General features: G+C 43.6%; 12 protein-coding genes and 1 long non-coding RNA gene across 20 annotated transcripts; 2 read left to right on the forward strand and 11 right to left on the reverse strand.

The window, feature by feature from the left end:
* Positions 1–4880: 4880 nt before the first annotated feature.
* Positions 4881–35663, reverse strand: LOC139368009 (anthrax toxin receptor 1-like). Its single transcript, XM_071106490.1, has 18 exons — positions 34825–35663; positions 24046–24117; positions 23031–23102; positions 22770–22851; positions 22628–22658; positions 22452–22525; positions 22273–22341; positions 21479–21559; positions 21177–21237; positions 20353–20451; positions 20127–20196; positions 16988–17066; positions 16675–16770; positions 15466–15504; positions 14556–14654; positions 14208–14375; positions 13922–14002; positions 4881–7672 (listed from the first exon to the last, which is right to left on the reverse strand). Exons 1-18 carry the CDS (start codon positions 34983–34985, stop codon positions 7412–7414), a joined length of 1695 nt encoding a protein of 564 aa, XP_070962591.1. The 5' UTR covers positions 34986–35663; the 3' UTR covers positions 4881–7411.
* Positions 35664–43238: 7575 nt separating this feature from the next.
* LOC139368011 (retinol-binding protein 3-like) lies at positions 43239–46693 on the reverse strand. The gene is made up of 4 exons (XM_071106493.1): positions 45396–46693; positions 45027–45217; positions 44399–44541; positions 43239–44279 (listed from the first exon to the last, which is right to left on the reverse strand). The coding sequence occupies exons 1-4, from the start codon at positions 46578–46580 to the stop codon at positions 43951–43953; spliced, it is 1848 nt and encodes a 615-aa protein (XP_070962594.1). The 5' UTR covers positions 46581–46693; the 3' UTR covers positions 43239–43950.
* A 723-nt stretch (positions 46694–47416) lies between these two features.
* LOC139368010 (retinol-binding protein 3-like) lies at positions 47417–51370 on the reverse strand. Its single transcript, XM_071106492.1, has one exon. It carries the CDS (start codon positions 51183–51185, stop codon positions 48414–48416), a length of 2772 nt encoding a protein of 923 aa, XP_070962593.1. The 5' UTR covers positions 51186–51370; the 3' UTR covers positions 47417–48413.
* A 2256-nt stretch (positions 51371–53626) lies between these two features.
* LOC139368012 (growth/differentiation factor 2-like) lies at positions 53627–57150 on the reverse strand. The gene is made up of 2 exons (XM_071106494.1): positions 56800–57150; positions 53627–55286 (listed from the first exon to the last, which is right to left on the reverse strand). The coding sequence occupies exons 1-2, from the start codon at positions 57146–57148 to the stop codon at positions 54385–54387; spliced, it is 1251 nt and encodes a 416-aa protein (XP_070962595.1). The 5' UTR covers positions 57149–57150; the 3' UTR covers positions 53627–54384.
* Positions 57151–57965: 815 nt separating this feature from the next.
* LOC139368013 (growth/differentiation factor 10-like) lies at positions 57966–63384 on the reverse strand. 2 transcript variants are annotated; one of them, XM_071106497.1, is made up of 3 exons: positions 62846–63330; positions 61167–62072; positions 57966–59021 (listed from the first exon to the last, which is right to left on the reverse strand). In XM_071106497.1, the coding sequence occupies exons 1-2, from the start codon at positions 63102–63104 to the stop codon at positions 61168–61170; spliced, it is 1164 nt and encodes a 387-aa protein (XP_070962598.1). In that variant the 5' UTR covers positions 63105–63330; the 3' UTR covers positions 57966–59021; position 61167. The 2 variants fall into 2 exon arrangements, with proteins under 2 accessions (XP_070962598.1, XP_070962597.1); XM_071106496.1 differs by lacking the exon at positions 57966–59021 and adding an exon at positions 59576–59785 and having other exon boundaries at positions 61177–62072; positions 62846–63384.
* A 37451-nt stretch (positions 63385–100835) lies between these two features.
* Positions 100836–122706, reverse strand: LOC139368017 (FERM and PDZ domain-containing protein 2-like). The gene is made up of 30 exons (XM_071106504.1): positions 122504–122706; positions 120056–120177; positions 119553–119716; positions 119008–119253; positions 118367–118530; positions 118048–118207; positions 117075–117146; positions 116783–116957; positions 116496–116631; positions 116224–116362; positions 115886–116038; positions 115240–115425; positions 114081–114240; positions 113520–113709; positions 112995–113092; positions 112669–112752; positions 112468–112575; positions 110313–110429; positions 109633–109811; positions 109287–109388; positions 106638–106731; positions 106407–106492; positions 105684–105873; positions 105122–105339; positions 104757–104823; positions 103991–104229; positions 103721–103872; positions 103505–103622; positions 101360–101429; positions 100836–101140 (listed from the first exon to the last, which is right to left on the reverse strand). The coding sequence occupies exons 2-26, from the start codon at positions 120174–120176 to the stop codon at positions 104192–104194; spliced, it is 3447 nt and encodes a 1148-aa protein (XP_070962605.1). The 5' UTR covers position 120177; positions 122504–122706; the 3' UTR covers positions 100836–101140; positions 101360–101429; positions 103505–103622; positions 103721–103872; positions 103991–104191.
* A 4041-nt stretch (positions 122707–126747) lies between these two features.
* Positions 126748–143022, forward strand: LOC139368019 (mitogen-activated protein kinase 8). Of its 5 annotated transcripts, none has more exons than XM_071106511.1 (12): positions 126748–127002; positions 129923–130103; positions 131463–131592; positions 131957–132015; positions 134513–134651; positions 134876–135041; positions 136491–136562; positions 137133–137315; positions 137703–137827; positions 138434–138497; positions 139113–139190; positions 139849–143022. In XM_071106511.1, the coding sequence occupies exons 2-12, from the start codon at positions 129982–129984 to the stop codon at positions 139863–139865; spliced, it is 1155 nt and encodes a 384-aa protein (XP_070962612.1). In that variant the 5' UTR covers positions 126748–127002; positions 129923–129981; the 3' UTR covers positions 139866–143022. The 5 variants fall into 5 exon arrangements, with proteins under 5 accessions (XP_070962612.1, XP_070962613.1, XP_070962611.1 ...); XM_071106512.1 differs by lacking the exon at positions 136491–136562 and adding an exon at positions 135565–135636 and having other exon boundaries at positions 126776–127002; XM_071106510.1 differs by lacking the exon at positions 136491–136562 and adding an exon at positions 135565–135636 and having other exon boundaries at positions 126776–127002; positions 139854–143022.
* A 111-nt stretch (positions 143023–143133) lies between these two features.
* On the reverse strand, positions 143134–180707 carry LOC139368018 (rho GTPase-activating protein 22-like). Of its 2 annotated transcripts, XM_071106505.1 has the most exons (10): positions 180323–180707; positions 175771–175970; positions 174475–174562; positions 151884–152015; positions 148622–148829; positions 146911–147043; positions 146664–146737; positions 146426–146547; positions 145190–146144; positions 143134–144907 (listed from the first exon to the last, which is right to left on the reverse strand). In XM_071106505.1, exons 1-10 carry the CDS (start codon positions 180363–180365, stop codon positions 144685–144687), a joined length of 2178 nt encoding a protein of 725 aa, XP_070962606.1. In that variant the 5' UTR covers positions 180366–180707; the 3' UTR covers positions 143134–144684. The 2 variants fall into 2 exon arrangements, with proteins under 2 accessions (XP_070962606.1, XP_070962607.1); XM_071106506.1 differs by lacking the exons at positions 174475–174562; positions 175771–175970; positions 180323–180707 and adding an exon at positions 169309–169684.
* Positions 157101–158295, reverse strand: LOC139368020 (uncharacterized). The gene is made up of 3 exons (XR_011626918.1): positions 158196–158295; positions 157723–157805; positions 157101–157336 (listed from the first exon to the last, which is right to left on the reverse strand). It is a non-coding gene; the product is annotated as an uncharacterized lncRNA (long non-coding RNA).
* A 4918-nt stretch (positions 180708–185625) lies between the features above and the next one.
* On the reverse strand, positions 185626–187113 carry LOC139367464 (leucine-rich repeat-containing protein 18-like). Its single transcript, XM_071105677.1, has 2 exons — positions 187001–187113; positions 185626–186397 (listed from the first exon to the last, which is right to left on the reverse strand). Exon 2 carries the CDS (start codon positions 186391–186393, stop codon positions 185626–185628), a length of 768 nt encoding a protein of 255 aa, XP_070961778.1. The 5' UTR covers positions 186394–186397; positions 187001–187113.
* Positions 187114–198145: 11032 nt separating this feature from the next.
* Positions 198146–212295, reverse strand: LOC139368021 (V-set and transmembrane domain-containing protein 4-like). 2 transcript variants are annotated; one of them, XM_071106513.1, is made up of 9 exons: positions 211916–212295; positions 210423–210827; positions 201550–201603; positions 201264–201371; positions 201048–201081; positions 200774–200895; positions 199991–200055; positions 199639–199754; positions 198146–199320 (listed from the first exon to the last, which is right to left on the reverse strand). In XM_071106513.1, the coding sequence occupies exons 1-9, from the start codon at positions 211965–211967 to the stop codon at positions 199236–199238; spliced, it is 1041 nt and encodes a 346-aa protein (XP_070962614.1). In that variant the 5' UTR covers positions 211968–212295; the 3' UTR covers positions 198146–199235. The 2 variants fall into 2 exon arrangements, with proteins under 2 accessions (XP_070962614.1, XP_070962615.1); XM_071106514.1 differs by having other exon boundaries at positions 198146–199388; positions 211916–212065.
* Positions 212296–241220: 28925 nt separating this feature from the next.
* Positions 241221–252375, forward strand: LOC139368022 (trichohyalin-like). The gene is made up of 3 exons (XM_071106515.1): positions 241221–241514; positions 241613–241706; positions 244884–252375. The coding sequence occupies exon 3, from the start codon at positions 244962–244964 to the stop codon at positions 251712–251714; it is 6753 nt and encodes a 2250-aa protein (XP_070962616.1). The 5' UTR covers positions 241221–241514; positions 241613–241706; positions 244884–244961; the 3' UTR covers positions 251715–252375.
* A 9576-nt stretch (positions 252376–261951) lies between these two features.
* LOC139367465 (bone morphogenetic protein 2-like) lies at positions 261952–264424 on the reverse strand. The gene is made up of 5 exons (XM_071105678.1): positions 264112–264424; positions 263835–263974; positions 263628–263744; positions 263343–263535; positions 261952–262376 (listed from the first exon to the last, which is right to left on the reverse strand). Exons 1-5 carry the CDS (start codon positions 264422–264424, stop codon positions 261952–261954), a joined length of 1188 nt encoding a protein of 395 aa, XP_070961779.1.
* Positions 264425–288358: the final 23934 nt, after the last annotated feature.

The raw sequence follows: 288358 nt of genomic DNA on the forward strand, positions 1-288358 counted from the left end.
TGTTTCAGACAGAGAGCGAGAGCAATAGTAAGAAGAGGGAGAGAGGAGAAAGAGAGGAGAGAGGAGAGAGGGAGAGAGGAGAAAGACAGAGAGTAGGAAGAAGGAGAAAGTAGAAAGAGGGAGAGCGTATAAAGAAGTAGAGAGTAGAAAGAGAGAGAGAGATAGAGGAGAAAGAGAGAGAGAGGAGAAAGAGAGAGAGAGAGAGAGTAGAAAGAGAGAGAGTAGGAACCACATGGTTGACTTGGCTGTGGCCATGAAGTATTTGGGTTTTTCCAACTGATGATGCCCAAAACCTCACGATTAAGTCATGCTATTTTGAAGAAAAAAAGGATGAAACAATATATTCTGAGAAGAGTTGCCAGACAGTAGTGAATTCAGGGAATTCAAAACCCAAAGATTCCATCATTACTCTATTCAATGACATTCAGCTTCAATCTACTTTCCAATCTACCGTCTTACCTGCGCTAAACAGCAAGACACAAACAAAAACAGTTAATTGCCAGCATATTGAAATCTTGGAAGTTTGAAATGCTTTGGTGTTAAATCAGAGTGAGGGCACATAACTTTAGCAAAAATAAGATGTTTTGACGAAAGATTTATTTGACAAGAGAATAACAACTTTAATGTAGTCTACTGCCCAAACATTTCCTTCTTCACATGTTAACATAGAGAATGAACATTAACTTTGGCCTTTTTAAACACTGATTTGAATGCAAAGCATACTGTGCTCTCTCACTGGTTGAATTAACCTTGTTTCCACATCATTTCAACCAAAAAATGAAACGTGATGATGTTGAATGAATGTGGGAAACTGAATAGATTTCCAAAAAGTCATCAATGTGAGGGAAATTCATTTTTTTTCCACTCAACTTTTAACCTAAATCCAATCACATGGTGATGATTCACGTTGTTTGACCGTTAAACCAAGACATTGAACTGACATTGAACTGACATCTGTGCTCAGTGGGCTGCTTTACTCCACAGCTTTCCTTCTTCTGTTTGCAGTGTGAAGTTGCCCTGGATACAAGGGCATCGAAATAGAGGGTTAATGACAATACTAGCGCAGGGAAGGAGGCAGGAATAAGGATTGGGTCAGGGAGGTTCAATCTTCAGTCTGGGCTGTAATGTGAGACGCTGAAGAAAAAACAGAATCATCAGCACATTCCTCTCAGCCTGGGGTTAGACTGAAAAAAAAAGACCACTAACTGTTCATGTACGTGGTTTCTCAGCTTGGTCTTGATGCATAAACAAAAAGCCAGGGGATTTACTGGTCCAACAAGAGAGGTTGGGTGGGGTTGGGGGGCTGTAATCTCCAACCCTCTGGGGTAAATTACCACAGTTTCATCACCTTGTCAGGTAATTATGGTAATCCGTTTAAAACACTCTGATATCAGGCATAACAGGGAATAAACAGGAAATGGGAATAGTTTTTCGAATGCAGTATTTTTTCCAGACAAAGGGCAGCCATATTCACAACGAGAAAGCTATCTCAGAAACCTTTTTGGGAATACTGGGCAGCTATTTGAGGATATTTTACCAAAAGATAGTCCATGATAGTTTCACAGGGTATTTTATTTTACACTGAACAAAAATATAAACGCAAAATGTAAAGTGCTGGTCCCGTGTTTCATGAGGTGAAATTAAAGATTCAAGAAATGTTCCACATGCACAAAAAGCTTATTGCTCTCAAATTTGTTTACACTCCTGTTAGTGAGCATTTCTCAATTGCCAAGATAATCCATCCACCTGACAGGTGTGGCATATCAATAAGATGATTAAATTAGACAGGTGCACCTTGTGCTGGGGACAATAAAATGGCACTCTAAAATGTGTCATTTTGTCACAACACAATGCCACAGATGTCTCAAGTTTTGAGGAAGCGTGCAATTGGCATGCTGACTGCAGGAATGTCCACCAGAGCTGTTTCCATGGAATTGAATGTTCATTTCTCTACCATAATCCGCCTCACAACCGCACACCACGTGTAACCACGCCAGCCCAGGACCTCCACATCCGGCTTCTTCACCTTCAGGATCATCTGAGATCAGCCACCATGAAAGCTGATGAAACTGTGGGTTTGCACAACCAAAGAATCTCTGCAAAAACTGTCAGAAACCGTCTCAGGGAAGCTCATCTGCACGCTCATTGTCCTCACCAGGGTCTTGACCTGACTGCAGTTTGGCATCGGAACCGACTTCAGTGTGCAAATGCTCACCTTTGATGGCTACTGGCACACTGAATAAGTGTGTTCTTCACGGATTAATCCTGGTTTCAACTGTACCGGCAGATGGCACACAGCATGTATGGAGTCATGTGGGTGAGCGATTTGCTGATTTCAACGTTGTGAACAGAGTGCCCAATGGTGGCAGTGGGGTTATGGTATGGTTAGGCATGAGCTATGGACAACGAACACTATTGCATTTTATCGATTGCAATTTGAATGCACAGAGATACTGTGACAAGATCCTGAGGCCAAAGTCAATGCCGTTCATCCGCCGCCATCACCTCATGTTTCCGCATGGTAATGCACAGCGCAATGTCGCAAGGATCTGTACACAATTCATGGCAGCTGAAAATGTCCCAGTTCTTCCATGACCTGCATACTCACCAGAGATGGTACCCATTGACCATGTTTGGGATGCTCTGTATCAATGTGTACGACAGCGTGTTCCAGTTCCCGCCAATATCCAGCAACTTCGGACACAGCCATTGAAGAGGAGTGAGACAACATTCCACAGGCCACAATCAACAGTCTGATCAATTCTATGTGAAGGAGATGTCTCGCTGCATGAGGCAAATGGTGGTCACACCAGATACTGACTGGTTTTCTGATCCATCTTTTTTTAAAGGTATCTGTGATCAACAAATGCATATCTGTATTCCCAATCATGTGAAATCCATAGATTAGGGCCTAATTAATTAATTTAAATTGACTAATTTCCTTATATGAACTTTAACTCAGTAACTCAATTGTTGCATTTATTTTTGTTCAGTGTAATACACATCCTAGTGGTCCTCATCAATCACGTTCCTCTCACAATGTACATCCTGGCCATAATGTGTTGGCTTTGGGTTGTGAGGACAGCTTCACCACAGTGAGTGGGGCTAGACTGTGATTTATGCTGATAAAGGCCTGGGAGTCATTTATGTTATCTGGAGAAGTGCTGCCAGCCTCCGGCCAAAACCTCATCCCTTATCAGCAATGCGTTCTCTCACCCCCAGGAGAGGAGGGGCATGGCCCTGGCCTGCACCCTCTTCCACATCTCCTGTAGTTTAAAAAAATATGTATATATTTAACCAGGCAAGTCAGTTAAGGACAAATTCTTATTTACATTGATGGCCAAACCCAGATAACACTGGGCCAATTGTGTGCCGCCCTATGGGACTCCCAATCACGGCCAGATGTGATGCAGCCTGGATTTGAACCAGGTACTGCAGTGACTGACACCTCTTGCAGTGTTTTAGACCACTGCGCCACTCGGGAGCACCAAGAGTTCTGCGAGACTATAATGCAATTATATAGCTGTAACTGCTTATTGCTAAATATTCCCAAGAAGGGATTTCATTTTGATGATGAATATTCCCATAGCCGTAGACCAGCATGAACAATACGTTTTCTGGTCCGAAATGTCTTCTGATCTTCATGAGAAAATAATAATTGTGTAATTAGCTGGAATTACAATTACACATGTAAACAAAGTTGGATAGCACATTGCTTGGTTAAAGTTGGGTGGAAATTATCATTCTTTTTGGTATACAATTGAAGCTCTGAATGAATATGCGGTCCTTAACAAATTAGATGTTCCAAGGTTACACAAACAACCTCTTTGGGCCCTGTGAATGTGACATGTGACATGTGACCACAACTCCATATCATAGTTATCTAAATGACATAGTGGATCATACAGAAGCTGCTGAATGTGTGTGTGTGTGTGGCAGAAGTAGAGGGTGGGCCAGTCCCTGGGGAGGCCTGCCTCTCTTTACAGATGTCTCCTATCCAAATGTTCTGGGTGGAGCACCAAAGAGTGTGTTCAAATGGGGTCAGTGACTGCTTCTTTTACAACACAGAGCCTCTCATAATTCCCATCATTTAAAGGCTTGCTGTATTTCATTGTACTTTACATAGTTTGTTGGCACAGTCTGAGAATGATCCTATATGCGTCATTTGTCTGGGGTGAGAGAACTGTCTACAGTATTGTGGTACGTTAAGCTTATTACCTGCTCTGTTTGACGGTGTAATAAAACTCACAATCACTGCAGTAGAAGACATTTCAACAAGTGTCTGTAGTATTACTGGTGTATCAGTAACAACGTTGTAAATATTTATTCCCTCCATAGTGGTGCTCTCCCTGCTGGCCTGTCTGTGAGGTGAGGAGGGCAGCCACAGCCACCCTACAGACCCTGGCCCAGGTGGACAGCTCTCCCTTTCACCCCACCATCGACAGGTGGGTGAGGACCACCGAGGAGCATCATCGACCTCATTCCAGCACCATCGCTGACCTCACTCACCTCAGCCAGGTCTCTCTCCCTCTCCCACACTCCAGAATTCATATACTGTCCACACACACACACACACACATACATGCACACACATACATGCACACACACATGTGCACACACACAGTCCATAATTAATATACTGTCATATACTGCCCATAATGTCCATATACATATATATTTATATTCTGGACTCTGACATTACTCGTTCTAATATTTCTTAATTCCTTTCTTTACATTTTTCAGATTGCGTGTATTGTTTTATGAACATTGGCATTTAGCCAAACCCACGAGAACTTCTGCAAAATATGTGTACGCAACCAATAAAATGTTTCATTGGATTTTGACACACACACACATAAAACCAACCCATTAGTCACATATAAAAGCCTGGAAGTCAACCTTTATTAATACTTGTTAAAAAAAAACATTGAACACATGAATGTCTTTCCATACTTGTTTCAGTACTCCCATTAATACATGAAAAACAATGGTTAACATGTAAAACAATGGTTAAGATGTAAAACAATGGCTAACATTTAGCATCTCAGAGTTTTTTTTTCTCTCAGAACACCACTCCACAAAGGTCCTAATGGTCATTCTGAAGCATAGAGATAAAAAAAAAAACCCGACATAATAATGAGGTGTATATAATGTTGTTGCTTGCTCCTCTAACTAGTGTATGTCATTGCTTGAGTGGGGTGATGTACTAATAAAAGCCATCAATCCAAGTCAATGAAATGGAGGGCTTTCATCATTGTCAAAAAGCAGAAGTTTTATATTACACTTGGGTGCCTTTTTCGTTTTGTTTGTGCTATTGTACCAATAAAAACAAAGTAAATGTATGCACCTCTCAATCATCATCATCATCATCCTCCCGCTTTCAGCAGTGCTACAAGATATCAAAGGAATATAGTAACACAATGGTATTATAGTACATAATCGAATGAAGTACATTATACAAAGAGAGTAGAAAAATCTAAGTAGAAAAATCCTGAAAGGTACCGAGTGTAAAACGTTTCTAATTAGTGTTCCTCAACCTTTGTCTGTACCAAGGACTGGCATGCTGTAGTTTTTCCTCCTTTGGGGACTTGATTGAATCGGTGTTGGTTCGTAGAAAAAATCCCTCAGATTTCACCATGTTTTTAATAGCCTTTTGATAAAGTACAGTTGCACTAAGGAAGCAATATTCCATGACCTAGTGCCGGACTATAGACCAATGGGGTTGAGAAACGCTGTCGTATGAAGTTGCGTGAATAGTTTGTTTACATGCACAGTGTGTCAGTGGACACCTTTGTCGTATTCAAGTACCCTCCTCTAGGTCTGGGGGTTAATAAATTAGAGACGTGGTGAACTGCCCTGCAGTTGCAATGTGATTGTGGTCAAAAACAAAAGGTAAACGATACAAGGTATCAAATTAGTGTAGTTTTGGGAATGTAAAAACATGATGACAGAACAATGACCTCACTTTGGTTGTTTCATTTGAGAGGTTCATGAGTCAAAAGGGATAAAAAACAAAAATAATGCCATATCTGAACTGCATTCAATGTGCACAATTACCAATATTAACTTAGGTAAACCTGGGTTCACTCTCAGATATTGACCAACAAAGTGTTTAAAAATGCCAGATTTTGTCGATACACATCTCCTACGCTATGTATGATTTTCCATTTACTAATCAAAGCAAATATACACATTTTACACGTTCAGTCCATATCAAAAGTATCTCAGTGTCAACTTATGCTTATACGCTTATGGCTTCCGGCAACACTACCAAATGGGAGTAATGAGAATCGGTTTCTCAATGGGAATATGGACTAACTCACATGGGCTAAAACCAGAGGTGTAAAGTCCTTATGTAAAAATACTTTAAAGTACTACTTAAGTCGTTTTTTTAGGGGTATCTGTACTTTACTTTACTGTTTATATTTTTGACAACTTTTACTTTTACTCCACTACATTCCTTATGAAAATAATGTACTTTTTACTCCATTCATTTTCCCTGTCACCCATAAGTACTAGTTACATTTCGAATGCTTAGCAGGACAGAAAAAATAGCCAATTCACACACTTATCAAGAGACCATCCCTGGTCATCCCTACTGTCTCTGATCTGGGGGACTGACTAAACTCGATTGCTTCTTTTGTAAATTATGTTGGAGTGTTGGAGTGTTGGAGTGTTGGAGTGTTGGAGTGTGCCCCTGGCTAGCCGTAAAATAATAAAACAAGAAAATCATCAAAAGTAAAACATTTACTTTTGATACTTAAGTACATTTAAAACCAAATACTTTTAGACTTTTACTCAAGTAGTATTTTACTGGGTGGCTTTCACTTGTACTTGAGTCATTTTCTATTAAGGTATCTTTACTTTTACTCAAGTATGACTTCGTTACTTTTTCCACCACTGGCTAAGACTGAGTTTAACTAATTTGGACATCAGAGAAAAAAACATAATCAAGCCCTGTTGTGTGACCCCCTAAACAATTTGCCCTTATGAAATCTTTCAATGTACAAAAGAGAGATCTAAAAAGCTATATGTAAATATTCACAAAAGAGAGATGCAAAAAGCTAATCTAGATTGGTTTGACAGCAGGTTCGTCATACTAGAAAAAATCCAATCCTTGTGGTTGAAAGTAAATCGACTCAGTGATAACTAAAGCCACACAAAGGCCTAGTCTACTCTACTGTCACCTTGACACTTACCATCATCGGATACTCAGTAGTTGATAAACAAATTTCATCCATTGTAGTATTTTTCCTCCTATGACTTAATCTTTTGCTGTCCAGCAACAAACCATTACATCTCCTGCTAAATTCACCCCAACTCAAATAAATACTATGTTTATTTTTGGTTGAGGGAGCATATTTGGCAGCGGGGACTATTGCTTTATTGGAGTGGGGTCCCTAAATCGCTTTCATGGTCTGTTGTTGGGGCACGGTGGGGGGCGCGAGGGAGGGGGGCAGGGGGGCCCTGGGGGGGTGCGGGAGGGGGGTGGCCCCGGGGGTAGCTGGCTGACGGGCGGTGCCCGCGGGGGCGAGCTGGTCTGTGCTGGCGGCGGTGTAGTGGGGCGGATCAGGGGACGATAGTCTGGAGCAGGGGGACTATGGGCCCGAGGAGGGGCCTTGGCTGCTGCCGCTGCCTCGTCCTTCACCCGGGTGAAGTTGATGCATCGACCCTGGGGGGAAAGAGACCGTAACATCCAATTACATGGTGATCAATGTCCTAAAAGTCAGGAGGCATACAGAACCCCATTAAGCTACAGTAAAGACATAACTCAGATTACATTGCACCCCTCTCCCCTCCCCCACATGGTCCAGCTCACCTCCCACGTACAGTACACAGGTGTCTTACCCATCAGCCCCTGCTGTGACCTCTGTACCCTCTCCTCCCAGCCCAATGTCCTGTTCCAATGTCCTGTTCCAATGAAACTGTTCCAATGTTCTGTTACCAATGAAACTGTGGCCGCTTTCCAATAACCCCAAGTTGTTTATAGCACCATATGGAGAATGAGAGAGAGAGAAATGTAGAGACAGAGGGGGGTGGGGGGGTTGCTGTGATTTGAGTCAATTCAAAGCAATACGTTCCTTTTGCAGCATAAACTTTTGCTCCTTATTCTCGTCCACCACAGCTACTTCCCTACATAGTGAGAACCCCTAACTTCGACCACAGTGGTGTCTTACAGTGCACTCTCGCGGTATATGGTCTAACTCAGATTTATGCCCTTAACAGACAGACATCCCAGTGGCCCTTTTTCCATTCCCCACGCAGCTAGGCAGACATGGACTTACTAGGTCATACTGGAGAGCCATTTAACATATGCAAACACGCACGCACGCACGCACGCACGCACGCACGCACGCACGCACGCACGCACGCACGCACGCACACACACACACACACACACACACACACACACACACACACACACACACACACACACACACACACACACACACACACACACACACACACACACACACACACACACACACACACACACACACCCTGAGTGGCTGCAATGAAAACAACAGAGGACACATTCCATTCATCTTGACTTGTAAATGATATATGAGGGTAGAAAAAATACAGAAATCCTCTGGTAAACAAACTCGGTCTCTGACATTCAATCAAGTCAATAACAGGATGAGAACATGAGAAGGGTCATGGATTCTAATCAAATATTCTTTCATTCTCAGTGCATACGTTCTCTGCAGACCCTTTGAGAGAGGCTCATTTTAGCAACCTTTCTGCAACCTTTCTGCGAGTTCATAACATTGAACCACTGTGGTCAAATCAAATCAAGCTTTATTTATACAGCACATTTCAGACATGGAACACAAGCATTTCGCTAAACCCGCAAAAACATCTGCTAAAGATGTGTATGTGACCAATAAAATTTGATTTGATTTGAATGTACTTCACAGGAAAAAATCTAATGAAAACAATAAATAAAAACTGAAATATTTACTACACAACAAACATAAGAGGATAAAAACAAAATAATTACAATAAAACTGAAGGAATAAAAGGCACCCTAAGGAAAAGCAAAAAATGTGTTTTAAGATCTCTTTTAAATATGTCCACAGTTTCGGCCCCCCTCAGGTTCTCTGGCAGGCTGTTCCTGAGGCTGGGGGCATAATAACTAATGGATGCCTCTCCGTGCATCTTGGTCCTAGGCTTTAGGATAATTAAAAGGCCAGTGCCAGTGCCAGAGGACCTGAGGGACCTACTGGGTACATAAGTTAAAAACATGTCTGACGTATTGGGGTGCACAAGCATGGATTGATTGAAAAACCAATAGAAGAATCTGGTGCGAGACTTTACAAAGGCAAAACAACGATGCCCCTTCAAACCTCCCTCTCCCATTAAAACCCAGAGCTCATAAAACAGACTAGCCTGTGTTACGTCAGAATGGTTGTCATGTGCCCCCCACTGGTTGAGACGACTCTCGCGGTCATCTCTGCTCGCTATTACATCATGTCGTTCGCATTGCGAACACTCTGTCAGACGTTAAATCAAAGCCTCTAATGTAACCTCAGGAGGCGATCTGCTCGAACACATGATGTTCTATGTAGGAGCTCGCTGAGAAGTTGAGAGTATTTGGAGACATAGCTGTGGTCCTATGTAGCGGTGTGGAGCCAGCGAATTAAGACTAGGGCTGCACAGAGAGAGAGGGATATGACTAAACCAGACTATGCACAGATAATCATACCCTGTAGGGCTGTGCTCACAGTACACAAGCGCACACACACTGCACTATACCACACTCAACCGAAACTAAGCAAACAAGGAGTGTGTCTGGGTGTCCTAAACCAGCACAGAGAATCCCACAGTAAAGCTGGGGAGGAAGTTAGAGAGAGGGAGGGAGGGAGGAAGAGAGGGAGGGAGGGGGGAAGAGAGGGAGGGGGAGAGAGGGGTAGAGAGAGAGGGAGAGAGAGGGAGGGAGAGAGAGAGGGGGGGGGGGTAGAGAAGGGGAGATCACACTCTACTTGAACATAGCTATGCTCAATCATGAGGCATCAAAGCCAAAGAAATTGCACAATATTAAGAAATAGTATAGATGGAAGGAAAGTAGTATAGAAATACACCAAAAAATAGTTAGGCAGCAACAAATTCAATCCCTTCTAGACAATTTCCTGGACAAAATGTTTCACTGTAATAGTGAAGGAGTAAACTTGTCAGTAGAAAACCTAACCACTCTCAGCTTCCCTATCAAATCCCAAAATTTCAAGCAGACAACCTAAGGAAATGAACAGCAATGACAAATGGTTTGATGAAGAATGCCTAAGAAATAAATTGAGAAACCTACCCAACCAAAAACATAGGGACCCAGAAAACCTGAGCCTACGCCTTCACTATTGTGAATCACTAAAACAATACAGAAATACACTACGGGAAAACAGCACGTCAGAAATCTAACTACTTCTGGGAAAATTGGAAAACTCTAAACAAACAACAACATGAAGGATTATCCATCCAAAATTGAGATGTATGGATAAACCACTTCTCCAATGTTTTTGGCTCTATAACAACGAACAAACTTATACATGATCAAATACGAATCTTAAAATCATCTATTAAAGACAACCAGAACCCACTGGATTCTCCAATTACATTGAATGAACTACAGGACAAAATACAAACCCCCCAACCTGTGGGGTCGATGGTATCCAAAATTAAATGATAAAATATACAGACCACAAATTCCAATTGGCTATACTTAAACTCTTTAACATCATCTTCAGCTATGGCATCTTTCCCAATATTTGGAACCAAGGACTGATCACCCGAATACACAAAAGTGGAGACAAATTTGATCCCAATAACTACTGGGGGATATGCGTCAACAGCAACCTTGGGAAAATCCTCTGCATTATCAATAACAGTAGATTCGTACATTTCCTCAGCGAAAACAATGTACTGAGCAAATGTCAAATTGGATTTTTACCAAATGACCGTACGACAGACCACGGATTCACCCTGCACACCCTAATTGACAAACAAACAAACCAAAACAAAGGCAAAGTCTTCTCATGCTTTGTTGATTTAAAAAAAGTTTTCACCTCAATTTGGTATCAGGGTCTGCTATACAAATTCATCGAAAGTGGTGTTGGGGTAAAAATATACAACAGTATAAAATACATGCACACAAACAACAAGTGTGCAGTGAAAATGTGCAAAACACACATGCATTTCTTTCCACAGGGCCGGGGGTGAGACAGGGATGCAGCTTAAGCACCACCCTCTTCAACATATATATCAACAAATTGGCGAGGGCACTAGAATCATCTGCAGCACCCGGCCTCACCTTACTATAATCTGAAGTCAAATGTCTATTGATGATCTGGTGCTTCTGTCCCCAACCAAGGAGTGCCTACAGCAGCCCCTAGATCTTCTGCACAGATTCTGTTAGACCTAGATATTCTGCACAGATTCTGTTAGACCTAGATCTTCTGCACAGATTCTGTTAGACCTAGATTTTCTGCACAGATTCTGTTAGACCTGGTTGGGAGGTCTGGGGTCCGCTCACCAACCAAGAATTCACAAAATGGGACAAACACCAAATTGAGACTCTGCATGTACAATTCTGCAAAAATATAATATGTGTACGACGTAAAACAGCAAATAATGCATGCAGAGCAGAATTAGGCCGATACCCGCTAATTATCAAAATCCAGAAAATAACCGTTATATTCTACAACCACCTAAAAGGAAGCGATTCCCAAACCTTCCATAACAAAGCCATCACCAACAAAGAAATTAACCTGGAGAGAAGCTGGTCCTGGGGCTCGATTCACAAACACAAACAGACCCCACAGAGCCCCAGGACCGCAACACAATTAGACCCAACCAAATCACGAGAAAACAAAAGATAATTAGTTGACACATTGGAAAGAATGTACAAAAAAACTGAGCAAACTAGAAAGCTGAAAACCTGACCACTGGGACTGACCCAAACTTAAGGAAAGCTTTGACTATGTACACTCAGTGAGCATAGCCTTGCTATTGAGAAAGGCCGCCGAATGCAGACCTGGCTCTCAAGAGAAGACAGGCTATGGCACACTTCCCACAAAATGAGGTGGAAACTGAGATGCACTTCCTAACCTCCTGCCAAATGTATGACCATATTAGAGAGACACATATTTCCCTCAGATTACACAGACCTTACAAAGAATTCGAAAACAAGTCCATTTTCGATCAACTCCCATATCTATTAGGTGAAATACCACTGTTGTCATCACAGCAACAAGATCTGTGACCTGTTGCCACGAGAAAAGGGCAACCAGTGAAAAACAAACACCATTGTAAATACAACCTATATTTATGTTTATTTATTTTCCCTTTAACTATTTTCACATCATTACAACACTGCATTTATACATAATATGACATTTGAAATGTCTTTATTCTTTTGGAACCTTTGTGATTGCAAGGTTTACTGTTCATTTTCTATTGTTTATTTCACTTTTGTTCATTATCTACTTCACTTGCTTTGGCAATGTAAACATATGTTTCCCATGCCAACAAAGCCTCATGAGTTGAAATTGAAAGAAAGAGAGAGCAACAGATGCTGCCTTTCTGTTTTTCAGTAGTCATGGAGTTAGATCAATAGCTACGTGAGTTGTATTCACAGGATGCATAGACTAGGGGACATAGCAGGTCCATTGTAAACTGATGAAATCAAAGGAAACTGGGCTTGATAGATCAGCCTTTCTACTGTGGATACGAGGAGCATTCAGTCGTGTTTTATGGAATTGTACTGGAAAGGCTTTTAGCCAAAGCTTCTCTCAATAGTGCCATTCAGGATACAGGCGTCGTCATAGCAATCTGCGTGGTGATAAAATGCAACATAGCAACAGACTGAAATATGTCTGTCGGGAAACCAGATCTGACCTTGGCCAAATGGATCCAATGGAACACACAAGGCCTGTACATGATCTGTGAACACCAATATGGCCTGTGTGTGTGTGAGAGTGAAAGAGCTGTGTTACCAACAAGCATGGCCCGGTCTCCTCAGGTAACACTTTACACAGGAAAGAAAAGAGCTCCTCTGCCTTGTATGTGTGTTCATTCCTCCCTGAAGGAAAAAATACATATTACACCAGTACAAGTAGGCCTACCTCTGAATTTTTGTGCTTCTTCGTAACCGACCGCAAATTACTAGAGTAGGCGACGCCATTACACGGAAAGATGGAAACGATTCCGCTGGAGTAAGCATTGCGTCACGTAACCCTTTGCAGGTGGCGATCGTTAAAAGCTTTCCTGGGTCAAACCCTTTGAACAAAGTATCGACATCTTTTTGTCCGAGAGAAATCTGAAGGACGCTAATCATCATTGTTCCTCTTTGCGGTCGAAAGCTGACTTCCCGTGTCGTTGTTGAGAGCTTGTCTGGCAGTACAGTCATGTCTTCTCAGTTCCTATTTTTGGCCGAGAGAATACTCTTTAAATGTGGAATTCCAGTTAAAAAGGGCTATTGAAGATTTTCTGCAAATAACGCATGATTTTAACTAGGACCTGGAGAGGTGCCATCTCAACAGGCTAGCTGCAGCTCTCAAAGGAAAGAGATCTATGGGATACAGTCCCTCAGATAGTCCAGCCCTCCAAAGTGCATATCTAGAGCAAAACCAACTTCAATCCAAACTCCAATCTCCATTTTGATACTAAGGGTCAGCATTGCAAAGTTAAAACATGTGAAAGTAGAGATTTTAAAACATTAAGAGGAACTTCCTGGAGTGTGTCCACAGTCCTGGTTTATTTCCCTTTTATGGCTGATTTGAAGCAGGTGTTGGGTTCTGCCTGGTCATGAATCTTGGCACTGGTGAGGTGTCGGCCACTGCAGGGGCGTTTTTGGGGGATTGGACTGTCTGATGAGGGATTGGACTAAGGCTGGGCTCCCAGGGTTTTTTAAGGCTTTAGTACTCACATGTTCTCCTGGCTGAGGCCTCATGAGAGAGACCTGGTCGTAACCGCGGCGAAACAGGGCCCAAATGGCGTCCAGTTTACCCTGCCGACAAGAGACAGAGAAACGACTACAGTGAATACTGTCAAAAATACATTCTAGCTAGCAAACTGGTAAGTGTGCATGGCCAATATGTTCTTTCATACTACACAGTACCCTATTATAAAAGTAGCGGTAGTGAGGAAGAGAGTGTACATACTAGTCTTAGAAAGAAACGAAGAAAGGAAAGAGAAGATAAGTGTGTTTCTACCTGTATGGGAGTGTACCACTTCCTATCCGCGGCTGGCTTCCTGTTGTGGGCCTTCTTGGGCTTGGGCTCGTAAGGCTCAAACTCCTGCTCGGGCATTTTCACCACAGCGTTCTTGGGCATCTCCAGTTTAGCCCCCTCCTCCGTTGAACCCTTCCCTCCCCAGCGCACCTGTAGGAGTGGAACACAGCTTATATGACCTACAGTACCCGCAGAAGGGGTTTTACATACTACACACGGGCAGTGATGTAGTCTATAATAAAATTCCAACTTTGGTGTGTTTGTGAGGAAATATGGAGGATAAAGACTCTTGACAATTTCAATGTCAAAAGTGGATTAGATCCAACTCGCCTCCATTCTTTTGATTCCTCCGACTCCTCTTCCTCCATAGTAGGATGCATCCACAGTGGGCCACTTCTTCTTGGGCATGCCATCTTCATCATCTGATTCCTGGCGGAGAGAAAAGATAGGAGACAGTAGATCTAGCTGGTCTGTCATAGTATAATAGATACAGTAGATCTAGCTGGTCTGTCATAGTATAATAGATACAGTAGATCTAGCTGGTCTGTCATATTATAATAGATACAGTAGATCTAGCTGGTCTGTCATAGTATAATAGATACAGTAGATCTAGCTGGTCTGTCATATTATAATAGAGATCTACTGTCTCTACTGTCTCTGTTCATGTGTTACGATATTATGCATCTTTCCCGTAGTCTTGGCCACGATAGTAAGCGTCTACAAAAAGCTATTTATCTCACTTGCCTTATTAGCTTATTTCATTCACCAACAAAATAGCTTCACAGAAAGTAAAACAAGAATTCCGCCAAAAAGGAAATAGAATTGAAAGACTCCCAGTGAGAGTAAAATAGAGAATTAGTAAGCGCTTTAGGCCATTCATGCATCAGAGATCAATAGAATATAATGCCTCTGCTTCACGAACAGCTGTGTCACATCCATGGAAAATGTGACAAAGACTTATTATTTGTAATCAACTTCTCTGGCGAAATGCCCTGAAAAGGCCTCATGACTGCATCACTTAACATTTTGTCACTTACTCTTCGATTTTTCATCTGAATACTGTTGCTTTTTCTTGGAACTTCATCCATATTGAGCATAGACCCCACTGAGCTTGATGATGCGTTCCCTGGCTCACTAATAGGCCTGTGCTATGATTGAGACCCTGTGTGTGACTGAGTGTGTATGTGTGTATAGTCTATAATGCATGCGTATACTTTCAGAGATTTAAGAGCTGACTTACTGGCTCTGGAGGGGGTGGCGGAGGAGGCTCCTTGATCACCTTGACAGGAAGTTCAGGGGAGAAAGTCACATTAATATCAATTGTTGGATACTAGCTATGTTTCCAGTGATTTTTCTTTTCAACATTTAGAACGTTTGCATAGAAAATAGATTAGACAATCGCCTGCTAGGGTGCGTATCCATTTAACAATCTTGTTTTGATAAAACAGCTGGATGTAATGACATGACACCAGAAAAACTACAGTGTCTAATAAAAATGTAGTGGCTGAAGTGTTTCATTATCCATTGAGGTAAATTGCGCATGAATCAATTGGCTACAGCCTGTATCCCCTCCCACCTATCTGTTTTATGTCTCAGGTAGCCCGAGAAAGCCAGAATGGATAGAATGCAATAACTGTCTAATATTTGCCATATTCTAATCATTCCCATGTGCCTGAATGTATCGCCGTGGCGAAAGTTGCACTCCTGTAGATCTGACATAATTGGATGGTGAAACTTGTATCAAGACAACCAGAAAAACAAGGAAAAACAATTCAGCTGTTCTTGAACGTCAGGAAAAGTATCCTGCAAAGAAACATGATTTTTTTTATAGTTGAAAAATAGATTTAGTAGGCAATCATCATTTATTGTCCAAATAAAGAATGTTCAACAAAAGGAAAACCACAGATGTATCATGTATCATCTGATTGAACTGCAAAACTGAAAGAAATGTGTCACAAACGTTTAAAGTAATGTTTCCTGGTAAGTAAAAGCCCTTACAAACAATAACAACATAATTGTCATTAGATTGAACCAGGTTACTTTGTTTATGGTAATTACATAAGTCATTCCAATGAAAATTACTCTGCTATAGGGTCTACTCTATACAGTATACAGATGTAGGACCTTAATTTGAGCCAGTTTGCTACAGCAGGAAAATAATCCTGCAGTAACAGGAAATTTGAATTATTATGTGGATTATAATGAATGGACATTTTTGTAGGGGTTGATACATTTGATATAAAAATCATGTCTGAAATTTCCAAGTGGAAATAACAAACTTCAGAAGCCTTTTCAAGTCACAAATACACCACATGTTTTAAATGTCATACATTGCAGGAAAGTTCTCCTGCAACCGGGTGATCAAATTAAAATCCTACACCTGTAAAATAACACATGGCCCATAATCGGCATCATATTGAACCAACTGTTAATGGAGGGTTACACTAACCACAGTGCAGCAGAGGGGCCAGAACCACCACATGAACAGCACGGCCATTAACAGGAACAGAACCAGGAGGGTGATGAGAAGGATGGTGCCATCAAACTGCCAGGGAAGATAAAAGACAGAGTTAAGACAGGGTTACGACTAACATTAGGAGGAGGAGGAAGCAGAAATAAAAAACAGAACACGATTCAGATAGAAGAAACAAACCAAAGATTCAATGCAAAATCATGGAAATTGGATAATTGTTTCCCAACATTTGACAATTTCTAGTAAGTTTTGAGTTGTAGTTGTAATGTGATTGGTAGAGCATACTTACACACTCTGTGGTGGTGATGTGTACAGAGCTAGTGATGAACGACAGGCCTTCATTCATGCTCACTTGTAGATAAACAACCCTGAAACACAAAAACAGACAAATTAGGCTAGTTAAGACCTGCTTGCCCAAGACCACTGAATGGCAAAAGAGCACAGTTGTCCAGTGCCAAGGTGCCACACAAAGAGAGCTTTGCAAACAAAACTATTAATGCGCATCCATGTTATTACATGTCTGAGACTAAGTAGGGCACTGGTATCAAAGTTGGTTTAACCCTTTTTCAGCCAAGAGAGGTTTTTACCTTGCCCGATCAAAAACAGTTGATGCCCACATTTCTTCATATCTCCAAAAACTACTGCAAGTACCTTTCTCTTCTGGGTGCAAAACAATTATTCACATGTGACCTCAGGGAGCCTGGAAAACTTCTCAAACTTTGGTGATAAAAAGCCTAATTTGGAATTCCCTGCATTTTCTAGGGTTGCAACGCACGCAGACTGATCAACAGGATATGCGAACTAGGGCATTTGGACTGATAAGCATTATTTGGTTTGGCTGTCTGGAGTCCGTGGGTTAAATTCAGTGCCAGCAAACGGCTAGACTCCACTCTTATCCCTGAAAGAAGTAACGATCAAGGGAAAAAAATATGGTCAGTTGGACTTGGGCCATGTTCACATTTTGTGGAGATGTAAGTATGCGTGTGCATGTGTGTGAGGGGAGAATGATCAATTTGACCATGGGGTGCTAACTGCTAGATGACTCTACAGAATAAAAGAAGATGAAAGACGAGGAGAAAAAGATGGTGAAAAACAATGGGAGAGAGGGTAGGAGGAGGGAAGGAGGAGGGAGTTAACTAGAGAAACTGGATGTTCAGGAATAAAATACCAGACAGAGGAAGACAGGAAGTGCCAGTCTTGGCTGTGTGGTGTTAGACATCTGTTAAACAAGCAGATGAAAGGGCAGGGTCTGCACAAGGCAGACGTTCTGCTGCTTTGATCAGAGCTGTTAGTGAGAGAGAGAGAGAGAGAGAGAGAGAGAGAGAGGTGGCAGGGTGAGGGTAGAGGAGAAAGCTGGAGGTAGAGGGGAGAGGCAGGCAGGGGAAGGGGGTGAGGGCTGGAGGGGTAGAGGAGAGAGTAAGGCAGGCAGGGGAAGGGAGTGAGGGCTGGAGGGGTAGAGAGAGTAAGGCAGACAGGGGAAGAGGGTGAGGGCTGGAGGGGTAGAGGAGAGAGTAAGGCATGCAAGGGAATGGGGTGTGGGCTGGAGGGAGACGAGAGAGGAATAGAGGAGTGGAGAGTAACAGGGTTTTGAGTCTGGGGGAACACAAATAGTGGGTGGGAGAGAGAGTTTGTGGGCTGGAAAGTACGTCATGTACTTTTGTTTAATGTCTCCCTTAAACTGTCTCGTCCAAGGTCAAAAGAGCCCTCAGAGTCTTAAGTCTTTTACCATTGCTGTCTAATTCCTCAATTTATGATCTGATCCAATAAGTTCTTAAAAATGGGGTTCTGAAGTGGTTTGTTGATGTTGGAGATTCTGAGGCCTACATTAGAAACGAGGCAGCCTGATGATGGATGTATCTGTTATTGGATTATGGAGCACACAGGAGGCTGCTGAGGGGAGGAGGGCTCATAGTAAGGGCTGGAATGGAGTAAATTGAATGGTATCAAACACATGGAAACCACATTCGATACCATTCCATTAATTCCGTTCCAGCCATGAGCCCTCCTCCCCAATTAAGGTTCCACCAGCCACCTGTGATGGGGCAACCATAACACTGTCCTCATTATGAAAACACAGGGCTCTAACCAATGAGGCTCTACCTGAATGAACTCATTGGCCTATAGAGAGAGAGAATAGAGGAGGAGTGGAATTTGGCCCTGACAGGGTCCGTTAAGACAACCTAATGAATAGCAGGCTTCTTCTGGTAGTGTGTTTATGTGGGAGGGCTTGGGGGGTGATCGGCTAGAAATGCGAGGGAACACACACTCATCCTACAGTGCTTAAAAACAGTGATAGCTCTGACCATCTTAAAACGGATTTAAAAAAATTTTTTTTTAACCTGTTGCGACGACCAAACCCGGATCCGGGATTCTATTTATAGACCTAAGCTCATTACCATAACGCAACGTTAACTATTCATGAAAATCGCAAATGAAATGAAATAAATATGCTAGCTCTCAAGCTTAGCCTTTTGTTAACAACACTGTCATCTCAGATTTTCAAAATATGCTTTTCAACCATAGGAAAACAATCATTTGTGTAACAGTAGCTAGCTAGCGTAGCATTTAGCGTTAGCATTAGCGTTAGCATTAGCGTTAGCATTTAGCAGGCAACTATCACAAAAACAAGTAAAGCCTTCAAATAAAATAACTTACCTTTGAAGAACTTCTGATGTTTTCAATGAGGAGACTCTCAGTTAGATAGCAGATGCTCCGTTTTTCCAAAAAGATTCTTTGTGTATTAGAAATAGCTCCGTTTTGTACATCACATTTGGCTACCAAAAAAAAAAAAAAAAAAAAAAAAAACGAAAATTCAGCCCTCAAAACGTGAACTTTTTTCCAAATTAACTCCATAATATCGACTGAAACATGGCAAACGTGGTTTAGAATCAATCCTCAAGGTGTTTTTCCACATATCTCTTCAATGATATATCCTTCGTGGAAGCCTGGTTTCTCCTTGCTCTCAAATGGAAAAATAATTGCACCTGGCTTTACGCTCCAATTTCGACGCAGGGACACCAGGCGGACACTTGGAAAATGTAGTCTCTTATGGTCAATCTTCCAATGATATGCCTACAAATACGTCACAATGCTGCTAACACTTTGGGGGAACGACAGAAAGTGTAGGCTCATTCCTTGCGCAATCACAGCCATATAAGGAGACAATGGAAAACAGAGCTTCAGAAATTCTGATCATTTCCTGGTTGATGCATCATCTTGGTTTTGCCTGTAGAATGAGTTCTGGGGCACTTACAGACTATATCTTTGCAGATTCTGAAACTTCAGAGTGTTTTCTTTCAAAAACTGTCAAGAATATGCATAGTCGAGCATCTTTTCGTGACAAAATATCGCGCTTAAAACGGGAACGTTTTTTATCCAAAAATGAAATAGCGCCCCTAGAGATCAAAGAGGTTAAAAAAGGTACTCACTGCCCAACTTCATCTATAACCGGAGCCGTACACAGCAGGAACGTGTCTTCGATTTCCACAGGCTTCTTATCTATGGAGAGAGCCAAACACTCGGTTTACTTAAATACGTTTTGTTTCTTCAATCGACTGTAGTTCTTCATGCATGTTACAGCTGGAATCACACATTGGTATGAAACACCTGGTTCAGCCTACAGTAGATGAAGTGTAAATGGAAGCAGGTACTCACTAATGGTGAGGGTGTCGTTGAGTCTAAAGCTGCACAACACCTGCTCTATGTTCCTGGCGTGAAGGAAACCGTTTCCTCTCACCACTACCTGGAAGCTCTCTGGAAATAAGACACACCCTGAGTTTAGAAAAATACTACATACATGTAATATGATCATAGGCTATCAGACTTTGCACAATTATGTTGGGTAGCATACAAGAGTAGCTAGACTGACTTGTCAACATCGGTTAAATAAAATACAGAAAACATCATGCTCGGGGTACACAGGTCTTATGGGACTTTTTAGTCATTTATCAAATTGACTTCCATTTGGCAGGCCAGCATAAATTAAACATGGACATTCCATTTAGAGACCCTTTCATTACAAGATTCCCAATACACTACCCTCCATTAACCCCAATGGGGATTCCTGTCTGTTGGGGTCATTCGAGTGATCAGGGTCCCATTCATTAGGTAACAAATGGCCAAAAAAACAACAGAATTTTCCAATAAGAAACACATTTTAGTTTTAGTAGATGCTCTTATCCAGAGCAACTAGGGTTAAGTGCCTTGCTCAAGAGCACATTTTTCACCTAGTCGGCTCAGGGATTCAAACCAGTGACCTTCAGTTATTGGCCCAACGCTCTTAACCGCGAGGCTACCTGCCGTTTTCCATTTCAAAATGTTTTTCTATGTTTTGCTACAGTGTGCCATAATGAATACGAGCTAGCTGAGCCCCAGTCAGAGGGAAGGGCACCAGCCTGGCCCCTTAATGAAATGAACACAGCACTTAGGCAATGACAGGGAACTAGCGCTGCTCTGCTTTGATCCTTTAGGGACCTCACCTCCTGCACAAACACTGGAGGGCTCTGCAGCTAGGATCTCAATACAGGACTTCTTGATGATCTGGAGAAGGAGAAAATGATTGAGTTGACAAGGTTAAAGACGCTAAAGGTGACTCATATCTTGTGAAGATTCTGTATCGAAATAAGAGACAGGTTCCTCAAATTTGAGACACTCAGTAGCTAAAGGCTACATTTACAACAGTCTATTTGGACCTTTCAACTTTATTTGATCTTTCTCTGAAGGTACTGTATGTTTTGTGAAACAGGTCTAAGTCTCTCCTTCCTGGCCAGTGTGTATTTACCGAGTCGATCACTCCTCGCAGGGCTACGAATCCGCCCATCACAGGAAACACATGCTCGATGGTGTCTGCTATGGTGGCCAGCTACAGGGGGATGGAGAGAACAGGTTTAATTTACACAGACCCAGTGCTCAGGAACCAGAGACACACACATCATGACCCATTCACCTTCGGTGAAGAGTTCAATGAACACTTGATTTGAGATGAAATAACCACATAATTATATTGTATGGTGATTGTACCTCTCATCTCTCTCTACATGCATGACCAGGTTAGGGGGGAAATAACAGTACAATGATAGGGACATTACATACAATCCTGATGAACAATGGACATTGGACAGAGGCCTAAACAACCTTGATGAAAGGAAAAGTACAGTATGTTATATCCAGACATTTAGTGAAAGTCAATCTGGGTGGTAGAACGATGCATACAAAATCAGGTTAAAACACTGCATGACTCTGAAGCTTGCTTCCTTAGCTAATATGGTAATCGTTTGCATGCAAGTCAAAACGCCCAATTTCATTACTGCTCAGCCTGGCGTATAAGTAGCCCTGTAAACCTCACAAGCAAACTCTGGTTCAAGATGTGTAGGTAGATGCAATTATGGGATACATAGTCTACAAATGGGTTACTAAATATAAATAGCACATATTGTAATCATTGTTGTGAAATAATATTGAGTGCGTAGTATTACTAGATGTAATTACAGTGTATAATTTTCTGTTAACAGGTTCCTAAATGTGTTTTGACAGGGGAGTAGGACATGCATGTTTTACTGCAAACTAAACCCTTGCCTGCGTCTCGTTAAAGTCCTTTACTCCAACACAGTACACCATAGCTCCTAGAGACCGGCTTCTCTCTGCCTGTTTGTTGGGGGGGAAACCAAGAATCAGCACCAGAGAACATTGTTTTAACATTGTCTTTCCTTTACATCAACAGGAAGGTGAATGTTATATCAATCCAATTTGCCTACCTCCTGTTGTGCAGTGACGAGTTGGTGTTCGTTCAGCTCCCCATCAGTCAAGGCAATGATAACACTTGCTGTCCCTGTAACGGAGAGGTCAATCAATTGTATGACCCCAACATTGCCAAGTATGGAGTGATCTTTGCTATGTCTAACCCTAGTGACAGATGCCATTGGAAGCTCACCAAAGTTTTCATGGTGTATCTGCTCATTTGCCTGAAAGGAGAAGACAATGTTATTCTTCTCATTATGTTAAATAAAAAATGTAAAAAGTTAAACAGGTGTATAACATGATAAAGTAAGACCATGTCAGGAGCAGATAAATACCCTTTCCAAGCCCAGGTGCATAAAGGTGTCTCCACCAGGTATCTCTTTTCTCAGCACATTCAATCCTTTTCTTATCTCCACCCTGACAAACAACACAAATTACACGTTATAATTTTTTTTTGTCTTGGTCTGATGTCTAAATGTCATTACCGAGTAAAATAGTCATCACCACTTCTATTCCCCAAAATGCATCCCAAAATGCACCCTATAAACTGAATAAGGTGGCATTTGGGATGCATTTAACCAATATTTTCAGTGTACCTGTTTTCTGTCAGCTTCATGAGAGTGGTTCCTCTGGATGAGAAGACAATGAAGGACATTCTCAACATTGGGCTGTAAAACAACACAGCACACAAACAACGGTTAGATACTATGGTGGTCCTGAACCGTTCAACAATTCCTTTTGTCAAGCCTCAAAGAGGCCATACTATGTTAGAACTCAACACATAAACAAACAAACTAAAAATCGGGACCACACAATGGACACACTCTCCAAATCATTTATTTCATGTGTATATTGTGACATGCAAACACATGGATCTCACATGGAAACATGTCCATGCATTCAAGCATAAATCACTGAATTCTCTGTGGTTAGTTCTATCCTATTGTTTGTTTATGGGCCATGTTCACAAGGACTCTGGACCCAATTTGGTGGATTCATATGTTGTTTTTGAGACTATTGTGATGGGGAAAAACAATACCACCCAATCGGAGGAAGCTTACTAGCTATTGACGTTAAGGGAATAGCTAGCTGACATCGCTGTGCACTCTGGTCATGTATGTCTTTGTCCTCCAGCTTGAAGCTCTCGAGCTGCCATTATGTTCATGACACATGCCATTACCACGGTTGGTTGGTAAGTGAATGAGCACATGGACAGTCTGTGCTCCATTGGGGAAATCATTTTTTTTTGCTGGGGGAGGGGGTTATGTGTTGTCGAGTGCTGTTTCTCTTAAAGCTCGTTGGATGGATCCTGCAACTACAGGCCAAGCAGCAATGAAGATACTTTTCCTATTAATAAATAAATGCTTTTACAGAATTCCCATGCTGATGGCGATGATGGGCTATTTTCCGGCATGCGTGTTGTTTATTTCTCTGGCTGACGCCGCAGAGTCTGGCTTTCACCCACCCTCACATGAGAGATCGCTATCACCTCCAGCTCGTGGCCTGAGCCAATCGGACAGTCCTGATTCAACTCACCTCTGTGCAGGAACTAGCCATGCTGCCTCTTCAGGCCCTGATTGACAACAAAATATATTTGTGATGTTCTCTTACCTGATAAACTTTTCAGCTAGATGCTCCACAAAGGAGTAGATTTCTATCCAGTGGTGTTTGACACTGCCAGATCTTATAAAGAAAGAAAACAGAGGAATAGTTATATCCTACAACCTAACCTTGTTTAAACCCACATGTGACACATTTCCTAAATGTTTATCCAACATCTCCTAGTACAGGAACTGTTTGTACTATTGCGACATACAAAGTCAACACAAAATCCTAACAGAGAGGTTATCAGTAAGCTGATTGGCCAAACAATATGTCATGGAAAACACAAGCCATTTGAACATTAGCAGAAGAATCTCTATTGACACAAACTAACCCCATTTATTAGGGAAAAGGAGGAAAGTGAGTTAGGACACATCTGAGGACCAAGTCTGTAACTTAGCAACCTAGTAGCAGTAATAGTCCCTATAAAATAGTCCCTATGAAAGCTGAATGCTCTCCACAGAGAAGAGCTTAATTTCCTCTTAGTTCGGAAGGGAAGGGACCTGGCTGGGGGTTGTGGCGGTGACTCGTTACTGAAGAATACTACACATGGGAAATGATCTAATTTATTGAACTGAACCAAACCGCTGTTAGCGGATGGATGAAGCAGTAGCCTGAAATGTGACAACGCTGCTGACGAAGCCTCACATGGATGTCTGATGTAATAGTTACAATCTGGGCACCAGACATAACATGAACTTGTTTTCCCAGTTTAGTCTCCGCACTGGTTTTCTTGGTGTATATTTGTGTCGTTAATGTGTTGGATAAACAGGCATGACATACTGTGCAGCTAGATTTGAGTATATCCTTTAGAAGCTTTACAAACATTGCATTCAACAGAGTCAAAGCACCTTGTGAGGACAATACTTGTCAAAGTAAACAAACCTCAACCAAATAGAACTTGTGGAGGAGGCCGGCGAGCGTCACACTTGGATGTGCAACAAATGTGCTGAATAAACAGTGTTCATCTGAAGAGGCTTGAACAGACACAGTCGGACTGCTCTGATCCGAGGGAAGAGCCAATCTGTCAGGCATGCAGTTCCTTTCATTACTACGGGGGAAATACTACACCTCAAAATGGCTTCTTTCATGTACAGTACAGCCATATAGGGATAGTTGTTTCAGTGATTTTCTAAGAGTGAAGCTAAGGACTCCCCCGCCTTTTTTTTTGCATCACAATGGATATTATTTGTGTTGGACAAGAATGTTTTCTGAGGTACCAGGCAGTCGTGGGATTGGAGTCTAGCTTGCAGTTTTCTCACCTGTATAAACAGCATTAGGAAAGGAAGTGGGCTATTGTCTTGTGAGATCCTTGAAGAAAAATGTTGTGGTACTTTTTCTTTGATACAATATTAATAGACTGAGTCAAACCATCACAGTTCAAAAGTTTTGGAAGTTGTTATTGCAAGCTTCAACAGCTTTGTTGAATGACTGAGCTCTTGATGACAGGAGTTTGAGATTATATCATATCAAAAAGAGTGCACTTTTCCTTTGTCTAGAGTTATATAATTGATAAATCCTCTGACTATACGTACATGATAAACGGCACATGTCGGGCCATATGAAACTCATTTTGAAACTGATGGAACCCCATAGCCAAGAGAGAGAGTGAGCGGGGTAACATTCGGATGACTGGGATAATTAAAACCACGCGTTGGCTCTTTAATGTCTCTGCTGCTGGGGGAAACAGAAAAGATCCACCATGGATCTCCAACAACAAGTCCATTTTTTTGTCTTTCAGCCCACACAGCCCAAATAGATCAGGATTGGTGAGGGCTGTGCTCTAACCAACCCACTGAAATCTGTCCTGGGGAATAACAGACCAACGAGCACAACAGACAAATGACATAAGACGAATGACAGGCTATGGCCTCAGGGCCATAAACAACAGCTATTTAGTTTACTACAGCGTTTGATCAGACGGCTGTAGCTGTACTGTTTCCAAACACCTTTGGACACTCAGGACTGTGCTAGATGTCTGAGAGGGAGAGAATTTCTTACTTTAAACAAGAAAGCCCAGGGTCATTTATATATATATATATATTTTTTTTTAATCAAGCCTTTATTTCCGCTGACTGTGTGAAAACTCACCACTACAATGAGCAAAATGAAGTGAGTGAGGGAGAGAAAGAGACAGACAGAGAGAGTGTTCATTCGGTCTAGGCCAGGGATGTCAGAAAACATGTGGGGGGGGAAAGGCTCTGTCAGACCCAGGTGTTCAGTAAACGGCTCTGCTCTCACGCTTCTGAGTGTTGAGAGGAAAATACAACACCATGAAGCTGTAGGGTCTCTTTCCAGTTGGGCCTGCTGCATGTTAAGAACCACCCCAGTCTGCGAAGCAATGATCTTACTCCAATTTAACTGACTATGCACATGGATTTGTACGGAGAGGCCATTAACCTACTTTTAGCTTGAGGCCTACTTGCTGTGTCTAGGCTTCCAACTGCAATCTTTCTTTACTCTCACTCCCTTTTGGATTTTTTTTCTTTTTTTCCCTCTCTTTCTTCTTCTCACCCTCTTTCTCTGTGTGAAATATTATTTTCTCTAAATAGACTCACGTAGAAATGTGAGTTATCCATCTGCCATTCTCGTTGAAAGCAAGTCTAAGAAGCGGTAGATCTGTTCTATGTGCATTAATTCTATGGCTCCCGGTCTTAAGTTTTTGCGTCTTTTACTTGCGGCTTTGTACAATACAAAAATACAATACTTTGGCTTATGGAAAATATATTTCACAGCGGTTTAGATGGTACAATGATTCTCTACACCAGGGATCATCATCTTGATTCAGCCGCGGGCCAATTATTTTCTAGATGATGGTCAGGGGTTCGGAACATAATTACTAATAATTTGTAAACGGCAAATTGACCAAACGGACACAAGACTGAACTAAAACGGAATAATTTCAAACCTTGCTGACATTTGTATACAATCACTTACTGTATATCTGTCTATTTTGCGTGGGAATACTTTGGAACAGATTTCCAAAATGAAAATCATTTGGAGCTGATTTGCTGGCATGTTTACAGTCTTTTATGTCCAACAATAAAATAATAATTAAAAAAAACTTGGGGGCCAAATAAAATCACCCGCTGGCAAATTTTGGCCCGCGGGCCGCCAGTTGGGTAACCCTGCTCTATACTATACTTGCTTGTTTTGTCACATAAACTGAAATTAGGTTATCTTTTAGAATTTTAGCAACCAGGAAATGGCGGTGCGATTTCTTCATAGTGCATCACCTTTAACAAGGCATTTATTCCTGCAAAACACACGTGCCAAAGGCTTCTTCTGATGCGTTATGGAGGCCAGAGCAGCACCATGGTCCAGGAGAGAGAAAAACAACACATTCCACAGTGAGAAAGTCTTGACATGTTTACATTATTTATAGACTCCAGATGTAGTTCGGGTTGGCTTGGATTTTAAAAATGATCACAACTTAACGCCCAACTTCAATGTTGGCCTGTGGAAAAAAACATTTAGCAATGATTAACATTCTTGTGATAAATGACGTAGACTTGAAAAGGAAGAACAAATGGCTGCTACATGCAGCTTCTATTGGGAAAACACAGGTGCCAAATATAATTGTTTCCTATTGTCCCATAGCTTGATCAGAAAACAATTATATCAAGGCCAAGTGGGTCAAGACACACAGTATGGCTGTAGGAATCTGCTAGGGCATCAGAGCTTCTAGCATTATTATCTTGTCTTCTAAACAGTGAATGTTCCGTTGGCCAGAGTTTTTACGTCCTACAAGAGGTAAATGCAGGTGGCAGTAGCTAGTTTTCCATCCGAATGGCGACAGATTTTCACGCAAATATTCCCCAAAATCTGCATTAAGAAAATATGCGAATTCCCCCACCAGTTTCCACCAAACAGACTTGTTGCGGGTAAAACTCTGTGCGTGATGACGAATTGCACACAAAATGTACCTTTTCACTTAAGTGTTCAAGGACTGAATAAAAATCAAATGTTCAATGTGTTTCCATAGCTTTTTCAACTCTACCTATAGTTATGTCACAAATACTGTTGCGTTAAATAGCAAATGTGCCTAGTCTGGTCTTGACACATGTGCTCTAGACAACAGCAGATACAGTGCGGGTAGGCTCTGCGGGTAGGCTCTGCGGGTAGGTTAGTCCACCTTGCACTTTCACCACCCTGTGAAGTTCATCAAAACGTATTTCATCTGTAGCCTAATAAACTGCATGCTTTCCCGAGTCGTATTGTGAGGACCACACAAAAAATCATCGCGTGACTCCAAGTTTACTTCGATATTATGGTTATTATATAAATAATTGTGCTTGAAGGTGTTTCCACTGCCATGTCTCGTATAATTAATGTTACCGACACAAAAAGATGCCACCATGTCGAACGAACAAATGATCTGTTGGCATTTATAAAATTGTACCCGAAACTTCCTGTTTCCATCACAGCTGATGTGATTATTTTTTATACAGTATGACTTTACTCACATAAAAACTGTGGATGGAAATGTGGTTTTTATTTGATTTATATTTAACCTTTATTCAACTATGCAAGTCAGTTAAGAACAAATTCTTATTTACAATGACGGCCTACCAAAAGGCAAAAGGTCTCATGCGGAGATGGGGACCTGGAATAAAAAAATAAAATACAAAAATATATAAATATAGGACAAAACACACATCACGTCAAGAGAGACAACACTACATAAAGAGAGACCTAAGACAACAACATAGCAAGGCAGCAAGAAGGTAGCGACAACAATACATCACGCAAAGCAGCCACAACTGTCAGTAACAGTGTCCATGATTGAGTCTTTGAATGAAGAGATTGAGATAAAACTGTCCAGTTCGAGTGTTTGTTGCAGGCTGCAGCGAACTGGTTACAGTTCGGGGATGTCCTCGGATGTTGCCACAGTGTCTCCTGACCCCTCCTGTCTCAGCCTCCAGTATTTATGCTGCAGTAGTTTATGTGTCGGGGGGCTAGGGTCAATTTGTTATATCTGGAGTACTTCTCCTGTCCTATTCGGTGTCCTGTGTGAATCTAAGTGTGCGTTCTCTAATTCTCTCCTTCTCTCTTTCTTTCTCTCTCTCGGAGGACCTGAGCCCTAGGACCATGCCCCAGGACTACCTGACATGATGACTCCTTGCTGTCCCCAGTCCACCTGGCCGTGCTGCTGCTCCAGTTTCAACTGTTCTGCCTTATTATTATTCGACCATGCTGGTCATTTATGAACATTTGAACATCTTGGCCATGTTCTGTTATAATCTCCACCCGGCACAGCCAGAAGAGGACTGGCCATCCCACATATGCTCTCTCTAATTCTCTCTTTCTTTCTCTCTCTCGGAGGACCTGAGCCCTAGGACCATGCCCCAGGAATACCTGACATGATGACTCCTTGCTGTCCCCAGTCCACCTGACCGTGCTGCTGCTCCAGTTTAAACTGTTCTGCCTTATTATTATTCGACCATGCTGGTCATTTATGAACATTTGAACATCTTGGCCATGTTCTGTTATAATCTCCACCCGGCACAGCCAGAAGAGGACTGGCCACCCCACATAGCCTGGTTCCTCTCTAGGTTTCTTCCTAGGTTTTGGCCTTTCTAGGGAGTTTTTCCTAGCCACCGTGCTTCTACACCTGCATTGCTTGCTGTTTGGGGTTTTAGGCTGGGTTTCTGTACAGCACTTTGAGATATCAGCTGATGTACGAAGGGCTATATAAATAAAATAAATAAAATAAATTTGATTTGATTTGATAAGGAAGTAAGGGCAAGGAAGTGATGTCAGCAGACCAAAAGTAAAACTAGGGTGTTTTCCCATAACATCTGATGAGCATTAGCTACAGTGGTAGGGAGTGAGTTTTGATGATTTTTATTATGCAGAACATTTGGCATCAGTACTGGTCTGCAGTGATAGAAACATGCCCTAAAACAATACATTTAGTTGTGTTCCTTATAAAACAGCGGGATAGGGCCTACCAGTCTGATTAAGCTCAAAGTCATACCCATAGAGATCTTATTAAATTACTAATTATATGGTCATACTTCAGTAGGCCTATAGTACACCACAACATAGGGATAACTTTAGCTTGGTTCTCTTTGATCCACTACCCATTTGGACCTTAACAGTAATGATTCATGATATCCACATGGTCTGTTTTCCTTTATTCGGTGACCACTTGGCTGAGGGAGATTTTTCCATAAACTAGTCGTGAAATTTACAGGATTTATATTCAAAGAAACTCGAGACCAAAGTGTTGACTCCAGCCACTCCAGTGTTCGGCGCATGTGACAAATAAAATTTGATTTGATTTGTATCCTAGTTGTAGCCCTATGCAGTGTGACAAGAGCCAGACCCGGAGGAAAAACTCCTGGTCCTATGGGATGCAACTAAGGCCCAGAGTTTTTCCTGTTCAGGTCTGGTCAGGAACCCAATGACCAAGCTAAAGTACAAAGGGCTATACCCTTAATCTACATCTCAACCAGAATATGGTCTGTGCTAGTGTTGTCACGATACCAGTATTGCAATACTATGACACCAGATTCTTCTTGGCAAAAAAGAAAACATGAAGCAGAGTCAACTTTATGGTCCATTAAAACATACTTTTGCAAAATAGGGTGTGCTATAGCTTGCAAAAAAAACAAATGTGACTCTGGGTGACAACACAAGACAGTTTTTTACACCAACATTAGGACTTGAGTCTGCTTCATGTTTTGTTTCCTTTGCTTCCTTACTTCCTAGTATTGCGATACTGGTGTTGTAAAAACACTTGCCTGTGCATCTCATAAACAGTTCAGGCCTGAGGGATGAGGGGATGTCACTAACGAGCATCCGGTTGTTTGAAGTCAGGAACTTCGCTTAGTAGCACCAACATCCTCATCATCAGGGCCACACAAGTTTGCACACATAGAAATCTATCAACATTGAATCATACATCTTCTACGAGTTGTGTTACCAGATGAGAACTTATCTAAAATATGTCCAAATTAGATCAGATATATTACATAAGGTCAGAGAACTGGCAATGTGGTGCCAGGACAACAACCTATCCCTCAATGTGAGCAAGACAAAGGAGCTGATCATGGACTACAGGAAATGGCGGGCCGAACAGGCTAGAGGTCGACCGATTAATCGGAATGGCCGATTAATTAGGGCTGATTTCAAGTTTTCATAACAATCGGAAATCTGTATTTTTGGACACCGATTTGGCCGATTTTACCTTTATTTATCCTTTATTTAACTAGGCAAGAACACATTCTTATTTTCAATGACGGCCTAGGGACAGTGGGTTGCCTTGTTCAGGGGCAGAATGACATATTTTTACCTTGTCAGCTCGGGGATTCAATCTTGCAACCTTACAGTTAACTAGTCTAACGCTCTAACCACCTGATTACATTGCACTCCACAAGGAGCCTGTTTGTTACGCGAATGCAGTAAGAAGCCAAGGTAAGTTGCTAGCTAGCATTAAACTTATCGTATAAAAAACAATCAATCAATCATAATCACTAGTTAACTACACATAATTGATGATATTACTAGTTTATCTAGAGTGTCCTGCGTTTCATATGATCGATGTGGTGTGTATTCGCGAAAAAGGACTGTCTTGCTCCAATGTGAACCTAACCATAAACATCAATGCCTTTCTTAAAATCAATGCACAAGTATATATTTTTTAACCTGCATATTTACTTAATATTGCCTGCTAACCTGGCTCGTTGCGAACTCTGTGAAGACTATTTCTTCCTAACAAAGACAGCCAACTTCGCCAAACGGGGGATGATTTAACAAAAGCGCATTTGCGAAAAAAGCACAATCGTTGCACGACTGTACCTAACCATAAAAATCAATGCCTTTCTTAAAATCAATACACATAATTATATATTTTTAAACCTGCATATTTTGCTAAAAGATATCCAGGTTAGCAGGCAATATTAACCAGGTGAAATTGTGTCAGTTCTCTTGCGTTCATTGCACGCAGTCAGTGTATATGCAACAGTTTGGGCCGCCTAATTTGCCAGAATTTTACGTAATTGTCACGTTCTGACCTTAGTTCCTTTGTTATGTCTTTGTTTTAGTTTGGTCAGGGCGTGAGTTGGGGTGGGTAGTCTATGTTATTTTTTCAATGTTGTGTTTATGTGTTTGGCCTGGTATGGTTCTCAATCAGAGGCAGGTGTTGTTCGTTGTCTCTGATTGAGAATCATACTTAGGTAGCCTTTTCCCACCTGTGTTTTTTGGGTGATTATTTTCTGTCTAGTTTTTTCTGCACCTTTCAGGACTGTTTCGGTGTTCGTTTATTTCACGTTGTTATTTTGTATTTTCAGTGTTCAGTCAATAAACATCATGAACACATAACACGCTGCGCATCGGTCCGACATTTCTTACTCCTCGTCAGAGGAGGACGAAGAATTCCGGTACAGTAATTATGACATAACATTGAAGGTTGTGCAATGTAACAGGAAAATTTAGACTTATGGATGCCACCCGTTAGATAAAATATGGAACGGTTCCGTATTTCACTGAAAGAATAAACGTCTTGTTTTCGAGATGATAGTTTCCGGATTCAACCATATTAATGACCTAATAATTAAGTCTATGATTTGATAGAGCAGTCTGACTGAGCGATGGTAGACACCAGCAGGCTCGTAAGCATTCATTCAAACAGCACTTTCGTGCGTTTTGCCAACAGCTCGTCGCTGTGCTTCAAGAATTTAGCTGTTTATGACTTCAAGCCTATCAACTCCCGAGATTAGGCTGGTGTAACCGATGTGAAATGGCTAGCTAGTTAGCGGGGTGCGCGCTAATAGCGTTTCAAACGTCACTCGCTCTGAGACTTGGAGTGGTTGTTCCCCTTGCTGCGGCTTTTGTGGAGCGATGGGTAAAGCTGCTTCGAGGGTGGCTGTTGTCAATGTGTTCCTGGTTCGGGCCCAGGTATGGGCGAGGAGAGAGACGGAAGCTTTACTGTTACACTGGCAATACTATAGTGCCTATAAAAACATCCAATAGTTAAAGGTATATGAAATACAAATCGTATAGAGAGGAATTGTCCTATAATTCCTATAATAACTACAACCTAAAATGTCTTACCTGTGAATATTGAAGACTCTGTTAAAAGGAACCACCAGCTTTCATATGTTCTCATGTTCTGAGCAAGGAACTTAAACGCTAGCTTTTTTACATGGCACATATTGCACTTTTACTTTCTTCTCCAACACTTTGTTTTTGCATTATTTAAACCAAATTGAACATGTTTAATTTTATTTGAGGCTAAATTGATTTTATTGATGTATTATATTAAGTTAAAATAAGTGTTCGTTCAGTATTGTTGTAATTTTCATTATTACAAATATATCTTTTTTTAAATCGGCCGATTAATCGTTATCTGCTTTTTTGGTCCTCCAATAATCGGTATCGGCGTTGAAAAATCATAATCGGTCGACCTCTAGAACAGGCCGCCATTAACATCGACTGGGCTGTAGTGGAGCGGGTCGAGAGTTTCAAGTTACTTGGTGTCCACATCACCAACAACCTATCATGGTCCAAACACACCAAGACAGTCGTGAAGAGGGCACGACAAAACCTTTTCCTCCTCAGGAGACTGAAAAGATTTGGCATGGGTCCCCAGATCCTCAAAAAGTTCTTCAGCTGCACCATCGAGAGCACTGGTTGATTCACTGCCTGGTATGGCAACTGCTCGGCATCTGACCGTAAGGCGCTACAGAGCGTAGTGCCTACGGCCCAGTACATCACTGGGGCCAAGCTTCCTGCCATCCAGGACCTATATAATAGGCTGTGTCAGAGGAAAGCCCATAAAAGTGTCAGAGACTCCAGTCATCCAAGTCATAGACTGTTTCTCTTCTACCGCACAGCAAGCGGTACTGGAGTGCCAAGTCTAGGACCAAAAGGCTCATTAACAGATTCTACCCCCAAGCCATAAGACTGCTGAACAATCAATCAAATGGCCAATGGACTATTTACATTGACCCCCCCCCCCCCCCATTTATTTCATACACTGCTGCTACTCACTGTTTATTATCTATGCATAACCACCCCTACCTACATGTACAAATTACTTAAACTAACCTGTACCAGTACTGGTACCCCCTGTATATACGGTACCCACTGTATATAGCCTCGTTATTTTATTGTGTTACTTTTTATTTTATTTTTAACTTTAGTTTATTTGGTAAATATTTTCTTACCTCTTCTTGAACTGCACTGTTGGTTACGGGCTTGTAAGTAAGCATTTCACGGTAAGGTCTACACTTGTATTCGGCGCATGTGAATTGATTTGACATTCTGACTCCAAATTGACACAATGCATTATATTATATACAATTAATTTCTATTGGGCACAAAATATTCTGAAACACAACCAAAACAAACAGCAAATGCATCCAACAAATGTGTAGAGTCACAAGCTTGATGTAGTCATTGCGTGCTATGGAACCAAATACTTAACTTTTTACTACTTTAATACACATATAACTGAATTTGTCCCAATACTATTGGTTACCTAAAATGGGAGGACTATGTACAAAAAGTGCTGTAATTTCAATTTTAATTGAAAGCTGATAGTCTGTACTTTAACCCCATAGTCATTGTATCATTTAAAATCCAAAGTGATGGAGTAGAGAGCCAAAACAACAAAAAACGTGTCACTGTCCTAAACATTTTGGAGCTCACTGTACACTATTGTCTGTTTAGTAATGACTTAATATGGTGTAACGAGCAAGGCTTGGCATCTCAACAAAACGGCTCCCTGGGTTTATTATGCAGTATAATAATAAATATGCCATTTAGACAGTTACTTACTTGTCAAGCACAAAATACAAGTCAAAAGCCCCCTGACATGTACTTTCCTCCCCTTCTTCTTCTACTTCTTGCTCTGGTTCAGCATTTACAGATGCTAAAGTAAACATAAAAAATCCAAGGAAAAGTAGGGCAAGAGACACTTTTCTCGAAAACCTCGCCATCTTTCCCCCGCAAAAAAACGCAAAATACTCCAAAACCTCAATGGAACTAAGTCAATGCTGTCTCACATCCACAAAGTCTTGAAATTACTTATCTAGACAGAGATGCATAATCGACAAAAAAAGACGGTCAAGGCTGCGCCATAGAAAACCGATGCTCTCAGTTTCCAAACAATACAGACCGTGTGCCTCTGACAAATATTGGATGGGCGGTGAAGGCGAATATACCATACCAAAACTTGCAGCACTTTATTATCCTTTGAAAACGTAGAAAATAATTTGTTCAGAGATTTTACTCTCCGATATCATCCTGTCATATTCGCATGATAAAACAATCGTGGAGTATTTGAGTAACAAATCTAAAATGTTTCAACGTGTTAGAATATATGTGGATAGTTCACAAAAAGACAAGTTTCTTGTGAAAAGTGTCAAAATAATTTTGGTAAAAAAAGCTAAATGGAGACGTGCAATGTTAAGACTGGGAGCTCGGGAACAAACATGGCAGAAATGAACCAGGTTTCATATTTCTGCCTAGAGAAAAAAAACGAAAAAAGGTCGAGATTTCATCTTGCACCTCCCTCTCAAGAAGCTAACTTTGGAGAAACATATGCGTGCCTATAAAACAACGAAGAAATGATGAGCTGCAGCATCCACTCACATCTTAACACCAAAATCCCATCTGTCCATAATGTTATTGTAGGCTAATAGAGTACCACAGTATGAGTCATTATACCCAGAAAACCTAGCAGTCAAACAAGGAATTTTTTTTTTTTTTTTTTACACCATCCTTTTTCCCATAGGGGATTTTAGAAACACTTAAAATAAGGGCTGAGTTTCTTGTAGGCTTACCCTGGCAAGACATTTTGATTTAAATCTCTATAGGACAACGTGACTTTTATCAATATATTTGCATGTATTTACCCCCTCACCCATTAAATGCTAATTAGCTGCTAATGTGGCTATCATAAAGAACTACAAATGCCATGATGATCTGGACGAAACTGCCAAATCGAGGCTAAGGTAAGAATCTCTGGATTAATTATCTAATGTTGGGTACATTTAATAATTAATAAATTGAACACATTTTTTTCAATTGATAATTCTGTGAACTGTTGTGTGCACGTTTTCAATTGACAATCCCTATTAGCAAAGGTCTCAGCTAGAGATGACGTGCAGGGGCTTGCAGGGATTTGTAGTCTTGCATGATGTCTACTTTGATGCTAATTAGCATTTTAGAATCTGAGAGTAAATACAGCTAAATGTGTTGATTAAAGTAAACTTGTCCGAGAGAGATTTACATGATTATCGAAATGTAACGCCAGGATATTCATACACAAAACACAGTTTTAGGTGTTTTGAAAATTCTCTATGGGAAAAATGAATGGTGGAAAAATTATTAGGAACCACCATGGGCTCCAGAGTGGCACAGCGGTCTAAGGCACTGCATCTCAGTGCAAGAGGCGTCACTACAGTCTCTGGTTCGATTCCAGACTGTATCACACCTGCCCGTGATTGGGAGTCCCATATGGTGGCGCACAATTTGCCCAGCGTCGTCTGGGTTTGGCTGGGGTAGGCCGTCATTGTAAATAAGAATTTGTTCTTAACTGACTTACCTAGTTAAATAAAAAAATCCCTGTTTGACTGCTAGGTGTTATGGTATTATGACACATCTGCTGTTGGGCTCTATTGAGTATGGTATGAGTCATAAGGATAAAATAATAGCCAATCAACATTGAGCTGAACTGAGTGAGCTCAACTGTGAATGGTCCTGGAGCACCAAAAAAAATGTAATGGGAAGCTAGTTTGGATTTGGCTTCACTCCAATCACATCACAACGAAACAACTCGAATTGTTGCATCTCGTTGTGTTGTCCCCCGGTGGCTAGCTAAAATTGGCCATTTCCTAAATTAGCCATGGATGAAGATTGACTCGTTGTTTTACTTAATTCTCCGTACTGGCCAATGATTATAACAGCGATTCTGTTCCAAACATAAATTCATACATTGTGCCCCTGGCCTGAGATGATGGACGTTCAATATATAGCTAGATGTAGCAGGCTAATGTTCACTTGCTAATGTTGCACATGAAAGGAATTTAAGCTGGCGAGCAAACATTTTAGCCAGGTAGCCTAGGACAACAAAAATGTAAGTGTGTACTGTATGACGGCATCACAGAACGTTTCATCAACATGAAAGAGAGGAGGATGGCATTGGTGTTTCTCTTCAAGTAGGGTGAGTCAACATCTACTTGCATGAGCGCACACAAGTGGAAAGAAATCACAGAAATCACCTGACAGAGGTTACTCTCCAGTTTTGTGATGAAACAAATACGTGTGAATTTATTCTGCCACTGTGTCTTCTTATTGTCTCGACCTTAGGACTATATATCATGTTTGCAAGGTATATAAACTAACAGGTTATAGAGCAAACAATGCAATTATCACAATACTCACTGCAGGTTGTAATATGGCTTTTCTCTCAGACTTGAGTTCCCCAGTGATTTTACCCACTCACCGTTACTGTGCATGTTACTAGCCTTTTCACAGCCCATCCCAGCATAAGACTTGTCTGATTAATCAGACTGTAATACACAATGAATTTGTACTGTATATACAGCCTGAAACTAATGGCTGAACAATCCTATAACTGTTCTTTACAAGAATGTTTAATAAAATTACATTTAAAGGTGCACTATGCAGAAAGCGCGTCGTCATTTCCTGTTTGCAAAAATGTGAATGGTACGCCTAATTTCAGTTTATGTGTCAAAACAAGCAAGTATAGTGTGGAGATGCTAAAACGAAACGTAAGAATGGGAAGCATAGAAATACTGCACATAGAAGAGATCTACCACTTCTTAGACATGCTTTCATTGAGAATGACAGATCTACAACTCACATTTCCATGTGAATTTGGTCATGTCGCCCAACAAGTTACATATTACAGCTTTAAACTCTACCGGTTGTCTGTGCGGTTTGTTGTTCAGCTGCTCAAAATGTTTTAAAAAACTGAAAGTATTGTTTACCCAACTTTTTAGAGAACCGGTAGGCATAGGCTATGGTTCGGTTCAGCACCATGGTAAAGTTAGTTTTATATTGTATATACGGTTTTCTCTCATCAATAGCTATTGAACTAATAAGCTTGTCATGAAAATATAAAATTATATAAATAAAATAAAATAAAATTGTATTTGTCACATACACATGGTTAGCAGATGTTAATGCGAGTGTTGCGAAATGCTTGTGCTCATAGTTCCGACCATGCAGTAATATCTAACAAGTAATCTAACCTAACAATTTCACAACTACTACCTTATACACACAAGTATAAAGGAATGAATAAGAATATGTACATAAAAATATATGAATGAGCGATGGCCGAATGGCAGAGGCAAGATGCAGTAGATGGTATAGAGTACCGTATATACACATGAGATGAGTAATGTAGGGTATGTAAACATTATATAAGTGGCATTGTTTAAAGTAGCTAGTGATACATTTATTGCATACATTTTTCCATTATTAAAGTGGCTAGAGATGAGTCAGTATGTTGGCAGCAGCCACTCAATGTTAGTGGTGGCTGTTTAACAGTCTGATGGCCTTGATAGAAGCTGTTTTTCAGTCTCTCGGTCCCCGCTTTGATGCACCTGTACTGACCTCGCCTTCTGGATGATAGCGGCGTGAACAGGCAGTGGCTCGGGTGGTTGTTGTCCTTGATGATCTTTTTAACCTTCCTGTGACATCGGGTGGTGTAGGTGTTCTGGAGGGCAGGTCGTTTGCCCCCGGTGATGCATTTTTGCAGACCTCACTACCCTCTGGAGAGCCTTACGGTTGTGGGCGGAGCAGTTGCCGTACCATGCGGTGATACAGCCCGACAGGATGCTCTTGGTTGTGCATCTGTAAACGTTTGTGAGTGTTTTTGGTGACAAGCCGAATTTCTTCAGTCTCCTGAGCCTGAAGAGGCGCTGCTGCGCCTTCTTCACCACGCTGTCTATGTGGGTGGACCATTTCAGTTTGTCTGTGATGTGTACGCCGAGGAACTTAAAACTTTCCACCTTCTCTTCTACTGTCCCGTCGATGTGGATAGGGGGCTGCTCCCTCTGCAATCATCTCCTTTGTTTTGTTGACATTGAGTGTGAGGTTATTTTCCTGACATCACACTCCGAGGGCCCTCACCTCCTCCACCCTGTAGGCCGTCTCGTCGTTGTTGGTAATCAAGCCTACCACTGTAGTGTCGTCTACAAACTTGATGATTGAGTTGGAGGCGTGCATGGCCACTCAGTCATGGGTGGACAGGGAGTACAGGAGATGGCTGAGAACGCACCCTTGTGGGGCCCCAGTGTTGACCACCTGGGGGCGGCCACCTCACCACCTGGGGGCGGCCCGACAGGAAGTCCAAGACCCTGTCAGGAGGTCCAGGACAGGGCGGGGTCGAGAACCAGGGTCTCGAGCTTAATGACCAGTTTGGAGGGTACTATGGTGTTAAATGCTGAGCTGTAGTCGAAGAACAGCATTCTTACATAGGTATTCCTCTTGTCCAGATAGGTTAGGACAGTGTGCAGTGTGATTGCGATTGTGTCGTCTGTGGACCTATTGGGGCGGTAAGCAAATTGGAGTGCGTCTAAGGTGTCATGTAGGGTGGAGGTGATATGGTCCTTGACTAGTCTCTCAAAGCACTTCATGATGACGGAAGTGAGTGCTACGGGGCGATAGTCATTTAGCTCAGTTACTTTCGCTTTTTTGGGAACAGGAACAATTGTGGCCCTCTTGAAGCATGTGGGAACAGCAGACTGGGATAGGGATTGATTGAATATGTCCGTAAACACACCAGCCAGCTGGTCTGTGCATGCTCTGAGGACGCTGCTGGGGATGCCGTCTGGGCCGGCAGCCTTTTGAGGGTTAACACATTTAAATGTTTTACTCACATTGGCTGCAGTGAAGGAGAGCCCACATGTTTTGGTAGCGGGCCGTGTCAGTGGCACTGTGTTGTCCTCAAAGCTAGCAAATAAGTTTTTTAGATTATCTGGAAGCAAGACATCATGGTCTGTGACGGGGCTGGTTTTCATTTTGTAGTCCGTGATTGACTGTAGACCCTGCCACATACCTCTCGTGTCTGAGCCGTTGAATTGCGACTCTACTTTGTCTCTATACTGACGCTTAGATTGTTTGATTGCCTTGCGAAGGGAATAGGTACACAGTTTGTAGTCGGTCATGTTTCCGGTCACCTTGCCCTCATTAAAAGCTGTGGTTCGCGCTTTCAGTTGTGCGCGAATTTTGCCATCAATCCACGGTTTCTGGTTGGGGAATGCTTTAATAGACGCTGTGGGTACAACATCACCGATGCACTTGCTAATAAACTCGCTCACTGAATCAGCGTATTCATCAATGTTACTGTCCGACGCCATGCGGAACATATCCCAGTCCACGTGATCAAAGCAATCTTGAAGCGTGGAATCTGATTGTTCGGACCAGCGTTGAACAGATCTGAGCACGGGCGCTTCCTGTTTTAGTTTCTGTCTATAGGCTGGGAGCAACAAAATGGAGTCGTGGTCAGATTTTACGAAAGGAGGGCGGGGGAGGGCTTTATATGCGTTGCGGAAGTTATAGTAACAATGATCCAGGGTTTTGCCAGCCCGGGTCGCGCATTCAATATGCTGATCAAATTTAGGGAGCCTTTGTTTTCAGATTAGCCTTCTTAAAATCCCCAGCTACAATAAATGCAGCCTCAGGATATGTGGTTTCCAGTTTACATAGAGTCCAATGAAGTTCTTTCAGGGCCGTCGAGATGTCTGCTTGGAGCGGGATATACTCGACTGTAATTATAATCGAAGAGAATTCTCTTGGTAGATAATGCGGTCTGCATTTGATTGTAAGGAATTCTAGGTCAGGTGAACAAAAGGACTTGAGTTCCTGTATGTTGTTATGATCACACCACGTCTCGTCAATCATAAGGCATATACCCCTGCCCTTCTTCTTACCAGAGAGATGTTTGTTTCTGTATTGGGCTGTTATGTTTCCCCACCTTGTTGGGCTTACACACGGATGACATGTAAGGCCTATTGTCTAATCAAGAAATCCCCAAATATCCCTTTAAGAGATAAACATGGTAATGCTTTCACTGATTGCACATAAAGGAAGATAGTTCCTAAATGATAGTGTGCTTGCTTTGTTATTGTCACGTCCTGACCTTAGTTCCTTTTTTATGTCTCTATTTTGGTTTGGTCAGGGCGCAAGTTGGGGTGGGCATTCTATGTTTTTCATTCTATGTTTTGTTCTGTGTGTTGTATTTCTATGTGTTTGGCCTGGTATGGTTCCCAATCAGAGGCAGCTGTCAATCGTTGTCTCTGATTGAGAACCATACTTAGGTAGCCTGTTCCCACCTGTGTTGGTGGGTAGTTGTTTTCTGTTTTTGTATTCTGTACCAGACAGAACTGTTTCAGTTTCGTTCATTCTCTTTTGTTGTTTTTCCATTCAGTGTTCAATTCATAATAAAAGATGAACACTTACCACGCTGCACCTTGGTCCTCACCTTCTTCAACCCACGACAGCCGTTACAGTTATCCAACTGATCTTGTTTCCTTTCTGTCATCCTGTGAACCCCGTTCATTGCTGCTTGCAGCTATATTTATTGTTTCTGTATACTTCTCTAGACAAACAAAGTTAATAGATTTATTCAAGATCTAGTAGTTCAAGATTCAAAATCTCACCTCTTGTAGGTTACCACTGACTTGTAACCTACCTTAACCCTTGTTTACTGGGCTGGCCCTTCCAGTTAATTAGCACTGTGGAATGATGTGACTATGTAATTGTCATGTAATTAGCCTACACATTTATAATGACATGCAATTACTGGGACTGTAATGAACACATGTTGATTGGCACATTCTCATCCTCTCTCAGAGGCTGAATGTTGAAGAGCCAAGTAGGCAGAAGCTGTAGTGATGTCCACAGTATTTAATCCATAGCCAGCAAGCTGCTGCAGGTACCACATGAGTCAGCTGTAAAGCAAAGTTACGCCTCCAGAGACAAGTGAAGTAAGAATGATCAAATGAATGTGATGACTACAGGAAAACCGGACGTCTGTCTTAACATGTATTTCTCGATTGATCATTTTTCCCAATACTCTATCTACTTTTTCACACAATGGAAACATATAGTACAATACAGTACAGTGCATACAGTACATGAAATACAGAACACACACACACACACATACTGTACACACACACACACACACACACACACAGCTAAACTTTAGCTACTGTATGTGGTCTGTGATTAGTTTCATTCATTAGCTTCATTCATCTCTTCATTCAAAGACTCAATCATGGACACTCTTGCTGACAGTTGTGGCTGCTTTGCATGATGAATTGTTGTCTCTACCTTCTTGCCCTTTGTGCCTTTGTCTGTGCCCGATAATGTTTGTACCATGTTTCGTGCTGCTACCATGTTGTGTCGCTACCATGTTTTTGTCATGTTGTGTTGCTACCATGCTGTGTTGTCATGTGTTGCTGCCTGGCTGTTTTGTTGTCTTAGGTCTCTCTTTATGTAGTGTTGTGTTGTCTCTCTTGTCCCTCGGCTCTGCACGTGTTTATGTACGGTGGTATTCCCTGCATAACGTATCCTGTTAAATCCTTGTGTTTTGAAAATGTGCTCGCCAAAAGCTGGTCTGTTCTCACTCTCTCACTGATCAGTATCTGTGTGTGCCTCTGAGATGTTACAGCTGCACTGCCATCTCCTGGGTGGAATGGATTTGCATCCCAGTGGTTGAATAGAATGGTGTAGATTGAAAAGAGACAAAGGGAGTACATTTAATTATATTGGCTGATTTAATATATCCTCTAACAGAGTACTAATAAACTGTGTTTGTGTATTACAGACCAAATTGAAACTGCAGAAAGCAACTATAATGGGTAAGTGTGACTTGAATTGACAGACTGATAATTGTTCTCAGGTTTTAAATTCTCACCTGAACGAGTAGTTTTTGTAAAATGCTTTTGCTACTTAGAGCTGAAACACAGTTTATCTCAGGCATAATCTCACTAATTTGTTGGTTTGGATTATTACAAGAGGCTGTAACGGAAAGTTGTGTAACAATGGCTGGGATTGATTCCATTTTGTTGGTGTGTTTAATTGCCATCGGGAGAAAATCTGGTAGGAATTGTAGTAATTATAATGTGTTTGGTGTTGTATGATATAAAAAGCTGCTTGGTTTTCTTGATCAACTCCTAACCTCTGTTATAAAACAATATACAAATGTATTATTGTGTTTCCAATGCCTTTATTGTGTCCCACCATTGGAATTGATACAACCCAAATGTCTTCACATGGCAAGTCACTATGTATGGACATAACACTACTTCCCATACACAGCAAAAAGACCCTGCATCAAATTTAAGAATGCTCCCCCAACAGACAGGACAATTTGTTTGTAAAGGTCCTAACAATGTTACTTGAAATTATATAAGAATATCATAGGAAAAGCAAATATGTCATTACAAATATTTCAGCGTTTGATCCAATGCTGGTTTTTAAACTAGTTTCAGCTTTCCTGCTCTCGCACAATTTACAATTCACATTATTTTTGACAGCCAAAGATCGAAGCTGCTTTGACAAATCATTGCCACAAAGGCTAGTGGATCAGTAACTCAAACACAAACATAGTTTCTGAACCACTTCTTTAAGAGTCACATTTCAGTATAACATTTAAAATCACTCACACTTTCTTAAATCATTCTGCAATCACAGTAGTTTTCAGAAGTAAAAACTATAAGTAAAAACAAACCACAAACTGGTTCAGAACCTCTCACATTTTCTTGCAAAACGAGAACAGGCTACAGAAAGAAGGCTTAGGTGCAGAGGCTGGTTGCCTAAATTTGGTCAATTACATATAACGGTACCCTACACACTTCTCTCCTCTGAGAACATAAGATCCTAAACGCCTTTGGCTGCCAACATCCACAGTTGGAGACTTCACTTCTTTGCACCGGCGAAGTGCTTGTTGAGGATGCCCTTGGCGGTGTCCAGGGCTGCGTCGGCGGGCACGGGGATGTGAGGGGTGACCCCGGCACCCTCCCAGGCGGGGCCCTGGGCTGTGTCTGAATGGGTGGTAGGGATGCTCAGGAACACATCACTGTCGCCCACGCGGAAGGTCTCAGGGGGGTGTGAGGCACCGTTGGTGGTCTCGCCCACGATCATGGCCCGACCATGCTTCTTCATGATGTAGACAAACTCCTCGGCGGCGCCGGCCGTGGCTCTGCTGGTCAAGATGATCAGGCTCTTCTTAGAGCCATACCTCGCACCTGAGAGAGAAGATGAGAGTCATTTTCATCTGCTGACAGCGCACAGTTGTGTTCTGCTTAATCCATATCGATAAACTCTTTATACGGTGCACATTATGAAACTTTTGAGTTTTTTTAACCTGTGAGCTCAGGTAGAGTCCACAGCTCCTTAGTGGTGCCAGACGGTCTGTCGTACAGTTTGTCCAGCAAGACCTGCTTGTCTGCATCAAAGAAGTAGGAACAGAAGCCCGCAATGGCAGTAGTGGCCCCGCCAACATTGTTTCTGCAAAATCAATTATACAAACTCATTCAATATAAAAGATGAACATGTTGTAAATAAAACTTTCCCTATGGTGCAACTGTCCCCATTTAACCCAACGAAATGGTAAGCCACTCTGTCACTCTGTTCATCTTGGTGAACATAAATATGTTCCTCTAGTTGCTATGCTCGTAATTTGAGCTTTGATTTTCACTATAAAGAGAAGTTCTACAGATGTAGGATCTTAATTTGAGCCAGTTTGCCACAGCAGGAAAATAATCATGCAGCAACAGTAAATGTGAATTATTATGGGGATTATAATTAATGAACATTTTTGTAAGATTTGATACATTTTTCATAAGGGAAAATCAAGTCTGAAATTTCAAAGTGGAAATTACAAACTTCAGAAGCCTTTTTAAACCTCATACACACAACTAGTTTTACATTTCCTGCATTGCAGGAAAGTTCTTCTGCAACGGTGTGATCAAATTATGATCCTACATCTGTACCTGAGATCAACAATCAGAGCGTCAGTGTTAACAACTTTGTTCCACACATGCTCCACGATGATCTGGGCAATGGCCTGAACCTCCTCGAAGTTACCAAACATGTCAAAGCGCAGGTAGCCAATGTTGTTCTCAAAAAGATCCGTGTGGAAGGAGACCTTGATCAGCTCAATGAACATCTCTGGAGATGGGTTCTGAAATCAACATAAATGTCTCAAAATTGTCCCCCTAATTAATACTGAAATTCAATATATATTTTTTTCAGGCAAATATTCATTAAAAAGTTGCTCTCTGGATTCACATAAAAGTATTCTCTATAGATAAATGTATTGCATAGGCTAGAAATACAATACAACATCAAATGTGTCTTACCATTGGTGGCAGTGGTGGGGTGTTGTGTGTGGTCTTCAGGCACTTGTCTCCAGACAGTGTCATGAGGTCAGCGGAGAGTTTAGTCTCCAGATCCACCTTTGAAGAGATCAAGTTGTAGTCACCGCTCGCTGCTGCCAGCTTCTCTGCAACGTCCGCTCCGACATTCTCAAAGGCGTAGTTGTCGGCCACCAGAGTGCCAGTTGCCTCGAGAATGGCAGGGATCTCGGCACGGAGGTTAATGATCTTAATGGCAACAGCCAGGGCATCTTCAGCATCGACCTCAACATCGGGCGTCACGCCGGTGACCTCCCAAGACTTCCCTGTGATGGGGTTGATGGACTTAGCCGAGGGCACTGTGACATAGAAGTCTGTGTCCCCAATCTTGATCTTGTCAATTTTCACGGACCCGCCAGCAGTTTTCTCCCCAACGATTGTGGCCCTCTTGAGGTTCTTCAGACAGTAGGCGACATCCTCTGCAATTCCCTTGGTGTTTGCACTAGTCAGGATGACGAGGGATTTCTTGGTTCCGTACCTCTCGCCCAGCAGTGTGGGCATGGACCACATCTCGGTGGTGGTGTCGGAGGGACGGTCGTACACGCTGTCGATGTGAATCAGAGGCTCGGCGTCGGTGAAATAAGACACAATGTATGGGATGCCAGACAGATCCCCGCTGCCTGTGTAGCGGAGGTCAAAGATCAGAGCGGACGTGGGCAGAATCTTTTTCCAGACCAGCTCTAGGAGGAGGGTGCCGATCTTGTCGGCCAACTCCTCCCCGATGATGTGGTCGATCCTCAGGTAGCCGATGTTGCCCTCTAAGACCTCCAGCTTAATGGAGCTCTGGAGCACGCCGATAAGCTGGTCCGGTGGCAGGGGTGGCAGGGCAGGGGCCACCGCAGGGACATAGTTGGGCTCATTGGAGATGACCAGTCGGGGGTCGTTGATGGTACTCTGGACCCCACCGGTCAGGACAGAGGCAAGAGTGTCGGGGTCAGGGATGCTGAGGATCTCTGTATTGCTGCTCGCAGCGTCGATGGCCTCCTGCATGCCAGTCAGCTTCTCCGGAGAGCAGTAGTTGTCCAGGAGAATTTTAGCCATGTCTACAATCAGGTTGGGAGCAAAAGCGCTGTGGATGGCAACATTGCCGAAGACCACCACCGATGCCAACAAGAGGAGAGACTTTGCCATCTTGTCGGGTTTCTAGATTGCAGTAAACCACAGTAGTAGCTGCTCTGCGGTGGAACGTACGTCTGCAAAGAGGTCCTTGGTCAAATGAGACTCTTTCTCCTGAAAGTTTCTGTTAACACACACAAGGCTTTTCCTCACAATAAACCTTTAATCGTATTATCCTGAGTACTTGGGTAAGACAATAACAAGCTAACAATGTAGGTGCAACATGTTGCCCAAGATGTAGATGTTAAAAATATGTTTGTTGCTGTGCATGTGAGGTAAGGTTTGACTAGACACAAATATCTGCTGTGATTATACTTGGTGGAAATATTCACATTACTGTATACATTTATGAATATTTTTCATTTGAAGAAAACATCTCACTGATTGAAGATCAATGTTAACTAGGTATAACTATATATATATATATATATATATATATATATATATATATATATATATATATATATATATATATATATATATATAAATTGTACCTTATAATTAGGCCTTCTTTTGGTCAGTAAGTTGACCTTAAGTGTAATATTACCTGTGACTGTCCTTATACCATATTTGGGAGTCTAATCTCACACTCAGCATTATCCTTAGAATATAGAATTTATACTTAGAACATAAAATAGTCAAGTCGTCCACCCCCTCCCCTTTCTTAATTTCCCATTGGCTGACCCAATATTATGGTCTGTAAATATGACATTGAGCTCTGAACAGTTCATCTCAGGTAATCAATAACTCACAAGTTTATTTAACACTTTAGTGTTGATTAAAAATCAAATGAAACTTACCAGGAACCAACAACATTTGCTCTACAGTTCTATTCAACCTCTATACTTCTATACCAGCGTAAAAGAGAACGTTTGTGTTTTCTCTTCTAAGCTACAGTATATGGCCTCCGTTTGGTCATGACACTATTCATCATTTCATGTGGACAGACTACGTAAACATAAATGGTACCGCAGATCTGTCATGATAAAAAGGGATGCTCTTCGTTACGGTTCCGATCCTTGTTCTATAGTCTTTTCTCCTAACATGTATGAGCCCAGAACTTAATCAAGCATTTGACCAATTACGTGAAACTAGGTTAACCGATATTACACTATTCATAATGAGTTCATGTGGTTATCGTTGATGCTAATACACAGTAGTAGAACTGAGTACAGTAGTTCACTACAGGTTTGTATAGGAAATGCTCCCTCTACTGACTGGCTAAAGACTCCTCTACATTGCATGACTTAACAAATGAAGAAAAGGACAAATAACAAATGCATTTAAAAGCAGATTAATATAGTAGTATAAAGTATTTGCGATAATCAAATGAAGTCCGTGATAGTACAATGAAATGAAATATCAACCCTGTTTCCTCGCCCATATTTAGGCCAACACAAATGTAGCCCAAAGAGTTACATCAAAGAGATTAAAAATACATTTAGATATTCATAACATATAAACAAGAGGATTTACTTCTAAATCTAATCCAATTTCTCAAACAAAATGACGCACAGAGGGGTTGGTCAAATTCATCGAAGGCAACTCATTTCATCCCCGTGCTGCGACAGTTATTGATCTGTATATTTTCAGGTGCAAAAAGAACGCTTTCATAAGGTGCCTAAATAATAATGTGCAATCTACTATTTTAAGATTTTGAATAAGAGAACCAAAATAGCTTTCCTTGGGGTGGATATATTATACCACAGATACATTATGTCAGGTTACAGAAAAATGACGATAATAAATAACATTTCTGTTAGAAATTACACAGGAAAAATAACATAATTCCAAATACAGGACAAACAAAGTAAGCATTTAAAGGAAAGAGAAATTAAAACATGACCACTATTTCCCTTTATCTTGCTTTAAAAGCCTGGCTGCAATGATTCTCTGTGCAACACTCAGAGCATCATTTGCCTGGGCAGCAACGTGTGGCTCGACCCCAGAGACACTCCACACCTTCCCAGTAACAGCACTCAGGACCACCTGGTTAGGTATGGAAGCATACAGGATACTATTCCCGATCTGGTAGGTGCCGCTGGACAGGGACCCTCCGATGGTCGGCTCCCCAATCACCTTCACTCTGTTCAGGTCCTTCATGGCCCGCGTGAACACTTCAGCAGCTGACCCTGTCATTTGACTAGTGAGGATGTAGATATCCTTGGTGGAGCCGTACCTCTGACCCTGGATCTGAGGCAGGGTCATGACCTCGGTCATGGTGGTTGTAGAGCGGTCAAAGACGGTGTAAAGATGCCTCAGGGGCTCAGCATCGAAGAAGTAGGTACAGAGGAGCGGTATGGCTGTGGAGTAACCACCTGTGTTGTATCTCATGTCAATGATCATTGTGTCCGTGTTCACCAGCTTGCTCCACACCAGTTTGATCAACTGAGGGCCGATGGCTCTCATCACTTCTATGTCTGCCATCATATCGAACCTCAGATAGCCCACGTTCCCAGGCATCACCTCGATCTTGAACAGCGTGTCAATGATGTAACCCACCTCCTGAGCTGTTGGGATTTTTGGCATGTCATGCAGAGACTCGGGTTCGATGTCGCAGTAGAATATGTGCAGCCGGTGGTCGCCTGACGTCTCCTGGAGGTCAGCTGTTAGCTGGGATGCCAGAGACTCATAGTCGACCACTGATCGATATGAGCCCTCGGCCCATTTGGTGAGCAGCACTCTACTGACCTTGGTGGCGACCTCAGGGATGGCATAGTGTACTTCCAAGAGCTCCCCTGTCCCCTCCACCAGTGACAGAACCTCCTTGTGAAACTCTATTATCTCATGGGCGTGGTTCACGGCCTCCTCAGCAAGCACTATGGCATCGGGGACCACGCCTCCACCTAGCCAGCACTCCCCGTTGTTGTCTATGAAGTTTATGAAGGGGACGGTGATGACAATGTCTGTGTCTTCCACCTGGAATGACTTGGAGTGCATCAGGGTCCCAGATGTGATTTCCCCTATGAGGGTGCCACGGTGCAGCGACTGCATCAGATAAGCAAATTCCTCCCCTGCACTGGCGGTATAGTGACTAGTCAGGATGTACACTCCACGTTTAGACCCGTAGGGTGGGCCTAGGAGGCCAGAAAGCGTGTTAAACTCAGTGGTGGTGTTCTGGATCCTGTCGTATATGGTGAAGAAGTGGAACTGTTGTGACGGGTCTTGGAGGAAGGAGAGCAGGATGCCCATGGAAGCTGAGGACCCGCCTGTGTTGTATCGCAGGTCGATGATGAGGTTCTCTGTGTCTTTGAGGGCTTCCCAGATTTTTTGGGCAATCTGCTCTCCTAATTTGGCCATCACTGACACGTCTCCAAACTTGTCGAAGCGGAGATAACCAGTGTTTCCAGTTAGGATGCGTACTTTGAAGACTGTGTCCACCAAGTTCCTGAGAAATGCTGGATCACCTGGTATGTTCTCAGGTTCAAAGTCTTCCTCAATGATAACCGGGTGATCTTGGGTCAGTTTGATCATCAGACGAGGGTCCTCTGACACAGACTGCAGTTCATTGTTGAGTTTATTTGCCAGGTCCTCCTCTGAAATGACAGAGAAGAAATCAGTGGATTCCAGATGTTGAAGGAAAGCCGGTACTCTGTCTGTGAATGAGTAGTACTGCCTGATGATGTCAGAGACGCTCTGGATGGCCCTTGGAATGGCACTCCTGACCGCCAGTAGATTTTGGGCGTTAGCAACAGCCTCCTTGGCATTGATATTTACAGAGGGAGATACTCCACTCACTTCCCAGCTTTGGCCTGTTATTGGGTTCACTGACCTGGCCACTGGAATTGTGATGTAGAAACCAGAATCTCCTATTCTTATCTTCTCCACTTTCACTGACCCCCCGGCTGACCTCTCTCCAACAATGTTCGCCCTCTTCAAATGCTTCAGAGTGTAGGCGACTGCCTCAGCGGCACCCATAGTACGCTTACTGGTTAATACGATGAGGTCTTTTCGCTTTCCGTACCGCTCTCCCATGATAGATGACATAGTCCACAGCTCCTTAGTGGTGTTGGAGGGTCGATCGAACACAGTGTCAATGTGAATGAGAGGTTCTGGGTCGGAGAAGTAGGAGATGATGAACGGGACTCCGGACAGCTCCCCAGCTGTGCTGTAGCGCAGGTCAAAGATTAACGAGGAGGTGTTGGCAACCTTGTTCCAGACGTTGTCCCGGAGCAGCGGGCCAAGCTTGGCGGCCGTCTCCTCCCCTATGATCTGGTCGATCCTCAGGTAACCCACGTTATTCTCCAGGACCTCCAGCTTCACAGAGTTCCTGACCAGACGGATGAGCTGCTCAGTGGGGAGAGAAGGGAGGGCGGGCGGCATCACTGGGACAAAGTTTGGCTCGAAGGACACAGTTAGTCGAGGGTCATTGAGTGCACCCTGCACGCCAACTGTCAGCACAGATGCCAAGGTCTTGCGGTCAGATATTTTGAGGATTTCTCCACTGTTGATGGCTTGCTGAATGGCCTCCTGCATGCCGACCAGATTCTCAGGGAAGCAGTAGTTGTCGAGTAGAATTTTTGCCATGTCCAGCACCAGAGCCGGCTGGAAGGAAGAGCTGCCAAAGAGAACATGGCAAAGAAGCACCAGCAGTGCTGGTGAGAACCGACCTCCTGCCATTACTGCGGAGAATGTTATATTTTATCTGTGTTGTCCTGCTTTTTTTCTCCATTCATTCAGAGGGGCGGTCTTTTGTTAAGAGAGAATGTTTTAACCACCAGGTTTCGGACAGCAACAATGACGTAAGAGGCTTTTGTTCCCAATAAACCTTTAATCGTATTATCTGAGGTGCATCCGCCAGACAGTAACAGATGAAAATGTTTAACTGGAGATGTTACATCAAAGGTATTATAATGTACATATTTGGCCACAGGATTATTGGAGTTTCCCTTTCTTCCACTTGCTTTATTTCATTTGTTTTATTACTGTGAATGTTTTTGTGTGGATGTACAGTATTTTGTTTTACGCATCAAATACGAAACCTTTGCATTCCATATTATTTTTGGGGAATTTCTATGATTTGCACTATCATGTCATACTCATTTTCTTGAAAAAAAAGGGATGAGATATGACAAGAGATTAGGTCAGATTTAAGAAGTGAAAGACAACCGGATTAGTATGAAAGCCCCATGTGAAAGTCACAATCACTTATGAAAGCATTGTGGTTTGGCCAGATGGAGAATAGGGCCATGCTTTGTGAGGCCATGTCTGGGGCGCGGAGTGGATGACACGATTACACCGTTTGTGTTCACGTGTGTATTCCTGATACGCTGCCTTAAACACAGAATGCAGGATGGAAACTGAAGATTCAACAGCAATGATTATAAAAATGAACATGAATTACCATTTGTTTGAAAATACTTATATATTCACTATTTACAATGCATGTTTGCATCCAGATTTTCACTCACTGCACTCACTGTTAATTTGTCAACGCTGAATAGAATTTAGGGTTGAGTGAGTTCAAAACTGAAATTTATCACTGGGAATTTGTACAACACAGAATTACGCAACTACATATTGTCTAATGCTGCAGCACGGTGTGTACCGTTAATCTTGCCTTAACTTCTAATACCCATTCTTACATAAGCCCGTCTGGCGATTCCTCATGACCAATCAGGACCTGGAATCTCATTTTAAGACTCTGGTACATTGTTCACTGTGTCATTTGGGAGGGTTAGTGTTATCCGTGATCCTTGGGATGTCCCTATCCTAAACCCTAACCTTAATCCCTACCCATAACCATTACCTAAGCCTAACCTTAACCCTAACCATTTTAATGGGGTAGGGACGTCCCAAGGATCCAGAAAGCAAGGACCCTTTTTGGAGGGTATGCTTGGCGCTAAAATGGATAGTGAGGAGGTCATCAGGGGGAGGAACTAAATTAGGCAATTGTGGACTCTGTTAACTAGGCTAAAATCAGATGTCACATCGTTTTTGAATGTAAAGGTGACCTCAACCCCAAAAGTGTTCGATGGAGTTGAGGTCAGGGCTCTGTGCAGGCCAGTCAACTTCTTTCACACTGATCTCAACAAACCATTTCTGTATGGACCTCACTTTGTGCACAGGGGCATTGCCATGCTGAAACAGGATAGGGCCTTCCCCAAACTGTTGCCACAAAGTTGGAAGCACAGAATTGTCTAGAATGTCATTGTATTCTGTAGCGTTAAGATTTCCCTACACTGGAACTAAGGGGCCTAGTCCGAACCATGAAAAACAGCCCCATCCGCCAAAACCAGATTCGTCCATCAGACTGCCAGATGGTGAAGCGTGATTCATCACTCCATAGAAGGCGTTTCCACTGCTCCAGAGTCCAATGGCGGCGATCTTTACACCACTCCAGCCAACGCTTGGCATTGTGCATGGTGATCTTGTGTGCGGCTGCTCGGCCATTGAAACCCGTTTCATGAAGCTCCCGACGAACAGTTCTTATGCTGCTTCCAGAGGCAGTTTGGAACTCGGTAGTGAATGTTGCAACCGAGGACAGATGATTTATGCACGCTACACACTTCAGCACTCAGCAGTCCGGTTCTGTGAGCTTGTGTGGCCTACCACCTCGCGGCTGAGCTGTTGTTGCTCCTAGATGTTTCGACTTCACTATAACAGCAGGGCAGACCGGGGCAGCTCTAGTATCCTATGACGATGCCACATTGAAAGTCACTGAGCTCTTCAGTAAGGCCATTCCACTGCCAATGTTTTCTATGGAGATTGCATGGCTGTGTGCTCGATTCTATACACCTGTCAGAAACAGGTGTGGCTGAAATAGCCGAATCCACTCATTTGAAGGGGTTTCCACATTTTGTATATATAGTGTATATTAAGACTGGGCTATATTTGTTTTTACTGTGAAGCGGTGATGTAAGTGTCTACATCTAGGCTTCCTCATCCCCTGACAAACATTTGCTTCATTGGGACGGGAACCATCACCTCTGATTAGAATACATTGATGTGTATTGACTATTGTGCATTGACTAACGTTCACAACGGAAGTATGTCGGGATCAACGCGTACTTAATATTTAGATATGTGTGCAATATTTTAGTTGAATAATTACAAAAACAGTCAAAAGAAAATGTAAGGCATGAATGAAGGAGTAAGATATATACATAAAAAATAGTTTATTGTCCACCATTAGAGGGCACTCTGTACACATTATTCAAAGAAGAAATTCATCCCCAAAAGTTGAACTTTAGAAATTCAAAATTAATATTAATTTATACAGTAGAACATATTTACCGGAGAAATACACTGCTATGCTATAGAGAAGTTTCTGCCTCTAATATGAAACTAATGAGAACACTACATGTTTAATTCAAATTAATAATTTATTTTTATTTAACCTTTATTTAACTAGGCAAGTCAGTTAAGAACAAATTCTTATTTACAATGACGGCCTATCCCGGCCAAACTCGGACGATGCTGGGACAATTGTGCATGCCCTGTGGGACTCCCCATCACGGCCGGATGTGATACAGCCTGGATTCGAACCAGGTACTGTAGTGACGCCTCTTGCGTACACTACAGAAATGCCCTGTTATAAAAAATACTTTCAAAATCGACTCTTTTCGATTATGATAATTTCGTTATAGATATCAAACAATTGATGAACACTGACTTCATAATAGATCCAATTTATCATCTCTTTTGTTTTCTAAAACCATTACAATAATGATACATAGTTAATAAATACTGAATTTCAGGTTTTATTGATATATTTTCTGAGCGTATACTAAATAAAATAAGTCAAAAGCATCTTACAACAGGAATGTACAGATTTACAGTAAAGGATAAAGGGAACCACCATGGATGTTACCTCTTACTACCTACATCCACACTCTGCCACCTTCATCTCCTCATACATCTGTCGCAAGGTGATGACACCATTCTCCTGGTACATGACCGGGATTGGGGCCAGTTTTGTGGGAACGCAACATGCCATGTTGGCTTTTTTGGGGTTCTTGAGATTGACCAGGGTTTGGATGAGGGCGTGTTTGGAAGGGGTCATGTCCTCAGTCAGGGGGTAGTAACACACCCCTCTACACTCAAAGGCGTCATACTCAGGGGGCGCCACGATCCACTGGTCCCAGCCGATATCTTTGAATTTGACGCGCATGGAGGTCCGTCGGCAGTAGCTGGTGTCCCCCTGCCTCTTCCGCCTGGGGTGTAGGTCCACAGGGATCTCATTGAAGTCGGGCCCTTGCCAGTCGCTCCCTGAGAAGACCGTCTCTTTCTCATGGACTATCTCCTCCTTCAGCTCCTTCTTGGCCTCTCTCTTCCTGATCCCCAGGTCATCAGAGAAGACAATCAAAGCAGCTGACTGGTTATCCCCCGCACCCACGCTCACGTCAAAATCTCCGCCTTTGAAAGGCCCACAGTCCCACCTGTCGACCACCACCTCAAATGCACTGGCCCCACGGCCTGATTTGACCCAACTCTGGATGGCGGTGGTCACATCGAAAGCTTCCCAAGAGTGATGGGCCCCAACGACCTCTTTCCCATTCACAAAGTGGGCTGTGACATTGTTTCCTTTATACTGCACTTCATAGACCTTTATGGAAGCCCCGATCTGATTGGAGGAGGTTGAGTGCGAGGTCGCCCTATTATCCAGCAGGGTGAATAGCCTGAGTTCCGCCATGGTGACCTCTTCGTGATTTGGGACAGTTACATTGAACAGCAGTCTGTGTTTTGACTTTGTTCCATTTTTTGCAGAGTGACTAACATCTGCGAAAGTAGGCAACAGGCATACGGAGTTTCATATTTGATGTCACATATTTGAATCAATAGCCATAGAGGCACAAAGGCTTGCTTAATAAGCATACAGTACTAACATAATGCCTTCAGAAGTATTCACACCTCTTGACTTTTTCCACATTCTGTTGTGTTACAGCCTGACTTGTGTATTGTTAAAATTGAGATGTTATGTCACTGATCTATACACAATAGCCCATAATGTCAAAGTGGATTTTTGTTTGAAGAAAAAAAATGATTAAAAAAATAAATAATGATAAGCTGAAATGTCTTCAGTCAATAAGCATTCAACCCCTTTGTTATGGCAAGCCTTTGTTATGGTAGTCACTACAAATATACAAGCATCCATCCTAATTCAGTTGCCAGAGAGGAAGGAAACTGCTCAGGACTTTCACCATGAGCCAATGGTGATTTTAAAACAGTTACACAGTTTAATGGTTGTGATACTGTATGACAAAACTGAGGATGGATCAACAACATTGTAGTTACTCCACAAAACTAATCTAAATGACAGAGTGAAAAGAAGGAAGCCTGTACAGAACAAAATATTACAAAACATGCATCATGTTTGCAACAAGGCATGTAAGTAATACTGTAAAGAATGTGGCAGAGAAATACATGTTTTGTCCTGAATACAAAGTGTTATGTTTAGGACATATCCAACACAACGCATTACTGAGTACCACTCTTCATATTTTCAAGCATGGTGGTGGCTGCATCATGTTATGGGTATGCTTGTCATCGGCAAGGACTAGGGGAGTTTTTGGGGATGAAAAGATACGGAACACAGCTAAGCACAGGCAAAGCCCTAGAGGAAAACCTGGTTCAGTCTTCTTTCCAACAGACACCGGGAGACAAATGTATCTTTCAGCTGGACAATAACCTAAAACACAAGGCCAAATCTACTCTGGAGTTGCTTACCAAGACGACATTGAATTTTCCTGAGGGGCTTAGTTACAGTTTTGACTTAAATCAGCTTGAAAATCTATGGCAAGACTTGAAAATGGCTTTCTGACAATGATCAACAACCAACTTGACAGAGATTGAAGAATTTAAAAAAGAATAATGGGCAAATACTGTACAATCCAGGTGTGCAAAGTTCTTAGAGACTTACTCAAAAAGACTCACAGCTGTAATCGCTGCCAAAGGTGTTTCTAAGATGTATTGTCTCAGGGGGGTGAATACTTACCTAATCAAGATATATTAGTGTTGTTTTCCTAAATATTTCATCAAGGTTAGAATTTTTCTTCCACGTTAACATAACAGAGTACTTTGTGTAGATCGTTGACCAAAAATGACAATTAAATCCATTTTAATCCCACTGTGTAACACAACAAATTGTCCAAAAAGTCAAGGGGTGTGAATATTTTTGAATACTTTCTGAAGCCACTGTATGTATGTAAATGTTGTGATAACTGATTAAAAAAAAACCCTGTGGCATAAGTCTTGCCCCCAATATTCCTGTTTGACTTGCCTACGTACATACCTTGAACGGCGAAGCTGCGAATGACATCAGAACGAGGCATCGCAGACTTGTCGGAGGCATACTTGTTGTACAGTTCAATCATGAACGGCGGTGGGTATATCTTGCTGTGCTCTTGTGGGACATCTGATAAGTTGAGTTCTCTCAGAAACCCTTCCTTCATGTTTTCCAGAAAGCTCTGTAACCTGCTGTCCATTTCCTCCTTTTCAACAAAGTCCTGCTTGGAAGTCTCAGTGAAGCCCTCGGGATCTTCACTTTGGAGGACATCGTTCAGTGACTTGCATCTACAGGACCCCGTGGACACCAGCAAACTCAGACACATCTGGAAGAAGAAACGCCTTGAGCATTGCATCTTCAGAGCAAATCCTTCCCAATCAACACACTTTACCTTCCCAGTTCCCACTATGTATTTAACATGGACTTTGGGTGACGATCTGTTGAAATTGAGCTTCTTCTATGCTAGAGCTAGGATCCGCTCCCATGTTCTAGAGTAAACAGTAGCCTCGTTTCAACCAAAATAGTAGCACAGCCATTCTTATCTCGACCATTGATACTGTATCTTCATTTGGGCCTTGTTATCATTAGGGCGCTTGCCGTTAATGAATATTCTGTAAACATGTGACAGACACACTGCGATAATGAGCGAGGCGCTGGAAATTGCGAGACTACTGACAAACACTTTGCTAAATTCTTCCCACTTGCTTCCCACTAACGGGTCATAGTTTGAGGCCGACGGAAATCACCATAAGTTAGGAGAGGCAAAAAAATACATAGTGAGAACTTCCCCATATTGATACAGGACATGTTTTCTTCAGAGTCTTTCAGATACATAAGCAATAAAGATGTCAAACTAACACATTTGCTTAGAAATGTTAGTTACAGGTTAAATTGGCAGCCCTCGATATTCCAATGGGAATTATTTGTGTAGAACACCTTCTTCATCACCAGTAAACATTGTGGCTAGGATCCAGTGACATCCGAGGCCAATGTGTCTGAGGACATTGGCCTGAGTCCTGGCACTTTCCAACAGTGTGTTTGTCTCTCTCACACATTCAGGCAGAACCCCCCCCCCCCCCCCACTCTGTGGGATATCTTTATGAGTAAAGGCCAGTTAAATATCCTCTGACATGCATTTTCCATAGAGAAGAATGCACCAGATAAACAAGTGATTTGGTGATTAAGGTACTTTCTTTATTTGAGTCTGAAATGAGTAACGCATTCCTATTCCCTAAACATTCCTGTAATTCTAATATTAGCTGCTTGGCTAATATTGTAAATATGTAGGATGCTCTTTTTTTCCACTGATTGTTTTTTTGACCAATCACATCAGAGTTTTTCACATCCGATCTTTTTCAGTGCTGATCTGATTGGTCAAAAGACCAACAAGTGAAAAAAAGATCAGAATTGGGCAGCCTGTGTAAACACAGCCTATGAGGACTCAGGACAAGGTCATCATAAAATAAAACAACCCCAACCAATCTCCCAGGGTTCTCATTATTCATGTACTCCACTTTATGGAGCATTCAGTTTATGAGTCAATCTAGGCCATATTTGGGCAATTACAGCACACATGATCAAAACCAGACAAAGCCTAAACAAAGGATAAATGCACAATTCACAATGTTGGAATAGAAATTACATAGCACAATATTCTCAAGACTTTTGTGGTAGTTTGACGTTAATCAACTACAGTATGATGCTGACAATTTTGAATGTAATGACTTTGCACTAGTGGTCTATAAGTAATTAAGCTCTCACGATCTTTCCGTCAATAAGATCAAAACAATCAATATCAGGTCTACCTCTTCAAATGGCCATTTTTTGAAAACTATTTTCTATTTCAAAACAGCAGGTGGCAGGAATGTGCTGTGTATCTCCATTTTCTTCGCTGAATATGATGACAATGGATTCCTGATTCAAATTTATGCAAACATGACATGTCAGAAAACAACATGGGATTATTTATTATAACAGTACATTCTCTCATGTATTAACCATTTATGTTGACAGATTAATTCAAACTGCACAACTAGTGAACACTACAGGCAAAACATAGTTTAAGATCCCAGCAATTATTTACAGAAATAAGTCTTATTTAGTTGTATTAGTTACATTATTATTTACAGAGGTTCCGCTTTTGAGTGTTGTACCGTATGAAGACATCACATCTAAAGCTCACCTGAGTCCAATAGTCTAAGTGCAGCAGTGGAGGCTGGTGGGAGGAGCTATAGGAGTAGGGGCTCATTGCAATGGCTGAAACTGAGTAAATGGAACTGAGTCGTACATGTCGTTTCCATGTGTTTGATAGCATTCCATCTATTCCATTCAAGCCATTGCAAGGAGCCCGCCCTCCTGTAGCTACTCCCACCAGCCTCCACCGAAGTCCAGTACATGGCAATAGGGTCCATCATTTGAGTTACTTTGGAATCCGTGTATACATCAGGAGCTCTGGATGGCTGAAGACTTGGAACTGACAGTGATACAGGCCCAAATTCAACTACAGTTGAGCTGCTGAATGACAAGGAAATGTCTGTGTGAATCACACTAATCTGATGGTCAGACACGGCGTTCTCTGCATCTCGCCACCCTTATCTATAATCCAGAAACCCTTATCTATAATCCAGAAACCCTTATCTATAATCCAGATCACCCTCCATGGTGGGTTTATCCATCACAGCCTCATCCAAAGATGTCTGTCTTTTTTACTGTACTGACTGAATGTCTCTTCTGCTCCACTCTGTCTGATTCATTGTACTCTGGCTCATGCATTATGCATTGAGGCTCCTTCCGGGTGGTTCTACTGGCAGGCGCAGGTCTCCACAGACATGTTGGGGTAAACCTTCAACACCATGTTCCGGCTGGGGTCCAGGAAGAGAACACTCAGAGAGCTCATCCTGTCCGGAACACAGCAGGGCTCCGGAATGCCGGGAACGATTCCCACCGCCCTCACAATGCTTTGGATGGTGGCGTGGTTCGAGGGCCGGGCAACCTGGGAGCCAGAGAGGGAAAGAAGCTGGAGTTAAGAGGGATTCTCTTTCACAAGGGAGTATGATGATGACATCACGTTTGTTAGGCATGTACACTATATATACAAAAGATGTAGACACTCCTTCAAATGAGTGGATTGGTTATTTCAGCCACAACCGTTGCTAACAGGTGTACAAAATCTAGCACACCGCCATGCAATCTCCATAGACAAACATTGGCAGTAGAATGGCCTTACTGAAGAGCTCAGTGACTTTCAACGTAGCACTGTCATAGCATGCCGCCTTTCCAACAAGTCAGTTCCTCACATTTCTGCCCTGCTAGAGCTGCCCCGGTCAACTGTAAGTGCTGTTATTGTGAAGTGGAAATGTCTAAGAGCAACAACAGCTCAGCCGCGAAGTGGTAGGCCACACAAGCTCACAGAACGGGACCGCCGAGTGCTGAAGCACGTAAATATCATCTGTTCTCAGTTGCAACACTCACTATCGAGTTCCAAACTGCCTCTGGAAGCAACGTCAGCATAAAAACTGTTTGTTGGGAGCTTCATGAAATGGGTTCCCATGGCCGAGCAGCCACAAACAAGCCTAAGATCACAATGCACAATGCCAATTGCCAGCTGGATTGATGTAAAGCTCGCCTCCATTGGACTCTGGAGCAGTGGAAACGCCATCTCTGGAGTGATGAATCACGCTTCACCATCTGGCAGTTTGACGGACGAATCTGGGTTTGGCGGATGCCAGGAGAACACTACTTGCCCCAATGCATAGTGCCAACTGTAAAGTTTGGTGGAGGAGGAATAATGGGCTTGGGCTAATTTCATGGTTCAGGCTAGGCCCCTGAGTTCCAGTGAAGCGAAAACTTTGTGGCACAGTTTAGGGAAGGCCCCTTCCTGTTTCAGCATGACAATGGTCTGGTGCACAAATCGAGGTCCATACAGAAATGGTTTGTCGAGATCGGTGTGGAAGAAGTTGACTGGCCTGCAACAGAGCCCTGATCTCAACCCCATTGAACATCTTTGGGATGAATTGGAACGCAGACTGCGAGCCAGGGCTAATCGCCCAACATCAGTGCCCGACCTCACTAACGCTCTTGTGAATGGAAGCAAGTCCCTGCAGCAATGTTCCAACATCTAGTGGAAAGCCTTCCCAGAAGAGTAGAGGCTGTTACAGCACCAAAGGGGGTACCAACTCCATATTATTGCCCATGATTTTGGAATGAGATGTTCGATGAGCAGGTGTCTACATACTTTTGGTCATGTAGTGTATTTTATCCAGCATGCCCTTCGTCATCTGATCAATTAAAGCAATTCCAAACATATTTTCAAAACAATGGAACATTTTATTTACTAAATAAATACTACATGACACACTGAAGTAAAACACTACGCTAAATTACCTTAGGAATAGGAAATCCGCAGGTGCCTGCACAGTAGTAGGCATCAAAGGCTTTCGGGGCTAGCACCCACTCGCTCCAGCCGATGTCTGCAAAATCCACTCTCAGGTAGCGTCGGGCGCAGACCCTAGGCTCACTCCACTGTCTCCTGCGAGCCTTCTTCATGGTCCTCTCATCAAAGCTCAGCACCTGGGGCTTATTCAACCCCTCACTGCTCTCCTGGCCATGCTTTTGCCCATCTTTCATTGAGGGCTTGATCTTGGGAACCAAATAAGTGCTCTCCCATAGCTCATGGCTCTTCAGGGTGTTGAACTGGACCTCAGGCAGGTCATTGTCCAGTATTTGGTCCAGGGGGGACAATGCTTCTCTTTTCAGCCTAGAGGCTGGAGGAGATTCGTTGGATGACCGGGTGGGCTCCTCGCCCGAAGGGAAAGGCCCGTACCTCTGCAGGGTCATGGCCACACTGTTGGGCTCAGATATGGCCATGTCGTTGGCATACGCCAGGACGTACGGTAGGATGGCTGGAGAAAGGCGTTCCTGGTTCCTCTGGGGCCTCATCCCGAAGTCAAACTCAGCGGTAATGAGGAAGACTCCCAGGATGCGGGCCTCTTTGACTACAGCGGAGACATCACTTGTCTGCCAGGACCCTCTCCTGGGAGGGGGCAGGGTGACGTTGCCCAGCAGGGAGGCAAAGGCAGAGTTTGGGGACGTTCCTCGGAAGAGGAGCTGGGATGGGGGATGCCACTGAAGGCGACAGGAAGCGCTTCGGGAGCGCCGGCAGATCCAGGGTCGGTGGCGGGGACGCTGGTCCAGGAAGTGGAATGTGGCGGACAGGATGTCCTCCGACTCCTGGATGGACGACAGGTTGAAATGGAACCACACACTGTTCTTGGAGACTCCTGCAAAAAAAAGACAAGACAATGGAAAGACATGTGGTGACAGCATTTTCAATTCTAAACGTTATTTTTCAATGTAGCTTACTTTCAACTGTTTTTTCTGCTAACTATAATGTCATAAAAACAATGAATGATTAGCTCTGGGTGAAATAGCATCACATACAGCAGGTTATAGTGCATGCTACCACATGGCATGATAACGATCTGATTGCAATACACAACATTTGGATTACAATAAACAATCATCTTAATTTCATCCCTTGACTCCCACTGCTGTTTGAAAGATAAACATTGCCCCTGAAAAGGTCTCAGACATGTGGAAATGCTTAGGAGCGCACGAGAAGAATTTTCCATGTGCCTCTATTGGCGTCATAATCGGCTTTGGTCTAATATGTCGTGGATACTAACAGTAGCCTATACTCTCACATTGAGCTTGTATCAAGTAGTGACAGGGCATGGGGGGTGCTTATATTAAACACATTCAATAGCTGAACTTTATTTAAGATTTATTATTTACGTTTTGCTCTTGCAAAATTATATGTATGTCACTGTACAGTTCCAACTGATATAGACTACTGTAGCTGCTGTATCCTACCTACAGCAGCCCGCCACTTCATATTAGGTTATGTGACATTACAGTGTCATGCAGTAACATATGCACATATAATAATAATTCATTTTATGTAGCAGACGGCTTTCGGGACACTCAATGACATCTTACATTAAAAAGGCCTACATAAAATTTACTGCCGTGCATAGGGCAGGAGAACACTCACCTGGAATAGCCTTAAAACTTCTGACGGTATTTTCGTCTCGATGGCGTTGTGGTTCCTTACTGTACTTTTCATAGACTTTAAACATATTGATGGAGACCATGTCCCGCCGTGCGCTTTCGCGCGAGGAGGTGCCATCGGTAGTTTCGTGGATATCGCTGTCCTGCTGCGTAATTTCGAATGGCTCCTCTGATAAAACTTCCCCGATTCCGGAATGAAAAAATAACATCAAATGCACCAGATGTAATAATATCTTCGTCATATTTTCGATGCAAAACGAATTATTCCATCAAGTACCGTCTTTCTTTAGTGTTTGAATGTGCCAAAATGTGAGAAAAATCATTCACAGCTTTCGGCAGTGCAATTCCAGGACGCGCTTGATTAGTTGTTTTTCTTTTTACTCATATGTAGATTGGAGGTCAACATTTAAATCGGTAAGTCGTATGGCAAACTTCACAGCGTATTGCTCCACACTGTTTTCTTACTGACAGAGAGACCAGGGGGTAGACTACTGCTTTAGCAGTGACAGATGGTGACGCTTTGCAGCGCCCAGCCAACGAGAGAGTCAAGTCCGCAGATCTCCCACATTGTAGAATAACTGTATGTGCTGGCTGCTGTTAAATTTACAGTACTTTAGATATTGCAACTATGAAAACAGGAATTATATTATATTATTATTAAAGGTTTTCATACATAATTTAAAAAAAGCATTTACACTCTAAACCTCACTAATTAAATTCATGTTGACTGTTTAAACTATAATGTCTATTCCGTTCCATTCTGGATAAACATAGGCATGATGATCACATAATGACTGGGGCACAGGGCACCCTTGTAGTGAAGAGTTGCATGAAGAATTGATGTTTCGGTGGCATGCCGATATGTAAAGACATATCTCCCTTCCTGGTCTCTCCAGCCAACCATGTGATGTTAAGACCTTTTGTGAGGTGCTCTTGTTTTTCTTCCATTTCATTCTTTTGTGGCCCCTCGGTCGGAGGGGCCTGCTGGAGCCTCCTGCGTTTCTGGGGTCTTGATGTCTAGTTAACAGCAGCACAATGCGGACCCTGTGAGAGAGGTGGTGACAGCCTGGCTACTGGGGTCAGTGAGCCATTAAAATACCTTCTACTGGCCCGACGGGAATCACTGAGGCCTTTCACACCACGCTTTACATGTCCTGCAACAGCACTAAAAGGCCCCTGCTCCTGAAGCACTCACTAAAGCAAGGATTGTCTTAAGGTTTTCACTACATAGCCCAAGCAAGATCATATCAGCCTCAGCTGTCATCATGTGTCGCGATCATGGTAGACCCTTCCCATTAGAGCTACCCATAATTTCCTTTGTAACAATGAGGTTGGAATAATACTGTGAACTTGTGAAAATTGTGTTAATGCCCTTTTAGTGTAAGAGCTGTTTGAAAAGACCACCTGGTGATGTCACCAGGCGGTAAATTAGTTAATAGACCAATAAGAAAGCGAGTTCCAAACCTCTCTGCCAATAACAGCTAGTTTTCAGTTTTCCCTTCCCCACCCAGACCAATCAAAAACAGTCCTAGAAAAAATATTGCTTGAGAAATATTTCTTAGCTAAGAAACTATTTTTGTTTCTTCTGGACAATTTTAATTGAAAACAATCACAGTAAGGTACTTAATTGTTACCCAGAAAGGAAATTAATATTGAGAAAGAAATTCATATTGAGATAAAAATGGCTGCATTGGACCTTTAACTGTTCATCATTTCATATTTTTTTAATCGGTACGGCAGACACTGGCCAAGACAATGGCCCCTCACACATAAGACCATTTAAAAAATGGCATTCCGTATGACATCATGCATGCATGAATCACCTCTGGTAGAGAGATGAAGTAGGGGGACAGAAGAAAATGCTTTGATTCACAGAATATCTGCCTGGGGCGTTCATCAAGGAGTGAAAGACAGTGAGTCCGCCATGTTGCTTTTGGCTGGACACCAATCTCCCCTCGACTTGTTTTCTTACTGCTGGCTAGGACTAAATGACCGCTCTGACTGATTTGGTCATGGATGTCCAAAGGCCATGAAAACCCCTCCATTACTCATCTGATCCCTGCCAAGATGTCCATGTGTGATCACACAGACCCTCACCAGACTGGGTCCTCTGCCATACCTCCCTCATGGACACTCAGAGAGAAGAGTTCACATCAATGTCCTCCTTCTGAGAAAAACAGACAGCAAGACAGACAGCCTTCCTCTCCCAGAGAAATATCCGGAACAGCTCCTGCATTTGCATAGCAGCACATTTAGCGATCAACGCCAACAGAAGATGGAATGCCTCCTGGAAAGGATTTGTTATGACAAATGTATGGCCCAAATCTCAGCAAATTGCAGGGTTTACTGTGTATAGATGACATCCGAGTGGGACTGGAGTAGTTTATCCCCCCCCCCACACACCACCTGGGCTGCTTGCTGACAGAATGATCACATCAGGGTGTATTTCTGCAGGCCTTGTCTCGTCCAACGGGCCGCTCAGACGTCCAATTTCTGAATAAAGGCCTGACCCAGTGCCATGGCCTGTCGGAGCTCCGCATAAAAAGTGAGTGATTTATCATTGGGGTTCAGACATTTGGGTTCAGTAACAAAGGTAAAGAGCTGCTCTCAGCAGTGCGAGCAGCGCTAGCTGAGCGGTGCAGCTCCTCTCCTGAGACCCACTACATCTGCAGAAACTCAACCCACGGACAGAGCCAGCAATCAACATGATGGATTTCACCTCCAACGTTCGCTTCATGTGACCCAATTACAAAAATACTTTTGTGTGTTATTATTACTGCAAGAAATCATTATAGATACAAAATTAGACTTGAGGTATATTCTCTGACCACTTATGAATACACCAAAGTTATCTTTGCCTCAGTAAGGAGCGCTGGAGTTTTTCCCTTCAACTCAGGAATAATTGGCTGTAGATAGGGGAAATCCCTTAGCACTTAGGCAGAGAAAGAAACCATATAGTCTTGAATCAAAGTTACATCCACTCATTAGATGGTTTTATTTCTTCAGCTCATTTTCTTCAAATCCCAGAGTAATCTTTAAGCCTCTGTATACCGTCTGCAGTATATCTGCCAAGACACTTACAACTAATACAGTAAAGCACAGTCACTTACACAATTGACCGTATTAACTCTTACCATTGCACTCACGCACACAATCTACTGAGATGGACCATTCTCTATCTCTTATGACGCTATGTCAAGTTATTATCAGTTGATGATCACTTTCCAGAACGTGAACTCATTGCTTTGATTACTTAAAGCAAGTTTTAATTGAATTGTTGGTCATTCTTAATGCGAGATGCCTATCTGAAAACAAGCAAGCCTGATGTGTTTGGGCACTTTTGAAAAATGGACAAAGCTATTGAGTTACAACCATTATTCACTGTTGGAGGCTTCTGTTTGGACGACACAGTGAGTTTGGCTGAGAAACAGCTGTATCTGCTTCAGGCAGGGGGAATGGGCCACGCCAATGGTCCAGTCGCTCTATGGCCCCTCTTTTGTTTATGCCTACGATGAGTTGCGGAAAGCGTGATTGGTCATAGAGCGTTGTATTCAATCCACATGGTAATCAATCACTTCAAGGGCTCCCAAACAGGGAGGCCATTTTCCCATCATCATTCAGTCAGTGAGACCATTACACTTCACTTTAATGCAGCAAATGGACTGACGACTGGCACTGCTCTCTCCCCTCCCATCCACACCGTTTCGTTTGACTGTCTATAAATCACTCCGTAATGCTGTGACTTTGGCCCTGCGCAACTGTAATGGATGAGATTTGCCCTTAAGCCATTTTTGAATCTAGTCTATGTGTGATATATCAGTGCTCGGACGCAAATTATTTGAATGAAGTGTGTAATTTACCAGCCAGTTTTGAAGTTGTGCCCCCCTCCTATTCCCTCCAGCCCATTTTTTCATGAGAGAGAATGGAACTAGCTTGGTGTATTTCAGACAGACTTTTCTGGCCAAGCACATTGTTTCTCTTGGCCTCACACAGTAAGTCTGGCATTATGGGATTTTTTTGTGCCTTTAAATATTTTTTTTTCATTGATCCATTTGGGAATGCTTGATTTTAAGCAGGATTTAAAACGATGATATACTCTGTTAGGGGCCTGGATTTGCATCCGTATTCTCATAGTGCTTTGATGAAATACACAGTAATATCGATAATCATGATAATAGTAGATGGCTGCCGTTTTAGGATCTCCTAACGAATTGTACTATTGAGTGCGTTTTTTCGCATTATTTGTAACTTATTTTGTACTTAATGTTTCTGCCACTGTGTCTTATGACCGAAAAGGGCTTCTAGATATCAGGACGGTGATTACTCACCCCGTACTGGAGGAATACTTTTTCTTTAACGAGTTGGACGGGAAGGATTTACTTCAGACGCCCGACAAGGCCCTCATCCCTGACATTCGCAGGAGGAAGAGACGGAGATATCGGGGACGAAGGTTTGGGTGCCTGGTAAGGATCTGACGACGAGTGGGTAATCTGCCTTTACCATCAGTCCTAATAGCCAATGTACAATCATTGGATTGTTTCTCATCCAGCACCTATACCAACCAGTCATCTAGCATCCACCTACACCAACCGGTCATCTAGCACCCATACCAACCAGTAATCTAGCAGCCACCTACACCAGCCAGTAATCTAGCACCTATACCAACCAGTCGTCTAGCACCCATACCAACCAGTCATCTAGCACCCACACCAACCAGTCATCTAGCAACTACCTACACCAACCAGTCATCTAGCATTTACCTACACCAACCAGTCATCTAGCAGCCACCTACACCAACCAGTCATCTAGCCCCATACCAATCAGTCATCTAGCACCCACACCAACCAACCAGTCATCTAACACCCACACCAACCAGTCATCTAGCATCTACCTACACCGGCCAGTCATCTAGAACCCACACCAACCAGTCATCTAGCAGCCACCCACACCAACCAGTCATCTAAAACACATACCAACCAGTCATCTAAAACCCATATCAACAAGTCATCTACTACCCACACCAACCAGCCAGTCATCTAGCACCTACACCAACCAGTCATCTAGCAGCAATGCCAACCAGTCATCTAGCAGCCATCTACCCAAACCAGTCATCCAGTACCCATACCAACCAATAATCTAGCAGCCACCTACACCAACCAGTCATCTAGAACCAATACCAACCAGTCATCCAGCAGCCACCTACACCAACCAGCCAGTCATCTAGCACCCACACCGACCAGTCATCTAGCAGCCACCTACACTAACAAGTCATTTAGCACACACACCAACCAGTCATCTAGCAGCCATACCAACCAGTCATCCAGCAGCCACCTACACCAACCAACCAGTCATCTAAAACCCAAACCAACCAGTCATCTAGCAGCCACCTACACTAACAAGTCATTTAGCACACACACCAACCAGTCATCTAGCAGCAACCTACACCAACCAGTCATCTAGCACCTACACCAACCAGTAATCTTGCAGCCATACCAACCAGTCATCTAGCAGCCACCTACAACAACCAGTCATCTAGCACCCACACCGACCATTTCATCTAGCAGCTACCTACACCAACCAGTCATCTAGCACCCACACCAACCAGTCATCCAGCAGCCACCTACACTAAGCAGCCAGACATCTAAAACCCAAACCAACCAGTCATCTAGCAGCCACCTACATGAACAAGTCATCTAGCACCCATACCAACCAGACATCTAGCAGCAACCTACACAAACCAGTCATCTAACACCCACACCAACCAGTCATCTAGCAACTACCTACACCGACCAGTCATCTAGAACCCACACCAACCAGTCATCTAGCAGCCACCTACACCAACCAGTCATCTAGCACCTATACCAATAAGTCATCTAAAACCCAGACCAACCAGTCATCTAAAACCCATATCAACAAGTCATCTAGCAATAAACACCAACCACCCATACCAACCAGCCAGTCATCTAGCACCCATACCAACCAGTCATCTAGCAGCCAACTCCACCAACCAGTCATCTAGCACCCATACCAACCAATCATATAGCAGCCACCTACAGCAACCAGTCATCTAGCACCCACACCAACCAGCCAGTCATCTTGCACCCATACCAACCAGTCATCTAGCACCCAAACCAACCAGTCATCTAGCACCCACACCAGCCAGTCATCCAGCAGCCACCTACACCAACCAGCCAGTCCTTTGAAAGCCAAACCAACCAGTCATCTAGTAGCCACCTACACCATCCAGTCATCTAGCACCTATACCAACCAGTCATCTAGCAGCAACCTACACCAACCAGTCATCTAGCACACATACCAGCCAGTCATCTAGCAACCACACCAACCACCCACACCATCCAGCCAGTCATCTAGCACCCACACCAACCACTCTTCTAGCTCCCACACCAACCAGTTATCTAGCAGCGACACCAACCACCCACACCAACCAGTCATCTAGCAGACACCTACACCAACCAGTCATCCAGCACCCATACCAACCAGTCATCTAGCAGCCACCTACACAAACCAGTCATCTAGCTCCCACACCAACCAGCCAGTCATCTAGCACCCACACCAACCGGTCATCTAGCAGCCACCTACACCAACTAGTCATCTAGCACCCACACTAACCAGTCATCTAGCAGCTACCTACGCCAACCAGTCACCTAGCACCCATACCAACCAGTAATCTAGCAGCCACCTACACAAACCAGTCATCTAGCACCTACACCAACCAGTCATCTAGCACCCACACCAACCACCCACACCAACCAGCCAGTCATCTTGCACCCACACCAACCAGTCATCTAGCAACCACCTACACCAACCAGTCATCTAGCACACATACCAACCAGTCATCTAGCACCCACACCAGCCAGTCATCTAGCAGCCACCTACACCAACCAGTCAGTCATCTAACACCCACACCAACCAGTCATCTAGCACCCACACCAACCAGTCATCTAGCACCCATACCAACCAGTCATCTAGTAGCCACCTACACTATCCAGTCATCTAGCACCCACACCAACCAGACATCTAGCAGCAACCTACACCAACCAGTCACCTAGCACCTATACCAACCAGTCAACTTGCAGCCACCTACACCAAACAGTCATCTTGCACCTACACCAACCAGTCATCTAGCACCCACACCAACAGGTCACCTGGCAGGCACATACACCAACAATTCAGTCATCTAGCACCCACACCAACCAGTCATCTAGCAGCCACCTACACCAACCAGTCATCTAGCACCCACACCAACCAATCATATAGCAGCCACACCAACCAGTCATCTAGCACCCACATCAACCATCCACACCAACCAGCCAGTCATCTAGCACCCACACCAACCAGTCATCTAGCATCCACACCAACCAGTCATCTAGCCGCCACCTACACCAACCAGTCATCTAGCACCCACACCAACCAGTCATCGAGCAACCACACCAACCAGTCATCTAGCAGCCACCTGCACCAACCAGTCATCTAGCACCCACACCAAACAGTCATCCAGCAGCCAACTACACCAACCAGCCAGTCCCCTGAAAGCCAAACCAACCAGTCATCTAGTAGCCACCTACACTATTCAGTCATCTAGCACACACACCAACCAGACATCTAGCAGCAACCTACACCAACCAGTCAACTTGCAGCCACCTACACCAAACAGTCATCTAGCACCCACACCAACCAGTCATCTAGCACACATACCAACCAGTCATCTAGCACCCACACCAACCAACCACACCAACCAGCCAGTCATCTAGCACCCACACCAACCAGTCTTCTAGCTCCCACACCAACCAGTTATCTAGCAGCCATCTACACCAACCAGTCATCTAGCACCCACACCAACCAGCCAGTCATCTAGCACCCACACCAACCGGTGATCTAGCAGCCACCTACACCAACCAGTCATCTAGCACCCACACCAACCAGCCAGTCATCTAGCAGCCACCTACACCAACCAGTCATCTAGCAGCTTACCTACACCAACCAGTCACCTAGCACCCACACCAAACGGTCATCTACCACACACACCCGCCAGCCATCTAGCACCCATACCAACCAGTCATCTACACCCACACCAATCACCCACTGCAACCAGCCAGTCATCTAGCACCCACACCAACAAGTCAGCTAGCAGCCACCTACACCAACCAGTCATCTAGCACCCACACCAACCAGTCATCTAGCAGCTACCTACACCGACCAGCCAGTCATCTTACACCCACACCAACCAGTCATCTAGCATTCACACCAACCAGTCATCTAGCCGCCACCTACACCAACCAGTCATCTAGCACCCACACCAACCACCCACACCAACCAGCGAGTCATCTAGCACCCACACCAACCAGTCTTCTAGCTCCCACACCAACCAGTTATCTAGCAGCCACCTACACCAACCAGTCATCTAGCACCCACACCAACCAGCCAGTCATCTAACACCCACACCAACCAGTCATCTAGCACCCACACCAACCACCCACACCAACCAGCCAGTCATCTAGCACCCACACCAACCAGTCTTCTAGCTCCCACACCAACCAGTTATCTAGCAGCCACCTACACCAACCAGTCATCTAGCACCCACACCAACCAGTCATCTAATACCCACACCAACCAGTCATCTAGCCGCCACCTACACCAACCAGTCATCTAGCACCCACACCAACAAGTCATCTAGCAACCACACCAACCAGTCATCTAGCAGCCACCTGCACCAACCAGTCATCTAGCACCCACACCAAACAGTCATCCAGCAGCCACCTACACCAACCAGCCAGTCCTCTGAAAGCCAAACCAACCAGTCATCTAGTAGCCACCTACACTATTCAGTCATCTACACCCACACCAACCAGACATCTAGCAGCAACCTACACCAACCAGTCTTCTAGCACCTATACCAACCAGTAAACTTGCAGCCACTTACACCAAACAGTCATCTAGCACCCACACCAACCAGTCATCGAGCACACATACCAACCAGTCATCTAGCACCCACACCAACCACCCACACCAACCAGCCAGTCATCTAGCACCCACACCAACCAGTCTTCTAGCTCCCACACCAACCAGTTATCTAGCAGCCACCTACACCAACCAGTCATCTAGCACCCACACCAACCAGCCAGTCATCTAGCACCCACACCAACCGGTCATCTAGCAGCCACCTACACCAACCAGTCATCTAGCACCCACACCAACCAGACAATCATCTAGCACCTACACCAACCGGTCATCTAGCAGCCACCTACACCAACCAGTCATCTAGCACCCACACCAACCAGTCACCTAGCACCCACACAAACCAGTCATCTACCAGACACACCAGCCAGCCATCTAGCACCCACACCAACCAGTCATCTACACCCACACCAACCACCCACAGCAACCAGCCAGTCATCGAGCACCCACACCAACAAGTCAGCTAGCAGCCACCTACACCAACCGGTCATTTAGCACCCATACAAACCAGTCATTTAGCATCCACCTACACCAACCAGTACTCTGGCAGCCACCTACACCAACCAGTCATCTAGCACCTACACCAACCATTCATCTAGCACCCACACCAACCACCCACACCAACCAGCCAGTCATCTTGCACCCACACCAACCAGTCATCTAGCAGCCACCTACACCAACCAGTCATCTAGCACCCACACCAACCAGCCATCTAGCACCCACACCAACCAGTCATCTAGCACCCACACCAACCAGTCACCTAGCACCCACACAAACCAGTCATCTACCAGACACACCAGCCAGCCATCTAGCACCCACACCAACCAGTCATCTACACCCACACCAACCACCCACAGCAACCAGCCAGTCATCTAGCACCCACACCAACAAGTCAGCTAGCAGCCACCTACACCAACCGGTCATTTAGCACCCATACAAACCAGTCATTTAGCATCCACCTACACCAACCAGTCATCTGGCATTCACCTACACCAACCAGTCATCTAGCACCTACACCAACCATTCATCTAGCACCCACACCAACCACCCACACCAACCAGCCAGTCATCTTGCACCCACACCAACCAGTCATCTAGCAGCCACCTACACCAACCAGTCATCTAGCACCCACACCAACCAGCCATCTAGCACCCACACCAACCAGTCATCTAGCAGCCACCTACACCAACCAGGCATCTAGCACCCACACCAACCAGTCATCTAGCAGCCACCTACACCAACCAGGCATCTAGCACCCACACCAACCAGTCATCTAGCAGCCACCTACACCAACCAGTCATCTAGCACCCACACCAGCCAGTCATCTAGCAGCCACCTACACCAACCAGTAATCTAGCACCCACACCAACCAGTCATCTAGCACCCACACCAACCAGTCATCTAGCAGCCACCTACACCAACCAGCCAGTCATCTAACACCCACACCAACCAGACATCTAGCACCCACACCAACCACCCACACCAACCAGCCAGTAATCTTGCACCCACACCAACCAGTAATTTTGCAGACACCTACACCAACCAGTCATCTAGCAGCCACCTACACCAACCAGTCATCTAGCACCCACACCAACCAGTCATCTAGCAGCCACCTACACCAACCAGTCATCTAACACCCACACCAACCATTCATCTGGCAGCCACATACACCAACAATTCAGTCATCTAACACCCACACAAACCTCCCACACCAACCAGCCAGTCATCTTGTACCCACACCAACCAGTCATTTTGCAGACACCTAGACCAACCAGTCATCTAGCACCCACCCCAACCTGACATCTTGCATCCACCTACACAAACCAGTCATCCTGCAACCACACCAACCAGTCATCTAGCACCCACACCAACCAGTCATCTAGCAGCCACCTACACCAACCAGTCATCCAGCACCCATACCAACCAGTCATCTAGCAGCCACCCACACCAACCAGTCATCTATCACCCACACCAACCACCCACACCAACCAGCCAGTCATCTAGCACCCACACCAGCCACCCACACCAACCCGCCACCCACACCAACCAGTCATCTTGCAGCCACCTACACCAACCAGTCATCTTTCACCCATACCAACCAGTCATCTAGCAGCCACCTACAGCAACCAGTCATCTAGCACCCACATCAACCACCCACACCAACCAGCCAGTCATCTTGCACCCACACCAACCAGTCATCTTGCAGCCACCTACACCAACCAGTCATCTAGCACCCACACCAACCAGTCATCTAGCAGCCACCTACACCAACCAGTCATCTAGCACCCATACCAACCAGTCATCTAGCACCCACACCAACCACCCACAACAACCAGCCAGTCATCTAGCACCCACATCAACCAGTCATCTAGCAGCTACCTACACCAACCAGCCAGTCATCTAACACCCATAACAACCAGTTATCTAGAATCTACCTAGACCAACCAGCCAGTCATCTAACACCCATACCAAGCAGTCATCTAGCATCCACCTACACCAACCAGCCATCCAGCACCCACACCAACCAGTCATCTAGCCGCCACCTACACCAACCAGTCATCTAGCACCCACACCAATCAGTCATCTAGCAACCACACCAACCACCCACACCAACCAGCCAGTCATCTAGCACCCACACCAACCAGTCATCTAGCAGCCACACCAACCAGCCAGTCATCTAGCACCCACACCAGCCAAACACACCAACCAGCCAGTCATCTAGCAGCCACATCAACCAGACAGTCATCTAGCACCCACACCAGCCAACCACACCAACCAGCCAGTCATCTAGCACCCACACCAACCAATCATCCTGAGCCACACCAACTACCCACACATCTCATCTAGCAGCCACCCACTCCAACCAGTCATCTAGCTGCCACCTACACCGACCAGTCATCTAGCACCCACACCAACCAGCCATTTAGCACCCACACCAACCAGTCATCTAGCAGCCATACCAACCAGTCATCTAGCAGCCACCTGCACCACCTAGTCATCTAGCACCCACACCAACCACCCACACCAACCAGCCAGTCATCTAGCACCCACACCAACCAGCCAAACAACCAGCAACCCACCCACCCACACCAACCAACCAACCAGCCACCCACAAAACCACTCATCTTGCAGCCACCCACACCAACCAGTCATCTAGCAGCCAGCCACACCAGTCAGCCAGTCATCTAGCAACCAGCCAGCGGCAGCCCTGCTCTGCTCTGTGTGCCTGTTAGCGATGTGATTTCCCCTCTTACAGCTGTGAATACTGGGCCCCCAACCACCCACACCAACCAGTCATCTAGCACACATACCAACCAGTCATCTAGCAACCAGCCAGCGGCAGCCCTGCTCTGCTCTGTGTGCCTGTTAGCGATGTGATTTCCCCTCTTACAGCTGTGAATACTGGGCCCCCTGCACCAGGGCAGCTTTGATCTCTGCCTCTCTGTCACTCAACATTAGTTACCCCTCAGAATGGAGAAACTCTCTCTCCCTCTCTCCATATGCCTTTAACTCTCTCTCTCTCTCTCTCTCTCTCTCTCTCTCTCTCTCTCTCTCTCTCTCTCTCTCTCTCTCTCTCTCTCTCTCGCTCTCTCTGTCTCCCTCTGTCTCCAATGCTCTCTTTCTCTCTCTATTTGGGTGCACATTTGTGAGTTGGTTGTCAAGAGTACAGTAGCATCATTTGGTGAAAGATGGATCAAAAAGCAGTATTTTGCATTGGCCATGGTAGGATAGTCAGCCATTGGAACTGATGTCTTCCATTCTAAGGGAACCAATTAACTCTCAGTCTCAGTGACTCTACCCAACCTCACATATCTACATCAAACCACACACACTCTTGTCAATGTGCCCAAATTGACTGTACTGGGGCTAATTTCAGGTTTTGTCTGACTTATTTCTCTAATTACAGCTTCCACAGAGCATGCTCTCGCTTACAGGCCTTTTCACATTGCCTGGAGCTATGATCTAACCCCAGTATGAACCTTTGACATCAAATATCTTGAACTTATAATGAGTGGAGTCTAAAGGTTGTCTGCTGCGTTCAACAGAAAAATCCCACACCTCACAAACCACTTTCTTTTAAGTTTCCTGTCTCTCTTTTGGTCTATGTTGAAGAGTGAAGTCAGTCAGAAAGATGGAGCCAAACATTGCTCACTCAGATATTCAATACCACTTCATGAAATTGCCTTGGGAGGTAGGGGACTCAATTTCAATGTGTAATCCCAATTCATTTCAATGTCTATCATGTCACAAGCAGGAAATAAAAAAGTGTGTTAAACGGTTGGCTTCCATTGAAAAACATTTAACAGGACGTCTACTGTACACTATATGATTTAACCATCAACATATGTTTACTTCTTCCAATACGGAGCCCCCGCCGTAACTGAAAAATGTGTTTTTCAGATCAACCGTCAAATGTAACCCTCTCGTGTGAAAAGCACCTCACAAAAAGGGCATAGTGCTTTGCCAGCATTGGGGCGGGTGGTTGGGTGTTAGGGAGGGCTATAGTTTGTATGGGCGGCAGTAATCCCATTGGCTCTGCAACTCAGCAGGGGAAGCATTGCCTGGACTCTAAATGCTGTGGAGAATGTAAGAAAAAGGCCGTCTAGAAAAAATATTGTTAGAGAAGGCCCTGCGTGAGACAATAAGCCTGCATTGTGTGGCCTCCTCCCACCCATGTCACACTGTACCTCTGGTGTGACATCATTCACTATGGGTTGTCCCTTTAGTCCAGGCTCAGACAAAAGAAGATAAGAGATTTAGCTAAGAATCAGTTGAATATACTTATGTACTGATGCTATCCAGGTTGATGATCTTGATTGTAGTAATTTCGTTTATTCATTCATAGCACGTTTTGTGTGGTCTTTATTGGGGCTGAAAAGACCCTCAGACTCAAGTGGTTGTGGATACTAAAGACAGCAGCAGACCTGAAAAGAGAGAAAAGTATTTACTTTGTATTTGAAAAGGTTTGAGGCAATACAAATGAATGAACATGTGGACTTTTAAAATACATAGTACTCCTTTTCACAATATGTGGTACTGTCTTTTACAGTACTTAGTGCTGCCTTCTACAATACAGTGGCTTGCGAAAGTATTCACCTCCCTTGGCATTTTTCCTATTTTGTTGCCTTACAACCTGGAAATAATATTTGTATTATTTGATTTACACAACATGCCTACCACTTTGATGATGCAAAATATGTTTTATTGGGAAACAAATAAGAAATAAGACAAAAAAAAACAGAAAACTTGAGAGTGCATAACTATTCATCCCCCCCAAAGTCAATACTTTGTAAAGCCACCTTTTGCAGCAATTACAGCTACAAGTCTCTTGGGGTATAGCTCTATAAGCTTGGCACATCGAGCCACTGGGATTTTTGCCCATTCTTCAAGGCAAAACTGCTCCAGCTCCTTCAACTTGGAAGGGTTCCACTGGTGTACAGCAATCTTTAAGTCATACCACAGATTCTCAATTGGATTGAGGTCTGGGCTTTGACTAGACCATTCCAAGACATTTAAAATGTTTCCCCTTAAACCACTCAAGTGTTGCTTTAGCAGTATGCTTAGGGTCATTGTCCTGCTGGAAGGTGAACCTCTGTCCCAGTCTCAAATCTCTGGGAGACTGAAACAGGTTTCCCTCAAGAATGTTCATGGCGCCATCCATCATTCCTTCAATTCTGACCAGTTACCCAGCCCCTGCCGATGAAAAACATATCCACAGCATGATGCTGCCACTACCATGCTTCACTGTGGGGATGATATTCTCAGGGTGATGAGAGGTGTTGGGTTTGCGCCAGACATAGCGTTTTCCTTGATGGCCAAAATGCTCAATTTTAGTCTCATCTGACCAGAGTACCTTCTTCCATATGTTTGGGGAGTCTCCCACATGCCTTTTTGCGAACACCAAACGTGTTTGCTTATTTTTATCTGGCCACTCTTCCGTAAAGCCCAGCTCTGTGGAGTGTACGGCTTAAAGTGGTCCTATGGACAGATACTCCAATCTCCGCTGTGGAGCTTTGCAGCTCCTTCAGGGTTATCTTTGGTCTCTTTGTTGCCTTTCTGATTAATGTTCTCCATGCCTGGTCTGTGAGTTTTGGTGGGCGACCCTCTCTTGGCAGGTTTGTTGTGGTGCCATATTCTTTAATGTTTTAAATAATGGATTTAATTGTGCTCCGTTGGATGCTCAAAGTTTTGGATATTTTTTTTATAATCCAACCCTGATCTGTACTTCTCCACAATGTTGTCCCTGATCTGTTTGGAGAGCTCCTTGGTCTTCATGGTGCCACTTGCTTGGTGGTACCCCTTGCTTAGTGGTGTTGCAGACCCTGGGGCCTTTCAGAACAGGTTTATATATACTGAGATCATGTGACAGATCAGGTGACACTTAGATTGCGCACAGGGAGACTTCACTTAACTAATTATGTGACTTTTGAAGGTAATTGTTTGCACCAGATCTTATTTCGGGGCTTCAGAGCAAAGGCTGTGAATACATATGCACGCACCACTTTTCCAGTTTTTTCTTATTTTGTTTGTTTTTTAAACAAGTCATTTTTTTCATTTCACTTCACCAATTTGGATTATTTTGTGTATGTCCATTACATGAATCCAAATAAAGAAATCAATTTAAATTACAGGTTGTAATGCAACAGAATAGGAAAAACGTAAAGGGGGATGAATACTTTTGCAAGGCACTGTACATAGTGCCTTTTACGATACATAGTACTCATATTCCATATTATTATGGAAGCATATTCCAATATTATTGGAGCGGCAGGGTAGCCTAGTGGTTAGAGCGTTGGACTACTAACCGGAAGGTTGCAAGTTCAAACCCCCGAGCTGACAAGGTACAAATCAGGCAGTTAACCCACTGTTCCTAGGCCGTCATTGAAAATAAGAATTTGTTCTTAACTGACTTGCCAAGTTAAATAAAGATAAAAAATATATATTTATTTGATAACGGGTGTTATTATTAACTGTACCATACATGCCCAAGCAGCCTGGTATCATGGAGACAATCTGTTCCTGCTTTGATTCAAAGCCCAGCCTCAGAGCTTGGTAATAGTGAATGACATTCATCAGTAGACTGGTCCATGATCACACGCTGTGTGACTCAACAGCACATCTCACAACAGCGGTCACCTCCAGTGTCTAGACACATTCCTTCAACCTTCCAGAACTTCAATGATGCCATTTTGAATCCAGGGCCAATAAAAGTCAGGTTGGGGAGAGGATAAACAGGAGGTTGGGGATCTGGAAGGGGGTTGTGGGGGTTGAACTCTGCAGCCTCCGGTTGTTTATATCCAGATTCATTAGGTCAGTAAAATACAGTCCTCAGCAGGATAAGTGGAATCTCAACCATCAACAGTTTGATTATCACTACCGGGGGGGATACACTCAGACAACGGGTTCAAGTTCTCAATGTCAGTGGTTGTAATTCGAACTGCTTGACTCCAGATGAAGTATGTCTGGACTGTTTCCACGTGGATGATTTGTCTGTTTATAAATGTATGTCGATTTAATGTTCATATGTGATATTTGTATTTTCTTGTTTTTGCCTTTTTTTTGTGTTATTTTCAGGAACAGCAGGGGACTGTCCTATACCAAACAATAAGACGGTTTTAGCAGCTTAGTTGTATAACTAAGATTAGTGTGAGTGGCCTGTTCGCACACTATGCAGCGGGTCAAGTTCATCGACGATACGAGCCAAGCCGAGCAAATCGTCCATCCCCAGAACGAACCATGCACTGCCTTATTTCATCATGAAAGTTTTATGCTTGGAAAAATAACAAGCTGGAAACCCAAGTGCTCAATGTGGAAAAAAACCTAAACCAAAGGCTTCTGTTGTTACTAAATCAACGTTCATTTGCGACTTGGCAGCCCCTGCTTTAAGGAAGCCTGTGGTAAAAGGGTATTTCTTTCACATTGCTATCTGATGTCCTGGATGGATTTTGTGTGATCATCTGGCATGACCTTGTAGATCTGAAATCAAGCCAGAACGACTTTCTTGAAAAGACGTCATCGCATATGTCTAACAGTAGATTTCTGTGTATCCAATTGCAAAGATAGTAGTGAAGCATAATTAAACCTTTGTCAAGGAGATACTACATCCGATATTCCCCCTCTGAATCTAAGTCTAAGCACAGCTGAACTGGTCAGAGAGAGAGAGAGGGAGGTAGAGAGAGAGAGAGAGAGAGAGAGAGAGAGAGAGAGAGAGAGAGAGAGAGAGAGAGAAAGAAAGAAAGAGAATGATAAAGAGAGAGAGGGAGATAAAGAGAGAGAGCGAGAGCGAGAGAGAGGGAGATAAAGAGCGAGAGAGAGGGAGATAAAGAGAGAGAGTGTGAGTGAGAGAGAGCGATAGAGAGAGAGCGAGAGAGAGAGAGAGAGAGAGAGAGAGAAGGAGATAAAGAGAGCGTGAGAGGGAGGGAGATAAAGAGAGAGAGCAAGAGAGAGGGAGAAAAGAGAGAGTGAGAGAGGGAGACAAAGAGAAAGAGAGAAAGAGAGGGAGATAGAGAGTGCGAGAGATAGAGATAAAGAGAGAGAGAGGGGGAGAGAGGGAGAAAATGGCACGCTTAAAAAGAAAGTCACATTCATAAAGGAGGGAACCATTCCTGCATATTCTAAAATGAAATAAAAAATGTTATTCTCTGTGGCAACAGGTCCATTTCAGGATGTAAGGCTAAGGTATAAGAAACAGGTGAAGACCAAGAAACCAGGCACGTTTTGGGTTTGGAGGGAATACATCATGCAGGTTAATTTGACATGGTGTTGATGACTCCGTGTGACTTGTCAAACGACTTGAACGTCACCTGAGTACTAGGTGAGTACTAGTACAGCTATTACTGTAACTATGCCTACATGAAACAAGGCCTCGACTTAATACAATGAGCAATCTGAGAGGCACCACATTTGTCATCATTTGGTTGGAGATTAATACTGTATGTGTTTTCGATGCATCACTGACATGTGTTCCCTGTCTGAACTCTGACCCTGTCTGAACCCCGGCCCTGTCTGAACCACGACCCTATCTGTGTAGTGTACAATTACTGTATCTTTATGTGTATGTGTGCGTGCCTTCGTGTGTGTGTGTGTGTGTGTGTTTGTGTGTGTGTGTGTGTGTGTGTGTGTGTGTGAGTGAGTGAGTGAGTGAGTGCCTGCCTGCCTGCCTGCGTGTGTGTGCGTGCGTGCGTGCGTGCGTGCGTGCATGTGTGCATGTGTGTATGGAGAGAGAGAGTATACTGAGATAAGAGAGAGGTGATGTTACAGTAGGTGCTAGTACAGGTCAGAGACTAGTCAAACACACTGGACAAATAGCCCAGGGTCATATTCGTTTACACTCCACTTCAGAGAGAGCAAACGGCTATGATTTTCTTACAACCAAATTGCCATTGCCAGAAGGAGAAAATAAGACATTTCTGGCACATCAGAGAATCAACTGAGTACTGAGGTATGTCTTGCAACTCAATATTCTCTTAAATACTAATAATCTATAATAATACTATAATAATAATAATCCTTTCAATTGTATCAGCATGACATCATTGCGAAGGCCCTAACTTAAAATCAAGAACATTGTTAATGAAAGTGTTTTCTTGGGAACTAGATCGTGTTGTTGTTCCATTAGGGTGACCTCTTATTTGGAAATCAGACCAGTCTTGTCCAGTTAGTGTAAATGTGAGTATTCTGAAAATGTGTTCAAATCGGCTCAACAACACACATCAGAGCTTTATTAATCAGCCTTCCTTCTTCAGATGGTTTCATAAGGTTTGGTAGAAGTCAGGATGAAGCTGAAACAAGACTCATGGGTTGGAAAACAAGACCTACATGTGTGTTTGAATACCCATGTAGTTCTTCAAAAAAATAGGAATTTGTCTGGCTATAGACCTGCATTTAATCAAACCCTCAACATGACTGATGAGTTAAAACCAAGAAAAAAGAAATTAGCTGGAATTCATAGGATCATTTTTTTTCTCTCTAAATAAATTAAACCTGCACTTGATTACATCAAGTAATGAGATGTTTTTTTGTCAACCATATTTTTACGAGCTGAATAAATAGCTCTCTCAGAGGGAAGGTTAGCTACATTGGCCAATCTCTGGCATAGTGAAATCTGAATCATTACAGTAGCTAAATGATTTTGGGCAATCAGCAATGGAAGATTATGGTTGGACTCTCTGAGACTTCACCTCGATCTGAGGGAAGGTGAGAGGCACACAAGGTTCATAATATGGAGTAAACAAAAAAATAATGTTTTTACAACTTGCTCGTAGAAAGACTACTTAAATTCAATATTTGTTTTTCTCTCTTAAGAGAACTAGAGTGTAAACAAGCCAGCCAATTCTAAAGCTCCTCAGTTAACTACTTATCGCACGTCTATTACTCTGTCCACACAACTTTCCACAACAGTATTTTCCACTTTGTGATAACCACAGAAAGAAACCACCAACATACATACGTAATTGACGGTAATAGAAAAACTGTTGATTAGCTTTGCAGCAGTGCAGTAGCGAGTGTTTTATTTATAGTTTTTGGCTGTATAGTTGGAACAGTGGGTCTTTGTCTGCAGACAGAATGGTGCTCCCCATGGGTTCACCACAGGATCCCAGCTCTCACAGGAACAGGGAAACTATACATTGGAATACTTGACCTCCTATGAATGTTTTATTAGCTAGGGGAGTGAGTAAAAAAAAAAAAAATCACCCGCCCTAACGCCCTAACACACACACACACACACACACACACACACACACACACACACACACACACACACACACACACACACACACACACACACACACACACACACACCGTCTTCAAACTTAATGAGTAGTGCCTGAATGCAGCATCTACAGTAATGCTCTAGTTGACTTGTGAGGGGAAGGGAAGGGGTGCGGGAATTGGATAGGAAGAGGTGTGAATCATGCTTACCTTCTTATAATATGATCACTCTTTTGCTGATAATTTTCCTACACAGCAGGAAATGTACACTTGTAGTGTATTCAAGGTTTAAAAATGATTCTAAAGTTAGCAATACCTACTTTAAAATGTCAGACTTGATTTGTCCTAAAGCAAAATAGATCAATCCCTATAAAAATGTATTTGAATTCTAATCCACACACTATTTTATATTTACTGTTGATGCAGGTTGATTTTTGTGCCGTGGCAAACTGGCTCAAATGAAGATCTTACATCTGTAGTGCTCTCACTGCTATGGAAATACAGTTTATCAAAATGAAATCTTCTCCAGACAGAGGTTTCAAATCCAAGTAATATCCCAGATGCAAGGTTACGAACTGGGATCTCTTCACTCATTGGCTTCTGTGCTATGAAGTATGGCTCTTGAGCTGTACAGCTCTACGTCTTGAGATATTAATAAAGTGTAAGAATGACTTTCCCAAGTGCTCATTCAAATAAAACACTTTCTGGTTTGAAATGGAGCTCATTCGTGCACAGGGGATATGTTTGAAGAGCTCTGCAGGTTTTACTTTGAAGGCCTTCACATCAAGGTGATGGGGGATTTTCCCTCCAATGGATCACTGTCTTAGTGGGATTTTGGTCTTCACTTTGAGGTGGTGTATTATTCGTTTGAGGGGTGAAAACTTAGATTCCTACTGAATCACCCGCTGAGGATTCCCTTACGGCTGCCCATTTAACCAGCGCCCCAGAGCCTGTCATAGCTTGGACCAGAGATACAGAAGTCCGAGCCAACTTCCTTCCCCCGTGATGAGATTACTTTAGGAACACTTCCAGAATCTTCTCCTCTCCCATGACACACCTACCTCCTTTGTGCACAAATAGACGTACAAGCTCTGCTCCGAGGTTATGGAAGTCCTCGTAAAGAGAACTGAACCGTCTTCTTGACAGACTTGTGCAAATGAAGTCTGCAAAAGCGTTTGCAAATATTCCGCCTCACATCTTCATTTTCAAATGTGCTCTGCAGACGTCGTTAACGATTCATCACCCCAGGCCTTGCTCCGGAGTTGCATGTCCCAGCACCTGTTTGAAGTGTTTGGTAGCCAGTCTGTGTTTCTGCGGGGGGGGGGGTTGCCTTGCTCTTTCATGTATTTTAGTCATGTCTATCACCTTTAACTTAATTAGCTGCACACACACACACACACACACACACACACACACACACACACACACACACAACACTTTGAGAGGTGCTGTTGAGACAGATAAGACCTGTGGGGGAAGCAAATGGACAAATAATGAAGCAAAAAATGATATGTGTTCTGAAGCTGCCGGGTTACATGGCAAGGTTTCTGGTGCCGTCTCCAAAACGATTGCAGTGTTGCATGTCCAGGAGCTCAACCAGCTGACCTGCTACCGTGTGTATAACTTATTTGATTTTATTAGGACTTCCATTAGCTGACGCCAATGGCTACAGCCAGTCTTCCTGGGGTCCGACACATAACAAAAAATACATTACAGACTAAAATACTTCACAATTGACATACATTTAAAACATTAACGAAGACATTGCAGACTTACATACACAGAGTGTACACAACATTAAGAACGCCATCAGTTTTTGACCTCAGAACAGCCTCAATTCACCAGGGCATGGACCATACAAGATATCAAAAGTGTTCCACAGGGATGGTGGCCCATGTTGACTCCAATTCTTCCCACAGTTGTGTCAAGTTGGCTGGATGTCCTTTGGGTGGTGGATCCTTCTTGATACACACAGGAAACTTTTGAGCTTGAAAAACCCTGCAGCGGTGCAGTTGTTGACACAAACCAATGCGCCTGGCACCTACTACCATATCCCATTCAAAGGTACTTAAATTGTCTTGCCCATTCACCCTCTGAATGGCACACATACCATGTCTCAACAATCCATGTCTCAACTGTCTCAAAGCTTAAAAATCCTTCTTTAACCCGTCTCCTACCCTTCATCTACTCCGTTTGAAGTGGATTTACTAAGTGACATCAACAAGGGATCATAGCTTTCACCTGGATTCTCCTGGTCAGTATATGTCATGGAAAGAGCAGGTGTTCTTAATGTTTTGTACTCAGTGTATATAAAAAAACAACACATTTGCGCAAAAAAAGAGAAAGTATACAATAAATAAATAATACTAATAATAATACAGCTAAAGAATTGTGCAAGAAGCGTGCAAGACAAGAGAGAGTTAAACTCAATTTTGCCATGGGGGAAGACCAGAGGAGGCTGGTGGGAGGAGCTATAGGAGGACAGGCTCATTGTAATGGCTGGGATAGAATAAATGGAACTGAGCCAAACATGTGGTTTCCATATGTTTGATATGTTTGATACCGTTCCATGAATTGCATTCCAGCCTTTAGAATGAGCCCTTCCTCCTGTAGCTCCTCCCACCAGCTTCCTCTGGGGCAGACATGTCGTCATAATCACCAATGGCATTCAAGTGAGCACCAACAATGACCTGCGGTCAACATACAGTATTTGCATATTCATGAGCTCTAAAAAAAAATCTCACTATGATCTTTTGGAAACTTAAAGTGTCACTGTGCATTGCCCTATGAACAGTAGGCGTATACTCTTTGTGTGTGTATTGCATGTATGTATGAGTGTGTTTATTTGTGTACTTGTGTTCGGTGAGTGTGGGTGTGCAAATGTGGAAAAATGTTTGTTGTCTTCTGTACCGTGCAGTTGGCTGGACAGCGAGATCTCTGTTGCTCAGACTAAGGTGTGTCTTGCCAACTGAGGAGTTGTCTAGGCAAGAGCAAGAACTCGTCCTGGATCGCGCTGTCTGGCCATCACACGTCAGACTCAAAACAACGGTACTGTGAACAATTGTTCAGAAAAGGATGTTATAGAAAGGGATGTACAGTATGTTTTACTGATCACATGGGGACTAAAGTAAACCCTTGAGCGGCGTGTGTATCCCATCTTAAGATAGCAGAGACACGTTTTGGAAGCTTAGAAGTCTTAAAGGACCTGGATGAAAGACCTCAGGCAGCTAATAAGCATGCACACACACACACACAAACACTCCAAGCTCTTATTTTACAACCTTTAACTAAACAATTGCAGAGTGGAGGTGACATTTTTACAAGTTGTTCCAACAGGGAAGCATGCTAATTTACTTGTATTCCGTTATTCTCACACTTTATAGAGCTGAATGTAGTGGAAAATGGTTCTTTTGACAGCTTTGGAACCGACGCAAAACAATCAATTGAACTTTATTCTCTACCGTTCTAGTTTGTTAGGAGGAATAACTAGCAGACATATAATGTTGTGAACCCAGGTTATGGTGACATCGTATAGAACAGGATTTCCCAAACTTGGTCTTGGGCCCCTCCCAGGTACACTTTTGCATTTTGCCCTAGCACTACACAGCTGACTCAAATTGTAACGAACCAATTTGCAGCGTGGTAAGTGTCCATAATGTTTATTTTACTACATAAACTGAACACTACAAAATACAAAACAATAAACGTGAAATGAACTAAACAGTCCCGTGTGGTACTAACATGGAAGACAAACCCCCACAACCCAAAAGTGAAACCCAGGCTACCTAAGTATGATTCTCAATCAGGGACAACAATTGACAGCTGCCTCTGATTGAGAACCATACTAGGCCGAACTCAAAAACCAACATAGAAAAACAAACATAGACTGCCCACCCAACTCACGCCCTGACCATACTAAAACAAAGATCAAATAACAGAACTATGGTCAGAACGTGACACAAATAATCAAAGGTTGATGGTGAGTTGGTTATTTGAATCAGCTGTGTAGTGGTAGGACAAAAAACAAAATGTGTACCCAGGGGGGCCCAGGACCGAGTTTGGGAAACACTGCTATAGCACATCTTTCACTCTTTTCAGGGTATAGTTACACAGCTGCCGTATAAAACCAACCTCTTCCTCACTTTGCATTTTGTCTGTTGGCTATAAAGATATCCTTTAACTAGACTCCTCATCTCCTGTTACCTCTCTGCTACAAGAACACTTCAAGCACGGCTGAGCATTTAACCTCTACGGATCGGTGTCCCTAAACCGGGACAGTTGTTGCTCAATGGAGCATTAACATAAAAGCTATGGAAGTGTAGCTGGGGTCATGAGTGTTTTCTAATCACATGACCTGGCAGTGAAAAACTCAGGGCCTTACGTATGTGTGGCCAATCTCTTTCCTGTCATGATCTTATCACTGTTATAGCCTACAGGAGTGTCTCAACCTGGCTCCAAGAGCAAATTATCCCAAAAAAGCAGGCCCTCCCGTCTTCCATAAGCTTGACATTCACCAGGCTGTTTTGACTAACACTAACCATGTCAAATGGAACCAATACGCAACTGTAGAAGTATTTATGTCCGTATTATCTACCAATGGAGGAAAGCATAATATGTCAGGATTTACTGATGTTGTCAATCCAAAGTGAACGAGGTTTGTAGCTACTGGCAACAGATGTCCCTCTGTGAGTGAAAAGAGTCACGTTGGAGCTCTCTTTACCCAAATAAGTGGTCATGACTACTGGGTGGGGGATTGGTCAACTCACCAAATATCATCCAAGAGGCCAAATCCTTCAGCATGGAGTTTCCACTTCAATATGTCTGTCAAACATTCAAGTGGTTCTCATAATTTGAGCCTTTCCTGTTTTGGGGCCAGCCATTAGGGTGGGTGAGTGCTTAACATTGGGACCTTTAAAGATGGCTGTATGGAACTTACTGTGCATAAAGCTGTCCTTCATAAGGGATACTGCAGTACACCCAAACAAATGCACCGATCAATATGACATTTGTTACCAAGCCACCAAAGCACAGCTTATGGAATGGGAGTATGTAATCGGAAGACAAAAACGATTTGGAGCAGTTTTTGTCGAGCAGCGGGAGTGTGTCTGTGTTGTGGGAGGCGTGCCAACGACCACGGTGTTAGTTGGGGCTGTAGTTGGCCCATGACCACCCATGCTCTGGGAGAGAGTAAGTGTGTGTGTGGTGTGTGTGTGTGTGTGTTGCCTGAATAACAACAGCACACAAAGCCCTGTCCCCTCCTGCTGTGCCGCCTGTGAAAGTCAGCTGCTAATGGCCCCATATTGAACATATAAATACCATTCCATAAATGATTAGCCACACCAGCTAACGAATGGCTGTGGTTTCCTCCATAGGAGGAAGGTGTAGCCAAACAATAAACAACATGGTGTTTTATGAACGTCCCCTCATTGAATCGTTTGTACACCAGAAAAATGCTGGCTCTAGCATTGTAAAGGTCAGGCTAAAGTGTGTGTTTTTCCTTTTGTTCGACTGAACGGATGAAAACATTTACTGTAAACTCTCTCTCTTTCTCACACAACCCCCTTAACCCCGCCATGCTGGACGTGTCCAAAAAGTTGCTTGGAGCCATGAAAGTCTTTACTCAAAACCAATGTTGAAAATAGTTCAGCCAAATAGACAACAATACTGACCATAAACGCTGGAAAACCCAGAATGACTTGGAAACCCCCTGGGATCATAATCGCGTGTGGTTAATATATTACTGTTGACCTTTGGGTTGGACTGAGTAATATCTATTCAATATTTATCCTCCTCCACCATTTTCATAGTGAGTGAGCCTCTGAGATTCATTTTTTTTTTTTAAAGAAAATAAAGTACGGAGATAGATTGGTGCCAGAATTCTTGTAAATACACAGCATACAAAGTCAATGTGTACCGTGGTCTGTAGAATACAAAGAAAAATCACAAATCTATCTCCATAATAAAGTCCGAACCTTTGCCCAACATTGATATGTCTTTTCTATAGCTCACATGTTCTATCTCTTCACTGGTTATTCATTTGGGAGCAAAGTCTCAGGCTGATGTCCAAATATTCCTTAAAAAGGTACTGTTTGTGTGGAAACAAAACATCAATTTGTTCGACGTCTGATGAACCAAATGATGATGAAACTCCACACACAGGCACCTGGAGAAGGCACGGCATTCATCATCGTGAGAACAGGACTTGACGCATTTCTCCTGACATGATAGCAGAATCAGCATATTCAGAGTAATTTCTCTCTTGGCAAGGAGACGTCACCGTAAAAGTGAAGCCGAGTTGCAACTGTCATCAAAGCCAGAGGGTGGAATCTAGTTAGTGAGAATAATGGTGTCCTTAGCATTGGCAGATGGAAGAGAGAGACTTGCCAATGGAAGGTATACTCATATCCTCGGCTCCGTGGTCATTGTCGCAGGAGCAGTCATGGAAATATAATATTTTATTAATCGCCCGCAATTTTGGGAACTTCACACAAGGTTCAGAAGACAGCAAGAGTGGGTAATTATTGTGAGTGTTCAAAGCCAAGCACTTTGCTCTTAAAAGTAGGACACATTTTACATGCTAGCAGGACGGAGGAAATAGGATTCTGAGTGTAAAACGGACAGACACTGCAGTCTCTCAGCACTCTGTCCTCTTGATACAATTATTTGTATTGTTCTTGGACTCCTGGAAACTGCCTGTGGCCCGGGAAAAATCTCCATCTTTGGATAGAAACACGACATTGACATAGATTTTTTTCGGCAACTCTTCCCAAATGAGTTTGTCATAGAAATTCTCCCGGAACCGTTCATGTGGAAGAAGAGCTGTGTTCACATCTTCACATTTAGGTCTGCGGTATATACAACAATTGCAAACAAGTGTAAAATAATCTCACTTTAATCAATGTGAAAGAGTTGCCCTCCTCACCGCCCTTCAACATGCAACAATTTCAAAGATTTGACTGAGTTACAGTTCATGTAAGGAAATCAGTCGATTGAAATAAGTGAATTAAGCCCTAATCAATGGATTTCACATGACTGGGAATACAGATATGCATATGTTGGTCACAGATACCTTAAAAAAAAAGGTAGGGGCGTGGATCAGAAAACCAGTCAGTGTCTGGTGTGACCACCATCTGCCTCATGCAGCGCGACACATCTCCTTCATATAGAGTTGATCAGACTGTTAATTGTGGCCTGTGTGATGTTGTCCCACTCTTCTTCAATGGCTGTGCGAAGTTGCTGGATCTTGGCAGGAACAGGAACACGTTGTCGTACACGTTGATCCAGAGCATCCCAAACAGGTCTGGTGAGTATATAGGCCATAGAAGAACTGGGACACTTTCAGCTTCCAGGTATTGTGTACAGATCCTTGCAACATGGGGCCGTGCATTATCATGCTGAAACATGAGGTGATAGCAACGGATGAATGGCACGACAATGGGCCTCAGGATCTCATCACGGTAACTCTGTGCATTCAAATTGCCATTGATAAAATGCAATTGTGTTCGTTGTTCATTGCTTATGTCTGCCCATACCATAACCCCACCACCACTATGGGGCACTCTGTTCACAATGTTGACATCAGCAAACCGCTCGCCCACACCACTCGATACACACTGTCTGCCATCTGCCCGGTACAGTTGAATTAATCTGTGAAGAGCACACTTCTCTAGCATACCAGTGGCCATCGAAGGTGAGCATTTGCCCACTGAAGTCGGTTACAATGCCGAATTGCAGCCAGGTCAAGACCCTGGTGAGGACAACGAGCACGCAGATGACCTTCCCTGAGACGTTTTCTAACAGTTTGTGCAGAAATTATTCGGTTGAGCAAACCCACAGTTTCATCAGCTGTCCGGTTGGCTCATCTCAGACCGTCCCGCGGGTGAAGAAGCCGGATGTGGAGGTCCTGAGCTGGCGTGGATACAGGAGACCGGTTGGATGTACAGCTAAATGTAAAAAAAAACGTTGGAGGCGGCTTATGGTAGAGAAAGAACATTCAAGTCTCATAGAACATAGCACCTTTTTTTCTAAGAGTGTTGATGTTCTATCTAGAACTTAAAATGGTTCTTCGGCTGTCCCCATAGGAGAACCCTTTGAAGAACCCTTTTTGGTTCTGGGTAGAACCCTTTTGGTTCCAGGTAGAATCATTTTGGGTTCCATGAAGAACCCTTTCCACAGAGGGTTCTACGTATAACACGTATAACCCAAAATGTTTCTACCTTTTTGGAACCGTTTTGGAACCCTTTTTACTAAGAATGTAAAGCATTGTGCTGTGTGACAAAACTGCACATTTTAGAGTGACCTTTTATTGTCCCCAGCACAAGGTACACCTGATCATGCTGTTTAATCAGCTTCTTGATATGCCACACCTGTCAGGTGGATGGATTATCTTGGCAAAGGAGAAATACTCACTACCAGGGATGTAAACAAATTTGTGCACAACATTTGAGAGAAAGACTTTTTGTGCATATGGAACATTTCTAGCTCATGAAACACTTAATGTGTTACGTTTATATTTTTCTTCAGTATATATGTTAGTGTTTACAAATGTTATCATCATAGTGTCATATCTCTCCTCTTTTCTATTTGCGACATTCGGGATGTCATGCACTTATTTACCTTATAGCCTGTGGGCACTGCACAATAATGCACATTCCTCACGCTTGCAGTTTATCAACCAATGGGCTCACAATTATCACCTTCCTCTCTTTCAACCAATGGGCGTAACTCTTGGGATGTATTTATATGTCAAGTTACCCTTGTTCTCTCACTTGCTGTTTCCAACAACCACCTCCCCACCACCACCACCACCAGCTTAAGGCCTGTCATCAAACTCCTTTTTCCTAGCAGGGGGGTCTCTGGCACCGAAGAGCATTCCTATTATAATGCATTTTCATATTGCACTCCGTCTCGGTTGTTCCTTCAGTTAGCCTTTCCTCGATAGAACTGAGAAACAGAATCTTATTTCGACAGTTCTCCCTGGACCTCCATGGTTAACCACTGCTGCTATCTGATGGGGAGTCTGCTGTGGTAATGGATAAGGGCCCCTGGTCCCAGGCAGACTGATGACTGTACGGTACTGTGCTGTATTGTACAGCCAGCAGACGAGGATCACTAGCACCATCTGTTGGTTTATACATAGTGACTCTGGATATGGATCCCACACACACACACACACACACACACACACACACACACACACACACACACACACACACACACACACACACACACACACACACACACACACACACACACACACACACACACACACACACACACACACACACTATTTGTAAGGTTAATCATGCTGCAGTAAATTACTATGACGCAATAAATAATTCCAATTATATGATGTATTCTATCTGGTTGAACATCACTAATGACATAACAAACAATGGAGCTACGGGTGTCCCAAATGACATTGTTTCACTCTTCTGTCATGATTCAATCTCCTGTCATGTGCTCCTACAAATTCAACAAATATTTCTGTAAGCAAAGAAAGTATCTAAAAGTCGGACATGAATCTCAGTGCATCACCCATCTCCTCCTTTTATGTTGGTGACCTTCACCAGCATGTCACCGAAGATATTTCAGTATGAAGATATGTAGAAACTGTTTCTCCAATAGAAATCCCTGATCACGCTTGTAGGTGATGTCGTGGCGACGTTGGCTAGCTAAGCTTATGCGCAGAAACATGTCATCGGGTCTAAAGGTCGTCTCGCGCTAAACTGCACATGTGCAGGCAGTCAAATTAAAGTCAGTCCTTCGATGTAAAGTTGATTTTGACAAAAATGTAAAAGGTGTCAGTTTGTCACTTTCACAAGGTTGGAGTAATAACATGTTCAACTACTTAAGACGTTGACTTGGATCTAGGTTGTGCCTTTAGATTTGGAGAACATGAACAACTAAGGAAGAATGTTTCACTTCTCTCATTGACTTCTCAAACCCCAATCTGGTCTGCCGAGACTGTTTCACAAGCGTTCCCGGAAGTCTTCTGATGTTGGGCTTTTGGGTTTAGAAACTCTGTGATGGCCCATTATACTCGGGACATCATCACCTGCCGATTGCTGGCATATGTTTATGTCAACAACTATCAGCCAGCCAATTCTGACCGAGCCCCGATCGAGTTGAAAATGAGACCTCTGCTTATCATGTCGTCTCAGCCTAACCCCCTGTGGAAGAGCGGGGTGTGTAATGAGAAAAAAGTGGTTATTGGGCACTATAAGTCTCGCAAAGAGCGTGAAGCGAAAATTGGAGCCAAGGCCAATAACCTGTTCATCAAAAATGTTGGTTCAGAAATGGATGAACATTTCCCAAGCCCCAGGTGCCATCTCAGCTGATGGCCACCCAGTTCTTGGTCAAGCGACCTAGTTCTTGGTCAAGCAACCAGGCAGAGGCAGTATCACCGTAAAACGCTGCGTGGCCAATGCAGATGTTGGGTTGTTCGTGCAGTGTCTTTCAGGTGGGTGAGGCAGTGGTGCCGCTGCAGCTCTGTTGGAACTTGAAGCCAAGCATGGGACTGAGAGCCTTGAAATTGGCTTAACATTGAAAAGCATCAAACACAACACTGAAATGCTCTGCAAGATAAAGTATTTCTGTATTTGCAAAGTTTTTTTGTTTGTTTGAATTTGGCCAAGTCTAGATAAAGATAAGCTCAATCTGATCGAAATTTGAAAGTTGATTAAACAAAAAAATAAAATTCCTTTGGTTTATTTTACTGTGTCTGTGCACAGAATATCAAATGGTATGTAAAGAGACAAGCTGGGCATTTAAAATAGATGGTTGTAATTAAATGGCAAAAATCACACTCACAAACGCTTCAATGGAGGCTGCTTAGGGGAGGATGGCTCATAATAATGTCTGGAACGGCGATAATTGGAATGGCATCAAACACATAGAAACCATGGAAACCATGTGTTTGATACCATTCCACTGATTCCGCTCCAGCTATTACCAAGAACCCATCGTCCCCAATTAAGGTGCCACCAACCTCCTGTGGCACGCAGACACACAGATCAAATCAAATCAAAGTTTATTTGTCACGTGCGCCGAATACAACAGGTGTAGTAGACCTTACAGTGAAATACTTACTTACAGGCTCTAACCAATAGTGCAAAAAAGGTGTTAGGTAAACAATAGGTAAGTAAAGAAATAAAACAACAGTAAAAAGACAGACTATATACAGTAGCGAGGCTATAAAAGTAGCGAGGCTACATACAGACACCGGTTAGTCAGGCTGATTGGGGTAGTATGTACATGTAGATATGGTTAAAGTGACTATGCATATATGATGAACAGAGAGTAGCAGTAGTGTAAAAGAGGGGTTGGCGGGTGGTGGGTGGGGGGTGGGGGGGCACACAATGCAAATAGTCCGGGTAGCTATTTGATTACCTGTTCAGGATTCTTATGGCTTGGGGGTAAAAACTGTTGAGAAGCCTTTTTGTCCTAGACTTACCACTTACCATGCGGTAGTAGAGAGAACAGTCTATGGGTGGGGTGGCTGAGGTCTTGACAATTTTTAGGGCCTTCCTCTGACACCGCCTGGTGTAGAGGTCCTGGATGGCAGGCAGCTTGGCCCCAGTGATGTACTGGGCCGTACGCATTACCCTCTGTAGTGCCTTGCGGTCAGAGGCCGAGCAATTGCCGTTCCAGGCAGTGATGCAACCGGTCAGGATGCTTTCGATGTTGCAGCTGTAGAACCTTTTGAGGATCTCAGGACCCATGACAAGTCTTTTTAGTTTTCTGAGGGGGAATAGGCTTTGTCGTGTCCTCTTCACAACTGTCTTGGTGTTTTTGGACCATTCTAGTTTGTTGTTGATGTGGACACCAAGGAACTTGAAGCTCTCAACCTGCTCCACTACAGCCCCGTCGATGAGAATGGGGGTGTGCTCAGTCCTCCTTTTCCTGTAGTCCACAATCATCTCCTTAGTCTTGGTTACGTTGAGGGATAGGTTGTTATTCTAGCACCACCCGGCCAGGTCTCTGACCTCCTCCCTATAGTCTCGTTGTTGTGTCGTCTGCAAACTTAATGATGGTGTTGGAGTTGTGCCTGGACATGCAGTCGTGGGTGAACAGGGAGTACAGGAGGGGACTGAGCATGCACCCCTGTGGAGCTCCAGTGTTGAGGATCAGCGTGGCAGATGTGTTGCTACCTACCCTCACAACCTGGGGGCGGCCCATCAGGAAGTCCTGTATCCAGTTGCAGAGGGAGGTGTTTAGTCCCAGGATCCTTAGCTTAGTGATGAGCTTTGAGGGTACTATGGTGTTGAACGCGGAGCTGTAGTCAATGAATAGCATTCTCACATAAGTGTTCCTTTTGTCCATGTGGGAAAGGGCAGTGTGGAGTGCAATAGAGATTGCATCATCTGTGGATCTGTTTGGGCGGTATGCAAATTGGAGTGGGTCTAGGGTTTCTGGGATAATGGTGTTGATGTGAGCCATTACCAACCTTTCAAAGCACTTCATGGCTACAGACGTGAGTGCTACGGGTCTGTAGTCATTTAGGCAGGTTGCCTTTGTGTTCTTGGGCACAGGGACTATGGTGGTCTGTTTGAAACATGTTGGACTCAATCAGGGAAATTATGAAAATGTCAGTGAAGACACCAGCCAATTGGTCAGCACATGCCCGGAGCACACGTCCTGGTAATCCATCTGGCCCCGCAGCCTTGAGTATATTGACCTGTTTAAAGGTCTTACTCACGTCAGCTACGGAGAGCGTGATCACACAGTCGTCCGAACATCTGATGCTCTCATGCATGCCTCAGTGTTGCTTGCCTTGAAGCGAGCATAGAAGTTATTTAGCTCGTCTGGTAGGCTCGTGTCACTGGGCAGCTCATGGCTGTGCTTCCCTTTGTAGTCTGTAACAGTTTGCAAGCCCTGCCACATAAGACGAGTGTCAGAGCTGGTGTAGGATGATTCAATCTTAGCCCTGTATTGACGCTTTGCCTGTTTGATGGTTCGTCGCAGGGCAAAGCAGGATTTCTTGTAAGCTTCCGGGTTAGAGTCCCGCACCTTGAAAGTGGAAGCTCTACCCGTTAGCTCAGTGCGAATGTTGCCTGTAATCCATGGCTTCTGGTTGGGGTATGTATGTACAGTCACTGTGGGGACGACGTCCTCGATGCACTTATTGATAAAGCCAGTGATTAATGTGGTGTATTCCTCAATGTCATCGGAAGAATCCCAGTGTGTGATAGCAAAGCAGTCCTGTAGTTTCGCATCTGCCTCATCTGACCATTTTTTTATAGACCGAGTCACTGGTGCTTCCTACTTAAATTTTTGCTTGTAAGCAGGAATCAGGAGGATAGGGTTGTGGTCGGATTTACCAAATGGAGGGCGAAGAAGAGTTTTGTACGCGTCCCTGTATGTGGAGTACAGGTGATCTAGAATTTTTTTTCCTCTGGTTGCACATTTAAAATTGAAATTTGGTAGAACTGATTTAAGTTTCCCTGCATTAAAGTCTCCAGCCACTAGGAGCGCTGCCTCTGGGTGAGTGGTTTCCTGTTTGCTTATTTCCTTATACTGCTGACTGAGTGCGGTCTTAGTGGCTTTACCACCACATCTGTCTGTGGTGGTAAACAAACAGCCACGAAAAGTATAGCTTGTCCCATGATTCCTGCCACTACATAATGAGACTCCTTCCTCTCTATTTACATAACCACAGCAGAGGAATAATAGCCGTCCATGCATGGACTCTAACAGTAGACAGTAACACTATGAAACTGAACTGTCTATCACACAGTGCCAGAGGACTTTACAGTAATGTGCTATGCTTGCCTACATTGATTGGCCGTGAGCAGTTGTTGAGTGGTTAGCTTAGTTTTAACATGTACTATGAGTGTGAATGCACTGCTGACATCTGGTGGAAACACTTGTGTTGACAGTGATCGATTCACGTCGTCTGCCTCCTCCACTCAGGATGTTGGGGCTTTCTGCATGGCTGGATCCAGGTGGAGACAATGTGACTCCAGAGGTCAACTCCGATTAGCAACATTTCCTCTTGTGTAGCTCTGACAGCACTCTGATACTCACCCACCCGATATCATTCATCAGTGTTTCATTACATGGACGGCCTGATGATTTATATTATATGACCATTGTAAAGACCAGGGTACTTGCCACCCAAAAACAGCCCCAAAACAGCCCCAGCATGAATCTTTATGGGTACAAATACACATTTGGTCGTACTATGCTGAGAGATGGACAGATACAGAGCTAGAATTTACAGTTCTGGCATGCCCTGCTTCTTGTCCTGGAGGAAGCATTAGAGGAGGAGAGAGGGAGCGCTAGAGGAAGGATATAAAGGATTCTTTGAGCTCAATTCCATTATCTTAAAGTCAAATAAAAAGGGGCCTGGACTGAAGCTCTGAGGCGTTGTTAAATTTCTTCTCTTCTCCTCTCTGAGCTTCCCTGAGGCTCTCGTGTTTCTGATCGGAGGAAAAACAATGTCTTTAATTTGACTTTGCTTGTTTGGGTTCCGGTTCTCAGGGTTTGACGTTCAGAGGAGGCAGAGAGAGAGAGAGGTCTTGTAAAAGCAGTGTTGGAGCGCTGTGGTCTCACTGCATTTCACGCAGGCTGATATTAACGGCTCAGTGTGGAGGCCCACGATTTGTCTGTTTACTTTGGCCACGACCCTGGGTGGTAATACCCTGCAGCGATGGTATAGAACCTAGAGGGTATGGTGGAAGAGAGCACAAGCAGTGGATGGCGGATGGAAATGACCAGCTGAGGCCTGCCTGGGGATAACATGTTTTTTGGTTGTGCTATGCTGCCTGCGAGGGTCCCCGTGAATGAAAGTGACATGGCATCCTCATTGCATAGTGTTATTTCACTGATCTGACTGAACGTGAATTGATCATTATGTGGAAATGATTTGTGTTCGCTCTCTCTCCCCACCTCTTTCTCTTCATACTGTAAAATGATAACAGCCACCTTGATTCATTTCCTTCGCACATTTTCTCATATAATCCAGGAGTGGTCTGTGAGGATACACACCATATGGCAGCAATGGAGCATGTTTTATATAACTGGAAGTTCGCCCCATTAACCCAGTATTTTAAAGTCCCCATGCAATGCTCTACTGTACTAGGCTTCCTGTGTCAAGGCGAGAATCAACACTCAACTCTAACATCAGAGTTTAACTCCATGATTGTGAACTTGTGACTGTGGAAAATAGGCTTTAGTGAGGCCCTAGAAAAGTAGAATGGGGAGAGGGATGGAAAGAGGCCCAACTAAACACTGAATGTGCACTTTTGTTGAGTTCGAGTTAACAGGAGGTACACATCACTGGAGTAGATAGAAGATGCCCTTTACCACTGACACAGGATCAGATATAACATTAAATTAACACTTAAAGTTAGACTAGTGTAATCTGATCCTAGATCTGTGGTAAAGGTAAACCTCTACTTCAAGCCCTTTCTCCATATCCCAATGGCTGTTTCAGGTAATGGCAGCAGTTTCACCCTGACTGAGGCCCATATTTCAGGTTTTTGGCTTCACCTGCAGCAACTGCAGTGTTTGGGGAATAACCTCCATTTCCCTAAGGTCCTTTGATCCATTCTGCAGATGTTTCTGAGTGAGTGAAAATGGGATCTGTGAAGTATTTTGGATACTGTGCACCTAGTTTTTTCTAAGACCTTTAGTATTATTTAGCCAAAGGCAAGACTGACGTGAGATCTGTAGGAGAAGGACAAAGTCAAAACGACTGTATGGAGTATGACTATAAGCTTGAAAACTCATCACCAAGTTGAAAAAAATGTAACCCCTCTTTGGGCAAAAGTTTTTCACCTTAAAGTAAGTACAACGCAAAACCCTGAATACATCATTCAAAGCTGTCGCCCTCCTCTCTCCCCAGAAGCCAACCCCATCCCCCAGCCAACCACGTCCTACACAATACCGAAACGGGGTCTGCTGTGCACATAACACCCTGACTTTGTTTTTGTTTCCTAAAGTGGAGAGACTTATGCTGTGGATTTCCGTTACAGGATGTATTGAAAGGCTCTCCTGTGTGTTAATGTGCGGTCATCACAGGGACCTCACACGGAGAACCATGTCAACATTGGACACCAGGCCCAGCCTGTATAGTTCCTTCTCTATTTTTCTCTTCCCCCCCTATTCAGTCTGCAACCCATTGGACTTATTGTACTTGACACACTTTCACGGGTCCTTTTTAAACATTCTCTAATTGACAGTGACCTCAATTATCTTTCTCCTTGTGTTTTTCCTCATCCCCCTCAAAGCTGGAATGAGCCAGAAACATTACAAGTTGGCCGGCTACCACTCATAATGTACAATTAGCACTGTTTCAATTGTCAATATGAAGTATGTGGTCAGGCTATAATCACAATTAGGATGTCTTTTTCCACTCAAATAATATCTCAACATTTGTGATTTTCTTACTCACCTTCTCGGAGGTGGTGGCTTTTTCCATGCCTTTTGGCCTCATCAGCAGGTGATGAATTTGAAGCCTTCTCAAAAATAACAGTGTCCCCCTTCAATCGTAGCTTGCCACTTAACACAGTCACTTTAATTGGGGAAATAGCTGAGAGAAGCACATCAAAGACACAAGCAGAACACACACAATCATGGACGGATGGCAGGATTGTGCGTCAGAGCTGTGGAAAAAGTGAATCTTTCAAAATCTCTCATAATAGAGGGAGAAGGTTTTAGAGCTGCCAGACTGCGACACCATGTCAATTCGTCTGGCTGGGTTATAAAGTCAGGTCTGCAACCCCGGAGCCACCCACAGTGAAACGGTCAGAGTCAGAGATTTTGATTTCCATGATCTCGGGGGGAGTCACGTTCAGAACCCTGTGTCCCAAATGACTTTCCTGCTGTAATTCACCAAACCTCCTTGGAATCCTACTTTTTTTTTTATGACCATGCAGCACTCACTATTAAAACGGCCTTTCGCTGGCAGTGGCTGTGGAGAATGTGACCACAATGGAAGACATTGTGGAGGATTCATCGAACCACAGAGAAGATCCCCAAACCCACTGATTGCCTTCTCCTCTGGCTCAGTGGGAAGAGTGAGGAGAACACCAATGTCCCAGGTTACCTCGACTTGAGACAGAGAGAGAAAGAAACAGCGAGTGAGAAACAATGAGAAAGAGAGAGAGAACGAGGGGAATGGGGGAAAAACGAGGGAACATGAGCCCAAATGGGAACCATATTGATCAACCAATGGTGGGTTTCCCCCAAAATAAATTAACCCTTATTTACGAGGGGAGTTGAAGGGTTCCTGGTCGGGGGGAGCGGGGTTCATCTCTATCCCCCCCTATCCAGAACCCCAAAAGAGCCATGTACACAGGCTTGCAGTGCGTGGCCTCCAGATTGTGTGTGTGTTTTGTATGTTAACACGCAGGGAGGTACATTAATGAGTTTAGCATCTACATGTTGTGTTTGGAAATCCAGTGGCTCCAAGGTGATGTATAATGTTCTTCACCAACCACCAGTCCCCCTTTCAGACTGGCTTTGACCTCCAGAGTAGACTGAACGGTGTGTAACCCCCAAGAGGGAATACGAGCAAGGGGGCCATCTTGCTGTGTACATGGCCGAGACTGCCAAATTTCAGCACCACCAGCTTGCACCTACACCCGAGGCTGTCCAAGCGTGCCACGTGGGGCTGGTATTTAAACAGTGTCTCTGCAAAGGCCTGCTCCATGTAGCCGTCACATGAGCAGCCCACTTCCAAAACGAGCACCTCCCCCAAAGAAAAACTATATCAGGCATATTTGGCACACATCAACATCAAACCAGCTTCCTCTTTCACCAACAGCACACGTGCTGGAATTATTGTGTGACTACTCGTCTCACCTCGCTGGATATCTGGTCAACAAATCAAATCAAATTTTATTTGTCACAAGCGCTGAATACAACAGGTGAAATACCTTACAGTGAAATGCTTACTTAACCCAACAATGCAGATTTAAGAAAATACCACAAAAAAAAGAGATAAGAGTAACAAATAATTAAAGAGCAGCAGTAAATAACAATAGCGGGGCTATGTACAGGGGGTACCGGTGTTGAGGTAACAAGGCGGTCATGTCTAGCAATGTACAAATCCTTGTGTGAACAGCAGCCCTTCACAACACGGGCAATGGACTCCATTACACTTGACTCATGTAGAATACAACATGGACCATGGTTTACAGGGTACCAGAGTGCTAGATTATATTTAGTTGGTAGAACTTGTAGCCTGACCTTAACAGTAAAGGTGAGAATGTCCTCGCCACACACGCACACACACACACACACACACAGGCAAGACGATGATGTCTAAAAGAGGTCTTTAATACAGTAGAATTCAGAAACAAGACCAGAATCTTATGTTTGTTGTGCCTTTGTCACAGCTAGACATCCACATGGTTGAACTGCTACTAATTTAGGCCATTGACACTTAGTACCCATCATGCAGTGTGGCTCTAAGGACCATGTCCGAATCAGTGGGATCCTGCAGACGTTTAGACTAAACAGAGGTAGGAGTTCATTCAAAGATGAACGTATGAGTGTATCAACAGTCAGACGTAATGTTCATTTCATGTGTTTCAGGGGCTGTCACCACGCTGCACCATATGGCGTTCTGTAGCTCCGTCTGTAAAGAGAGGAAAAGATGAGTTACAAACCAAAAATCTAGCAAAACGACTTCTTAGTGAGACATCTTTGGTAAGACTTTCCCCAACCAACCTAGGTTTGAGGCAAAGAAGAGATGAGATAGGGACAGCATCAGAGGGTAGTGAATCGTTTTTAGCCCTATGCTGCCTCCCAGTGGACAATAGCTTTATGGCTCAAATAAATAGTGTTATTTGCTTACCTTTTCTTTGATTAGGCACTGCATTAGTGGTGCAATCTGTCCGAGATCACCCTCCAGGCTATAATATACACTGTTGAATAAATAAATAATAATATATGAATAATACATGTAAATGTAAAAGGTAGAGGGCAGGCCATGTAGCCCTGGGCATTATGTAAATATTAGTTCAAATCTGGGATCCATTTAACTAGTATGTTTTAACTGCGTATGTGTGAATTGATAGCTGCACTAGCAAGCAGCGAAAGCCTGAGATCACTCTGTAAGAGCTCTGTTCTGTTCGACCTTAAATAGATGTGATCCCTGTATCAGTGGATATTGGCCAAAGTACTTCACCTAACTAACCCCAGGTCACACCTTAACTGGCTTACCAGTGTCAAGGTTTTACTCTGACGACCTGATCTCTATTCATGAACACCGCCAAGGGGATATATAGACTGGTTGGCTGGCAACGTCACGAAAACGATGTGTCCACTTCAAAGGGGGCAGAAGGCCGTGTGTTGTTATGGTTCTGGATGGCCAGATAGACAGTTTCAGATTCTTGTCAACAATGACAAGAAACTGCCAGGTGGTGAATCGTAAGTTCCTAGTTTCAGCTCGTTTTGAAATTGTTCTTGATACCATGTCTTGTTTTGAGGTGTTTTGACTGATGTCACGTCTATGCTTTTACGGCAAAAAAAAAATGACAGCTAGCTAACCAACAACTGTAAAAATGTATGAGACAACAAGTGCTCATTGTGCAATTTTATTTATGTTTTAAATAAAACATTGGAGACAAAATATAGTTTACATTTTATCAACGATCTAAGCCAACCCAGTCTGTTTTGCCCCTTAGTTGAGCACCCGTCGGTTTTGTTGCTGAACAACCAACCCTACATAACAGTGAGGTGTATTTAAAGCCTGTTCAACTCTGACTCCCTCTAGTGGCATTGTATAAACGATGCATAATATTGTATACTACCCTCATAAAGAATAATACAATTTCGGTTTCAAAACGATAAATCTTACAAACAAATTATTAATATTGTTAGAAAAAGGTAAGAACTGAGGGTATCTGATAAATGTGTCAGAAACATTACAGAACCCTGAAATATACAGGGTTTCTTGAACTTTTTTCGTCATACAGGAATAATGTTCCATATTACAGGAATAATGTTTCATATTACAAAAATGACATTCATATGAGGAGAAATCAGAAGCCTCTGCCTACCCAGTTATGTGAATATATCCCCTGCCTGATTCCCAGTTTGTCCACTAGACAGGAGTAAGAGAGTACATGACCTCTCTTGGCCATTTGAAACCAGTCACATCTGGTTTTGGTAGTGAGTCACAAAATGGCTAAACAGATTTTCAAGACTGACACCTTAAAACGACCCTAGAAATCAGAGCTTTCAAGTTATCAAGTTTGTTTTTTGAAGTAAGACACAGACAGGTGAAGAAACGTTAAACGTTATTTTCCCATTTCCCATTCCTATTGCAAACGAGTGAGAGATCGATGGCGCACGTGGAGGAAATGCATTGCTTTACAAAGACCGTCAGGGTGTACCCTTTTCCCGCATACTAAATGTTTGCACTTTCGGTGACTTGACCTACATTGTATACTATATGAACTTGACCATAGCGCATGCTTTATGCCCTTCATGGGAGGTGATCTGGGGTGAGATTCTGATGGTATTGCCTGCAGTAAGATTTGAGTTTCATTTCCAATTAAATAGAAAAAGTGATTTTCTTGTCTGGATCCTCTCATGTGTAAAAAAAATAATAAAGGCAGCTTTCACAAGCCCCATGTTATGAAATATGTGCAAACCTTATATCGGCGGAAAGAGGGGATTGAGCTGCAGCCACTACAAGAAACGGTAAGTCTCTAGTATAAACACACAGGGAGCTACTCAATATTCAAAATGATGTCACTTTGTGACGCACGGGTGACTATCAGGCTATTATCAGGTTATTATCAGGTTATTAAAGCAGGACGGTGGTTAAGTCCTGCTCCTATATCAGGCCTCCCTATGTGACCATAGTACCTCAATCATACACCTTTTCTATGTTTGTATACCGTCTGTCTTTCTGTGCCAGAGCTGAAGCCACATCCGCATTCAGGGAAAAGCACACAGTTCACAGAACCCCTCACCATACAGTCCCCCTCACCTTCAAACCAACTGAGCTTGTTTAATAGTTCTCTCCTTATCGTCAAGGGTTCACACTGTAGAACCCCCACGCCCCCAGTCCAACCAACTCTTTCGCCTCTTCTGGTGTTCAACAGAATCTTGGAAAAGAAAAAAGGTCATTGCCTTGATCCGAATATATATATTTCATATATTTCAAACATTAATGTCACTAGACTTTAAACTAACTATTATTTACCTAAGTAGCAAGAGATTTCCATCGTTTAGCATTTTCTTCACCTCACACGAGTTGACCTCAGCAGTGCCTCCTGGCTGTTGTAACATGACACAGTTGGTTCTTGTCTGCGGGGCGACTCATCCAACCCCTCTGACTCATAGAACGCAGAGATGCTGAAAATAATCATTTCATAAATATTCAGGTGACATTTTTGCAGTCTTTAAACTGAATCTGACATTATGAGGTATCTTGTGATATGTCTTGCAGTGCTGGTACTGCCCATCCACCCACCATCCAGGTGGGTTCTGTAATCCGTCATGTCAGGCCCAGGGCTCTGCTACAAGGTAGGGAGGGCCAGGTGTCTCCCCCGGTCCTACTCTTTCATCTGGACAGATCTTCCCCTGTCCTGCTCCTCGAAGATCTCCTCTCTGTCTTTCAGGAAGTATATTCCTGAACTCCCATTGGTGCTCACGTACTGAGGTGTGACATCACTCAGGTGCAAAACAACGTTTCAATGGGAGGCAGAATTCCTTGGAAGATATCAAAATGGGAAGGGAAGGAATGAGAAGTACATGCAGTTTGATGTTAGCCTCTGCATAAAAAGACAACTTCTTTAGGTGTGAAAGATGAAAATGTGTCTTCCAAAAAGGTAACATTTAAATGAATTAAAGCTATGCTGACATTACTTTGTGAAAGGAAAAACTGTAAATTGGATTATGTTGTCCGGATAGCAGGTTAGTGTTTTTCATCATGGATGTTGTTCTGGAGGCACAGCCACAAAGTCATAAAATCTGATTTTAAACCTAACCACACTGTTAACCCTAATGCCTAACCTAACCACACTGTTAACCCTAATGCCTAACCTTGACCACACTGTTAACTCTAATGCCTAACCCTAACCTTAAATTAAGACTAAAAAGCTAGTCTTAATTTTCATGAATAAAACCAATTTCTACTTTGCAGCTTGCCTATCTAAGAGAAAATTGCTCTGTTCTTCCTCCAGGACAAGACTCATGGCAATAAACATCAACCTGCATCCGAATGTATATGTGTTTACCTGGAGCAGGACGGCACAGAGACAACCGGACTTCAGGAGGAGAGCCTCTCAGCAGCGTGACCACCCTCTACATGCCAGAGAGACAACCGTCACTCACTGTCACATCCACAATTACGGACTGAGAAATGGCCATAATAATGTATAGTAAGCCTTATAAGCCTATAAGATAATGAGTGGTGATACAGAAATATTGAACAGATCAATCACACGGAGTGAAACAAAAACCCTCTCTCTCACACTACCATTTCCACAATATCTCTGTCTTCCAACACTCCCACCCACCCCCATATACAGCATGCCAACACACACCTGGAGCTACGGTTGAACAATCGTATTACGTCACACCAGTCTGCGTCTATATTTACCTGGTAGGACAATCCCTTCAGCGGTTCTCCATTGACTGCCAGGATGACGTCTCCCTCCTGGATCTGCCCACTCTCTGCCGCTGGCTGGCCAGGGAAAAGCTTCTTGATCCGGACAAGACCACTGCCCGAGTCTCCTTTCAAGGGCTCGAGCTCAGGGACCAGGAAGCTGAAGCCCAAGCCATTCAGCCTCTTATTCAAGGTCACCTCCAAGGTGTTCCCTGTAGGGTGGAGGGGTTAGGGGATTGAAGTGTGTCAGAGTTCACCTTGGGAGGCTTGGACCGTGGATCCAGACTGGGTAGCTGTCAAAGGTAACACTCTCTCTCACAAAAGCCTAATAGACCTACTGTATTCACTCACACTATACTGATAAGATGGTTTAGTTGCCTGTCAGTGGGTGTGCTTGCTTGATTTTACACCATCTGCTGGTCATATTTCTCCTGTTCGTCTGGCTGATTTCTAATCCCTTCTTCAGTCAGGGACAATGCTTCTGAGCTCAGTCCCTCGAAGCACCAGTGTTCCCCTTACACTAAAGTTCCCTTGTCGATGATTTACTATCCCTTACCGTCAGACACGAAGCTGTAGTCCTTGGGCTTGACCAAGTAGGGGGTGATGACAGCAGGGCAGCTGTTGTTCCTCTTCTGGGTGATGTCCCGGTGGGAACTCTGAGGGGAGAGGTGGCACCCTGTGTCTGGGCTCAGAGACACCCAGGGCAGGCTGTTCATGTTCTCCCTCTCCAGGACCAGGGTCACCACCTTGGACAGGAAACGGTTACATAAAGACAAACAACAGTTAATGCTTCTCATTAGTCTGTACCTTTCAGAAACTAGTTTTAATCTACTCTCTTAGAAAAAAGGCTTCCAAAACAGTTCTCCGGCTGTCCCCATAGGAGAACCATTTTTGATTCCTGTATAATATAGGTAGAACCATCTGTGGAAATAGTTCTAGATGGAACACAAAAGGGTTCTACCTGGAACCAAAAAGGGTTCTCTTATGAGATCAGCCAAAGAACCCTTTTAGGTTCTAGATAGCACCTTTTGTTCTAAGAGTGTACTGTATATACACAGGTATATTCACATTGCACAAGATAAACAGCACATAATCAGAACACATGTTAAAATGTCAGTGTTTGTTTGCACTCAGTTTTGTACACAGTTCGGTTAAAGGCCAACGCAGAGGCAAAACGATGATGGTGTTGCCTTGCCCTGGTGTTGCCTTGCCCTGGTGTTGCCTTGCCCTGGTGTTGCCTTGCCCTGGTGTTGCAGCTGAGATATTGATGTTCCTTTACCTTTCCTGTTTTTGCCAGACATTCCACAGCCTGCTGATATGTGAACCCTTGAAACATGATTCCATCAACTTTCAGCAGTCTGTCACCTGTTAGATGCAAGCACACACAAAATCTCACTCATCTAAATTCAATTTGTGTAAGCAATAATTCAGTACAATGTTCTTTAAATGTCATTATTATTCCAGTTGCTTTACTGTAACAGAGTAACGCTTGTTCAGCATTATACTGTACCTGACTGAATGCGGCCATCTTGCTCAGCAGCCCCTCCACAGACTAGGCTTTTGATGTAGATACCTCCATGACGCAGGCCTGTGTTCACACCACTCTGACAAATCAGAAACACAAGGTTATTATCCAACAACATGACAGTCTCGGTTGAAATTTAAGTTTATCAATATACTGTACACCATCAATAACCTTTGCATGTCTGACTAATTGCTGAAGTGGCTTAATATGACAATGTACCATAAAGGGTTAATTCCCCATATTTTTTTCATGCTAATATAATAAGTCCCTACTCTCTGGGCTCTACTTTAACAAACCGAACACCATGGTAAATCTTAGCTCTGGCAGTAGAGCTACAGTTTCAGGGGTGTGTAGGGAATATTTGTGCTATTTTCACTGCGGGAATTATGAGCGCAATAGCTGGCGGTGCCGCAAAAGGACAGGGTTTTGATGAATAAATAAATTATAGGTGTGACTTGGTCAATCACTGGCCAATCGACGAGGGCTTGGTCAATCACTGGCCAATCGACGTGTTTCATGGGTTAATACTGCATGCCGTTGTCTCATGTTCTGTAGGTTATTGAAGGTCTTTGAGTTGCCATCAACAGTAATTTGGGCTGGGGGCACGGAATATTCTCTTCCCGGTTCATTGTGGATCGATACAGTTTATTAAATAGCATAGGCTACAGTAATGAGTAATAGTAATAATAATAATAAATGCAATGTTTGCTCAATATGTTCGGAGCGTAGACAGTCAACATTGTTGCAATTGGATTTAACGAGTATAGGCCTTTACGCGATGCACTTTCCCCTGAAATAAAACATCCTAGGCTACCGTAAATTGTATTACACGTGTTGAGCACGTTCTCAATAAGCCAGACACCGTTGATAGGGCCTTAAATGACTTAAATAAGTTTGGAGCAGCCCGTCTTCGGTAACCAGACAAGAGGCGCTCTTTGAAAATGGAGTTTGAAATAAAGTTTGCACGGCAGGTTGGCTTATGTGAATGGTGAATACTGCAAAAGCCTCACAAGTAGACCACTTAGAAACCTTGTATGGATAGGGTACTTGACTAATGCATTGCCAGGATCAGGAAGACAGCAGATACATTGCTGTTGAACCAGTTTTTGTTCGAGTAGGGTAAGTGTAGCTTTTATAAAAAATGAAATGGGTAAACAAGCAATTGTTACAGGAAAATAACTGAAATGTTTCTAAATACGAGTGTGACCGGATCATCTCATGTCTAGTTCCATGATGGGCATATACAGTAGGATACAGGGAGGGTTATTTAAGCACAAAAAAAAGAGCTGGTTAAAATAACGTACAAACTAACCCTAACCTCACATAGTACAAATAAAAAACATTTTAATAACGCTTTGGTGATTTAAGAATGACTGTATGTGGTCTCACGAGTCAAACCCTTTATAATCGTCTTTCCTACTTGGCAAATGCATTAGGCAGGACAAAAGAAAATGGTCTTCATTGAGAGGAGGGGAGGTTATGATTGTTTTTTCAATCAGATGAAACTAAATGGGAGGTTTACGGGCACAAAAAGCACATCTCTCTTGTTCCATTTGCATTTTGGTAGTGGGCGTCACGGCTGGATAAGCTGCGTTTCCGCTGTCCAAATCCAAGCCAAAACCAACCGCGTTACCGGTAAGATCAGCTTTGGTTGGTCTTAAATATCCCCACCAGCGCTGCCTGAAATTGGCACTTTGGGTCACGTTTTAAGGACACACCCCGCCCACCTCTGCGCAAACGAGCTCATATAAGACATGTAAATGACCAATCCTTGCCATACGGTTTGAAAACAGAAGAGCGGCGGTTTTAATAGGGCATGCGTTTGACAATTGCGCTGGCTTCACGCCAGCCGAAAATAGAGCCCTCAGGCTGCTAGGTGAGAGGGATGTATCAAGATTAAAAGGAATATAGTATGTTTATACGATCTTACAATCTATCGCTCTGTCTCTCACACATAGGTCTCTCACACATAGGGGGTAAACAAATAGAATGTCTGCCAACAGACACACCAGGAGTGTGGTGTGGGATGCTTTCATCCCTGATCCACCTTCACATCATCCAAATCCCAGTCAGGCCTAATGAGAATTAACAGGCATTTTAATGACGTCTTGGAAGGCTGTTACTGCTCCCTTTCTCTCTGCCTCTCTCGATCTTTCGCTCCCTTGCTCCCTCTCCTTCCCTCCTTCCCTCCCTCTCACCCGCTTGCTCTCTCTCTCTCGTAGCCTACTGTACTGTCCAGTAAGCAGGCAGGCTCCAAGCTGCAGGCTCTAGTGGGTCCAGCTCCAGCTCCTCCCTCTCCAAGGTGATTAACCCCAGGGGTCTAAAGGATTACTACCCAGAGACACAGAAGCAGCTGACTTCCTGACTAGACTAATTTGTCCATCCCAGACTTAAGTACAGTAGGTCCATCTCCCTATAGTACCACTGACCAGTAAAATAAACCCCTTCCGTACAATGGTGTGAGATCACTGATCTCAGATCAGATGTTGAGGAAAAAATGGGAGCTTGTCTGGCCCTCTCTTGGGGTATTGGGTGGGAAATGTTCTCTCTGGCCGGAGTTTGAGGTTATATCATGTGTATAACAGTCATTTCTAGCGCTGTCCTAGGGAGTTAGACATTAAATAGTTCACTTACAGCGATACTGATCCCTAAACCTACTCCAGCTTTCTTCTTCAGCTCCACAGAGATCTCACCACCCCTGAAGCAGTTTGTGGAAGGAGATCTGGAGTGGCAGTCCTGGATAATGGATAGGGAATAAGAGTTCATGATGAGATTAAGATGGATGATACAATTCACAACAAAGGCACGATTGTATTGTATTTGTTTCTATTCGTTGATTTAATTGACATTATGTAGAGTTGATTGCTAATGTTTGTTGTCTTGTTTGTGTACAAAATGAATACAATTGTTCCCCAATCTTAGCACATGTAGAGTATTGTCCTTAACATGGAGGAGATGATGGTCAGTAGCCATTGGTTACCTGAGCGTTGAGGATGCGTACATCAGGGAGTTGCAATCTACTGCCAGTCTTTGGGGTCAACATGACAGACACGATCTCATCCAGGTCGTCCTCCCCAGAGCGCACGTTAGTCCTCAAAGTGGTCTGGGACTCGTAGGTCTTCAATAGCGGAGATCTCACGTTGTTGGGTGTCGAGGAAACTGTAAAGAAACATCAACAAAAACACACCAAAAAAATTCACATTGTAATAAAAGTTGAAATGTGGAATTATCAACTAATAACGAAAGCCTAGCCATGTATGTAGTGAAGATCCAGAGAGGACGAAAAAGTAAATTCCCATTTGGAGCTCTAACTAAAACATCTAGCTGAAAAGCCAGTCGACTTAAAATATAGTTTATCACGGAAAGTAAATGAGCCTGAACAGAGCAGAGATATATAGTACCTGTCAAAAGTTTGGACACTCCAACTCATTCCAGGGTTTTTCTTTATTTTTACTATTTTGTAGAATAATAGTGAAGATATCACAACTATGAAATAACACATATGGAATCATGTAGTAACCAAAAAAAAGTGTAAACAAATCAAAATATTTTATATATTTCAGAATCTTCAAAGTAGCCACCCTTTGCCTTTATGACAGCTTTGCACGCTCTTGGCATTCTCTGGTACTGACTGGTACTGTATATACGCACTTCCAGTACCTTTTGGCTGGGTCACGATGAGTGTGACCTCCTGTGGGCTGTTCTGCATGACCTCTGCAGCCTCACTGAAGGTCATGCCCTCCAGACTGGTGTGGTTCAGAGAGATCAGACGCCCACCTGAGGGAGAACATCACCACAACATTTCATATAAATAATCATTTTGTTGGTATCCACCTAGTCCTGGTCCAGAATCAACAGTTACCCATAGCCCCTATCCAATTCCTTCAGATCTGTAAAGACCATAGAAATAGGGGATACGAAAATAGACTGGGAGTTGCATCTAAACTCAGCAAAAAAAGAAGCGTCACCTTTTCAGGACCCTGTCTTTCAAAAATAATTTGTAAAAACCCAAATACCTTCACAGATCTTCATTGTAAAGGGTTTAAACATTGTTTCCCATGCTTGTTCAATGAACCGTAAACAATTAATGAACATGCACCTGTGGAACGGTAAGACACTAACAGCTTACAGACGGTAGGCAATTAAGGTCACAGTTATGAAAACGTAGGACACTAAAGAGGCCTTTCTACTGACTGAAAAACACCAAAAGAAAGATGCTCAGGGTCCCTGCTCATCTGCGTGAACGTGCCTTAGGCATGCTGCAAGGAGGCATGAGGACTGCAGATGTGGCCAGGGCAATAAATTGCAATGTCCGTACTGTGAGACGCCTAAGACAGCGCTACAGAGAGAAAGGACGGACAGCTGATCATCCTTGCAGTGGCAGACCACGTGTAACAACACCTGCACAGGATCGGTACATCTGAACATCACACCTGTGGGAGAGGTACAGGATGGCAACAACAACTGCCCGAGTTACACCAGGAACGTACAATCTCTCCATCAGTGCTCAGACTGTCCGCAATAGGCTGAGCGAGGCTGGACTGAGGGCTTATAGGCCTGTAGTAAGGCAGGTCCTCACCAGACATCACCGGCAACAACGTCACCTATGGGCAAACCCATCGTTGCTGAACCAGACAGGACTGGCAAAAAGTGCTCTTCACTGACGAGTCGCGGTCTTGTCTCGCCAGGGGTGATGGTCGGATTCGCGTTTATCGTCAAAGCGTTACAACGAGGCCTGTACACTGGAGCGGGATCAATTTGGAGGTGGAGGGTCTGTCATGGTCTGGGGCGGTGCGTCACAGCATCATTGGAATGAGCTTGCTGTCATTGCTGGCAATGTGCGTTACAGGGAAGACATCCTCCTCCCTCATGTGGTACCCTTCCTGCAGGCTCATCCTGACATGAGCCTCCAGCATGACAATGCCACGAGTCATACTGCTCGTTCTGGGTGTGATTTCCTGCAAGACCGGAATGTCAGTGTTCTGCCATGGCCAGCGAAGAGCCCAGAACTCAATCCCATTGAGCACGCCTGGAACCTGTTGGATCGGAGGGTGAGGGCTAGGGGCATTCCCCCCAGAAATGTCCAGGAACTTGCAGGTACCTTGGTGGAAGAGTGGGGTAACATCTCACAGCAAGAACTGGCAAACCTGGTGCAGTCCATGAGGAGGAGATGCACTGCAGTACTTAATGCAGCTGGTGGCCACACCAGACACTGACTGTTACTTTTGATTTTGACCCCCCCTTTGTTCAGGGACACATTATTCCATTTATTTTGTCTATGGAACTTGTTCAGATGTCTCAGTTGTTGAATCTTGTTATGATCATACAAATATTTACACTTGTTAAGTTTGTTTGCTGAAAATAAACGTACAGTGACAGTGAGGACGTTTCTTTTATTGCTGATTTTACATTCAGTAAAAACAGTTCCAAAGGGGTTATTTGGCTTTCCCCATAGGAGAACCCTTTTTGGTTCCAGGTGACCCCTTTTTGGTTTCAGGTAGAACCCTTTTGGGTTCCATGTAGAACCCCCTGTAGAAAGGGTTCTACCTGGAACCAAAAAGGGTTCTTCAAAGGGTTCTCCTATGGGGACAGCCGAAGAACACTTTAAGGTTCTAGATGGCACCATTTTTTTCCTAAGAGTGTAGATAGGGCCCTAGTCATGACTAATTAACCGGCAGTGTCAAGAGAAAAAGCTCACATGAGAACTTAAAAATAAACCTGGCATGCAAGGCTATTGTTCACCAATGTGCCCAGGCGTCATAATCCGGTGTGAGCTTTGTGGAGACGAGCCCAGAAATAAAACCTAGTCACCTACCTGGTCTGATGCGGCCATCTTTATCCGCTGGTCCTCCCCGCACGATGGATGCTATGAAGACACCCAGGTCATACTTCCCCACCGTGTCTTCTCCAACTATCACAACACCTGAATAGATAAAAGTACTTCTCCATTTTAGTTCTATTCTACAACAAGTCCATTAATGGATACATGACTAAATGTTGTAAGCGATGAACTTACCGACGCCGAGCTTCGGGTCTTTTTTTAGGCACACACAAATGACTTCTCTCTCTGATATGACTCTCTTCATTTGGGCAAAAACATCTGTTGACAGAAATACCGCAGCTACCTTTTAACACATTACTGTACATTGACCGCAGCACCTCATAAGAAACCCGTATGCCATCTCTGTGGATGATACTGACAGGCTACTACAATGGTTGCGAGGATGTCTACCGCACGGTGCTCGGATTTGGAACGCTTCCAGAATGTGAACACTTGATCCTGTACCTGATTACCCAGTGTTAAGAGGTTAATTTTCTTAGGAGCTGATCATCTATCCATACCTCTGCCTGCTGAGGACATGGGGTTGACCTCTGACCCACACTTCCCAGACCCACGAGACAGGGCTGGGGACAGGTTCCCAGGCAATGGCCTCCTTCTGCTGAAAATTATACAGGGAGAAATGACTTACAACATGCAGGGAAATAGAAATACTTACAACGTGCAAGAAATTAAATGCAAAGGAATGTACAGTAGTGTACACGGACAGAGACAATACAGGGAAGGATACTTTACCCACTGGGCACAAACTGGTTGAATCAACATTGTTTCCATGTCGTTTCAACAAAATAATTCAATGTGATGACGTTAAATCAACGTGGGAAACCAAGTGAATTTGCATAAAGTCATCAACATAAGGGGATTTTGTCATTTTTTTCACCCAAATTTGAACCTAAATCCAGTGACATGGTGACATTTGTTGATTTCACGTTGAAGTCACGTTAGTTGACAAGTCAACCAAATGTAATTCAAAAATAGATGTTGAACTGGCGCCTTTTCCCAGCGGGTATGCTCTCCATCACTCCTACCCCTGCTCGTGGAGGACACGCTGCTGTTTGATCCGCGCCTCGATCTTGGCAGCGATGTCATCACACAGTTTGGTCATGGAGCCGTCCTGCGGTGTGGTCAGACCGCTGTCTGTCAGTACGGTCTCAGAGTTCCTGTTCATCCGGCTGTTCTGTGCCTGACACACTGCCGCATATTGCACTATGTTGTCCTCTGGAAAGAAAAAAAGGGCTCTTTCGTTCAAATCAAGGTTGGTCAAAGGTGGCTATAATGAAATCAAGATAGATGTAGATCCAATAACTGTGCTATAATCCAATGATCCAGAAGTTTCTCTGTTTGGCCTATCAATAAGCCCACATGGTACATTAGCGAGATATATAGCTTATTAGCTATATACTGTATATGACTGAAGGGTCTGGCAAAAAAAGATTCACCAAGAACAGGACACAAACTGTATAGAATCAGAACAAGCTGTCACTGGGACACTATTTACAGGAATGTAGAAGTGGTTATGGTTTGGGCCAGGAGTTTTTTCTTGACCATGTGACTTTACCAGTTATGATGTCATCATAAAATGTTCTGACCTGAGGCCAGACTGTGTCCGAGCTGGCGAGAGTTCATCTCATTGTGAAACTTGTGCTGGGCAGAGCAGAGGTTGCACAGGTACGTGGCGGTCTTGGATCTCTCGGTGACAAAGGTGTGCTTTCTCGCGCTCCCTCTGCTCTCGATGACAAATTTCCGGCACTGTGGTGGGACAGAGAGCGAGGAGGGGTTAAGGTATTTACAGACATAACAATCCAACAAAACAACCGCTACAAAATTCACTGACTAAACAAACACTTTATAGTCAACTATATTCACTTTCAATATTCCTCAGTTTCCTTTATTAAAATCAATCTCCGGGAATAAAAAAAGAAAACACTTTTACTGCTGGAAACTAATATCCCAAGTATAAATACAGCAAATACACACACTAAAAGGGTAAAAAAAAATACATTGAGCATAATAGTGCATTTTAAACACAACTGCAAACTTTAAGGAGTTGGTCTGATGGAAATCCGTTATGTCATCGGCCTCCCTCCTTGCTTGAAGAACAACAGAGAACAAAAGGGTAAAGGTCAGGGGGGTTCGATCCCGGGCTGTGTCGCAGCCGGCCACGACCGGGAGACCCATGAAGCGGCCCACAACTGGCCCAGCTTCGTCCGGGTTAGGGGAGGGGTTTCCTTGTTTCTTTGCCGGGATGTCCTTGTCCCATCGCGCTCTAGCGACTCCTGTGGCAAGCCGGGCGCATGCACACTGACACGGTCGCCAGTTGTACGGTGTTTCCTCCGACGTATTGGTGCGGCTGGCTTCCGGGTTAAGAGAGCAGTGTGTCAAGAACCAGTGTGGCTTGGCAGGGTCGTGTTTCAGAGGACGCATGGCTCTCGACCTTCGCTTCTCCCAAGTCCGTACTGGAGTTGCAGCAACGGGACAAGACTGTAACTACCATTTGGATATCACGAAATTGGGGATAAAAAGGGGGTAAAAGAATATATTTTAATAAAAGAGGGGTAAAAAAGAAAGGAAAGGCTCCCCCACTTGTGCCATGTCATGAGGATACCTGGACCACCTATTGAGATGTGCCTTTTGTTAAGTAAATCAGGATTAACACCCGATTTTCTTTTTTGAGATGAAAAGGAGATTGGAGTGCCACTTTAAAATGTTAAAAACTGAGTTATGCATTATCTAAGGCATAATACTCACAGAGGAGGAGATACTGTTTGTTTCCCACCAGTGGAATGTCTGACTCGTGGAGCGAGAGCTATCTTTAACCTCATACACTATGACTCCTCTGGCACACACTCCGAGGATCAGCTCTCCGATGACTGGCTTCTTCTCGCGCCCCACGCGGTAGAACAGAACACCGTACTCAGGAAGCTGCTGGGTGGCCTGGGGAGGAAGTTAGATGTTAGAACTGGGTCGTCACTAGCTTCCACAGCCACAAAGTCATAAACATCATATAAACCACGCCTATCTCTACAATTTCTCTTTATTACATTTTATTTTAACCCTAACTACACTCCTAACCTTATGCCCAACCCTAACCTTATAATAAGACCAAGAAGCAAATTTTGTTTTCATGATTTTTTATGATATTTTGACTTTGTGGCTGTGAAATCTAGTGGAAACCGGGAACTGCCGATGTGCTTAAGTTTACCACACGGGCTAAGAATACAAGCCAAACATTTATGTAATATACTATATTACCATATGTTCACCATTAATCCACTGTGCCACAGCCTTTTGGTGTAATGATTCAAATATAGTCCACTGAGTATGAAACTAATAACATGAATATAACGATATAAAACGTAGAACTCTATGAAGCGTTTTCATTGGTTCATGTTACCTTGAGGAACTCAAGCTCGGACTCGTCGGTACTCATCGTGGAGTTGTTGGCATGTAACCGTAGCAACTCGTCCTTTAGGTAAGGCAGGGCTCTTTTCTCCATGACGCTCTTGGCAATGTACTGGTCTGGTCGATAGTAGTTCCTCCCATAAACCTTTAGAAAAGATCACTCAACTATAACATTTCCAGAGCTAATATTACAAAATACTAACAAGGCAATTGATACTTAAGTATGCAGATCAATCCGCCTAGACCTTGACCAATCATGTGACAATTGTGCGATACAGCATATCAAAGATACTTCATGACCATATAACTAAAATAAAAAGTAGCAAACACCTCAGGCATGCAGTCTCCATACTCTGCTTGGAGAGCCAAGGCACCCAGATATAGGCCTGTCTCTTCATAGCAGGACAACCTGTCCTCCAGTATATCTTTCCTCAGCTGTAGGTAGTACTGGTGACGAGTCAGTTTGTGCCTGCCAAAAAAACCCAGAATATGCTTACATAGAGAAATCGGTGGACCATGTTGCCTGACCTCTATGGATTCTATAGGTCGTCCTTCAATACGACACAGTGTGAGCATAGGAGGATGTGTCGTACTGTACTTACAAAAGTAGAGCGATGTCGTGGACGAAGAATTTGACCCTGAAGAAAAGGACAAACGTGGACGTAGGCACTTTCTTCCAATTATGGGGGGCAACCTTGGATATCTTTGTGTCATTGTCCAGGAAGAAAAACTCATTATCTAAAAACCGAGACAAGATGAAAAAGAGTGACATGTTTAACACATCAACCATGTAAAGACTTTTTCAGAACTGTAGTTAAACAACAACAAATCAGCAGGTAGCGGACAAGAGCCATTCAAAACAAAAACACTAGTGAACCTGGTCAATTACCATCAATGTAAGCAAGGCCGAAGTAGAAGTGTTCAATCAGGTTGGAGTGGGCAACAATCATATCAAAGACATCCCCTCCTCCTGACTTGACATCACACTTGACCAGGATGCTCTGTCCGTTTGGCATGACCACACTCAGCTCCCTCATAGTGGAGTGAGACTTCCCTTTCTTTGACTGGATTAGCAGACAGAAAGATAGTGATTAATAGATAGACAGGCTGGTGATAGTTGGGATGATGTAAAAAAAAAGCATTTGATGATGGAGTTCTTGATGATGAAAAGTCATAATTACAACAATGGATCCGGGCAGCTCCAAGACAACCAGTGGCTCATCTAACATTCGAAAAAACTCTGGACCCACATCCTGCACATAAAAAAAGAGGGAAACGTTAAGAACTACACTATGTGACAAAAAGTATGTGGACACCTGCTCGTCGAACATCTCATTCCAAAATCATGGGCATTAATATGGAGTTGGTCCCCCCATTGCTGCTATAACAGCCTCCACTCTTCTGGGTAGGCTTTCCACTAGATGTTGGAACATTGCTGTGGGGACTTGCTTCCATTCAGCCACAAAAGCATTAGTGAGGTCGGGCACTGATGTTGGGCGATTAGGCCTGGCTCGCATATGGTGTTCGATGGGGTTGAGGCCAGGGCTCTGTACAGAACAGTCAAGTTCTTCCACACCAATCTCAACAAACCATTTCTGTATGGACCTTGCTTTGTGCACAGGGGCATTGTCATGCTGAAACAGGAAATGACTTTCCCCAAACTGTTGCCACAAGACATTTCCCCAAACTGTTGCTCCTAGACGTTTCCACTTCACAATAACAGCACTTACAGATGACCAGGGCAGTTCTAGCAGGGCAGAAATTTGACAAACCGACTTGTTGGAAAGGTGGCATCCTATGATGGTGCCACATTGAAAGTCACTGAGCTCTTCAGTAAGGCCATTCTACTGCCAATGTTTGTCCATGGAAATTGCATGGCGGTGTGCTCGATTTTATACACCTGTCAGCAACAGGTGTGGCTGAAATAGCCGAATCCACAATTGTATACACACATATATATACACACACACACACACACACACACACACACACACACACACACACACACACACACACACACACACACACACACACACACACACACACACACACACACACACACACACACACACATATATACACACACTGTATATATGTACTATATCTTCTGGTATTTCAACCCAAAATGTCACATGACTCTCTATGATATCATACCTTGGCTTTCTTTTCATTAAGACTGACAGTGGACTCGTTCAGATACACATATGGTATAGGTCTGATGCTGCCTCGGCGAAAGCCATCCAGGTAAGAACTACAGGGGTTACGGAATTGATAGCTGCAGTAACTCTCTCTGTGACGTAGCCCCTGGGCAATTCTGTAAGAAAAAAAGAATACATGGATTCTTTAATTTATTGTCCACAGACTGTTGGGTGAACTATCCCTTAAAAAAAAAACACATTTGTAAAGCTGATACTTTGTGTATTACGGTCAAAATGAGCCTTTGTTGTTTGAAAGGCGCCGGCTAGGTTCTTACCCTCTGCTGAGCTCGACTTGGAATGTTGAGTTGCTTCTGTTTCTCAGCGCCCAGGTAGAGTTATGGTACGAGGCACTTCCTGAGAAACTGTGAATCCTCTCTCTGACCATCTGACTCCGGTCAGTAAGTTGAGGACCATTCTCAGCCATAGACACATGATTGACCTAGAAAACCAAATAAAATTGCAGCTACTGAATTAGAAAAGTTGCACTGACCTATCCTTAAAAATAACCATATGTCACAAACCCAGCTTCAGAGCTACAGACATACAGAGCTAAAAGCTCAAGTTAATGACTTCATGTCTCCCCCACCACTTCAACGGACACTTTATTTAATTAGGCAAGTCAGTTAAGAACAAATTATTATTTACAATGACGGCCTACACCGGCCAAACCTGGACGATGCTGGGCCAATTGTGCGCCGCCCTATGTGTAGGCCTATACCAAACTGGGCAAGACCGATCTCAATTTCAGCGTATCGATAACAAAGAGACAAAATTAAGAGATAATGACTCACGTATGACTGCCAAATGTATACCTGTAGACCAGGGTTTTGCATACACAACAGCCAGGTAGGTACAGTGATACCTATACTGACTAGAGGTGCATTTCATAAACCAAAGGGAATGTGGGTGAACTCACAGAGTCCCTAAACACATCTTCTACTAGCTGTTTGATGAGCTTCTCTGGTGGGGGCAGTTGAGCAGTCTTGATGTGCTGGTCACAGGTCTCCAGCACAGTCACGAGATCCGCTCGTCTCTGGACCGTGTCCTCACACATGCTCAGCAACAGGTTGTTCAGTTTGCCACTCAGCTGAATGGGCTGGTTTTGAGGTAGTTGATAATCAACGGACCAGTAGAGGGTCATTCCTAGGGAATATACAACCATCTGAAAAAAAAACAACACACAAAAATGAGTCAAATCCTTCCAGAGGAATTCATGTAAAACCAAAAGTCAAGAACCAAAACAGTGGTGAGATGTCATGCCAATAACCATAGGAGTTTTCCAGACAGCACAGACAGATCTGGAACTACGCTAGTAGCGATATACAATTACATAATTTAAAAAAAAAGTGTGTACAATTTTTTTTAACCGACTTCGAGATTCTACTTGTATTTTCTATAGCGCTTTTCATTACATCTATTATTATTATTATGATTACTCTAAGAGCAGGATTTATTGATGACCTTTTCTGAGGCTGTCCTGTTGGAGGCAGCGTGTCCAGCCTGTACCTCTGGAGCAGTGAAGGAGCCCAGGTCCCCAGACCGGGCACAGCTTTTAAAAGCAAGGTTCCCACTGGCTGACAGTAACATAGAGCCGGGGCTCAGTACACTGCACATGTTACCAGGACCTGACAACAAGACAAAAGACATACTATTAACTTGCATGTCTGCATGGCTATAGGAATAACTCACTCCAAAAAGGTATGTTTGTCAGATGTAGAGCACGATATGATATGGTGGTGCCTATCTTTCCCATTCATTTCGGGTTTGAGGCCTATTTCTTCTAATGCATAAAGAGGCATGTAACAACAGAAGTCATGGGATATTAGACCACTTTTTAGGTCTGCAAACATGGGACAAATGTTTAATGGGCCATGAGCAATCCCTTTAAGACCTAAAGATCCTTTTAGCAACTGCCAGTGGGTATTTTCATGGGTCAGTAATGGGATATAAATGTGCCCAGGTACCTTTGGGGGAGATGTCCGTTAAGGCCTCGGCGGTGCCCAAAAGCAGACGCCACACCTCATCCTCCTCCAGAGGTGACCCCCGGGCCTCCAGCACCTCTGCCAGGGTCACGAACGTGCCCATCCTGGGGGACACAGCCATGGGTAGATACAGTCATATATTATATAAGGGGGGGGGGGGGGGGGGGGGGGGGCACATGGACTCAGTACTGGTACCCCTTGCATATAGCCAAGTGCTCGTTATTCGTTGTGTATTTATTATTACGTGTTTTACTTCTCTATTATAGACTCTATTATATTTTTCTCTGCATCGTTGGGAAAAGGCCTGTAAGTAAACATTTCACTGTTAGTCCACACCTGCTGTTTACAAAGCATGTGACTAATTCAATCTGATGTTATTTGATGAGCAATATATGTTTCATCATAGTCTAAGTGAAAAAATAAGCGAAGCTGATATTTGGATTACAATGAAACTGTTGAATGTAAGAAACTTAATCATTTCCAGAATAATTTCGGAGTTTTAAAACGGGTCCACACAACCGTACTGTCTTATCGCATAAATCATTATCTCAAACTGATCCTTTTCGCTGAGAATATAGAGATATTAGGATAAATATCTAGAGTACAATGAGTAAGGCCAATGCTTGGTCTAATGGAAGGCAATAGAGACACACCCCCTCCCCCCTCTTCCTCACACACGCACACCAGGCTTTCACACATTCAAACTGAACTTTCAGTTGGCAAATACCGGTAATTGGCTTTCACAGAGCCTGAAGGATTTGCTCTAATGTCTCTGCTCTCTCTGTGCCTTTGAATTTTTCCCCCCCTCTCGTCACCAAGGTGACGGTGAAGCGTTGAGATGAGAAGTGACAGTGCTGAGGTTCTCTGACATATTAAATTAGTTTACCTCGTGTGATTTCACTAAACAGCGATGGCATTTTAGAATTAGGGTCGTTCCACAAGAAATTGGGACAAAAAAAAAAAACATTACTAAATGTAATACATGAAAAAGTATTTTGGAGCAAGGAGGTTGGAACAACCCATTAGGTATTATGTTTTTGTGTGCATATAAAACCTTATTTTAGAGGGATGCTGGTTTACTTTTCTTTAAATTAAACCTCAAAGTTGTGGAGTTATACACTGACTGAGTGATGAATGGAACAACAAGGTGGTATCCCATTTCACTCTAAAATCATACGTTGATTACTAAAAATATAAACTAAATCAAATGATGACACAGAACTATAATAAAATTAATGTCAGCGATGTAATTGATTGTGTAGCATCTCTGGTTCCTGCAGGTGGAAACGTCTCCAAAAATATATACTCTAGGGAGTTAATTATGCTGGGTTAGTCATTACAGTTAAACAATATATTGTGTAGCCTTGTTGGTGTTTTGAATCGAGGATAACTGTGGGTAGATGGGTATTCATACTATAGCTAAACTCTAATTAAATAAGTAATCTTCATACCAATACTCAGAGTTAGCTGACACCTAAAACGCTCTGTACCAACATTTGATCAAGGATTGATCTGGGCCAACAAAGACTGTCCGGAGACACCAGGTTTAGTGGGAGATCTAATTGCTACAAAGCCATTGTATCTGCTCTACAGGAACACAGTAGTTCCTATTGTTTTTCAACCTGGGTGCAGTTGAACAGGACAGCATTTACAAGCCGAGACTAAGCATTCGCCATTTTATTTCATGACGACATTACTTTCAAAGTAGTCCTATAAAATAGCGTTTCTCATAAACAACGGCAAAATGAAGATTAATTTTATCCCAAAATAAGTAGGTAGGCAATCACTCAACTGTAACTCACACAAGGTTGTGTTTTCTGACAGAAGGGAGTAAGCACTACTGCTGCAATAGCAGGTATCAGTAAAATGGCAATACTGTATCTTAGATTAGAAGGCTGGTATAAAGGACATCAACAAAGTGAGATTTATTGATGGGTACGCCCACTACCTAAATACCACGTTCTCAATTGGTTTACTCTGAAAAGAAACAAATATAAGTCTATTTTTGCAACAGGACAGTTTGTACAAAAATATATAAATAATTTAAATATAAAGCCATGATAACTGGCTATATTAATGCTGTCGTTACATTTAAAACATATTTACTAACTCTTATCCTGGCAAAATATCAAAATCACTTGCCCAATAATTAAATTGATGTGCTAAAACTATCGCTGACGATAAACTCTTGATCATGCCTACCAGGTTATTGTCTAGAAACTGTCGATGGAATATGTTGTAATTAAACTGTAAATACCTAATGACAAGATCAGGCCACAATTACCTCCCGATGACATACCGGCATTCATTCACTTACTCATTGGTCGTGTTCCCGGGACTTTTAGACATTCATAGAATATCACATTTGTGTTGAATAGATGTAGGTCTATATTTTTGTGCAATTCTATCCAATTAAACCCATAACTTTACCTAATTTCATTCAATATATGAAGACGTCCCTCTTCAGAAAACCTCCAGCTCGAATGTAATCTTCTCAAGCATCACACGGCATTCCACCTGTGGCTATACTCTCCATTCGCTACTTTTTCTAGCCTATCAAGCGATTTTTCATCTATCCATAATTCCATCACAAGATAGCGTGGAAAAAAGTAATTTTCTTCATTGAATATAATGTTCTGTACACAAACGTAGCGATGTATCGATACTGGGTTTTCGGTCAATTTGGACTATTTTTAGACTCCAGGTATAAGAACTCAATTGGATTACGCAGGAGCTGTTTGACAAGCAGCAAGTTAGTGGTCAACCAATCGGTGTGGGAAAGAACATTTAGCTAATCTTTCAATAGTCAAGTGATACACGTATTGTTCTGCTCAATTCTACTAATCCAACCCGTGTTAATAATATATATATATATCTTATTTTTTTTCGACTATAATGTGTGATTGTTGTTTGGCTAAAGTCACCAACACTCTCTTTCTCTTGCTATCTGTTTACTTTCTTACGTTCTCTCTCTCTCTCTCTCTCTCTCTCTCTCTCTCTCTCTCTCTCCCACACTCTCTCTCTCTCCCTCTCTCTCTCTCACTCTCTCTCTCTCTCTCTCTCTCTCTCTCTCTCTCTCTCTCTCTCTCTCTCACACACATACACACACACCATTTCCATTCAAAATCCTAACGCTAAACCAACACCTAACTCCTGATAACCCTAACCCTAATTGTAAACCTAAAAGAATGGCGCTGAAGGGAATAGTACTGCCATTAGTTGGGGCGAAGGACATACTACTCATCCATAGGAGGCGTTATAGAGGCCAGTGTGTGGGATACCAGATGAGACTAGGTTGGCGAGTGGATAAACCGCATTTCCCTTCTGTTCAATTGGCAAACGTTTGTTTACCAATTGTTCTTACTTTTTAACTGCATTGTTGGGAAAGGGCTCTTAAGTAAGCATTTCACAATGCAGTCTACAACTGTTGTGTCGGAGCATGTGAAAAATAAATTGTATTCAATTTGATTTGAACCCTGAACCTAACCCCTAAACCTAAAATAGCTTAGGCCCACGAGAACAAATGCACAGTTAAAAAGTGAGAATAATTAGCTGGGAGAATTTTCCTTGTTTTGCTATCCTTGTGGGGACTTTTGGGGATATCCGGTACCCAATCTCAATTCAATTCCTGGGGCTCTGTTTGTGTTTGTGAACATAGCCCCAAGACCAGGTTGCTTTTAGGTGGTTGTAGAATTTAACATCTCTTTTCTGGTAATTAGTGGGTATCGGCCTTATTCTGCTCTGCTTGCATTATTTTATGTTTTACGATGTACACAGAGGAGGTTTTTGCAGAATTCTGCATGCAGAGTCTCAATTTGGTGTTTGTCCCATTTTGTGAATTCTTGGTTGGTGAGCGGATCCCAGACCTCACAACCAAAAAGGGCAATGGGTTCTATTACTGATTCAAGTACTTTTAGTTACAAAGATGACTTTTGAGTAGTAAGACATGTACAGTTGAAGTCGGAAGTTTACATACACCTAGGTTGGAGTCATTAAAACTCGTTTTTCAACCATTCCACAAATTTCTTGCTAGCAAACTATAGTTTTGGCAAGTCGGTTAGGACATCTACTTTGTGCATGACACAAGTAATTTTTCCAACAATTGTTTACAGACAGATTATTTCACTTAAAATTCACTGTATCACAATTCCAATGGGTCAGAAGTTTACATACACTAAGTTGACTGTGCCTTTAAATAGCTTGGAAAAATCCAGAAAATTATGTCATGGCTTTAGAAGCTTCTGATTAACATCACTTGAGTCAATTGGAGGTGTACCTGTGGATGTATTTCAAGGCCTACCTTCAAACTCAGTGCCTCTTTGCTTAACATAATGGGAAAATGTAAAGAACTCAGCCAAGACCTCAGAAAAAAATTGTAGACCTCCATAAGTCTGGTTCATCCTTGGGAGCATTTTCCAAACGCCTGAAGGTACCACGTTCATCTGCAAGTATAAACACCATGGGACCAAGCAGACGTCATACCGCTCAGGAAGGAGAAGCGTTCTGTCTCCTAGAGATGACCGTACTTTGAATCGAAAAGTGCAAATCAATCCCAGAACAACAGCAAAGGACCTTGTGAAGATGCTGGAGGAAACAGGTACAAAAGTATCTATATCCACAGTAAAACGAGTCCTATATCGACATAACCTGAAAGGCTGCTCTGCAAGGAAGAAGCCACTGCTCCTAAACTGCCATAAAAAAATAGACTACGGTTTGCAACTGCACATGGGGACAAAGATCATAATTTCTGGAGAAATGAAACAAAATAGACCGGTTGGCCATAATAACCATCGTTATAGAGGAAAAAGGGGGAGGCTTGCAAGCCGAAGTACACCATCCCAATCGTGAAACACGGGGGTGGCAGCATCATGTTGTGGGGGTGCTTTGCTGCAGGAGGGACTGGTGCACTTCACAAAATAAGTGGCATCATGAGGAAGGAAAATCATTTGGATATATTGAAGCAGCATCTTAAGACATCAGTAAGGAAGTTGAAGCTTGGTCACAAATGGGTCTTCCAAATGGACAATGACTCCAAGCATACTTACAAAGTTGTGGCAAAATGGTTTAGGGACAACAAAGTCAAGGTATTGGAGTGGCCATCACAAAGCCCTGACCTCATCCTATAGAAAATGTGTGGGCAGAACAGAAAAAGCGTGTGTGAGCAAGAAGGCCTACAAACCTGACTCAGTTACAGCAGCTCTGTCAGGAGGAATGGGACAACATTCACCCAACTTATTGTGGGAAGCTTGTGGAAGTTAATCAATTTAAAGGCAATGCCAACCAAATACCAATTGAGTGTATGTAAACTTCTGACCCACTGGGAATGTGATGAATTCTCTCTACTATTATTCTGGCATTTCACATTCTTAAAATAAAATGGTGATCCTAACTGACCTAAAACAGGGATTTTTTACTAGGATTAAATGTCAGGAATTGTGAAAAACTGAGTTTAAATGTATTTGGCTAAGGTGTATGTAAACTTCTGACTGCAACTTTATAAAAGCAACAGATATCATTAATAAGAAAGGGCTAGAAGCATTTTATATGGTGAGCTACCAAGTGACTAGAACAGGCAAGCCACATACTATTGTGGAGGACTTGATTCTTCCGGCTACCGCAGATATGGCTGGGACAATGCTGGGGGAAAAGGCCAACAAAAACTATACAGACAATGCCTTCAAACAACACTGTTTTATGACTCATCAGTGAAATGGCAGGAGATGTTTTGAAACAATTACTGTTTCGCATACAAGCCAGTGAATTCTATGCGTTACAGCTGGATGAGTCAACAGACTTGGCGGGCCTGGCACAGCTCCTGATATATGTCCATTATATTTATGGGGGGTCAATTCAGGAAGACAAATTAATTCAAGCTTACGGACAATGTAAAATGTGATTATAGCGAAGCACTTGAGTGAGCTGGGTCCACAATTACGCCAGTACTTTCCTGAAATAGACGACACAAACAACTGGATTTGTTATCCCTTTCATGCCCTGCTTCCAGTCCACTTACCGATATCTGAACAAGAGAGCCTCATCGAAATTGCAACAAGTGGTTCTGTGAAAATTGAATTTAATCAGAAGCCACTGCCAGATTTCTGGGTAGGGCTGCGCTCAGAATATCCTGCCAGCTGTGTCACTAGAGATTCTGGGTTCAGAGTCCAGGCTCTGTTGCAGCCCGCTTCCCACTGGCTTCCCACTGGCTTCTCACTGGCCGGGTTGTGACAAAAACTCACACTCATTCTTATGTTTAATAAATGTATCATATAGTGTGTGTGTGGCAGGTTTACAATGATGGCAAAAAAACAACATTAGAGAGTGCACTGACCCTGGTGCTAGAGGGGGTACGCAGCTGGAGGTTGAATGTTTGAAGGGGTACTGGACTATAAAAAGTTTGGGAACCACTGCTCTACTGAGATTTACTGTCAAGGCCCAGGTCTGTCAGAATCTGTGCAGAAGATCTAGGTGCTGCTGTAGGTTCTCTCTCGCTCTATGCACGAGCGTAATTGCTTATTATGGCGAGATCACAGAGGTGAAATGCCTCTAATTTGTCCTGCATAGTGTACATAAACTAATACCGTGAGAGGTAGGCTACCGCAGGCTATACAACACCGCAGGACGATTTGCTCTTGAATGTCACCTAGTTCTCATCGGTAACTTCCGGCAAACATCGCAAGGTTTCGACGACATCGGTATGAAATGGCAGAAACTGCCTCTGTGTCACGGACTCAAAGATTAGGCTACGTAGTACACATGTATTTTGCAGACCCAGGCCTGCCAGTGGAAGGAAACGCAGTGGATTCAGAGGTTGTCCTACTAAGCAAAAAAATAATATAATATCTTCAAACATTCTGCTGTATATTTCAACGGAAGACCAGAAACCGCGGTTTGACAGTTTTGGAATTTCTAACGCGTTCTTTTGGAGTAGGGTGAGTTCGATATTAAACCATTATAATACATGTTATTGTTAGCAGTGGGGGGAGGGTATTAGCACTGATGGGTTGCAAAGAACACAGAAAATACATGAAATAACTGCAATTAGCTAGTTGGACCATATTGTCAAGTTTTGGCTTTTAAAGACATGCACCGCAGAAAAAAAGATGGCTATTAGGATATTCTCAAACGCGCACGACAGGCTACAAAATGCGCTAACGTTACATTTTAAGACTTTAACTACCTGCTAACAGCTAGTGCTACATTGTAACAACGAACTAACGTTAAGTATCTTCGCGGCATATAGGCTACTGACAACATCAACGGCGTGGTTACATTTGCCATGCTATATTTTGATTTGTAACATCACCATCATTTCTAAAATGAATAAGAAACACAAGCCCACCATTCGGTCATAAATGGGCTTTTGACAATTAGCCTACCACCAATGGACTAGTATAAACTTGTGAGTGCAAGTTAACTTATTGCCTGCTGCTAGTGCGTCAAGTCGATTTCTATTAAACAAGTGAGAGGTGTATAGCTGCAATTTGTCTACATTTCATCCAATATACCTAAGAATAGCAGAATAATGAATAGACGATATTATGGTCCCATCGACAACCATCTATTATAATAAGAACGCTATTTATCATGTAAATATGGTTAAATCATATCCTAATTTGACTATCTATTCAAGTAAAGATTAATACAATTTCGGTGATGTTTAGTGTCGCATGTTGTTTTTAAATGATTTTTGGACACCTTCATTAACCATTCCAGGTGTCATATAGAAGAATGACCTCCATAACAGATGAAGCCAGAGGCTTTTGGCACATTGCTTCTAATGCTGATGTCTGCTCTCAGTGGTGATAGGCTTCAGTGTCTTCATTAGCTGGAAAAGTAGGCTGGTGAATCCCAGAAAAACACATAGATAATGTGAGAAGTCATATTAATTTAGGTTAGATGTAGACCCCAGCTGGGCATTGCTGTATGAAAGAGAGTCATGGATGGCCCTGAATGGTTTGACAGCTGGTTTGAAAGCTGAACAACTCATTTTCATGTTCAGCTTTCTTCCAGTTATGCATTTAATTTATTCCTTGAAATGAAATTGCCCCCATTTTACTGAAATGCCCCACATTTTACTGAAATGCCCCACACCGTGAACGTGTGATTAGTGAGAGACCTTGAAACAGCATCAGATGATGTAGCGTGACGACATGCTTCATCGCTATGGTTCTCTGCCTCCCTCTGATCGCATATTCTCTCAGATTCTCTGTGATTTGAAGCAGCACTCATCTAAGTTTCACATCTAAAGACCAACTGACATGTCATAAAAATGCTCACATTCCAGTGATAATGTGGCGGGAAAAAAATGGTGTCATTCATGTTGTTTTAATAAAATTACACGCATATCATTCAATTTAATCCGACTGTATTGCTATGGTCATCCTGTTGTCCACACCGCCATTCATTCTGCTCCAGAGCACACAATTGGATGGAGCGACTGCATAGAAACCATTTCATTTTGAATTTGGGAAAGCATTCTGTTCAGGCTTCTCCAAACCCTGTTTTAGTCCCTCCATCTCATAGCAGGGCTTCAGGCCGTTGACATGCCTTTCAACCGGGATGAAAAAACCCTGCTGAACGCCCCTTCATGTGGAAAAGGGGAAGGGGGTGGCTGTATAGGAGTATGGAGGTCAAGTCATGGTCTGTTGACCGTGCAGCCATCAGCCAGTGAAAATGTCCTCAGCACAAATGTTCTAGATTTGGCTAATGATTTCTTCTTCTAGCTCCTTATCAAATCCAGCGCTCCCTCCCGCTCTTCTTGTCTCTCTCTGCCTCAATACTTCCTTCCATTTGCCTGAACAATGAGTCTTAAATATACATTTCTGCATGCTCAAATGGACTTCGGACAGTGGTACTAGTCCCTCTTGTTGGGATAGCTGTGGGATTTCTCTATAAGCTAGTGATGAACTTTTCTAGCGCTGGCCAATATCTCGCCCGAACAATCATCTAAAGACATTGTGTTTGTTTTGCATTTTCTATGTTAAAATCGAGCCCGGACGACTCGTTACTATTGTGGCAAGGAAACAAAACACGAAGTGGATTTAACTTCTTTAGCAAAACAGCCCTAATGTTAGAAATGAACATACTTTTAGTGTCATCCAGAGTCACATGTATTTATTTTCCCTGCCTTTCCACACAGTATTTTACATACAGAGGGTTTCTAAAGGACCAGAGTGTGGTCTGCTTTGTTTAAATTTTTGCCATGGAAACGTATTGCGACACTGGTATCTACACAGCCCTATTTCAAATGCTAGCAAAGCACTGCCACAAACCCCAGGAAATGCCTCTCTGCTTTCTGATATTGGAGATGTTTTTAAAGCTGTAGAAGCAGGATGTATGCAATGGATTTTTTTGAGCTGAAGGTTTAGCCAGCTTAGGCTAACACAATTGTGGATGAAACATTGGTCCCTGTTTAGACCACAATTGATTGGTGGTACCAGACAGTTTGCTGGGCTGATGTTTTGCTCTGCAGTGCTCTGGTTTTACATTTTTGAAAGCTGTGATCCAAATCCTGGAATGAATTTGTACAGTATATTGATTTATGATGGGATATAAAATACCAGCTAATCCTATAAACCCAGAACTATAATGTGTTGTAATGCATTTAAACCTTTTAATATTAACTGTATGTGTAACTAGCCTAGATGACCCAAATGTCATCGCTATTCAGGGAGGACTTGATTTCTCTCATATACTGAATCATTTCCCCTCATGCATTTTGACACACAATGCAGCCTCTGTCAATCGTACTCCCATAGATTGACAGCTATGGCTTGGAAGGTCCAGGTAATAAGCTGATAATATGCTAATTGCTTTTTTATCTTTCTGTTTCTTCTCCCTCTGTCTTAGGTCTTGAGACAGAAGTCCCACTTGGATGCCCAAAACACACACTTTGTCCAGATTTCATCATGAATCGGAATAAGCGTGAAAAGGAGTATTACAGTTTAGATGTCGGGGATTCCACTTTTACGGTTTTGAAGCGCTACCAGAATTTAAGACCCATAGGCTCCGGAGCACAAGGGATTGTCTGGTGAGTAGATGGAGCTGTGAATTGGAAAGGAAAATAGATGCCCTGTAGCCCAATGCTCATTTTCCAGTGGCTATGTTAGAACTGTGTGTGTTACTCTGGGAAATAACATCTCGTCTGAATCATACTATGAAATATCACAATTTGTCAGCTATTTGAAATGGTATTGGAAGTCAATATGATACATTATTAGCTGCTGTAGGTTGAAATGGTATTGGAGGTCAATATGATACGTTATTAGCTGCTGTAGGTTGAAATGGCATTGGAAGTCAATATGATACGTTATTAGCTGCTGTAGGTTGAAATGGCATTGGAAGTCAATATGATACATTTAGCTGCTGTAGGTTGAAATGGCATTGGAAGTCAATATGATACATTATTAGCTGCTGTAGGTTGAAATGGCATTGGAAGTCAATATGATACGTTATTAGCTGGTGTAGGTTGAAATGGCATTGGAAGTCAATATGATACATTATTAGCTGCTGTAGGTTGAAATGGCATTGGAAGTCAATATGATACATTATTAGCTGCTGTAGGTTGAAATGGCATTGGAAGTCAATATGATACGTTGTTAGCTGGTGTAGGTTGAAATGGCATTGGAAGTCAATATGATACGTTATTAGCTGCTGTAGGTTGAAATGGCATTGGAAGTCAATATGATACGTTATTAGCTGGTGTAGGTTGAAATGGCATTGGAAGTCAATATGATACGTTATTAGCTGCTGTAGGTTGAAATGGCATTGGAAGTCAATATGATACGTTATTAGCTGCTGTAGGTTGAAATGGCATTGGAAGTCAATATGATACGTTGTTAGCTGGTGTAGGTTGAAATGGCATTGGAAGTCAATATGATACGTTATTAACTGATTAACTGCTGTAGGTTGAAATGGCATTGGAAGTCAATATGATACGTTATTAACTGATTAACTGCTGTAGGTTGAAATGGCATTGGAAGTCAATATGATACGTTATTAGCTGTTGTAGGTTGAAATGGCATTGGAAGTCAATATGATACGTTATTAGCTGTTGTAGGTTGAAATGGCATTGGAAGTCAATATGATACGTTATTAACTGATTAACTGCTGTAGGTTGAAATGGCATTGGAAGTCAATATGATACTTTATTAGCTGTTTTAGGTTGAAATGGCATTGGAAGTCAATATGATATGTTATTAGCTGCTTTAAGTTTGTTTATATGCTATATGTTTGTCATTGGTCCAGTATTAGGACTCTGATATTGATCTAGGATGTGGGAAATAAGGAACAAAACTCATCTTTCATTAAAAAATATATATATTTAATGCTAGCCTTCTTCAGATGCATCATAAAGTATGGACGTACATTTGTATTTCTGTGTTTCCAGCTCAGCGTATGACCACAACCTTGAACGAAATGTGGCAATTAAAAAACTCAGCCGGCCTTTCCAGAACCAGACCCATGCCAAAAGAGCTTACAGAGAACTGGTGCTCATGAAATGTGTCAACCATAAGAACGTAAGCCATTTACCTCTCTGAATCTGTGTGTCTGATAGAAAAAGGGGAACAGCAAGTAGAAAAGGGAGTTGTCCCAAATTATTGAATAGAAAGTTGTTTCTCTTGTACAATTGAACCAAAATGTAAGATCATCACAGATCATTCTCGAATGTTGCGATCCTCTTGTAGCTCTTATATGAATTCTTGATGTTTCCATTTTTCTAAAATGTCATTGTCTATTTGATGTGGTGTTATTCATTTTCGGAAGAACCCTTCTGTAGTTTTAGCGCGCCCTTAGGCAGCATATTGTCAGCATGAAATGCAATGTTCCTACATACGCTGCTCACAGAACTATGATGCACTGATGCATCTTATATCTCCACAGATCATTGGCCTATTAAATGTATTCACGCCACAGAAGACGCTGGAAGAATTTCAAGATGTGTAAGTAACGTCATTGTCGCCTTTGCTTATAAAATCAATAAGGATAAATTGCAATACTGTATAATCTCTGTTCCCTGGTAGACTGTAGTGCTGAAATGGCCAAAAGTATATTTTGGATGTGTGTTTTTTTTTGTACAGTGTAGTGGGGACCAGGGTCTATTGTGGGATAACTGAAGGGTTAGTACATTGTAGTGCATGGGAGGAAATGTGATTCATTCTCAGAGCGGAGGGAGGTACTTTGAGAATCTCTGTCTTTCTGATTTGGATCTAAAAAGAAAAATGAACATCATGGCTGGGGGGTAAACAGCCTGTTTCACTATGACGGAGGAGCAGCCCACTCCTGTGTGTGTGTATGTATCCTGCAGCATCACACAATAGAATACATTTGAGTCATTTATGAAGTCATTTACGATGCTTTATTAAGTAGTGTAATAGACCAGGGTTTTTCAAACTATTCTTGCCAAGGCAAACCAGTGACCGAGGGACCACCATCATATCTTAGCAAAAAAAAAAAGGAATCACATCTTGTCTTATCATTGGGTGAATGATAATGGCAAGTACAAGTAATCAACATTTTAAAATGAATAGATTTGGTCGACAGTTATTATTTTGACCTCCCCACAGTTTATTGGAAGAGGAAGTGTAACTTGCAACTTGAAAGGTAACTTGAAAGGTAACTTGCAGTTTTTAATCTACACAGTTTGGCATCAAGCTGAGAAACACTAGCAGTTTTAAGATAATTTCCTGCAATTCTATGTATTTTGCCATGGCTAATGCTGTGTTCCTCTGCTCAAACATTATAACAAAATCAATGGACGTGTGGCCTGAATGACCGTGAACATTTTTTAAAATTTTAGATTCTCCCTGACTGTCTAGCTGTTATTTGATTGTTAGTTTTTTAAGAGCGCATTATTTATATATATACACACTACCGTTTAGAAGTTTAGGGTCAGAAATTAGACATTTCCTTGTTTTCCATGAAAACATACATGAAATGGGTTGCAAAATGAATAGGAAATATAGTCAAGACGTTGACAAGGTTATAAATATTGATTTTTAATTTAAATAATAATTGTATCCTTCAAACTTTGCTTTCGTCAAAGAATCCTCTGACAATTACAGCCTTGCAGACCTTTGGCAGTCTAGTTGCCAATTAGTTGTGGTAATCTGTAGAGATTTCACCCCGTGCTTCCTGAAGCACCTCCCACAAGTTGGATTGGCTTGATGGGCACTTCTTACGTACCCTACGGTCAGGCTGCTCCCACAACAGCTCAATAGGGTTGAGACCCAGTGACTGTGCTGGCCACTCCATTATAGACAGAATACCAGCTCACTGCTTCTTCCCTAAATAGTTATTGCATAGTTTGGAGCTGTACTTTGGGGCGGCAGGGTAGCCTAGTGGTTAGAGCGTTGGACTAGTAACCGAAAGGTTTCATGTTCAAATCCCCGAGCTGACAAGGTACAAATCTGTCGTTCTGCCCCTGAACAGGCCGTCATTGAAAATAAGAATTTGTTCTTAACTGACTTGCCTAGTTAAATAAAGGTAAAATTAAAATTAAAAAATGGTCCTGTTGTTGGAGGAAATTGGCTCCAATTAAGCGCCGTCCACAGGGTATGGCGTTGCAAAATGGAGTGATAGCCTTCCTTCTTCAAGATCTCTTTTACCCTGTACAAATCTCCCACTTTACCACAACCAAAGCACCCCCAGACCATCACATTGCCTCCACCATGCTTGACAGATGGCATCTCTTCCAGCATCTTTTCATTTTTATGCATCTTACGAATGTTCTTCTTTGAGATCTGAACACCTCAAACTTAGATTTGTCTGTCCAGTGTCTGTGTTCTTTTGCCCATCTTAATCTTTAATTTTATTGGCCAGTCTGAGATATGGCTTTTTCTTTGCAACCATGCAAAGAAAAAGGCCAGCATCCCCGAGTCACCTCTTCACTTTTGAGGTTGAGACCAGTGTTTTGCGGGTACTATTTAATGAAGCTGCCAGTTGAGGACTTGTGAGGCGTCTGTTTCTCAAACTAGACACTCTAATGTATTTGTCCTCTTGCTCAGTTATGCACCGGGGCCTCCCACTCCTCTTTCTATTCTGGTTAGCTGTTCTGTGAAGGGAGTAGTACACAGCGTTGTATGAGATCTACAGTTTCTTTGCAATTTCTCGCATGGAATAGCTTTCATTTCTCAGAACAAGAATAGACTGACGAGTTTCAGAATAAAGGTGATTGTTTCTGGCCATTTTGAGCCTGTAATCGAACCCACAAATGCTGATGCTCCAGATACTCAACTAGTCTAATGGTCACAGTCTGAAGCCCTGGTGTGTGAGTGAGAGCACGAAATGTGTGCACTCTGCTCATATTCTTTCATGTGTGTGGTTGTATCTGTGTGCGTCTGCCTGTGTATGCATACGTTTGTGAGTGTATACGTGTGCACTGCACACCTTTCTGTGTAATGTCATCCACCCTCCCTTCTCCTCTGTATCCGTCCCCAGGTATATTGTGATGGAGCTGATGGATGCCAACCTGTGCCAGGTGATTCAGATGGAGCTGGACCACGAGCGGCTGTCCTATCTGCTCTACCAGATGCTGTGTGGCATCAAGCACCTTCACGCCGCGGGCATCATACACAGGGTGGGCACACACCACCACACCTTGCCTGGCCAAGCAACCTTAATATGACCCAGTCCTCCTGTGTATTCCTAAAGTTGTCCCTTCTCTTACAATGCATTCACCTTTGGAGAATAAAATAAATAAGAATTAATTTCATTGGCCTGGTGTGGTGTGAATGGAACTTAAGCATCGGTAGAGAGTTATCCATCTCAAAAGCGTATCCCCCTCCTGTCCCCCAACCTCAGGATCTGAAACCCAGCAACATTGTGGTAAAGTCTGACTGCACGCTGAAGATCCTGGACTTTGGATTGGCCAGGACAGCAGCCACGGGACTCCTGATGACCCCGTACGTGGTGACCCGCTACTATCGCGCCCCTGAAGTCATATTGGGCATGGGTTACCAGGCCAACGGTGAGTGAGCGACCCAGGGATCGGCCAATTGGAGCTGTGTGTGCTGCAGAACGCTGTTTGTCGCATGACCCGCCCACAAGGTCCTGAGACAAACCCACCTTCACAGCCACACCCCCCCTCCCGTGTCAGTGTCGCAGTCAGAGGGGTAGGTGGCACGCCTGGCTATGCGTTGTGGGTTCCTTTCCTGCTGCATAGAGAGCCAGTGCACAGCAGGTGTAGTGCTTGTGTTTTCTAGGAGGCTGGCCAGAGAGGGCGCAGCTGGACTAGATGTCAGTGTGATCCAGTCCCTAGTTTGGCTTGCCTTTAGCAATGAACGTTTACTGCAAGAATGTGCAGATGTGATGGGGCTTGATATCTCTGAATCATTGGACTCGCTGCGATAAAATTCAAAGATTAAATACGAGGGAAAAAACTGCCTGAAAATATGGGCATCCCTGCAGTGTCTAAAAACGACCCAAACTTTCCTGCTGACTTGTTGCTTTGCCTTTCTTCTTCTCCTTCTTTCTATGCTACACATATTTAGTGGATATATGGGCTGTGGGCTGCATTATGGCAGAAATGGTTCGCCACAAAATCCTTTTTCCAGGAAGGGATTGTATCCTTGCTTGAAGCAGTTCAGTTCTGCATTTGAAAAAAATGTCAAGAGTTTATTTTTGAAGGCTTGTTACAATGGATTGTGGAGATCATGTCAAAGAACAACTGTCAAAATTCAATTTCTCTTCTGATATGCCTGACACCTCCACCCCCCCCCCCCCCCACCCCCCTACACCTTCCCTCTACCCCCCAAAGCACCCAGTGCTGTAGCTTGATGCACTTCCGACTTATGCAACAAGCTCCTGAAATAGAATTCGACAGTGTTTTGCGCTTTCATTTTTTACCAACACAATTGCAAAACATACCCTTTTTAAATCATATTGTTTGATGTTCTTCTTCAAAGATAAGCAGCCATTTTGGCAGAGAATAAGAAATGGACCCTGTCCTAACAGAATATCTAATATCAATGATTGACTGGTCGATCTTTTATCAATGATCAAAAATTGGCCTTTGTCTATTAAACTGATTAGTAAAAAATCTTGGGGGTTTTATGTATTTCTGCTGTCATAATACAGTTTCTTTCTGCAGGCCTCAAGTGTCAGTGTCTTGCTAGCCGAAAGCCAATGCTATGTGGCCAATGTAAAAAAAGAAAGCCAATGTAGGCAGTTCTTTGGCCCACTTCCACTTTGTTTAATAGTATGCCAGATAGTGAAGCAAAAAACCCTCACCTTATCATGATGCACTGCCTAGTCGGACACTGACAGAGGTTTGACATGAGAGTTGGCATGCCTTCATTTTCTTTGTTTGTATTCACACACATCACCTTGTCTGCATCGTAATTACTTCCTTGTTTTATGATTTTTTTGGATTGCTTTGAGTTCTGCATGCTAATTTGGTTGTCATTCCATTTTTCAGTTGATGTCTGGTCTATTGGCTGCATCATGGCAGAAATGGTCCGAGGTAGTGTGTTGTTCCCAGGCACAGATCGTATCCTTCCCTGGACCCTCGTCGTCCCTCCATTGTGTGTGTGAATATTTGTGTGTGTGTTTGGTGGTCAGCGTATCGTACTGCATTTACATGTTAGTCATTTAGCAGATGCTCTTAACCAGAGCGAGTTACAGGATCGATTAGGGTTAAGTCCCTTGCTCAAGAGCACATCGACAGATTTTTCACCTAGTCTGCTTAGGGATTTGAAACCAGCGACATTTCACTCCATCCAAATTACTTTCCACTGGGTATATGTGAAAGGGTTTGTACCTGTCGGCGGCCATTTCAACTCAAGGGAAAAGTGTTCTGATCACTTCACCTCCATTACACAGTCCCACGCCGAGACTGTTTTCAGTCTTCTTTGTGTCCGTCTCACTGGAGAAGAGGCGATCGAACAGCTTTCCCTTGGTTCCTCAATCACAGTTGTTCTACAAAGTCAACAGTGAAAGAAATTTGCCTCTGTGTCCAGTGTCTGTAATCCTCCTCCTTTATCCCAACTACAAGCACAAAACCAATATTCCGCCTCTGAAAAGCCCTTTGCAGCATTTTTCTTACATGTTGGAACGTCAGATATTGATCAGTGGAACAAGGTGATTGAGCAGCTGGGGACTCCAAGTCAGGAGTTCCTGATGAAGCTCAACCAGTCAGTGAGGACTTACGTGGAAAACAGACCCCGCTATGCCGGCTATACCTTCGAGAAGCTCTTCCCCGACGTCCTCTTCCCAGCCGACTCAGAGCACAACAAACTGAAAGGTAAGCGGGGAGAGCACACGCCCCTGGGGGACACCCCAAGCATGGAAACTGCAGTATGGTGTGTCATTGTGAGATGCAAAATGTCTCATACATGTCTGTATGACTAGAATATCCCATATATAGTAGTCAGTTTGCTGAATATAAGTATATTATGTGCCTAACACTGTCTCTGAAATTGGAAATTCCACAGAAAGTAGTCTGATCATGAATAGTATTTTATGTAGTGGTTTGAAGCCTTACTCTGCTTTGATTCGGATCATGTTTGACTAAGGGACTCTATTCTGGCCCACTACACTAATTTATAAGCACAGTGAATGTCAGCCGAGGGAATGAAAGGGGAATTTGCTCACGCCATTAATTTCTCTATTTGTCTCAATTGTCTTGCAGCAAGTCAAGCCAGAGACCTATTATCGAAGATGCTGGTAATAGATGCATCCAAACGGATCTCTGTGAGCGAGGCTCTCCAGCACCCCTACATCAACGTGTGGTATGATCCAACTGAAGTGGAGGCGGTAAGCACTTACTGGCCCATTATGTGGGCGTGGAGGGTTGGTTCTTGTGTTAATGACCTACTCTTACGTTAGATAATAACATGACTCTTCAGATCTACTGTGTGTGTGTGTTTTTATTTTTTATGCGTGCATATGCCTCGAAATACACATTGAGTGGTGATTCACAATAAGAGGGAACGTCAAAACAGCCACACGCAAAATGATGAAAGCCCTGTGAGTTTGCCTGCCTGGGAAAAGCTTAGGCCGGATCAGATCATAAAAGTCCCTGACTGTTTAAGCAGGGGCTCTGGATTTGACATCCATTGACAGCCAGGTCGTCATCACCGAGAGTGCACTTGCCGTTTTCCCTCTGTCAACCAATCAGACCCCGGCAACCGTAAAGTGCGGGGGTGGAGAATGAGATGTTGCACTCCACTCAGTCACTCGCATGCAAGCATTCCTCACAACTGACAAAATCGGCCTTGAGACGTGTAGATTTGGCTGCAGTGCAGCGCCTTGCGCAAATGTATCAAATTTGATTGTGACTCAGCCAAGTGAAAAGAAGGCCAACAGTCCCCATGTCACCCCACTTAAAGTACACTGTGCCCTGTCCTGTTCCTCTTGCAGCCCCCACCACTGATCACAGACAAGCAGCTGGATGAGAGGGAGCACACGGTGGAGGAGTGGAAAGGTACAGTAGAGAGCGAGAGAAGCCATTTTCCTTACCCAATCTTTGATTCATACACTTTGAGCATGTTTAAATTTTCCACTATGTTACATTACAATTGCACATTATTCTACTAAGAATCTACATCTCAAGATGTTCTTGTGGGACATTCAATCTTAATATTTGAGTTTTATGCAGGTTTTGCCCTTTGTCTGTCTGTCCTAAAAAAAAATGCCTGTCTAAAGTGAGATGTGTTTATGGTGCATCCTACCCCTCCCTATCTGTCTAATCTAAACCTGGTCTGGTGATCTAACCCTGCTTCCTCTGGGAGCGTGATAATGACGACAGGGCATTCACACCCGAGTCTAGCAGAGCCCTGTTTATTGGCTCTATTCTCAAGTGTGGACTCCCGTGTTATATCATGCTAGCAATGTTCCTGTCTGTCATGTTCTTCTTAGGTTTATGTCTCATGTTTAGGGTTGCAAAATTCTTGAGATTCACAGGTTTTCCAGAAATTCCAGTTGGAAGATACCTAAATAGCCTGCTTGTTCCCTCCTAATTCCAGGAATCTGTTTTGGTGTAGTTACCAGAAGTTCAACTGTAGTCACTCTTTTTACTAAATATTGTGATTCATTGCAGATTTGATATACATGGAGGTCCAGGACTGGGAGGAGAGAACGAAGAATGGAGTGATCCGGGGACAGCCAGCGTCTTTAGGTTAGTTTAGAGGGTCTTCTCCAAGGGCAACCTAGCACTCAAACTCTGATAGTTATACTCTATAACTAGGGCCCAGAGTTGTTCCTGGTCAGGTCTTATGGTCAGAGAAATCTCCTGGCTCTAGAGTACTGTGTGTGGGAGCAACAAATTGAGACTGGCACGGTCTCTCTGCCCGTAGTTGGCTTCTCAAATCAAATCAAATCAAATTTTATTTGTCACATACACATGGTTAGCAGATGTTAATGCGAGTGTAGCGAAATGCTTGTGCTTCTAGTTCCGACAATGCAGTAATAACAAGTAATCTAACTAACAATTCCAAAACTACTGTCTTGTACACAGTGTAAGGGGATAAAGAATATGTACATAAGGATATATGAATGAGTGATGGTACAGAGCAGCATAGGCAAGATACAGTAGATGGTATCGAGTACAGTATGTACAAATGAGATGAGTATGTAAACAAAGTGGCATAGTTTAAAGTGGCTAGTGATACATGTATTACATAAGGATACAGTCGATGATATAGAATACAGTCGATGATATATATATATATATATATCTGTTCCCGTTCTTAATGAAGAACCTTTCCTCTTTCTGCCTAACCAGAAGTGGTTTAAGTCTGACTTGATACCCCCTATCTGTTTCTCCATACATGTAGCACAGGTGCAGCAGTGAGCAGCAGCTTCCAGCAGCACACTTCTGCGTCGTCCTCGTCCGCCAACGATGTGTCCTCCATGTCCACCGACCCCACCCTGGCCTCGGACACAGACAGCAGCCTGGAGACGGCCTCTAACACGGACCAGCTGGGCTGCTGCAGATGACCATCACCCTGCCCTGGTCCCTGTCCCACCAGTCCCTCCGCTTGTCTTCAATGGTGTAGAGTTTAGGCCAGTTTCGATGTTTGTTTGTAAAAAAAAAAAACAGTTTAAAAAAAAAACAAGACATTTTTTCCTTAAAGTACTACTACAGAGTCATTTTTATTACATTTTATTAATATTTTTTAGTCCAGGCTGTAATATCAATTTATTTTTAACCTAGGAACTTCACGATTTCACTACGCTGCAGTTTTGGCCAATGGTGATAGTTTGAGAACGTCTGTAAAAGAGTTTTACATGCTTTAATTTTGTATCTTTGTTTTTAGTTTCATCTACTTCTATTTAAGCTACTGCTGTTTCAACTGGCCATATCAATGTAGTTTGTAGTTTGTACAGATTTTATGGTGAATATATTTTTTTCAAATTTAGTTTGCAGTGAGCCATTCTAACCATCATTTAAATGATACATTTATGATTTTAGTACTCCCCTTTTGAATAGTACTATTTCTTTGTCTATTCTAATCTCTTTCAAATAGAATATTGTTTAATGCATATCCATTGGGTTGGATTTTGAGATATACTTTAGATTTATTTGTAAAAAAACAAACAAAAAAAACAGTTTTCCTCGTGAGTCACTACCTCCTTGAAAAAACAAAACAGTTTATCAAACCGCTTTCTTTTTTTCTTTTCTCATTAGTTTAGTCTTAAAATATCTCAAAATGCTGTTAGATTCCTGAACCATTTCTCTTTTGGTAAGAGAAGACATTTAGTATTTATTTTTTGTTGTTGAATTTTTGTCTGAATGTTCTTTTCCAATGTTATGGGTGTTACAGTATATGACGGAAATGGCGCAGACAGGCCCAGAAAGGAAACTAAGGAGCGTTTGATCATTTTCTTTGTTTGTCAGTGCTGAAGGCACTGCTTCCTCTGCACTGGTCAGTTATTCTCCAGTGATTCTTTTCTACAGCCCCACTGTCAAAGAAAGAGTAAACCTATGTTGAACGCTAGGACTGAGAAACGTGGCAGTATGCCGAAGAGCTTTGTGAGAAATAGGATGTTACTAGTTAGAATACATGACTTGAGACGGTTGAAGGTACATGAAGAATGTGTTTCGATTGAGTCCGGAACAGGGACGTAAAGAGAGGGCTTGTGTATGTGGTGATTTTGGTTGTCTTTGGAGGGATGGACATTCTGCAGGCTTAAAGCGCAGAAACAAACTATTTAAAGAAACAAGGTTCCTAATCTGTGCTCATGTTATTCATGTAATATAAGTGTGCAGGCAGTTTGCAGTATATTGAACATTTGAAATTGGAAAATGAGTGTACAATACGTAAGTAATAAGCTGGATCTCAGAGAAGATAATTGGCTGAACCCTTTGCAGAACTTGTACGTATGCATGCACTAAATAAATGTCACCCTATGCTTAGTACATCACACAATAGCTACAGAACCACCTCCAAAACCCAAGTGAATCACTGATTCTGAACTGTATGCAATAATGGTGTCCTTAGTGTTTTTTTTAATGTTTAATTTAGCTTTTTAAAAGGAAAAAGTGCCTGTAGTTTGTCAAGCATTCATTCCTGAGTATCTCGGAAGAGGATGAGTAGTCCTGTTGTGTCGAGGTCAATAACGGTTCCTGATAATGACTACAGTAGTTTCCACAAATAAGTCAATCACATTTGAGGCGTTTATCGTTAATGTATTGTACATTTTCTTGGAATTGGTAAGTCTCCAACTTTACGGTCAATGTTCTGTCAAGAGGATGATGTATGCTTCTGATTATTTTAGCTCATACATTTGACATTTTTTCAAAAAGGGGGCAGTTTTATCAAAGTAGGTCTTTCATCAAAGTAAAATACGTTAAAAAAATTACAATGGTATGGTTTGCGGCTTTACTTTGCATAATGAGAATGTGCTTGATGATTTTAGGAGGGAAATTATCATACTGTTTTTCCTCATTTCCTCAATATTAAGCCAAATGTATTTGCGCTGAATGGTGGCTGTGGCAGTGTAGCTGTTATGCGGTGGCGTTGAAGAATGCCTGTGCTAAATTATGGAGTTTCAGAATGTAAAATACCATGTAGTGTGTTGTTGAATGGTCGAAGGGGAAGGTATGCAGAATAACAGCCAATCACATGTAACCATTATTATAGTAGCTGTGTTTATAATTCATAATTATGACTTTTTTTGTTATTTTAAGTGCTCTTCTGTTTCTTAACCCAGCATTATTAGGGACACATTCAGAATTGTTTGACTTTCTGTGGCTTATTGCTTTTCTATCTCTCAAAATTGTAATTGTGATTTTTAAGTAGGCTTTGATGAACTACCTCACACTCAATTTCTACCAGTTCTTGGATTCCTAGTTGCCCACATGATTAGCTATCGAAGACGTGAATACAGATTCCGCTATTTATTTATTTGAAAGTGTAATATTGTCAATGTTAGGAAACTTCTAGTTGTGTACGGTGTGTACTTCATCTAGATGTAAAGAGAATTGTTTATGTAAATGTCATTCCCCCCCCTCTTTTTCCCTCTTGTTTTTACAGTTCATGTGCAATACCTTCTGCAAATTATGCTAGTAGTAAACTAAGTGATGGATCTAGCCTGTTACTTTGTATTTTTCTGAAGGTAGAGAAATGTTTGGTACTGTCAATCCATGTTTTCCTTTTTTTATGAATTAGGATGATTCCTTGTGACTTTTAATCTATGATGTTACGTAATTAGTCCTAAACCAGTCCTTAATCTATGGCCAGAGGCGGTTATATCATACATGGGCAATAGATTTTGATTGGGATAAGGCCAAATAATGATAAAGGAAAAAATGCTAAAGATAAGTAATGCCTAAAAACAAACTCATATATATGGTGCTGGTTTGTTATGCAACTAGTTAAACATTTCTGGCTCTGCATCCTGACCGCAGCCAATGAAAAGTACACTACTGGAATAAAAACACTGGGATCTGATGATGCCAACTTAAAAAACAAACATGTACTGCAAATAAAAGAAACAAAATTTGACTCATGCATTTGTAGGTCTTTCTTTTGAGCTTGATCTTAATATGTGGTATAATGTGTTGGAATTGTGAGTAAGACACTCTGAACTAAGTAGAAGATGCACGGAACACAAGCTTGCTGACCCATACATAAGGTATCAGTCACGAAATGACACCTGTCATCTTTATTTACTTAGATTGCCATAATGCCATTCATTACAAGTGTGTAGATTCATAATAAATAAGCAACTAAAATCTTAATCAAAGACATAAGAAACATTCAGCCTAAGTTTGTTTTAAGAGATACACATTTCAACTGCAATCATCGACAGGGCGAACACTAGACACTTGTCTATAACGGTCGTCTTTCAAAACACAACCTTGTGAACAGCATATGAAAAGGGTCTGTATAAAATGTAAAAACAAAACAAAAAATAGTCACATTACCTTAATGAATGCACATTATTATACTGCGTATAGTGGTCTTCAAGAACCAAATCATGTTTCGTGTTCAAGCCTCAAGACATTTCTATGCAGTAGCAGTAATCATTTGCTGAAAAAGGGGATTCTATCAACAGTTTCACCACATGCAACGCTCACATGAGAATGTTCTGGGAAATGTATATAATTGTTATCCATTAAAATCTATATAAATGTTTTAAGAATTAGTTTAGGCTCAATTTACAGGGCTGGTTTGATCAACAACACAGTTACATTCACTAAAGTATACACCATTTTTCAAAATGTTCAATTAATGGCGGTGCATAAAGATGTCAGAATTCAGGTTTGACTTCATTGTTCTACCACTAAGTTATATACTGGATTTTTAAACTACAGCCTGCGACATGGTTCAACACGCCAATAAATCAGAACATTATACATTATGTTGTTAAATCGCCGTCTTGGAGCTAGAATTGGGATCATGTATACTGTGCTAACGACAACACTGGAGAACAGGAGAGCAATACAGCGAACTTATCAAACGAGGTATTCGCGGCAAGTACATGGGGGCCGCCATCTTTATGCACCTCCGCGATTGTCATCTTACTGCAAGTGACTCTGAGGATGTCATGTGGCTCTTCAACAAATTTGGAGTAGTGATTAAGTTAAGCAATACATGTACCATGTGAGTATTGACAGTAATTGACTAACTACACCTCTGGACAAGCACGCAACATTTTATTTTATCGAATTCAAAAAGTCTGCAAAGGCACAGCCAGCACACTTCTTCATTGTTCCTTTGAGGGCAGTAATCAGCTTCATGTGCCCCAAACCAACATGGTGGCTTCAACCCTGGTCCTTAGCAGAGTCCAGCTTTGGTAATGTTGTATTTGCATATTGTGTACTGTTGTAGGCAGCATATGATTAACACAGCAGGGATTATTGTATAGTCATAATGATAGCAGTCGAAACCCTTTGATTTACATTAAAAGTATACTGACAGAGTTGACCAGAGTAAACCAAGGACCGAGGCTTTGTCACCAAACGACACGGAATTCCATCCAGATAGATACTCGTGGTAGTCATAGGCACACTTTGAGGCCTGAGGAAACATTGAGAGACGCAGCTGCCTGCGTTGGACAACATGCAGTATTATTCACTGAGTCCATGCAGTTGTCAGTCTTGCTTGCCAGACTCATGGCACTCAGCTGTGGGAAGAGACTATAGAGGACTATAACCAGGGCTATTAAATGTCACTAGTCCTTGCTCCCAGAGCCAGGTCCCCCAGAGTGGAGAAGAAGTCCTCCATTTCCTTCTCCAGGAGCCGGTTCCTGTTCTCTGCGTCGTGACGGGCTCGCTCTGAGTTGCGGAGCTTGATCTCCAGCATCCGCTGCTTTTTTCTCTCCTGCTCCATCTCCTGCTCCAGACGCTCCATCTGAGCACACAGCGCCGCACTGGACTCCTCCAGCCTGCAGGGGGCACACACACACATATGTTGATTTCCACAAATGTAGAGCTGGTGCTCCTCAGTACATGTAACCCGAGAAAGATTGTTGACAGATTTATAGCAATATTGAGTATTTTAGAGGGGAAAATACTCTAGTCCTTTGATTTTTTGGGACACTAGGAATCAATCTACTCAGACAGTGCATATTTTGTTGTTATGTTCACATGAACTGTTCCTCAGAAGTTTCTTTCAAAATTCGGACTTATAAACCCCCATAGTACAATAAATAACCTTGCAGACTTACCTTTTGATCCTGGTCTCGTAGGCCACCTTCTGTTTCCTCAGCTCATCCTTCAGACCCTCCACCAGGCTGGTAAGTGCTTTGGAGCCTCCATCAAGGTCTTCTGGCGTCACGATGGACGGCACCACCATATTGGCTATGGTGTTCCCGTTGTCACTGCAGCCTGCACTGCTAACACACAGCTCCATGGCTTCACTACTGTCCTGCTCTTGCTCTGAGACCCTATCTCCAACTCTCTCCTCCACCCGGCCTCCCCTCTGACCCTGGCCCTGGGGTGAGGCTAGCTCCTGCCATTGGCACTCCTCTAGACCCTTCCCATTACCACAGTTAAGCCCTGAGGGCTCGCTGCCTGAGTCGGATGCGGAGATGTCACAGGAGGAGGTAGACCAAGGCGTGCTGGCTACACTAGGGCCACTGCCCATGCTGGAGGAAGATGTGACGTTGTCGTAGGTGGACAGTCTCTGGGAAAAGCCGGTGGAGTCCCTGACACGCTCCCCCGAGGAGGTGCGCCTGTGGCTCCTCAGAGAGGACAGCCCGTTCATCAACCAGTTGCCACTGGGGGACACGGTGGTGACGTCGGCCTGAGGAGGGGGCCGTGGCGTTGAGGTGCCCTTGAAGGAGTACTTCCAGGAGGGAAGGTTCTTGGTCTGCTTGCTGGGGCTGACCACTGGCTCCCCCTTCCCTGAAGGAGCAAGTCTAGGTGGAGGGGTGGTGGCAGCACAGAGCTTTGCGTCCAAAGAAGAGGCGCTGCTGCAGGCGAGGTCCTCGTTGGGGTTGGTGGGGCAGTTCTGGAGGTCCTCCTCAGAGATCCAGCCACCGATGCTGTGCTGCTGGAGCCTTTGGCCCTGGAGGGTTACCTCTGGCTGGGGAACAGGGACCTCCAGCTCCCCCCTCCCCGAGTACAGACGGTTATGTTCACTGATCAGTACGGTCATGAGGCTTTGGACTAGGGAGGTCCCTTAACAGGAAATAAAAAACAATAAGGAACTATACTGTACAACGCTGCTCTACTTTAGATTTGACATGTTTTATGAACTAGAGATAGACAAGATGAGTCATGAATAGATAACATGCAATAGTGACGTTTCTCTGTACTCTGCTTTCCATAGGCTAATGTACTGTATCTACTCTGCCTCATACCTCCCAGACAGTTGTATAAAAAAATATTAGGAATGTCTCATATGATTAATACAGTGCCTATTAATATCAGTATAATATAAAATGAATGAGAGTTCACACCTTCCATAATAGCCACTGGGTCCTCCATTTTGGGTCGGAGGATATTTGGGCCAAATACCGTGGCCAGGTTCTGTACACTCATCTTGTTTTTGTTTGCGTGAGACTGGACCTCGTCAAGAAACCTACAAAGGACGGCATGGCACGGTGGGATGGAATTAAAATGATCTGAAAATGGCACCGTGATAAAAAAACATATTTGAGATCTTCAAAAGAAGGAGTTGTAAGTTTGTGGACGTACATGCATATATACTTCAGGAGATTGTAGTTGGCGGGAGGAAGATTGCTCACTTGCTTGACCAGCTCCTGTACACCCTAAAAGATGAGAGGAGAACATACAGTATCACCATCACTTGTTTCTTCACATAGACAACATGTACTTGAACACTGGCTTCTATCGAATGACAGAGCAGTTCTGTTCTTTGGCTTCGGTGTCATAGTGTGAATACTAACATGAACTGGAACTAGTGCAGAGAAGTGTCTCTTACCTCCTCCACGTCTTTGGCCAGCAGCTGAGCACAGGAGAGGAAGTCCTCATACTTGGAGAAAGGGACCACAGGCTCAGGCAGTTCACGGAGGTAGAGCTTCAGCAGGGATGCCACCGTGTGGACGTCAGTGTTACTGCAAGAGGGTACAAAATAGTTATCTAGAGTGGTCTACTAACTGCATGAATCAGTCCAATAGCAAGTGCTATAGCCTTAGTGGCCAACAGTAGAGGGATTTATTGTGTGTTTCACAGGCGGCTGGGTGGCACCTTAATTGGGGAGGACGGGCTCATAGTAATGGCAGTAATGGAATGAAGTCAAAACATCGTACACATGGTTTACTTATGTTTGATACCATTCCATTCACTTCATTCCAGTCGTTGTTATGAGCTGTTCTCCCCTCACCAGCCTCGTGTGTATACACTATCACAGTACAGGATGCGTACTCAGAGCAGGCACTGACCAGCTGTCTTCATTGACATTTCCATCTCTCCCTGACTCAGTCTGTAATGCCTACATGTTTCAAATAGACCACCATAGTCCTTGTGCCCTAGAACTCCAAGGTAACCTGCCTAAATGACTACCGCCCCGTAGCACTCACATCTGTAGCCATGAAATACTTTGAAAGGCTGGTCATGGCTCACACCAACACCATCATACCAGAAATCCTGGACCCACTCCAATTCACATACTGCCCAAACGGATCCACAGATGATGCAATCTCTATTGCACTTCACACTGCCCTCTCCCAACTGGACAAAAGGAACACCTACATGAGAATGCTGTTCAGCGTTCTACACCATAGTGCCCTCCAAGCTCATTACTAAGCTAAAGACCCTGGGACTGAACACATCCCTTTGAACCTGGATCCTGGATTTCCTGATGGGCCGCCCCCAGGTGGTGAGGGTAGGCAGCAACACATCCGCCACACTGACCCCCAACACGGAGGCCCATCAAGGGTGTGTGCTTAGTCCCCTCCTGTACTGCCTGTTCACCTATGACTGCGTGGCCACACACGACTCCAACACGACGGTAATATGCCTGATCACCCACGACGATGGGTCGACTGTTCTCTCTGCAACCGCATTACAAGCAGTAACGGAGCGCCAAGTCTGGGACCAAAAGACTCCTGAACATTTTCTACCCCAAGCCACAAGACGGCTGAACAGCCATTAATCAAATGGCTACCCTTATTTTTGCACAGACTCTCTTGCACAGGCTCGATATACACTCACTGGAATCTAACCACAAACTCGCAAATACTACACACACACACACACACACACACACACACACACACACACACACACACACACACACACAAACTGCTACTATCTGTTTATTATCTATGTATAGTCACTTTACCCCTACTTACATGCACATACCTCAATTACCTCGACTGACCCGTACCCCTGCACATTACCAGTACCCACTGTATATAGCCTTGCTATTGTTATTTTATTGTGTTACTATTTTTCCTTTCATTTATTTACCAAATGTTGTAACTTTTTTTAAGGGCTTGTAAGTAAGTATTTCACGCTAAGGTCCACCCACACCTGTTGTATTCAGCACATGTGACTAATAACATTTCATTTTATTTGACTGTCAATAATTGACCACTGCCACCATTACTGTGGCCCCCACTTCTACATCCAGCTGAACAAATAGCAAGTCAGCACTTTTTGCCATTCAATATCAGCGAATGCAGATCTACCTGTCAAACAGAGGCTTATCCCCACAGTCAAAGGCTTCCTGTAGATCCTTTACCAGGTTAGCCTGCCCTGGCATCCGAAAGAGGCCCTCCTCATCCAGACCTCGTTCCTTTATGAAGTCCACACACTGCTCCACCAGAAGAGGTGCCAGGCGGTGCCCAAATTTCTTCTCATACTGGACTGTGTCTTCTAAATGCTGGCCAAATATCCCTGCAGGCAAAAAACATGGTTTACATACAGTATAGGGTTCTGTATTTCAGTATTTTATGATGGTTGTCATTCATTCAATTTAAACAGTTTTAACATATTAAAATGACAAATCAATGGAAAGTTATCTTCAGGAATACCAATATGCAGTTTGTCAACATTCAGTAGTTGGATGAACAGTAAAGACAAAGTGCAAATTAAATAAAGGAGAAACGGAAAGGGAGGAAAAACAGTTCAGACAGTCTTCACATCTACATCGATCAATCGCGCACCGCATCTCACCTGATTGTGCCCAACGCCGCCTCTCAACACAGTCGCAACCACTAGACACTGACAGATCAGAGTAGTCGTAGTACGTCATCGAGCAAGTGCTACACAGAATCAGAGCGTGCTTTTCATACATGCCAAAGCCACATTTACCAAGCAGCGACGGTCGAAGTAATTCAATCCAGTCTGGCTCGTGCACTCGAGATGACTGGTTTTCTAATAACACGTAATGACCGTAATGACACATCTATAGACGTTGTTGATAGCGTAGCGTCCGTGCAGAAGTGGGAAGAGGATGAGCAAGAGATAAAAGGTTTGGTGGCAGATAGTTAGCACAGAAACATTAAAATAACAGACATGGAAGCGTCACGGGTTCTGCCAGCAGTATTCCTGTTAACGACAGTTCTATAAATTGGCAACAATTCTATTCTTGATGGAGAGCGAGAACTTGGAAAGCATTCCGGCAGCCATGTACATTTGAGACGATGGAAACGAAATACACTCCAGTGCAACAGGACATTCAGGGGCCAATACAAAACGTGTCAATAAGCCTCAAATACTGTACAGATGAAATCCTGCTGTTATCAGCAATCTCGTGTATATCCTCCTGATGTAAAAATGGAAATGATAGCCAACCGTTTTCAGTTTAGGCCCTATTTACATGAATTAGACATGTCAGGCTAAAGAAGAGTGATCTTCGGCATTGCATGCTCCTTTTAAAATGTAATGTATGAAGCCACAAGTACTGGCTGCAATACAGTGCCTCCCTTCCAGTTCCAGAGAGTTGGTTGGTTTAAAGTTACAGCAATGATCACAGACATACTGTGATCCTCCTATTTATAACGTCCTTTTCGTAACATAATATCTGTACATCCAGCTGCCTCCACACAACCTAGCCTAGTTATATTTCTGGACACATGTCAAGGATAGTAGCATACAGTAGACTAGCCTCCAGTGCAACGTTAGCAACTGTACAGGGTGTAAAGACAGACTAGTGAGGAAATGAAGCTCTGGTAGGACCTTTTATTGTGTTCTGAACATACAGTGCATTCGCAATGTATTCAGACCCCTTGTCTTTTTCCACATTTGGTTAATTACAGCATTATTCTAAAATATATTACATAATGACAAAAACATTTTAGACATTTTTGCAAATGCATTTTAAAAATATATTTAAAAAATATCACATTTACATAAGTATCCAGACTCTTTACTCTGTACTTTGTTGTGGCTCCTTTGGCAGTGATTACAACCTCGAGTCTTCTTGGGTATGACATTCAAAGCTTGGCACACAGATCCTCTCAAGCTCTGTCAGGTTGGATGGGGAGCATCTTTGCACAGCTATTTTCAGGTCTCTCCAGAGATGTTTGATCGGGTTCAAGTTCCTGCTCTGGCTGGGCCACTCAAGGACATTCAGAGACTTGCCCAGAACCCACTCCTGCAATGTCTTGGCTGTTTGCTTAGGGTCGTTGTCCTGTTGGAAGGTGAACCTTCGCCCCAGTCTCATGTCCTGAGAACTGGGGCGAAGCAGGTTTTCATCAAGGAACTCTCTGTACTTTGCTCTGTTCATCTTTCCCTCGATCCTGACTAGTCTCCCAGTCCCTGCCGCTGAAAAACATCCCCACAGCATGATGCTGCCACCACCATGCTTCACCGTGATGCTTGGCATTCAGGACAAAGAGTTCAATCTTGGTTTCACCAGACCAGAGAATCTTGTTTCTCATGGTCTGACAGTCCTTTAGGTGCCTTTTGGCAATCTCCAAGTGGGCTGTCATGTGCCTTTTACTGAGGAGTGGCTTCCGTCTGACCACTCTACCATAAAGGCCTGATTGGTGAAGTGCTGCAGAGATGGTTGTCCTTCTGGAAGGTTCTCCCATCTCCACATAGGAACTCTAGAGCTCTGTCAGTGACCATCGGGTTCTTGGTCACCTCCCTGAACAAGGCCCTTCTCCCCATGATTGCTCAGTTTGGCCGGGCGGCCAACTCTAGGAAGAGTCTTGGTGGTTCCAAACTTCTTCCATTTAAGAATGATGGAAGCCCCTGTGTTCTTGGGGACCTTCAATGCTACATACATTTTGTGTTACCCTTCCCCAGATCTGATCCTCGACACAATCCTGTCTCAGAGCTCTACGGACTATTCCTTCAACTTCATGGCTTGGTTTTTGCTCTGACATGCACTGTCAACTTTGTGACCGTATATACAGGTGTGTGCCTTTCCAAATTATGTCCAATCAATTGAATTTACCAGGTGGACTCCAATAAATTTGTAGAAACATCTCAAGGATGATCAATGGAAACAGGATGCACCTGAGCTCAATTTCGAGTCTCACAGCAAAGTGTCTGAATACTTATGTAAATAAGGTCTTTCTGTTTTGTTTTTTTAATGTTTTTGCTTTGTCATTATGGGGGTATTGTGTGTGATTTACAAAGATGTTTTATTTATTTAATCAATTTTAGAATAAGGCTGTAACGTAACAAAATGTGGAAAAAGTCAAGGGGTCTGAATACTTTTCAAATGCACAGTACGTCATAAAATGATCTTCTGTCTGTCAAACCACTGACCCCATAAAGCACTAGACAAAGACGTTTGAGTGACATATACAAATAGCATAATGTGAGCCCGTACCAGAATATGCTTTTACTGAGATTTAGAGTGCATTTTGTAATCATTCTGTCTAGTAATATAATTCTGGGCAAAGCAGTTTACCTCTAGCCCGGCTAAACCAGCCTAAACAAAGCAAAACAACGGTGAAACCGAGCAAAATCATTTGGAATGCCAGGCTAGTTTACCTCCTCCAAAGGGTGCCCAGATGACCCGTCTTATGGCCTTGACCCAGTCGTCCATGTCACTCTGAGAGTTGGCCATGAGCAGAAAGGCCTCATGACTGAGCGCAGCACGGTCCTTTTCTCCTCCTGGACCACCTGAGCGAGAAAGAGAGAGAACGAAAAAGAGCAAGAGAGAGATGAAGAGAGAGAAATGGAGAGAAAGAAAGAAAGAAAGAGAGATGGATAGAGAGAGATGGAGAGAGAAAGAACGAGAGATGGAGAGAGCGAGAAAGAGGGAGATGGGGAGAGAGAGATGAGTGGAATTAGTCTTTGAAAAGTACATGTTTTTGCCAGACTCCAATCTTGGGGAAGACTGGACTGATGTTAAGGTTGATGAGTCCAGCAGCCACTTCAATATCCTCCCATGTTTTCCCCCATACCACAGCTCTACAGGGGGAGATGGTGTCCTTCAAGATCCCACCCCTGTATTAGGCTACAGTATGAGATATTGTGACTGGTCAACAACCTCTGACTCCTCAAAAATCTAATTGTCTAAATTAAAATTCTGATTTGATTTTCAGCAAATCAAGCTAATTATCATCTGCCCTCATCTCAGACCTATCAGTAAATTACGTTGTAACTGGCGTTAGTACCACTAGATGGTGGAGTTGATTTGTTTAGAATACAGTGACAGCTACAAACTTAACAGAATGACTGAAATACCGATATAGACTACATGTCTCAATTGATTGACCCTAATTGTCACATTTAAGTGATTAATCAGATATAATTATTGAGATGTAATTTTACTGTGGTCGTTATATGTTATGGTATCTCTTGCCATGTTACTCAATAGCATTTAGCTTCGGGACGGTAAACCAAATAGAAAACAGCAGTGCCTCAAAGTTGAAGGCCTTTGTCACCCAGCTCAGCAAACTCACACCTTTATCACTGAGCAGACCAGTTGCTGTGTACTCATGTGACCCCTACACTCTTAGAAAAAAGGGTTCCAAAAGGGTTCTTCGGCTTTCCCCATAGGAGAACCCTTTTTGGTTCCATGTTGAACCCTCGGTGGAAAGGGTTTTACCTGGAACCAAAAAGGGGTCCTCAAACGGTTATACTATGGGGACAGCCAAAGAACCATTTTAGGTTCTAGATAGCACTTTTTTAAGAGTGTAGATACAAGGTTGTATTCTAGTACCTAGCTGAAATTCTTTAGTCATCATTACTTTCATCATTATTACCACATGCAGTCATTTCATTCAGTCAGTACTTCATATACGGTACTTAATATTATGTTGATGGAGTACAGATGTCGGATCTTAATATGACCAATTTCGTCGCAGGAGAAAAATAATCCCGCACAGGAGGATTTGAATGAATATCGAAAATGTAGAATCGCTGTCAGGGGGCAGCTGGAAGTGGTGTTTGTAGGCTGCACAATGCAGTACAATACCTTGGGGGTAATTGCAAAACAACCGACCTCATATCATCAAGTATTCTCATGGCTTGCTAAAGTCTTGTGAAATGCCATAGAGCAGTTTTCTGAGCAGCACACTTCAAAGCCAATCATTACAGGCTCGCGGCCAGTGCTGTGCAATCATTTTTACACTTTGTATGACTGGAAACTAATGTTGGTGTAGCCTACTGTTATTGTTTAACCAATCCAACAGCAGATACCTTAGGTACCTACTGCCTCCCTGCCTCCGGAGGCACCTACCTTTAGTAGGTAGCACTTTTCCAGTAGGTAGCACTTTTCCAGTAGGTTGCACTTTTCCAGTAGGTCTTTTCCAGTAGGTTACTGCCACTTGCAACGAGAGTCAAAGGCAGCATCACGTGATAACGCATTCAAATTCCACCGAGCGCGAAACGTTTACAGTCACATTGTAGCCACTGTAGCAGTGTGAGCTAGTGATGGGCAATCCGGCTATTTTCAGTGAGCCGGCTCGTTCCGCTCAGGTCACCAAAAAGAGACGGCTCTTTTGGCTCCCAAACCGCTCTTTAAAAAAAATGTTTTGTAATTTTTCAAGTCAAACAGTTTGCGAAAGTTTGACTATGATCGGTGTTAAAACAATTCTAATTAAATGATTAAATCATACTTAACCACAAATGTATTTAAAAATGCATTGGTTTGTTATGAAAAAAGAATGCTATTAAACATTTGCATTTAAAATATAACTTTTTAATGTTTATGAACAAAGTGCATATAAATGTAACAATTCAAAATGAATACAATCTGAACAACAAATAATAGAATATTGCACCATATCAAAAAAAATAAAATAACAATGTGCAAAACTGCAGCATCCCACTTAAAACATCAAACTGTTCCCTATTTTCTCTCTCTTCTTTAGAGGGAACGGATGTGGCCACTATGCAAAGTCTCCCTGTCATGACTTTAGTAAGCCATGGGTAGACAGAGGCCTTGTTCTTCCACCAGTTCAAAGGATCTGCAGATCTTTGGAGGAGGGGCTACTCCAAATAGGATCGGTCCTCCATAATGGCATCTACTGAGAGATTCCTTTGTGCTGCATCCCCAGTTGCTCTCTCGTCAAACAGCATCCAAACAGAATACGTTTGTGGCACTACTGTTGGTGCTTCTACTCCATCTGATCTCTCTTCTTCCTGTTGCCCTGGTGCCTGAGCCAGCTGACTGCTTGGGCTGTCCCTCCCTGCTGCTGAGGTTATTCTTTGAAGAGCCTCATCAATCGCTGTGGCATCACTGAAGGCTAACTTCTTAAACCTGGGGTCAAGTGCAGCAGTTTCTGATAGCACATGATTATATTCCATTCCGTGGAATTTTCTGTCCATTGATGAACATAGGGTGTCCATGAACTCTGTCACATGTCCTGTGGTTACATTTGCTTCTCTCTGGCGGCTGGCTGTGATTCGCTGGAGACCCTTACACAGGAGTATCATTTTTGAGGCTGTCACATAGCTGAGAAGAGAAAACAGTAACTTATTAGTTCAGGTTCATGTTTTGTCTACTGATACTACATTCTCATCTACTGCTCATATACATATATAATACTAAATAATGATGTAGTAATAACTGTTTACTGTACCTCTCTCCACTGATCTCCACAGTGACCTGCTCAAAGGGTTCCAGGACTCTGCACACCTCCTCCACCACCTTCCATTCCTCTTGGGTCAGAGCATCAACAGGTGCATTGACAATGGCATCATTTGACTCAAGAAACTGCTTCAACAAATAAAATGTTGAATTCCACCTTGTAGTGCAGTCTTGTTTAGGCCTCAGCTCAGGCATCCCCATTTGGCATTGTGTAGACTTTAGTTTTTCAGCACCTACTGTGCTCCTGTGGAAGTATTCCACAGCTGCTTTCACTTTGTCCACAGTGGGCTTCATCACCTTCAGAGCATCTCTTACAAACAGGTTGATTGTGTGGGCAAGACATGGATGATGGACCATTAACATTTTTTCATGGCTTTGGTTATGTTAGCTGCATTGTCGCTAACACAACAGACTACTTTTCCATATACTTGCCATTCTCAACAGTTCCTCTGCCAAGTTCTCTGAGGTGTGTCTGTCGCTGAACTCAAAGCAGTCCAGAAGACAGCTAGACATCAAAAAATCTTCAATGAAGTGACATGTAACCGACATGTAAGAAGTGGTTACCCTTGATGTCCAGCAGTCAGTGGTAAGACAAACTGCAGTAGCTTTTTGGACTCTTTCCCGCACTGAAGCCTGTATGCTCTCGTACAGTTATGGAATAAGTGATTTTGAAAGGTTTTTCCTGCTTGGAATTGTGTACATTGGATTTAGACTATTGCTATAATAACTTCTAAAACCTGTCCTCCACGATCGAAAATGGCTGGAAATCATTTTAGCCAATATGCAATATCAATTTGCTCTTGTTTTGCTACAGACTTTGGCATAAACTGGTCCATAGAAGACTGCGTTGCTGTGGGTCGCAGAGTAGGCCTACTTGACTGAGTGGATACGTGGAGGTGCTGGCTCCACCACTATCACTAGCAGGCCCGCTAGTTTCTCGAAGCGCCGCTACAGCTAGCTTCACAGTTGGGTGCAGTTTGCATATGCTGGCGTAGGTTGTGCGTAGAACCGGCTTATATGAGATTTTGTTTTGGCAAATTCTACACTGTGCTCTAACATTCTCTACATTATTAAAATGCATCCAAATGCTACTGTGCTTCCGACTAATTTTCCAGCTATTATTTTCACAGCTGTCCTTCCTCTCTCTCCTCGGCTGCTAAGTGTGTGACTAGTGTGAGCAACTAGTGCTAGCAATCTCGTCATCATCTCAAAATGGAAATATCTGACACAAATAAACAAGTAACAGAATCCATCTCCTCAGTACCTGTTAATGAATGAAGTTGACACCGACCAGAATAATTATCCTTTGGAATAGCGTCCTCCTCTCGCATATTGCTTAGTCTGCTGCTCCATCATTGTAAGCTTGCCTGCATGATATTATACAGGCTACAATTATTTGAGATAGTAAAATATGTCATTTAGCTGACTGTTTAAGAATGATTAATAGCCAGAATAGTGGTTTCACTGTGAAGCTAATATTGCATTCGAGCTGATAATGTACTTCTCTAATGAGTAGGCTTGCATTGTGAGTAATTCATATAACTATCACACCTGTGCATATTATTATATGACATTGATTTCCAAGATTTATATTAGTTGATAACTAATATTGAAAAGGTGATATGATGCATTCTAACTAGATAAGAAGGCCTAGGCTATTCCATCCTAATGTAAGCGAAATGCATTGTATACAAAACAAATACTGGCATGTGATAAAGGACAACATGTCCAAAATAATTATGTAAATGTATATCAAATAGAAATATATATTCAATTAAATGAATACAGAATTGTAATATGATTGATGCCTTTCTCTCCTTGCAGTGGATTGGACAGATGCAGTCACCAGATACTTTAGATGCCCAAGCCTCAAAACCAGAAACATGAGGAGACATCAACAATTGTAATTTTAAATAAATGTTAACTTTTTTTATTGGTTTTCCTGTATCAGTGCATGAGTCCTTAAAACACAGTCCATTGTACAAAATAAATAATTACCAAGTGAGGGATTTCAAGGAGATTAACCTCCAACAGTCATAAGCTTGTTCAGTACATAAGCTTGTTCAGCCACAGTTTTTTTTATAGACAGGACCAGAGTTTACAGTTTTTTTTGTTCCAGCCCTTCACTAACACCTAATTCAACTAATTGTGGTCTAAATTGAAGACTTGTTCAGTGTATTCCCCTGGGTCAGACATCACATCTGTATCTTAGAATAAGCTTCATAAATTACAATGTCCTAACAAATCTGCATGGTACACAATAACATGGGTGAATCTATTTCTATCTAACATTGTGATGTAACACTCCTGAATATGATCCTGGGATATGGTGATTATCCTGGTGCCTGGGAAGTTCACAACAAGTTATTTACATCTGCAGGGTGTCATGGTGGGATCCTTCATCCTGGAACAAGCAGAGACAAGGGGGGAGTAATTAACCTCACTGCTCAAATTTCAGTAACGTTACTGGTTCAAGTTGATGAAGGCACAACTACCTTTATTAATGTGCAATCGTTGTTAACAGTTTTGCATATTTTTTAGGCTTGGTCAAGTTGTTTACAGTAAGAGTAGAATAACTTAGCTTCTAATTTTTAACTAGTAACACCAACCCCAATGGTGCAAAACGATAGGGGAAGGGAATGTGGCAAGAAAACGTTAGCTAGGTAAACAGACACTGCATACAGCTAGCTAGCAAAACAGACTCGTCAACAAAACGCACAAATAACTTGGCTGGCTAGCAAGCCTAGACTGAACAATACACAATGAACAGATGTTGTTAAAATGTTTTACCTCCAAACGAGTCGGGCAGGACTGTTTTCTTCTGCCAAGCCAATGCAATGGAGTGAAACGGGATCGGGTGCCCACTTTAGTTCCTGAAAATATTTAAAAAATATTTGCGACATGTCTTTAACTGGCTAGCAAGTTCACCAATTCATGACTTAAAAACGGTCAGATTCTTCACAATTGACCCATTGCTGAATCTACGATTAGTTAGTTTAGTTGTTCATATCTAAACATACGATAAGCAGGATGAGATCGCCTGCTAGCTGGTCACACACTGGTTGAATCAACGTTGTTTCCACGTCACTTCAATTAAATTACATTGAACATGGAGTAGATGTTGAATTGACGTGTTAGCTCGCTAACTTGGCAATAAGCGGATAAACACCAGTGACTCAGAATTTTAATAAAACATTCATATGAAAGTAATTTGTTGATTTAAAAAAAACATAATTTTATGAATAAACAAACGTTATACTTACATTTCGCAAAATGATTTATTTTTCTTCTGGAAAATGCGGGGACTTCTTGTCCGCCATTAACTCAGATGTTTTTTTCAATAACATTCGCTGCGTCGCAAGGTGTTAAGGGATCTATGTTTTATTTGATTAGGCTCCCTATCCCTAACGTGTCTTCCGCATTTAACCCAACCCCTCTGAATCAGAGAGGTGCAGGGGGCTGCCAAAATCGAAATCCACGCCTCCGGCGAACAGTGGGTTTACTGCCTAGCTCAGGGGTAAATTACAGATTTTTACCTTGTCAGCTCGGGGATTTGATCCGAGTTACTGTCCCAATGCTCTAACCACTAGGCTACCTAACGCCAAAGGCAAAAGCTAGTATTACTGGGGTCCAATATACAACGAAAAATACATTACAGACAAAATACTTTACAGTTTACATACATTTAAAAACACTTTCTGGGGGGAATGTGTGTGCATCTATCAGTTATACATAAACCCAGCAAAAAAAGAAACGTCCTCTCACGGTGTTTATTTTCAGCAAATGTGTAAATATTTGTATGAACACAACACCAATCAACAACTGAGACATACACTGAACAAGTTCCACAGACACCTGACTAACAGAAATTGAATAATGTGTCACTTATCATGTGTCACTGATCAAATCAAAAGTAACAGTCAATATCTGGTGTGGCCACCAGCTGCATTAAGTGCTGCAGTGCATCTCCTCCTTATGAACTGCACCAAATTTGCCAGTTCTTGCTGTGAGATGTTACCCCACTCTTCCACCAAGGTACCTGCAAGTTCCCGGACATTTCTGGGGGGAATGGCCCTAGCCCTCACCCTCTGATCCAACAGGTCCCAGACGTGCTCAATGGGATTGAGATCCGGGCTCTTCGCTGGCCATGCCAGAACACTGACATTCCGGTCTTGCAGGAAATCACCCACAGAACGAGCAGTATGATTGGTGGCATTGTCATGCTGGAGGGTCATGTCAGGATGAGCCTGCAAGATGGGTACCACATGAGGGAGGTTAATGTCTTCCCTGTAACGCACAGGGTTGAGATTGCCAGCAATGACAACAAGCTCAGTCCGATGATGCTGTGACACACCGCCCAGACCATGACGGACACTCCACCTCCAAATTGATCCCTCTCCAGAGTACAGGCCTCAGTGTAACGCTCATTCCTTCAACGATAAATGCGAATCCGACCATCACCCCTGATGAGACAAAACCTCAACTCGTCAGTGAAGAGCACTTTTTGGCAGTCCTGTCTGGTCCAGGGACAGTGGGTTTGTGCCCATAGGCGACGTTGTTGCCTGTGATGTCTGGTGAGGACCTGCCTTACAACAGGCCTACAAGCCCTCAGTCCAGCCGCTCTCAGCCTATTGTAGACAGTCAGCACTAATGTAGAGATTGTGCGTTCCTGGTATAACTCGGGCAGTTGTTGTTGCCATCCTGTACCTGTCCCGCAGGTGTGATGTTCGGATGTACCGATCCTGTGCAGGTGTTGTTACACGTGGTCTGCCCACTGCGAGGACGATCAGCTGTCCGTCCTGTCTCCCTGTAGCTCTGTCTTAAATGTCTCACAGTACAGACATGGCAATTTATTGCCCTGGCCACATCTGCAGTCCTCATGCCTCGGTAAAAAGGCCTCTTTAGTGACCTAATTTTTCATAACTGTGACCTTAATTGCCTACCGTCTGTAAGCTGTTAGTGTCTTAAAGACCGATCCACAGGTTCATTAATTGTTTATGGTTCATTGAACAAGCATGAGAAACAGTGTTTAAACCCTTTACAATAAAGATCTGTGAAGTTATTTGGATTTTTATGAATTATCTTTGAAAGACAGGGTCCTGGAAAAGGGACGTTTCTTTTTTTGCTGGGTTTGCATGTCAGTACAAACACACAACATGAAGGTCACATGTGGGAGAGGTGTTGTGCCGTGAGTTGTTGCTTTATTTGTTTTTTCGACCCAGGTTTGCTGTTCATTTGCACTATATGAGATGGAAGGGAGTTCCATGCAATCTTGGCTCTGAATAATACTGCACGTGTCCTTGAATTTGTTCTGGACCTGTGGACTGTGAAAATACCCCTGATGTCTGGTGGGGTAAGTGTTACTGGCTGGCAGTGCTGTGTGTAAGTTGACTATGCAAAATGTTGTTTTCAGTAATATGGTGTCATAGCTCAGTTGAGAACTGAACACGGTTGCTTTAAGAATGTATCTGGCACGTTGTGCGTGAACAGAGGTGTAAAGATTGGATGAGTGAGTTTTTTACAAGTTGTTAACAATAAATAGTACCTGCAAAATCTACTCCGGGATGCTGGCCTACTATGCAGAGTACCTCTGTCCAGTGTCGTTGTTCTTTTACCCATCTTAATGTTTTCTTTTTTTGGCCAGTCTGATATATGGCTTTTTCTTTGCAACTCTGACTAGAAGTCGCCTCTTCACTGTTGACGTTGAGACTGGTGTTTTGCGGGTACTGGCCTTCTTTAGACTAGTTGAGTATCTGGAGCATCAGCATTTGAGGGTTTTGCGCTCTTCGGTGATGTGAGTAGTACACAGTGTTGTATGAGATCTTCAGTTTCTTGACAATTTCTCGCATGGAATAGCCTTCCTTTCTCAGAACAAGAATAGACTGATGAGTTTCAGAAGAAAGTTATTTGTTTCTAGTCATTTCAAACTGTAATCGAACCCACAAATTCTGATGCTCCAGACACTCAACTAGTCTAAAGAAGGCCAGTTGTATTGCTTCTTTAATCAGAACAACAGTTTTCAGCTGTGCTAACATAATTGCAAAAGGGTTTTCTAATGATCAATTAGCCTTTAAAATGATGAACTTGGATTAGCTAACACAACGTGCCATTGGAACACAGGAGTGATGGTTGCTGATAATGGGCCTCTGTACGCCTATGTGTATATATTCCATAACAAATCTGCCGTTTCCAGCTACAATAGTCATTTACAACATTAACCATGTCTACATTGTATTTCTGATCAATTTAATGTTATTTTAATGGATTATTATTTTTTTTTTCAAAAACAAGTGACCTTAAACTTTTGAACGGTAGTGTATATAGGATTGAATCATCAGCATACATGGACACACAGACTTTGTTTAATGCCAGTGGCAGGACATTGGTAAAAAGAGAAAAGAGAAGAGGGCCTAGAGAGCTGCCCTGCGGTACACCACATTTTACATGTTTGACATTAGAGAAGCTTCCATTTTTTTTTTACAACAGTTTGCTATGAGCTGGCATTAAGCTGATAGGCCTGTTGTTAGATCCAATAAAGGCCACTTTACCACTCTTGCATAGTGGAATGACTTTGGCTTCCCTCCAGGCCTGAGGACAAACACTTTCCTCTAGGCTCAGATTAAAGATATGACAGATAGGAGTGGCTATAGCAGCTACCATCCTCAGTAGCTTTCCATCTAAGTTGTCAGTGCCAGGAGGTTTGTCATTATTGATTGATAACAATAATGCCTCCACCTCTCCCACACTAACGTTACAAAATTCAAACTTACAATGCTTTTCTTTCATAATATTTTTTTTAATGCACGAATACGATGGCTCACTGTTCATTGTTGGCATTTCCTGCTTAAGTTTACCCACTTTTACCCAAATAATTGACAAAACCAAATGGTTTCTGATTCAATGAAAGATTTGTCCCATGTTTCCATTTAAAGTACTCCAAAGTTTTTTTTCATCATTCTTCATGTCATAGATCTTGGCTTCATAATACAGTTTCCTCTTCTATTTGTTGAGTTTAGTCACATAACTTCACGATTTGCAGTGAGTCCCACTCCTTTTGCCCCATCTCTTTCAACCATGTTTATCAATAATTGGAAGAAGCAATTTCATAAATTCATCAAGCGCAGAATCTGACATCATGGGAAAATCAAAAGGAAGTTAAAGCTGGGTCGTAAATGTGTCTTCCAAATGGACAATGACCCCAAGCATACTTCCAAAGTTGTGGCAAAATGGCCTAAGGACAACAAAGTCAAGCTGTTGGAGTGGCCATCACAAAGCCATGACCTCTATCCTATAGAAAACTTGTGGGCAGAACTGAAAAAGCGTGTGCGATCAAGGATGCCTACAATCCTGACTCAGTTACACCAGCTCTGTCAGGAGGAATGGGCCAAAATTCACCCAACTTATTGTGGGAAGCTTGTGGAAGGCTACCTGAAAAGTTTGACCCAAGTTAAACAATTTAAAGGCAATGCTACCAAATACTAATTGAGTGTATGTAAACGTCTGACCCACTGGGAATGTGATGAAAGAAATAACGCTGAAATAAATAATTCTCTCTACTATTATTCTGACATTTCACATTCTTAAAATAAAGTGGTGATCCTAACTGACCTAAAACAGGGAATATTTTTACTAGGATTAAATGTCAGGAATTGTGAAAAACCGAGTTAAAATGTATTTTTCTAAGGTGTATGTAAACTTCTGACTTCAACTGTATATCCTTGTATTGCTACTGCTGCATCATCAAATGAATTATCTAAGTGAGTCTCTGACATGGCTAATATATGGATGTTATCTATTGTCAGCAAGTTATTGATTTCATGAATGTAACGGTTGTCGTCTGGAGATAGAGGAGAGGACCAAAGCGCAGCGTGGTTAGTGTTCATCTTAATTTAATAATAATCAAAAGACTGAACACTTAAAATTACAAAACAACAAAAGTGACAACTGAAACAGTTCTATCTGGTGCAGACACACAAAGACTGAAAACAACCACCCACAAACCCCAACAGAAAACAGGCTACCCAAATATGGTTCCCAATCAGAGACAATGACTAACACCTGCCTCTGATTGAGAACCATATCAGGCCAAACAAGAAACCCCACATAGAAACAGAAAACATAGACTGCCCACCCAACTCACGCCCTGACCACATTAAAATAAAACCTGAATCTATAGGGGAGGGTCTGGGTGGGCATCTGTCTGCGGTGGCGGCTCTGGCACTGGACGTGGATCCCACTCCACCATAGTCTTAGTCCGCTTCTGTGGCCTCCTAGGAACGGAGACCCTGGCCGCCGACCCTGGCCTGGGAACCCTAATAAATGAGCCCACAGGACTGAGGGACACCTCTGGACTGAAGGACGCCTCTGGGTTGAACAAACTCCTCCGGATTGAGGGGCAGCTCCGGACTGAGGGGCAGCTCAGGACTGAGGGGTAGCTCAGGACTGAGGGGTAGCTCAGGACTGAGGGGTAGCTCAGAACTGAGAGGTAGCTCAGGACTGAGAGGTAGCTCCGGACTGAGGGGCAGCTCCGGACTGAGGGGCAGCTCCGGACTGAGGGGCAGCTCCGGACTGAGGGGCAGCTCCGGACTGAGGGGCGGCTCTGGCGGCTGCTGGCTGACTGACGGCTCTGGCGGCTCCTGGCTGGCTGACGGCTCTGGCGGCTCCTGGCTGGCTGACGGCTCTGGCGGCTCCTGGCTGGCCGACGGCTCTGGCGGCTCCTGGCTGGCTGACGGCTCTGGCGGCTCCTGGCTGGCTGGCGGCTCTGGCGGCTCCTGGCTGGCTGGCGGCTCTGGCAGCTCCTGGCTGACTGGCGGCTCTGGCGGCTCCTGGCTGACTGGCGGCTCAGGACAGACGGGAGACTCTGGCGGCTCAGGACAGACGGGAGACTCTGGCGGCTCAGGACAGACGGGAGACTCTGGCGGCTCAGGACAGACGGGAGACTCTGGCGGCTCAGGACAGACGATGCGCACTGTAGGCCTGGTGCGTGGTGCCGGCACTGGTGGTACCGGGCTGGGGACACACACCTCAGGGCGAGTGCGAGGAGCAGGAACAGGGAGTACTGGACCCTGAAGGCGCACTGGTGACCTGGTGCATGATGCCGGCACTGGTGGTACTGGGCCGAGGACACGCACCTCAGGGTGAGTGCGAGTAGCAGGAACAGGGAGTACTGGGCTCTGGAGACGCACAGGAAGTCTGGTGCGAGGGGCTGCCACCGGAGGGCTGCTGCGTGGAGATGGCACCGGATAGACCGGACCGAGAAGGCGCACTGGAGATCTGGAGCAACGAGCCTGCCCAACCTTACCTGGTTGAATGCTCCCCGTAGCCAGGCCAGTGCGGCGAGGTGGAATAGCCCGCACTGGGCTGTGCTGGCGAACCGGGGACACCATGCGTAAGGCTGGTGCCATGTATGCCGGCCCGAGGAGACGCACTGGAGACCAGATGCGTAGAGCCGGCTTCATGGCACCTGGCTCGATGCCCACTCTAGCCCAGCCAATACGAGGAGCTGGAATGTACCGCACCGGGCTATGCACACGCACTGGGGACACAGTACGCTCCACCGCATAACACGGTGCCTGCCCGGTACAACGGCCACTCTCTCCACGATAAGCACGGGGAGTTGGCGCAGGTCTCCTACCTTCCTTAGCCACACTCCCCATGTGCCCCCCCCAATACATTTTGGGGCTGCCTCTCGGGCTTCCTTGCCAGCCGTGTTCCCTCAAAGTGCTGGCTCCCTTTAGCTGCTGCCTCCACTCTCCTGGCTGCCTCCACCTGTTCCCATGGGAGGCGATCCCTTCCAGCCAGGATCTCCTCCCATGTGTAGCAACCCTTGCCATCTAGAATGTTCTCCCATGTCCATTCCTCCTTATCGTGCTGCTCCTCCTGCTGCTGCCTGTTACCACGCTGCTTGGTCCTTTTTTGGTGGGTGGTTCTGTAACGGCAGATTTCCTCCTCTTCGTCTGAAGAGGAGTAAGGATCGGACCAAGATGTGGCGTGGTAAGTGTTCATGACGATTTTAATAAGAAAAGCACTGAACACTATGAAATACAAAAACAATAAATGAATACGTGAAATAACCAAACCGAAACAGTACCGTGTGGCGACAACCACACACACACGGAAACAAACACCCACAAGCCAACATTGAAACGCAGGCTACCTAAATATGGTTCTCAATGAGGGACAACGATAAACAGCTGCCTCTGATTGAGAACCATATCAGGCCAAACATAGAAATGGAAAAACATAGAAAAACACACATAGCCTGCCTACCACAACTCACGCCCTGACCATACTAAATAAAGACAAAACAAAGGAAATAAAGGTAAGAACGTGACAATGAACCTTATTTATAGGGCTACATATATTAATATGGGCTATTTTCAGCCCTTTCCTGGTCAGTTTATCAGAGATAGACATAATATGGAAAAGAACAAACAAACCAAAAAGGAAAGAAAAAACATTCAGCAGCCCAATAATCAGTTGGTCTGTGTAAGTGTGTGTGTGTGCTGCAGGGTTGAAGCTACAAACCCATAGGCTTGGCGATCTCATCCCTTCCAGGCTTTTCAGATAAATGATACCCTCGCGGCATGTAGTACGCGATCTGCAGATAGACTATACTCAGTATACATGGCATTGGGACATGCCAATATTGACGCCGTGCCTCAAAATTCTGCCTCAAAACCATCAATACACGCTGAATTCACCTGCACAGTTGATCTCAATTATTATTGGTTACCTCCTTACCGCTCCCTAAAATATGATATTTGTGTCCTGTTGCAACCCAAGTCTTTCAAGATACACTATATATACAAAAGTATGTGGACGCCCCTTCAATTTGTGCATTTGGCTATTTCAGCTAAGCGTCAGCTGGAGTGATGTAAAGCTCACCACCATTGGACTCTGGAGTAGTGGAAACGTGTTCTTCTTTAGTAATGAATCACTTTTCACCATCTGGCAGTCTGGGTTTGCCGGATGCCAAAAAAATGCTACCTGCCCCAATGCATAGTGTCAACTGTATAGTTTGGTCGAGGAAGAGTAATGGTTTGGGGCTGTTTTTCATGGTTCGGGCTAGGCCCCTTAGTCCCTGTGAAGGGAAATCTTAACGCTACAGCATACAATGACATTATAGACAATTCTGTGCTTCAACCTTTGTGGAAACAGTTTGAGGAAGACCCTTTCCTGTTTCAGGATGACAATGCCCTCGTGCACAAAGCGAGGCCCATACAGAAATGGTTTGTCGAGATCGGTGTGGAAGAACTTGATTGGCCCGCACAGAGCCTTGACCTCAACCCAATCGAACATCTTTGAGATTAATTGGAACGCCGACTGCGAGCCAGGCCTAATCGCCCAACATCACTGCCCGACCTCACTAATGCTCGTGGCTGAATGGAAGCAATCCCCACAGCAATGTTCCAACATCTAGTTGGAAAGCCTTCCCAGAAGAATGGAGGCTGTTATAGCCCATGATTTTGGAATGAGATGTTCGGTGAGCATGTGTCCACATACTTTTGGTCATGTAGTGTATGTTCGCCCTATGGTTGGTATTGCCATCGCAACAACTTAGTCCTTTTTTAACAGACTAAGGGCAATTGATCTATTTGACAAGTATTCTGTAAAGTATTTCCTTGGTTACCACACAAAATCTACTGTGGCAATTTACTTGACAATTCGTATGAATGGAAATTAACATTGGTGTAGCTTACTGACTGTTATTATTTTATTTGTTAATAGTTTCCTATTTACGTTATCCAAAAGTGTCATTTCTTATCAAGATCAGGGGGAAAACAACCATGGACTGTCCACATTTGAAATGTGTAACTACATCAAGTCAATCAGGGGATTGATTTATTTGTGCCAGAAGGGCGCGGGCCGGAATCGTATCTGCGTGACACTGTAGGCACATATATGCGCACTGAAGGCAGCGTCCCTAACCGCTAAACCATCCCAGGCCACAATTGAACTAAATTTTGACAGTTAATTTATAACCTTAGGATACACTAGACATTTGTACGTCATAGTCTGGTGGAGACCAATGTCTATCTTGTGTTATTACTCTATATAAAACAACGGTTGTTGATGTGTATGGCTGAATTTTAGATAAATGTTTGTACATTTGAATGTTGCAGTAACAGGGCCTAGGCCTAGAGTTTGTGCAATCGAGAGAGAATATGATTTTGATAGCAAGCCTGATCCCAGTGATTCGACTACCTCTGCATGGAGAGAAAGAGAACTGCTAATTTTCAGCCACTCACAAGGCTCATTTGAATTTCCTGATGCAGCACGAAAATTCTCTGCGACAGAAGTGTGATCAAGTTAAGAGCATCTGTAGATAGAATTCCTGTTAGTGCATTGCTACCATATTACTATAGTCTTAGAATAAGTTGAAACCCCTTATGCCAGAGTAAAAAGTAATGAGAATTCCCTTGCCTTCATAAAATATTGCATTACGATCCTATCATTTGACTGGTGGAATATTGGTTCTGCGAAGGTATACTGTCTTTCCCACTTGTCTTCTGCTTCAAAACAACTTCCTCATATACCAGACAGGAATAAAGCAATAATGCCCAGCTAGCTGCTGCCATCTGATATGAACTTCAATAAAGCAGAGAATAAATGGACTCCCACTGTAGGAGATGATCATATCATTCACCAAATATAATACCTTCTACTGTCTTGTACCAAATATACCTTCTGACCGTCTTGTCTTTATTGGCTACTTTCGGTTTCTAAAACATAGAACTTGATATCGCTACAGCTTGAAAAGCACTTCTTCAAAAAGCTGTTCCTTTATGTGGTCTGATAGGAAGGCCAAAGCTTTTCAGACCCAGTTCCTGTCATTAATAACAGTGTCGACCAGATGGATCCCTTCCCACCAGGTTGCCTAGCCAACGGGAAAGAGAGAAATCAAGCAAGTGATAAAGATGTCTTGCCGACGCAGACATAGAGGAGCCTGAACACAGCCAATAGTTTGTCTTCCAGCCCACCGCCAGGCGGATAAGACAGCTTCACTAAATCAGTCAAGGACAGGCAGACTGTCAACAAATCTAAGAAAATCCTCTGTTTGAAGAAAGAAAGTAAACAGATTTGATTTGGAGACAAGAGCTCTGGGATTTAATTATAGTAAGTCTCACTCCTACAGAGCACAGTGAAGGGCTGGTATTTTGGAAAGGACACTTCATGTTCCACAGAAAACTGCAGTGAAGGTCATTTTTGGATGCTAATGATTCCCTCAGGTTGGTAAATGTCAGACTGCCAACTGTGCTTGTGGATGAATGGATCCTTAGTGGAAGATGAAGGATGGGTTTTACTGCGAAAATACATTTCTTCTTATCGCTGATTTTACTGTGTGAGCTTAGTTAACTGACTGCAGTAAATGGTAAGCAGTGGTGTTGTGTGTGTACGGTATGTGTGTGTGGTCAGTGTTAATAATTATTCTGAGGATTGGGAGTGGATTAACTCCTGTTGACCATTGTGATTGTCCAACCTTTGTTGGATAATCAGAAAAGCTTACCCTTCAAGTGAAATGAAGGACTCTTCACAAAACCTGACTGCAGTATGTATGTTATACAACAACAGAGCCACCAACTAAAGATAACACTTCTTTGAACCCCTCTAGTGCCCCTACTAAGTACACCTTCTGTCGGGGTATGACAGACTGCACTATGGACAAAACAAGTGAAATCCACAACAGACAGATTCATCTCAACCGCCAACCTGGTCTCATAGCATTTCCTATGGATCTGTATGTAAATCCGAAACACTCCCTTTAGTGATATGTTACGTTTCGTTTTGTGTGGTATGTATTAATTTGTGGATGTCCATCATCCATTTCGTAGGATATGTTACGAATTACAATTCGCATGATATGTTACAAATTGCAATTCGTACAATATGTTACGATTTTGCAATACGTATGCTATGTCACGAATTGTAGCTATAGTTAGCTAGGCTAGGGATTAGGGTTAGGGGATGCGGTTAGGGTTAAGTTTAGAGTTAGTAGTTAGGTAAAATGGTTAAGGTTAGGGGAAGGGTTAGCTAACATGCTAAGTAGTTGCAAAGTAGCTAAAAAGTAGTACATAGTTGCTAAAATTGTCCTTGATGACCTTTGGGTTGCTAGACGTGCACGTCCAACCCAACCACCCTCCTTTCATTTATGCCTTAGGTAACCTTCTGTCTTATGTAACCATACCAAACCTAACATATCATGCTCATTTGGGTGTTTACATTTACTACAGTATGTTACATCTAATCTATGAGACTGGGCTTCAACCACCCATAGCTGTCCAATGTACATTGTAATTACAGCACATTACATGTACTCAAATAAAATGAAATGACATTTTCCAAATATAACTCTAAAAAGGTAGCTAGCATTACCTTGCAGGTGTTCCTGTTTGAGCCCGGTGGGCTTACAGCAGGCCAGCCCCATTCCCATGTTTCACTGAGGGGAGCTGACAGTGCTACAGCTGGGGCATGAACGTACACACTGCCCTCCTGGAGGTTGTATATCTTTATCCACAAACAGGTACTACTGGGCAGACGGTGCCAATAAGGCATGCTCGATGCCAGGAAAAACAAAACCCCAAAAACAAGTCCCTTCTTATTTTTCATCCGTTCACACGGTCCCTCATTCACTAACATGGGCAGCAGCAAATCCCTCTATCCCCTAGCTCCCCTATGGAGAGGCAGGTCCCAGAGGAAGAGCTAAGCTCTCCTTGTGTTGCCTTGCCTTGCTCTCCCTCCCTGGCTGTGTGCAGCTGTGCGTGGAGTGACAGGAAGATGGGCTGCTCTTCCTTTCCTTACCAAACAAACCTCCACCGTCCCCACACAGAAAACAAACAGACCCTGCTAATCAATTGGGAAGCCTCTGGCTGGCCAGCTTTGTGATGGTGATCTATAGTATGAGTCTAAACCGCAATGTACTGTATCAATGTAATCATGTTGTTGGATCACACAATGCTGTAGGCTAGTTTGTACTACTAGCCCATACACAAAAAAGTGTTAAACAAATGAAAATATATTTTATATTTGAGATTCTTCAAAGTAGCCACCCTTTGCCTTGATGACAGGTTTGCACACTCTTGGCATTCTCTCAACCAGCTTCATAAGGAATGCTTTTCCAACAGTCTTGAAGGAGTTCCCACATTTGCTGAGCACTTGTTGGCTGCTTTTCCTTCACTCTGCGGTCCAACTCATCCCAAACCATCTCAATTGGGTTGAGGTTTGGTGATTGTGGAGGCCAGGTCATCTGATGCTGCACTCCATCTCTCTCCTCGGTCGAATAGCCTTTACACAGCCTGGAGGTGTGTTTGGGTCATTGTCCTGTTGAAAAACAATGATAGTCCCACTAAGCACAAACCAGATGGGATGGCGTATCACTGCAGAATTCTGTGGTAGCCATGCTGGTTAAGTGTGCCTTGAATTCTATATAAATCACTGACAGTGTCACCAGTAAAGCACCCCCACACCTCCTCCTCCATGCTTCTCATTGAGAACCACACATGTGGAGATCATACGTTCACCTACTCTGCGTCTCACAAAAATCTCAAATTTGGACATCAGACAAAAGGACATATTTCCACTGGTCTAATGTCTATTGCTCGTGTTTCTTGGCCCAAACAAGTCTCTTCTTCTTATTGGTGTCCTTTAGTAGTGGTTTATTTGCAGTAATTCGACCATGACGGCCTGGATCACGCGGTCTCCTCTGAACAGTTGATGTTGAGATGTGTCTGTTACTTGAATTCTGTGAAGCGTTTATTTGGGCTGCAATTTCTAAAGCTGGTAACTCTAATGAACTCCTCTGCAACAGAAGTAACTCTGGGTCTTCCTTCCCTGTGGCGGTCCTCATGAGACTCAGTTTCATCACAGCGTTTGATGGTTTTTGCGACTGCACTTGAACAAACTTTCAAAGTTCTTGAAATTTACTGGATCGACTGACGTTCATGTCTTAAAGTAATGATGGACTGTCATTTCTCTTTGCTGATTTGAGCTGTTCGTGCCTTGGTCTTTTACAAAATAGGGTATCTTCTGCATACCACCCTTACCTTGTCACAAAACAACTGATTGGCTCAAACACATTAAGAAGGAAAGAAATTCCACAAATTAACTTTTAACAAGGCACACCTGTTAATTGAAATGCATTCCAGGTGACTACCTCATGAAGCTGGTTGAGAGAATGCCAAGAGTGTGCAAAGCTGTCATCAAGGCAACGTGTGGCTACTTTGAAGAATCTGAAATATAAAATATATTTTGATTTGTTTAACACTTTTTTGAGTACTACATGATTCCATATGTATTATTTCATAGTTTTGATGTCTTCATTATTATTTTACAATGTAGAAAATTGTAAAAAAAAATAAAGAAAACCCTTGAATGAGTAGGTATGTCCAAACTTTTGACTAGTACTGTATGCAAGCAAGTCGCTTTCGATAAAAACGTTTGATAAATGGCCTGTATTAATTCCAGCATGCTGCTCAGAGACATGGGACTCAAACCCAGCACTTAGCTTGTTTCCTTTCATAGACATGGGACTTAAACCCAGCACTTAGCTCGTTTCCATCCATAGACATGGGACTTAAACCCAGCACTTAGCTTGTTTCCATCCATAGACGTGGGACTTAAACCCAGCACTTAGCTCGTTTCCATCCATAGACGTGGGACTTAAACCCAGCACTTAGCTCGTTTCCATTTCTTACGCAACACTATCTGGGGTCATGAAGTGAACCATTGTTGTAGTTGCTGACAGTTTATGCATATCAAGTAAGAAGAGCTCACACTGAAGCTCAGATGAAATGTAGGTATGCATTAATATTGTCTACTTTTCCAACCTGGGTTACATTACTCAAGTAAACAAGGTCATAAACCAATCAGAATCACGTAATTTCACACAGCAATTAACTATAGAGACTTATAAGGATCTTGTTGTAGTCTATCCCTATTCCGAGTCAGCCTGGTCTGTAAGGAATGATCAGACAGACATTCAGCACTGACAGCAAGCTGAACTCAGAGCAGAAGTACTGTAAGTCTTTAGAGAGGAGGACTGTCCCTTTGTCTAGAACTGTTACCGGTGTGCTTAATAAAACCCATGGATGTTGCACGTGTGGGGGAAGGGGATAGACAAACAGATATTTGATAAGGCTGAACTTAGTTAAATACTCTGTGGGAGAGCTGGGGGCAGGGGACAGGCTCCAAGTGTGTGTGTGTGTGTGTGTGTGTGTGTGTGTGTGTGCGTGCGTGCGTGCGTGCGTGCGTGCGTGCGTGTGTGTGTGTGTGTGTTTGCACATGCACTGGCTAAACAAGTAGCCTGCAATAAGGAATTAGCTGAAGTAGTCACGTTTACACAGGCTTGTGCTTTAGTGTGTGTGTGTGTGTGTGTGTGTGTGTGTGTGTGTGTGTGTGTGTGTGTGTGTGTGTGTGTGTGTTAGTGCACCATCCTGTTGTTTCCCAGCTGGCTTTATGGCTAGAGAACCAACACAAAGGGAAGTTTAGCCTTGAGTAGCCCCCTTAAGCACAGACAGCATTTAAAAACCACAGATTATTACAACTGTTCCTTAAGCTGATTTTCAGTCATAATCTGACTGGCTTTCAGTCATAGCCGTATACTTTCAGTTGAACCAAAATGGATTGTTGGATTTGGCTGTGCTTTCATTCATTGCTTACTTTCTAGGTCCCAAGGATTTTACAGTTAAAATAAGCAGGATATTTTACTTTGAAAAGGTGTGAGGCCTCCCAAACTAGTTTAATAAAACCCTTGGATATGAGGACAGAAGAAATGCTATCAGAGAGGTTAATTTGGTCATACAGGATGTCTATCGATGTAGAAGTTCTTGTGGAAATGAGTGGAGATGTATCATGTATCAATGTATCATCATCACCTGCCAAATTTTGGACCCCAAAGAAAATCCAGCTACTTGTACCCTTGATGAGTTAGTCTCAGTTTGCAGGGGCTTTTTCCTCTCTTTCGTTTGGACAGCGCAAGGACCTTTAAGGTGTCCACAACAAACACGACCTGCAAGGGCGTTTATTGCCAGAGCTCATGCATAGAGTCAGTGAACTGAGACCCAGGAACACCCTATCGCCCAGCCTTGCTCTGAAAGGATTACGCGACGCAGTAACAGAAAACGAAAGGTGCTAAGAGAAATTCATCAAACGTGCTATGAACATCATACCGACAGTAGCCTCAGGAGTCATGGGCTCTCTATCCCCCTGCAGTCAAAAGCCAAATTGTTAAACGAATTGCAGGCACTGCTCTGTGCCAGAACCAGTGTTGAAATGGATAGTATGAATGAGGACATAGGACCATCGGTCCAAAGTGGATCTGACTCCATACTGTATGGAGACATTTTGGCTGGCATGGGTCAATGTATTATTCCCTGTGGACCCACTGTAAGAAGTGTACAGAAAGCTTCCCTGCGCCTCTGTTGAAGCCTTACACTAATACTTGTTTACCATGATCCCCTGTTTCCCAACCCCTCTTACTAAAGTGCTAGAGTGGATCTTTATCGTAGTGCGAAAGTCAACCTAAGCCCTCAGTGGCTGTTCATTTCAAAGCTGAGAAGCGAAAAAGGCTTTCGTTTAAGCTGATTAAGAATAAAACAAAGGGGGATAAAAAAACAAAACAAGGGCCTGAGGATTGAATATCTTGTAAACATTAGATGTAGGCGGTATGGAGGGGATAAGTTGGGTTTGGGAGTGAGAGGTATGTAAAGTGCACAGACCAGATTGAAATTCAATCCCCTTTCCATTCTCACTGTCGCACTGTTTTAATGGTCTTCAGAAATGGCTTTGTCTGGCTGTGTGCTGCCTGCCTGGCCCATCCACACTTGGCTGATTGGGGTCACACTCTCCTGCAATATTTACTCAGCATAAATAAAACACACAGGGACCCACTGGCCCGTCGACAACAATAAACAGTGGGAAAAACCACCTAGCAAATACCCTTTACTGCGTGATGTAGCTAACTCGCATACTCTGAGTGACTTTCATTGAAAATGACCATTTGGCTGTATTGAGAGCAACCAAAAGCTTGAAGAGCTGATTGAGTAGGGTCTTTCCAGCACACTCGCCCCCAGGCAACGCTGTGTATTGTCTGTGTATGGATGTCAACAGTAACAGACTCCTGATAGACATGAGACCCAGGTATTGGGGTCGATAAGCCTGGACAATTCTCTTTTCTCCCTGAGGTATTAATGTGTTCTTAGAGATTAGTTCTGATTCTGGAGTCTTAGTTTGGAAATTATGTTATGAGAGAGATTATCATCCACAGGATTTCGAAAGCAATTCTTAGCTGGTCATATAATTGCACAGTGCATTGAGTGCAAGCTCATCTACCAGTCAGTAGTGTGTACTGTATGTGTCCTACATCTACATTCTCTACACCAGACACCGTTGTTAAACATCAGCATTGCCCCCTGCTGGCCTACGGCGGTATTGAGGAAACTGCAATGTTAAATATCAGCTCTGTGCGGTGATGCCTGACTTTGACAGCACATGTATTTTTTTTGTGAGAATAGGAGAGGGTTTGGTGTTGATGGATCACCTCACCTGGAACGATTTCAAAAAGATGCCTCCCTGGTTCTTCTGAGTTGGCGGTGAGCTCATTCACCTGACAGCCCTGCAGGGGTATGCAGCCCTGGAACGAACAAACCGAGAAGGACATAACTGGAACACAGGAATCAGCAGCATTTGGGAATAGATCCATTTGAAACCAAAGATTAATGATACCTCAGTGAGACTCTAATCGATTAAATCACAAATATTGATTAAATCATGATGAGAATATTAGGGTAGGAAATAGACCGAAGATCTCGTTATTTATATTGATCTCTTTAATCTATCCAATGATGAAGATGTACACATTATCAAATGCAGATCAATAGTAATTTAACAAGGCCTGTTAATCAAGGCCTGTTAATTAGAGACTACGCAGAAGGAAAATTGGTCTCATCCTACCAGTCTGGAGCTGGCACTATCCCACATCAAACAGGCTGCGATCTTCCAAATGGCCAAACTAGAGGCCAAGCTGTCACCACATTAGTCGCCATGGCAACAAATTGGTAGAGCGTTGGCGCAGGGCTAGCAGCCCAGAAGCACATCTCCCAAGCGTACAATGTGGCTTGAATACTGCTGGTGGGAACGAATGAATGAGAAGAACCAAAATGTAACTCAAGATCTGAGATTATTCTTCCTTCAGAATGTGTCTTGGAGCAAATTCTCTGGCTCTAACACCAATCCATTCCTTAATGACCTGCTCTGCATGATGAGAAATGGCTATAGATCGCTTTTGTGCAAATGTCCTTCCTCCAATTATAATTTCCTTTCATCTCAGTGTGAGACCTTGATGTGTCATGTGCCTATGCAATGCCCTGCTCCGATTCCTATTGATTAGATGGGGGGAAAGCGTCCAGATCGACACTCGCACACATCCTGAATACTGCACAGGGAGGTGTGTGTGTAGAGAAATCAGTTCTGGCTGGATGACTATGGACAACCTGTGATTAAAAGGTGTCAACCAACAGATGTCATGACTCATGACCAACACTGAGTGACGGTATCAAAATGATGTTTTATCCTGATTTTCCTCCTAGGCAGGGCACGATGACAATGTAATCCATCCAGGCTAGGTCATGGTATAGAAAGATCTTTCTTTTCTATTGGCCATTTGACCTGCGTGTCTAAGGAATGGATGGAAAAACCACAGCAGACATGCAAAGTATTTGTGGAGAGGATCTGAACCTGCGACGTTGGCATTATAGTAAGGTCCCACATTCAACCAAATTAAGGATGTCAGCTAACCTCTGTAAGAACGTGAAGAAGAGCTTAGGTGTGAACGTTCAGTACCTGTGGCTTGGTCTCCTCCTCCTCTTTGTAGAAGAAAAGCTGGTCGGAGCGCAGGACAAACCATCTCAGCTGCCAGTTCTTCATGATGCTCCTCTGTTTCTTCAGCCAGCCAGCTTTCAGAGCCCCCTCCTGGAGACTGGGGGAGGACGGGCGGATTGGGCCTCGGGACACATCTCCCATCACCATGCTCTTGGACCGGGCTGGAGAGTGGAGATACACATACAAACATGAATACAAATACACATTTAAGCAGTAGGGAGACAGGCACATACACACAGTGTGTGTGCGCTCCAGGGTTGCCATGGTGAGGCACATACCACACACACCATGTCCTGCCCTGGAGCTGAGGCTGAGGCCCCCCTTCCTCCCCCGGGTAGAGGTGGCTGGAGACCCACCCGGCACAGGGAAGAAATGAGAGGCCTCAGGTGATATAAGTGATTAATGTAAAGCCCCTGGTAGAGAGTTATTGTCAGTTCTGGCAGACCAATAGAACCAGGAACCTGTTTGAACTGGGATAACAAGGCCTCCTGGGATTGTCTCTGGGTTTTAGTGTAATGTGAGCTCAGTCAAGGACCGTCTCAGATGCAGTTCATGTCAGGAGGCTCTGGAGTCACGCGCTGTCCCTCATCCTGTATCAGTTTCAATCTGTTCTCTATTCAACGCAATTGATGAAATGAGCTACATTAAAAATGACAGGAATCATTCAATATTACTCAATATTTTTCTCAGAGAGAAGATGGCGCTGAGAGGCACGGCAGTTCTGCTTCTAGCTCCTAAGCAGTTTTGCAGTATTTCTCTTTTTTTGGTGTTATTTCTATTAAACTCAAATACAAGCATTTCGCTACACCTGCAATAACATCTGCTAAATATGTGTATGTGACCAATAAAATGTGATTTGAATACAGTACAGCCTGTGCAGAAAGTAACATCTGGTGATTACTAGTGGGAAGCAGCATGCTTTGATCATGCCATTTCCCCAAATCAACTAAACCCTGAATGCAGCTTCTAGAGACAATCCTGAGAGAATAACCACTCAGCAACACATCTCACGGAGCCAAACAGCAGCAAGGCAAACAAGACAAAACTATTTGATTATCATGTATAATTTATAAGAATCAATCCAGCATCCTGTGTGACACACTCAGGATCAATGCCCAGATGGCTTGGAGGCGGAAGGGGGGATGAAAATCAATGTTTGTTCTGTTATTTCTCTCTTATTCTCCTTCTGCTTCTTCTTCTTCTTCTTGCGATATGGGATGGGGGGCCAGGAGTTTCTCACATGGTCAAAGAAAACTCCTGACCCTAAGGATGGGGAATGCTATGGTATAGATGCAGACACCCTGAAGAGACACTTCCCGACATATCCCCGGGCACCACCAACCATGTTTCACTGGAATGAACTGATAGTTCAAACGGTTCATTCATTTACAGTCATTGTGTACTATACTCTGTGGTTGTGGGCTTGGCTGTGGCACAACATAGCATGGCCACTATAGCCTGGTCATCACTCCACCCTCTACTCCTATCTCCATCGTTGCCTGGCTCCATTCCTAATCGGTTAAACTCACAAGAGGAACAGGGGCCGTATATCACATTAACCATCTCTCTCTTTCCGTCTACAACCATCCCTCTCTGCCTCCGTCACCGTGTCTGGCTGCACTGCTGGCCCCACTTAGCCCTGTGTTCTACCCTGGAAGCCTTATTAGAGTAAGTGCATACTGTACACTCAAGAGTCCTGCAGGGACTATAAGCATGGTTAGTAGAGTGTTGTTTGAGCTCTTTCGTTTGAATTGGTTTGTTGAGAGAATTAATTTGAATTGGTTTATTGTGAGAATTAATTTGAATTGGTTTATTGTGAGATACAATGGGCTCTAGTCAATCTGTTCAAAGCTGAAGCGAGAAATGTTAAGGTCATTTCCGATTGAGCTGGCATATGCAGAGTTTACTGTGAATACAGTCTCCGCCGAAGCGGGAACATTGCCTTTAAATTTCAATCATTCTGTAAAGCTGAACTTCTGCGATGCGGATTGAATAGAACCCAATATCGAAGAATTATCGAACAAGAACAATATTGTCTTAATTGGAACTATTAGGAGAAGGTCTTTCACTACTGTAGTCATTATTCTGTCATTCTGGACAGATGTATTTCATCAGTGGTGTTTCAGGACACAGTGGCGTTGTGGGTTTTCTAAACGGACATTTGGGGGAAACCTCATGAGTTTTGTTTTCCAGTTTCCACACTGTCTTTTCAAATTTGTCTCCACAGGAAGAAACCAACTGGGTCCAAGAGGAGTGAAGGAATGATTTGTAAATGTTGCCATAGTAATGTAATGTACTGTAGTTCGCACCAGCTGTTGCAATCCGTGGGCGCTTTGGAATACACTGCCCAATTATCTGAGTCAGTGTGTGTGTGTGTGTGTGTGTGTGTGTGTGTGTGTGTGTGTGTGTGTGTGTGTGTGTGTGTGTGTGTGTGTGTGTGTGTGTGTGTTTGTAGGCCAAACGCTACACTGAGTCAGTTTGGACCTTTCTCCTCACAGTGATTCATACCTTCCATAGGGTTGACATGGGTGTAGCTACAATGTGGTCTCACTCAATCTGTAACATTGGGACTGTGGTGCAAAGTGAACATTTTCACAAAATACTAGCAATTCATTGAGTGTGCGTTCATACTAGGTCTTTTTCCATGTTTAAAGTTAAGTAAATGGATGATTCACTCTCCCAGTAGCCCTGGGATTCAAACCCACACATGCTATCCCCTCCATATGATCTATAGTTATCTTCAATGAACAAGTAGTAGATTGGTGGTCCACCATCTTGATTCTATGTATCATGTACCCCCTGACCCCAGAGAATAGTCTGCCAAGGATGTGCATCATGAGTCATTTACATTGTGTATGAGCTTCATTAATATCATCAATCAATGAGCTGATGTCTAAAAGAGCCAGCGGAGATGTGCTCTGTAATATCTGTTTATTTAGCATGTTTCAATGTGCTGCTACTAGCGTATGCTATATATGTCTAACCCATAGTAATTACACATTGTATGATTTAATCCAGAGCAGAGCCATGTGTTTGGAGAGTTGAGACATTGAGGCTTCTGCAATATGATGCATTTTCATGACACTACAACATTCTATGGCAGCCATGTTGGCTTCCTATTAACATTACATGAGGAATATCATGTCTAGAATGAGCGTTATGATGCATTTACATGACAATACAACATTCTATGGCAGCCATGTTGGCTCCCCATTAACATTACATGAGGAATATCATGTCTGGAATGAGCATTATGATGCAGCCACGTTAGCTAAATACATGGCTCTGATCCATAGTAATGGCATAGACTAAGTGTGGCTGTTTTCCTGTTGATCTCAGACCTTACAGTATGATGTTTCAACGTGGGTGAAAACTCAACCCAGAGATAGTCACCATGACCCTAGAGAATTATGACTGCATGATTGCATTGCACACACACGTACTATAGCCTATATCCAGTCGCTATTTTTAATGCACTTTTGAGCTGTGTAGTCATCATCACACGGTATAGATGTATATGTCCCCTCTCCACATCGAAGAACAGCTATCCATTAACCCGTCACAATGGGCAGACTTATCAGCCACAAGACAAATTACCTGGCTCTTTTTCTCCAAGCATGGAATCCATTTTGAGAAATTCTATTTCATGAATCTGGTTGCTGTGTGATTTATGATGCCTGGGAAGGGGCTGGTAGAGTTACAGGTGCATCATTTCCACTGACTCCTCTGCGGTTGATGAATATATTAACCCATTGAGAATTAGTGGAGTGTTTGCGTTGCCGGAGAAACTGTTGCGTTGCCGGGGGGGTGGGGTGGGGGTGGGGGTACTTATCTATGCTGTGTGTGTGGGTGTACTACTGTGCCTGTAGCTTAGCTGTCAGTACTGTCCATGATGTGTAATATAGTACAGTAGTGGGATCTCTCATTCCAAAAAAACATGGTGAGGAGAAGAGGGAAACAGCTGCGATGTGGGCTATTTAATGAGGTTTCCATGGACCAGGAAATAGATTTTCTATGGACCAGGAATTGAAATCGAATTTCGTCATGTGTTTTGTTGAATGAATAAAAGGAAGCAATCACATTCCAATTACAACATCTATGCAGAGAATGTGTGTATCTTAGAACCACAAAGCTAATTGAATCTATTTAATTAATCCATTTCGTTTCTCGTACACTCTCAATTGTATCTTACTTTAGAGAGAATAACAGAACAAAGATAACAAAGTGACCTATCCCTATATCTAGTGATATTCACCTTTTCACATTCACTATTTAAACACACCTGCATCATTTTGACGTTCACCATTCAATGCATCAAAAGCAGCAATTGACAGACAAGCATCAGATCAGCATTATCAAGATGAAACAGGAGATGATGATGTCATTGACAGCATCGTAGTAGAACGACCCGTGTGTACCGCCCATATGCTCCATTCAGATATGTAGTGGTAGTAGTAGTAGTATGGTTAGGTAGTAGTGGTAGAGAAAAATACAACGCGCTCGGCTCTCTCACCTCTCCTGGTCTGTCTAATCTTGGGACTCAGCATGGCTGTCATCGCAGGAATACCACACTGGGCATGTTCATCCGTCCGTCCGTCCGGCACCCCACCCCTCTTGCTCTTGCTCTCTATCACTCTTTCTCAACACACCATCCTCTCCTCTGTCCTGCCTCTCCTCTCTTCTCTCCTCTCTACCACTGACGTTCTGCAGTAGGCAACAGCAGCAGCAGCAATAGCAGGCTAGGGGGCTGAGGCTGAGGGGGAGGGATTCCTCCTCCTCGCACACGCTCAGTGGCCTCCACCCGTCCCTACTGCATTATTCATCGCCAGGGTGACCACGGCGGTAGGGAGGGTGGAGGGAGGGGGGATCTCATCCCACTCTTACTACACCACACTGACAGGTAAATGCCTGTGTGTGATCAGAATGTCCTTCCAAGCGCAGGCTTCACTGAGGCTGAAACACACGAGGGGTAGAGCTGCTGTCTTCCCTCTCTCGTCCTCTCACTCTTCCTCTCTCTCTGGCTGGCAGCTACCATCTTAATCGGCTACAGCTGTGTGCTTCCCTGTTTTTCACAGATGTTCTGTCATTTTCTCACTTTCTCTCTTCTTCTCCCTCTGTGTTCTTCCTTTTCTTTCTCGAGTCTCTGCCTCTATCATCTCTAGAGCTCTGTATATTATCTCTCTCTGACTCTCTCATCTCTAGATCTCTGTATATGATCTCTCTATGCCTCTCACGTCTCTAGATCTCTGTATATTATCTCTCTCTGCCTCTCGTCTCTAGATCTCTGTATATTATCTCTGCCTTTGTCATCTCTAGATCTCTGTATATTATCTCTCTCATCTCTAGATCTCTGAATGTTGTCTTCTCCCTCCCTCCATCCCTCCCTCTCTCTCCCTTTCTCTTTCCCTTATTTCCACATCTCTCTAAGAATATGTCCCTCAGTCAGACAGCAGCAGCCCAGATATCCTCCTTCTTCTCTTCATCCTCCTCCTCCTCTTCTCCCCCTCTTCATGCTCCTCTTCCCGTATGGAGGATAATAGCTTTAAATCCTCCATTGCAATTGAATCAGCACTGCCCTGTAGACCACAGATGCTCTTATTACAGAGCCCAGAGGGGGGAGGGCAACACACACCCTAGCACAAGCCCAAAATGAGACAGCAATAAAAACCTCACCACCATGGATAGCGTATAGGACTATGGTTAGGGTTGGGCTGGGCACTGCTGTTTTTGTTCAGTCATAACCACTGGGCTGCTCATGAAATATGGGCTCCTATGTCTATTTCAGAGGTGCATCACATGTTGTATTGTTGTTTAGTGGTTTAAGATGGATTGTTTGAAATGGGAAATATCATGGCTTAGCACTAGCTGTGTGAAAACCTGCAAGCAATGCTGTACAGTAATTAAGCAATAAGACCTTAGGGAGTGTGGTGTGTGGCCAATATACCACGGCTAAGGGCTGTTCTTAGGCACGACGCAAAGTTGAGTGTCTGGATACAGCCCTTAGCCGTGGTATACTGGCCATATACCACAAACCCTGAGGTGCCTTAATGCTATTATAAACTGGCTACCAATGTAATTAGAGCAGTAAAAATATGTTTTTTCATACCTGTGGTATACTGTCTGATATACCACTGCTGTCAACCAATCAGAATTCAGGGCTAGAACCACCCAGTTTATAATACACATGTAGCCTTCTTGTGTCAATGCATGTCCTTGTACTGAATTGGAATATGCTGACTAGCGATACTGCTGACTGTCTACAAATGGGAATCCAGAGCTTTGCTCTCAAGTTAAATATTCATCAGAGGAGGCTGGTGGGAGGAGCTAAAGGAGGATTGGCTCACTGGAATGGCTGGGATGGAATAAATGGAAGGGTATCAAACACATCAAACATATGGAAACCACATGTTTGACCCGTTGCATTCATTCCATTCCAGCCATAACAATGAGCCTGTCCTCCTATAGCTCCTCCCACCAGCCTCCTCTGATATGAATAGTTTAACCTAAGTATATTTTCATAATGGATACGTGTGGTAGTTGTTGTGAGATTGTCTTGGCTGTCTGTTAAAGGTGTGATGACTTAGAATTACTTATTGATTTGCAGTGTGTTCAAGAATCAGCCATCCATTCTTATGGGGGTGTTTGGCAGTGACTGTATTGACAGAAGGCTTTGCAGATCTACACCATTAGTTTCTACAGTAAAGATTTTTTTGGATGGTTGACACTGTGCCAAACATACTATTCATTATATTCAATGTAGCGTCAGTCGGAATGCTGGGGACTTACACTTCATTAAATATATGGCATCTAAAGAAATGAATGGGTCGTTTACAAACAGGTATAGACTAAATTACTTCACAGATTGTTGTTATACTGACAATTATTTAGGATGCGATGAATGGAAATCTGGGGTGGACCCTTACTGTAATGAATGATGTAATTGAATTCGAAAATGAAAACCTATAACCACTGTTTGGGCTATTCCAGTGCCAGTCATTCTTTAATCTTCTTCTAAATATTTAATACTATATATTCAGTTATACCAGAATACAGACATCTGTGGTAATAATTTGATGTGGGAGGTGGACTCCAACCACGCTGAGTGCATTCTACAGTCATAATTGACCAGTGAAAAATCCAATTGGGGCTTATTAGTTCAAACCTGTAACGTCTGTAGAGACAAAGTTGATTCCCATGTGCCCCTGCAGCCCCCGTTCTCCCCGACACAATGCTCAAACCCCCATTACCCTGTCACTGGCAATTAGCAAGGGCCATCATTTCATCTGCTAATGGATGTGATGGGGAACATTCTGACAGCAGAGTATGCACTGGCTGCCACGTATGTCTGAATGATGAGTGTTAAAGTCCATCACACACACACACACACACACACACACACACACACACACACACACACACACACACACACACACACACACACACACACACACACACACATACACACACACACACACACACACGCACGCACGCACGCACGCACACACACACACACACACACACACATACGGCTTCTGCTCCACTGCATTCTGCCAGCCTGACTGACGGAGTGAGTGTGTGCATGTGTGTGTGTGTGTGTGTGTCTGTGTGTACTGGTGCATTGATTTCCTATAGCGCTGACACAGTGGTGAGCAGTGTGTAAAGCAAAGCATGTTAGACTGCTCACCTGTGACAAGGCTGCATGGAGAGAACACAGAAAGGAGGATCTTATAAGATACCGCCTCTTAACATTGATAGTGACCAGATCTTATAATGGTCAGATCAATACTGTGTAGTTTCTGTTGGCTAACTAGTTAATCTATCGATTTAGCGTCTTTATCTTCTTGTTGACTCAGCACTTCTCCGGTCAACGTCAGCCCCAGGCAGCCGCATGGTAAATACGGTGTAAGGTTGGAGATGGTGATGACCTTGTGTCTCAAGGGTTTATTAAAATGGAAGATAGGGTAATAGCAAGGCTGTTCCACTGAGGTGTGTGCACAGACCTTATCAAGCCGTCACTGTTGGTGCAGAAATGTGCTGGCAGTCTTTGCCAGCCTGTTCCCAGATCAGTTTGTGCTTTTGCCTACTTCACTGTCATTGTCAAGCCAAACATAAAGTACCAGTCCAAAGACTGGACATACCTACTCATTCAAGGGTTTTTCTTAATTTTTACTATTTTCTACGATGTAATAATAGTGAAGACATCAAAACTATGAAATAACACAAATGGAGTAAACAAAAAGTGTTTAACAAATCAAAATATACTCTAGATTTTAGATTATTCAAGGTAGCCTTTGCCTTGATGACAGCTTTACACACTCTTGGCATTCTCTCAACCAGCTTTACCTGGAATGCTTTTCCAACATGTAGTAAACAAAAAGTGTTTAACAAATCAAAATATACTCTAGATTTTAGATTATTCAAGGTAGCCTTTGCCTTGATGACAGCTTTACACACTCTTGGCATTCTCTCAACCAGCTTTACCTGGAATGCTTTTCCAACAATCTTGAAGGAGTTCCCACAGCTGTTGGAACCAAAAATCTCAAATTTGGACTCATCAGACCAAAGGACAGATTTCCACTGGTTTAATGTCTATTTCTTGTGTTTCTTGGCCCACGCAAGTCTCTTCTTCTAGTTGGTGTCCTTTAGTAGTTGTTTTTTGCAGCAATTTGACCATGAAGGCCTGATTCCTGCAGTCTCCTCTGAACAGTTGATGTTGAGATGTGTCTGTTACTTGAACTCTGTGAAGCATTTATTTGGGCTGCAATTTCTGAGGCTGGCAACTCTAATGAACGTATCCTCTGCAGCACAAGGTAACTCTGGGTCTTCCTTTCCTGTGGTGGTCCTCACGGGAGCCAGTTTCATCATAGCGCTTGATGGTTTTTGCAACTGCACTTGAAGAAGTTCTTGAAATGTTCCGTATTGACTGACCTCCATCTCTTAAAGTAATGATAGGCTGTCATTTCTCTTATTTGAGTTGTCCTTGCCATAAAATGGACTTAGCTATTTTCTGTATACCACCCAAACTTTTGACTGGTACTGTATATTTTTTTCCTAGGTTTCCAATTGTCTGATTCATCCCCCCTTCCTCTCCCCTGTAACTATTCTCCAGGTTGTTGATGAAAATGAGAATGTGTTCTCAGTCAACTTACCTGGTAAAATACAAAATAAAAACTATGTCTGGGATGTTGTTGTCTTGGGCCTAGTGTGATTCCTTACTGGAACAGAGGAGACAGATAATCAGATAAAGAATGAGAATGAAATCATATTTATTAACAGAAACATGTGAAATGATTTAGAATACACCAAATGAGAATACTGTATAGTGAAGCTAAGGCAGGTTTTCTTCTAGTAGTTTGTTGAAGAACATTACAGTAGTTCAAACTCTAGAGGGTGGTAGAGTAGAACACGTATAAAAAGCTGTGGTTACAGATGTATGACTGTAACCTCTGTAATGTTTTTGTCTACCAGAATTCCTGATATGCTTAATATACATTGTTTGTAATAAGCAGCTATTGCAATGGAGCACCTGGACTGTTCTCCTCCTAAATAATCTGTCCTTGGTGACCTTTTGATGATCATGGAGGACATGGTTCCTGGTTCTGTCTTGGTGGAGTAGAGCTTCCCGGAAGTGACTTTTTTTGTAGCAGGTTAGGAGAACGTACGCAGCTGATTAGGATAAATAATGTATCGGGTTAGGAGTATTAGGTTAAGGTTAGGAAAAGGGTTAGGGTTAGCTTAGAGGCTATCCTAACCTGCCATGAAAAGTCACTTCCGGTCATAGCTATACTCCATCTAGTCACAATCCTGGTTCCTCAATCACCTCCAGGTGGCCTGGTCCTCCTGCGCCACCGAGTTGGGTGTGATCAGGCCGGCGAAGATGGACCTCCCATGAGCAGGGGCTCTGCTTAGCCTGCTGTCCAACCTCTGCCTGGCGTCTTTGACCTTCTTGAGGCAGGAGGCACACAGGCAGCTCTCCCTCACCAGGTACAGACATTCCACCCTCTGGATGTGGTCTATGCCTTTGTCATCCCCCGAGGGGATTGGGTTACACTTCAGGTTGATGCTCTCAAGGTGGGGCAGGTTGCGGAGGCACTCGGGCACCCGGGTCAGGTGGTTGTTGAACAGACCCAGGTGGCGCAGCTCCTTGAGGGCTGCGATGGAGGAGGGGATGCTTTCGAGTAGGTTCATGCCCAGGTTGAGGCTCCTCAGCTTCTGCAGGAGGCCGATCTCGTTGGGGAGTCCTATACTGCTCAGTAGGTTGTTACACAGGTTGAGGTTGTATAGGTTCTGGAGGTGCCCGATAGCTTCCGGAACGTGGTCCAGCTGGTTGCTGTGGAGATCCAGCCAGCGGAGGTTGACAAACTTGTCGATGGAGTCAGGGATCTTCTTGAGCATGTTGCGGCTCAGGTCCAGCTCGTCCACATCACACAGCTTCAGGATGCACTTGGGAAAGCTGGCGATCTCCATGTTGCTGAGGTCCAGCCGACGTTTGCCGTCCACGGTCAGCTTCAGAGCCAGCTTTGCCATCTTCAGGGTGATCTTCCGGCCTTTGGGCTCTTTTGACTGCTTGTTGCCCTTGGCCATGGTGCTTGAATAAATAAAGGAGGTGCAACTTGTTATGAGTTTAGTGTTTAACAAGTTTGATTAAAGGTGGTTTCCTTGGTTAAGCTTTAACCTGTTCCATCAATATGTTATTCAGTTTTCTATGGTTCTAACTACTTCAAGGATCGTAACAAAGCTGTTAATTTCTCCTTTACACATGAAGTAGACAGTAGAACAATGGCATTACTAGTAGAACCAGAACTTGATGTAATAGATATTGTCATAATCCCTTGTATCCATGGCAATAGACTTGTCTCACTGTAACTAAGCTCATCACATTACAGCTAAGGACATGACACAGCCGGCTGTTTGTCACTGTAGCAGAGAATGAACATGCACCTTGACCACAACAACTCTCAATCCCACCTTTTAGTAGAATAAAAGAGTGAATAGTCATTGATTTGACTGTATAGCTTATCTTTAAATGAACAATTATAAATAAGTTTCAACGATTCTCACATTCCCCCTATTTAACCTAACCTCTTACAACACTGACATCAACACTAGAATCTACTGTATGACTTTTCATCAAGTTTCACTTGTTCTGAACTTATAGAATAGAAGAAAAATATGATGTTTTGTTTCTTACCAGCATTGGAGTTAGTCCACCACCCCCAGATCAGTGCAGAGCCAGAGAGGGTGCAATCTCCAGAGCGAAGACACAGGAATACTCTCCCAAGGTACGGCCGTGTTTATCGAGGATCATTCCATCTCCCTAGCTGTGAATTATACATAAGAGCCACCGAGAGCCATGTAAATAAAAACCAGGAAGTGCATCGCTCCGACGTTTTTAAGTGGACGCAGCTGAGGCCCTGTGTTTAACTGTCAGCCTGGCCTGGGTACACTGTGAGTGCTGCAAGCTTTGTCACGTTTTTCTTTGTAACCAAGCAACTGAATTTGGTTTATAACTAGGTCTGAGGCCTACAGGGAAAGAGCTAGTGTACTGTTGTTGCTGTTAATACCTTACTGTGTACATTCTGTACACAGTTAGCATACAGTTGAAACTCAGAAGAAATAAGCACAAATAAGCCTGTCATGTTGAGACATAAATGGTGGAAAATCTTAGACTATTTTCGTGTTACATTCTCATATTTCTCAAGTCATTTACTGCTACATTTACGTCCATGTACATGGAAGTACCTAAGTGGGCCCTCATCCTACAGGAATAGAAAAGCAAAAACAACATGTTTTCTTTTACTTGGAGATAAAGAGATTGATCTTTGGCTATTGGAAGCTCTAAGAGAGTAATGTAATTCAACTTAAAGACATCAAGACGGAGTCAAAAGTAGGGCATATAAATTGACTTGTCCCCTTCGATCTGGTCCCCTTCCCATGTTTGTAAATAGCATAGACTATGACCCACATCTCAGACTTCGCCCAATTAGTGTTATGAAATCTGTCACATGGTTCATAAGATACCTTAAAGCCACACACATACCTTATAGTGACATTACTCAGCCCTGTCAACAAGTGTATTTTTATCCAGATGGGTATTTCATAACACATTCAAGAATCACTAATCTCAGTCAGTATCATTTAGCACCAATAGATGGCACCATGATAAGGGGTGATGGAAAATAAATGAACGTTACCTTGATCCGAAACTTCAGCAGCACAGATTCGTGTAGAATTCTTACCATTCCATGATTTGGTATTCTACTGAGAATGGTTCTAAGAATGGAACAGGTATTTATGATGTCACTCACTGCTGTAAATCGATACATTCTAAATCTATGGTCAGTCTTATTTGCATGTATATGGAATATTTGGAGGTCATTGTTGATAGAAATGTAATCTGAAGGAGGACTAGCAGTATGAAAAATGTTATGAAAAGTAATAATGTCTCTGGTGCTTGAAAATACTTAAACGTACCTAATAAAGCACACATTTCCATCAAATCTGTGCTCTTGACATTTACCATGGCCGTTGTAAATTTAATTGGTTTGACAACTGAATCTGGTGTCAATAAAATGTAAGGGTATAGTTTACCTTAGCCAGTTAGACAGTACCAACTTCGCTTCAGTGCCTGAATTTAACATAGACCATATGCAAATGTATGCATGTAATGAAGACAGACAGACGTACTGACCTACTTAATTGAGCGAGGCCCACTGCACCTTGTGGACCTTTGAATAGGCTGGATAGATTACGCTTGATGATCTGCAGAGAGAGAGAGAGAGAGAGAGAGAGAGAGAGAGAGAGAGAGAGAGAGAGACAGAGAGAGAGAGAGAGAGAGAGAGAGAGAGAAATGGTGTTCCAAAAAAGGACCAGTTGCCAGGACCATGAATACAAATTGCATCTAGACACCGTTGCCCTAGAGCAGACAAAAACTATACATACCTCGGCCTAAACATCAGTGCCACAGGAAACTTCCACCAAGCTGTGAACGATCTGAGAGACATGGCAAGAAGGCCCGTCTATGCCATCAAAAGGAACATAACATTTGACATACCAATTAGGATCTGGCTAAAAATACTTGAATCAGTTATAGATCCCATTGCCCTCTATGGTTGTGAGGTCTGGGGTCCGCTCACCAACCAAGAATTCCCAAAATGGGGCAAACACCAAATTGAGACTCAGCATGCAGAATTCTGCAAAAATACCCTCTGTGTACAACGTAAAATACCAAATAATGCATACAGAGCAGAATTAGGGCAATCCCACTAATTTTCAAAATCCAGAAAAGAGACGTTAAATTCTACAACCACCAAAAAGGAAGTGATTCCCAAACCTTCTATAACAAAGCCATTACCTACAGAGAGATGAACCTGGAGAAGAGCCTCCTAAGCAAGCTGATCCTGGGGCTCTGTTCACAAACACAAACTCACCCCACAGAGCCCCAGGACAGCAACACAATTAGACCCAACCCAATCAGGAGAAAACAAAAAGATAATCACTTGACACATTGGAAAGAATTTACAAAAAAACAGAGCAAACTAGAATGCTATTTGGCCCTACACAGAGAGTATACAGCGGCAGAAAACCTGACCACTGTGACTGACCCAACATTAAGGAAATCTTTGACTATGTACTGTGTGCATAGCCTTGCTATTGAGAAAGGCTGCCGAAGGCAGACCTGGCTCTCAAGAGAAGACAGGCTATGTGCACATTGCCCACAAAATGAGGTGGAAACTAAGCTGCACTTCCTAACCTCCTGCCAAATGTGTGACCATATTAGAGACACATATTTCCCTCAGATTACACAGACCCACAAAGAATGTGAAAACAAACTCCCATATCTATTGGGTGAAATACCACAGTGTGTAATCACAGCAGCAAGATTTGTGACCTTTTGCCATTAGAAAAGAGCAACCAGTGAAGAACAAAACCTATATTTGTTTATTTATTTTCCCTTTTGTAATTTAACTATTTGCACATCATTACAACACTGTATATAGACTTAATCAGCTAGAAAGATCTGTCGGCATCGAGTAATTGTCTCTGGCCCCCTCCCAGTTAGGGGGAGTGATATGCTCTACAGAAGAGTCTCACAACTAAATCGCTGGTTGAAAACTGTTTTCTGCTCTCATCTTATCTACCAACATAGACAGGGCTCTAACTCCCCTAGCTCCACAATGAAATAGGGTGCAGGCCAGGCAGCAGGCTGTTAGCCAGCCTGCCAGCATAGTGGAGTCTGCCACTAGCACAGTCAGTGTAGTCAGCTCAGCTATCCCCATTGAGACCGTGTCTGTGCCTCGACCTAGGTTGGGCAAAACTAAACATGGCGGTGTTCGCCTTAGCAATCTCACTAGGATAAAGACCTCCTCCATTCCTGTCATTATTGAAACAGATCATGATACCTCACATCTCAAAATAGGGCTACTTAATGTTAGATCCCTTACTTCAAAGGCAATTATAGTCAATGAACTAATCACTGATCATAATCTTGATGTGATTGGCCTGACTGAAACATGGCTTAAGCCTGATGAATTTATTGTGTTAAATGAGGCCTCACTACCTGGCTACACTGGTGACCATATCCCCCGTGCATCCCGCAAAGGCGGAGGTGTTGCTAACATTTACGATAGCAAATTTCAATTTACAATAAATAAATAAATAAATAAATAAATAAATAAAATAAAATAAAATTACCTTTTCGTCTTTTGAGCTTCTAGTCATGAAATCTATGCAGCCTACTAAATCACTTTTTATAGCTACTGTTTACAGGCCTCCTGGGCCATATACAGTGTTCCTCATTGAGTTCCCTGAATTACTATCGGACCTTGTAGTCATAGCAGATAATATTCTAATCTTCTAATCATAAATCATTTTTGGTGACTTTAATATTTACATGGAAAAGTCCACAGACCCACTCCAAAAGGCTTTCGGAGGCATCATCGACTCAGTGGGTTTTGTACAACATGTCTCTGGACCTACTCACTGTCACAGTCATACTCTGGACCTAGTTTTGTCCCATGGAATAAATGTTGTGGATCTTAATGTTTTTCCTCATAATCCTGGACTATCGGACCACCATTTTATTACGTTTGCAATTGCAACAAATAATCTGCTCAAACTCCAACCAAGGAACATCAAAAGTCATGCTATAAATTCACAGACAACACAAAGATTCCTTGATGACCTTCCAGACTCCCTCTGTCTACCCAAGGACGTCAGAGGACAACAATCAGTTAACCACCTAACTGAGGAACTCAATTTGACCTTGCGCAATACCCTAGATGCAGCTGCACCCCTAAAAACTAAAAACATTTGTCATAAGAAACTAGCTCCCTGGTATACAGAAAATATCCGAGCTCTTCCAGAAAATTGGAACGGAAATGGCGCCACACCAAACTGGAAGTCTTCCGACTAGCTTGGAAAGACAGTACCGTACAGTAGTACTATATCTCTTGACACATTGATGAAAATAGTATTGGCCTCTAAACCTTCAAGCTGCATACTGGACCTTATTCCAACTAAACTACTGAAAGAGCTGCTTCCTGTGCTTGGCCCTCCTATGTTGAACATAATAAACGGCTCTCTATCCACCGGATGTGTACCAAACTCACTAAAAGTGGCAGTAATAAAGCCTCTCTTGAAAAAGCCATACCTTGACCCAGAAAATATAAAAAACTATCAGCCTATATCGAATCCTTCATTCTTCTCAAAAATTTTAGAAAAAGCTGTTGCACAGCAACTCACTGCCTTCCTGAAGACAAACAATGTATACAAAATGCTTCAGTCTGGTTTTAGACCCCATCATAGCACTGAGACTGCACTTGTGAAGGTGGTAAATTACCTTTTAATGGCATCAGACCAAGGCTCTGCATCTGTCCTTGTGCTCCTAGACCTTAGTTCTGCTTTTGATACCATCAATCACCACATTCTTTTGGAGAGATTGGAACCCCAAATTAGTCTACACGGACAAGTTCTGGCCTGGTTTAGATCTTATCTGTCGGAAAGATATCAGTTTGTCTCTGGGAATGGTTTGTCCTCTGACAAATCAACTGTAAATTTCGGTGTTCCCCAAGGTTCCGTTTTAGAACCACTATTGTTTTCACTATATATTTTACCTCTTGGGGATGTCATTCGAAAACATAATGTTAACTTTCACTGCTATGCGGATGACACAGCTGTACATTTCAATGAAACATGGTGAAGCCCCAAAATTGCCCTCGCTAGAAGCCTGTGTTTCAGACATAAGGAAGTGGATGGCTGCAAACTTTCTACTTTTAAACCCGGACAAAACAGAGATGCTTGTTCTAGGTCCCAAGAAACAAAGAGATCTTCTGATGAATCTGACAATTAATCTTAATGGTTGTGCAGTCGTCTCAAATAAAACTGTGAAGGACCTCGGCGTTACTCTGGACCCTGATCTCTCTTTTGACGAACATATCAAGACTGTTTCAAGGACAGCTTTTTTCCATCTACGTAACATTGCAAAAATCAGAAACTTTCTGTCCAAAAATGATGCAGAAAAATGAATCCATGCTTTTGTTACTTCTAGGTTAGACTACTGCAATGCTCTACTTTCCGTCTACCCGGATAAAGCACTAAATAAACTTCAGTTAGTGCTAAATACGGCTGCTAGAATCCTGACTAGAACCAAAAAATGTGATCATATTACTCCAGTGCTAGCCTCCCTACACTGGCTTCCTGTCAAGGCAAGGAACCGCCCTTGCTGTCTCTGCCTGGCCGGTTCCCCTCTTTCCACTGGGATTCTCTGCCTCTAACCCTATTACAGGGGCTGAGTCACTGGCTTACTGGTGCTCTTTCATGCCGTCCCTAGGAGGGGTAAGTCACTTGAGTGGGTTGAGTCACTGATGTGATCTTCCTGTCTGGGTTGGCACCCCCCCTTGGGTTGTGCCGTGGCGGAGATCTTTGTGGGCTATACTCAGCCTTGTCTCAGGATGGTAAGTTGGTGGTTGAAGATATCCCTCTAGTGGTGTGGGGGCTGTGCTTTGGCAAAGTGGGTGGGGTTATATCATTCCTGTTTGGCCCTGTCTGGGGGTATCATCGGATGGGGCCACAGTGTCTCCTGACCCCTCCTGTCTCAGCCTCCAGTCTTTATGCTGCAGTAGTTTATGTGTCGGGGGGCTAGGGTTAGTTTGTTATATCTGGAGTACTTCTCTGGTCCTATCCGGTGTCCTGTGTGAATTTAAGTATGCTCTCTCTAATTCTCTCTTTCTCTCTTTCTTTCTCTCAGAGGACCTGAGCCCTAGGACCATGCCTGGCATGATGACTCCTTGCTTTCCCCAGTCCACCTGGCCGTGCTGCTGCTCCAGTTTCAACTGTTCTGCCTGTGATTATTATTATTTGACCATGCTGGTCATTTATGAACATTTGAACCTCTTGGCCATGTTCTGTTATAATCTCCACCCGGCACAGCCAGAAGAGGACTGGCCACCCCACATAGCCTGGTTCCTCTCTAGGTTTCTTCCTAGGTTTTGGCCTTTCTAGGGAGTTTTTCCTAACCACCGTGCTTCTACTGCTGTTTGGGGTTTTAGGCTGGGTTTCTGTACAGCACTTTGAGATATCAGCTGATGTACCAAGGGCTATATAAATACATTTGATTTGATTTGATTAACATGACATTTATGTTTTTCTTTATTCTTTTGGAACTTTTGTGAGTGTTATGTTATTTGTACATTTTAATTGTTTATTTCACTTTTGTTTATTATCTATTTCACTTGCTTTGGCAATGTTAACATATGTTTCCCATGCAACAAAGCCCTTAAATTGAAATGAATTGAGAGAGGGAAAGAGAGAGAGAGGATGAGGGGGTGGGTGGGGGGGTTGTCCACAGGTTTTTTGGGTTGTCCACATCGTGTCTTTCAATGGGATCCTATTTCTGGTCCCCAGGATGACAGCACATCACAAGGGCCTCTTGTTTACCTGTGTTCAGTCTGTCATCCTGTAAAAAGAGCTCTGCTTTACTTGACGGGTGATGATTCCTCTGTAACAGCCAGACAACCCGTTGAGTATAAACACACATACCTGCATTTCCTTAACTGGTGTTTTAACTAACCTATTCATTTAGTTATTTTATTGGTTTATTCGACTCATACACACTGATTCTACTTATTGTTTCTTTCAAGAAAACCCTCCAGTAGCTGACAATGTCAAACACTGACACTCAGCAATCAATCATACTGGGTTATCTACTGCTGCGATACTAGCACATTGGCTAAGTGCTGAGGCTGGATTGCTGGACACAACGGCTGCATGTAGACAGGCAGCCCAAATATGATACTTCTTTCACGAATTGGTCTTTTGACATCAGCTCTGAAAAAATATCTGCTGTGAAAGAATCTGACATAATTGGTCAAAAGACCATAATTGGTCAAAAGTATCGGAATTGGGCTGCTTGTGTGAACACAGCCATTCGTGTTCACACCCTTGTTAGCAGGACGTCCGTTCTGTCCGGTCTAGCTTTCCTACTCCCAACCCTGTGCCAGCTGACAGTGTATGTTATAGACTCTCGGTTTTCTTCCTCTGTTATTGTGTACCTGCCCTATTGGGTATGTCTCTCCCTGATCTGTTTCACCTGACTTGTCACCACCCCCCCTCCAGCCCCCATTCGAGCTTCCCCGAGTTCTCCAAGAGCCTCTGGAGACTGCCCGATTCACATCTTCCCGAGCCGATGCAGCTCTGCAGGGCTAGGCTATCTCCAGCCGAACGCGTACGCAGACTTGAGACCCAGAGTTGTCTGTATTGCGGTACTGCCGGTCATTATGTACCTACCTGCCCCTTCAAGAGACCTAGCTCATTCGTTGGAGTGAGTACTCTGGTGGGCCTTAAAATAAAAATGTCTGTCTCCCCTTACTCGCCCCCCTCTCTGTGCCATCCTGCGGTGGGGTGACCAGTCCAAGTCCCTCCAGGTATTCATTGACCTGGGGGCCGATGTGAGTCTCATGGACGTTAACCTGGAGTCCGAGCTGGGCATCCCCACACAACCCCTCTCCATTCCCATGGGTGTTAGAGCGCTGTACAGGCACTCTATAGGCCGGGTCACCCACCAGACCCCCCCCCCCCCCGTCAACCTACGAGTGTCGGAACCACAGCCAGACGATCAAATTCCTGCTGGTTGCCTGGGCTACTGGTGCCATCTTGGGCTGGAGCCCGTCCTGCCACACTCATTGCCTGAAGTCAGCTCTGCCTGCTCCGGACCACTCCGCCAGCTCCACAGAGTACCAGGACCTCTGGGAGGGGTTCAGTAAGGGGCCACTTCGCTTCTGCTGCACCGACCGGTATCCAAGAAGGTCAAGCCTGAGGCGCTGGCACGCCACTGTAGTGCCGCGGCTACATCCCCGGAAGCTGAGACTTTTCCTCCCCCCTCCAAGATCATTAGCCCCTCTGCTGTTTGTCCTCTGTTGCCCCGTACCCTCCGTATTTTTCTTAACTTGGCTCTGTCTAGAGTCAAAACCTTGTCTGACTGCCCCTTGTCTTCTGTTTCTAGGCCCATCCCTCCCCCTGTGTCATCGGTAGCCAGCCAGCATACACTGTGAGACGCATCCTGAAGGTTCGTCCACGGAGCAGTACCTGGTTGACTGGGATAGTTATGGCCCAGGAGAGAGGAGCTGGGTTCCCGCTAAAAACATCTTGGACCCGGCACTCATCGCCGACTTTCCCCCCCGCCACCCCAGTCTACCAAGTATCCTCCTGCCGTCCTGTACCTTTGCCGCTACTCTGGATTATCCATCCCTGCCGGCCTTGACCTGTCGTTTGACTGCCCTTGTTGTTGCAAGAAACATTGTTACTTCAACACAGTCTGCACTTGGGTCTTACCTGAAACTTGGTAGGGTCACTACAGAGTGTACAGAGTTTTCATTATGTGTTAAATATTTAATGCCCCAAGTGACTAATTGTCTGATGATACTCACAGAGGATTTCTGTACAATTCTCATTTCTTTTCTTGGCATGTCTTTGACTGCAGAGCTGTTTTGTTTTGGTATTGTAATTCCTTTCAAAGATAGCAAAATTAGCCATGTAGCCTATTTAAGGGATGAGTTTGTTGGACATCATGTTTAGGAAAACTGTCCAGAATGGGCAGAAACATGTCGTTCTGTTTATTCAAGTCCTGAATGGATGTGGTTTTGTTCTCCTCGGACTCAATACAACCCTGCCATACAGTCTAAAGATTACATTTAAAGAGCCCTTCCTTGTATACATGTTTCTGGAGATACTTCAAAGGTACTTGACTGAGTATCAATAATAATTATACTTGGAAAAGTTGTATACTGTGTCTAATGGTGCTATGATGTACAGGAAAATGGAAGGGCTTGGTGGTGAGAGAAGTTGGATACTGTGTCTAATGGTGCTATGATCTACAGGAAAATGGAAGGGCTTGGTGGTGAGAGAAGTTGGATACTGTGTCTAATGGTGCTATGATGTACAGGAAAATGGAAGGGCCTGGTGGTGAGAGAAGTTGGATACTGTGTCTAATGGTGCTATGATCTACAGGAAAATGGAAGGGCTTGGTGGTGAGAGAAGTTGGATACTGTGTCTAATGGTGCTATGATGTACAGGAAAATGGAAGGGCCTGGTGGTGAGAGAAGTTGGATACTGTGTCTAATGGTGCTATGATCTACAGGAAAATGGAAGGGCTTGGTGGTGAGAGAAGTTGGATACTGTGTCTAATGGTGCTATGATGTACAGGAAAATGGAAGGGCCTGGTGGTGAGAGAAGTTGGATACTGTGTCTAATGGTGCTATGATGTACAGGAAAATGGAAGGGCCTGGTGGTGAGAGAAGTTGGATACTGTGTCTAATGGTGCTATGATGTACAGGAAAATGGAAGGGCCTGGTGGTGAGAGAAGTTGGATACTGTGTCTAATGGTGCTATGATGTACAGGAAAATGGAAGGGCTTGGTGGTGAGAGAAGTTGGATACTGTGTCTAATGGTGCTATGATGTACAGGAAAATGGAAGGGCCTGGTGGTGAGAGAAGTTGGATACTGTATCTAATGGTGCTATGATGTACAGGAAAATGGAAGGGCCTGGTGGTGAGAGAAGTTGGATACTGTGTCTAATGGTGCTATGATGTACAGGAAAATGGAAGGGCTTGGTGGTGAGATAAGTTGGATACTGTGTCTAATGGTGCTATGATGTACAGGAAAATGGAAGGGCCTGGTGGTGAGAGAAGTTGGATACTGTGTCTAATGGTGCTATGATCTACAGGAAAATGGAAGGGCTTGGTGGTGAGAGAAGTTGGATACTGTGTCTAATGGTGCTATGATGTACAGGAAAATGGAAGGGCCTGGTGGTGAGAGAAGTTGGATACTGTGTCATTGCTTACAGATGTGATTGTGGAAAAAGAAACAACTCTGTCGATACAGAAGAACATCTTCAATGAAAATAGTACTCTGTAAAATAGTATTCTGTAAAAATGTAATGGTTCGTTCATAGTGTGTCACTAAGGACTGATGTCATCAGCATGGGACCAGAGGGGATCAGTTACCAAACTGTTTTCATTAGTTACGGCCCAACACTTTTAGTGTAAGCCAATGACCTAAACACTCTTTGAACACAATGAGTGTTTAACAGAGCCAGTGGGTAATTTGCAGTGAGACATGACATGGTTAAATAGCCTAAACCATTTATTTCCTATAGCTTATTGAGTCTGAGTCAGTGATGTCAGACTGGTACTTTGACAGTCACGGTACCTATTTCTCTTACCACACAGGATATACGTAGGCAACAGCTACACTATGTTTACTGTACACTGCAATTCAGAAACGTTGTGATGTCTGGAGACTTGAGATCTGACCCCCTCCGTGACACACAGAAAAATATGCTTTGATTTTTCACGTATTATTCACTGGCCTCTGTAGTTGAATCTGTGTGCAGGGCGGGGAGGCAGACTGTTTGTGTCTATTTAAAGTCACTCTGTTTGCTCCCTCTGTCAACCTGTCTGGGCCTGTCACACTTTACTCTCTTTCTTTCTCTCTCTCTCTCTCTCTCTCTCTCTCTGTCTCTGTCTCTCTCTGTCTCTCTGTCTCTCTCTCTGTCTCTCTGTCTGTCTCTCTGTCTCTCTCTCTCTCTCTGCCTCTCTCTCTCTCTCTCTCTCTGTCTCTCTCTCTCATTACAGTTCCTCCTTCACAAGAGGAGACACTCCTTACCCCACCCTCCATTTCCCTCAATTAAGCACACATGGAGGTATGATCAAACCACAACATCTCTTTTACCTGCTACTTGTTCAATTTCTCGTTTCCTTATAACATGTCATGAATAATCATTGACTCTTCACTGAAGTGATATCCTGAGGTTTGAAAGAAAGCACAAGGAAACATGCCATTAACCACTGACCATATACATCCACTTTATGTTTATACAGCACATATGATACATTATACACACACACATATATCGTCGCTGTCTGATGACCTCAAATCCAAAACAGAAACTTTTCAGTAAATGAAAAAACGACCATATTTTCCCATTAATGAACATTCAATTATGAAACTTCAGAAGCTATTTTGAATACATTTTCTTGGTCCTAGAGTCATGAAATGTTGAGAGTACATTGAGGGGACATATTGCTTTTAAACATTTAAATTGGCAAAAATGTAGTTATGAGGTTTTCATCAGACAGCGACGACGTCCTTTTCAAATGACAAAAACAAATAACAGAGGTGCTCCAACTGGAATGGAGAGTAATGTTGATGAGTGCGGGCGACGGCACTCTCCGGGTGAAACGAATGGCAAAGGAAAAGTGCAGAGGAAAGTGCAGAGTTCAGCGTTCACACATGGTTCTAGTTAGAGGTCCACGCAGTGGCCTCCCATTAAGTCAAACGTGGTTTGGAGGAGACTTCAATTTTCACAGTTTAAAAAGGTTTTAAGACGTTTTTCTCACCCCAGGAAGGTTACTTTGAACCATTGTGTAGATGTGTGTAGATAGATATAGATAGATTTCGTTGTTATCAATGTATGTGGGAAGGATTTGTTTTTCCTACATGGAATTGTCTCAATGCACTCTGGTGATTATTAGTCTATGTATAGATCTTCATATATGAGAGAGAGAACTGGTGGATGGGGAATGGTTATGGTGCCTGGATGTCTGGCATTTCAAGTTCACTGGGGGAAAAAAAAATACTGTTGTTTTGCTCGGTTTTCCATGGTTAAATCCAAGGGGTCATTAAACATACTAAGCATTTTTACACACACTTACATTCACAGAAAAGTTAAAAAAAACAGAAGACAAAATCTCCGCTGTTGTGCAGATCTTGAGAGATAAAGAAACGCCATTTGGTCATTGGTGTTGTTCTTACCAGGAGTAAAAAATAAAATAAAAAACTTAAGTAATCATGTGCTTAGTAATCATAAGGTGAGAGGAAAACCCTGGTGATACAAGTCAAGCCAAACAAGGCCTTTTGTTTGCAGCCAGTTAAACTGCTCTGTCACAGCTGATCACAGCTCTGGGTACAAGTGTGTCGCCAAGAGCCCGTTGACTTTGGCACCAGTTGAAAGAGCTGCGTGATAACACAAATAACACAAATGGGCGGGCGTCTAATTGTTGCCTTAATGTCAACCTTTGCAGCTGCAGTATTGCAGTAATAACATAGCAGAAGATGACAGACATCATGCAGATGTTTTGGGAGGTAAACAAAAAAAGAAGTCAATTGTAAAATAAAAATTCAACACAGTATAAAAAACCTGTTTGTAACTCATCTCATTTTGGCTTTGTAAGAAAAATAAAACTCAATATAATATAAAACAATAATGCTGATCATAAATATAACATTTTGTACATGAGCTTCGGCTAAAAGTGGTGTGTTTCTCATACTTGCCTCTCCTCAAAGAGGATTTGGGCGTACACAGTGCTTGTGCACGAGGCTTTGTTGTCTGGCAGAGGCTTGACCAGCTCCAACTCTGCATATGTCAGGCTCTCTTCTGCAATCTTTGGCTGCAGGGGACAAGGAGAAAGATTAAACGGGTGAAGAAGCATACTCGTTATTCACGTTGTGTCTTTTATAATTTGAATCTGAACAAAATTACCTCGGGTTAACAGTCACATATACACAAAAATCGAATGAAGTAAAACTTAGATTATATTTTAGATTTCTGGACAGCCCTCTACTGAAATACCTTGTTGCCTTTGAAATTGTATGTATGAACCAGGAGTTACCCCAGAGCACTTACCAAGATCACTTTCATCGGCTGTACCTTTAAAAGTTTGGGTTTGGGGATTTTGTTTGCTATGGGTGCTGTGGAAGAATACAATGATTACATACTTTATGCAGATAGGGAACACATTGTCTGTGTCACAAGAAACATTACCCCCCTAAAACCCAAACCCAGAACCAAAATGCAATGTTTACGTGCCCGTCCTGTCATTTATTAGTGATGATTTGGACGCAGGCGTCAAAGCAGAGTTGAACAGACATACAACGTTTGACGTGTTGGCATTCAGACTACTACGACATGACATGAACTCCTTGTGAGACAGATGCAACACTTTAAAACTAAACCAACATCAGCCTATTCATCTCCAGGGGAAACAAAAATATGATCATCAAGAACAGACGTTACTTTTTTCAAATCCGCTGTCATACTTGATTAGTTGACCATAAACTTTGCACTATTTCTGGTGGCACCCTGATATCACAGACTGATATAGAAGTTGCTTTGCTCTATTTCCAGTTTATCTATGCCCACACGTACGGTACAGTTGATCCATATATGGGCTCAAAAGGTAGTGGCAAGTAAAGCAATATTTCATAGATAATTCACAACATCTCCAGCATCAGGAAACAGAATGTTCAGAACTCCTTTATGCTCTGATGATTACTTTAGCCACATTCCCTCCCCCAGACCACATACCCAACTGTGCGTATGAAGATAGGCTTCTAAGTAAACATACATGCTTGGGTAAGGGAAAATGTGATACAGATGTATGATGTTGTTGAGAGACTGTCTGTTTACCTTTAACTGGTATCTCTGGTGGTATCTCTGACTGGGCTTTGCTTCGTTTCCTCCTGTACCTCCTCTGCTTTTTGGGCAGAGCAGGAGACACACTGACTAGGCTGGTCACCGTCTCCCCTGAACTGCAGACAGCAGACAGGCATGTTTACAGCAGAATTAGAGCAGGGAAATGTAAGTAGCCATCGCGGTCATGGATGAAAAGAGTCTGTGTGTACCATAGTGGCTAAAGTACAGTATAAGTCATAGTTACTTGAGTTTGAATGATGAAACTTACCTGTTCTGTAGGCTCTTGACCAAATGGTAGTTGTCTATGAGGCAATGAGACCAACATAAGCGCATGAGGGGCAAAAAAACATTCTGCCGTGTCATCAAAAAGCATGCCTTGGCTTTACATATCAGAGTCCATTATCTTTAAATGATCTGGTAATATGGCCCAGATTAGGGCTTTCAGTGTTGGATGGGAAGGAGCAGGGATAGAGTGTTTACTCACCTTTTAACTTCTTCTTCCTCTGAACATATTGGCAGGTCACCGCCACGGTGAACATGCACATGCACACCAGTCCCACAGAGCAGATCAGCACAGCGCACAGGTACACGTCTGAAACACACAAAACCGACCAGATTAGTCACAGTCATAATATCCTACAACCCTGAAGACTCATGTCTCAGTTGTTAGTCACTTATGCAGAAATATCTTTGCCATTTATGACCTATTTATTGTTGTTGCGCTATTTTAGTCAAGTACAATGCAGAGAACCAGAGAGTCACGTTCTTACCTTCAAACAGGCTCCACAGACTCTCCTTGGCCGTGGTCGCTGGTAGGACATGCACTGAAAGGAAACCAGGGAAAGTCCACGATCATCAGTGTGTCAACCGTCCTGCCTGATTATACATTTGCAATACATCTAATTGTACGTGGCTCGGCGTAGGACGACAGCATTGAGGTTATCCTCTCCTCTGGATCCTCTTCCTGAATCACTGGCTAGTGGTAGCTAACACCCACCGAGTCGTCCTGAAATACCCTAAACCGCGAGCAGCTGACAACAGCCTCTGTCACACATCGCAGCCATCCTTAGCTTAGCTAGCCACCAGATCTCCAGGGTTACTGGGCTGAAGCCTGGCTGGGTGTCTGGGTGTGCTGCACGTTTAGGGTTTAAACTGGGTCTGTGCCATCCAAGATCATTGGGAACCCACATTGAAGTTGAAATGCAAAATGGTCAAGGTAAGGGTTAAGGTTAGGTTTAGGTAAGGGTTATGGTTAAGGTTATGGTTAAGGTTAGCGTCAGGTTTGGAGTAGGGATGTTCCAAGGAACCCGGATAGCACTGACCCTTACGCTGGGGTTACCTCTAGAGTATTTCCCTTGATGCTAAACCAGCAGCACATGCTTTGTCTGTGCCGACCATAATTATGGCCTACATTCAACTATTTTGAAACATTAGTCTGAGGTAGATGACAGCGAGCTATGAGTCTTGGCTCAGTATTTGCTGTAGTTGTGTTTGCCATGTACTTTTTTAGCCACACATATTTTTTTTACTGTAAATTCTATAGCTTGTTCCTATCTAGGTGAAGTTACACTCAATCATGTGTTCTTGGTTCCCAAGTCTGATTGATGAGTACCGGATATACTTGATAGTGGCCATCAGAAATCAGTATCGTGGTGCAGAAGACTCTTCTTTGCCATGAATCATATAGTATGACTTCAATAGGACATTATGAATATGCACTGAGCCAAAAGGCCAGCTGCACATTCTGGAATACTATGAATCATCTGAATCTGCAGCACTGCTTGGAGCCAAAGAAATGTCTCTCACTGTTCAATTGATTCCATTCATATGTGCTCCCCCTTTATTTTTGATAGGAAGTCTCTCATTATATCCTCACACAGTGACGGTACACAGATCGAATGAATAGCATCCCTAAGACAGATTTGCATTCTGGGATAAATACTGTCTTCAGCAATCAATAGACCAATTCAATGGGTCACTTTGGGCTACGTCAGAGTATTCATCAAATGTAAAGAAAAAAAGAAAATAAATTAATACCAGTATGCAGTGATGATCCATACAAAAGTCCTCATCACAAAAACCTTCAAAACATCCTTCCCTTTAACATCCTCTTTCTTCACTTTTCTCCATCTTCTTTGCATCATCCTCTTTCACCGTGTGAGGCCCCGAGCGTGCGCTGACCAACTGGTAAGTGTCGTCACCGACATTTTCAAACTCTCCCTGTCTGAGTCTGTAATACCAACATGTTTCAAGCAGACCACCATGGTGCCTGTCCCCAAGAACACTAAGGTAACCTGCCAAAATGACTATCGACCCGTAGCACTCACGTCTGTAGTCATGAAATGCTTTGAAACCCTGGTCATGGCTCACATCAACACCATTATCCCAGACACCCTAGACCCACTCCAATTTGCATACCGCACCAACAGATAGACAGATGATGCAATCTCTATTGCACTCCACACTGCCCTTACACACCTGCACAAAAGGAACACCTGTGTGAGAATGCGATTCATTGACTACAGCTCAGCGTTCAGCATAATAGTGCCCTCAAAGCTCATCAGTAAGCTAAGAACCCTGGGCTAAACACCTCCCTCTGCAACTTGATCCTGGACTTCCTGACGGGCCACCCCCAGGTGGTAAGGGTAGGTAACAACACATCTGCCACGCTGATCCTCAACACGGGGGCCCCTCAAGGGTGCGTGCTCAGTCCCCTCCTGTCCTCCCTGTTCACTCATGACTGCACGGCCAGGCACGACTCCAACACCATCATTAAGTTAGCTGATGACACAACAGTGGTAGGCCTGATCACCGACAACAACGAGACAGCCTAAAGGGAGGAGGTCAGAGACCTGACTGTGTGGTGCAAGGACAACAACCTCTCCCTCAAAGTGATCAAGACAAAGGAGATGATCGTGGAATACAGGAAAAGGAGGACAGAGCTCACCCCCATTTTCATCAACGGGGCTGTATTGGAGCAGGTTGAGAGCTTCAAGTTCCTTGGTGTCCACATCACCAACAAACTATTATGGTCCAAGCACACCAAGATTTTGTCGTGAAGAGGGCATGACAAAAGCTATTCCCACTCTGGAGACTGAAAATATTTGGCATGGGTCCTCAGATCCTCAAAAGGTTTTACAGCTGCACCATCGAGAGCATCCTGACGGGTTGCATCACTGCCTGGTATGGTAACTGCTCTGCCTCCGACCTCTGACATCGCAATAAAATCACATTATCAAATTTCAATACATGTAGAATAGGGAGAATCGGGAGATTCACAATACATATTGTATCGGCACCTTCGTTTTGTGGTCCCTGGAAATTCCCAGCTCTAACATGAGCCAAATGAGCTATAGGAAAGGATCTAATTCGATAGCACCGTTGACGACATTTCAAACTAGCTGTGGAGTGAAACAATCTGTTGACGTGCCCTTGAGCAAGGCACATAACCCTAATTGCTCCTGTAAGTCTTTCTCAATAAGAGCGTCTGTAAATGCAAAATGAGTGTGTTTCCACATTACTATGCAGTTGTCTAGGCAACCAACGTTGGGCAGTCTCATACTACAACTATCTCTTGTTCTCTCACTGTCGAGTTCACTCACTTCTAGCCACAATTGTATGTGTGTATAATACGCAGGGAAAATCCTGGCTATAGCCAAAGTCAAAATGTGTTTGGTGGTGATGGTGCCAGTGTTCCCTTACCTCGGCTGTTCTGCCAGTCTGTCTGACTGGGCTCAGACAGGACAGTCAAATGTCACAGCCGGCACAAATGATTTCATGGAAAAAACGGGTTAAGTTTCAATTTACTCAAAACAATAGCTTAGGAAGAAAGGATGCATCTGCTTAGCTGCATCTGCTTTGCTACATCTACTTTCATCTACTACATCTGATTTGCTACATCTACTTTGCTACATCTGCTTTGTTATATCTACTTAACTACATCTGCTGTGCTACATCTGCTTCGCTACATCTGCTTTGTTATATCTACTTTACTGCATCTGCTTTGTTATATCTACTTTACTGCATCTGCTTTGTTATATCTACTTTACTACATCTGCTTTGTTATATCTACTTTACTACATCTGCTTTGCTACATCTGCTTTGCTACATTTGCTTTGTTATGTCTACTTTACTACATCTGCTTTGTTATATCTACTTTACTACATCTGCTGTGCTACATCTGCTTTGCTACATATGCTTTGCTACATCTGCTTTGTTATATATGCTTTGCTACATCTGCTTTGTTATATCTACTTTACTACATCTGCTTTGTTATATCTACTTTACTACATCTGCTTTGTTATATCTACTTTACAACATCTGCTTTGTTATATATACTTTACTACATCTGCTTTGTTATATCTACTTTACAACATCTGCTTTGTTATATCTACTTTACTACATCTGCTTTGTTATATCTACTTTACTACATCTGCTTTGTTATATCTACTTTACTACATCTGCTTTGTTATATCTACTTTACTACATCTGCTTTGTTATATCTACTTTACTACATCTGCTTTGTTATATCTACTTTACTACATCTGCTTTGCTACATCTACTTTACTACATCTGCTTTGTTATATCTACTTTACTACATCTGCTGTGCTACATCTGCTTCGCTACATCTGCTTTGTTATATCTACTTTACTACATCTACTTTGTTATATCTACTTTACTACATCTACTTTCATCTACTACATCTGCTGTGCTACATCTGCTTCGCTACATCTGCTTTGTTATATCTACTTTACTACATCTGCTTTGTTATATCTACTTTACTACATCTGCTTTGCTACATCTACTTTACTACATCTGCTTTGTTATATCTACTTTACTACATCTGCTGTGCTACATATGCTTTGCTACATCTGCTTTGTTATATCTACTTTACTACATCTGCTGTAATACATCTGCTTTCCTATATCTGCTGTGCTACATCTGCTGTGCTATATCTGCTGTAATACATCTGCTTTCATATATCTGCTGTGCTACATCTGCTGTAATACATCTGCTTTCCTATATCTGCTGTGCTACATCTGCTGTGCTACATCTGCTGTGCTACATCTGCTGTGCTACATCTGCTGTGCTACAGTGTATATTGCTTAGATTATTTCACAGAATGTTGTGCATCGAACTGGCAGATCAGAAGGGCTGACATCAGCTTTAGAGAAGACAAGATACTCTCTCATGAAGCATCGCTATGAAGTATCACTTCTTTTCAAGCTTGTTCAAAACCATGGAACTCCTTACCACAATGAAAACATGACCTTTACACATGACACAATCTCTTCCTTCTCATGATCGATGAAACACGAAACTAGGTCAGCCAGTTCTGGTTCCAGCTATCATTAGCACTGTACTAATGTTTCCACTGTACTACACTACTACTGCTACTGCTACTGCTACTGCTACTACTACCCCACTACTGCTGCTACTACCAATACTACTACCACCACTGCTACTATTACTACCTATACTACTACTACACTACTACTGCTGCTGCTACTACTACTACTACTACTACACTACTAATGCTACTACTACTACTACACTACTACTGCTGCTACAACTAATACTACTACTCCTGCTACTGCTGCTACTACTACTACTATTATTATTACTAATACTACTACTATTATTACCAATACTACTAATACTACAACAACAACTACTACACTGCTACTGCTACTGCTACTACTACTGCTACACTACTACTGATACTGCTACTACTACTACTACTACTACTACTACTAGCACTGATAATAACACTACTGCTACTGCAACTACTAATACTAATAATTTTGCTACTACAACTACTAATATTACTACACTACTGCTGCTCCTACTACCAATACTACTACTCCTGCTACTATTACTACTACTACTACACTACTACTGCTACTGCTACTGCTACTACTACCCCACTACTGCTGATACTACCAATACTACTACCACCACTGCTACTATTGCTACCTATACTACTACTACTACACTACTACTGCTACTGCTACTACTATTACTACTACTACTACACTACTAATGCTACTACTACTACTACTATACTACTGCTGCTACAACTAATACTACTACTCCTGCTACTGCTGCTACTACTACTACTATTATTATTACTAATACTACTACTATTATTACCAGTACTACTAATACTACAACAACAACTACTACACTACTACTGCTACTGCTACTGCTACTACAACTGCTACACTACTACTGATACTGCTACTACTACTACTACTACTACTACTAGCACTGATAATAACACTACTGCTGCTGCTACTGCTACTGCTACTGCTACTACTACTATTAATACTACTACTGATACTACTGCTACTACTAATACTGCTACTACTACTACTGCTGCTGCTACTGCTACTACTACTTCTGCTGCTACTGCTACTACTACTACTACCTCTGCTACTGATACTGCTACTACATTACTACTGCTGCTACTGATATTGCTACTACTACTACACTACTACTGCTACTGATACTGCTACTACATTACTACTGCTGCTACTGATATTACTACTACTACTACACTACTACTGCTACTGATACTGATACTACCACTACACTTCTACTGCTGCTACTACTACTACACTACTACTGCTACTACCACTACAGTACTACTGCTATTGCTACTACTACTACTGCTACTACTACTTCTGCTACTGCTACTACTACTGCTACTGCTACTGCTACTGCTACTGCTACTGCTATTGCTACTACTGATAATACTACTACTACTACTACTAAGAATAAGAAATAAAAGTAACAAGTAATTAAAGAGCAGCAGTAAAATAACAATAGAAAGACTATATACAGGGGGGTACCGGTACAGAGTCAATATGTGGGGTACCGGTTAGTTGAGGTAATATGTACATGTAGGTAGAGTTATTAAAGTGGCTATGCATAGATAATAACAACAGAGAGTAGCAGCGGTGTAAAAGATGGGTGGGGGGAGGGGGGGGGGGGGCAATGCAAATAGTCTGGGTAGCCATTTGATGAATTGTTCAGGAGTCTTATGGCTTGGGGGTAGAAGCTGTTTAGAAGCCTCTTGGACCTAGACGTGGCACTCCGGTACCGCTTGCCGTGTGGTAGCAGAGAGAACAGTCTATGACTAGGGTGGCTGGAGTCTTTGACAATTTTTAGGGCCTTCCTCTGACACTGCCTGGTATAGAGGTCCTGGATGGCAGGAAGCTTGGCCCCAGTGATGCACTGGGCTGTACGCACTACCCTCTGTAGTGCCTTGCAGTCAAACTGCTCTCAACCTGCTCCACTACAGCCCTGTCCATGAGAATGGGGGCATGCTCGGTCCTCTTTTTCCTGTAGTCCATCACGTTGAGGGAGAGGTTGTTGTCCTGGCACCACATGGCCAGGTCTCTGACCTCCTCCCTATAGGCTGTCTCGTCATTGTCGGTGATCAGGCCTATCACTGATCCAGCTGCAGAGGGAGGTGTTTAGTCCCAGGGTCCTTAGCTTAATGATGAGCTTTGAGGGCATTATGGTGTTGAACGCTGAGCTGTAGTCAATGAATAGCATTCTCACATATGTTTTCCTTTTGTCCAGGTGAGAAAGGGCAGTGTGGAGTGCAATAGAGATTACATCAGATGTGGACCTGTTAGGGTGGTATGCAAATTGGAGTGGGTCTAGGGTTTCTGGGATAATGATGTTGATGTGAGCCATGACCAGCCTTTCAAAGCATTTCATGGCTACAGATGTGAGTGCTACAGGTGTGTAGTCATTTAGGCAGGTCACCTTAGTGTTCTTGGGCACATGGACTATGGTGGTCTGCTTGAAACATGTTGGTATTACAGACTCGGACAAGGCGAGGTTGAAAATGTCAGTGAAACGCTCCTTGAAAGAGGAAGCTCTAGCCTTTAGCTCAGTGCGGATGTTGCCTGTAATCCATGGCTTCTGGTTGGAGTATGTACGTACAGTCACTGTGGGGATGATGTCATTGATGCACTTATTGATGAAGCCAATGACTGATGTGGTGTACACCTGTGCTACCAAAACAGTCCTGTAGCTTAGCATCTGCTTCATCTGACCACTTTTTTTATTGATCGAGTCACTGGTGCTTAATGCTTTAATTTTTGCTTGGTAGCAGGAATCAGGAGGATAGAATTATGGTCAGTTTTGCCAAATGGAGGGTGAGGGAGAGTTTTGTATGCGTCTCTGTGTGTGGAGTAAAGGTGGTCCAGAGTTTTTTCCCTCTGGTTGCACATTTAACATGCTGATAGAAACTTGGTAAGATGGATTTAAGTTTCCCTGCATTAAAGTCCCCGGCTACTAGGAACGTCGCCTCTGGGTGAGTGTTTTCCTGTTTGCTTATGAGTGCAGTCTTAGTGCCAGCATCAGTCTGTGCTGGTATGTAGACAGCTACGAAAAACACAGATGAAAATTCTCTTGGTAGATATTGTGGTCTACAGCTTATCATGAGATACTCTCGAGCAAAACCTTGAGACTTCCTTAGATATCGTGCACCAGCTGTTATTTACAAAAATACATAGTCCGTTGCCCCTTGCCTTACCAGGCACGGCTGTTCTATCCTGCCGATAAAGCCACGAGTCCGTGAAGCATAAGACATTGCAGTTTTGAATGTCCCGTTGGTAGTTTAATCTTCCGCGCAGGTCTTCAATTTTATTTTCCAAAGATTGCACGTTTGCTAGCAGAATGGAAGGAAGTGGGGGTTTATTCGATCGCCTACAAATTCTCAGAAGGCCCGCCCTCTGGCCCCTTTTTCTCCGACCTTCTCTTCACGCAAATGAAGGGGAAAAAAGGGATTCTGCTAGTCCATGGTGAGTAATCGCAGTTCTGATGTGCAGAAGTTATTTTCGGTCATAAGAGACTGTAGCAGCAACATTATGTGCAAAATAAGTTGAAAACTAAGTTACAAACATCGCAAAGAAACAAAAAAAACAAACAATTGGTTAGGAATACGTAAAACGTCAGCCTTGTTCTCCGGCGCCGTCTTAAAACTGCTATTGCTATTACTCCTGCTACTGCTACTACTAATATTACTACCGCTACTACTACTACTACTACTACTGCTACTACTAATATTTCCACTGTACTACACTACTACTTCTACTACTACTAATACTACTGCTACTACTTGCACTGACTTTGCTGATAGCTACTTTATTGAGGAAAAATGTACTTACTATGCCTGAGATATGTGGTTGTCCCACCTAGCTATCTTAAGATGAATGCACTAACTGTAAGTCGCTCTGGATAAGAGCATCTGCTAAATAATTAAATATCAATGTAAATGTACTTCTACTACTGCTACCACCACTGCTACTACTGCTACTACTAATACCACTGTACTACTACTACTACTACTATTACTGCTACTATTACTACTTATACCACTGTACTACTACTACTACTATTACTACTACTATTACTACTAATACCACTGTACTACTACTACTACTACTATTACTGCTACTATTACTACTTATACCACTGTACTACTACTACTACTACTGCTACTGCTACTGCTACTGCTACTGCTACTGCTACTGCTACTGCTGCTACTACTACTACTACCACCAACTGCATAATTTCTATTCTACTGCACCACAGACAGTGCTACACCTAAAGCCATAGTTACCTCTAAGCTCTGTGGCGGCCGTACAGTTTGTTGATGCCTTCCATCGGTTCTGGTGCTTCTTGAACTCCTGCACCCGGCATATGTAGAGTCCGCGGTCCTCCACTGAGATGTTCATAATGAGCAGGTCGAAAATCTTCCCCTGCTTGACCACTGTCAGCTTCAACTTAGGCCAGGGGAAGCTCTTGGTATAGTCTCCATAGAACCTGGCCTTTCTCATGTTGACCCTGGCGATGAGGAACTCTTTGTCGCTTGAAGAACGTTCCGGCAGGAATGTCCATTTGACTACGGGCAGGCTGCTGGAGCGACGTCTCTGGGACACCTGGCAGGTCAGGGTGACGTTCTCGCCCTCCTGGGCCACCGTAAACGGGGAGGGGGTGACAGTGATGTTGATGGCCTGGCACACTTCTGAAATATATAGTACACAAAGGGTATGTACAGTAAATAAACACTGAGTAGCCAAAAATTAAAGAACACTGGCTCTTTCCATGACATAGACTGACCAGGTGAATCCAAGTGAAAGCTATGATCCCTTATTGATGTCACCTTCAATTCCACTTCAATTAGTGTAGATCAAGGGGATGGGATAGGTTAAAGAAGGATGTTTAAGCCTTGAGACAACTGAGACATGGATTGCGTATGTGTGCCATTCAGAGCCTTTGAATGGGATATAGTAGTTGGATCCAGGCACACCAGTTTGAGCTCGGTTTGTCACACTCAACAGTTTCTCGTGTGTATCAAGAACGGTCCACCACCCAAGGGACATCCAGCCAACTTGACACAACTGTGGGAAGAATTGGAGTCAACATGGTCCAGCATCCCTGTGGAACGCTTTCGACACCTTGTAGAGTTCATGCCCCGACGAATTGAAGCTCTTCTGAAGGCAAAAGGTGGTGCAACTCAATATTATGAAGGTGTTCCCATTATCTCTTTCCTACTGTGTTAATGTTTGTGGATGAGACATCTGAAAGTGGTGTTTGGCTCAAGTGCAAGCATATGTCCATTTTAAGTGGAAGAAATATTAAGGACCTGTCTTTATGGCCTGTTTCATGACAAAAGCAACATCTGGTTTTTCAAGTAATTTCATAACTTTCCATTTGCAGTAAGCATATTTCTATGACACACAAAGCCATCAAGCCACTAAGAAGGGAACTATTCATCTCTAGATAAAATCTATAATTTGCTAGATATATTTATTTAGCTAAAGTATTAAGCTGCATCTTATGAAAATGTCACACAAACCAGAGTAAATTTTGTTTTTAACAAAGATGAGGGAAAACCCATTATTTACTGATTCAAATGCATGTCATGTGGAATGTGTTTTCTAACACTTACTCATTTCACAAAAGTTTTCCCAATCTTTTATTATGACATTCTCTCTCTCTCTCTCTCTCCATCAACACATAACTCTTCAAGGTATTGCCAAATTTCATAGCATGACCTAAAAACACTATTTTCCATTTTAACCAAGTTAACTAAATAGAAAAGTTGCTTACCTCCAATGAACGCTTTAGTCAGGAGAACTATGACCACAGAAGAGATCTTCATTTTCCAGACCAGCAGTCTCCATAAAAAACAGTTAAATGTCTCCCGAAGTAAAGAGCCTCAGCTCAGGATTCCCTTTTCTTTTTTCTGTATTCGTGTGTAATACGAAATGGGGCTCGCTCTGTTTCTGCTTAGAACCACCCTCCTCCCCCCAGGCTCACAACCCCACCCACCTCACTCCTCTGCTTGGCAGAAAGTGGGAAATGCAATTTCCTGTGTAGGAGGAAGGAAGGTTGTGCTATAGCTTTGACGCAGACTCGATCAGACTTCCAGCTGTGGACTACAGCAGAGAAGACAGACACTTTTGGCTAGATTTTTATTACACACACACACACACACACACACACACACACACACACACACACACACACACACACACAGTCTCCGACTGTGTAACTGGAGCCCACAGACAATGTTTGTACAGGAGTTTGTGAGAGCAACTCGGTTTCCTCTCTTTATAGACACACTAGAGTTTAGAACAAACGTTGAGACATTCACTCTTCTTGAAATAAAACGTGACTGCATTCATGGATCCATTTGTCTTAGAGCTAGCGAGACTGACAGTTGAAGTCGAAAGTTTACATACACCTTTGCCAAATGCATTTAAAGTCAGTTTTTCACAATTCCTGACTTTTAATCCTAGTAAATATTCCCTGTCTTAGGTCAGTTAGGAGCACCACTATATTTTAAGAATGTGAAATGTCAGAATAATAGTAGAGAGAATTATTTCTTTCAGCTTTTATTTCTTTCATCACATTCTCAGTGGGACAGAAGTTTACATACACTCATAGTATTTGGTAGCATTGCCTTTAAATTGTTTAAGTTGGGTCAAATGTTTCAGGCAGCCTTCCACAAGCTTCCCACAATAAGTTGGGTGAATTTTGGCCCATTCCTCCTGACAGAGCTGGTGTAACTGAGTCAGGTTTGTAGGCCTCCTTGCTCGCACACGCTTTTCAGTTCTGCCCACAAATTTTCTATAGGCTTGAGGTCAGGGCTTTGTGATGGCCACTCCAATACCTTGACTTTGTTGTCCTTAAGCCATTTTGCCACAACTTTGGAAGTATGCTTGGGGCCATTGTCCATTTGGAAGACCCATTTGCGACCAAGCTGTAAATTCCTGACTGATGTCTTGAGATGTTGCTTCAATATATCCACATAATTGTCCTTCCTCATGAAGCCATCTATTTTGTGAAGTGCACCAGTCCCTCCTGCAGTAAAGCACCCCCACAACATGATGCTGCCACCCCTGTGCTTCACGGTTGGAATGGTGTTCTTCGGCTTGCAAGCCTCCCCCTTTTTCCTCCAAACGTAACAATGGTCATTATGGCCAAACAGTTCTATTTTTGTTTCATCAGACCAGAGGACATTTCTCCAAAAAGTATGATCTTTGTCCCCATGTGCAGTTGCAAACCGTAGTCTGGCTTTTTTATGGCAGTTTTGGAGCAGTGGCTTCTTCCTTGCTGAGCGGACTTTCAGTTTATGTCAATATAGGACTCGTTTTACTGTGGATATAGATATTTTTGTACCTGTTTCCTCCAGCATCTTCACAAGGTCCTTTGCTGTTGTTCTGGGATTGATTTGCACTTTTCGAACTAAAGTACGTTTATCTGTAGGAGACAGAACGTGTCTCCTTCCTGAGCGGTATGACTGCTGCGTGGTCCCATGGTGTTTATACTTGGGTACTATTGTTTGTACAGATGAACGTGGTACCTTTGGAAATTGCTCTCAAGGATGACCCAGACTTGTGGAGATCTACAAATTATTTTCTGAGGATATGGCTGATTTCTTTTGATTTTCCCATGATGTCAAGCAAAGAGGCACTGAGTTTGTAGGTAGGCCTTGAAATACATCCACAGGTACACCTCCAATTGACTCAAATGATGTCAATTAGCCTATCAGAAGCTTCTACAGCCATGACATCATTTTCTGGATTTTTCCAAGCTGTTTAAAGGCACAGTCAATTTAGTGTATGTCAACTTCTGACCCACTGGAATTGTGATACAGTGAATTATGAGTGAAATAGTCTGTCTGTAAACAATTGTTGGAAAAATTACTTGTGTCATGCACAAAGTAGATGTCCTAACTGACTTGCCAAAACTATAGTTTGTTAACAAGAAATTTGTGGAGTGGTTGATTTTTTTTAATGACTCCAACCTAAGTGTATGTAAACTTCCGACTTCAACTGTAAATGGATGTCCGGTAACTTTCTCAAAAGTCTTTAAATTAAAATCTGTATATTCTATCCATGCTCAAGGCTGGAGATGAAATCATCTCAATTGTGAGTTGTATAGAAAATCCTGAGCTGTTCCGCATCCCCAGAATGACTTGACAAGCCTCCAAGAAGAAACTTATATAGAGCAATTTTTAATTTAATTTTACTAGGTAAGTCAATGACGGCCTAGGAACAGTGGGTTAACTGCCTTGTTCAGGGGCAGAATGACAGATTTTTTACCTTGTCAGCTCGGGGATTTGATCTGGCAACCTTTCGGTTACTAGTCCAACGCTCTAACCACTAGGCTACTAGGGGGCGTGGCATGGGGGAGTTACTGTATTTTCACTGCTCAAGAACGTCTGTTGAGGATAATCCTAAGTGCATCTGACGTTTGCGTAGAATTACACTCTCTCTCTCTCTCTCTCTCTTCACTGAGAGACTGAAACCATTGCGGGGAGGGGGGGGGGGGTATAAATGCTACAGTGACTTCAGACTCTCATCAGTCAAGAGTTCCTTTCAGTCAAAGTCTATGTCTTTTCAACAGAAGGCAGTTAAGACTGACGTGGTTGCAGGGAAAGTAAAGTAAACAGGAATGTTAACAAGATCCTTCTTGCACTCAGATGTGAGATATGTGTGGGAGGAATTGGAGCTCAGGGAAGTGAGTTGTGGAGTTGCAGTTTAGGCAAGCTGCCTTGTTATGGTGCTATTAATGGTAAGAAATACTGCCACCTTGTGGGATGTATATTGATAGTGTTTCCCAATAAGAACATTTGTCTCTATTTGTGTCATCAGAACAGAAGTAGGTTCAGCTGAAATAGCAAGCATTTTTGGAGTTTGTATGATTTAATGAAGTCAGGATATTTCTGAAATAATGTTTGATGTATTCTTCCATCAATCTTACAGATAGATAAAGTACATTTAAACTGCCTGCAGCTAAAAACATGTTTAATGTGCATAGAGGGACATTAAGTGCTTCCACCAATATATTTCCAAACATGGCAAATATTGAATTACAAGGTGGATGGAGACAGTGCGACAACATGAAGATTCAGAAGTCGCGTGCAGCAACACGTGAAGACAACCCCATTGACCCTTCACCCTGAGCTGCTTCTGGGTCATCCCTAGCTTCTATAGACACAAAGTCATAAACCTCACCCAGTTCTACAATTTCTCCTCTTACATTTGTATTTGAAGCCTAACCCTAACCTAAACTCTAAAATGAACCACACTGCTAACCTTATGCCTAACCCTAACCTTAAATTAAGACCAAAAAGCGAATTTTTGTACAGAACAGCTTCAATTCGTCGGGGCATGGACTCTGCAAGGTGTTGAAAGCGTTCCACAGGGATGCTGGCCCATGTTGACTCCAATGCTTCCCAAAGTTGTGTTAAGTTGGTTGCATGCCCTTTGGGTGGTGGACCATTCTTGATACACACGGGAAACTGTTGAGCTTGAAAATCCGAGCAGGGTTGCAGTTCTTGACACAAACCGGTGCACCTGGCACCTACTACCATACCCCGTTCAACAGCACTTAAATCTTTTGTCTTGCCCGTTCACCCTCTGAATGACACACATGCACAAAATATGTCCCAATCTCCTCAATGCTTAAAAATCCTTCTTCAACATGTCTCCTCCCCTTCATTGACACTGATTAAAGTTGATTTAACAGGTGATATTAATAAGGGATCCTAGCTTTCACCTGGATTCACCTGGTCAGTCTATGTCATTGAAAGAGCAGGTGTTCTTAATATTTTGTATGCTCAACCTTTAATTTTTTTTTATTCATACATCTCTACACGCACAGTTATAATTTAGCTTACAGTGTTCATAGTGTAGCCTGTAGTCTTTAGCATCAGTGTTTATAGTGTAGTCTTTAGCTTCAATGTTCATAATGTAGCCTGTAGTCTTTAGCTTCAGTGTTCGTATTGTAGCCTGTAGTCTTTAGCTTCAGTGTTCATAGTGTAGCCTGTAGTCTTTAGCTTCAGAGTTCATAGTGTAGCCTGTAGTCTTTAGCTTCAGTGTTCATCGTGTAGCCTGTAGTTTTTAGCTTCAGTGTTCATAGTGTAGCCTGTAGTGTTTAGCTTCATGTACATACTGTATGTGGATTGTGATGTGTCTAAATATTTTGTCTGTGTAACGGTTTTCTTCTATCTCCTCCTCTGACGAGGAGGTGTAGCAAGGATCGGACCAAAAAGCGGCGTAGTTGGTGTTCATGTTCTTTAATAAAGGAAAAACTCAAACATGAACATAATACAAAACAACAAATGTGAGAAAACCTAAACAGCCTATCTGGTGAACAAACAAACACAGAGACAGGAACAATCACCCACGAAACACTCAAAGAACATGGCTGCCTAAATATGGTTCCCAATCAGAGACAATGATAAACACCTGCCTCTGATTGAGAACCACTCCAGGCAGCCATAGACTATGCTAGATACCCCTACTATAATACAAACCCAATACCTAACAAAAACCCCAAGACAAAACACACCACATACAAAACCCATGTCACACCCTGGCCTGACCAAATTAATAAAGAAAACACAAAATACTAAGACCAGGGCGTGACAGAACCCCCCCCCCCCCCCCCCCCCAAGGTGCGGACTCCCGACCGCACAACTAAACCCATAGGGGAGGGTCCGGGTGGGCGTCTGTCCATGGTGGCGGCTCCGGCGCGGGACGTGGACCCCACTCCAACAAAGTCTTAGTCCCTTTGCCTTTCGTCCTTAGATAGGCGATCCTCGCCGCTGACCTTGGCCTAGTAGTCCTCACCAAGGGCCCCACTGGACTGAGGGGCAGCTCAGGACTGAGGTAGCTCGGGACTGAGGGGTAGCTCGGGACTGAGGTAGCTCGGGACTGAGGGGTAGCTCGGGACTGAGGGGTAGCTCGGGACTGAGAGGAAGCTCAGCACTGAGAGGAAGCTCAGCACAGCAGGTAGTTGGCTCTGGCAGATCCTGGCTGGCTGGCAGTTCTGGCAGATCCTGCCTGACTGGCAGTTCTGGCAGATCCTGGCTGACTGGCGGATCCTGGCTGAATGGTGGATCCTGGCTGAATGGCGGATCTGGAAGATCCTGGCTGACTGGCAGCTCTGGCTGCTCAATGCTGACTGGCAGCTCTGGCTGCTCCATGTTGACTGGCAGCTCTGGCTGCTCCATGCTGACTGGCAGCTCTGCTGCTCCATGCTGACTGGCAGCCTTGGCTGCTCCATGCTGGCTGGCTGCTCTGGCTGCTCCATGCTGACTGGCTGCTCTGGCTGCTCCATGCTGACTGGCTGCTCTGGCTGCTCCATGCTGACTGGCGGCTCTGGCTGCTCCATGCTGACTGGCGGCTCGGCTGCTCCATGCTGACTGGCGGTTCTGGCTGCTCCATGCTGACTGGCGGCTCTGGCTGCTCCATGCTGACTGGCGGCTCTGGCTGCACCATGCTGACTGGCAGCTCTGGCGGCTTCTTTCAGACTGGCAGCTCTGGCGGCTCCTTGCAGACTGGCAGCTCTGGCGGCATCCTGCACACTGGCAGCTCTGGCAGCTCCTTGCAGACTGGCAGCTCCTTGCAGACTGGCAGCTCCTTGCAGACTGGCAGCTCCTTGCAGACTGGCAGCTCTGGACAGGCGGGAGACTCCGGCAGCGCTGTAGAGGCGGAAGGCTCTGGCGGCGCTAAACAGGCGGGAGACTCCGGCAGCGCTGGAGAGGAGGAAGGCTCCGACTGTGCTAAACAGGCGGGAGACTTCGGCAGCGCTGTAGAGGAGGAAGGCTCTGGCAGCGCTAGATAGGCGGGAGACTCCAGCAGCGCTGGAGAGGAGGAAGGCTCTGGCAGCGCTGGACAGGCGAGGCGCACTGTAGGCCTGATGCGTGGTGCTGGCACTGGTGGTACTGGGCCGAGAACACGCACAGGAAGCCTGGTGCGGGGAGCTGCCACCGGAGGGCTGATGCGTGGAGGTGGTACTGGATAGACCGGACCGTGCAGGCGCACTGGAGCTCTTGAGCACCGAGCCTTCCCAACCTTACCTGGTTGAATACTCCCGGTCGCCCTGCCAGTGCGGCGAGGTGGAATAGGCCGCACTGGGCTATGCAGGCGAACCGGAGACAACGAGTGCAAGGCTGGTGCCATGTAAGCCGGCCCAAGGAGACGCACTGGGGACCAGATGCGTAGAGCCGGCTTCATGGCACTTGGCTCGCTGCTCACTCTAGCCCGGCTGATACGCGGAGCTGGAATGTACCGCACCGGGCTATGCACCCGCACTGGAGACACCGTGCCGGTGCCTGCCCGGTCTCTCTAGCCCCCCGGTAAGCACAGGAAGTTTGCGCAGGTCTCCTACCTGGCGTCGCCATACTCCCTGTGAGCCCCCCCCCCCCGAAGGAATGTTTCGGGCTGACTCTCGGGCTTCCGTCCGCGTCACCGTGCTCGTCTCTCCAACTCCATTCTCCTATAACCTTCTTCGCACTGCTCCAGCGAATCCCAGGCGGGCTCCGGCACTCTCCCTGGGTCGACCGCCCACCTGTCTATTTCCTCCCAAGTAGTATAGTCCATATTCTTGCCGTCCAAAACGTCCTCCCACGTCCATTCCTCTTTACGCTGCTCCAGCCTTTCACCACGCCGCTTGGTCCTTTTGTGGTGGGTGATTCTGTAACGGTTTTCTTCTATCTCCTCCTCTGACGAGGAGGTGTAGCAAGGATCGGACCAAAAAGCGGCGTAGTTGGTGTTCATGTTCTTTAATAAAGGAAAAACTCAAACATGAACATAATACAAAACAATAATACATATAATACATAAAACACAAAACATATAATACAAACCCAATACCTAACAAAAACCCCAAAACAAAACACACCACATACAAAACCCATGTCACACCCTGGCCTGACCAAATTAATAAAGAAAACACAAAATACTAAGACCAGGGCGTGACAGTCTGTATATTCTGTTTATTGTAGCAGCACTATTTCAGAGTCAAATTCCTGTACATGCAAATTAATTCGGCGAATAAAGGTGATTCTGTGGGTACTGAGGGAACATAGGGCTGAGAGAACATAGGGCTGAGGGAACATAGGGCTGATGGAACATAGGGCTGATGGAACATAGGGCTGAAGGAACATAACCGTAAAAGCCTTGGTTTCATGCATTCTAACATCAGAAGCCTCCTCCCTAAGTTTGTTTTACTGACTGCTTTAGCACACTCCACCAACCCTGATGTCCTTGCCGTTTCTGAATCCTGGCTTAGGAAGGCCAGCAAAAATTCTGAGATTTCCATCCCCAACTACAACATTTTCCGTCAAGATAGAACTGCCAAAGGGGGAGGAGTTGCAATCTAATGCAGAGTTAGATCTTCGCAGGCTGTCATACTTTCCAGGTCTATGGTCAAACAGTTTGAGCTTCAAATGTTAAAAATGAATCTCTCCAGAAATAAGTTTCTCACTGTTGCCACCTGTTATAGACCCCCCTCAGCTCCCAGCTGTGCCCTGGACACCATATGTGAATTGATTGCCCCCATCTATCTTCAGAGTTTGTTCTGTTAGGTGACCTAAACTGGGATCGTCCTACAATCTAAGCTAGATGCCCTCAATCTCACACAAATGATCAGGTACAACCCTAAATCCGTAAACATGGGCACCCTCATTGATATTATCCTGACCAACTTGCCCTCCAAATACACCTCTGCTGTTTTCAGGATCTCAGCGATCACTGCCTCATTGCCTGCATCTGTTATGGGTCTGCGGTCCAACAAACACCCCTCATCACTGTCAAATGCTCCCTAAAACACTTCTGCGAGCAGACCTGTCTAATCAACCTAGCCCGGGTATCCTGGAAGGATATTGACCTCATCCCGTCAGTAGAAGATGCCTGGTTGTTCTTTAAAAGTAATTTCCTCACCATCTTAAATAAGCATGCCCCTTTCAAGAAATGTAGAAATAAGAACAGATATAGCCCTTGGTTCACTCCAGACCTGACTGCCCTCGACCAGCACAAAAACATCCTGTGGATCCTAGTGCATCCTAGTGCATCCTGACTGCACTAGCATCGAATAGTCCCTGCGATATGCAACTGTTCAGGGAAGTCAGGAACCAATACACACAGTCAGTTAGGAAAACAAAGGCTAGCTTTTTCAAACAGAAATTTGCATCCTGTAACTCTAACTAAAATGTTTTGGGACACTGTAAAGTCCATGGAGAATAAGAGCACCTCCTCCCAGCTGCCCACTTCACTGAGGCTAGGAAACAAGGTCACCACCGATGGACCCTCTCTTTCTCAAATTATTTGCCAGCATTGTTGCAACCCCTATTACCAGTCTGTTCAACCTCTCTTTCGTATCTTCTGAGATTCCTAAAGATTGGAAAGCTGCCGCAGTCATCCACCTCTTCAAAGCGGGTGACACTCTAGACCCAAAAAGTTACAGACCTATATCCATCCTGCCCTGCCTTTCTAAAGTCTTCGAAAGCTAAGTTAACAAACAGATCACTGACCATTTCGAATCCCACTGTACATTCTCCGCTGTGCAATCTGGTTTCTGAGCTGAACGATATCATAACCGCCATCAATAAAAGACAGTACTGTGCAGCCGTCTTCATCGACCTGGCCAAGGCTTTCAACTCCGTCAATCACTGTATTCTTATCGGAAGACTCAACAGCCTTGGTTTCTCAAATGACTGCCTCGCCTGGTTCACCAACTACTTCTCAGATAGAGTTCAGTGTGTCAAATCAGAGGGCCTGTTGTCCGGATCTCTGGCAGTCTCTATGGGGGTACCTACAGGGTTCAACTCTCGGGGCAACTATTTTCTCTGTATATATCAACGATGTCGCTCTTGCTGTGGGTGATTCCTTGATCCACCTCTACCCAGACGACACCATTCTGTATACATCTGCCTCTTCTTTGGACACTGTGTTAGCGAACCTCCAAACGAGCTTCAATGCCATACAACTCTCCTTCCGTGGCCTCCAACTTCTCTTAAACGCTAGTAAAACTAAATGCATGCTCTTCAACCAATCGCTGCCCGCACCCGCTCGCCCACCTAGCATTACTATTCTGGACGATTCTGACTTATGTGGACAAATATGTGAACAACTACAAATATCTAGGTGTCTGGCTAGGCTGTAAACTCTCCTTCCAGACTCATATTAAGCATCTCCAATCCAAAATTAAATCTAGAATCGCCTTCCTATTTCGCAACAAAGCATCCTTCACTCACACTGCCAAACATACCCTCGTAAAACTGACTATCCTACCGATCCTCGACTTCGGCGATGTCATTTACAAAATAGCCTCCAACACTCTACTCAGCAAACTGGATGCAGTCTATCACAGTGTCATCCTTTTTGTCACCAAAGCCCCATACACCACCCAACCACTGAGACCTGTATGCACTCGTCGGCTGGCCCTTGCTACATATTCGTTGCCAGACCCATAAGTCTTTGCTAGGTAAAGCTTATCTCAGCTCACTGGTCACCATAACAACACCCACCCGTAGCAGGCGCTCCAGCAGGTATATCTCACTGGTCATCCCCAAAGCCAACATCTCCATTGGCCGCCTTTCCTTCCAGTTCTCTGCTGCCAACGACTGGAACGAATCGCTGAAGTTGGAGACTTATATCTCCCTCACTAACTTTAAGCATCAGCTATCTGAGCTGCTTACCGATTGCTGCAGCTGTACACAGCCCACCAAGATATTGTCTGTGAGTATAACAGAACTGATGTTGCAGGCGAAAGCCTGAGAAAAATCCAATCCGGAAGTGCCCCATATTTTGAAAGCGCTGCGTTCCAATGAGTCCCTATTGAGCTGTGAATGTGCTATCAACCAGCTTACGCTTTCTACGTATTCCCCAAGGTGTCTACAGCATTGTGACGTAGTTTTACGCATTTATGTTGAAGAATAGACGTAGGCGGCTACATTGCGTAAGTCGTCCCCTGATGGTCGTCAATACAGAGGTAGCCATTACTCCAATCGGTCCTACTGAAAAACGAATTGTTATCAAAGGTAAACAATTTAATTTGATTGCTTTACTGATTTGTGACAAGGTTGCCTGCTGCTAGCAAGGCATAATGCTGAGCTAGGCTATCGATAAACTTACACAAATGCTTGTCTAGCTTTGGCTGTAAAGCATATTGTCACGAATCTCGCCGAAGATGGTGCCTCTTCCTGTTCGGGCGGCGCTCGGCGGTCGTCGTAGCCGGCCTATTAGCTGCCATCGATTCCCTTTCCGTTTGTTTTCTGTTATCTGGTGTATGAGTGTAATCAGTATTTTTTCCGGACAGTTTAGTCCGTTGTATTTTGGGACGGGTTGTTTCATGCGCCCTGGTGTTTTGCATGTCGTGGCTCCACGGTCTATGGAATAAAATATCCACGAACTGAATTACCTGCTCTCTGCGCTTGACTCCTCCACTCACCATTGTTAGAAGTGTAACACATATTTTGAAAATCTGAAATAACAGGGTGATTAACAAAAGGCTAAGCTGTGTCTCAATATATTTCATTTGTGATTTTCATGAACAGGAATATTTTCTAGGGATATTTATGTCCTTTGCATTATGTTAATTAGTGTCAGGCGATGATTACGCTCCCGCATGCGGGATGGGGAGTCAGTAGAGGGGGGAACCTATGTCCCTGACAAAATTAGCCCCTTGGGTGCTGCCATAGAGTTACATTAGAAGTGCCCATCAAGAAGGCTCACGGTCATTGGCCACAGATAAAATGACGTCAAATCATGTTATATCTACAGTAGCTACAGTAGACTGATCATCTCAACATCTTCTTAGCTAGCAGTCATCATCATGAATCAAGTTGACAATCTACTGGCAATTATTTTTAATCCTTGTCATATGAAGAGAAATAATGAAGAGAAATTATAGATAAAATGTATTGGTGCTCATCGGCCATTGGACATAAACATTACACAACAAGAAGGAAATTGCAAATTCAACAATGAGTGATTTGGAATGAATCAGTGGCTAACTTCAAGCATTGCAAAGCAATCACTAGTCTGCTATTCAGTAGAGTGGGTGTGTGGTCCCAATTCCGGGTTTAAGGGTCTCTTTTCCAAGCTTAAAATGATTAACATTCAACATTGGCCATGCTGTCAATCCAGCATGATTTATGCCACTCTCAAAACAACTGTTAACTCGGAACTGGGATATCTGACTTCAGTCAGTTTAAAACCTCTTTGGGCTAGGGGGCAGTATTTTGCTGTCTGGATGAAAAGCTTGTCCAAAGTAAACTGCCTGTTACTCAGGCCCAGAAGCTAGGATATGCATATGGTTGGTAGATGTGGATAGAAAACACTCTAAAGTTTCTAAAACCGTTAAAATAATGTCTGTGAGTATAACAGAACTGATATGGCAGGCGAAAACCCAGGGACAAACCATCCAGATTTTTTTTTTCAGCCTACCACTGTTTCCAATGGCTGTCATGTTTAATATAAAGGGAAAACCTCCCAGATTACAGTTCCTAGGGCTTCCAGTAGATGTCAACAGCCTTTAGAAAGAGTTTCAGGCTTGTTTTTGGAAAAATTATCTATAATTTGTAGTTTTTCTAAGTGCTTCCCATTTTGGCTGAAGTGTTTTCATGTGCGTGGATGATAACATGTTCTTCGTTGTTTATCTCCGGTAAAGACAATATCGATTCTCCGTCTTAAATTGTATCGTTTATTTATGTATTAGGGTACCTGAGGTTTGATTATAAACGTTGTTTGACTTGTTTATAGAAGTTTATTGGTAACGTTTGGGATTCATTTTGTATGCATTTTGAAGTTGGGAAACCGGTGGATTATTGAATGAAGCGCGCCAGCTAAACTGAGTTTTTGGGGAAATAAAGACTTTATCGAACAAAATGACCATTTGTGATGTAGCTGGGCCCTTTTGGAGTGCCAACAGAAGAAGATCTTCAGCCAAATCAGCTATATTTTTTTTAAAGGCAGTAAATTAGTTTGAATTAACTGTTTCGCTGCCAGACAAAACTCCGCTGAGAGTCAGTGGTAAGGTGTTGGGACTGCTGTTTGGACTCATCGGGACAGCTTTATGTAGGCCCAAACAGTTTGTGGGCACCGTTTGTCACCGTTATAGTGTAATTAATGTATTGTTTATTAATGTTAATTAATGTTTAAAATTGCCATGCATAGGTGTTAGGGAACATAGAGCTGAGGGACCATAGGGCTGAGGGACCATAGGGCTGAGGGAACATAGGGCTGAGGGAACATAGGGCTGAGAGAGCATAGGGCTGAGGAAACATAGGGCTCAGGGAACATAGAGTGGACCTTCTTCCAACACACATTACTAAATTGTTATTCACATTGTGTATGCCCAAACAATGAACTACATTAGTAGATTAGTATATGCCATTTATCTTCAGTATTCCCCTGGTGTCCTGCTCTCTTCATCTATCAGTTACTCTTCTTCAGTCCTTCATGTCCACCAAAGTAGTTCTATTAGCAAAGGAATAAAACCACACATGGGAAGTTAAGTCAAATTTGTTATATATCGATACTACCGTCATGTTAGATACTGTCCACTTACCGAAGAGATGGTCTTTTTACGGAATCCTCTAAAACAAGTAAAGAATGCTTTTCAGTTTCACATATATCAGGGTATATCAGGGTATGCTATTATGCAGTAGTGCTTATGCATTTACCTGAAACTTCATTATCAAGCATATGCTTTTTAATCATGTAGAGCTTGCTGCCAATAAAACAGATAGCAAAGAAGAGCCCGATCCCTGCCCCAATCCAAGCATATGTGGCATCTGAGAAAAACCAACACACAATGTTGAGAATGTAATATGCAGACTAAGTCATCAACAGCATGTTGTAACAGCATGTTGTGAAAGCAGCTGCACACAGTTGCTTGGATTGCTCAAGAGGACAGTTTACACGTGAGAGCTGCCGAATGCAATGTGTCGACTTTTTCTTCAGTCTGATTAAAGAAAGGTAAAGTTAGGTCCTCAGTCCCTGTATAAACCTGTGTTGATCTGAAATGCTTCGAGTGCATCAGTGGTTCTCAATTGGAATCGGAAGGCCTTGGATTGTAATAGGGGATTGGCTTGTTTGGCATGTCAGTGTTTGAGCTGCATAGGTCACCTACTAAATAGGCCACTCAACTAAAAGTCTACTGACAGAAAAAGGACTCATTATAGTATAGATATGAATTTTGAGGAAACTTTCTTTCTTACCTGGTTCTTCATTGCTTTCCAGTTCATTTCCTCTCACATTTGTCAACATAGACTCTGAAACACAGGGATAAACTTTGTTATAGAACAAGCTAATGCACTTCTCTAATATCTGTCTCAGACAGTCACGCGTCCACAACTTGTTGTAAGGATGAAACTGATAGCTGAAAACAGGATGTTCATGTAGATAAGACAGATGAGGACAGTGATATTTAATCCAATGTGAAACAGAGCAGAACAACACTTTCACAGATTGAACTTGATGATGTCTTTAGTCCATAATAGTAGTAGTAGTGTAGTAGTAGCAGTAGTAGAAGTAGTAGTAGCACCAGCAGCAGCAGCAGCAGCAGCAGCAGCAGCAGCAGCAGCAGTGCAGTAGTAATAGTAGTAGTAGCAGTAGTGGTAATAATAGTAGTAGTGTAGTAGCAGCTGAGTAGTAGTAGTAGTAGTAGCCCAATAGTAGCAGTTGCCTAGTAGTAGTAGTAGTAGTAGCAGTAGTAGCCTAGTAGCAGTAGTAGTAGCAGCAGCAGTAGTTGTAGAATGTAGTAGTAGTAGTAGTACTACTACTAGTATTAGTATTATTATTAGTAGTAGCTTGTATCATGTTTGTACCATGTTTTGTGCTGCTACCATGTTGTGTTGCTACCATGTTGTTGTTATGTTGTGTTGCTACCATGCTGGGTTGTCATGTGTTGCTGCCTTGCTGTGTTGTTGTCCTAGGTCTCTCTTTATGTAGTGTTGTCTCTCTTGTTGTGATGTGTGTTTTGTCCTATATTTATATTGTATTTAAAAAATATATATGTTTTATCCCAGGCCCCCATCCCCGCAGCAGGCCTTTTGCCTTTTGGTAGGCCGTCATTGTAAATAAGAATTTGTTCTTATCTGACTTGCCTAGTTAAATAAAGATTAAATAAAAAATGTTTAAAAAAAATATATTTAAAAAAAGTAGTAGTAGCCAAGTAGTAGTAGTAGCCCATTTGTAGTAGTAGCCTAGTAGCAGCAGTTGTAGTTGTAGTAGTAGTAGTAGCCAAGTAGCGGTAATATTAGTAGTAGCAGTAGTATTTTAGTAGTAGCGTAGTAGTAGTAGTAGTAGAAGTAGTAGTAGTTCTTATTAAAAGTTAAACAGTTACAGTTGAAGTCATACGTTTACATACACCTTAGCCAAATACCTTCAAACTCAGTTTTTCACAATTCTTGACATTTAATCCTAGTAAAAATTCCCTGTTTAAGGTCAGTTAGGATCACCACTTTATTTTAAGAATGTGAAATGTCAGAATAATAGAAGAAAGAAGGATGTATTTCAGATTTGATTTCTTTCATCACATTCCCAGTGGGACAGAAGTTTACATACTGTACACTCAATTAGTATTTGGTAGCATTGCCTTTAAATTGTTTAACTTGGGTCAAACATTTCAGGTACCCTTCCACAAGCTTCCGACAATAAGTTGGGTGAATTTTGGCCCATTCCTCCTGACAGAGCTGGTGTAACTGAGTCAGGATTGTAGGCCTCCTTGCTCGCACACACTTTTTCAGTTCTGCCCACACATTTTCAATGGGATTGAGGTCAGGGCTTTGTGATGGCCACTCCAATACCTTGACTTTGTTGTCCTTAAGACATTTTGCCTCAACTTTGGAAGTATGCTTGGGGTCATTGTCCATTTGGAAGACCCACAAGCTTTAACTTCCCGACTGATGTCTTGAGATGTTGCTTCACTATATCCACATAATTGTCCTACCTCATGATGCCATCTATTTTGTGAAGTGCACCAGTCCCTCCTGCAGTAAAGCACCCCTACAACATGATGCTGCCACCCCCGTGCTTCACGGTGGGGATGGTGTTCTTCGGCTTGCAAGCTTCCCCCTTTTTCCTCCATACACAATGATGGTCATTATGGCCAAAGAGTTCTATTTTTGTTTCATCAGACCAGAGGACATTTCTCCAAAAAGTATCATTTTTGTCCTCCATGTGCAGTTGCAAAACATAGTCTAGCTTTATTATGGCGGTTTTGGAGCAGTGGCTTCTTCCTTGCTGAGTGGCCTTTCAGGTTATGTCGATATAGGATTCATTTTACTATGTGTATAGAAACTTTTGTACCTGTTTCCTCCAGCATCTTCACAAGGTCCTTGCTGTTGTTCTGAGATTGATTTGCACTTTTCGCACCAAAGTATGTTTATCTGTAGGAGACAGAACGTGTCTCCTTCCTGAGCGGTATGACGGCTGTGTGGTCCCATGGTGTTTATACTTGGGTACTATTGTTTGAACAGATGAACGTGGTACCTTCAGGCGTTTGGAAATTGCTCCCAAGGATGAACCAGACTTGTGGAGGTCTACAATTTCTGAGGTCTTGGCTGATTTCTTTTGATTTTCCCATGATGTCAAGCAGAGGCACTGAGTTTGAAGGTAGGCCTTGAAATACATCCAAAGGTACACCTCCAATTGACTCAAATTATGTAAATTATCCTATCAGAAGCATCTAAAGCCATGACATCATTTTCTGGAATTTTCCAAGAAGTTTAAAGGGACAGTCAACTTAGTGTACGTAAACTTCTGACCCACTGGAATTGTGATACAGTGAATTATAAGTGAAACAACCTGTCTGTAAACAATTGTTGGAAAAATGAATTGTGTCATGCACAAAGTAGATGCCCTAACCGACTTGCCAAAACTATAGTTTGTTAACAAGACATTTGTGGAGTGGTTGAAAAACGAGTTTTAATGACTCCAACCTAAGTGTATGTTAACTTCCTACTTCAACTGTATATTTCAATGGACAGTGCATTTGCTATTCAAGGTCATAGCCTTTCCATACAAGAGCATTATGGTAACAAAACTAAATATATCTAATGAACTTCTTCAAGGTGTTACTAAGACACACATAAACAGAGCTCACATATCTATTTTGGAGCCAGTCTTGTTGAGGCCCGACTCTGTTGACAGTGTGTGATTGCCAGAAAGATTGAACAATAATGTTGCAACATGGGTCACATGACGCTAGCACACCACCCAACCAGACCCCCAATAATTTCACTGTCAAACCACCAGCACTGGAGACTGGGTAGTTGACACTGTACACAGCCGACCCTCCCTAGTCACATTCCATTGGCAGCCATGAGGAGACCATGGTTTGATCCTTTGTAGCTCAAGTTTGTAAAGCATGCGCTTGTAATGCCAGGGTTTTAGGTTTGAATTCCGGGACCACCCATACATAAAATGGATGCACACAAGTCGCTTTGGATAAAATCGTCTGCTAAATGGCATATGCATATATTATATTACTTCTGATGTTCGAGAAGAGTGGTGATTCTTAACTCGCTCTCTGCTCAACAGACATGTAAACGCAAACAGAGCATCTGCAGCAAATCGATGAGTATAACAACTAGCCCTCTCCAAGCTTGATCATTTAGACAAATTTACTTGTGAAATATGCAAGACGATCATATTACGAAGTTATTCACAATCAATAAATTCTGCAAATCCAGTTATTGAATCGGAATTAAATTTTAGAAGACATGTTTTTCCGTGACTGGAGATATAAACATACAGTATTTAAATATACAGGAGTCACTCACCAATTGTAAAGATAATTGTTTTGATGGACAAACATAGACCATTGTGAAGCGTCTTCATCTCTTTAGACTTTCTGTACCATTTATTTTGTTCATTCGCTCTGATAGCTGCTTGGAAGGCGCTGTCTCATTGAAAAATAAACATTTCCTGTATGAGTATAGAACGTGGTTGATGATGAAATGAGATAATATTCCCGGAGCTCACATTTACAGAAGTATTCAGACCCTTTTTGACCTGCTGTATACATTTTGGAGAGGAGCAGACATGTACAATGACAAGGGTAGCTTTGTGCACCCAGCTGCCCAGGATGCCTTGGCACGGGCCCAGAGCACCCCTCACCGCACCTGCCAGACCCTTTACTCAGTACTCTGTTGAAGCACCTTTGGCAGCAATTACAGCATAGAGTCTTCTTCGTATGAAACTACAAGCTTGGCACACCTGTATTTGGGGAGTTTCTGCTATTCTTCTCTGCAGATCCTTTCAAGTTCTGTCAGTTCTGTCAGGTTGCACAGCTATTTTCAGGTCTCTCCAGAAATGTTAAATCGGGTTCAAGTCCGGGCTCTGGTTGGGCCACTCAAGGACATTTAGAGACTTGTCCCAAAGCCACTTGTCTTGGCTGTGTGCTTAGGGTCGTTGTCCTGTTGGAAGGTGAACCTTCACCCCAGTCTGAGGTCCTGAGCGCTCTGGAGCAGGTTTTCATCAAGGAACTCTCTGTATTTTGCTCCGTTCATCTTTACCTCGATCCTGACTTGTCTCCCTGTCCCTGCCGCTGAAAATGATACCCACAGCATGATGCTGCCACCACCATACTTCACCGTAGGGATGGTCCCAGGTTTCCTCCAGATGTGACGCTTGGCATTCAGGCCAAAGAGTTCAATCCAAGTTTCATCAGACCAGAGAATCTTGTTTCTCATGGTCTGAGAGTCCTTAAGTTGCCCTTTGGCAAACTCCAAGCGGGCTGTCTTGTGCCCTTTACAGAGGAGTGGCTTCCATCTGGCCAATCTACCATAAAGGCCTGATTGGTGGAGTGCTGCAGAACTCTACAGCTCAGAGTGACCATTGGGATCTTGGTCACCTCCCTGACCAAGGCCCTTCTCCCTCGATTGCTCAGTTTGGCCAGGCGGCCAGCTCTAGGAAGAATCTAGGTGGTTCCAAACTTCTTCCATTTAAGAATAATGGAGGCCATTGTGTTCTTGGGAATCTTTATTGCTGCACACATTTTCTACCTCGACACAATCCTGTCTAGGAACTCTATGGACAATTCCTTCGACCTCATAGCTTGGTTTTTTCTCTGACATGCACTGTCAACTGTGGGACCTTATATAAACAGGTGTGTGCCTTTCCAAATCATGTCCAATCAATGGAATTTACCACAGCTAGACTCCAATCAAGACAATCAAGACAAACATACTGTGCTTAAACTAATAACACACAAATTATTGTATTTTTCTTGTCTATATTGAATACATAATTTAAACATTCACAGTGTAGGTTGGAAAAAGTATGTGAACCACTAGGCTAATGACTTTTCCAAAATATAATTGTCAGGAGTCAGCTAACCAGGAGTCAGCTAACCTGATAATTGTCAGGAGTCAGGAGTCAGCTAACCTGGAGTCCAATCAATGAGATAAGATTGGAGAATTTGCTATTCACAAGAAGCATTGCCTGATGTGAACCATGCCTCGAACAAAAGAGATCTCAGAAGACCTAAGATGAAGAATTGTTGACTTGCATGAAGCTGGAAAGGGTTACAAAAGTATCTCTAAAAGTCTTGATGTTCATCAGTGTATGGGAAGAGAAACGGTCTATAAATGCAGAAAGTTCAGCACTGTTGCTACTCTCCGTAGGAGTGGCAGTCCTGCAAAGATGACTGCAAAAGCACAGCGCAGAATGCTCAATGAGGTTAAGAAGAATCCTAGAGTGTCAGCTAAAGACTTACAGAAATCTCTGGAACATGCTAAAATCTCTGTTGACGAGTCTACGATACATATAACACTTAACAAGAATGGTGTTCATGGTAGGACACCAAGGAAGAAGCCACTGCTGTCCAAAAAAAACATTGCTGCATTTCTGAAGTTTGCAAAAGTGCACCTGGCTGTTCTACAGCGCTACTGGCAAAATATTTTGTGGACAGATGAAACTACAGTTGAGTTGTTTGGAAGGAACACACAACGCCGTGTGGAGAAAAACGGCACAGCACACCAACATCAAAACCTCATCCCAACTGTACAGTATGGTGGAGGGAGCATCATGGTTTGGGGCTGCTTTGCTGCCTCAGGGTCTGGACAGCTTACCACCATTGATGGAAAAATGTATTACGTTTATCAAGACATTTTGCAGGAGAATGTTATGCTGTCCGCCAATGACCCAAAACAGAGAAGTAAATCAACAACAGAATGGCTTCAGCAGAAGAAAATACGCCTCCTGGAGTGGCCCAGTCATTGTCCTGACCTCAACCCGATTGACATGACCTCAATAGAGCGGTTCACACCAGACATCCCGAGAATATTGCTGAACTGAAACAGTTTTGTGAAGAGGAATGGTCCAAAATTCCTCTTGACCGTTGTGGAGGTCTGATCCGCAACTACAGAAAATGTTTGGTTGAAGTTACTGCTGCCAAAGGAGGGTCAACCAGTTATTAAATCCAAGGGTTCACATACTTTTCCCACCCTGCACTGTGAATGTTTACACGGTGTGTTCAATAAAGACATGGAAACGTATAATTGTTTGTGTGTTATTAGTTTAAGCAGACTGTGTTTGCCTATTATTGTGACCTAGATGCAGATCAGATCAAATGTTATGACAAATGTATGCAGAAATCCAGTTATTTCCAAAGGGTTCACATACTTTTTCTTGCCACTGTATGCTTGATAATGGCAAGTTTGTTTTTAGATATAATTCTGTATATGATTATGAAAACGGTTGATACATTCATATTTGTAATTTCTTGGCTAGCCTATGATTTGTAAAGATTTGTAAACTACACAGGGCCATGCAACACAGTAGTCAATGCACAGGGACTATGTTCACTTTGCAAAATGGATCGTTAAGTTATAGATGGTAAAGAAAACATTGGGTCCTACTGGTGCGGTGTATATTACAATAATATGTGTTATTGTTGATCTGGATCGAAATCTATATGTATGAACTTGTATGTGGTGGAGTGCTGTTGCTTTATGATTACACAGCAGTCATTGACACTTGGATGTTGGGTATGTTGGGTACACAGTACTTGGTATTTTGGAATGGGTCAGACGGGCACAGACATGTTCCACCATAATATACAGCACATAAATCCCAAGGGCAACTGTGGAGCATGCCACCCACAGGCAGACAATTCTCTTTGGCAGTTAACAATTTTCTGAGCTGTTTGTGTTTTGCTCAACAACAACCGGACAGTGACCTTAAGGGGAGTTTACCCCGGCCCCCTCTCAACCCTCCCATTCCCTTCTCCGTGACCCTGAGAAGTCTGGACCCGGAGAAGCCCGGGGTGTCAGGTTCGTAACATGGGCTCTTCAGGGCACACCGAGGAGAGCTTGCCCCTTCTCAGTGCTCGGGTCATGGTTGGGTTTAATAGCAGGCAGCAATGCTCAAACTCTCCCAGCTTTCCCTTGTAAAGACACAGTCTACTGCTTCATTAATAGCAACAGCCTGGTCCATATCACCAGGTATCTCTTGATTATTTCTGACCTGCTGTGTAAATTTTGGAGAGGCGCAGACATGTACAATGGCAAGGGTAGCTTTGTGCGCCTAGCTGCCTAGGATGCCTTGGCACGGGCCCAGAGCACCCCCCATGGCCCCTGCCAGCCAGCCAGCAACGACCAACCAACCCACTAACCTCAACCCCCCCCCCCACCACTCCACTGCAGCTCCCTACACTGGAGAGGTGTGGGAGATAAGGAGAGAAGACAATATTAACATGAGCTGGGTCTTTGCAGGTTGTTAGTAGGGACAAGGGGGGATTTTGGAAGCATTGATTGGATGAAGGTAATGAACAAACAAACAGACGGGTGGGTGTGCCATGTATTGGATAAACTACAGTGATTAGGTGACAAAAGTATTTTGGTAATGTTTGCAATCATGTTTCCTAGCCTTTCATACCACACAATTCAGTATACAAAATGTGTGCATTATTTTGCTCAAATAAATCCTTGAATTAAACGGAGATGGCAGACACTGCACTGGGACACTTGAATACCTACAGTATTACATGTTATTCTACCCATGTGAATCCTGGCTCCCATGATCACATGCCACTTTATAGGCCAAGCCACATGGTCCTCCAAAACCGTGGAGGTCAATGAGGCCTCCTCAGACTGTGACCTTGTGTCGTTGGCATACAGTCGGTTGCTTCTCCAGTTTCTTCTGGCTTCCTGGAATTATGATGGCCTCCGGTGTGATTCCAGACCTAGACACATGCCACAGACAGTATCACACTGGAGCCTTGTCTCCACACTCTTGAGACCACGGATTGAATGTGGTTGAGTTAAGTATGCATTTTAGTATCTTGATCCATGAAACCAAACAAATGAACAAGGTATCATGGTTTCTCTCCCAGGAGGTTGGTGGCACCTTAATTGGGGAGAACGGGCTCATGGTAATGGCTGGAGCGGAATTAGTGGAATGGAATCATATACATCAAACACATAGTTTCCATGGTTTCCATGTATTTGATGCCATTCCATTTGTGCCGTTCCAGCCATTATTATGTGCCGTCCTCCTCTTAGCAGCCTCCACTGGTTTCTGTGGATTGTACATTAAGCTTGATAATCAGAGGTTAGTTTTGTTTGTTCTGTTCGAACAGACGCTAATCTATTTTGATATAATGTTTCTCTATAAAGGTTATAAATGTGTTTCTCTGACCAGTTCCAACTTGCTTCATACAGTAATGGTGGCCTCATTCCTAGCTTGTCAAACTATCGATGTCACCTCAGAGGTGTCAGAATGTCTGGGCTGTCCTTGGCTGACCAATTGGTCTGGCTGTTTCAGTAACAGACTGCTTTTCTATCTATCTGATCCAGGGAACCATGGGCCTACTGAATGTATCCAATAGGAGTTGGACAGACTATCAACTAGCTGATCCCAGCTGTGCTAACTGCATCAGCGGACAGGAATGAGGGGCATTCCACCAGCTGTGCACATCGTCCTCATACCAAACAGAAATGTCTGTTTTTACTGGGCTGTCATGACAGCCAGTCAGTTAGTCATGCGCTTGCCTGCATGGTCCCCAGTGGCTGTGACTGATAACTACCCCCCCACTGCTGCCCAGCACAGACCCATGTGTGTGTGTCCATCAGATAGGGTCTGGGCTCTGCATCCCTGCCGGCCTGCATGACTATGTCCCTGATTGCCTGACTAACACTCCAGCGGAAAGCGGCCCGCGCCGCTCCAATCTCCTATTTTAGCATTAGCTGGCTGCAGGGAGAAGGGCAGCAAGAGGAACTGACACGAAAGTCCGTTTGGAACTTGGTTGGAGGCTGGGTTGCTAGGGGAGACCCTCCTGCTGACACCATGTGACCTGATTCCGGGAAAGGTTGAGTGGCTGGCTACAGATAGCAATAGGGAAATGCACTCGGATTGCACTCTACTTTTAAATCATCTTATCAATCTCTCCAAAACAATGAAGGGAATTTCCCCCTCTGAGATCGATAAATTGTCTAGTATATTCCATACACATTTAAAACAGTAGTTAGTGATAGCGCTGACATCATCCACATATTCCTATGGAAAGCTCCCATGAACCCGGAAGTATTTTAATTTGAAGTGCACCATTTTGCATAATGGGACTAAATGGCACTTATAAATAATTGCTAAGGATCATGGTGAAAGTGGCCATAACTAGCAAAGGATCATGGTTGATGTAGTCATTTTCATCCTGACTGGGAGAGTCAACCTTAATGTCTATGGCATGAGGGCGCAAGCCTCCCCATAGCCTGTTGGCCATTGTGGCGATCATAATGGGCTTTCTAGGGCAGACTAGGGCTTATGGCGCCGCTAGGTTGCTACGTAGTAGCTGGCCAGCAGAGCTCGTGACTTCATGCTTTTTTTTCTGTCTAACCATCTAGGTAATGTTCAAATAAAAGTATGTGTCACCTTTGCTTGCAAACAGAAAAGTTGTGTAAAATCACACATTTCTCAAATTTCCCTTGAAATCTTGCTTTTTCAAAGATACAGTCCTTCCAATCCCGTGTCTATACTTTCTGCAACAACTCTTCACACTGTATCTCTCAAGTCAGCAAAGGCATTGCAGACACTGTAACCATCCCCTGAAATCACATTGGACCTTGCTTGCTGCCAGTAACAGGTGTTGTTGGCCTGACATTTGACTGATTAGCTGAGATATGGAAGGTGTGACAGAACGAGAGACAGGTTGTTACTGTATGAAATACAACATGACAGAAATAGACCTGCTTAAATAGAGCACCTTGGTACAGTAAGTCAGGAGAAGTTCATGGAAAAGCAAACCAAGGAACAAAAACAATGAAATCAGGGTTGAACAAGTTACTTTCTAAATGTAATCCATTACAGTTACTAAATACATGTCCAGTAATGTAACTTTTGGATTACCCAAACTCAGTAACGTAATCTGATTACTTTGTTACTTTGGGATTACTTTCCTCTAAAAGCAGCATTCAGCAGTTGAAACAATAACAAATCATTTCCCCCTCCCCTGTTTCGGTGAAAAGCTGAAGGATGGAGCTGGAGAAATGTAACCACTCTCTAATTCATAGATGGGGGTATGGATGCAAGGACTTACCATCCATAATAATTTTAACCATGTTTGTTTAAATTGACCTTGTTTTGGGGAAAAACAAGTTCATATGTTGGGTACTGATTTGGTATAACAGTTGAACTAAGTTCATGGGAAATGTATAAAATATATTCTTAAAGAGTCAATGTGTACATATCATTAATTTAAAAGGAAAAAAAATGGCCTCACGAGTGGTACAGCAGTCTAAGGCACTGCATTGAAGTGTAGGGGCATCACAACAGCCTGGGGTTCGATCCGGCCATGACTGGGAACCCCATAGGGCGGCACATAATTGGCTCAGCGTCGTCTGGATTACGGGAGGGTTTGGCCGGTGGGGCTTTACTTGGCTCATCCCCAAGTAGCTACTCCTTGTTGCGGGCCGGATCCCTGCAAATCAAATGTTATTTGTCACATGCCCTGAATACAACCTTACAGTGAAATGCTTACTTACAAGCACTTAACCAACAATGCAGTTTTAAGACAATGCAGCTATATACAGGGTGTACCAGTACAGAGTCAATGTGCGGAGGCACCAGTTAGTCGAGGTAATTGAGGTAATATGTACATGTAGGTAGAGTTATTAAAGTGACTATGCATAGATAATAAGAGAGTAGCAGCAGCGTAGAAGGGGGGGGGGGTGGTAATGCAAATAGTCTGGGTAGACATTTGATTAGATGTTCAGGAGTCTTATGGCTTGGGGGTAGAAGCTGTTTAGAAGCCTCTTGGACCTAGACTTGGCGCTCTGGTACTGCTTGCCGTGCGGTATCAGAGAGAACAGTTTATGATTAGGGTGGCTGGAGTCTTTGATAATTTTTAGGACCTTCCTCTGACACCGCCTGGTATAGAGGTTGGCAGGAGGGCAGGAAGCTTGGCCCCGGTGATGTACTGGGCCGTACGGATTACCTACTGTAGTGCCTTGCGGTTGGAGGCCGAGCAGTTGCCATACCAGGCAGTGATGCAACCTGTCAGGATGCTCTCGATGGTGCAGCTGTAAAACCTTTTTGAGGATCTGAGGACCCATGCCAAATATTTCCAGTCTCCAGAGGGGGAATAGCTTTTGATGTACCCTCTTCGAGACTATCTTGGTGTGCTTGGACCATGATAGTTTGTTGGTGATGTGGACGCCAAGGAACTTGAAGCTCTCAACCTGCTCTACTACAGCCCCATCGTTGAGAATGGGGGCGTGCTCGGTCCTCCTTTTCCTATAGTCCACAATCATCTCCTTTACCTTGATCATGTTGAGGGAGAGGTGTTAAGAAGCGTGGCTTAACAGGTCATGTTTCAGAGGATGCATGACTGGGTCAGTAGCTATATACAGGGTCAGTTCCAGGGTCAGTAGCTACATACAGGGTCAGTTCCAAGGTCAGTAACTATATACAGGGTCAGTTCCAGGGTCAGTAGCAATGTACAGGGTCAGTTCCAGGGTCAGTAGCTATATACAGGGTCAGTTCCAGGGTCAGTAGCTACAGTTGAAGTCGGAAGTTTACATACACTTAGATTGGAGTCACTAAAACTCATTTTCCAACCACTCCACACACTTCTTGTTAAGTACTTTTTCCAGCAATTGTTTACAGACAGATTATTTAACTTATAATTCACTGTATCACAATTCCAATGGGTCAGAAGTTTAAATACACCAAGTTGACTGTGCCTTTAAAGAGCTTGGAAAATTACAGAAAATGATGTCAATCAGAAGCTTCTAAAGACATGACATCATTTTCATCAATTGCAGATGTATTTCAAGGCCTACCTTCAAACTCAGTGCCTCTTTGATTGACATCATGGGAAAATCAAAAGAAATGAGCCAAGACCTCCACAAAATTGTAGACCTCCACAAGTCTGGTTCATCCTTTGGAGCAATTTCCAAACGCCTGAAGGTACCACGTTCATCTGTACAAACAATAGTACGGAAGTATAAACACCATGGGACCACACAGCCGTCATGACAGCAAATGACCTTGTGAAGATGGTGGAGGAAACAGGTACAAAAGTATCTATATCCACAGTAAAACGAGTCCTATATCGACATAACCTGAAAGGCCGCTCAGCAAGGAAGAATCCACTGGTACAAAACCACCATAAAAAAGCCAGACTATGGTTTGCAACTGCACATGGGGACAAAGATCATACTTTTTGGAGAAAAGTTGGAAAAATAGGATGATCGAGCATCAGTGAGGGCTCTTCGATACTGCACGGTACCGTCTTTCCAAGCCAGTCGGAAGACTTCCAGTTTGGTGTGGCGCCATTTCCGTTCCAATTTTCTGGAAGCTTGCTTCAGAGCTCGGGTATTTTCTGTATACCAGGGAGCTCGTTTCTTATGACAAATGTTTTTTGCTTTTAGGGATGTGACTGCATCGAGGATATTGTGCAAGGTTAAATTGAGTTCCTCAATTAGGTGGTTAACTGATTTCTGTACTCTGACGTCCTTGGTTAGGCGGAGGGAGTCTGGAAGGGCATTTAGGAATCTTTGGGTTGTCCAAGAATTTATAGCACGACTTTTGATGATCCTTGGTTGGGGTCTGAGCATATTATTTGTTGTGTTTGCAAACGTAATAAAATGGTGGTCTGATATTCCAGGATTATGAGGAAAAACAAACAAAACAAAACTAGGTCCAGAGTATGACTGTGGCAGTGAGTAGGTCCGGAGACAAAACCCACTGAGTCGATGATGACTCCGAAAGCCTTTTGGAGTGGGTCTGTGGACTTTTCCATGTGAATATTAAAGTCACCAAAAATGTGAATATTATCTGCCATGACTACAAGGTCCGATAGGAATTCAGGGAACTCAGTGAGGAACGCTGTATACGGCCCAGGAGGTCTGTAAACAGTAGCTATAAAAAAGTGATTAAGTAGGATGCATAGATTTTATGACTAGATGACGAAAACATTGTTTTTTTTTGTAAATTGAAATTTGCTATCGTAAATGTTAGCAACACCTCCGCCTTTGCGAGATGCACGGGGGATATGGTCACTAGTGTAACCAGGAGGTGAGGCCTCATTTAACACAGTAAATTCATCAAGCTTAAGCCATGTTTCAGTAAGGGCAATCACATCAAGATTATGATCAGTGATTAGTTAATTGACTATAACTGCCTTGGAAGTGAGGAATCTAACATTAAGTAGCCCTATTTTGAGATGTAGTTTTGCCCAACCTAGGTCGAGGCACAGACACGGTCTCAATGGGGATAGCTGAGCTGACTACACTGACTGTGCTAGTGGCAGACTCCACTAAGCTGGCAGGCTGGCTAACAGCCTGCTGCCTGGCCTGCACCCTATCTCATTGTGGAGCTAGGGGAGTTAGAGCCCTGTCTATGTTCGTAGATAAGATGATAAGAATATAACATCTCAATACATCATTCAGGTAGTTAATGCTTGGTCGCAAATGGGTCTTCCAAATGGACAATGACCCCAATCATACTTCCAAAGTTGTGGTAAAGTCAAGGTATTGGAGTGGCCATCACAAAGTCCTGACCTCAATCCTATAGACAATTTGTGGGCAGTACTGAAAAAGTGTGTGCGAGCAAGGAGGCCTACAAACCTGACTCAGTTACACCAGCTCTGTCATGAGGAATAGGCCAGAATTCACCCAACTTATTGTGGGAAGCTTGTGGAAGGTTACCCAAAACATTTGACCCAAGTTAAACAATTTAAAGGCAATGCTACCAAATACTAATTGAGTGTTGGTAAACTTCTGACCCACTGGGAATGTGATTAAAGAAATAAAAGCTGAAATAAATCCTTCTTTCTTCTATTATTCTGACATTTCACATTCTTAAAAAAAGTGGTGATCCTAACTGATCTAAGACAGGGAATTTTTACAAGGATTAAATGTCGGGAATTGTGAAAAACTGAGTTTAAATGCATTTGGCTAAGGATTATGTAAACTTCCTACTTCAACTGTACCTGCTGGAGCTGAGATAAGGCGGAGCTTTACTTAGCAAAGACTTATAGATGACCTGGAGCCAGTGGGTTTGGCAACGAATATGAAGTGAGGGCCAGCCAACGAGAGCATACAGTGGTGGGTAATATATGGGCCTTTGTTGACAAAACGGATGGCACTGTGATAGACTGCATCCAATTTGCTGAGTAGAGTGTTGGAGGCTATTTTGTAAATGACATCGCCGAAGTCAAGGATCGGTAGGATAGTCAGTTTTATGAGGGTATGTTTGGCAGCATGAGTGAAGGATGCTTTGTTGCGAAATAGGAAGCCGATTCTAGATTTAATTTTGGATTGGCGATGCTTGATGTGAGTCTGAAAGGAGGGTTTACAGTTTAGCCAGACACCTAGTTATTTGTTGTTGTCCACATATTCTAAGTCAGAACCGTCCAGAGTAGTGATGCTAGACAGGCGGGCGGGTGCGGGCAGCGATTGGTTGAAGAGCATGCATTTATTTTTATTTGGATTTAAGAGCAGTTGGAGGCCACGGAAGGAGAGTTGTATGGCATGGAAGCTCGTCTGGAGGTTAGTTAACACAGTATCCAAAGAAGGGCCAGAAGTATACAGAATGGTGTTGTCTGCGTAGAGGTGGATCAGAGAATCACCAGCAGCAAGAGCGACATCATTGACGTATACAGAGAAAAGCGTTGGCCCGAGAATTGAACCCTGTGGCACCACATAGAGACTGCCAGAGGTCCAGCCACAGGCCTTCCTATTTGACACACTGAACTCTGTCTGAGAAGTAGTTGGTGAACCAGGCAAGGCAGTCATTTGAGAATGCATTGAGTTCATCTGGTAGAAAGGTATCGTTGGGCAGATCACGGCTGGGTCTTCCTCTGTAATCCATAGTGAACTGTAGCCCCTGCCACATGCGGTGGGCGTCAGAGAGTAGAATGATTCCTCCTTATTCCTATCTTGTGCTTTTGCTCGATTGATGAGTCATTTTTTCAATGCTGACTTGAATGTCATTGAGAAAACAGAAATGTGTCATAATGGTAATTTTTGTGTCATAATAATAATGTTTTCTTCTCGCAAACATGTATCTAAATGTAAAAGTAATCCAATAAGTAATCTAGTTTTACAAAAGTATCTATAATCTGATTATAATATTTGTGCTGCTAACGTCAATTATTACAGTTTTTAAAAAATGTAATCAGATTACATGGAATTGATTACATGCAATCAGCTACTGCTCAACCCTGAATGAAAGTGTGGTATTGACAATAAAAGGGGGAAATTGATTAATTGTAGGAACGATTCAAATCTTAATTTGTCTGCAGGATTACAAGAGCTATTTTATGTGTGTACTAATCAAGTCCTTATTTTCCTTACCAAAGTAATTATGAAAGTTCCACCAATGTGGTTGAACAATGATTGACTAAATTGAGTAAAAGTTACCAGAAACTAGACGCCTCTCACTTCAATCTCACTGAAACAACAGAAGCTTCAAACACACAGACCACACAGCTTATCCCAGTAAACAAAGCATGGACAATGTGTGTGTGTGTGTGTGTGGGGGGGAAACCAAACCCGTCATGGTAATCAGATGCCATTTGTCTCTCATTCTCCGCTTTAAGGAGTGTGACACTTGTGTGGATGACGCAATGAGCTATGTTTGATACCTTGTTTGTATGGCGAGACCATGGGAAAGACAAGTGAGTCACAGACTTAAAACCATCACCCCATGAGTCCAACAGGAGCTAGAGACGACTCCACTCAACCCCTCACGTGAATAGCCACTGTAGTCTTTGAAGGCGCTTAAAGATAAGGCTAGCGTGCTGCTATGGACACATGCTCTTAGATACTAAAATTAGTGTTACTGCTCAGTTTGGCCACACCGTCTTCTGTGTCTATTTCTGTAGCCACTCTTCCATGCTTAGCTTTTAGGGTCCTTTACCCCGCTGCATTTACCGCATGGAACTCAGAGCTTGAGTAGGTTCAAGGATTTATCTTTGGTTATTTATTTATTCAAAGTCAACTTTTTTCCTGCTTGTAAACTTGTTACTCACTCCTACGATTTTTTTTTGCAGGTGCAGTCGATTCATCAGGACTTCCTCATGACCCCCCCCCTCCGTCTTGATTTGACCCTTACCCCCAACCAAACATGGAATGCACGATCAAAAGGTAAAGCTGAATTGTATCTTCATTAATGGTAATAACTGTCCAAAGCATGGAAATGTAAGGGGATGATTGGATCACACAGTCTGGATCGTTTCTTTGTGTGTGGGGTGAAGGGCTCACAATCTGACCCTTCTACCCTAATACCCAAACAAACATATGGCACATGTACACGACAAACATGTCAATATTTACTTTTAATTTTTATGATAGCCATTTGCAAATATATATATATTTACCAACTGAAGCTTTTGTCCAAATTGTGCACTTTTATGTCCAAACAATTTAAGTCCAAACATTTTTAAGTCCATGAGTTATGAGGCGGAACTTTGAAGACGGTGTTTGTTATGTTGCTGACACTAAATTTACTGTATATTACTGTACCTTAACTGTATAATACTGAATAGTTACCTTGGGGTTTGATAGGAGGGATAGATAGCCTCTCTACTCTTGTTTCTCCTCTGGTATTAATACACCAACTAGAGGCTGGGAAATCACCCTGCCTCTGTAGCTGGCATCACATTATAAGCACTGGAAAATAGCTTAGTGCTGGCCAAATTCTCCTGGAAAGTGAATGCATTCTCTCATCTCAGTTCCAGTTACATAATAAAGTGTGTTGTTAAATATTGAGGGCAAAAGATTGAAAATGCATGTGTGTGACTGGCAAAGGCACGACGGCTGTACGCAGAGCTCGGCCTACACATGTCTGGGTAACTGCTGTTGATCTTGACATGATCATGAATCAGAATCATGTTTCTTCTTCTGTGCTTTTGAATCCCATTTTATTCAGAGGGTTAAATTGAATACAACACTATGGCATATTCTATACATTCGGTACTCTCACTGTGTTTGTGTGTCTATTTATCTTGATCAGCTGCAGCTTCTTTTAAGCAGTTTTGTAGGAACAATAACATTGACCAATATGCCAACGGTTAAGCTCCCAGGTCAGAATATTGAAATGGGTTAATGAGCTATTCTAGACCCTCACCCAGATAGCTAAACTGAGCTAAGCAGCTGCTGCAAAGTGCACTGTGAACAACGCCGTGATTTAAAAGCATTCTCAGCGCCCCATGTCAACTTATTCTGCACATATAATGTTTAAAGAGCATTGTGGTGTGTGATTTGCTTATATAAGCTTGACCATCAATCATATTATGAAAATATACACTGCGTGTACAAAACATTAGGAACACATTTACTAATGTTGAGTTGCACCCCCTTTTGCACTCAGAACAGCCTCAATTCATCAGGGCATGGACTCTACAAGGTGTTGAAAGTGTTCCACAGGGATGCTGGCCCATGTTGACTCCAATGCTTCCCACAGTTGTGTCGAGTTAGTTGGATGTTCTTTGGGTGGAGGACCCATTCTTGAAACACACAGGAAACTGTTGAGCGTGAAAAACCCAGCAGCGTTGCAGTTCTTGACACAAACCAGTGCGCCTGGTACCTACTATCATACCCTGTTCAAAGGCACATACATATATTGTCTTGCCCGTTCACCCTCTGAATGGCACACATACACAATCCATGTCTCAATTGTCTCAAGGCTCAAAAACAATCCTTCTTTAACCTGTCTCCTCCCTTTCATCTACACTAATTTAAAGTTCATTTAACAGGTGACATCAATAAGGGATCATAGCTTTCACCTGGATTCCCCTGGTCAGTATATGCCATGGAAAGAGTTCCTATTGTTCCTAATGTTTTGTCCACTCGGGGAATATAAGTGCTGTATATCCATAGTGAAGGTGACCTCAGGAGGAAATGAATCCTGCAGCAACAGGAAAGGTGAATTATTGTGTGGATTATAATAATGGACATTTTTGTAGAGTGGAAATGACTAACATTTTAAGCATTTTTAAACCTCAAATACACCACAAGTTTGCATCTCCTGCAATGACAGGGTGATGAAATGAAGATCCTGCACCTGTAGCATGTTCTAACATGCTGTTAACATGCTACCCACATGGTTGTACACAAACCTATGCTGATTTATAGGAATGTTGCAAACAATAACAGTGATTACAATGTGATGGCCTTGTCTGATGATAATGCCTATATTAGTCTATTAGTCTGTTCGTCCATAGCCTGTTAGTCTAAAGCCATTATTATCGGACTATACCAGGGTTCTCCAACCCTGTTCCTGGAGAGCTACCCCCCTGTAAATTTTTACTCCAACCCCAGTTGTATCTAACCTGATTGAGCTTATCAACTAGCTAATTATTAGAATTGTGTGTGCTCGGTTAGGGTTGGAGCAAAAACCTACAGGACATTAGCTCTCCAGGAACAGGGTTGGAGAGCCCTGATATAGTCAGATAATAATGCCTATAGACTAACATACTCATACAGGTGTAGGATCTTAATTTGATCACCCAGTTGCAGGATAACTTTTTTTCCAATGCAAGAAATATCACACCTGTGGTGTATTTGAGGTTTAAAAATACTTCTGAAGCTTTTAATTTCACCTTTGAAATTTCAGAATTGATTTGCCCTAACAATTTTTTTTTAAACTTACAGCAAATGTATCAACCCCTACAAAAATGTCCATTAATTAGTCCACATTTTCTGTTGCTGCAGGACAATTTTCCTGCTGTAGCAAACTGGCTGAAATTAAGATCCTACATCTGTAGGCAGTACAACAGATACACTGTGGTACAGGGCATCAAGAACACCAGCTCCTATAAAATCTCAGTATTTATGAGACACGAGGTCAAAAGTTCTTTATTGTCATGCTGCTCATATCCATGGTCATCCTTGATGTTTAGGAGACAGTGTAGAAGCATCCTCCTTCCCTTGAAATAGCCTGTGGTGTGGTATGTGTTTGTCTGTGGTGTACATAGCAATGAGATAGTTCAGCTCACACATATCATGGACACAAAGGACAGAGTGAGATACAGTACATGGTCTACCAAACAATGTATTGTTCTATCAAAATGGACACAGCCCTTTCTGTAGTGTTAGGAGGAATCACATTTAAAAAAAAAATACATCTAGCTTGTAATTTGTAAAAATTATTAGGCTGATGAAAAAACGCTTGCATCTCAGGAATGCATCGACAAACACCTGGAACTTTCATTGAGCAGATACTCTACATGCTTCAAAGTCAGTCACCATACAATCTGAATAAAGCAATTAAGTGCTACTGTTTCCTGATTGTGACACTCTACGTATTTCCTTCTTTTCCAGGAAGATGGTAAGCTGACCCAACCAGGGACGCTATAGACTCAACCATCTAAAACCCATTGTCAACCATCAGCCATCACCATGACCTGTGTGGAGAAGCGCCAACACGTGAGCCACCGGAACACCATGCTCCACCACCGCTTCCCCAACGGCTTCACTGAAATCTTCCTGGACGAGACGGACCGAGAGGTCAGCACGCTCACTGACCGAGCCTTCCGGAGCCTGTGCATCGGAGACGAGGCCGTGTACAACGATGAGTTCTCATATGGATTCCCTTTCAGCTGTCACAAGCCCCTAGTGGAGAAGCCCCTGGAAAAGACTAAAGACGCTGGTACAAAGCACCAACTCAATGGTGCCAAAGACACTCAACCCTGGAGGCAGAAGAAGAGCATGTCCAACGTGTTGATTAAAAATAGTGATTTTAAGGAACCTAACGGGAACTCGTGGGATAAGTCGGCCCTCTTCAGCATCGAAAGGGAACTATCAGAATTCTCCTCGGATTACAAGAACCTCACAGCCAAGAAATCAGAAAAAAATGCAAAGTCCTCCAAGACTAAAAATGGCCAATCTATTTTCAAGCTGCGGAAGCTGAATATCAAAAACTTTTTTCTCCACAGCGAGTTCAGCCCGTTCCAATCGTGGAGGGATTTTAACCGCTTTCCGTTAGGTCAAGACGGCATCACCTCCATTCTCCCGGTGGTGGACAACCTCCCTAAATGGTATGACTCCCCGCTATACAAACAACTGACTGAGGCGCATCGAATAGATACACTGCTTGCGGAGGAGACAGAGCAGCAGTGCCAGAAACCAGTCGAACCCCCTCCTCCTCCTCGTCCTCCACCCAAGGTTCTGCCAAAACCCTCTGCCCCCGAGAAGAGGTCTGCGTCGGACACCTCTTCTAAGGGTGAAACCAACGCCCCCTGGAGGAGAAACAGAGCGAGAGCCAAGAGTGCTGTACCTGTCAACCAACCGGGAGTACTTTGCCCTCCCACTGAAACCCCAAAACTGATGGAGGAGATTCCTCTGCTGTATAAAAAGGAAGTCAAGTCGGCAAAGGTGAAAGAAGTGGAAAAGTCGTGCTCTTTGACCAATACTCCATTCAGCATTTCTCAGCTGATGACACCCGTAATACTGTTCAGACAGGCTACAGACACCTCAGAGATCCTGTCAGCAGTGCTCTCTCCCTCTCTTCTCGATCTCCCCCTCCTAGACATAGAGCATGTGTCGCCAGTCATATCAAGGTCGACCTCCGAGGTCGTCAAACGAGACAGCTACAAATCTATTGCGTCCAGTTTGTTGTTCAACCTCAAGGATAACAGGAAGAGGGTCAAGAGCAGGTACAGCCCGCCAAAGTTCAAAACCGAACAGGCGGATCGTAGCACTCTGTCTCCAAAGCTGCTGGAACAGAGACTACTCAAATATGCAAAAGCTCCTTCTGATGGTATAGCCTCTGGCTTCAGTACACCTGCCATTCTAGCCTCCGGTTTAAGCACACCTCCCATTCTATTAGATGGACAGCCTATCTGTAGCCCAGCTGTTTCAGAATCTAGCAATGCTGGTCTTAGGAAATATATAGATTCGGATATATCAGACGATTACTTGATATCCAACTTATTGCAAACCAAAAGAGAGGCTGCGGGTAGCAGGAGCCCTGGGTCGCCCTTCACACACTCAAAGGTGAACAAGCGCTCCCTGACTACAAAACAAACATACCCAACTCTGAACTTGTACAAGAGTCCTGCGGGGCCAGAGATGAAACACTTCTCACCGTCATTGAGTAAGGATACTTTGTCCATTGCCACACCCAACAAAGGACTTTCTCTGAATATTTCAGACAAGACAACGTACCATCCTAGTGCACAAAAGAAAGGGATTTCTCTGAATATACCAGAAAAGCCAGAAAAAGAGATGTTGCAGCGAAAGGAGAAAGACATCAGTGACCAGCCTGTACATACAATAAGGAATACAGCACAGAACAAAGTGGCATCTCCCAATTTACCTGCAGCGCAAAACAAAGTGTCGTCGCCAAATTTAACAGCCAACGCTAAACAACCAACAAAAGACACTGTGGAATTGAAGGAAGAACACATCGGTGAACGGACTGTAAATACAAGAGAAGCCATCACAGCTATTAGGGAGACATTAACTACAGCCCAAAATAAAGTGCTGTTCTCGAAAAGAAAAGACCATACCAAAAGGTCAACAAAGGACATGAGCGAGTTAAAGGTCAAATATGCAGTTGAAGAGGTTACGAAAGCCGGTTTGGAAGCAATATCCACCGCTCAAACCAAAATATTATCTCCCAATAGAACAGAAGCTGTAGAAGAATTAACCATGAACAAGAACAACATCGTCAAAACAGAGGCGTCCCAAGAGAAAGATGACAATGCAATTGTAGTCGAGGATAGACATTCACTTCATTCCCTTTCAGTGCCAAGCCACAGACGGATAGAGCGACAGACAACAGGTGAGACATATCCAACTGACAACACACTCACCAACGGATTTATAGAATGTGCGGAAAAAGAGAAAGAAATGATTTTGTCAGAAAAGGAGAAGGAGCCGGTTAAAAAGCAAGGCAGGTTTAAACACGTGTTTTCAGCGAGACAAAACAACTATATTAAAAGCCAAAGATATGCAATGAAGGAGAGTGGCGAGAAAGTGGAAGATGAGGAGGATTTTGAACCTAAAATGGAGGTAAATAATAAGAAAGATGTGGATGAAGAAGTACATTATACAGAGAAGATGGTGCACAAAGAAATGAACGATAGCGAAAAGAAAGTAAGTGACTTACATGCACTGAAAGAGCTGGAAAAGGCTAGATTGGGTGAACACCTTATCATGGACAGTGAGAATTTGAACCTCGAACCAGGGATAGATAGGGAGACAAAGGCAAAAAACAATTTAATTTCCAGGGAGCTTAGGAACATCAAAAGGGGTATGCTTTCTATGCGAGGAAACACATTCGCTAAAAAAGAGGCATTTGTGAACAAAGAGAAGGAACAAACTAAGCATAATGTATTCTCAAAGATAGACAACAACGTTGTTATAAACAAGTCATTGATCAACGACAATTATGACAAGGCTAAAATGGCCCTTGAGGAAATCATATCGGATAGAGAAGAGAAACGTAAAAAGAAAGTCTTAAAGAATAAAGAAGAGGATGTCAATACAGTCCCAGGTGAGAACACTGATGATAGTTGTAATGTTAGAGTCCAAGAGCGTAGACAAGCAAGACAGGAATCTATCAGGACAGCAGCAGAGGAGGAACAAAAGGAGGCGAGAGAGAGGCTCGGAGATCTGAGGGATCATCATCATCATCAGACACAAGAAATCATTACCAAGACTGAGACACAACTTGGTGGAAATCACAGGTTGGGTGCCACAATCTATGCTGAAGAAAAGAAGCTCGCAACAAGACCTATCAGGGAGGATCAAGAGACTAGAAACATCATCAATAATGTCAGTGACAAACAAAAATACAATATTAGATCCAGCAAATACTCAGCAGAGAAGAGTGATAGAACTGTTGCTAGACAGTTATCTATTGAAACAAGCGATGACACCTCTACAAATGATGAGGTCGTCAGAGAGGAGAGTCAATCAGACGCACCCGTTCTCAAACCAGAGGCACCACCGAGGAGCAAGAAAGGGAACACTGAAAAAGAGGACAGCACAGAGGAGGAGAAAGAATGTGGGAATGTTATGAATATAATTGAGGAGGATATAAAGAATAGAGAACTTTCAAGAAGGGATAGTACTAATGACACAATTCAACAACAAAGGAACACACGGGCAAGAGGCAAGGTCTCAAACAGGGAGGCCCTTGATGCAAAGATAAAAGCAGAAAGACAAACAGATGCACTTGAAACAGAGACGACGACTGAGCAAGATACGCCAATTATACAAAATAATCCCCAGAAGAAGACTATTCTAGAAGACTATTCTAAACATTCAAAGCATCCCCATGAAACAAATGCCTCTTTTTTACTCAGTGAAGAGAAGGAAAATGAAATGAAGGCTTTATTAAATGAAAGCCAAACTAATAAACTTCCTGTAAGGGAGCCCAAAGCAGAACAAACACCAAACAATATGGAACAACAGGAACAACCCTGTGTAAGAAGGAAGGCCCCATTAAAACCAAGCAAAGATAATTCAAAACCTTCAAACCAAGTAAGCATCACTACTGAGGATGAATCAATAATGGAAAAAGAGACCATGAAAAAGAGGCAAGCAACTGAAGAGTCAAACAAATCAGTTAAGATTAGTGAAGATATTGCAAATGTTGATGAAGATATTAGAGAATTAGTGTCTCCGTTGTCAAATAGCAGTAGTATAAATCAAAGTCAACAGGATCAAACCAGTATGTCCTCAAAGTCATCATATTTCTCTGTCGCGAGTTCATTGCAAAGAAACAACGAAACTGACTCAAACATCTATCACTCTTTGGAGAATTTGATTGCTGAATTAGAGGAGGTTGAGGAAGGAGTAGAGGATGTGGCAGAACGTGTGAGATGGGATTTGGAGTCTAAGATAGAAGTGGAGTATTACTCGGTAAGTGATCATGAAAATGAGGAAGTTAAAGACAAGCCAGTAATCCCTTCCAGGCGAGATAGGGAAACATCCCGGAAGGAGGACAACGAGTCAAGAGCCAGAGAGATGGACAAAATTGGATGGCTCCAGAGCTCCATGGACAACACAAACAGTCAAACGCCAACATCTCAGTCCAACGCCTCTTCACCAGTTCTGGGGAAACCGGCTCTATTCAAAGTGAAAGACAACACATTCAAGCATCATGTCTCACCTGTAACCAAGACAGTGAAACAGGTTCTGCACAAGACAAACCATGACCCAGCGGAACGTGCACCGTGGTCACCTAGGGAAAGCTTGAGTGGCTCTGAGAGGAGCGAGGAAGATCCTTTCAATCATCTTAAAGAGTCTATTGAAATACCGTCACCCTATAATGTCGCCACCACACCAGACAAACACTTCAAACCCAAAGAGACGGCATCTCCCCACTCTCCACAGTCACCGCTGTCTCCCTCAAAACTAGCCCCCGAACACAGTCAGAAAGACAAACGTGCGCCATGGTCACCCATGGAGTGCTTGAGTGGCTCTGAGAGGGGCGAGAAAGATCATCTTGATATCCCTGAACCCCATGCTGCTGCCACCACACCAGACAAACACCTCAAACCCAAAGAGGTTCAATCTTACCACGCTACACACTCCCCACTGTCTCCCACAAAACTGACCCCCGAAAACACCCCAAAAAGCCAACAATATGGGTCTTTCCTCACTGTCCCTCAGGAAGATTACATACATTCGGGGGTGAGTCCATCATCAGAAGGGGGGACAAGCACAGTGGATACAGCTGATAACAACCCAGAGGACTCCAAGGTGCAGTCTGGGTCAGTCTGCAGCGGGAATGACACCCAAGGCCCCGGCAGACCCCCCGTGGTCCCTCCCAAGTCAGAGAAGGCCCTCCTCAAAGCCATGAAGCTGACCACCAGAAGGATCCGAAAGGAGGAGAAGGGAAGTCAACCACACAAGAGCCGCAGCAGTAGAAGTGATAAAAACAAGATTGATAAATCATCGGAGCATAAAAATAGTAGCAGTGATAGTATTGACAAGCATTGTAGTAGTAAGAAGCAACATCAGGAAAGGACCGAACACATCAGCCATAGCAGTGAGAAGCACAGCCGTGGTGAATCGGAGCATCAAGGCCGTAGAAATGAAAAGCCCAGGCAGGATGAATCAGAGCGTCAAGCCTATAAGAGTGAGAAGCACCACAATGGTGTACCTGAACATCAGAGCCATGCTAATGAGAAGCCCCCGACAGAAAAAAAAGAGCACAGCAGTCATAGTAGTGAGAAACACAGGCAAGGACGCAGCATTGACGAACAGAGGCATGGTGAATCAGAGCATCAAGGCCGTAAGAGTGACAAGCAAAGTCCTGGTGATTCCAAGCGTGAGGGCCGTAGTAGTGAGAAACACGGCCGAGGGATGCAAGAAAAGAGATTCCGCAGCAGCGACAGAGCTGTCAGTGAGAATAAAAGGCAAAACAGTGAGAGATCCACAAGTGAGAGAACCCCGCGTCATAGAGCTCAGAGCATGGATGGACACATCGGTGATAAAGTGGAACAGAGAATTCGTAGTAGTGAGACATCTCCTAGGGACAGACCAGTACCGAGGAGTCAGCGTATTGAGAAGTCCATTAGGGAGGAGCTGTCTCAGAGGGGCCGAGCCCAAGAGAGATCCAACAGAGAGAAAACAGAGAATTGGAACCATAGTGTTGATTCCTATGCCAGTGACGTTATAGACTTGACATCACCTCACCCTAATCTATCCCGCCAGTCCAGTTACACCAGCCAATTCTCTCGTCAGTCCAGCATCGAGCACGGTTACACCTCCTACCCAATGACCCAACGGAAGTTGCTGCAGGATCCAGACTCGGGGCAGTACTTCGTAGTTGACATGTCCGTCCAGGTCCAAACGAAGACCTTCTTTGATCCCAAAACTGGGAATTATGTGCAGTTACCTGTTCAGCCTCCTGAGGGCCCTGTGTCTCAGGCTTCCACCATGGAGGTGATAACCGCACCAATGGTACTCTATAACGGTTCCTTTGTCCCAGTGCCTGTCTCATCCATCCCATCACAGAAATCCACTGTCCCCGCCTCACAGTTGGACCAGGAAGACTTTGAACAAAGGCTGGAAAGGCAGAGGTATAAACACACAAACGATGGTCATCGCTACCTAGAGCCAGTGAACGGTTCCCAAGATCACATGCTAGGGGAGTTCTTAGGCACTGAGGATCTTTATGACTGTATGAGCTGATAGGGCTTTTATCAACTTTGTGAGAAACGTTTTAACAGAGTTGAAGTGGAGTGTTCATTTGCATTTTTGAATTTGTGGTTTATATGAGCTACTTTAGACTTAATATAAAATTGGCATTTGGGAGTGTCTGACTTCAGGGATTCATGTACGATAAATATGTGATTTGTAATGTTATTGATGGAAAATGACAGCTTAAAGAGAAAGGACATGGGTGTTCCGTGTTAATATGTATTTTCACACGCAGACATGAAGTTTGGTCATGCATTTTTATGTATTGTTTTGTTATTTTATTGATATGTAAAGTTCTGCTTTTTTTTGTGTGACTTTTTCCACAAGCAGTTTGCCCTCACATAAACACAATTTAGTCAGATTTGTATTTATTTATTTAAACATAAAGATACATTGTGTTTTAATCTACGTTTCAGTAGTCAATATCAGTCAACATGCAACTGAATATTGAAAGTCGCACATTACGTTTCCTACTAATATCTAAATGCTTGAAATACCATTAATGTACTTGGCAATGATTTATGCTTTGTAAAATAATTGGAGATACTTGGAAATATGTTTGGCAGTATTTTGCATCGAATGGCTAGAAAAAGCAGGTCTACATTTTGTTTTTGTAAATCATTCCAATAAAAAAAAGATCTGAAGAACTAGAGTTATCCCTTGCTGTTGTTTCATAATCTTGAGCTTGTTAAAATATGAAGTGATTTTTATCCACTTATAAAAAGGCCTACCTTTTCATAGGTAGGCCTACCAACACATGATGATTAGGCCTAAACTGCATTTATACACCATATTGTAATGCTTTTTCGTATAATTTTTTTTCCATTCCAATTCATGGTGAGAGATCATATACAAGTGGTTCCAAACTTTTTTTTAAATCGCGACCCCACCATGTAAAAAAAGTGATGTAATCAACGGCCAAAGTTCACCTTTTTTAATTGGGACTTTTTTAATTGGGACTATGCCAGTCTATTACAAATCAGTCTGATGGTATTTCTGTACTTCTATACAGTATTTCAATCTGAAAGAAATATGGTTTCAAGTGACTGAAATGCATCAGAAAGGTATTGGGAAGTTCAGAAGATCATCAGGCAATGATGTTGTATGATTTTCTGTGTAGAAAACAACATCATTGATTATTTTATTTCCCCCCCCCCAGTCTGATTTAGCACCTGGTCTTGTTAAAGTGTTTTGATGAGACTTGGGGCGTTGTAGAAGAGTCTTATCTTTCAATGATGGGGGTCACAATATTTTCAAGCTTAAACCGTTCAAAAGTTAAAATCACATTTCTAGGAAGAAAACAAACTCTTGCGTTTATTACAACCACAGTTTCACTTGCAACCCCCCTTTTCAAATCACGCGACCCCTAGTTTGGGAACGCTGTCTTATACCATGCATGAGATTGACTTTTTTTATGTGAATCTCAGCCCTCTGGCATCATCTAGTGTGTATTCTTTGTTACACTGAAGAGGGAAATAACAACTGTAGTGTATGATTTAGTGTATGATATTGCAAACAAACAAACAAAAAACTAAGATAAAAACACAAATGATTCATAGGCTTACACGATTTAGTTAATTGGGACATCTGAAATACAGTTGGAAGTTTATATACACCTTAGGCAAATACATTTAAACTCAGTTCTTCACAATTCCTGACATGTAATCCTAGTAAAAACCTCTGCCTTAGGTCAGTTAGGATCACCACTTTATTTTAAGTATGTGAAATGTCAGAATAATAGTAGAGAGAAGGATTTATTTCAGCACGTATTTATTTCATCACATTCCCAGTGGGTCAGAAGTTTACATACACTCAATTAGTATTTGATTGGCATTGCCTTTAAATTGTTTAACTTGGGTCAAACGTTTCGGATAGCCTTCCACAAGCTTCCCACAATAAGTTGGGTGAATTTTGGCCCATTCCTCCTGACGGAGCTGCTGTAACTGAGTCAGGATTGTAGGCCTCCTTGCTCGCACACACTTTTTCAGTTCTGCCCACAAATGTTCTATAGGATTGAGGTCAGGGCTTTGTGATGGCCACTCCAATACCTTGACTTTGTTGTCCTTTAGCCATTTTGCTACAACTTTGGAAGTATGCTTGGTGTCATTGTCCATTTGGAAGACCCATTTGCGACCAAGCTTTAACATCCTGACTGATGTCTTGAGATGTTGCTTCAATGTATCCACATAATTGTCCTACCTCATGATGCCATCTATTTTGTGAAGTGCCCCAGTCCCTCCTGCAGCAAAGCACCCCCACAACATGATGCTGCCACCATCGTGCTTCACGGTGGGGATGGTGTTCTTTCGCTTGCAAGCCTCCCCCTTTTTCCTCCAAACATAACGAAGGTCATTATGGCCAAATAGTTATATTTTTGTTTCATCAGACCAGAGGACATTTCTCCAAAAAGTACAATCTTTGTCCCCATGTGCAGTTGCAAACCGTAGTCTGGCTTTTTTATGGTGGTTTTGGACCAGTGGCTTCTTCCTTGCTAAGCGGCCTTTCAGGTTATGTCGATATAGGAGTCGTTTTACTGTGGAGATAGATACTTTTGTACCTGTTTCCTCCAGCATCTTCACAAGGTCCTTTGCTCTTGTTCTGGAATTAATTTGCACTTTTCGCACCAAAGTATGTTCATCTCTTGGAGACAGAACGCGTCTCCTTCCTCAAATCAAATCAAATCAAATTTTATTTGTCACATACAGATGGTTAGCAGATGTTAATGCGAGTGTAGCGAAATGCTTGTGCTTCTAGTTCCGACAATGCAGTAATAACAAGTAATCTAACTAACAATTCCAAAACTACTGTCTTGTACACAGTGTAAGGGGATAAAGAATATGTACATAAGGATATATGAATGAGTGATGGTACAGAGCAGCATAGGCAAGATACAGTAGATGGTATCGAGTACAGTATGTACAAATGAGATGAGTATGTAAACAAAGTGGCATAGTTTAAAGTGGCTAGTGATACATGTATTACATAAGGATACAGTCGATGATATAGAGTACAGTATATATACGTATGCATATGAGATGAATAATGTAGGGTAAGTAACATTATATAAGGTAGCATTGTTTAAAGTGGCTAGTGATATATTTACATCATTTCCCATCAATTCCCATTATTAAAGTGGCTGGAGTTGAGTCAGTGTCAGTGTGTTGGCAGCAGCCACTCAGTGTTAGTGGTGGCTGTTTAACAGTCTGATGGCCTTGAGATAGAAGCTGTTTTTCAGTCTCTCGGCCCCAGCTTTGATGCACCTGTACTGACCTCGCCTTCTGGATGATAGCGGGGTGAACAGGCAGTGGCTCGGGTGGTTGATGTCCTTGATGATCTTTATGGCCTTCCTGTGACATCGGGTGGTGTAGGTGTCCTGGAGGGCAGGTAGTTTGCCCCCGGTGATGCGTTGTGCAGACCTCACTACCCTCTGGAGAGCCTTACGGTTGAGGGCGGTGCAGTTGCCATACCAGGCGGTGATACAGCCCGCCAGGATGCTCTCGATTGTGCATCTGTAGAAGTTTGTGAGTGCTTTTGGTGACAAGCCGAATTTCTTCAGCCTCCTGAGGTTGAAGAGGCGCTGCTGCGCCTTCTTCACGATGCTGTCTGTGTGAGTGGACCAATTCAGTTTGTCTGTGATGTGTATGCCGAGGAACTTAAAACTTGCTACCCTCTCCACTACTGTTCCATCGATGTGGATAGGGGGGTGTTCCCTCTGCTGTTTCCTGAAGTCCACAATCATCTCTTTAGTTTTGTTGACGTTGAGTGTGAGGTTATTTTCCTGACACCACACTCCGAGGGCCCTCACCTCCTCCCTGTAGGCCGTCTCGTCGTTGTTGGTAATCAAGCCTACCACTGTTGTGTCGTCCGCAAACTTGATGATTGAGTTGGAGGCGTGCGTGGCCACGCAGTCGTGGGTGAACAGGGAGTACAGGAGAGGGCTCAGAACGCACCCTTGTGGGGCCCCAGTGTTGAGGATCAGCGGGGAGGAGATGTTGTTGCCTACCCTCACCACCTGGGGGCGGCCCGTCAGGAAGTCGAGTACCCAGTTGCACAGGGCGGGGTCGAGACCCAGGGTCTCGAGCTTGATGACGAGCTTGGAGGGTACTATGGTGTTGAATGCCGAGCTGTAGTCGATGAACAGCATTCTCACATAGGTATTCCTCTTGTCCAGATGGGTTAGGGCAGTGTGCAGTGTGGTTGAGATTGCATCGTCTGTGGACCTATTTGGGCGGTAAGCAAATTGGAGTGGGTCTAGGGTGTCAGGTAGGGTGGAGGTGATATGGTCCTTGACTAGTCTCTCAAAGCACTTCATGATGACGGATGTGAGTGCTACGGGGCGGTAGTCGTTTAGCTCAGTTACCTTAGCTTTCTTGGGAACAGGAACAATGGTGGCCCTCTTGAAGCATGTGGGAACAGCAGACTGGTATAGGGATTGATTGAATATGTCCGTAAACACACCGGCCAGCTGGTCTGCGCATGCTCTGAGGGCGCGGCTGGGGATGCCGTCTGGGCCTGCAGCCTTGCGAGGGTTAACACGTTTAAATGTCTTACTCACCTCGGCTGCAGTGAAGGAGAGACCGCATGTTTTCGTTGTAGGCCGTGTCAGTGGCACTGTATTGTCCTCAAAGCGGGCAAAAAAGTTATTTAGTCTGCCTGGGAGCAAGACATCCTGGTCCGTGACTGGGCTGGATTTCTTCCTGTAGTCCGTGATTGACTGTAGACCCTGCCACATGCCTCTTGTGTCTGAGCCGTTGAATTGAGATTCTACTTTGTCTCTGTACTGGCGCTTAGCTTGTTTGATAGCCTTGCGGAGGGAATAGCTGCACTGTTTGTATTCGGTCATGTTACCAGACACCTTGCCCTGATTAAAAGCAGTGGTTCGCGCTTTCAGTTTCACACGAATGCTGCCATCAATCCACGGTTTCTGGTTAGGGAATGTTTTAATCGTTGCTATGGGAACGACATCTTCAACGCACGTTCTAATGAACTCGCACACCGAATCAGCGTATTCGTCAATGTTGTTATCTGACGCAATACAAAACATCTCCCAGTCCACGTTATGGAAGCAGTCTTGGAGTGTGGAGTCAGCTTGGTCGGACCAGCGTTGGACAGACCTCAGCGTGGGAGCCTCTTGTTTTAGTTTCTGTCTGTAGGCAGGGATCAACAAAATGGAGTCGTGGTCAGCTTTTCCGAAAGGGGGGCGGGGCAGGGCCTTATATGCGTCGCGGAAGTTAGAGTAACAATGATCCAAGGTCTTTCCACCCCTGGTTGCGCAATCGATATGCTGATAAAATTTGGGGAGTCTTGTTTTCAGATTAGCCTTGTTAAAATCCCCAGCTACAATGAATGCAGCCTCCGGATAAATCGTTTCCAGTTTGCAGAGAGTTAAATAAAGTTTGTTCAGAGCCATCGATGTGTCTGCTTGGGGGGGATATATACGGCTGTGATTATAATCAAAGAGAATTCTCTTGGTAGATAATGCGGTCTACATTTGATTGTGAGGAATTCTAAATCAGGTGAACAGAAGGATTTGAGTTCCTGTATGTTTCTTTCATCTCACCATGTCACGTTGGCCATGAGGCATACGCCCCCGCCCCTCTTCTTACCAGAAAGATGTTTGTTTCTGTCAGCGCGATGCGTGGAGAAACCCGTTGGCTGCACCGCTTCGGATAGAGTCTCTCCAGTGAGCCATGTTTCAGTGAAGCAAAGGACGTTACAGTCTCTGATGTCCCTCTGGAATGCTACCCTTGCTCGGATTTCATCAACCTTGTTGTCAAGAGACTGGACATTGGCAAGAAGAATTCTAGGGAGTGGTGAGCGGTGTGCCCGTCTCCGGAGTCTGACCAGAAGACCGCCTCGTTTCCCTCTCTTTCGGAGTCGTTTTTTTGGGTCGCTGCATAGGATCCACTCCGTTGTCCTGTTTGTAAGGCAGAACACAGGGTCCGCGTCGCGAAAAACATGTTCTTGGTCGTACTGATGGTGAGTTGACGCTGATCTTATATTCAGTAGTTCTTCTCGACTGTATGTAATGAAACCTAAGGTGACCTGGGGTACTAATGTAAGAAATAACACGTAAAAAAAACAAAAAACTGCATAGTTTCCTAGGAACGCGAAGCGAGGCGGCCATCTCTGTCGGCGCCGGAAGTAGAATTTCCTGAGCGGTATGACGGCTGCGTGGTCCCATGGTGATTTTACTTGGGTACTATTGTTTGTACAGATGAACGTGGTACCTTCAGGCGTTTGGAAATTGCTTCCAAGGATGAACCAGACTTGTGGAGATCTACAAAAAACAATTCTGAGGTCTTGGTTGATTTCTTTTGATCTTCCCATCATGTCAAGCAAAGAGGCAGTGGGTTTGAAGGTAGGACTTGAAATACATCCACAGGTACACCTCCAATTGACTCAGATGTCAAATAGCCTATCATATGCTTCTAAAGCCATGACATCACTTTCTGGAATTTTCCAAGCTGTTTATTAAAGGCACAGTCAACTTAGTGTATGTCATCTTCTGACCAACTGGAATTGTGATACAGTGAATTATAAGTGAAATAATCTGCCTGTAAACAATTGTTGGAAAAATGACTTGTGTCATGCACAAAGTAGATGTCCTAAACAACTTGCCAAAACTATAGTTTGTTAATTAACATTACATTTGTGGAGTGTTTGAAAAACGAGTTTTAATGATTCCAATATAAGTGTAAGGTAAACTTCCAACTTCAACTGTATATACACTGCTCAAAAAATAAAGGGAACACTTCAACAACACAATGTAACTCCAAGTCAATCACACTTCTGTGAAATCAGACTGTCACCTTAGGAAGCAACACTGATTGACAATAAATGTCACATGCTGTTGTGCAAATGGAATAGACAACAGGTGGAAATTATAGGCAATTAGCAAGACACCCCCAATAAAGGAGTGGTTCTGCAGGTGGTGACCACTTCTCAGTTCCTATGCTTCCTGGCTGATGTTTTGGTCACTTTTGAATGCTGGCGGTGCTTTCACTCTAGTGGTAGCATGAGACGGAGTCTACAACCCACACAAGTGGCTCAGGTAGTGCAGCTCATCCAGGATGGCACATCAATGAGAGCTGTGGCAAGAAGGTTTGCTGTGTCTGTCAGCGTAGTGTCCAGAGCATGGAGGCACTACCAGGAGACAGGCCAGTACATCAGGAGACGTGGAGGAGGCCGTAGGAGGGCAACAACCAAGCAGCAGGACCGCTACCTCCGCCTTTCTGCAAGGAGGAGCAGGAGCAGCACTGCCAGAACCCTGCAAAATGACCTCCAGCAGGCCACAAATGTGCATGTGTCTGCTCAAACGGTCAGAATCAGATTCCATGAGGGTGGTATGAGGGTCCGACGTCCACAGGTGGGGGTTGTGCTTACAGCCCAACACCGTGCAGGACGTTTGGCATTTGCCAGAGAACACCAAGATTGGCAAATTCGCCACTGATGCCCTGTGCTCTTCACAGATGAAAGCAGGTTCACACTGAGCACGTGACAGAGTCTGGAGACGCCCTGGAGAACGTTCTGATGCCTGCAACATCCTCCAGCATGACCGGTTTGGCGGTGGGTCAGTCATGGTGTGGGGTGGCATTTCTTTGGGGGGACGCACAGCCCTCCATGTGCTCGCCAGAGGTAGCCTGACTGCCATTAGGTACCGAGATGAGATCCTCAGACCCCTTGTGAGACCATATGCTGGTGCGGTTGGCCCTGGGTTCCTCCTAATGCAAGACAATGCTAGACCTCATGTGGCTGGAGTGTGTCAGCAGTTCCTGCAAGAGGAAGGCATTGATGCTATGGACTGGCCTGCCCGTTCCCCAGACCTGAATCCAATTGAGCACATCTGGGACATCATGTCTCGCTCCATCCACCAATGCCACGTTGCACCACAGACTGTCCAGGAGTTGGCGGATGCTTTAGTCCAGGTCTGGGAGGAGATCCCTCAGGAGACCATCCGCCACCTCATCGTGAGCATGCGTTGTAAGGAGGCCATACACACTACTGAGCCTCATTTTGACTTGTTTTAAGGACATTACATCAAAGTTGGATCAGCCTGTAGTGTGGATTTCCACTTTAATTTTGAGTGTGACTCCAAATCCAGACCTCCATGGGTTGATACATTTGATTTCCATTGATAGTTTTTGTGTGATTTTGTGGTCAGCACATTCAACTATGTAAAGAAAAAAAGTATTTAATAAGAATATTTCATTCATTCAGATCTAGGATGTGTTATTTCAGTGTTCCCTTTATTTTTTTGAGCAGTGTATATAAAGCCCTATTACCAGGCTATTCAAAAACAAATTCACAAAAATGGAATGCTAGATCTGAATTTGTTTAATTTAGGCTAAACCAATTATGTACGTTGTATTGTATAACAGCACAATCATTGTTTTCATTCAGCGTGTTTTTTCAGGCTTGGGCTCATGTATAGGCCTATGCTTATGCGTAAGCATTTGAATTAATCATCACCTTAGAAAGCACTCTCCGTTTGATTGTTAGGCTTTGAAACAGCATTCACATTGACCATGTTTTCCACTCAGCTTCAACCTATTGTTGAACTTCTTTCTTCAAATTGATCATTCACAGTAAGGTGAGTTTTAAAAGTGAATCAAATGAAATCAAATTGTATTTGTCACTGGTGAAGAACGTACTGTGAAATGCTTACTTATAAGCCCTTAACCAACAACACAGTTTTAAGAAAACATTGTTAAGAATATATTCACAGAATAAACTAAAGTATAATATATATATATATATATATATATATATATATATATATATATATATATATATATATATATACATATATATATATATATATATATATAAAAGTGACAACAAAATAACAATAATGAGGCTATATACAGGGGTACTGGTACCGAGTCAATGTGCGGGGGTACAGGTTAGTCGAGGTTAGTTGTACATGTAGGTCGGGGTAAAGTAACTATGCATTGACAATAAACAATGAGTAGCAGCAGTGTGAAAAAAAGGCGGGGGATCAATGCAAATAGTCCGGGTGGCCATTTGATTAATTGTTTAGCAGTTATTGAGCCTTCTACCGCTTGCTGTGCGGTAGCAGAGAGAACAGTCTATGACTTGTGTGACTGGAATCTTTGAAAGAAATGTGGGCCATCCTCTGACACCTCATAGTATATAGGTCTTGGATGGCAGGAAGCTTGGCCCCAGTGATGTACTGGGCTGTACGCACTACCCTCTGTAGCACCTTACGGATGCCAAGCGGTTGCCATACCAGGCGGTGATGCAATCGGTCAGGATGCTCTCGATGGTGCAACTGTAGAACTTTTGAGTGTCTGGGGACCCATGCAAAATCTTTTCAGTCTCCAAAGGGGGAAAGGCATTGTCGCGCCTTCTTCACAACTGTGTTTGTGTGTGTTGACTACTTTAAGTACTTTGGGATTTGGTGCTTCCAACTTGCGACCAAGTTGGAAGCACAGCATCGTCTAGAATGTATGCTGTAGCGTTAAGATTTCCCTTCACTGGAACTAAGGGGCCTAGCCCGAACTATGAAAAACAGCTCCAGAACATTATTCCTTCTCCACCAAAATTATAGTGGTCAATATACATTTGGGCAGGTAGCATTCTCCTGGCATCCACCAAACCCAGATTCATCAGTCGGATTACCAGATGCCTGATTCATCACTTTTTTTTTTTTTCTTATTTCTATTTTTATTTTGTTTTTGTTCTACTTTAGTTTATTGTATACTATCATATTTTTTACTACTGATATTGATTACTGCATTTTTGGGAAAAAGCTAGCATGAAAGGCCTTTCACTGTAAGTGTGCACGTGACAATAAAATGTGAAACTTGAAAACGTGTAGTTTACCAATAACAACCTCATCTTGTTGACAACCATGACACTAAAATAGTTTGATAATTCATGCGCTTTGTTAGTATTGCCAGCATTTCTGACAATAGCAATACTTTTTATTCATTTAAAGGGTTTTCTTTCACGGCAATTGCACCACACGGACGCTTCATTTCAGCACCTTGGTCAGCTCCACAGGGACTTCCATTACTGCTTGTGCCCGGCCTCAAAGCGTAATCAAATATCAATATAAACATGTTAAATTGCAACGAGCGATTTTTATTTCTCAAAAATAACGTCCATTTATGCATGAATCACTGGACATACTGTAGTTCAGTCAACATTTCTGAAACTCGTGGGAAATGTTCCCAGAGTGCAGCTGGCAATCGCACTGTAGTCAATGACAGCCACAGCTGACTGCCACCATATCGTCATACTGTTTAAGAACTACGTTTTCCTCGTCGTCAAAATAGAGAAGGCTGATGGACTGTAGTTTGTCAGGCACGCAGCATGGTGTATTCACGTCGTTGGAGAGCTTTAGTGCATGCATGATGGACTGCACAGTGGCATGATTCGTGGCGCGGAGACTCTCTCCGAGTGGGAACGGGCAGGAGCCCTTGCAGTGGTAAGCGTTGTACCCCCGTGGAGAGATGATCCAGCCTGCCCAGCCGATCTCCTCGAAGTCCACAAAGAGGGGGATACGCTGGCAGGACATGGGGCGGCTGCGGTGATAACTTGGGGCTGCGCGCCTCCTTCTGCTCCCGCTGTCTTGACGCAATACCTTCGCAGGATTGTCATGTGCGGTGGCGTGGCTGACATGTCCTACAAAAATGTACATGAGAAATGAATATATCAGTATTTCAATAATTATCGACAGTTAGGTATACAACTGCAAACCTCCACCATTCACATAATATAATTTGATCATTGACAGCCCATTAATATGCTTGTAGAAATGTTCGTACTACATGTTCTATGATGAACAAAGTCCAATTCATGGCCTACAATCAGATAAACGTTTATTTTCAACGTTTAATTCTCCCCGTTTGTATCTTTCAGTCCTGCAAGTAGTCATACTGTTGGCCCATTATTCGATTTAAACATCCCGCCCACCAGGCCTACTTGTTAAACAAAATATATTTCTCTGCGCAATTGTGTTAGTATAAAATAATATAATGTCCCTTTTTTTAACATGAGAAAAAAGAAGGAACTCGCACACTGCTCTTGACAGTATCACTGCTCTTTAATAAGCTTCACGTATCGGCCTCACCGCCTTCGTCAGAGCTTTTTCTCATTTTATTCAACTGTTACCATGCACCTGCAAAAAAAGATAGCTCAGATGTGCGAGGGCCTTTTGAATTTTGAATACATTTTTTTTAACATCCAATATAGCTCAGTATTTGAGTTATTAATTTTATACAGGCATTTTTGATCAAGGCTGTTATTCATGTCGCACCCCAATGTACACCTGGTGCGCCTCAGACGTACTGCCAGGCGTACTGCCAGCTGGAGGAACTACACCGAGTAAACTCTACCGAGGAGCCTATGTCTTAGGACGAGAGAATGATAACTATTCATCAGAAGCAACAGAAACTATATTCATCAACCTTGTTATCCATATTTTTTGTCTGTTTTTACATGAAAAGTAGAAAAATAAAACGTTGAAAAGAGTTCTCTCGATGTATTTTTTGACAACTATGAGTTTGGAGGTCTGAGTGCCTTGTACACGATTCTACTGTTATTCTGTCTGAATATAAAAAAACTGAAATTCTGACCCTGCTAGTTTACCTTGATTTAGTGACTGATTCGTGGTCGAGCCTCTTCCGTCGTCTGAGAATATAACCAGGAAAGCATTCTCCGTAGGTGATTCTCCCTGTCTCTCTGAAGACTGCAGGACTGACTTAATCCATTTCCCTGATGGCAGAGTAGTAACCACCAAAATACTATTATTCTCCTCACTGTTGCGAATCCAGTTGGACACCTTTCATTTGGGAAAACAAATGATGCGATTAAAATGTAGAAAGGGTGATGTTGAAATATGATGTGCAGTGATAAAACGTGAACAGATCGTACTGTTTGTGTGACGTTGAAGACTTCCCATCCCTGAGTGTATAAAGGCAACAGTCTTGACGTGATTAGATTCCCTCTCCAAGGTTTTACTCTGTTGTCCAACACCTCATATAGGTCCACCTGCGCGCGCAAAGCATGCGTTAGGCTAAACAGTACAATAATTATATCGAGTTATCTCAACACACTTAAAAGTATTTATTTCCAACTAACCTTGTAGAAATGGGGTCCATATGCCTGCCCAAGGAAAAGTCGTTGTTTTTGCCTGAACCAGCGAAATTCTGCTTTGATCATTCTCTCATCTCTGGCAAATGAGGACAAATTGAAGAAATGAAACCTTCCACCGGCATGTCCTGCATAAATATATCAAGAATTGTGTTAAAATAAAAAGTCTGAAAGTTTTCCCATTAAGATAATATAAAAAATGTGTACATTATCTTCAAACATGCTTGGTCACAAAAGTTTGTGCGTATTATGCGCTTGGACTCACCTCTGTCCTCGAAGCTCCGCACCACATTGCCCTCTAGTTTCTCCGAGTTCCTGGGGTATCCATTGGAGTCCGCCACTGAGTTGAACAAGTCCAGCATAAACTGAGGTGCCTTTCTATGAGGCACTGAAGAGGTCTCAGGCAAATCCTTCGGATTGAACAATTCGTCCATCTTCTTAGCCGACTTTGTTATATCCAAACGGTTCTCTTTCCAAACAGTTTCTTTGGATTCTTCGTCATAAGAGATAGTGAACATGGACACGGTTCTTAGCGGTAATGTGAGGACTAGCCAGACGAGTAGACCCTGTAATATCATGCTAGCGATAGCCTAATGAGCCCGACTGGTTATGGGTCAGTGGTTCGGCTATCACCGCCTTTGGTAGGAGCAAGCGCCCCTGTCCTGAGGGTGATGGTCGAATGGACCATTTAAAGGTCTACGAATTCATATAGCGGATTTAAATACGGAAGTAGCACCCCCTCAGACAAACAATGAATCATTTGACCTACAAATTGCAGGTTGGCCCAAATAAGAGGGTTACCTTAACTATTCGTCTGATCCAACCTCTCTCCCCTTCACAAAAGATAGATTATTCAATTGTTATAAATCGAATTTTAAATGGTAAACTTAACATGACATTATCGTAAATCACTATGCCTACTGATATGTCAAATACTACCTTAATCTTAACCTGAAGACATCATATGGTTTACATTTTAGTTTTCAAGCATAGATATAAAAAAAACGTTATGCTTAACAAAAAGACCAATGACGCACGTCCTCACATCATGAACTTGAAGACAAACGTTTTTCTTAGTTTATCCTATTTTAAAAAAAATCTATAGTGTGTTATCCGTTATCTGTATGAGGCCAGTTGGTCCCCAAAGGAACGCACACACAAACCTATGACGCAAATGAAAACTGAGGTTTACTTGTTGTTACGGGGAGTTTCCGTCTCTGTTGGGCGTTGTTTATTGAATGACTCACAGGATTAAATGCTAATGAATGGAGGTGTCACCAAATCCAATAATTTGTGTATTCGCATTTTAAATTAATCAGGGATTATCTTCAATCAAGGGTGAGAACTCATTCCTAAAATCGTCTCATTGATCAATGTGGCTTCAATTTATAATGAATTTAATCAAATGATGATCCCCTCATTTGGAGGCAATTACTCGATCACTGTCTTGTTATTTTACGCACGTGAGCCCGATGGCCAGATGACATATCACTGTATGCGAATTTATTACACTGTGAATGTGTCCCTCATTTTACTGTGTGCATATTTTCCATTATACATATCGATTATAATACCGAGGAGCATATTTGCCAGACAACCACACCATGGACATAAAAGCATTTGAACAGCAGTGAAAGTGGACGGTTGTGCATACAGGGGACCCTGCATGTGCGTCATCCACGGCGCAGGGCATATTGGAAGCCCCCTCTGTGGCCAATAAACGCAGTGTGTGAGATCACCTCAAATGTTTGGATTGACCATGTGCGGATTACTGATAAACGTGAAGAGAAGCCATATGACATGGACCGAATCTCACAGGCCTACCACGTTATCCTGCATTGTACTGTATAACAGCGACCTCGTTTCTGCCTTGGTTTTTGGCTGAATGCAGTAGCCTCATGTATACAGCAGATGGCGGCATTGGCCAAAGCATACATTGATACCCACTGCATGTGCCTCTGAGGTAATCATTTTGATGTGGAGCCTCGTTGTGACTAGTACGGAGTGGGCAATCACTTTGAAAGAACATTGCACATTTCCCATCATTAACCAATGGTTAGTGCTATCCTGGATCCTTGGTACGTCCCTACCCTAAACCTTTACCTTAACCATACCTTAAATTTCAACTTCTAAGGGGTGAAGTCAGAGTTCGGACGGATCACGTTAATATGTCTACATTTGACATTTTTGTAATTTAGCAGACGCTCTCTTTGAAGAGGTAGGGTTTTAGATGTTTTCAGAAGCTTCTGTTGTAGAGCATGAACTTGCAGGAGAAGTCACTTATTTTATGTTTGCAGAGAACGACAGGGTGTTGTCCAAAGTCATGCCAAGGTTCTTTGCTCTCTGGAATGGGGACACAGTGGAGTTGTCAACCATGATGGAAAGGTCTTGGAGCGGGCAGGTCTTCCCGATGACGAAGAGCAGCTCCGTCTGGTCGAGGTTGAGCTTGAGGTGGTGGGCCGACATCCAAGCTGAGATATCTGCCATGCAAGCAGAGATGCGTGTCACCACCTGTGTGTCAGAAGAGGGGAAGGAGAAGAAAAGTAGTTGAGTGTCATCTGAAAGCAATGATAGGAGAGACCATGTGAGGATATGACAGAGCCTAGTGACTTGCTTCCTAGAGTTAGAGGCAGAAGCATGACATTTTGAGTGATAGTAAGTGGCTTTAGCCTTGGATACAAAGGAAGAGAAGGTAGAGAGGAGGGAGTGAAAGGATGATAGGTTCTCCTGAAGTTTTTTTTTTCTCAGCTGCCCACAGCCCTGTTCTGTAAGCTCGCAATGAGTCACTCAGCCACGGAGCTTGAGGTGAGGGCCGAGCCAGCCGGGCGTAAGGGGACAGTGCGAGTCATAGGATGTAGAAAGGGAGGAAAGTAAGGACAGAGAGGCATAATCAGGAGAGGGATTTATCTGAAGGGAGTGATGATAGGATAGAAGAGGAGAAAGTAGTGGGAGATAGCGATCAAAGATTGCGACGGCGCATGACCGTCTGGGTAGGGGCTGTGTGATTAGGGTTGGAGGAGAGGGAGGCAGAAACGGAAACAATGCAGTGATCAGAGACCTGGAGAGGGGTTGCAGTGAGATTAGTAGGAGAACAGCCTCTAGTAAAGATGAGGTCAAGCGTATTGACTGTCTTGTGAGTGGGAGGGGACTGGGAAAGGGTGAGAGCAAAAGAGGCAAGGAGGGGAAACAGAGAGTTGGGAACAAATTAATCAAAAGCAGACGTCGGGAGGTTGAAGTTGTCAAGTACGAAGAGCGCTGAGCCGTCGTCAGGAAATGAGCTTATCAAGGTGTCAAGCTCATTGAGAAACTCTCTAGGGACACCTGGTGGGCGATAGAGGACAACAATGTTCAAGCTTGAGTGGACAAGTGACAGTGACAGCATGGAATTCAAATGAGGTGAGAGAGGGAGAGAGAGGGAGAAAATACCAAATCTAAATTTTAGGAGAAAGGAGTAGCCAGCCCTGTGCCTCCACCTCGACAACCAGATGCTCTCGGACGACGAGAGAAAACATAGTCAGATGAAGAGAGAGGAGCTGGAGTAGCAGTGTTCTCTGAGGGGATCCATGTCTCCGTAAGGGCCAAAAGGTCAAGGGACGGAAGGACAGCAGAGGCTGAGATGAACTCTGCATTCTTGACCGCAGATCGGCTGTTTCAAACGCTGCCAGAGTCCAGGAATTCCACATGGGTTGTGTGCGCAGGGGACACTAAATTATAAGGGTTACAGCCAAGTGGGGGGGAGTGTCTGTAAAGCCTACATGGAGAGGAGCAAACAGGTATAGAAAACACACATAGTTGACAAAGCTATAAAATATCAGAAATGAGATAATCAGAAAACAACTAGGTAAGATACTAAAGTGGGAGAGTGGTGTTGGACCTTCCTCTCTTTCCTTCCTCGAATAACTCAGCAGAACTGTCTTTGTTTCGGCAAAAGTCTACGTTTTGCAACGAGACTGCTGCTTACAGCTGCTGCTGAGAAAACTGAAGTAATACTAATTTCCAATTTCTTTGCAAAGGTGAAGAGCCCCACCTTTTTAGCAGATTTTCTGGGGGGGGGGGGGGGGGGGGGGGGGGGGGGCTTGTGTGTTTCGCATGATATTTTGGCATTAATACATACCACATATCAGTTTGAAAACAGCATCTAAAATATATTTATCATTGAATTAATAAAGGTGCATACAAATATGGTCTCTTTTTGGTTTTCTCGAGTAAGGCAGCTCCAAAATGCAGGTGCTTCAGCCTAGCTCAGTGCTTTCTGTGGTGGTGCGGCAAGCCAGCAGAAAACACGGAGCGTAGCGCCAAGATTTGCTCAGTGTTCTGTCACTCATGGGGACACTCCGTCACCACCAAGTCTGAGGCTAGAGCTCGGAAATTCTAGCCCCTTTGGTGCTGTCATGGAGTTACATTAGGAGTGCCCATCCAAGAAGGCTCAAGGTCATTAGCCACAGATAAAAGGTCGTCAAATCACGTTATATGTACAGTAGCTTTGATTGGACTGATCATCTCAACATCATACTTTCAAAATATTATCTAGCAGTCATCATCATGAAACCAGTCGATAATCTACTGTCAAATCCTTTTTAATCCTTGTCATATTGTCACGAACCGGCTCAAAGCCCGTAACAAAAAGGGAGACAACGTGGAGATAAGGAATAACAAAAAAAGATCTATTAACGGAAGTAATCTATATACAATAAACAATGGTGTGTGTATTCAGTAATCAGTAGTGTAAGTGAGTGGTTGTGTGTATAGATGTGATAATGAGGAGTGTTGAAAGATGCCAAAGCAAGCACCCAAAGCAAGTAAACAAAATGTCCACAAAAATGCCACAACCAAAATCTAACAGTGTGTCTGCATGGAGAGAGTCTCCTCAATGAATGGGGAAGAGGTGTATTTATCCTGGGACACACCCGGGCCCAGGTGTGTCCCGACATCCTAATAAGGAAAACAAGAGCAAAGAGAAAGAATTCGGCAGACAGAGTGGGAGGGTCGTCACAATATGAAGAGAAATAATGAAGAGAAATCATAGATAAAACATATCCGTGCCCATTGGCCTTTGGACATAAACATTACACAACACAGTTGGAAATCGCGAAATTTAACAATGAGTGGTTGGCAAGGAATCTGTGACAGTGGCTAACTGCAAGCATACAGTATATTGAAGACTTGAGCGAAAGGCAGGAACACGGTGTGTCAGAAAGCAGACAGAAGTGGAAAGGGCTTGTCGTTTTTTACAGGGCTACTGAGACAGACAGTTACTCTCCTCACTCCTGTCTGACTTTAGCAGCAGACTCTGGGACAGCCATGGAGATTAGCCTTGCCGCCTAATATGGCAATGTTTAAGATTTAAGATTGGGACCAGCCACTGACACTTTTATATGATAAAGATGAAGCATATGTATTACGTCTAAACAGCCTGGAAAGAGAAAAGAGGGGAGACAGTGAAATGATTGGCTGAGAGTGAGAAAGTATGCACCTAGTTTCTCCATTTCAGGAGAGCCCAGTAGTAACCCTTATAACCCTGTTAAACCTTGTCCAACTATTTCTAATTGAAGTGGACAAATGTGGACAGTCAGGACTCAGGAGAGCCTTCTAAACATGTTGTGGCTGTCTCGTCTTCCCTCCCTGCTTCGCCTTCCCTCCCTGTCTCATCTTCCCTCCCTGTCTCGTCTTCCCTCCCTGCCTCGCCTTCCCTCCCTGTCTCGTCTTCCCTCCCTGCCTCATCTTCCCTCTCTGTCTCGACTTCCCTCCCTGCCTCGCCTTCCCTCCCTGTCTCATCTTCCCCCTCTGTCCCTTCTTCCCTCCCTGTCTCGTCTTCCCTCCCTGCCTCGCCTTCCCTCCCTGCCTCATCTTCCCTCTCTGTCTCGTCTTCCCTCCCTGCCTCGCCTTCCCTCCCGGTCTCGTCTTCCCTCCCCGTCTCGTCTTCCCTCCCTGTCTCGTCTTCCCTCCCTGCCTCGCCTTCCCTCCCGGTCTTGTCTTCCCTCCCTGTCTCGCCTTCCCTCCCTGCCTCGCCTTCCCTCCCTGCCTCGCCTTCCCTCCCTGTCTCGTCTTCCCTCCCTGTCTCATCTTCCCTCCCTGGCTCGCCTTCCCTCCCTGTCTCATCTTCCCTCTCTGTCCCGTCTTCCCTTCCTGTCTCATCTTCCTTCCCTTCCTCGCCTTCCCTCCCTGTCTCATCTTCCCTCTCTGTCTCATCTTCCCTTCCTGTCTTCTCTCCCCTCCCTGTCTCCAATTCCCTCCCTCCCTGTCTCCTCTCCCCTCCCTGTCTCCTCTTCCCTCTGCATCTCAGTCTGTCTTCCCTTCCTGTCTCGTCTTCCCTCACTGTCCTGTCTTCCCTCCCTGCCTCGCCTTCCCTCCCTGTCTCGTCTTCCCTCCCTGTCTTGTCTTCCCTCCCTGCCTCACTTTCCCTCCCTGTCTCGTCTTCCCTCCCTGCCTCGCCTTCCCTCCCTGTCTCGTCTTTCCTCCCTGTCTTGTCTTCCCTCCCTGCTTCACTTTCCCTCCCTGTCTCGTCTTCCCTCCCTGCCTCGCCTTCCCTCCCTGTCTCGTCTTCCCTCGCTGCCTCGCCTTCCCTCCCTGCCTCGCCTTCCCACCCTGTTTTCCCTCCCTGCCTCGACCTTCCCTCCCAGTCACGTCTTCCCTCCCTGTCTCGTCTTTCTTCCCTGCCTCGCCTTCCCTCCCTGTCTCGTCTACCCTCCCTGCCTCGCCTTCCTTCCCTGTCTCGTCTTCCCTCGCTGCCTCGCCTTCCCACCCTGTTTTCCCTCCCTGCCTCGACCTTCCCTCCCAGTCACGTCTTCCCTCCCTGTCTCGTCTTTCTTCCCTGCCTCGCCTTCCCTCCCTGTCTCGTCTACCCTCCCTGCCTCGCCTTCCCTCCCTGTCTCGTCTTCCCTCCCTGCCTCGCCTTCCCTCCCTGCCTCGCCTTCCCTCCCTGTCTTCCCTCCCTGCCTCACCTTCCCTCCCTGTCTTTCCTCCCTGTCTCGTCTTTCCTCCCTGTCTCTCCTTCCCTCCCTGTCTCGTCTTTCCTCCCTGTGTTGTCTTCCCTCCCTGCCTCACTTTCCCTCCGTGTCTCGTCTTCCCTCCCTGCCTCGCCTTCCCTCCCTGTCTCGTCTTCCCTCCCTGCCTCGCATTCCCTCCCTGCCTCACCTTCCCTCCCTGTCTTCCCTTCCTGCCTCGCCTTCCCTCCCGGTCTCGCCTTCCCTCCCTGTCTCGTCTTCCCTCCCTGTCTCATCTTCCCTCCCTGCCTCGCCTTCCCTCCCTGTCTCATCTTCCCTCTCTGTCCCGTCTTCCCTTCCTGTCTCGTCTTCCCTCGCTGCCTCGCCTTCCCTCCCTGCCTCGCCTTCCCACCCTGTCTTCCCTCCCTGCCTCGACCTTCCCTCCCAGTCACGTCTTCCCTCCCTGTCTCGTCTTTCCTCCCTGCCTCGCCTTCCCTCCCTGTCTCGTCTACCCTCCCTGCCTCGCCTTCCCTCCCTGTCTCGTCTTCCCTCCCTGCCTCGCCTTCCCTTCCTGTCTTCTCTCCCCTCCCTGTCTCCAATTCCCTCCCTGTCTCATCTTCCCTCCCTGCCTCGTCTTCCCTCCATGTCTCCTCTTCCCCCCTGTCCCCTCTTCCCTTTGCATCTCAGTCTGTCTTCCCTACCTGTCTCTTCTTCCCTCCCTGCCTCGCCTTCCCTCCCTGTCTCATCTTCCCTCTCTGTCTCGTCTTCCCTCCAGGTCTCGTCTTTCCTCCCTGTCTCCTCTTCCCTCCCTGTCTTGTCTTCCCTCCCTCCCTGTCTCCTCTCCCCTCCCTGTCTCCTCTTCCCTCTGCATCTCAGTCTGTCTTCCCTTCCTGTCTCGTCTTCCCTCACTGTCCTGTCTTCCCTCCCTGCCTCGCCTTCCCTCCCTGTCTCGTCTTCCCTCCCTGTCTTGTCTTCCCCCCCTGCCTCACTTTCCCTCCCTGTCTCGTCTTCCCTCCCTGCCTCGCCTTCCCTCCCTGTCTCGTCTTTCCTCCCTGTCTTGTCTTCCCTCCCTGCTTCACTTTCCCTCCCTGTCTCGTCTTCCCTCCCTGCCTCGCCTTCCCTCCCTGTCTCGTCTTCCCTCGCTGCCTCGCCTTCCCTCCCTGCCTCGCCTTCCCACCCTGTTTTCCCTCCCTGCCTCGACCTTCCCTCCCAGTCACGTCTTCCCTCCCTGTCTCATCTTTCTTCCCTGCCTCGCCTTCCCTCCCTGTCTCGTCTACCCTCCCTGCCTCGCCTTCCCTCCCTGTCTCGTCTTCCTTCCCTGTCTCGTCTTTCCTCGCTGCCTCGTCCTCCCTGCCTCGTCTTCCCTCCCGGTCTCGCCTTCCCTCCCTGTCTCGCCTTCCCTCCCTGCCTCGGCTTCCCTCCCTGCCTCGCCTTCCCTCCCTGTCTTCCCTCCCTGTCTCGTCTTCCTTCCCTGTCTCGTCTTTCCTCAATGCCTCGTCTTCCCTCCCTGTCTCGTCTTCCCTCCCTGCCTCGCCTTCCCTCCCTGTCTCGTCTTTCCTCCCTGTCTTGTCTTCCCTCCCTGCCTCAATTTCCCTCCCTGTCTCGTCTTCCCTCCCTGCCTCGCCTTCCCTCCCTGTCTCGTCTTCCCTCCCTGCCTCGCCTTCCCTCCCGGTCTAGTCTTCCCTCCCTGTCTCATCTTCCCTCCCTGCCTCGTCTTCCCTTCCTGCCTCCTCTTCCCTCCCTGTCTCGTCTTCTCTCCCCGTCTCCTCTTCCGTTCCTGTCTCCTTTTCCCTCACTGTCTCATCTTCCCTCCCTGCCTCGTTTCCCCTCCCTGCCTCGTCTTCCCTTCCTGTCTCCTCTTCCCCCCTGTCTCCTCTTCCCTCTGCATTTCAGTCTGTCTTCCCTCCCTGCTTCGTCTTCCCTTCCTGTCTCCTTTTCCCTCACTGTCTCATCTTCCCTTCCTGTCTCTTCTTCCCTCCCTGTCTCCTCTTCCCTTCCTGTCTCCTCTTCCCCCCTGTCTCCTCTTCCCTCTGCATCTCAGTCTGTCTTCCCTCCCTGCTTCGTCTTCCCTTCCTGTCTCCTTTTCCCTCACTGTCTCATCTTCCCTTCCTGTCTCTTCTTCCCTCCCTGTCTCCTCTTCCCTTCCTGTCTCCTCTTCCCTCCCCGTCTCAGTCTGTCTTCCCTACCCGTCTGTCTGTCTGTCTGTCTGTCTGTCTGTCTGTCTGTCTGTCTGTCTGTCTTCCCTCCCTGTCTCAGTTTGTCTTCCCTCCTCGTCTCAGTCTCTCTCCCCTCCCTGTCTCAGTCTGTCTTCCCTGCCCGTCTCAGTCTCTCTTTCCTCCCCTTCTCAGTCTCTCTACCTCCATGCTTTGACTAGCTCCTCTGCTTTTTGGCAGCCCATCTGCTCCAGTGGGTCTGAGCCATCTTTCAACACCTCATCCCTGGCACAGGAGCAGCTGGGCCCCTGGGTGGAGTGTGGGGCTGGTTGTGTGTTTGTTCGTTAGAGGGGGTACACTCCACACACACACACACACACACACACTTGCTGCTGCCCCGTCCGGTCACTAATAGACACGTTGGCACATGGTAAACAAACAGCCCTAAGCGGTGCTGACAGAGCAGTGCTGGGCCTCTGCCAGGCTGAGCGGGTGGCGAGTCCGGTAAGGCCCCTCCCTACTTCCCTCGGAGGCATATGCTCACTGCTGCTTCTATAGGACACCACTCACATCTCACATCTCACCATTCACTAGAGCCAGCACTGCCATGTCAAAGATACATGGTCCTTATTTATTGACTGTTGGTGAACTGCGGAAGGATGATGCTGAGGGAGAGGGACTATTTTAGCTGTCTGTCTTTGCTGAGGGTTTGCTGTTGTGTATGACACTTCTTCAACCTTCTACACTGGCCTCCTTGTACTCAGCCATGCTGGGTGTCGAGGAGGATTCTTGTTAGTCCTAACACGTGTCTGGCACTGTGTCCTCTCCTCCCTCACTACCTCCAGGTCCTGATTCTCCTCATGCACAGCCCGGGCCCAATGGACATTTCCAGCCGCCAGTGTGGACGAAGGCCGGCTGACGTCTGTCATTCACGTGCTGTCATATTGTAAGTTCAACGGACGCCTGCACACGCACGCACGCACACACACACACACACACACACACACACACACACACACACACACACACACACACACACACACACACACACACACACACACACACACACACACACACACAGTTATATTACATGTGCATAAATACTTATTTAATGCCTAAACGGGGACAGGCAGCCCAGACAGAGAAGGAGAGCTGTAAGAGCCTTATCTTGCATGGACAGACTTCCAGCAGGAGCATTAGCGTGGTACTCACCGCAGCCTAAGCATGAATATCACAGGACATCAGCTTCAATGGATATGATGAGTGCTGTTCCTGGATATGTTACTTTTGACTGTAGCATGACTGAAATACATGACAAATGAGGAGTTTTAGAAGAAGGAAGCCGGGCCAGTAAGAAGGGGGATAGGAGTGAGAGAGATACAAAAGAGTGTAAGAGAGATGTCGAAAATTACTTTTTTTTCTCTCATAATCTTAGTGCTGGAAGATCCTCAAAAACGTACATCCTCTTCTTCACCAATAGAGTATTACTCGCGTGCTTATTAGACATCGAAGCCAGTGAGAGGTCACCTGCTAAGTGAACACACTTCCTAGGACCTTCACCAGCGTTTTAAACCTGGGACGAGAAGGAGAGAGGGGGGTGTGTTGGTGTGTGCAATTGCTCCTCTGTACAGCTTCCAGCCCCTTAACTAGCCCAGCTTCTACGCAAACACACAACCGCAGTATCAGATACAACTCAATAATATTTATCACATCCGTTTTCGGATCCCCCTCTCTGCCTCAGAGAAACGAGCAGGACAGCCAGTGTAATGATCTTTGGGTTGGATCCAGGCCTTTGCGTGTCAGGGAGGCTTTCGATTCCCTATGTGGTTCCTCACAATGAAAATACTTTGATTGTCTGTTAAGAAGTCTCACTTGATTTTTCATTGGTTCAGCAGATAAAACAGTACCTGAACCTGTTTAACTTTTTGTTCCAATTTCTCAAACTTCTGAGTAGCCTCCTCACCTCTTGACCATTCAGAGGGCTAGACGCTACATCATATGGGAAGTTGTTGCGGGTTTAGGTGATATTCCCGATTGCCGAAATGTGCAGTGTTATTTTTTTCTACTGTGTTATTATTTTGTCAATATCAGCAGTAGAGGGGAGTTATTATATTTTCCTGTTTCTAATTACATTGGTAATTACTCTAGCCAGCCAACAGCAGCCGCTGCCCAGTACACTGAGTGGAGGACCGTGAGAGTGTGTGCATGTGCATATGTGTGTGTGTGCGTGCAAGTGGGTGTGTGAATGTGCATTTGTGCATGGTGTGTGTGTGTGCACGTGAGAGTGCCTGTGTGTGTGTGTGTGTGTGTGTGTGTGTGTGTGTGTGTGTGTGTGTGTGTGTGTGTGTGTGTGTGTGTGTGTACAAGGACAACCGGTCTAGTCTATAGGCCTGTGTGCCAGGGGGTTCAAGCTGGTGCCAGTGCTGGAACAGAGGGTTTAGAAGGGGAAGAAGGGTGGCAGGGTGATGGAGGGGTGGAGCAGTGGGCAGACAGGGTACAGGCCACTGGAGTGCCAACATCCACAGAGCACTGTGGCTCTAGGTCTTCAGCACTGCAGTGATGTGGATTAAAGAAGACTTGGGCAAATATACTGAAGGAGCCTCATTATTCTCTCTGTGTCCACTGGCTCCATTGGCTTTAGGCCTTCAGACATATGTAATGGTTAGCTGGTTATGTTGGCTTGTTTTTATTTACTGTAGGCATAGGCACATACGTACAATACTGACTAGTGTGTGTGTGTGTTTCAGCTGGCACTCGATGCATTTACCTATTATCCAAAGGTCCCTCAACTACAAGCTATCTGACATGCATCTCTTACTCCTTTTGTGAGACTTTTAAATGGCTGTTTACATAAACCGGTCAGAAGTTTGAATGAAGTATCGTTCAAATGGTGCGAGGAGAGCCTTTGTGGAGAATTTGGAACTTTGCCTATCTGACCGTTCATTTCTTTCTTTCATTATGTTTATTTTCTCTTTGCTTCTAACACTACAATTTTCTATTTTCTTTCTTTCAACAAACGCAATGGTTGGAAACGGAAGTATGTATGAAGGTGGAGTGGGAAATAGAGGGGTTAAACTACAGAAGAAGAGGTGCATCAGAGAGGGATCTCTACAGTATGCATGCCAATGGGCTGTGTAAGATATAACATAGTCAGACAGGGGTATAGGAGAGAGACAGCGGACCCCCCTCCCCTCCATAATGACATCAGCATCTGTTGACCAATGGCCATGCATCTCCCCTGAGTCCCCCAGTATTCCCCAACTGGGTTCGTCGCTCACGGCCTGGGGGGGGGGGGGGGGGGGGGGGGGGGGTCACTGCATATGGAAGACATACACCATAAACCTCAATTTCTCATCCCATCCCAGTGGTGTGGACAGCAGCCTTGTGTTCTGTTCTCTTGGACCCTCATCAAGCTCTCCCACCTGCGGATGGGATGTGAAGAGAAGAAAGAGTCAGAGTCAATCATTGTACATCCGTGGCCTGCTGCTTCGTGTGCCTTTTGAGAGAGAGAGAGAGCGCTGGGTTGTGCTTGGGCTGGTTATAGTTATGCTGCATTTGGAGTGGCCAAGTGTTTGGGGCTGAATGGGTTGAGTGTTGTACAGGTAGGACATGATTGTCTGAAGGGTGGATTTGTAATTTCCTGCCAAGTGGAGCAGTGATTTTCTCTAGCGTTGCCTCTCTTCTCCCTGCTGGCAGCCTCCCCTTTGTCTCTGCCCCCCCCTCAAATGAAACATGGATATTTTTCCAACTGCAGACAAAGGCAATAATTCCAAAAGGCAAATAAAAAAATCATGAACCAGGCCTTTTTTTTCTCTCTTCGCTCCAGCGGATTGCGGTTTGCTATAAATCCCATGAAACATCTGAGACAGACCCTATTTTAAATAAGCCCACGCAGAGAGAGAGAGATCGCTTCAGGCTGGAGAAACAGGCCATGAATGGCCCTGGGCTAGTACTACCAACTACCTCATATGGAGGATTTATAAAGTGTTTACATAAAGTGTGCTAACACTGGCCTAATTGAGAGGAAGATCTTGAGTTTCATACCACAGAACTTGCTTAAGGGCAAGCCGATAACAGCTAGGTTAACTGCAATTAGGCTTTATTAATGATCCAAAAACTCTCTCTATGTTTCCCCCCACCAGAACATACCTGTACTTGCCGCCAAAACTGATGCTGGCTGGATCTCGACTATCTTCGCTGTACCTTAAAAAAACACGGAGTGAAAAACAATCCTGTTTATTTGCTTCCATAGTAACGTCTGAGAGGCCACAGTGTTCTATGAAAGCTAATATAAAGTCAAGTAGCCTGCCTTTCCCTAGGGCAGTTTGGAGAAGGCCGGGCCCTGATACTTGTGATTACCTAAAAACAAACAGTAGTTGTAATTTGACAGGTGAGGAAGGCTTCGCCGGCTAACGCAGGGCCAAAAGCAACAGAGAACCTGATCTCAACACAACATTACCACAGCGTATAGCTCACAACAAGCCTGTAAGGGGAGAGGTCACCGAGGGACCACAGAGAGGGGCTCTAGCCATGCACCATAATTAGCTAGCTAGCTAACCAACAATTGTAACAACATATTTGAGAGACAACAAGTGCTCATAGTGCAAATGTATTTATGTGTTCGATAAACATTTGGAGACAAAATATAGTTTACATGTCGTTAACAGTCTAAGCCAACCCTGTCTGTTTTGTCCCATAATTGCACATGCATCAGTTTTGTTGCTAAAAAAAACAACACTGTTGCAGTTCTTGACACATTCAAATCAGTGCTCCTGACACCGACCTCCATACCCCGTTCAAAGGCACAATCCTTTGTCTTGCCCGTTCACCCTCTGAATGGCACACACACAATCCATGTCTAAATTGTCTCAAGCCTTAAAAATGATTCTTTAAACTGTCTCCTCCCCTTCATCTACACTGATTGAAGTGGGTTTAACAAGTGACATCAATAAGGGATCATATCCTTCACCTGGATTCACCTGGTCAGTCTATGTCATGGAAATGTTTTGTACAGTCAGTGTATACTGTACTCTGGGTCACCCCATACACAAGCTCATATCTGTCACCATCCACTTAGGGTGGACCGCCCATTTCTCACTGAGCTGGATAATCTTGAGGCTTTTACATCGATCTGTAATGGCCCTTGAGAACTTAAGATAAAACAATTGCTACCAGTATATCACGTGAAACTAAGTCTCTTTCTCATAAAGGTTATCCCAGTAGGCTTTAACCATGAAACAGGCTTGTATTTGACCAGTTTTCATCAGCTCTATTTCTGTCTTCCTTGTCTGTTTCTCCCACATGAGAACATTTGCCAGGACAGATATGCCAAAATCAGCAAAGCCCCAACGCTTGTAGTATTATCTGCTTGTTTAATACTAATGGCCGTCTAATAGTACGTTTGACAGAGTGAAAGAGAGAAGGAAAGATCCATCGGTTTGTTTGTCTTTCCCTCCGATCTTCCATGTGTAGGTCTGTCTGCTCAAATCAAATCAAAGTTTATTTGTCACATGCGCTGAATACAACAGGTGTAGTAGACCTTACAGTGAAATGCTTACTTACAGGCTCTAACCAACAGTGCAAAAAAGGTATTAGGTGAATAATAGGTAGGTAAATAAATAAAACAACAGTAAAAAGACAGACTATATACAGTAGCGAGGCTATAAAAGTAGCGAGGCTACATACAGACACCGGTTAGTCAGGTTGATTGAGGTAGTATGTACGTGTAGATATGGTTAAAGTGACTATGCATATATGATGAACAGAGAGTAGCAGTAGCGTAAAAGAGGGGTTGGTGGGTGGTGGGTGGGACACAATTCAGATTGCCCGGTTAGCCAATGTGCGGGATCACTGTTTGGTCGGACAAATTGAGGTAGTATGTACATGAATGTATAGTTAAAGTGACTATGCATATATGATGAACAGAGAGTAGCAGTAGCGTAAAAGAGGGGTGGGTGGCGGGACACAATGCAGATAGCCCAGTTAGCCAATGTGTGGGATCACTGTTTGGTCGGACAAATTGAGGTAGTATGTACATGAATGTATAGTTAAAGTGACTATGCATATATGATAAACAGAGAGTAGCAACAGCGTAAAATAGGGGTTTGGGGGGGGGCACACAATGCAAATAGTCCGGTTAGCCATTTGATTACCTGTTCAGGAGTCTTATGGCTTGGGGGTAAAAACTGTTGAGAAGCCTTTTTGTACTAGACTTCGCACTCCGGTACCGCTTGCCATGCAGTTGTAGAGAGAACAGTCTATGACTGGGGTGGCTGGGGTGTTTGACCATTTTTAGGGCCTTCCTCTGACCCCGCCTGGTGTAGAGGTTCTGGATGGCAGGCAGCTTAGCCCTAGTGATGTACTGGGCCGTATGCACTACCCTCTGTAGTGCCTTGCGGTCAGAGGCCGAGCAGTTGCCGTACCAGGCAGTGATGCAACCGGTCAGGATGCTCTCAATGTTGCAGCTGTAGAACCGTTTGTACTGAATGAACACTTATTTTAACTTAATATAATACATCAATAAAATCTATTTAGCCTCAAGTAAATAATGAAACATGTTCAATTTGGTTTAAATAATGCAAAAACGAAGTGTTGGAGAAGAAAGTAAAAGTGCAATACATGCTATGTAAGAAAGCTAACGTTTAAGTTCCTTGCTCAGAACATGAGAACATATGAAAGCTGGTGGTTCCTTTTAACATGAGTCTTCAATATTCTCAGGTAAGAAGTTCTAGGTTGTAGTTATTATAGGAATTATAGGACTATTATAGGACTATATACCATTTGTATTTCATTAACCTTTGACTATTGGATGTTCTTATGGGCACTTTAGTATTGCCAGTGTAACAGTATAGCTTCCGTCCCTCTCCTCTCTCCTACCTGGGCTCGAACCAGCAACACAACGACAACAGCCACCATCGAAGCAGCGTTACCCATGCAGAGCAAGGGGAACAACTACTAGAAGGCTCAGAGGGAGTGACGATTGAAACGCTATTAGCGCGCGCTAACTAGCTAGCCATTTCACTTCGGTTACACCAGCCTCATCTCGGGAGTTGATAGGCTTGAAGTCATAAACAGCACAATGCTTGACCAACAAAGAGAAGAGCAGCTGGCAAAACGCACAAAAGTGCTGTTTGAATGAATGTTTACGTGCCTGCTTCTGCCTACCACCGCTCAGTCAGATACTTGTATGCTTGTATGTTCAGTCAGATTATATGCAACGCAGGACACGCTAGATAATATCTAGTAATATCATCAACCATGTGTAGTTAACTAGTAATTATGATTGATTGTTTTTTATAAGATAAGTTCAATGCTAGCTAGCAACTTACCTTGGCTTACTGTATTTGCGTAACAGGCCGTCTCCTTGTGGAGTGCAACGAGAGAGAGGCAGGTCGGTATTGCATTGGACTAGTTAACTGTAAGGTTGCAAGATTGGATCCCCCGAGCTGACAAGGTGAAAATCTGTCGTTCTGCCCCTGAACGAGGCAGTTAACCCACCGTTCCTAGGCCGACATTGAAAATAAGAATGTGTTCTTAACTGACTTGCCTAGTTAAATAAAGGTATAAAAAAATATGATTTAAAAAAAAAAAACGGCGCCCAAAAATACAGATTTACGATTGTTATGAAAACTTGAAATCGTCCCTAATTAATCTTCCATTGCGATTAATCGGTCGACCTCTAGTTTGGACCGTTCTAGTTTGTTGCTGATGTGGACCCCAAGGAATTTGAAGCTCTCAACCTGCTCCACTACAGCCCCGTCGATGAGAATGGGGGCGTGCTCGGTCCTCCTTTTCCTGTAGTCCACAATCATCTCCTTAGTCTTGGTTACGTTGAGGGATAGGTTGTTATTCTAGCACCACCCGGCCAGGTCTCTGACTTCCTCCCTATAGGCTGTCTCGTCGATCAGGCCTACCGCTGTTGTTCTTAATGATGGTGTTGGGGGTGAAGTCTATCCGTACCTGTCACCAGTCCTGTGAATCAGCCTCAAAATAAACACATTGTCCCTTATAGTGAGTTTACAACCACCAACACCCCATCCAACAATCCATCCACCCTCCTTCTATCTCATACTGCCTCTCTGCCATCACTGGGTTACTCAGGTCACAGAGCAAGGGTCTCTGTGTTTGTGCTTGTGTTTGTGTGTGTGTAACGGGTGTCTTAGAATATTTGGCGGAATGTTTCTTCCCCTGTAAATTCAATATCCTCAGCACAAAATGATATGCATACATCAATGTGCACTGCTGTGCACATGGTGAGTTTTGCAACAATTTCAAAACCCAAGAGTCGGGATGAATCATTTGACCATTTTCTGAGGGAATCAGTTTTCATCTCAGGTTGTGCAACCTTGTCTTAAACACTACTAGATGGCTCCATGGTTCAAGATGACACATTGAAAGATTTGATAAATTACAGCTAAAGAAGCCAATAATGAATCAATGTACCAATGACAGAGAAAAGTCCCAAGAACTGGAATACTTGACTGGAGTACAGATGTAGGATCTTAATTTAATTCCCCGGTTGGAGGATAACTTTTTTTCGATGCAGGTTGTGGAAAACCTGTAGTGTATTTGAGCTTAAAGAGGCTTCTGAAGTTTGTAATATCCTATTGGAATTTTCTGACTTGATTTTCCCTTACGAAATAGTTAAACCCATTAAAAAATTAGCACTAATTCTAATCTACATAATAATGAACAATTCCTGTTGCTGCAGGATTATTTTCCTGCTGTAGCAAACTGGCTCAAATTACCTAATGCATGACTTCTCTACTGTCAACACTGTGTAAAAACACAGACACAGAGACCCAGGGATGAAAATCTAATGCTCAAAATGAATGGATAGATTTCTCTTTAAACCGAGGTTCAACGAAGAATAAACTGAAAAAAAGTATCTCATTTCCCTTTTGAACGGTTAGAGAGAGAGGGGGGGAGTCGTGGTCTGACATCATGTGTCCCGATTGCTTTAGCACACCTTGGCGGACCACGCGGGTTAGTTGGCTCCGACCGACCAATAAGCAGACAGTTAGGAATGGTTGCCTGGCTGACAGAGAGATATTTTACACACTCCCAGACTTCACAAGGACTTGCTCCAGCCCTCCCTGTCAGTCTCTCAGCGATAGAGGGAGAGGTGGAGAGGGGAGCAATGGAGAATGGAGTGGGAGATTCATAGACGTCACAAATCTGTGAAATGTGGCACCAAAGGAGTCGTCTGAACTGTTGTCAGTTCCAGAGCAGAGCGATGTCACAGGACGGGAGGGGAGAGAAACAGCGAATAGGAGTCTCAAGTCAGTGTGAGAAGATATGAATGCAACGTAAAGAGAGACAGAGATGAACGTGGCACAAATCAGATCTGGAAACGTCTGTAGAATGTCATTGGAGTGATATGCTCTCTCTGGCCAAGACAAGCTGAACATAAAACCGTTCAGGATGAACAGTGACTAAGAAGGACTCAGCCGCCAAAAGCCTCATAGACATAAAATATCAAACGAGGCCTCTCTCTCTGGTGGAGCAGGCCAATTTTGTAATCAGAGAAACTTGCAAACGGCCTGTTGACAGTTCATTCTCGCTTTGAGCAGTGCGGGCTTCCATAAAATGATGCAGGACTGCAAAGTTATACAATCAAAGAATTAAACCATTCCATATGCCTATGATGTAGGTACATACTATCTGATACTGTGATACAAGGTTCCCAATGCTCTGTTCCTGTGGTTTGTCCTATCAAATTCATTAGTATCCAGTTTGAAGATGCTATCTACTGTATCAGATGGTTGTCATGGCTATGAGGAAATGCACAGTCCAGGAGCCTATCTCACGAGAGATGATGGTTGAGTTCTCTACAGCAGGGACTGATCGGTTTTCAACTGTGTGTTTGTGTGTGAGTGTGCGTTCGGGCGTGTGTGTCCGTGTGTGTGTGTATAGACCTGCAAGGTCACCCGTGACACAAGTCACGCCCCCTGACTTCTCAATGATCAACAGTGCACCATCTCATCTCTGCTGTCACATCGAAATTGGATCGATATTTGGTTTTAATGCAGACGAGAGCACTAAATCCAACTTCACACAGATATGAGCTGGCGAAGGGTAGCATGAGTTTTATGGTGCTTTCAAGACAACTGAGAACTCTGAAAAATGCAAGGTCAAATCATGATATCAGTGATCTTCTGGTCAGAAAGCCGAGTTGGATGACCGTTCAAAACTATTTTTCCCGGTTGGAGGTCGTTTTTTTCAGAGTTCCCAGTTGTCTTGAACGCACTGAAGTCGGAAGTTTGAGATTTCTGAATTCCCAGTTCAGAGTTCACAGTTGTTTTGAACGTGGCATTAATGCTCAGAGGCAGAAGTATTACCTTTGAGTAAGGATCCAAAACTCCACCGTAGTGACCTGTGAATGCATTCGCTCACATGACAACTCGATCAGCTGTTCGATTGCACTTACCAGCATGTCAACTGAGTCAGGATCACAGTCAAACGGATTGGGAAGTAGGTCCCAAAGTGCTCTTCCAAGCATTGGAGGTGAGCACTCATCACTCGTGTGGGACACCGGCCTGGTCTCATAGCACCCGGGACACTTACTGATGCTGTTTTCTGTTAGATACATGCACAGCCGAGGGAAGGGGACATGGTTTGCTTTTGAAAGACCTTCTCTCCAATAAGAAGTCTTTCCTCTGAATCCACTGATTCGGGTACTCATCTGTAGAATGTATCTGTATTTTCCCTGCATGCACGTGTTCAGTCTGTTAAGTTCCCCAAATATTTCTGTTACATAGGCAAGGAGACAGAATGTCAACAAACTCTTTCTTTTTTTTTGACATCCATTGTGAATGACAACAGTTCCTCTTTCAATAAGATTTTTTTTCCAACATTCCCCCTCGATAACCACCAAGCCTAGGTATGATCCAATATCGCCACATACATTATATACAGTATACAAAAGTATTGGAACACCCCTTCATATTATGAATTCGGCTATTTCAGCCCCACTCGTTACTGACAGGTGTATAAAATCGAGCACTCAGCCATGCAGTCGCCATAGACAAACATTGGCAGTAGAATGGCGGTACTGAAGAGCTCAGTGACTTTCAATGTGGCACCGTCATAGGATGTCGCCTTTCCGAGTCAGTTGGTCAAATTTCTGCCCTGCTAGAGCTGCCCCGAGTGCTGTTATTGTGAAGTGGAAATGCGAATGTAGTAGGCCACACAAGCTCACAGAATGGGACTGCTGAGTGCTGAAGTGCGTAGGGCGAAAAAATCGTCTGTCCTCGGTTGCAACACTCACTACTGTCTTCATGGTTTAGGCCCCTTAGTTCACGTAAAGGGAAATCTTAACGCTAATGTGTAGAATGACATTCTAGTCGATTCTGTGCTTTCAACTTTGTGGCAACAGTTCAGGGAAGGCACTTTCCTGTTTCAGCATGACAATGCCTCTGTGCACAAAGCCAGGTCCATACAGAAATCGTGTGTCGAGATCTTGACTGGCCTGGTTGGAAGAACTTGACTGGCCTGCACAGTGCCCTGACCTCAAACCCATCGAATACCTTTGGGATGATTTGGAACGGCGACTGCGAGCCAGGCCTAATCGCCCAACATCGGTGCCCAACCTCAACCTGTGGCTGAATGGAAGCAAGTACCCGCAGCAATGTTTTGAGTGGAAAGCCTTCCCAGAAGAGTTGCGGCTGTTACAGCAGCAAAGGGGTGACCAACTCCATATTAATGCCCATGATTTTGTAATAAGATGTTCGAGAGCAGGTGTCCACATATTTTTGGTCATATAGTGTAGTACTGCGAATAGGTGTGCGCGCAAGTGAATGTAGTTTGATGTAGGTTACAATCGAAGTTATTTGCTGCAGTATATTTACGAGTTCTGTGCTCAGCTCCTTTGCTGCCTATTGCTCTCAGTGTATTATACAAAGCGTTGATATGGCAGAGGAAGACACAGTCATAACTGGAGTGCAGAGGCCTGCCCACCGTCCTGCCATAGATGGAGCCCCATCTGTGCAAAAGCCCACCATGCAATCTGTTTTTCGTCAAAATAGCCACACAGCACACTGAATATCCCATGTGCCCTTTCGTGCTCGGGAATCGTGAGACAGAACAAAATGTCCTCGTGAATAGCATCCCCTGACGTGTATAGCGACAAAAAGCCAATGCATGGGCATCTTGGCACTTCCAGCTAACGTCCATTTGGAGTGCATAAGCTGAGGGGTTTTTGACTCGTTCTGTCAGTTTCCTCTTGATTGCTAGCAATAGCATAAATGCTTTGTTTAACAGTACAATCTGACAAAGGTTTTGATGTGAGTTTCTGTGCCTCTGCCTCCCCACACATTGTTTTCACCATATCAATTGTGGCCGGTAATATCAAAGTCTCTGCAATAGTGTGTGGTTTCATAGCGTAGCAGGTCTAGCTATTCACATATGAATGTGTATATGTGACACACCACCTGGACTCGGTGTTATGTAGCAACATTGAAATGGTGTTTTTTACATTGGATAAAAGTAGAGACTCAGAGCTACAACATGTTACAGCATACACTGCATGTTTAAGGAACAATGGGAAAGTAATTCTGCTTTGAAAGTTAATACGCTTGTAAACTCACTTTTGAGAAAATGGCCTTTGAATGTTTTGGTATCTAGTTAAGAACTCCTCTTTGTCTACACCCATTCAGCATCATTCACAAGCTCTTAAGCTTTATCCCCACCCATCTCGTTTTGCTGATTTGTTTACCTATGGATAACATGAAAACAGCCTAACCAGCTCTGCTGGCAACAATTTCATTATGCTTTTTTTGCAGACATTTACTGACACCGGCCATATTCAACGGGTGTTGTACACTTTAGCTTAAGACATGTAGCTAGCTAGCTAGCTAGGTAAACAATTAACCTAGATAAGTAAACAAAGTGTAAGATCACACACGTCACATAACGTTAGCTAACGAGTCAGCTAGCTAACGTTAGCTAGTTAAACAACAATGAACACATTGCCAAATCATGTCGTTACTAACCTGCATGTATATGCTGGGAACTATCCAACCAGGTGCAATGTTAGCTAGCTAACATTAGGCTCTAACTAGAAAAACAAACGGCTCTGGGATACGAATTATAACGTTAGCTAGGGAGCCAGCCAGCTAAAGTTAGCTAGCTAGCTAGGTATACAATGAATCTAGCTAGACAAACAAAGTGTAAGATCACACACGTCACGTAACGCCAGCTAACGAGCCAGCCAGCTAACGTTAGCTAGTTAAACAACAATGAACACAGTCCCAAATAATGTTGTTACTACCCTGCATGAATATGCTGGGAGCTAAGCAATTAGGTTCAATGTTAGCTAGCTAACATTAGGCTCTAATTAGAAAAGCAAAGAAAAGCTCTGGGATACGAATAATAACCTCAGCTAGGGAGCCAGTCAATGTAGCTAGCTAACGCTAGAATGTCTTACCTTTATACATCATCATGCATGATGGACACATCTCCCTGTCAGGAATGCCATGCCACGGATGCACTTAGGTTGAAATTTAATCCGGAGACAGATGTTCTCTTTAGCAATCATACTCTTATTCCACTGATTTCAAAACTTGATCCTCCAGAAAGTGGAGATCAACACTTATGCAGCTCCTCTACACAATACATTTTAAAAACACGTTTACAGGATTATCGACAGGATTACAGACTGACCAACTCAAATAGAAGCCTTCTATATAGCAGACCAATCTGAACTCCCCTCTTGGTATGTCCAGCCCACTCGTTATCTCAGTCAATCATGGCTAGTGGGAAGGTTGCTCCCTTTTTCTGTGGCTTAACCAAGGCTCATAATTTAACAATTGTATTTGTATTTACAGATGGCATACAGGTCTGTTATTAAGGCACATGAAGGTTCACATATACGAGAAGGCATTTCTAACAAAAACGCATTTTCGTAAAAACACAACTTTAAAACGGCTCTCTTGTGAAGTTGCAACTTACGACATACACCTAGTTTCCTGAATCGGGTCAGACACAGATATATATATATATATATCTGATTCAGATATATATATACATATATATATATACATACACTACCGTTCAAAGTTTGGCTTCACTTAGAAATTTCCTTGTTTTTGACACCATTCTCAATGTCAACAGTGAAGTGACGACTCCGGGATGCTGGCCTTCTAGGCAGAGTTGCAGAGAAAAAGCCATATCTCAGACTGGCCAATAAAAAGAAAAGATTAAGATGTGCAAAAGAACACAGACACTGGACAGAGGAACTCTGCCTAGAAGGTCAGCATCCCGGAGTCGCCTCTTCACTGTTGATGTTGAGACTGGTGTTTTGAGAATAGTATTTAATAAAGTTGCCAGTTGAGGACTTGTGAGGCATCTGTTTCTCAAATGAGACACTCTAATGTACTTGTCCTCTTGTTCAGTTGTTCCTCCCACTCCTCTTTCTATTCTAGTTAGAGCCAGTTTGCGCTGTTCTGTGAAGGGAGTAGTACACAGGGTTGTAGGAGATCTTCCGTTTCTTGGCAATTTCTCTCATGGAATAGCCTTAATTTCTCAGAAGAATAGACTGATGAGTTTGAGAAGAAAGGTCTTTGTTTCTGGACATTTTGAGCCTGTAATCGAACCCACAAATGTTGATGCTCCAGATACTCAACTCAAGGACTCAAGCATTGCTCGCTCAAGCCACCATCAGTACGCACACCTGTCTTCCCCTCGTCACGCGCATCAGCGATCATTGGACTCACTTGGACTCAATTACTTGTGTCATTACCTTCCCTATATCTGTCTGTTCCCAAGCTCTGTTCCATGCGTCGGGATTGATTGTATTATGTCCGAGTTACCTGTGTTCTGATGCTGTTCCTGTCTTGTTCTATGTCTGTTCCCTATTAAAATGTTTGACTCCCCGTTCCTGCTTCTCCTCTCCGGCGTCACTCCTTACACATAGAGGGATAGATCACCCCCACAAGAAAAACAACTCATGGGTAGAGGCTGCAACACTGAGGGATGGATGGAGGCGAGACAAAACAACACTAAGAGTATTGTTATGAGGGGATATTTGCAACCGACTGCAAAATGACAGTAAATTATAAACGTTATAGGTCGGTTTTATTGATAAAACACTACTGAATTTCTTGTAAAGGTTATAGATGTTAGTGTCTCCATAGAGACCGAAACGTGAACTTGCAAAGCTTTTGGCTTTCAGTTGGTAAAGAGACACAAGAGGGAACTGATATGGGAGAGGGGGGGAACAGTTTTACTGTAGCACATCCTAGACTTCTACAACCTCCCGCGGGGTGAATTTCACGCCTGTCCGACAATTCTTCATCTCTCACTGCAGTCCTACGTGGCCACCAACCAATAACCGACTCAAGAGCAAAGGCTCATGGGATACCTGTCCAGAGGCCTGGCTGTCAAAATCAAATCAAATCAAATTGTATTGTCATATACACATATTTAGCAGATGTTA

Source organism: Oncorhynchus clarkii, chromosome 16 (assembly GCF_045791955.1).
Source record: "Oncorhynchus clarkii lewisi isolate Uvic-CL-2024 chromosome 16, UVic_Ocla_1.0, whole genome shotgun sequence".
In the NCBI taxonomy this organism is placed as follows: domain Eukaryota; kingdom Metazoa; phylum Chordata; class Actinopteri; order Salmoniformes; family Salmonidae; genus Oncorhynchus; species Oncorhynchus clarkii.

What these genes read in the sequence shown, in the direction of transcription:
- LOC139368017 (XM_071106504.1), bottom strand. Translation starts at nt 120,176, where the DNA reads ATGGGCACGTTCGTGACCCTGGCAGAGGTGCTGGAGGCCCGGGGGTCA. An exon ending in ACAGGACAGCCTCAGAAAAG is followed by an intron (nt 119,254 to 119,552) that starts GTCATCAATAAA and finishes TTTTTTTTTCAG; the next exon opens with ATGGTTGTATATTCCCTAGG. An exon ending in CATGTCCTCAGCAGGCAGAG is followed by an intron (nt 112,753 to 112,994) that starts GTATGGATAGAT and finishes TTCTGTCAACAG; the next exon opens with ATGTTTTTGCCCAAATGAAG.
- LOC139368018 (XM_071106505.1), bottom strand. Translation starts at nt 180,365, where the DNA reads ATGACAGCCATGCTGAGTCCCAAGATTAGACAGACCAGGAGAG. An exon ending in TCTTTTTGAAATCGTTCCAG is followed by an intron (nt 152,016 to 174,474) that starts GTGAGGTGATCC and finishes TTTCTCGCTCAG; the next exon opens with GTGGTCCAGGAGGAGAAAAG. An exon ending in GATAAGCCTCTGTTTGACAG is followed by an intron (nt 147,044 to 148,621) that starts GTAGATCTGCAT and finishes ACCCTCTTGCAG; the next exon opens with TAACACTGACGTCCACACGG.
- LOC139367465 (XM_071105678.1), bottom strand. Translation starts at nt 264,424, where the DNA reads ATGATATTACAGGGTCTACTCGTCTGGCTAGTCCTCACATTACCGCTA. An exon ending in ATGGACCCCATTTCTACAAG is followed by an intron (nt 263,745 to 263,834) that starts GTTAGTTGGAAA and finishes TTGCGCGCGCAG; the next exon opens with GTGGACCTATATGAGGTGTT. An exon ending in GAATCAGTCACTAAATCAAG is followed by an intron (nt 262,377 to 263,342) that starts GTAAACTAGCAG and finishes ACATTTTTGTAG; the next exon opens with GACATGTCAGCCACGCCACC.
- LOC139368013 (XM_071106496.1), bottom strand. Translation starts at nt 63,104, where the DNA reads ATGACGAAGATATTATTACATCTGGTGCATTTGATGTTATTTTTTCAT. An exon ending in AAGTTTTAAGGCTATTCCAG is followed by an intron (nt 62,073 to 62,845) that starts GTGAGTGTTCTC and finishes TTTTTTTTGCAG; the next exon opens with GAGTCTCCAAGAACAGTGTG. An exon ending in GCGGATTTCCTATTCCTAAG is followed by an intron (nt 59,786 to 61,176) that starts GTAATTTAGCGT and finishes TCTGGCTCCCAG; the next exon opens with GTTGCCCGGCCCTCGAACCA.
- LOC139367464 (XM_071105677.1), bottom strand. Translation starts at nt 186,393, where the DNA reads ATGGCCAAGGGCAACAAGCAGTCAAAAGAGCCCAAAGGCCGGAAGATC.
- LOC139368010 (XM_071106492.1), bottom strand. Translation starts at nt 51,185, where the DNA reads ATGGCAGGAGGTCGGTTCTCACCAGCACTGCTGGTGCTTCTTTGCCAT.
- LOC139368011 (XM_071106493.1), bottom strand. Translation starts at nt 46,580, where the DNA reads ATGGCAAAGTCTCTCCTCTTGTTGGCATCGGTGGTGGTCTTCGGCAAT. An exon ending in CCCCACCACTGCCACCAATG is followed by an intron (nt 45,218 to 45,395) that starts GTAAGACACATT and finishes TGTTGATTTCAG; the next exon opens with AACCCATCTCCAGAGATGTT. An exon ending in GCTCTGATTGTTGATCTCAG is followed by an intron (nt 44,542 to 45,026) that starts GTACAGATGTAG and finishes TTGATTTTGCAG; the next exon opens with AAACAATGTTGGCGGGGCCA.
- LOC139368021 (XM_071106513.1), bottom strand. Translation starts at nt 211,967, where the DNA reads ATGAAGATCTCTTCTGTGGTCATAGTTCTCCTGACTAAAGCGTTCATT. An exon ending in GAGGAAGAAGAAGTTAAAAG is followed by an intron (nt 201,082 to 201,263) that starts GTGAGTAAACAC and finishes ATTGCCTCATAG; the next exon opens with ACAACTACCATTTGGTCAAG. An exon ending in GTCAAGAGCCTACAGAACAG is followed by an intron (nt 200,896 to 201,047) that starts GTAAGTTTCATC and finishes TGCTGTCTGCAG; the next exon opens with TTCAGGGGAGACGGTGACCA.
- LOC139368009 (XM_071106490.1), bottom strand. Translation starts at nt 34,985, where the DNA reads ATGGCGAGGTTTTCGAGAAAAGTGTCTCTTGCCCTACTTTTCCTTGGA. An exon ending in ATGAAGCTGACAGAAAACAG is followed by an intron (nt 22,852 to 23,030) that starts GTACACTGAAAA and finishes GTTGTTTGTCAG; the next exon opens with GGTGGAGATAAGAAAAGGAT. An exon ending in GGCCCCTCTGCTGCACTGTG is followed by an intron (nt 15,505 to 16,674) that starts GTTAGTGTAACC and finishes CTTCCTGTCAAG; the next exon opens with GTGATCAAGGAGCCTCCTCC.
- LOC139368019 (XM_071106507.1), top strand. Translation starts at nt 129,982, where the DNA reads ATGAATCGGAATAAGCGTGAAAAGGAGTATTACAGTTTAGATGTCGGG. An exon ending in GGAGCACAAGGGATTGTCTG is followed by an intron (nt 130,104 to 131,462) that starts GTGAGTAGATGG and finishes CTGTGTTTCCAG; the next exon opens with CTCAGCGTATGACCACAACC. An exon ending in CCGCGGGCATCATACACAGG is followed by an intron (nt 134,652 to 134,875) that starts GTGGGCACACAC and finishes CCCCAACCTCAG; the next exon opens with GATCTGAAACCCAGCAACAT.
- LOC139368022 (XM_071106515.1), top strand. Translation starts at nt 244,962, where the DNA reads ATGACCTGTGTGGAGAAGCGCCAACACGTGAGCCACCGGAACACCATG.
- LOC139368012 (XM_071106494.1), bottom strand. Translation starts at nt 57,148, where the DNA reads ATGCAATGCTCAAGGCGTTTCTTCTTCCAGATGTGTCTGAGTTTGCTG. An exon ending in TCGCAGCTTCGCCGTTCAAG is followed by an intron (nt 55,287 to 56,799) that starts GTATGTACGTAG and finishes CTACTTTCGCAG; the next exon opens with ATGTTAGTCACTCTGCAAAA.